At 37.8% G+C, this 249890-nt stretch overlaps 6 protein-coding genes across 14 annotated transcripts; 2 read left to right on the top strand and 4 right to left on the bottom strand.

Moving 5' to 3' along the window:
• Positions 1-62908: 62908 nt before the first annotated feature.
• LOC127655399 (dual specificity protein phosphatase 19-like) lies at positions 62909-65432 on the bottom strand. Its single transcript, XM_052143227.1, has 4 exons — positions 65199-65432; positions 64600-64646; positions 64189-64341; positions 62909-63413 (listed from the first exon to the last, which is right to left on the bottom strand). Exons 1-4 carry the CDS (start codon positions 65419-65421, stop codon positions 63195-63197), a joined length of 642 nt encoding a protein of 213 aa, XP_051999187.1. The 5' UTR covers positions 65422-65432; the 3' UTR covers positions 62909-63194.
• Positions 65433-67056: 1624 nt separating this feature from the next.
• LOC127654803 (nck-associated protein 1) lies at positions 67057-137210 on the top strand. 4 transcript variants are annotated; one of them, XM_052142241.1, is made up of 31 exons: positions 67057-67349; positions 81662-81679; positions 87836-87946; positions 96506-96592; positions 96826-96882; positions 96983-97125; positions 98657-98747; positions 98865-99002; positions 100880-100928; positions 101448-101604; positions 101816-101872; positions 101959-102162; positions 102245-102377; positions 102906-102987; positions 103789-103847; positions 107250-107395; positions 108805-108937; positions 111415-111534; positions 115236-115375; positions 115700-115831; positions 119089-119307; positions 121100-121230; positions 121401-121498; positions 124989-125082; positions 126295-126377; positions 128160-128240; positions 128326-128419; positions 133020-133136; positions 133296-133405; positions 135047-135136; positions 136267-137210. In XM_052142241.1, exons 1-31 carry the CDS (start codon positions 67242-67244, stop codon positions 136381-136383), a joined length of 3399 nt encoding a protein of 1132 aa, XP_051998201.1. In that variant the 5' UTR covers positions 67057-67241; the 3' UTR covers positions 136384-137210. The 4 variants fall into 4 exon arrangements, with proteins under 4 accessions (XP_051998201.1, XP_051998200.1, XP_051998203.1 ...); XM_052142240.1 differs by having other exon boundaries at positions 96500-96592; XM_052142243.1 differs by lacking the exon at positions 81662-81679.
• Positions 137211-140201: 2991 nt separating this feature from the next.
• LOC127654804 (secreted frizzled-related protein 3-like) lies at positions 140202-144531 on the top strand. 5 transcript variants are annotated; one of them, XM_052142246.1, is made up of 8 exons: positions 140202-141049; positions 142117-142152; positions 142321-142374; positions 142619-142684; positions 142863-143067; positions 143147-143210; positions 143529-143632; positions 143803-144531. In XM_052142246.1, exons 1-7 carry the CDS (start codon positions 140593-140595, stop codon positions 143601-143603), a joined length of 957 nt encoding a protein of 318 aa, XP_051998206.1. In that variant the 5' UTR covers positions 140202-140592; the 3' UTR covers positions 143604-143632; positions 143803-144531. The 5 variants fall into 5 exon arrangements, with proteins under 5 accessions (XP_051998206.1, XP_051998207.1, XP_051998205.1 ...); XM_052142247.1 differs by having other exon boundaries at positions 142117-142143; positions 143529-144531; XM_052142245.1 differs by having other exon boundaries at positions 140203-141049; positions 143529-144531.
• An 18820-nt stretch (positions 144532-163351) lies between these two features.
• Positions 163352-189942, bottom strand: LOC127654920 (dnaJ homolog subfamily C member 10-like). The gene is made up of 23 exons (XM_052142480.1): positions 189847-189942; positions 188832-189109; positions 188399-188564; positions 188222-188272; positions 187045-187127; positions 186814-186945; positions 186615-186708; positions 184459-184536; positions 184191-184234; positions 183942-184073; positions 183742-183831; positions 181396-181506; positions 178506-178620; positions 178127-178254; positions 177643-177759; positions 176722-176823; positions 174581-174736; positions 174304-174437; positions 174152-174205; positions 172825-172972; positions 169649-169771; positions 169444-169554; positions 163352-165349 (listed from the first exon to the last, which is right to left on the bottom strand). Exons 2-23 carry the CDS (start codon positions 189027-189029, stop codon positions 165338-165340), a joined length of 2379 nt encoding a protein of 792 aa, XP_051998440.1. The 5' UTR covers positions 189030-189109; positions 189847-189942; the 3' UTR covers positions 163352-165337.
• A 2706-nt stretch (positions 189943-192648) lies between these two features.
• Positions 192649-198223, bottom strand: LOC127654627 (peroxisomal N(1)-acetyl-spermine/spermidine oxidase-like). The gene is made up of 5 exons (XM_052141853.1): positions 198197-198223; positions 197782-198090; positions 194610-195817; positions 193163-193346; positions 192649-192919 (listed from the first exon to the last, which is right to left on the bottom strand). Exons 1-5 carry the CDS (start codon positions 198221-198223, stop codon positions 192800-192802), a joined length of 1848 nt encoding a protein of 615 aa, XP_051997813.1. The 3' UTR covers positions 192649-192799.
• Positions 198224-200996: 2773 nt separating this feature from the next.
• LOC127655109 (villin-1-like) lies at positions 200997-233475 on the bottom strand. 2 transcript variants are annotated; one of them, XM_052142737.1, is made up of 20 exons: positions 233318-233475; positions 225303-225413; positions 225134-225208; positions 224806-225002; positions 223544-223652; positions 219832-219942; positions 219458-219663; positions 218865-218943; positions 217853-217951; positions 217491-217644; positions 216254-216354; positions 216028-216165; positions 215386-215544; positions 214371-214550; positions 213988-214133; positions 206989-207133; positions 206711-206899; positions 206536-206604; positions 206306-206455; positions 200997-201669 (listed from the first exon to the last, which is right to left on the bottom strand). In XM_052142737.1, exons 2-20 carry the CDS (start codon positions 225378-225380, stop codon positions 201556-201558), a joined length of 2499 nt encoding a protein of 832 aa, XP_051998697.1. In that variant the 5' UTR covers positions 225381-225413; positions 233318-233475; the 3' UTR covers positions 200997-201555. The 2 variants fall into 2 exon arrangements, with proteins under 2 accessions (XP_051998697.1, XP_051998696.1); XM_052142736.1 differs by lacking the exon at positions 233318-233475 and adding an exon at positions 230148-230294.
• Positions 233476-249890: the final 16415 nt, after the last annotated feature.

Raw genomic sequence — 249890 nt, 5'->3', positions numbered from 1 at the left:
TTGGTTCTGTTGCAGCCCGTCATGGCTGATTTTCTTTTATTAATGGGAAGAGCACATCATCTGCTGCCTACGGGGCATTCGAGGCATGAATAGACTGAATTCTAATAGTCGCATCGTAGGGGTTAGTGGTCTGTTGGATTACACTTTATAATGTAAAATATCTTAATCATTGCTTCATTAACATAGGAACAAAACTGTACATTTTTATTTATATTATATTATATTTTAATACAGAAGAAAATTGAAATTGCCTGTGAGATTACACAGTAAAATCAAGTTTAATAGTATTTAATCCCAAAGTGTTGAATTTATAATCTGCAGTGTTTATGAGTACTCTTTTTTTTTAGCGTAGTTAAGCACTGAAATGAAAAAAAAAAAGAAAGAACCAAACTGTCTTGACTCCACCCCTCAATGACTGCTTGCCTTGTAAGACGACGCCGCCATTTTGTATTCATGCGACGGAAGGTAAATTGAATATATTTTCTCTCTCTAAAATTAGATGCAAAATACAGTTGCATTAACTTAAAAGTAAGAAATATAAATGGTGTTGAACATCTTGAAGCTGCCAAATTTTGGTGTTTTTCAACTCAGATTAGAGAATTTGTCAAATGGCTATTGCATAAAGCATAAGTGTGACATTACTTTGTGTCAATGCATTACAAATGGTAAAAGTAGCACTGTCAACCATTCACACATTAACATTTGAGTTTTACATTTACATTTATGCATTTGGCAGACACTTTTATCCAAAGTGACTTACAGAGCACTTATTACAGGGACAATCCCCCCCGGAGCAACCTGGTGTTAAGTGTCTTACTCAAGGACACAATGGTGGTGGCTGTGGGGTTAGAACCAGCAACCATCTGATTAACAGCCCTGTGCTTTAGCCACTACACCACCACCACTCCAATGCGTTTTTGTGACACATTTAACAAATTAGACATTAAAATGCAGTGCTTGTGCTCTGACTGGGGTGGTGAAGTGTAGAACACCGTGTAGTATTATACATGCAGAAGAATTTAAATGACATGATTTGAATCAAGGTATTTTTAACCTTTGAAATCCTGGAATTCTTCACTGCCATAAATTAAATGGCCCAGACATCATCATTGGTCATAAAGGCCCCTCAGCCTGACCTTCTGAACTTCCACACAGCGTTAAAGCAGACTTTTCCTTGAAAGGTTTCCAAAAGACCATCAGATTTGCACATCTCGAATAGTAAGACATTTCATATTAATCCAGGAACATTTTACACAGTCACAGTATTTTACCGATTTAGCCTTCTAAAATGTACAGAATGCAATTAAATCCATGACCTAGTCTTGCTAGGTAATTTTCTTTATAAAAAAATAAAAGATTTTCTTTGAACTGTGGTAACTTGTATAACTGACAAATTAATGATTATAGCCTGATGTACCTCTTTAAAATGTGTGTAATGTATAACCAAGGAATTATCCGGTAAGATTTGTAACCAGGGATTGTCATGTTTTGTTACCTACAGGTATAATATCCATAAAACAAATTTCATGTTTAGTATGCAAGCGTTTGTTGGCGTATGCAGAGAAAGCTGATGACAATGAATATCATGTCTCTTGTACCATTCTCAAGATAAAAGTTCATGATTAAATATGCACTATTTTTAATCTGAAACAAAGGACCATAAATCATAAGTCGGCAAAGACAGCTCAGTTGACCATGTGACTCTGAAAAGTCACTTCTGAGTGGCGCTGGACACTTTTGTGCATGTGGCCGATTTCAGTTCAAATGTTTCCAAACAGGAAGAACTCTTCCTCTCTTCTCTTCGGTTGTTTCTCTCACTCTGCTGACTGCTCAACCTTCGCTCTGACTCTTCCCTCGTGGTCTTCTCTTGATCTCGTCTGAACCAGGTCCATGCCATGTGAGGTCCAAGGAAGCCAACCTCCTCATTCATACAGACAATAACTATACAATCTTACAGAGGTCCAAAACATCGACGGATTGAACCTTTGACCAAGAGCCAAGAACCAAGCAACACAAATAACGTAAGGAAACACCACTACACGCAAGTACATCTCCAACATTGTGCTCAAAGTGCTGGTGTATTAATTAAATAATTTGGGTAATCTGATAGCAAATCGATGTAAACTCAAAGAAGGATAAATGGTTCTTAAGGCATTGTCAACAGACTCCAAAAAGTTCATTTTCACTGTATTGATAATTTATTTCACATTCTGTCATTCTTTTCACCAACCTGTCTCGTATATACACTCACCTAAAGGATTATTAGGAACACCATACTAATACTGTGTTTGACCCCCTTTCGCCTTCAGAACTGCCTTGATTCTACGTGGCATTGATTCAACAAGGTGCTAAAGCATTCTTTAGAAATGTTGGCCCATATTGATAGGATAGCATCTTGCAGTTGATGGAGATTTGTGGGATGCACATCCAGGGCACCAAGCTCCCGTTCCACCACATCCCAAAGATGCTCTATTGGGTTGAGATCTGGTGACTGTGGGGGCCATTTTAGTACAGTGAACTCATTGTCATGTTCAAGAAACCAATTTGAAATGATTCGAGCTTTGTGACATGGTGCATTATCCTGCTGGAAGTAGCCATCAGAGGATGGGTACATGGTGGCCATAAAGGGATGGACATGGTCAGAAACAATGCTCAGGTAGGCCGTGGCATTTAAACGATGCCCAATTGGCACTAAGGTGCCTAAAGTGTGCCAAGAAAACATCCCCCACACCATTACACCACCACCACCAGCCTGCACAGTGGTAACAAGGCATGATGGATCCATGTTCTCATTCTGTTTACGCCAAATTCTGACTCTACCATCTGAATGTCTCAACAGAAATCGAGACTCATCAGACCAGGCAACATTTTTCCAGTCTTCAACTGTCCAATTTTGGTGAGCTCTTGCAAATTGTAGCCTTTTTTTCCTATTTGTAGTGGAGATGAGTGGTACCCGGTGGGGTCTTCTGCTGTTGTAGCCCATCCGCCTCAAGGTTGTGCGTGTTGTGGCTTCACAAATGCTTTGCTGCATACCTCGGTTGTAACGAGTGGTTATTTCAGGCAAAGTTGCTCTTCTATCAGCTTGAATCAGTCGGCCCATTCTCCTCTGACCTCTAGCATCAACAAGGCATTTTCGCCCACAGGACTGCCTCATACTGGATGTTTTTCCTTTTCACACCATTCTTTGTAAACCCTAGAAATGGTTGTGCGTGAAAATCCCAGTAACTGAGCAGATTGTGAAATACTCAGACCGGCCCGCCTGGCACCAACAACCATGCCACTCTCAAAATTGCTTAAATCACCTTTCTTTCCCATTCTGACATTCAGTTTGGAGTTCAGGAGATTGTCTTGACCAGGACCACACCCCTAAATGCATTGAAGCAACTGCCATGTGATTGGTTGATTAGATAATTGCATTAATGAGAAATTGAACAGGTGTTCCTAATAATCCTTTAGGTGAGTGTATGTATTAGATTAGATTCATGTTTAGAATAGCAATAAAGTTTGTCTGTATTCAAAGATGATTGACTGTGGTATATTTTCATTAATAATCTCATCCCTGTTTCTAAAAGATTTAGCTTCAAAGCTGTACCTAAATACGTGTGATATTATTTTCAATAAGCCATGTGAATAATATCCCACCAATAAGTAAATTAATCATAATTCACTTATTAAAGCTAATTCCTTACAGTACAAATTGTGAGTGGATACATTGAATTATGATTTTAATGTTGGAGAATAATCTAGTTATTTGTCATTTATCTAATTTATAATGGCTGTCAAACGTGACTAATTCCATTATACAATTCATTACCTAATAATGTACAATAAGGACAGTTTAATTTAGTTCATATCTCACATATTACGAGACCCTAAATTCCCTTCTAAATTTAGCATACAAAATATCCTTACATATAATGGTGTGAGAATGAGGGCACTTTAATGATCCCTTCTAAATGTTGCATACCAAATACCCTACATCTGAATTAAATTCATGATAATGGAACGTATTAAGTTTTGAATTTGAAAAATAAGTCTATTTAGATCAGTATTATTAGAGTTTATGATTCATCATTTGATTGTCAATCAACCAACTTCCACATAAATTTGTTCAGTAATCATGCAAGCAGGTTGCGTTAACACATGCTGAAATCTGAAATACAGCTCGGAAAAACACCATTCAATCCCCCAAAGATATGCAATGCATATTTTCCTTTGCGCGTTGCATGACTTTTGCACTGAATATCATCTCATGTCTGTCATGTCATCATACCCGTGTCCTTAACACAGCCCTGCTACCATCGAGTTTTTCTCATATAAGAATTACGTTCATGCAAACATCGTGAAAGTGTGTTGAAGCTAAACTGTAAACTTCCAATAATATGTCTCGGTTATGTATGTAACCTCGGTTCCCTGGGATGAAAGGAACGAGACATTGCATTTATTAATGCATATGGGGAAGGGGAGTGCATCCACACGACTTAGTTGAACACTCTCTACAATAACCCCAATATTCTAATATTGCCTATGGTGTTTGAGCCCCACCCGTTTTGGCGCAAAGCTGTCTGATATAAAACAGGTGCACAAACATCATTTCCTCAGAATTTCTGACTGGTGCTCGACACTGGGGCTGAGAGCTGGGCCCGGGTTGAGGAGGAGCTGTGTGTTTCTTAGGTGCCGCAGGAGGACGCCCTCGGCGGGAGGTGCTGCGGGGCATGATGTGAGAAATGGCCTCCATCTGCTTTTTCACTGCTGAGAACTGCTGGGCAAAGTCCTCAATGGTGTCACCGAAAAGGCCGAACTGGGAGACAGGTGCGTCGCAGAAGCGTGATTTGTCCACTTCGTGGATCTTGACCATGTTCAGCCACAGATGACGTTCCTAAACCACAAGAGTGGCCATCGCCTGCCCGAGTGAGCGCGCTGTGACATTTGTGGCCCTGAGGGCAAGGGCGGTCGCTGAGAGCAGTTCCTGCAGCATGTCCGGATCAGGACAACCCAAGTGCAGATCTTTAATAGCCTTGGCCTGGTGGACTTGCAGGAGGACCATGGCATGCAGGGCGGAAGCGGCCAGTGGAGGTCAGTGAAGACGTCATCCTACAGGCCATGGAGGGGAGCACAGGGCGACCCCGCCAGGTAGCGGCGTTCTCGGGGCACAGGTGAATTGCAACTGCTCTGTCCACCTGGGGGACTGCCGTGTACCCGTGGGCCGCTCCGCCGTCGAGGGTAGTGAGAGTGGATGAGCGAGAGGCACGGTGACAGATGGAGAAGGGTGTCCTCCACGAACTCGTCAGCTCATCATGCACTTCCGGGAAGAAAGTAACTGGGGGGAGGGCGCGGGTTTGAGCGGCGCGCAGACCCGAGGAACCAATCATCCAGCCGCGAAGGCTGTGGGGAGGATGGAGGGCCCCACGCTGACGGCGGCCCGGGCAAACATGTCGGACATCTGGGTGTCAGTCTCAGACTGGGCGTGTTGCCCCGCGTGAGACGCCAGACCACTCTCCGATGCAGCGGCGAGCTCATCTGGCTCGGGGGGCTCAAGAGGATAGGCAGGCTGGCCGTGAGTCGAGCCGCCATTGCCTCGAGCCAGGATGGAAGTCAACGAGCGTGTCGGGGCGGGTGGTTCGCGGGGACGTACCCGGCGAAACCACGCCTGCTGCCATCCCTAAATCGCCACCATCGGCAGCCGGGTTGTCCTCAATCCCGTGGGAAGAAGGATCGACGCGGGGGGCAGCTGGAGTGGTGTTCCTTCTGAGGAAGGAAAGCCGCGACTGCAACGTTGCCATGGTCATGTTCTCGCAGTGAGAACATGAGCCATCCACAAACGCTGCAACGGTGTGATTGCTGCCCTGACAGCGTCTGTGGCCATCAGGAGTGGAGAACACTCTACCGTATCCAGGAACTACACAGGGGCGGAAGGGCATCATTATAAAGACACGTCCTGAAAAGGACGTTCAAAGCCAGCTGTGTGTATGCTCTTTTAGAGAAAATAACTCTTTTAGAGAAATAACTCTTTTAACTGCGCTGTCGAAGCGCCAGGAGCAAAGCTGCACTGCCGTACAGAGAAGGAGAAAGCCACTGATATGAGCCGTAGATCCAACAGCAATCGCTCAGAGATGGGAGGAATCGGCTCCAAAGAAAATTTCTGAATGAAACAGACGCATTTCCCTCCCTTTATGCACGTATGTCTGGGGCTGGACATGCAAATTCTGTCTGCCAATTTTTCATTGGCCTTTTCTCATAAATCAGAGATGCAAAAGGCTCTCAAGAGAGATCCCTAGTGTCGCTTCTTCGACACAACGTCGAAGTGAGCGACAGACGGGGAAATATTATTCTATATGCAGTACAAATTTTAAAACGTGACTTTGAAAAATGAAAATATTAACTGAATGACCACACAATCATGTTAACAGAATGGTTCCTGAGAGGGATATGGTGTTGTTGATTATACTATGTACCCTTTTGCAGCTGGTCCAAACAATCCTGCAGACTAAATCTGGTGGGATGCAATCATCAGGGAATACAACAAAACCAAAAGCTTAACTGACAGCACCAGGAGAAAGATGATTAAGATTCATACTACAGATATGTCTGAAAAGAAAAGGTACTACTTATTTCAAGTATTCTGTATTCTATATCCTGGAGTCCCATGGTCATGTAAAACCTAAAAACTATCTGAATTTTTTTTAGATTTCCAGGCCTGAAAAAAAAACAAAAAAAACATCAAAGTTATTAAAGGAATAGTTCATCCAAAAATGAAAATGATCTCATTATCCACTTACCCTGATGCCATCCTAGATATGTATGACTGTCTTTCTTCAGCAGAACACACAAAGATTTTTAGAAAAAGATAGAGCTTTGACAGTTCCTTATAATGCAAGTGCACGGGTGCCAGCACTTTCACAGTCCAAAAGTCACATTTAGGTAGCATAAAAGTAATCCATGTGGCTCCAGTCGATCAATTAATGTCTTCTGAAGCAAATCGATAGGTTTATGAAAGTAACAAGTTAATTCAAATGTTTTTAACTTTAAATCGGCACTTCCGTCCAGGGCTCTGATGCTGTCTGAAATGGCCGAACTCTCACGTGACATTTGTTCTTCCGTTGTAAATAAGTGGCAATTCCGAATTCTCATGTGAACTCATCGACGCGCTTATGTCACGCAACAACTATGTGATGCGTTAACTGCTGGAAGTTAATAATGTTTTAATTAGTGATTCATTTTTTACAAAAATGTATCGATATGCTTCAAAAGACGTTAATTGATCAACTGGAGTTGCATGGATTATTTTTATGCAGCCTAAATGTGACTTTTGGCCGTCAAAGTGTTGGCACCCGTGTATATCATTTATAAGTACCTGACAGAGCTCTATCTTCCAAAAATCTTCATTTGGGTTGTGCTGAAGAAAGTAAGTCATACACATCTGTAATGGCATCAGAGTAAGTGAATAATGAGAGAATTTTCATTTTTGGATAAACTATTCCTTTAAAATCTTAACTGAGAGATGTGACAATATCTATAATAAATATACATTTTGTATTTAATTTTTGTACTTTTTGTTTGTTATGTTGAGCAAAGATGTATTTAATTTATTTATTTAGTTTTTTTAATCCCTAGTAATCACAAATTACTAGAAGTCAAGGAAATTCATTGGTCAAAATATGTGGGAACCCTGTATATCAAAGAATCTTGCAGACATGCTTAAATTCATATTCCAGTGTTGATCCATTTCATTTTAACGCATAAGAGAAATGTATGCCCAAGGAATTGTAGCCCTGTTTCCATATCTTGTGGATCCCTACACAAAGAATGGATATGTAAGTGAAATTATTTTTTGTTATAATATAGTAATGGCGTATTTGGTGAATTTTGCATTACTGAAAAAATTATTGTTTTCCAAAGGAACATTATTATGACCTGTCATAAGTAGGTCATAACAATGGTTGCTTGACAAGAACATTCAGAGGAAAAGTGTACCATCAGAGAACCGTAGATGTTCCTCCCAGTCTTTTAGTGGTGGCCCAACTGCGGAGAGAGAGGCTTCATCCAGAGGTTACTCTGACAGAAGAACAGTGTAGGGAAGCTGTTTCCCTAATGAAACATACATCAGAGTTGGACACAGTAAAGGTCAAAATGAGAGAGACATTTCAGTACTGTCGCAAGATGATTCATGACCCATGCAGATGCACTGATGTGCAGAATTAATTTATATGTTTCTTGGATATTAAAGTCCTGATAAAACAACATATTAATTGGGTGATAAATATGATAAGAGAATTTTCATTTTTGGATGAAGTATTCCTTTTATCACCGGTTAGGGTTAAAGGAATATTCCGTGTTTAATGCAAGTTAAGATTAATTTACAGCATTTGTGGCATAATGTTGATAACCATAAAAATAACATCAACATATTATTTACATATATAACATATACTCTTTTTCTAAACAAATACATTTTTGATTGCTTAAAGACAGAAATGTGAATGTTGTAATTTTACAAAAGGTCTTACATATATGTTTCTGTTAAAACTCAGGTTATTCCAGCTGTAACGTTGTTGAAATAATTTTTATGTTTGTTGTAGGGTGTTGTATAATGTTATATCATCGTGAAAAAAAAACTTCACAGAAATTTTGTCAATTGACAAACATATTGTTTATGCCTGGTTATACTTTTGGCCCCATTCACTTCCATTGTACATGTCTCATTGTAACCTAGATGTTTGCTTGTATAAAAGAACAAAGAGTACATTTTGTGGGAAATAACAATTCCACAATTGCTGTTGATTTTGCTCAACTTCTATCAAACCTGGAATATTCCCTTTGAAGTAAATGGACTCTCACACAAGTGTTTGTCTGCTTTGATGGTTTATACAGACTGAGCTGGATTTTGTTTTGATTTTTGGTGAGAAGACATCAGCTAAATTCTAGGAAAGGTGGCCAACTACATGCAGAATCAGCTGTGAAGGAGGATGAAATGGATGATGCAGGTGAGACTAGTGGAGTTCATAATAAGATTATGTAGACATGTCTGCAGTTGACATATCTGTTATTTAGGATGGGTGTAAGGGGGCTCCACCTATTGGTCCAATGGCGGCTTCCAACAGCATGGATGAAGGTCTCCTGCGTGTTCTGTCTTATCGTGCGCGTTCAGTTTAAGTTATTTCATTCCAATTACATAACTATATTATTCATTTTAAGATCCTCGTTTATTTTATCTGACTCCAATTATAAAATGTTTCTAAGGATATATTAATGTTCTAATCTTAGTTATTATTATCAAATTTGATTTTACATTGAATCATCATATTTAACTCTATTTTATATTGTGCTCGTTCATTCGGATTCCTGTCGCTTAGAGAGTCTCGCGTCAATTTACTCAATTTAGTAATTGACTAAATACTAATTAGATGGCTGCTCCTGCTTGCCCTTTCATCTGCAAGTACTTTGTTTAGTCCCCTTAGATAGTAAATACTTAATTAGAGTAACATTTCTACCAAGAGGTCATGACCACTAAATTTACAAAGATAGACCAACATACCCAAGTTAAAGTAGTTTTATATGATCATGCCATAGTTTCCTATGTACACTTAGCTAGAAAATATTACAATAACCAGAGGTTTAGACTTCACCCTATTTAGGCTTGGTCGACACTAAACGTAAATTCCCTATCGAGCCTGTACACCCTAAGTACACTAGAAATAATGCCTATTAGTTAGTGGGAGCTCTAAAGTCTCAGTCGGTGTGCCCCATGCTCCACTCAAAACCGGCTTTAGTCCGCTGCTAATCTGGTCGAAGATCAGTGAGAGCACTGACCGGACTGTGCATCTCTGCGGGTCTTCTGATCGGGAAGAGCACGAGTTTGCGAACAGATGCCATTTTAGGGCGTAAAGCTGCCTGGTAGAGGGAGCTCTGGCTTGGTTGATCGTGTCTACGACAGCTGGTCTGTCTCAGGAACACTTGGGAGCCTTCCGGGTCCTCGAATAAGTTTGAGAGCTTCCTGTGGGGCGCTCTACACAGGGGCTGAGAGCTGGGCCCAGGTTGAGGCGGAGTTGCCGGTTGTCTTTCAGCCGCAGGGGGACGCCCTTGGCGAGCAGACGGGGCTCAGCTTGAGTTGGAGCGGTGCCGAGGCATGATGTGATGAATCACCTCCATCTGATTCTTCAAGTTCTCGCAGTGAGAACAAGAGCCATCCACAAACACTGCCTCGGTTTGATCGTGGCCAAGACACGAGAGGCAGCGTCTATGACCGTCAGAAGCGGAGAGATATCTGCCACATCCAGGAACTACACAAATGCGGAAAAGACATTCAACGCCGATGTGTAATGCTCTTTTAGAGAAAATATTCTTAGAGGTTACTGCTCTTTTAAAAGCGCTGTCGAAGAGGCCCAGTGGCACAGACTGACGTGCAGAGAAGAGAAAAGCCGCTGGTAACGCGCCATAAGATCCAACAGCAAAGCTCTGCAGAGGTGAGTGGAACAGTCAAAGTGAAAATGTCAGCTTGCTGAACACACAACCGCTCGGCTCTGAAGAAAAGATCAGAATGAGCAGCCGTATTGCGCACTCATTTATACCTGTATGTCCGGGGGAGGGGCATGCAAATTCTGTTTGCCCATTTTTCAGGCAACCGAGGCTCTCAAGAGAGACCCCTAGTCTCACTACAATCAACACAACGTCGAGTGAGTGACAGAAGGGGAACTATTTGTTTTGATGATCATCTTTATGCCTACAGAATTGATCAAACCATTTGATTTGCAGATTTCCTATGGGTCTGATCATTTATTTTGGTTTGTTGTAACCTACTGCAATCTTGTTCAAATCTAGGGGTCATATTTGTTCATGACTGGGCAAATTTGATCATTTTATGTTTTTTATTAATTATTTTATATTTTTGAGCAACACCTCGTGAATGTGACTAACTGGTTGACCTCTACACATCTAGCATGTTTTTTAAAGTAACCACTTTGCCCATTTGTAAAATAAGCATTTGAATTTTTACATCTGATTTGGTCATCTACATTAACACCCTATAACAGTGAAAAAATAAATTTTGCTCTGAAAAGAATACTTTCTTAACAGCTATAGAGTAAGCCAAAATGAATAAAAACAACACCAGAGGTGTTAAATGCCCCATAGTGTAAACTTGTATAACAATAGTAAGTGTAACACTTTACCCTCTCACTTAAAGGTACTGTATTAACACTGTAAGCAGTGTACCTTTTAATCTCAATAGAGAGGGACCATATAAGCTCCTAAGTAGTGTTAAAATTAACTCTTTAAGTGTTAATGTAACACTGCTTATTTTACTGTGTAGTATATTTCTTGGGATCTGTATCTGAAATATTATTTCTGGGCTCTGATAACTCCAAGGGGCAATATCACTAAACAGCTGCGCCACTTCTGCACGCAGTATTTATCCTACATCATATTAACGAAGCACCCACAATCCACTTTAACCAGACACCAAATGTGCTGAAACAGCATTGCACTTCAATAAAAGTTAGTTCATCTAAAACTGAAAATTCTGTCATTTTTCATATGTAATGATGATGCAAAAACAACACAAACAGTGTGTGCAAAAAACAACAATATCAGCGAGTACAATTCCCCCAAGTCCTGTATTCATATCACATGGTTTTAGAAAGTAGCTTTATAAAACGATTTATGATTTATTAATTTTTTAATAAATGAAAATATAAGCTAACATCTTAGGTTATTCTTAATTTTTGTCCTTTTAATGAGATATTACATTAGTGTGCATTTGTTGACACAGTCTGGAAAGGTAATGAGCAGTTGATTTACCCCATTTGTCTCATAAACCATTAACTATTTTAATAAATGGAAACCCATATAATTGTATAGTATGCTTACACTAAAATAAATGAAGTAAATAAAAAAGTATTCAAATTCACTTTCAGTACTAACTTGGTGATAGATGAAAGCATTGCCATGGCAACACACACTTTCGTACAAATGCCTTTGGAGGGAACGATTACGGCTGTAAAATAATGGCTTGAAGGTCTCAGACAAGACAGACAGACAGACAAAAAGAGACAGAGAGAAATGAGCAACAACAAAAAATACAAAGAAGAGTTCTGGGTTATCTATGGCAGTCCACTTATAATGTATGTATGATTATTGTGTATGATTGTCACAATGATTATGGTGATTATCGACTATAATAGAGCAAGAAGGTATAACACATAATACGAACAAGAAGGCACAGTTTGAGTCAAAGCACATGAGGGAACCGAGTAGCTTTAGTGCTAATCAGCAACAGAACGATCCGTGATGATGTGGCAAACACACTTCCAGAGCCTTCCAAAATGTTGTACCACAGCAATTCATGCAGTTAAATGGCTACACTGTGCACAGTAACTAAACACTGTTTCAAAACCCAGTGACATGTCTTATTGTCTACAGCATTAGGCAGCCGTCTTCTAAAGGCCAAAGTACACTGGTTTTCCACATGCCGGTACATCCCGCACAGTATGCATGATGCAAATTGCATCATCAGCACAGTCTGCAGCCCAGTTTTCTAGACATGTGGACAGTCCTAGTCTATGGGTGTCGTTGGCGCATGGGCCTACTGTACTAAGAGTATCACAAAGCAGTAATAGTTCGCAACTACCTCGCCCGCATGCGCTCGCTTTTAAAAGTCTATACTTTGAAAGGCTGAGCACTCGGCTGTGCGAAAGACGGAATGGCATGTGGAAAAAACAAAGTATACCTGAACCTTTCAGCAACATCCTAACTGAAATGGAACCTAATAAGTGACTGATTTAAAATGATCTAAATAGGAAGCAACTCCATGCGTCATACAAACAGCGCTCCGCACGCAAAGCACAAAAGAGACAGGACTCACAATTGATTTCAGTCAAGTTTGCCATTAACATATTGCTAAGATAACAAATAACAACACTTAAAGGCTAGTTCAGACTACATTGATTGATCTATTTATATTTTTGATATAATTAATGACATTTACATTTACGGAGCCCTTATTACAGGGACAATCCCCCCGGAGCAACCTGGAGGCTGTGGGGATCGATCTGACAACCTTCTGCTTACCAGTTCAGTGCTTTAGCCCACTACACCACCACTCTCTCCCTTTTTCACTTTTCACTGAGCTTGTTGCAGTGCAATAAGGCAGGGGTCGGCAACCTTTTTGAGATGAAGTGCCATTTTTTACTTTCCTTGTAAATCAATGTGCCAACTATGGAACCCCTTAAAGAACAAGGCGGGGATTTTTTGGAAGCCCTCGCAATAATTTTGTGTGCCCTCACAATAAATTTACCATGGTTTTACAAAAGTAATCATATTTTAAACAAAAATATCCTTTGCAAAACCATAGTGATAAAACAGGAAAATGAAAATGATGGTAATTAATATAATCATTTTGTGGTTATTGGGTTTTACTATACGAATACCATCCTTTAATTATGGTTACTGTAGTAAAACCATGACTTCACTATTTGCAACCATGCCAGTTCCATGTTTGTTTTGCTTTTTGTTTAGTTTTTAGTTTTTTTTCAGTTAAACCATGGTATTTATAGTAAACCATGGTAACTACAAAACGAACCATGGTTACTGCAGCCACGGTTACTACAATATTACTATAGTAAAAGCAGGCTTACTATATGGATATATTACAGTATTACTGTAGTAAAACCATGATTAATTGTCTCAAAACCAAAAACCACCAAAGAACATGGATTCTCATGGTTACAACAATATTACTATAGTAAAACTATGGTTTCAGCCAAAAATATGATTAATACAGTCATTGTTACTACAATATTACTATAGTAAAACAATGGTACATTTTAAAGAAGAGTCACCATCACTGTGGTTTAAGGAGCGTGTGTGTTGGGATGAAAATCTCTAATTGATAGCGGTATCTTCTAGTTTACATAAAATGTTGTTCTGAAAGCAAACAGCAACAAATAAAACAAGGGATTGTAAGCTGTCAACAGCTGCGCGATCAACACAAAGTGGATCTGTTTACTTGAACAATTCAAAGTGCTCGCAGCCTGAATTGATATGCACCTCATTTTATAAACAGCGAATAGTTTTTACACACTGCGCTCATCTGTTCGCAGTTTCGTCACACTTTAATAGCGTTTAGCTTCCCATTCAGCTCATAACTACAGAAAACACATTGCGTGATTATGTGATTACATACTACTCTTTCACTGTTGCTTGTGTGCCAGTGTCTGAGGAAGGATTACATGATACATGATTACCTGAATCAAGGGATTGTCTACCCAGTGAAGGATATATGCGATGCTGCCTTTGAATTTGTCCAAAAGAAGATAATTTAAATGCATCCTAATCATGCTGCCTACTTTTTTAGAACAGCATGTGTCTGGCGCACTATGATGCCCTAAAATCATTTTTACAACAGAAGCCATATCACTCTGTAGCTCAAGACCGGTTGCCCACTGAAGCTAAGCAGGGTTGAGCCTGGCCAGTACCTGGATTGGAGACCTCCTGGGGAAAAACTAAGGTTGCTACTGGAAGAGGTGTTAGGGAGGCCAGCAGGGGGTGCTCACCTTTCTGTCTTTGTGGGAAATGCCCTAGTATAGTGACGAGGACTCTATACTGTAAAGCCCAAAGGTTAAACTGAAGGGCCTGACTCTCTGTGGTCATTAAAAATTCCAGGGCACTACTTGTAAAAGAGTAGGGGTGTAACCCTGGTGTCCTGACCAAATTCTCCCCATTGGCCTTCTCAATTATGGCCTCCTAATAATCCCCATCCATAAATTGGCTCTATAACTCTACTCTCTCCTCACCACCAATAGCTGGTATGTGGTGAGCGTACTGATGCACTATGGCTGCTACTGCACACTGGTGGAGGTTGAGGAGAGTCCCCTGTTCACTGTGTAAAGCGCTTTGAGTGTAGTGTCCAAGAAGGTGCTATATAAATGCAACATTCATTCATTCTAAAAGGCTGCCAACATATGCAGATCACTAGGTTTTGGAACAGAGCCAATCCGTTCATGAATTCCAGTCACAAAAGTTTACTCCTCTCTCATTGAGGGCTTTGTGCTGTGACAGAGCCACTCATCTGATATGGGGGTGGGTGCGGGCCATGTGTCCATGCATGTAAACAGTCATCACTCAAGTGTGCAGCATTTAAAACTGAAATGTTAAACCCTCACATGGGCTTTCTGGTATACAAAATCAGGCTTTATCCCTGCCACTGACAGGATAATGGGGTGAATCCCATGAGAATCATAGGTTACACTTCACCACACGATCATAAGTAAGAAATAATCAATTGTTTTTTGCTTCAAGAAAATTAAGCCTATTATTATGAAGTTTTTGCATACATTTTCTCAACAATTAAGCTACAACTAAAATGATATTATGATAATGTATTCATTTATCATGGTAGTTGTAGCTTACTACCTTAAATATATTTAAAATTTTAAAATTGTACAATTACTTTATTAATATAAAAGAATTGCATTTAATGGCTTTAATTTAAAATAAATTGTGCTTTATTATAATACTGTAAAAATTGGTTTATTACAGAATGAAGCACCTATAAATACCTTTGAAAATAATAGGACTTACAAAAATACCATCATTCTTAAATGTTATAAAAATTATGGCACAACAACAACAAAAAAATCTTAATGATCCTTAAAACAGGCTTCCTTATTCTTCCTCTTCTTGTTCTTTTGTGATTAAATAAATTTAAGATGTGTTTACGTGGAATTCACTCAGTGACCCTGATTTGTCATTTACAAACATTTGGTTTTAATCCTGACAGCTCTCGGCTCATGGATGGACATGCAGCTTTGACGTCAAAGAACAATTATCATCAAGCAGGTTATTGTTATAATAGAGAGTGGGTGTTTCCTTTGGGTTTGAACTCTTAATAAAATTGAGTTTTAAGACCCAAAAGCTTAGACAATTTTTATCCCAAAAGCCAGAGAGCATGACATATGCTCTATAATACATTTCACACATGGGTGACACATTAAATACATGAGCGACTGTTTAATTTGAATAACATATAACAAGCTTGGCTTTTACTTACTTACGACAGCATAAAACTGAAAATTCACTGGACTTCGAACATGACAAATGTGACTTACAATTTTTTGTCCCAGCAAAATAAGTCTTGAAAAGATGTTCGAGAAGCTCTGCATGACAGCTTTCCTACATCGCAAATCCTGTTTTTGTGTGTGTGTGTGTGTGTGTGTGTGTGTGTGTGTGTGTGTGTGTGTGTTTCATATATATAAAAACTATACTAAATAACGAATCGGTTACTAACGTAACCTCGGTTCTCTCTAGATGAGGGAACGAGTATTGCGTAAGCTAGCTTACGCTACGGGAAAGATTCATCTTTTCTGAGATATTGAAGCCAAAAAATTATCCTTAATTTTGTATCCATTGTCAACGCAGTGCGGCAGCTGCAGACCTTGAGCGGGCTAGCTAGCGAGCTCATTGGTTGCTCTGCGGCAACTGCTGCAGCCTATAGATCGAGCTTGGGCTAACTCGCGATCCAATGAGAGGCGCCCGCGCCACTGCATCAAAGCCCGCCAAAAAGGGCGTGACTAGAGTGCATATAAGCGTAGTTCGTAGGCTGGAACCCTGGTTTTCATTGAATGAAGCTAAAAATCGCCGTGGCGCTGAAAGCACGGCCGAGTTACGCAATACTGCTCCTCATCTAGAGAGAACCGAGGTTACGTTAGTAACCGATTCGCTCTCTTACGAGGTTCTCTCAGATTATGTAAGCTAGCTTACGCTACGGAACCCTTTGTCAACGCCGCAGGCCAAGCATCCACTGCATGAGCCCCAGGGAATTAAGGGGACCCGGGAGCCCTTGTGAGTGGGGAATTAATATTTGGCCGGCAAGAGTGCGTGCCAGTGTGTGTGTAGTACATAAGCACATAGACAGAGCGGCGGTGCCGGTCTGTGTGGACTGTGTCCCATTAATGCAGCTCACCAGGGAGCTGTAGTGTATTAAACCGCTAGCAGTTTAGCCTGCAGAGCGGGTACTTCCAGATTGTAAAATCTGACAAAGGTGGAGGGGAAGCCCAGCCCGCTGCCACACATATGTCGTGAATGGAAATCCCGCTGGACCATGCCCACGAGGAGGCCATGCCTCTAGTGGAGTGAGCCTTAATGCCTAGCGGGCATGGTAGGTCTTTTGACGCCGACGCCGCAGCAATAGCGCCCACTATCCATCTGACAGTGTCTGTTTCGAGGCGGCGAGACCTTTGCGCGCTCCGAACTGAAACGAAAAGCTGCTCGGAGCTTCTGAAAGATGCGAGCGCGCAGTATACAATCTCAGTGCTCTGACTGGGCAAAGGAGATTGGCGTCGCGCTCGCTATCAGATGCTGGTAGCGCCGACAAGGAAATGATCTGTGCTCTGAAAGGAGTACCAACCACCTTGGGGACGTAGTCGTGTCTAGGCTTTAAAATGACCTTGGAGTCACTTGGTCCAAACTCAAGACACGCAGCGCTGACAGATAGCGCGTGAAGGTCTCCCACCCGCTTAACTGATGATAGGGCAGTTAGAAAAACGGTTTTAAATGAGAGGTGTTTCACATCCACGGATTGAAGCTGTTCGAAAGGGGGCTTTCATAGCTTCGAGAACTATAGAAAGGTCCCAGATAGGAACCGATGGGGGCGCGGAGGGTTCATCCTTCTAGCTCCCCTGAGGAAGCCGGATGACCAGCTCGCTTTTACCCTGTGACTGGCCGTGCAGGGGTTCAGCGTAACGCCGACGGCCGCCACGCATACACTTTGAGCGTGGATGGGGATCTGCTCTTATCCAGCAGCTCTTGTAAAAACACGAAGCAGCGGCGACACCCCACATGTCCGTGGGTCCAGGTCTCTGTCGGTGCACCATTTTGAAAACACAGACCATTTTGACGCATAGAGTCTTCTCGTGGAGGGGCTCTAGCGCGTATGATGGTGTTTATTACTCTTCTGGCAAAGCGACGGTAGTCGCTGATCACCCACACTGTAGCGCCCAGCTCTGGGTGGGGATGCCAGATCGCTCCGCGAGCTTGCGAGAGGAGATCTGCCTCACTGGATGGGCCACGGCGCTGTCAGTGACAGCTGCGTAAGCTCCAGGAACCATGTTTGATTCTCCCAGCTGGGCTATGAGGAGCACCGAGTGGCGCTGCTTCCTGATCCTCTGCATTACCTGTGGCAATAGCGTAGACGGAGGGAAGGCGTAAGCGGGCGGTTGGGCCAGTCCTGGGCCAGCTGCCCTCGCTGAGAAAAATATTGGGCAGTGAGAGTTCTCTTCTGACGCAAAGAGGTCTATCTCTGCTCTGCCGAATATGCGCCATAACGCCTGGACTGTTTGAGCGTGCAGGACCATTCCCCTGGGGAATATTGTCTCTGGACAGTCTGTCTGGGCCGCCGCTCAGGTGGCCTGGCACGCGCGTCGCCTCAGCGAGCGCAGGTGGCGCTGGGACCAACTCAGTATGCGTTTGGCCAGATGGAAGAGGTTCCTGGATCTGACACCGCCTGACGGTTTAGATAGGATACCACAGACCTGTTGTCCGAGCGGACCAGGACGCGGTGACCCTGAATGATCGGGAGGAAGCGACGAGCGCGCACTCGACCGCTATCATTTCCAGACAATTTATGTGAAGGAGCTTTTCCTGAACTGACCATAGGCCAAAAACCGAGAGCTCTCGCGAGACCGCGCTCCAACCCGTGTTGGACGCTGCCTGTCGAGATGACTTTTCGGCGAGATACAGCTCCCATCATCACTCCCCGCTGATACCACTCGGCCACTGTCCAGGGCTGCAGAGCTGAAATACAGGTCTGAGTCACTCTGATTGGCTGGCGCCTGTGGCCCAAGCCCGGCGAGACGCTGGTGTTTAGCCAATGCTGAAGCGGGCGATGCGCAGTAAACCCAGTTGAAGTACTGCTGCGCTGAGGCCATGTAGCCTAGCACTCTCTGAAACTTCTTCAGAGGTGTGAGGCTGTTCATCTGAAATGACGCTGCTAGTCGCTGCACACGGCGCGGCTGTGTAGATAAGCGAGCCGCCATTGCCACTGAGTCTAGTTCTATTCCAAGGAAGGAAATTGTCTGACTGGGCTGTAGTGAGCTCTTGGTCCAATTGACTGCAAGGCCCAAACTGTTCAGATGACTGAGGAGAACTGTCCTGTGAGACAGAAGCTCCGTATGTGATTGTGCCAAAATCAGCCAATCGCCCAAATAGTTCAGAATTCGCAAACCCTGACTCAGAGGGTGCGAGCCAGGCCCATGCACTTCGTGAAAGTACGGGTGCTAAGGACAGGCCGAACGGAAGGACGGTGTATTGATAAACCTGGCCGCCGGGCTAATCTCAAGAATGGCCTGTGACGGGATTTATCTGAATCTGAAAGTATGCATCTTTCAGATCGAGAGAAATAAACCAGTCCTCTGGCGCATTACGCGCGAGGAGTTTGCTGGTTGTAAGCATTTTGAACGGTCTTTTGCAAGCGCTTTGTTCAAAAACCCTGAGATCTAATATTGGTCTGAGGTCGCCGCCTTTCTTGGGGACAAGAAAATAACGGCTGTAAAACCCCGACTCGCCAGGGAGGCAGCACTCTCTATGGCCCTTTTGCACAGAAGGTTTGTTATTTCTGAACGAAGCATGCACGCTAAGCCTGCGTTCACAGTAGTTTCGAGCCGCCTGAAGCGTAGGAGGACGGCGATCGAACTGTAGTAAATAGCCCTGTTTTATTGTGCTTAACACCCATTCGGATATCCCTGGGATATCTTCCCACGCTTTGAAGCGTAATGTTAGAGGGTGAGTGGCCAAATCGCTTGATTGCCGCGACACAGCCGCTGAACAGAATGTGTGAGCGCGCTTACTGTGCTTATGCTGGACTGCTCGCAGACAGCATGGACAGGCTGTTCTGTGAGTGACTTCCGATTGAGGTGAATGGGGAAAGAGTCACGCCTGTTAAGTGATACGCAAGCATAGTCACGGGCACGGGACTTACATACAGAGAAGTGTTTGCTGGCCGTGTGACAGAGCCGGCAGAGAATGGGCGCCACGACGTATTCGCGGAGCGCATTTATTGACTCTAACACTCGAAAGTGGTTCGTGAACCGCTTTTGAGTGTGTTCTGATGGGGACACGGAACGTGTAATGCTTGTGTGTAGAGGTGAACACTGGATTGTGGGCACATTTTCTACACATAAGGCTGGTCGTGTGACAGAGCTGCCAGAGAATGGGCGCGCGACGGATGCGTGGGTGCGCTTATTAACCCTAACACTCGAGCGGTTCAGTAACCGCTTTATGTGAGTGTGCCGTGATATGGCCACGGATGTGTAATGCTTGTGTGTAGGGGTGAACACTGGATTGTGGGCACATTTTCTACACATAAGACATGTTTGCTCTCTGGTATGGACACGGATGTGTAATGCTTGTGTGTAGAGGTGAACACTGGGTTGTGGGCACATTTTCTACACATATGGCATGCTTGCTCTTTACCAGATTTATTTGGGTCGCCGAGAAAACAGCATTTGAGCGCAGGCAAGCGGGCGCTAACACCGCTTGTTGGCTGCTGAATCTACCACTGTAGTAGCCTGAAGGAAGGGGACTGACAGGGGGCGAAGCTTTGACGGTGGTCCGGCCGCAGCGGGACTGATCCGTCGTTTTGTCAACAAAGCTAGGAGGACTTCGGTTGTTCAGGTTTCGGCGAGGGCGAGCTCTGCATGCCCCAGTCCCAGGCAGAGAGCGCAGATGATGTGGCGGACTCCGGTGCTGAGAGGAGCGCGGCATGAGGCGCAAGTGGAGCGGCCAACACAGGCGGAAGTTGTTCTGCAGGCCTTAGACGGGAGCACTGGTTTAGACCGCCATCTCGCGGAGGGCGGGCAAAAGGTGTGCTGCTACCGCATCCTCGACCGGAGGGATGGAAGCGTATTGCGTATTGCGTGACCACTCCTCGCTGTCCGAAGCCATGATGGAACAGCCCTTATCCTCCGCTTCTTCGTCCGAGATGGCTGCAGAGCAGCCGCTCGGCGGCAACTGCGCGTCCCGGTGGGCGGGAGGGTGAAGGCGATGCTCGAGGGATGGGCTCCGGCGAGGCAATCGCTTCTACCACTGTTTCCGCAGCCTTTGAGAGCGGGCGCTTTTTCTGCGCTGCTGAACGGAAGGCGCGCGGCGGCTTCGGTCCTGAGCGCTCGAAGTCGAGCCCGCAGGGTCGACATCGGCAGCTCCTCGCAGAGATCGTGATCCGCCTGGGCGAGGGCGAGCTCTGCATGCCCCAGTCCCAGGCAGAGAGCGCAGATGATGTGGCGGACTCCGGTGCTGAGAGGAGCGCGCATGAGGCGCAAGTGGAGCGAGGCATCTTAAAAAAGACGCCAGTACTTTTTGTGAAGTTCTTTAAGAACTAGCTTGCTTTTAAAAGGATACGCCGCCGATGGCGTAGCTCGCAGGACGGCTGAAGGTGGCGAAGACGGCCGGCTTCTTCGAGCACTGTCCACGCTTGCTTGATGCCCCTCGAACGGCGACGCGGCTTCCAGTTCAGTGATGCAAAGAGCTTCGCTGAAGAGATGAAAATCAGGGTTCCAGCCTACTGAACCACGCTTATATGCACTCTAGTCACGCCCTTTTGGCGGGCTTTGATGCAGTGAGCGCCGGACGCTTCTCATTGGATGCGAGTTCCCCAAGCTCGTCTATAGGCTGCAGCAGTTGCCGCAGAGCAACCAATGAGCTCGCTAGCTAGCCCGCTCAAGGTCTGCAGCTGCCGCACTGCGTTGACAATGGATACAAAATTAAGGATAATTTTTGGCTTCAATATCTCAGAAAAGATGAATCTTTCCCGTAGCGTAAGCTAGCTTACGCAATACGAGAGAACCTCTCGTAAGAGAACTTTGTTACTACCCACTGTGGCACAGCTCTAACCAATTCTTATTTTAAACAGGCCAGAAAACTACTACATGGTCTCAATGGTTTGACCATTTGGGTGCTTACAACTACCAATACTGACTGTCCCATGCAATAAATTATACTACATCCACAATCTTCCTAATTGCTCAGTTAATAAATATTTAGGAATGGTATTTTCCAATATCGGTTTGCATTGTGAAAGGTTTGTCCCCACTCTATAACGATCAAAGAATAATTACCAATCCTTCATTTGTGGTGACCCCTCTTTCATGTCCTGCAGAACATTACAGAACATTCAGTTTTAATTATGTTTAATAACATCATGTCTAGAAAGGTCAATTCACTTCAACCAATATGCAGGCCATTGCAGCTAAAAAATAAATAAAAAAAGACAATGGTAAAATGTAGCTCAAGTTTAGCTTAACTGATGCTCTATAAAGATGGCAATGTGTTATAAAGTTGTCAATATGCGCAAAAAACCATCTAGACAGGATGTACATGTACTGTGTATTTTAACAGATATACGTTACACCTATAAGCAAATAAGATTTAAAGAAATAGTTATATAGTCATTATTTACTCACCCTCATGATATTCAAAACCCTTAACTTAAAGTGTTAAAGGGAGTCTAAAAGGGTGAGTAATAATTGGCAGAATGTTCCTTTTATGTGTTAAATATTTCTGTTACAATAAGAGAACCTTAAGAGCGTACCTAAAGGGACAATTTTAGCATTTAACCTAAATTTAGCTAAACTGATGTGTGAGTGAATGTTATGTCTTCTAATGTCCATATGCTAAATACTATTTACTATTACTAATATTTTTTATAGTATATTTATAACTTCAAGTCAAGAGGTTTTTATTGTCGTTCAACCATATACAGTTATTACAATACACAGCGAAATGAGACAACGTTCCTCCAAGACCATGGTGCTACCACATGAGACTATACAGACTAAATAACATTCCTACATAAAGTGCACGTGCAAATGTGTACAAAAGGTATGGGACAGTACAATAAATACTAAAAGGAACAGGACAATAGGCACAGTAAGAGTCAGTGAGAGACAGAGTGACCGTGAGAGACAGTTACTTATTATTAAGTAAAGACAAAGCTGTCAATGCAGCTGTCATTTGGCCCATGCTGCATATTCTATAAATAATATGCTTTCAGTCTCATGGTATGAATAGAATCCACATGGAAAGGTAAAAGATGCTGTTGTAACCACTCTATGATGATTGAAAGTTTATTGAATGCAGTAGATAATGTGTAATTTGTAATGTTTACATTCTGCATGCATGGCAGAATGCAGAATGTAAACCGTTTTTAAGATGCGTGAAACTGATGAAATCTTGCAATAACTTCAGTGGCAAAAGTTTCATGTTAGCACTAGTGAAGACATGTCAACCCATCTCTATTCTCCAACATACTTGCTTACCTGTGTTTTTAGGCGCCATTGTGCAGTGGAGCTCGCACTCTGTACATTTCTCTTGATATCTGGCAACCCCAAACATGTCGAAATCTAATTCTGATCGGCTAATCGCTATTATTTAAAATCTGTTATTTATCATATGTAGAGAATTTAAATATTTTACATGCATGATTAATTCTAAGTAATACAAGACACAATTAATCTAAAGGGGATAGTAAAGGGGGCTGGTGGTTTTACAATTGGGATGTTTTTTGCTATTTCTTTCAACAAGGCGGATGGCATCCTCTCACATCACCCCTTTACTCGAGCCCTGCTTGCAGCAAGCACAAGGAACTTTATCATTCTAGTCTCAGGAGACTAATAAACTGATGATACATCCTTATTCCAACCGCCTAATGAAGAGGCCAAAGACTGTCACCATGGATACCTCACATGGAGACAGCAAAGAGTGAAAAACAAATACCCTGAATTTCACAAATGTGGGGGCATTTGGCAAAATTGCACAAGAGTATGCATATAACACAATCAGTACAGTGGGTTATGGGCACCGTCTGAAAATTTAAAAAGATCCGAAGTCACAATCATTCAGCTGCTTGTGTAGAGTTAGAAAATAGTCAGTGGAAAGCAAATTAAAGGCAACAGACCACAGAAACACAATGCGACTCTGCAGGTTCAATAGAAATGCATTCATTTGTTCACATATTGAAAGCACCAGAGGCAGGGCAAAAAGCAATAATGACAGTTGCAAAAAAATAAAAACCATGCCTCTGTCTGCAACATGGCATGCAGGTGCAAAGTTATTATTTCCATTTTTTCCAAGACCAAGGGTGAAATGATGCACAGATAAACCTTGGGTTATTGTTGAAGCCCATATTACACAATGGAAACCAAAACACCTTTGTGATACATTCTTTAAAAGCGAAATGGTTATGTCTATCACCTCTGTGTTGCGTCAGAATTTCAAAAGAATGCAAATCAATCAGTATAATGCCGGCATTAGTTTTAAAAAACTAAAAATGCAAAAAAAAAATTGAAGTTTGTAAAGACGCAGACGGATGGACAGAAAGACAGATGGTAGATAGATTAGATAGATATATTAGATCAGTGGTTCTCAACTGGTTTTGCTTCGGGAGCCAGATTTTACATTGGAAGTAAAGTGGTGACCAGAGCTGGACTGGTAATCTGGTATACCGGGAATTTTCTCGGTGGGCCGATGCACTTTGGGGCCGATCGGGGTGGACTGTCCATCGGGAGAACCGAGCGGGCCGGTGGGTCGGCTGAGAAATGCGCCGAATGTGCCGCGATAAGCTCAAAAGTGCCGGCACGTTATGCAGTACGCACCACAAAACGGCACCACGATTTGCAGAAAAAGACAGCGAAATACCTCGTTCTTGTCACGATTACACTGGTGACCACTAGGGGTCGCCATGTATGTTTATTGTTCCCTGCCTGTCTTGTATTTTGATTATGGGTTTTGTAATTCTTGTCATTGTCTTTGTTTCATTGGTTCTTGTGTTTATTAGTCCCAGGTGTTACTTTTCTTATTTCCCCTTGTGTATTTAATTCCTTGGATTTCATGTGTTCTTGGTCAGTTGTTCACCATTCATGGATGTAACGGTTTGTTCTGTTTTCATGTTTTAGTTTCCTATGTTTTTATTGAAATATGTTTTTATTAAATAAGCCTGCATTTACATCCTCTTTCTCTCGACTCCTTTCTGCAAATGTTACAGAACAACTGACCATCATTACAGATTTAGTGGCTTTACAATTACTGTGGAGTGGTGGTGGTGTAGTGGTCTAAGCACATAGCTGGTAATTTGGTAATCAGAAGGACGCTGGTTCGAGCCCCACAGCCACCACCATTGTGTCCTTGAGCAAGACACTTAACTCCAGGTTGCTCTGGGGGGATTGTCCCTGTAATAAGTGCACTGTAAGTCGCTTTGGATAAAAGCGTCTGCCAAATGCATAAATGTAAATGTAAATGTACTGTCTCTCAAACAAGGTGACAATAACATCTAGCAGTATACTCAGTGTTTCTACAGTCTCGCCCAGGTTTTCAATTGGGGAGACACTGCATTAAAAGACTGTTATCATTTTGGACTCAACGAGCCTGTGAAATCCTGTCTGCCTGGAGGCAGATGTGAACTTTCCCTGATGGAACTCAAAGAGGCTCTCAATCTCTCCTTAAACTGAGGGGTATGACAGTAATCTCTCACCGCTGTCAGCGTCCACACCTGCCACGGTCCACGAGCATTTGGCCACGCCTTCCACGGTCCATGAGCCAGCGGCCACGTCTGCCACGGTCCACGAGTCAGCGGCCACTCCTGCCACGGTCCACGAGCCAGCAGCCACTCCAGCCACGAGCCAGAAGCCACGCCAGCCACGGTCAACGAGCCAGCGGCCAAGCCTGCCACGGTCTACGGGACGGTCGAGGCTTCAGTCTCCGGGACGGTCGAGGCATCAGTCTCCGGGATGGTCGAGGCATCAGTCTCCGGGACGGTCGAGGCTTCAGTCTATGGGACGGTCGAGGCTTCAGTCTATGGGACGGTCGAGGCTTCAGTCTATGGGACGGTCGAGGCTTCAGTCTCTGGGATGGTCAAGGCTTCAGCCACTGGCTCGTTGCCCCCCTGGGCTTCTGCCTCCTGCTCCTCTCATTAACTTTTATTGTGTTTGTGTTAAGAGTTTCAGGAGCTGCTCCTTAGATGGAGGGCTCTGTCACGATTACCCTTGTTACCACTAGGGGTCACCATGTATGTTTATTATTCCGGTTTCTTGTTTCCCCATTTGCTCCTTGTAAGGTTTGCAGAAAGGAGTCGAGAGAAAGCGGATTTAAATGCAAGCTTATTTAATAAAAACAACTGACCAAGAACACAGGAAAACCAAGGGATTAAATACACAAGGAGCAAACAAGAAAGCAAGGAACACCTGGGACTAATAATCACAAAAACCAATGAAACACAGACTGAATGAAAAGAACTACAAGACCCATAATCAAAACACAAGACAGACAGGGAACAATAAATGTACAAGTCAACCCTTAGTGGTCACCAGGGTAATCGTGACAGTCCTCTACATCCACGACTTCCCTACGTCACTTGGGGTACATTAATTCATGACTACCTCTATAGCTTAAAAACATTAATGCCTACTTAAAATCATTGCACACTTGGCCCAACCCATTGGTGCTTCAATTCATAAACTGAAAGTGAAGGACAAACAAGGCCTACTGTGGCCTCACTATTCGTGAACACCAAAGGGGACCCATCTGGACTATTTTAAATTATTTTTGTATTTAAACACAGACAGACATCTTTGACTGCTTGATACATATCTCAGCCCACTTTTTAAAGTTGTGGTTTTAAGGTACAACTCTGAATCATGCATCATGGACGCGTTCTTTTGCCCATCTGTGCCAGTTTTAATTGTTGGTTTATGAAAATATGCGCTGGATGGACGTCTTTGACCATTTAGATGTGTTTCCAGCTATGTGCATTTCAGTGCATGATGATTCTGGAAACTGGATGTGGATGTGTCTTCAGCCTACTTCTGCAAGGATTGTATGTTTTTTCGGCTCATAACAATGTGGATTGTTTAAGACCCAGTCATAATACAATTCAAGCTTTGCAAAATAACTTTTATTGAAGGATGGAGCAGTTAAAAACACTTGGACCCAAGCAAAAACACAAGTAAACAATTTAATTAATGAATATTTAAAATGTTATGACTAGTTGATAGTTTCTGGTGCTGACACACTGTTTAAACCGGGCACGTCCATTGATGCGACACAATGCAAAGGCTTAAGGCGGTCTACCCGGGGGCATCAACACAAACTTTCTAAACCATTTATTTGTGTTTTGGCAGTAGTAGCGAAAGCACATGCAGCACAAAATGGAGAGGGGCATCTGTTTACAGTCGCGCAATGGATGCTCCCATGTTAGATAGCATCATTGATTATAATGGGCTCTATTATTTATGAGGTGACGCAACTCTCGAGTCCGGTGTAGACAGGGTGTGAGTGTTAACAGTTGTGCTTGAGATGAACGGTTTAATATATTCAGATGTAATGTATTGGATGTACATAATGTGTGACCCCTGAAATTTGGTTTTATAATGTTATGGAGCTTGTTCATTCTCTTCGCAAATGGCTGAATTTGAGGGGCTGCACAATGTTAACCAATCAGAACAGTAGGCATTTATGTTGAAGTTTTAAGGAGGTGCTTATGCCAAAATCAAGCATTTCAGACAGCGGGCCAGAAACAGGGTGGAAAATGATAATATATTACTAAATTATGAATGTTTTAATGCAAAAAATAAGAAGAAAGTAGAAATTGATACTAACATTATCAGAGGACCTCAAAGAAGAAACTATTTCATGACCCCTTTAAAACTGAAGAATTGTATTACATTTATACATACTTTGGAAAACGATGATGTTAGGAAATTTTTTAAACTAAAGTTTAGTTTGTGCATATCATATTAGTGTTTCTTTACTGTCATATTGTCACCATTTGCACCTTGCATTATCATGCATTTTCGGTGATCGGATCTCTATCCTATCACTATCAAGGCACATTTTTGACTTCAAAGTGTGGTGTAAATGCAAACCAGCTAAAGAATATCCAGATATACTATCCTGATATGAAATGCATGTTAATGCAAAGTGTTCAGTTTCCCCAAATTTAGAAAAGAATCAAATGCAAATAACATAAAATAAATAACCACAAATGAAATGTGGATATGAATGAAACAACCAAAAATTTCACCTATAAATCAGCTAGACTAACTGCTGAAACTGGGGCAAAGTTACATTATTTGAATCAACTGTCAGGACAACTGCCTCGTGATTTCGGAACGTCTGGTCACACAAACCGAGACTAATCTAAATGTATCTTAAGCTAATGATGTCATCTAAATGGATGATGTCATTCCTAGTAGGCCATGAGGACATGCACACCTCATTATGCTGTGACCTGATGCGGCATAGATAATTTAGGATTGTCTTTCACAAACCCCTCAAATTGTGCTATATTAGCAGTAGTGTATTGTAGTCAGTTCTGAGACCACTGAAGCACAGCTCAGCTAATTTAGCATCTATTGACTTTAATTAGTATGGACATAATGTAATTGTGCCAGTAACACAGCAGCCAGACTTTATCCAGAACAGGAACAAAGAGGAAGAACACAATCTTCTCCCCCCGCCCCTTAATCTTTCTCTCTCTCATTCTCTCTTTCACAGTGGCGAATGATTTAAAACTGCAGGAAGTATGGCTTCCCCTAAAATTATATACAAAATGTGCCAATGACATCTGTGTATGTACAGATAATCTATAAATATGTAGATTACATATTCATCAATGTGAAAATATCGTAAAATACAGTATCACTATAGTGCTATTCCTTTAATCAACATCGAATATGTGCATAGGATTATGTAGACCATCCATCCTAAATAAACATTTTTAACAAAAATGCTTGATCAATTATTCCCTTTTACTGTTTATTAGCTTTTAGGAGCAATTGCAGACACTGCAATAAAAAAATTGATCAGACTACACATTTTGCCATTGATAACTGACATTTCTTGAAAAGCACTATTGTAACGCACCAGCAGACAATACTCTTTCTCCTACTGAACACAACACAAGGAATTCTGCCAAAGCCTGGAAGATGGGTGTCATTACTCTGAGCCATTTCCCTAATAGGCAATGCAGTTATCTGTGTAGACATACTGAGCAGGTTTCTCTTTCTTTAGCTCTTCACATCCACCATTATGAAAACAGGTTATGAATCCAAATCTGTCATTTACTGGAGAGCTTTGGTGTTTGGCTCTTATTGTGATTTTTAAGCTTTCACATTTGCAGTGGTAATGTAAGTCATCTCAGTGACTCATTCACAGAGATTTTCTCTATAGGCAGATATGATCATGTGGTTCACACTGGCAAGTTTTCACCTCGATGAGGATGGTGGCTTTGAGCTGTTTCTGAAACGAAAGGAGATGGATCCATGTGCGGTGTCATCGAGGAAAACACAGATCTCAGAGCTATGACACAGAAGGTAGCGCACTTGATCATGACATATGAGAGATGTTGGCACACAGGGACCTGGGTTCAAATCTAGCCTGTCCAGAATGGCTAAAAAGCCCAAATATAAAATAATAAAAAACAGATGAATTAAGACCAGGTACACTCGCTCAATATGAAAAGACCTTCTCTTAGACCACATACTGTCTGTAAGTAAGGGAGGAAACGCAAAACAAAGTGTTACATCACAGCTGAAGGAACTTAAGTTGTGTGCAACTTAATCCGTATGTTTTTAAGCCATTAACAACCCATTTTACTTCCAAACATCACATTCCCCCAAAAGATGAATGCTTGTTAAACCTCATACACATTTCTAGAGATTGACAAAACCCTGATAACTGTCAACATACTGCGTGTCAGTCAGGTGTAAAGAGGTCTCCTGAGTTGCTATGGCAACCTGAAATGTTTCACCATGGAGAAATATCAAACGCCCACAACCCATAAAACCGCAATAAGTCCCAAGACATAATTACTCTTCTAGGTAAAAGGACATGCTATAACAGTAAAGCAGCAAGTAAACAAAACACTTGAAATAGTTCACCCAAATGAAGAATCTGTCATTATTTACTCACCCTCATGTTGTTCCAAGTCTGTATGCTATTGTTTTTTTTTTCCATGCTAGAACGCTAAAGGATAATTTTTACGATTTTTTTACGCAGCTCATTTCCATGCAACAACAGCTTATAGTGACCATGGCTGCCAAACTACATCAAAAGATGTGTCCAGTTCTGAAATATGCAAGAACCAATGCCATTTTGGCATCAATGAATCTCTGAATCAATTTTTGAGTCTGAACGTGAACATAAATGAGATTTCAGGGCTCGGAGAAGAAGCTAATCTGTGAATAATGACTTAAATTTTGGTCTGTTCCTCAAACAAAGCAACCGTATGGCTTCAGAAGAGTCACATGGGCTACTTTTATGGTGATTTCATGGTGGCGTTTTGTCCATTTTTGGAGCTTGACAATCATGGTCTTAAAGGGATAGTTCATCAAAAAATACTCTCATTTCATCCCAAATGTAAAAGACTTTATTTCTTCTATTGTCTTTTTTACTATAAATCTCCACTTTCACTTTTACATTCTTTCACATTTGGAAATGAAAGTAAAGATTTATGGTAAAAAGGACTTAATTATTTATCTGTTTCTCCCACGACACCTATCATATCACTTCAGAAGATACGTATGGATTTATCCACTGAAGTCATATGGATTACATTTATGTGGCCTTTATGTGATGTTTCGGAGTCAAAGGTCTGGTCACATACACTTGCATTGTAAGGACCAACAGAGCTTACAGAGCAACAGAGAGTTATTCTTCTAAAAATCTTTGTTTGTGTTTTGCAAAAGACAGAAAGTCATACATATCTGGGACAGTTTGAGGGTGATTAAATGAGGGGATTTTCATTTTTGGGTTTTGAAAAAAAATGTTTTTGTTTTTTTTATTAATATCCTCTTGCATAACAAGGAGAAAAAACTGCATACAAGTTTGGAACAACATGATGGTAAATAAAGACAATTTTAATTTTGGGGTAAATTATTCCTGTTAAGAAGTGTTGCGTGTCTTGTGTTACCCTGTTTCAAAAAGCAACATATGGTGCGTCATCACAAAAAGTCTGTTGGGTTGGCATGACACTTTGAGTGTGAGGTAACAAGGGAACATGCATGTGACTTACGTCATGTGGCAGTTGGTCTCTACAGGGCACTCTTACCTAAGTATGGGATCTTTGTCCACAGGCATGTCCCATCCAGCCAGTCCTCGGTTTTTGCCCCTCGCTGAGCCCCACCTGTGCCTGTGGGCCCGTGAGCCATGCTGCATCGTAATCATGGAGTGCACAGAGTCACCTGGAGAGAGAGGTCATATGTTCTAAATTATTCTCATGTTGAAAGATTGACGTAACATGACTCATGTTCACGAATACACTTTATATAGACAATATTAGCTCCAGAAATGTCAAAAGTCAATACAAAAAAAATAAAAGTAGCAGTCCTAGTCTTTCTACAGTATTGGTTGCACCAAGAACCAACTCAATTCGGTGCTGTCATCGTATTAGTGATGAAAATATTGATGTACTCCTATTACACGTGGCTTGTTTTTTAGGAGCATGAAGCCAATAGAGTTTTAACAATGACAGTGTAGGATTAATTACAAGGCTAAATCCACTGCTATAAAGCCATGGTCACACTATACTTTGAGCATTCAAAATTATTTCAGACAAGCAATGGAAAGGATATGATATCACACTCGAATACTTCTGGATTTAATAAATATGGATATAACAAAAAATGTAGTTATTCTAAATGCTAAAATATACCATCTACTCACTTTCCTGCAACAATAAAAACATGCATCTATGTTTGAAACCTAAAACTGCAAGTGACATGCAGAGGAAAATTGTTTTGTTTTTTTACATCAGTTCTGCATGGATGAATCGTGATGGATATTACTTGCTTTTAGGTAGATAAACAACACCGTTATTAACAGATTTTAATATGATCATTCAAGTGTTTTCTCCACCACATATTATTGTTTGTATTGTACAAAACATATCCAAAATTTAAGATGTGAATGTGGCTGATGGGATTTAAATTTTTTATTTTTTATAACAGCTTTAGTGGATAATGCAAGTTAACTGTAATACTATAACAGTAGGCCTATCCAATAAACACAATTAAACTATAAACTGAAAACCTGAAAAGAGGATTCATTAATGATGGCGTTGAAATACACATTATTAAATATGAAAATAATATTCAGAAATATGCAACATAACAATTATATTATAAACAGTTTCCATAATTGTTGCTTTGGCAGTAAAGTTGAAATAGAGAGATGGCTACACACTAAAATGTGCTATGATATCAGTACATTATAAACTGGTGTTAATTTATTCATAGTAAACTATCTTGCAGTACCTTGCACCTGCAGGATAGTGGCTTACATATAGATGTTTAAATAGTCCACTTGGTTTAAACATACTATCTCCTAAAAGGGCAATGATACAACTTTTACATTTTCTGTGACTGGAAAAAAATTAGTGAGAAAACAGCGGCACGCACACACACAAATCTAGAGGTTAGACCTCTGTGTTCCTCAGTGGCCAGTGCTGGAAGGAGTCTACAGTTAAAACAACTATGTTCTACAGTCAAGAACGGACTAAGAACTGAGAGGCCCATGGGCCGGTACACCATGGAGGCCCTCCATGCTCAATGATAATAATACATGACACTAGTTATGTGAATACATTCACATTTATGCACTCTACAGGATCCAGTGGGTCAGTTTTTAAGTAGGGGAGTTAATGGCTGTTCACATGTGCATCTACGCTGCTTTATTATGTACACACGGACTAACGGACGTTTGTGATCATTGCGCGTCAGTGTTCCGTGCAGGATTGCCGCATTTGTTTAAACGGTATGTTAAGTTAAGAAGAACTCCAATATTTATAAATGCATCTCAAGACACCTGCGTTCTCTTTCAACATTCGTTGCGTTGCATCTATCTGTTTACTGCAAGTGTCACAAAGATCTTTATTTCCTGCAAATCTGAGTATGCGTTTGAAGCATCCATAGCAATAAAAATTAATTATTCCCAGGTCCCAACAAATAACAGAATAACTGTTTGTGGATAACTGTTGTAGTTCACCAAATATCCCAAAAGGTTAACGTGCACATAGTTGGGCTATTATGGCATCTTTGCTTTTTCATTAAACATTTAATGCATGCAGGACTTCATAGTCCTTCAAGTCCTCCATATTTTGTTGCACGAATTCTGTCACTTATATACAGTAACAAATTCATTCTCTGTAGTCTTTCAAATAAACGTGCACTCGAGTGCCTGTGCTCGCGCTGCTGTAGCCTAGTACAGCAAATATTCGGCCGAACAAATTGTATTTCATACAACGCTGACATTTACATGGATTTATATCAAATACCTAATGAATATCAAAACATTTATTTGGTTTAGAGCTCGAAGCCTCTTGGGTTTAGATGCCCATGGGCAATGGCCTACTCAGCCCAGTGGTTAAACTGTGCCAGTCGGGCTTGTTTTGCTCCAAATCTTAATTTTCGTTTTTCTGGTTATTACTGGGATTTTGGTTAATTTTTGACTCCTGTTTCCACTATGTCTATGCCCATCAATAATAAGGAAAAACTAAAGATTTTTAACATTGTAGAAATGTATTGGCTGATTAATCGGTTATCTGCAAAATCCACTATCGGTCGACCTCTCCTCGAAACTACAGCAATGTTATAAAATACTCAGAAGTCATGTATATTATTAAACGTGCTACAGTCAATTCACCACAAAACAAAGCCTAAAAAAAAATAACTCACGATCGGTAAACACAATATCCCCTGAATAATATTCAATTAATTAAAGCCTGAAAACCAATATGAGCTTCAACAACCCTACCAGAAAACATATGCATGTAGAGTATATAGCAAGTAAACTCTGTCAAACAGCTAAACATCCATAATGAGTGCTATCCTATCACTGCTGAAACTGATGTATCATCCCCAGACACGACACAGTAGCCGCTCTATAGGGTTATAATTAGAGACATGATGTAAAAACGCAAGAAGAAATTAAGTAAACCTGCAATTTCATGCCAAATCTGACCTGACATCTCAAAATATAAAACATTATTTTAGGATATTTTACACAGATATTTTATGCACTAATGCTTGTACATTTTTCCGTTGATCTTTATTTTATCACGGACTGTACACTTGAAAATTTATTTTGAAAACCTTAACCAATGTAAACTTAATTTAGAAAAACCTACAGGCTATATGCCATTGTTTTAATTAAATTAGTTAATAATTATATTAATATTCAAATGTAATAATAGAGCGTGATCTGTAAATTAGTTTTGCTACAGTAACAAATTTAGTATAGAGAATTCTTTTATAAATGAAAATCATAAAATGTCACATTTTTGTATACAACCCTAATCAGTTCCGTTCAGGTGTCCATGAAAGAACCTTCACCAAACTAGCTTCAATCCTATAATAACTCCTACTGCTTTAAGAAGTTTAAATTAAAGGTAATAATTCAAACCATGATCATTAGGTATTTAAAAGCTCTCGAACATGTGAGACTTTGGCTCGTTTCCTAAACGCCAGAGAAATATGCCAATTTGACGTTCTATTAGAATTAGAATATATTATTGTCATGCTACAATCTCTAATTATTACCCTCCATTGGCATTTAGATATGGAATGCATTAATCTCTATTAAGTATAATTTCAGACACTCTGAAGGTTCAGTCTGCCTGAAGCATTAGATATGAGAAAATTAATTCCATTAAACTTTGTCTCAGTGTTCAACTGTTAATACTTTCCTTCTCTCTAATCAGTATTGGTACAAAAACAGCTACTTTTTTTAGAATGCAATAGAAAAGCATAAAAGAAGGATGAGAGAGAAGGAAAAATAAAGAAGCTTTGTTAGAAACCCTAGTGAACTGCCCTGCTGTCTACTGCCTATATACACTCACTGAGAACTTTATTAGGAACACATGGTCCTAATAAATTCCCCAACATGGTCTTCTGCTGTTGTAGCCATTTGCCTCAAGGTTCAACATGTTTTGCATTCGAGATGCAATTCTGCTTACTACAATTGTACTCTGCACAATTGTAGTGAGCAGATTATCTGAGTTACCGTAGCTTTCTGTCAGCTCGAACCAGTCTGGCAATTCTCCATTGACCTCTCTCATCAACAAGGCATTTATGTCCGCAGAACTGCTGCTCACTGGATGCTTTACTGTAAACTCTAGAGACTTTTATGTTTGAAAATCCTGGAGATCAGCAGTTACAGAAATACTCAAACCAGCCAGTCTGGCACCATCAATCATGCCACGGTTGAAATCACTGAGATCACAATTTTTTCCCTATTCTGATGGTTGATATGAATATTAACTGAAGCTCCTGACCCGTATCTGCATGATTTTATTCATTGCACTGTTGCCACACGATTGGCTGATTAGATTATCGCATTAATGAATAGATGTGCAGGTGCTCCAAATAAAATGCTTAGTGAGTGTATATACCGATATGCAATAAGAAACAAGATAAAATGCATTTTGAAGTAGCTATACAACAGTGAAGCTACTTTTCTATAAAAGTTGTTAGCTACAAATTAATAGTTAGTTAGCTACTTAAGGGGGTCATATTTTTTACATGTATCTGATTATATAATTCATCATATCACAGCTGTAATTATCCGGCACAAAAACAATTAGGATTTTGAATGAATGAGTACATGATAACTTCTAACAGAGTGACAGCATTTAAATTGAAAAGATAAAGCTACTCTAAATACAGTACAAATCCAAAAAACTATAATACACTATTTTCTATAACCAAGTTAAAGACATCAGCAGTATTTAAATATGACTAAATATTTAGCAATAAAAAGAAGACATAGCTATCATACAGAGACTCAGTGCATCATTTTTTATTATTATTGATCCAATTTAATGCATCATCCAAACAAAATGATTCACTGGGATTCTGATTGACTCAGACTTTCCATTACTATGTATGTAAGGTAGGGTAATACAGATTTAAATCCCTTAAAAATGACAAGCAGCATCTCCCATTAGATAACTTTGCATCGATTGTACAGTTATGTGCTTCCTTTTTGTAGTGGTGCTACTGGTTTAAGAGATATGGTTTCTTGTCCCATGGAGTTTACAATCAGAGTTGAGCGTGATTCAAGGGTCATAAAATTGTATATATAATAATATGAGCTATCACTGTTTGAAATAATATGTACAATTTACAAGTAATAACTTTCATTTGTATAATAAACTCTTAAGATGTTACTGTCACTTTAAGGGTTCAATGAGTGACTCGCTGTGTTCCGTTTCAGCAAACATCAAAATTTATATCTGACTGTAAAGAACTGAAAGGATATTAAGACACATTATTCAATGAAAGTGGAGTCGCATCATCTTTGAAAGACACACATTACACGGAGGAAATAATCCGTTTCAATCTCAAGCACTTTTAATCAAAATAAGGTGATTTTCCAGGTATTCCAGTACTTACATTTCTAAAAACTAAATTCAAGCACTTTAAGGACCTTGTGTAAACCATGTTAAAAGTGTAGCAAAAAGCACAGTAGGGGTAAAATCAAGCGATAGACAGAATATGATGTTTCACGGGTCATTTCATTTATGATCACATGGACAGAAATCAATGTTGCAAATTTGGAAATATCAAGTTATGATATGGTTCGTCATTTTTTTATTTCACGATACATCGAAATTCGATATATCGGCCCTATAAAATATGCATTAATTTTGACTGCAATACTTTGGTGCTCAGCAGAAGAATAAATGTCTTTGCATGAGCTTGCACTTCCAAGCACCCACTTTGGCATGCGTACGATCCGTGAATGGAGCACAATGGCCTTCCAAATACAGTAAGGCAGAAAAATTAAGATTTTTAAAATTAAAATTAAGCCTGTGACAGCCTTTCATGCTGAGAGCAAGCCTATGATACACTAAAATGCTGCCTATTTAGGCATCTTACTAGGTTTTGAAACAAAGCAAGAAAGATGAGGGAGACGAGCATGACAATGTGGAAGCATGTGTGACTAAATATGGTGAGAGAGTGCAGTTGGGTGGACACGACAATTACAGCCTAATTTATGATTCAGTGTCAGTGAAATTGGGTTTCACTGGTTGCCATAGCGATATATTCAGAAAATTCCCTGCAAAGCTTTTCATCCATTATGTCAAATGTTGTTGCCACAATTTCTCTTCAGCGGAGGCACGCCACGGATCAAAAGAGAGGAAGATTTGTGTGTGTAAACACGAGCCATTCTGAATTAGCCTACATGAGCAAGTATAATTAAAGGGATAGTTACCCAAAATTAAAATGTCATTATTGACTCACCCACATGTGTTCCAAACATGTATGACTTTCTTTCTTCAGTGGTACACACAAGGAGATGTTAGAGCCTTAAGATGTTGTAGATGTCTCTACAGATGTTGTAAACCCATAGTCACCATTCACTTTCATTGCATCTTTTTTCCATACAATGAAAGAGAATGGTGACTGAGGTTATGAGGGTAAGTAAGGATAGTTTTCCTTTTGGGTGAACTTTCCCTTTTAAGTGTGAGTGTTTAAGGCATACGGTATGTGGTTATGCAATGGGTACAAGTTGTGACTAGGGATGCACCGATCCGATACCTGGATCGGTATCAGCTGCAATACTGAAGCTTGTAGACGGATCGTGTATCGGTGTGACGAGCCCGATCCAAATCAATTATTGAGTGTTAGTCATGTCCGTTACTCTAAAGCTCCAAAAATGACATAAAAGAACCATAAAAACACCATTAAAGCAGTTTATATGACTCTGTGCGATAGCTCTGTGAATCACAAAAGGCTGTGTTTAATAACTACATATATAGTATATATAGCGCCAGTGCATTAGTGAATGGTGCTGCTCTGTTGACAAACTCACTATTTTTAGCCTTCACAGTTGTGTGCAATATTTGAACGCTACTCAAGAACAGCATCTCAGATGCAGATGCTCAACAGTTCGGTTCACTTATAATACGCATTTAGAACAGCACCGGAGGTGAATTTGACCAGAATTTGAATAAGAAGCAAATTAAACTACTGTGAACTTGCATACAAACAGACACATACAGGACTTCCTGGAGAGTTCAGAATGTCAAAATAAAAGCGCGAGGGTTTAAAAAGTGCACAATTTAAATATATTACTGTTGTATTTACAATTAAAATTAAGTCAATAATAATAATATTAATGACAATTTCTTATTATTGTCATCATTAGTATTTGTTTACAATTTATAACAATATAATAAGTTGAATGGGTTCCAAAAAATAACTGTGTGAATGAAAAGTGAGCTGATATCTTACATCTAAATTGGACAAAAAGGAGATCTGAATCCTTTAAAGTCCAGATGCAAGTTTAAACATTTTTGGAAATAAAAGAACAAAAAAAGGTGGTTTCTTTTCTACTGATGACTTGAAGACAAGAATTAATGTAAAATTTCCTGCTACATTATCCAGTATAATAGTTAATAATAAAGTGTTTCTTAATAAGCTATACATTTATATTGAAATAATGTGTAGTTGTTAGACTGTTGTGTTTCTCTATATATTAAAGAGTACTCCCAATTAGTTCCACACAACCAAAAAACAACACTGGTAACGGCTTGGGATCGTATCGGCGGATACTGAGATTTCTGATATTGGAATTGGATCAGAAGAGAACAAGTGGTATTGGTGCATCCCTAGTTGTGACCAAGGTCGCCTTGATTAAAATTTCACTTCTCATCAGTAGAAACAACTGTGTCCGTCTGAGTCATTGCAGCTGATGTCAGTGGTGTGACATTTCATGGCTAATGTCTTAAGGTGAGAAAAACTGTGTGCTGAAGCCTGCAGGTCTGCTCTTTTTATAGCATAATACTTGTAATATTTCTGCAGTATACAGCAGTGGCGTTTTCTCAAAGGAGGCAAAGAAGGCAAAATAAACTTGAGTGAGAAAAATAAACAACATATTACAAAATGTGAGCTCAAATAATGTGTATAGCAGTCATACAGTATTTCCAAAGTCACTGTCAAACAGCTACACCAGCGGATACAGTTTCAGAGGGATCTTAGGAAAGAAAACAATACAAAATCTAATAATAATGCTTTAATAGCATTTTCCAAACAAAGCCTTTCACGGTTTAAAGATTATTTGATTGGAAAGTAACTGCCTAAAGGTAAAAAATTTTTTAACAAAATGCATATAGATTTTTATGTTTTCTGTAAAAAGGTTAAACGTGAATGGTGCTTGCCCATGAAAAAGTCACCAAAATGATGCTAGGGTAGTTACTAACTCTCAAATGTGCCCATCCCCAAGTCTATTTGATATTTTAGTCTATCTAGTCCAAAGATATGCCTTGGGTCCCTCCTTAAAATTGAAGGTTATGGAATCGGCCCATTTTTTTCACCCGACAGGCAAGAACGTACAGTGGCATGAAAAAGTATGTGAACCCTTTAGAATTAACTGCATTTATGTCTAAATTTGGTTACAATTACAATAATGAACAAACACGATCTGTTTTAACTAATAACACACAAATTATTGTATTGGTCTTGTATATTCACAGAGTAGGTTGGGAAAAGTATGTGAACCCCTAGGCTAATGACATCACCAAAAGCTAATTAGAATCAGGAGGGAGCAAATCTGGCATCCAGCACTCAAAAATTCCATCTGACATGGATCATGGCTCGCAAAAAAGAGATCTTCAGAAGACCTACAATCAAGAATTGTTTGCATAAAGCTGGAAAGGGATAAGAAGCTATCTTGAAGAGCTTATATATTCATCTGTCCACAATCAGACAAATTGTCTTTAAATGGAGATGTTTTAGTACTGTGACTATTTTTCCTGAAAACGTGAATTGGGTAAAAAAGAACCCAAGAGTGACAGCTAAAGATTTGAAGGAATCACTGGAACTAGTTAACATCTCTGTTCACGAGTCTACTATTCATAAATCATTAGCCATGGTGTCTATGGCAGGACACCATGAAGGAAGTGACTGCTTTCCAACAAAAACATTGCTGCGTGCCTGAAATTTGCCAAAGACCACCTTGACACTCCACAACTCTAATGAGAAAATGTTTTGTGGACTGATGGTTGAAGGTTGAATTGTTTGGGAAAAACATGCAGCACTACGTAGGGCATATAAAAAGGTCACTGCATTCTGCTGGGTGATGCAGAAGGACAATGACCCTAAACATCAAAGTAAATCCACTACAGAATGGCTTATAAAAAAGAAAATCCAGCTTTTGCAGTGCCCCAGTCAAAGCCCAGAACTTAACCCAAATAGAGAGGCACTGGAATGACCCCAAGAGAGCAGTTCATACCAGACATCATAAGAATATGGCACATTTTAAGTTATAATTTATGGCTGTAGCACAAACTTTATGTGCCAGAGTTCAATATTTAAAATTTGGTAAAAAAAAACAAAAAAGAAAACACATATTTTAAAGAATCGCAGTGGCGACTCATCAGAGGATCAAACAAACATAATCACTGCACTCTCCCAGCAAGTTCAGGTGTCGAGGCCAAGGAACAATCACAAAAATATCTCTAGAAAAACAATATTTTATTAGCAGGGGATTTAAAGGAGGCAATGGAAGCTGAGCCTTCTCAAAATGTACGTAAAATCAAAAGTGATCAAGTGTAAAGTTGTTTTAATCAATTTACCTAACATAAATAACAGATGCCTTTAATGGATGCCTTTTTTATTTTTAGTTTATGCATGGTAGCCCAGGTGAGTATTAATCACTGTATGAATGCCAGAGGAGGCTGACGGCATAAAGTCTCCTCTCATTAGTAAACTGACCAATCTAAATGGATATTAGTATGACACAACATCATCAGCTTCTATCCAAAATGGGTCAGAAAAAGGCAAATCAGATGCAAAATGAAATTTGCCTTCCTCCACATTTACAACATGAAAGACTGAATGACAGGATCACATATACAATTGACTCAAAGCAGTGAAGGATAGAGTTCCTCTTCACATACTGTATCAGGTGAGATGTTACTGCATTAATTCACACTTGAATGGTGGAAAGCAAAAATTGGTGTCTCGGCATTGCAGACCATTAGCAGGAAATTTGATTTGCTTGTGGCAGTTCAACCAGACCTGTGAGAACATGTTTCACGTTGCCATGGAAAAGAAGATGCACAGATAGCCTCAGACTCTCAAAAAAGCACAATAGACTAAGTAGATTGCAATGGTGAACCAGCAAAATAATTTAAGTGAGTGATTATGAAGTGCTTGCATGAAGTGGACTCACTGATCACAACGATCTGAAACCAGTCTGTCAACGTGGCTGTCCCAACACAAGATTCACCATAAAGTGTACATTCATGTTATAGATAAGCTTTTTAAATGTACCAGAGTTGTCCAGAATCAATGCAATTACAAAGCTGCAAAGTTAAAAATATGCAGAAACTACAGTTCGACAAGATTTGAAGTTTTTTAAATTACCTTTTAAAAAGTAAGCTGTTGTTGCAGTTCCATGGTACAGTGATGGTATCAAAAGGAAATACCATGGTATTTTGATGTCTACCATGTGGTAATGAATAAAAACTGTATTCATGTATTTACATTGTATTCCAATGTACAATGTCCAAAAACGTTGTTCATGCAATAGTACTTTAGTCATTCAAAAGCTGATTGTGCAGGTGTTGACCTTAATAAAGGCCTTCTTCATGATTTAAATTGACTGTAGAGAGAAATTCACTTCATCTAGCACTCTTCAAGTGAAAAGGTACCAAAATGTTGAAACTCCAAAATCCACATAAATCCTGCATAAAAGTCATTCATATGATTCCAGTGGATTAAACCATATCTTCAGAAGTGAAACAATAGCTGTGGGCAGAGCTTGACATCACCGTTTTGATCACTGGCCACTGTGCGGTTCCAAAGTCACTAGCCACTCAGCATTTTCACTAGCCAAAATCCGCTATCCCACAAAAAGTTACTTTGATCTTTTTATTGATCTTATTTAAAGCTTAGCTGGCTGTATACATTGGCCATTCTGTTGGAACATGCCCGAGCATCAACCTGACGAATGGCTTCACAAGTGTAACGAGCACAGGCAACAGAGGATTCATTTAAACCATCATATTTCCAACATGTACTCATCCAATGCCCTTCAATTTGATTAATGTAATGTTATGTCTTTGTCAGTTTGCTGGATTTGTCTTTCACTGTGAGTTTGTCTCCGTTTTTATAGTGTTAAACGTAAACTACACATCAAGCATTTATGTAAGGTATCTCACATGAGCAATAATGGCTGTTATGTTGAATAAAAATTATTAATTCAAGAAATAAATTGTAAAAGGAAGTGAATAACTCCCTGCATAGTTTCCTCTCACACACTGCTGTAATGGCAGATTTGCGTGCAATTTCTGAAACACTCCCCCAGATGGCGCAATGTAACGGTGGATCTGACATTACAAAAAATAAATCTGATTAAGAAGAAATGCTTCAAATAATAATCCAATTATCGGTCGATCTCTAGTCTTATGGATTACTTTTGTGTTGCCTTTATGTGCATTTTGGAGCTTCAAAATTTTGGTACCTCAAAATTTTGGTACCATTCACTTGCATTGGAGGACCTATAGAATTGAAATATTCTACTACAATATTCTACTTGTTTTTGTTCAGCAAAAGAAAAAAGAATCATACACATCTAGGATGTCATGAGGGTGAGTAAATGATGAGAGAATTTAAATTTTCAACTATTCCTTTAAGGTCTTTTTTTTTTTTTACTGAGGCACAGCAGCAATGCACTGAGCCGTATTCGAAGCTGATGCCCAACTTTGACTGCAAATGTGCCAAGTTGCTAATGCGCTTGTCAACCGTAAACAGTCTTTAGTTACACAGCCGATAGGCTTATGAACTACAGTATATCACGTGGCAAAAGAAAAAATTCAATAATTAATTAATTGACTGATATCAAATGGATATAGTAAAATGAAATATATTCACCAATATAACACCAATAAAAAGCCAATGAGGCCGCAAAAGAGACCTATGTAACCACAATTATTCTTGGTGCAATATTGATATAGATAACACTAGTAAACAATGTTTGAGCCTACAAAAAAAAATAAAAAATCCCGCAATTATAAAACTTGATATAAATCTGACTTTGTACTCCCAAAAAATCTTTGAAACAATTAAAAAAATTATATGTACTATTACAGATTGGATCAGGGGTCAGCAACCTATGGCATGTGTGCTAGCATTGACACGCAGAGTGGTAACCATTGGCACAGCCATTGAACAGGAAAATAAAAAATGGCACTCCATGTCAAAAAGGTTGTCGACCCCTGGATTGGATTATTATTTTATATTTGCACAAAGATTTAATTCAAATGGGAAGTGTTTACTGCCAGTAACACAAGATATACCGATGAACCCAGCATTCCTTCTGAAATGTTACAATAACACATTAATGTTCTATGTTATTTATTTTTTAATGTTGCAGTAACAGCCTAATCGTTTAAAAGAAAAGTTTGCCCAAAATTACCCCCCCACCATAGCTCCTCCATAAAATAATTTGTATTGACCATTTTAATGGTACTTCATGGTGCTTTTTATTGTCACTGTATTTTGTAATTTGTATAAATAATGTTGTCAAATGTCAAACATCCATTATTCATTGATGGAATGAAAGAAATGTACAAATGTATATCCGCTTTTTCATGAAAAGTCACCCATCAGTTGGATTGCTAGCTCATTTCCCGCTGTTCCTGTTGGCCAGCCTGGGTGATTTTAGGTGTCAGAGTCTCTCTGCTACAGCCAGATGGTTACACTTCAGTGGATTTGATGGAAACGTTATGCCTGTTACTAAAAGTGTGAGTCTATTAAATGCAGACACCACTAGGTAAAACATTTTTTTTTGTGAAAGTAATTAAACAATAAGATAACAGATACAAGTTGGAGCTTTATTTCAGATGAACTAACATTATTGATACTTCATTAGTGGTGCTTGTTAAGGTAAGCATCATTATTACTATTGCTCATACTAGGGTAAGGGAATTGTTTATACATGGTTTGTGTACAAAAGCCCATTCAAATACATTGCCATTGGACGCATACCTGGTGCGATGGATTGTATCGTGATTTTGGATCCCCTTTGTTTTAACAAACTCCTAACTCTAAGTGACAAAGCCACTATGACATGTGACTCCTCCAGCATAGTTTGTGCTATGGACATTATACCACAAATCATGTGACTTATTGGGGAGAGGTTTGCTACTGATGAGATGATGAGAATATCATAGAGAGTTGGGGGTGGGATCCTTTGACTTGGGCAAAAAATGTATCAGCCAGAACACCCTAGCAACCAAATATCAACGCACACAGCAATGCCAAGGAAACCACAACGTCCTAGCATCATTAGCACCATGTAGTTTACATGATTAATTATTAAAATTCCTCAATAGTCGCTTTACCAAGAAGTCGCTTTCTTCTTGAGATAGATACCTTAAAACAGCCTCAGGAGATGATTACTGTATTTTCTTTAGATTTCATGATCAGCTGCCACTGCCCTGACAATAACACAAAGGTCATTCTTATTTGTGGAGACAAATTTAGAACATGGAGGCTGCAATAATTATTAAGGCTTTCTGTCAGGCCTGTGTGTGTGTGTGTGTGTGTGTGTGTGTGTGTGTGTGTGTGTGTGTGTGTGTGTGTGTGTGTGTGTGTGTGTGTGTGTGTGCGTGTGCGCGCGTGTGTGTGCGTGTGTGTGCGTGTGAAGTCAGAGGGGAGAATTCACTAAACAGTTGTGCTACTTCTGTATGCTGTGTTTCATCACAAAATTTTGCACATTCAAATACAAGTTTCACATGCAATCCAATTTAACTAGACGGTTGCATTTGAAGTAGTTCAGGTGTCTACATTGCAGTGGTGGAATGATGCTGTACAGTCTTAGTAAAGTATGCCAGATTGTGATAGTCTGCAAAAACTTTCACAACTTAGTGCTCAGAACCAGCCCACAAAAACATGAATTGCGTAGTGCAAATTTTTGGCTATGTATGCATCTTTACCTGATTTGCATAATTACTTAAACAATACAAAGAAATACTGAGTGCACCTTTATGTCATCTTAGACTTATACTGACACCTAGAGGAGTGGATGCAGCATCCTTTACCACTATCATTGTAAAAAAAAAAAAAAAAAAAATCACTATTCACAGTCAGTGATGATTAGTTTCCTCCATGAGTGAAAGTGTCAAATAACAGGGCGTTTACTGAGATTAAGCGAGTAGTATTTGGCTGGTCTTGTGATTCTAATATGGCAGCCCCCATGTACGGACCAGAGCATATGAGCGGAGCATTGATTGGAGCTCAATAATTCCACCGGAGCGGAGAGCAGCTCAGTGCCGCTCGCTCAACCGAGAGGGTACTTCGTGATACGCTGGTTTAGGAACCTGCAAAATATACAGTAGGCCTGAGGGAGTTCAAACATTGTTTTAGTGAAGTTGCAAACCTTATAGCCTACATATTGTAAATGCAAAGTTTAAATCAAAGATTTGAACAAAAGAGACCGTGAGAATGAGCAAATATTTCCTTTGAAATGTGTCACATTGCCAGAAAATGTGCACTACGTGAACATGGTAGTGCAGCAAAAGTTGAGATAGTAGGCAACTCTACCATTTGATAATAAATTAATAGATAAGTAGATAGTAATGTATCTTGTTGTTTTGCAATCATATCAGTATAGATGCAGGCTAAATGCAGGCCGGTTCTGCAGGGTTGTGAAGGTTAGAGTACCCTCAATTGAATACGTAAGCTTGATAATAATGTATATTGGTAAAGGATGTTTCCTTGAATCCCGGCGAACACACACAAAAATCCCTGCATCAAAACTAATAAACATGTGTGATCTTGCAGATCTGTGTGTCCTCATTTGCAGGTGCAGTATTCTGCTTTCATGCCTCCATTGTACAACTGAGAATTTAATTGGTAAAAATTGCCACTCTAGTATAGATAATTTTATAGTGGAATTATCTCACTTGATCGACCTAGGACTGTGCGGTATATCGATTTTCAAAGTTTGATGTTGCGTTACATAACAAGTTTCTTCCGTAAAGCCATGCCAGGGTTTGCATCTCTCCTCTCTCACACTCTTCACACAAACCCGGCCCCACTCGCTCACAATTTCTCCTGCGACATGGAGGGTGACGCAGCGCCGGTCCACACTGCAGAAAAAAACTCACCCTGTGTATCAATCAGCTCCCAGCTCCTAATGTCATGAATCAGTATATCGTGAACACGATTTTGGGCACTGGTAAGGGTACTGATCCACTGAACATTGGGACACTTATGACTCAATTACCCACGACATGTTAATGAGCTCGCACATTGAAGCGCAGCTGTTATTAATCAGCACCATCGCTGTATAAATGACACTATCATTAATTCTCATTGAAGATATTCAAACGTACATTGTTATAGACCAGTTTTAGATCACAGAAGTAAACATTTGAAGGGTAAACTTTGACAGCAGTGAATGGGAGATCACAGCAAATATTTATACTTACCCATTTGCACCAAGACCAAAAGAAAAAATTCACTATTACATTTGAATGACTTTTCAGAAGAGGAAAAAAATAGAGAGCGGTGGATTATTATTACATTACTATTATAATATATTATTATTATTATTATTTGATTACAAATTATAACAATATTTAAGTTGAATGGGTTCCAAAAAATAACTGTGTGAATGAAAAGTGAGCTGATATCTTACATCTAAATTGAACAAAAAAGAGATCTGAATCCTTTAAAGTCCAGATACAAGTTTGAAAAAAATAAAACGGCTTCTTTTCTACTGATGATGCTGGAATAATTGATAATTTTGCTGCTACATTATCCAATATACTAGTTAACAATACAGTTTTTCTTAATAAGCTATACATTTATATTGAAATAATGTGTAGTTAGGGGTTTGTGTTTCTTTACATATTAAAGAGTTCTCCCAATTAGTTCCACACAATAATGTAAAGATATTCAAAACTGATTATGCAAAAAAAAAAACACTGGTATTGGCCAGATCAGTATCAGCCAATAATGAGATTTCCGATATCGGATTCGGAAGAGAAAAAATGGTATTGTACATTCCTACCCAAAACAAAGCATGTTGCAAGCTTCATTTACACATGTGGCTTTGACTTACAAATGAACATGTAGCCCACTTTGTAGAACATAATGATATATATATAGCATATCGCCATTCAGTCTTAAAATACCGAGATATGATTTTTGGTCCATATCGCCCAGCCCTAAATCTGCCACCTGCTGCTTTTGATTTCTGCTTCATGATAAAGTGCACATAACAGCTGGTCAGTTTCCCAAAGCCAAATCCACATCTTAACGATTAGTGAAATATTAAAAACTGACTCTAGATCAGTGGTTGCGGATAACATCTTCCGACATTGTTTGCTGCGTTCATGCGCAGAGAAATAAAGCTATAAATGATTGTATATTAGAAAAAAAATATTTTTAATTGTTTTAGGATAATTAAACATGATTTCATTTAATATATACAGTATTGGATAAAATCTCACTTTATTCAGGGTGAATATTTTGTATTTGTTAAAATACATGGTTAAAACCTGCTGTACATATAAAGAGCATGCACAACATATGATCTTTTGATGCATATAAAGTCCTGATTCACTTTATGCTGCTTTAAAAATATCAAGAAAAAACAAAGGGGGCACATGGTATTTACAAAAATAATAATAATTAACCACAGTCTTTAGATTGCATACAATTTGTAAATATAAAATTGTAGGGAATATTAATTAAGCAACAATACTAAAAAAGAGAAAAAACATTCACAAAAATGCAAATTTTTGGATAAATTAATACTCCTTTTAAAACTGAACACAAAATTGAGAAATTGCTCATTTTAATTTACAGACCTAAACGCAGGTGCAGGTGCAGTTAATTCTTACTAAATTCCCACCAGAGTCTTATTTTATTTCTAGCTGTTTTCATATGTATTAATGCCCTTCATTAACACCAAAGAGTGAAGCTAGCTAGGACAGTCATAACAGGACTATAAACACACAAAGAAATAACCCATACTCAGACAACATAGGCTGTTAAAATTTCCCAAAAATGTACTCACACTCATTGTTTCAAAACTTAGAGTTTATTCTTCCATGGGACACATAAGGCAGAAGGATAGGGAATGACAGCCTCAATCACCATTAATTGCATAATTTTTGCCATGCAATGGAAGTGAATGGTGACTGAGGCTAACATCCAGCCTGACATCTCCTTTTGTGTTCCATGGAAGAAAGGAAATAGTACAGGTTAGGAACAAAATGAGGTTGAGTAAAAAATGACAGAATTTTCATTTTTGGGTGAACTTTCCCTTTAAAGAGAGAAGACCTCAAAGGACTATAGATTGATTAAGACCAATTTCTCTTTGTTAATAGAACAGGACTGTATTATAATTGTCTAAATATACTACACCATGTCAAATGTCTGATTAATAGCATCCGCTCTCAAATTGAAGCTAAACTACATTTCTATCAAAGTTATTAAAGTTATCTATCAGAGAAGGTATAGGTCTTGAATAAAATATGACACATTAGGGATGTAATACCTCACTTCTGCCAGTGCAAATATAGAGCTCTAATTGGAAAGCTCATATATTGTCATTGTAATCATGGATTTCATTGCTCAGTGACACCGTCGCCATGACTCAAATTCACATGACAAACTCTGGCTCTAGTCTATGCATCTGCCCAGCTTGATGGGCACAAATGAGCCAAGTTTGAAATCATAACAAAAAATCTATGTAAGCACTCCTTATACCCTATGAAACCTATAGGATACAGTATTAGTGTAAAGGATAAATAATTGAAGAATAAATGTTTAATTAAGAGGGACAGACAGATGGAAGGATGGATAGAAAAGAAAGCTGGCTGGCTGGCTGGCTGGATGGCTGGATGGCTGGATGGCTGGATGGATGGATGGATGGAAAAGAAAAAGTGATGACGGATGGATGGATGGAAAAGAAAAAGTGATGGATGGATGGATGGATGGATGGATGGATGGATGGATGGATGGATGGATGGATGGATGGATGGAAAAGAAAAAGTGATGATGGATGGATGGATGGAAAAGAAAAAGTGATGGATGGATGGATGGATGGAAAAGAAAAAGTGATGATGGATGGATGGATGGATGGATGGAAAAGAAAAAGTGATGATGGATGGATGGATGGATGGATGGAAAAGAAAAAGTGATGGATGGATGGATGGATGGAAAAGAAAAAGTGATGATGGATGGATGGACGGATGGAAAAGAAAGAGCGATGGATGAATGGATGGAAAAGAGAGTGTTTGATGGATGGATGGATGGAAAAGAGAGTGTTCGATGGATGGATGGATGGATGGATGGTCTCTAGTCAGGATACAGTATTAGTGTAAAGGACAAATAACTGAAGAATAAATGTTTAATTAAGAGGGACAGACAGATGGAAGGATGGATAGAAAAGAAAGATGGATGGATAAGAAAACGTGATGATAGATGGATGGATGGATGGAAAAGAAAAAGTGATGATAGATGATGATAGGAGTGATGATAGGTGATGATAGGAGTGGTGGTGGTGTAGTGGTCTAAGCACCATAACTGGTAATCTGGTAACCATGCTGGTTCGAGCCCCACAGCCACCACCATTGTGTCCTTGAGCAAGGCACTTAACTCCAGGTTGCACCGGGGGGATTGTCCCTGTAATAAGGGCTCTGTAAGTCGCTTTGGATAAAAGCGTCTGCCAAATGCATAAATGTAAATGTAATGTAAATGTGGATGGATGGATGGAAAAGAAAGTGTTCGATGGATGGATGGATGGATGGATGGATGGAAAGAAGCACTGCATAACAATTACATAAATATTTTTGCTTTTTCTGGCAAGACATTATTGTGACAAAATGCTTTAATGCTCACACACCTGTGACTAAACAATGAAACTACATAACTTATTTAGTAAACAACATTCTACTTGTTCCTACATTCTTCTAGCGGCAAAAGAAACATGTAAGTTTTGTACTCAAAAGACAATGTCTATACACTAATTTTCATCAATCCGAATAAATTCAATCCGATTGCTGATTCTGAATATACTGTTTATATGTCAACTAAACTTTGCAATCCAATAGAAATATTTGTTTACATGTGCATTGCATGCATTCTGAACCAAATTCTGTGCATGTGAAGAGCATCAGTCGTTACATTTTGAAGAAGTGGAGAAAGGCTGAGAAAGGGAGAATGGCACCAAAGTTCATAATTGCCATTTTTGCTTTGAGATATCTAAAAAAAAACAAGCCAGAAATGCTTTCTTCTTATGTTACTCTACTCTCTCTATTCAGCAAAAAAATTATTAGAAGCAGCGTCTAATACCCTGTCTGACTTTACCATATGTTTGCCTCATGCCCAATCCTCCTCCAATCTAACCACAGGCATATCTGGATGTGAGTACCAAGATAAGACAGGTGGGTGAGAATTGTCCTTAAAAGGAGTTTACAGATGTGGACTGGAAACAAAATAATAGGGACTTGAAGCAACAGCTGCGGATGGGACACTTCACAAAAATCACTAAGCAATAATGATGTTGGAATGGAACATTTAATAATTCAAGAAAAAGAAGGTAGGCTATTTAAAACAGCAAGAGAAGGGATGTTCGCAGTGTTAAATAACTGTCAGAAGAAGAGTTGTTTTATTAAATTTTTATACACAATTTACAATAATATTTAATCAAACTACACAATGTTCACACTAAGACTTTATAGATATTACAGATTCATTTTTTTAATGCATGATTTTCTGTAAAACTGCTTTGAAAAGAAGACAAATAAAAATGACTTCACTTTTACTCTTGTACGATATAAATAGCCTACGTCTATAATCTAGATATTGTAATTAATAGTCTATCAATACTTTTGAGTTTTTTATTCAAAGCCAATAAGTGTATATAATTTAACATTAGTTTTAAGGAGGATGTTTAAGTATGGTCACATTGCATCATAACTTGTAATCACATTGCATCATAACTTGTAATACATATCCTAACATTTGCTTTCCTAATCTGTCACGTACGCTCGACTGTCACTATGGCAAAGAAGAAATGCATTAGAAATGATGGTTTCGACGTCAGGAAGTGAGTGATGTCGAGTACACGCAATGGAGCACAGAACGCCATAAACGCACCTGCTGCTTAAAGACACTATTAAGAATGACACAACGTTCCTTTTTGCTTTATGTGATGTCGTGAAAGAACATATGTGCCCTGCAGAATATTCAGTGTGAGCCTGCATACCCTTAATAATGCATTTTGTCATTGCTTTGTAGGCTCACACAAAGAGTATTATGCATAAACATGCATACGCACTAAATCTCACATCTCCGCATCCCAAGGTATTTTGAATACAATTGAGAAAGTAGTCAGATTCAAACCTTTACATGGCTAATATTTTTATTTTTTGTCTGATTATTTTAGGCCAGCTCATTTGGATAATTTTTGTGTTTACATTAAGGCGTTTCAATCCGATTGAGCTATCAGTCTGATTCTAAACAGATTATTTGGTTGCATGTAAATGTGGCAACTGTTGTTTTTAACCTTGAATAACTGCAAATGACACCTGGCATTTGGAAACAGATATTAATAAATTCACAGAGTGTTCCATTACACCTCACTTGTTCATTGAGAAAATAAATCCGGATTTGCACACGCTATAATGAGTCAAATTTTCCCTTCCTAGAAGGATAAATCTTCCTCGTATGGATAGGCAGCCTTTGTGTTGTTGATTGGGCCTCACCTTGAGCTTCTTATCATTGCTGGTCATCTACTTAGCTATTAGTGAACTGATCAGACCTTTGCCTTAATCCTTTCTATGTACAAAAAAAAAAAAAGTACAATAAAAGGTCTTTAATCTTGTAGCATGTGACCTTTAAGTGTCCTGATATAACAAAAGAAAAGTTTAATGACTGCTTTATCAAGGATCAGCATAATTGGAATAGATGTTCCTCAGGGACAGTTCACCCAAAAATTTGAATTCTGTCATCAATTTCTCACACTGATGTCGATCTAACACAAATTATTTTCTTCTGTCAAACACAAAAAGAATTGTTGAAGAATGTTCATACTGTTCCCCTCCATACAATAAATGTGGATGGGGACTAGGGATGTCCCGACATCGGTATTGGAATAGGGTCTGATATCACGCTCATTATACTTGTACTCATGTAAATATGCTCAGATACCATCTGACGTACAAATGTCATTCTGTAAACATTCAGAGCACAAATTTAAATCATATTATGTCCTAGTGTGATTTTATGTGATAAATAGTTTGCATGTGCTGCGTACTTCAAATGTGAGAGCTTGTGAATGTGAGGAGCCGGTGTTGTGCCAACAGTGCCAGCTCATAACTTTTAGAGCTCCTTGGCTCATACACGGAAAGCATTTGATGCATATAAAGCATTGTGCGCTCTGTCTGTAACAGATGACAGCAAGCAGAGCGCTAATTCGCTTTGTAGCACGAAGCACATACAGACTTCATATTTATTTATTTTTCAAAGCAGACTTTTGGAGTTTAATAATCACATTGGGTCATTTAGCGAACTACTTTTCCAGAAGTGAGAAGCTACTGTCAAAAACACACAGAAACTGAAAAGGCTTCACTCCAAAATGAAAACTTCTGCCTAAATAAAAGCTCAATTTAAATGGAAAAAAGTATGACATAACTATATCACTATTGTATAGTTATATAATATTCACTGTAATACTACTAATTCTACTACTACTACTACTAATAATAATATTGATAAATAAAATGTAATTGTATTATATCAAAGTAATATCTCACATCTGTGATGCTCTGTTATTTAGCACTTTATTTGACAAATGTAACTCCATGTTGTATTTTGGATTGCGCTGTGAGGTTCTCTATAAAAGCACTTGCAATATCATAACGTAATACAATATAAAAATAATACAACATCATGTTCTTTTTTCATTTAATAAAGGTTTAATTAATTAACTTTAGACAACATTTTGATGATAAAATTTAAAGTGTTCAAATAAAAAATAAAACAAGTAACTGTATTGTTATTGTATCGGCGAGTATTAAAATGATGTATCTGTACTTGTACTCATTCTCAAAAACAAATTAACAGGACATCCCTAATGAGGACCATGGGCATTCAAGCTCTAAAAAAAGCCCCATAAATGCATTTTTAAAAGCAGTCCATTTGACTCTTGCACTATATTCCAAGTCCTCTGAAGCCATATGATAGCTTTGTGAGAGAAACAAACTATAAAATTAAAAATTACTTGTTAAAAATCTTGACAGCGGAGGTCACTCCCTATTGATTTCATTGTGTGGAAAAGAGCTGCTTGGACATTGTTATAAATAACTCATATTGTGTCACATGTTTCGAAAGACATGAGGTTGAGTACATGATGACCCCTTTAAAAAGCCCAAATATCAACACTATATTTTTTGCCATGATTCGTGAGTAATAATCACAGTTCCATCTTTAGAGCAATGAGAGAGTATAAACTGAGGAGAGGGGGATGGATCTGACCTGGCCTGAAGCCTAGAGCTGTTCTCATGTTTGGCAATAAATTCTGTGACAGATAAATATAGGGTTGGTTAGCTCAGCTATTGAATAATTCCTGTATTTTTCATATTTCCAGTTTGAACACCACGTTCATAAACATATTTAGTGTTATCACTATCTAGAATGTATTTAAAGGGATAATTCACAAAAAATTAAAACTTTTGTCTTCATTTACCCTCATGTTGTTCCAAATGCAGAATGTTAGCCTCAGTCACCATTCACTTTTATTGCATAGAAAAAAGATGCAATGAAACGAAAGGTGACTGAGGCTAATATTCTGCCTAACATCTCTTTATGGAGATGTTCCATGGAGGAAAGATAGTCATACAGGTTAGGAACTATACTGTATAATATTTTATGTTTCCGTTGTGTCAAAGATATGTGGGAACACTCTTCAGAAAACACTAGCTTTCTACATAGGCTTGACTGTTAAAGCTTTTCAGGCATTGTATGGCATTTTTCTAAAAAGTGGGCTTTTAAGTCGTTCACTCGCTTAGGAATTCTGTGGTTAAAGGGAGCCCTCTGGTGACAGTTTTTCAACTTGCAAATATTAAGGATTATAAATGTTTTTCAGTTATGAGTGTAAGTGACCAAAGTCCAGAAATGGGTTGAGGTCAGAAATTTCCAGAATACATGATATTTTGAATAGGTCATTCAGTCGTGTAGGGCAGGGAGTTATAGCTAAAAAAATTACAAATTAAAAATAAAAATAAAAAATCAATATTTTGTCATACTTTCAACAATATGCAATATACAGTATCTCAATAATAATGTATTTGCTCGGAAACAGCTTAAAATTTTTTTTTTTTTCTTTTAGAAAACTATCACTGTAACCAAGTAGATTAAAAATGTTTAAAGCAATAAGTGTAATACAACAAAAATCAAGTAAAACATATTTATTATATTTATATATTTTATAATTTCTTTTTATTGATTATTATTCCATATATTTATATACACACCGATCAGCCACAATATTAAAACCACCTGCCTAATAGTCCAGGTCCCCCTCATGCTGCCAAATCATTGCCAACCCAAATCTCAGAATAGCATTCTGATGTGATATTCTTCTCACCTCAATTGTACAGAGCATGTTACCATAGACTTACAAGTCCTCGTGGTGGCGTAGTGACCCACCTCAATCCGGGAGGCGGAGGACGAATCTCAGTTGCCTCCGCGTCTGAGACCGTCAATCCATGCATCTTATCACGTGGCTTGTTGAGCGCGTTACCGCAGAGACATAGCACACGTGGAGGCTCATGCGCCCCACCGAGAGCGAACCCCACTATACGACCACGAGGAGGTTACCCCATGTGACTCTACCCTCCCTAGCAACTGGGCCAATTTGATTGCTTAGGAGACATAGACAGGTGGTTTTAATGTTGTGGCTGATCGGTGTATATATTTTGTTTTATTATTATTTTGTTACTAAAACAATGTAACATGACAAATGCCACACTGGAACTTTGGAAAATTTTTGAGTGATGAAGCAGATTAACTGAAGAATAGAACATAACTCATTTATTTCATTGTGAAATTTTTGCGCCACTCGTGTCACCAAACGAAATTGCTAAAATAATGACTGTTTTTCCACCATCTGCCATTGGTCAGTCAAAACCAAAAGTCCCGCCCCAAAGTCAAGCCATTGGTTGAGTTAATGTTGATGTGTCGGGCTGGTTGGAATGCTCAATCAAACAGAGCAATGTTTTGATCATCACAAATATATTATGCGATGAACTGCCCAGCCCTATTCAGCTGGAAATGTAAACTCAATTTAAAGCAACAGAAGGTACACAATTGAAAAGTCTAGCTCAGCACCTCTGTGTATCACTGCAAGGCTAAACAACAGAGCCATTAAATGCAACTACACAGTTTATTGTGTAAAAGGACACTTCTTTCCATAACAAAAGAGAAGGTTGATGATTTTTAGTAATATGATTTTCAATTTCCTCCCAGCCCATTTTGTTTCTAAAAAATAATGAGCATATTTATTAAAAGTGAACATGCAAATTAGTCTAATGAAACTGTCCTGGGCATTGTCAAGGCCATCTAATTATCAGCACAATGAACTGGAAGTAGGCTTTGCCTTCACACTAAATCAACACTCCTGTTCTTCAGTATTGACAGCACAGATAAGTCCTGCGTCACTTAATGCTGCTCACTGAAATTGTGTCTCCTACTGGTCCAGCCACAGCAATAAATCTAAAACAGATACGCAACCTTAAGCCTTGGGTCTCAAATGTACCGAAGGTATTTGGAAACCTTCTTGATTACTTAGGCTGACCGTGAGCAGAGGCTTTTACATGGCGAGGGCAAGTCATTATTGCGGGAACTCAAACGACTTAATGGTGGATGTTAAAATATAGATCACTACATCATTTAGCACAACCACTGCAGTAACTCAACCTCATTCCGTCCTACGCAGTCATGGAGGGGAACTTGTTTTGGCTAGCACATGCTGTTATATGAACTGTGGAAAATACTCTATGGAGCAGAGGTGCCCAAACTTTTTCCTATGAAGGGCCAAAAATCAAACTTGATTGGGCAGTGGGTCAAAAGTAAACGTTGCATATATCAAACTGTATTATTTTTAAATTAAACATTAATACTGCAAAACACACAGAATTAAAATCATCAAGTGTTCTATACTTGCACAATGCACATACTTGATTTCAATATAATTAGATTGTTTTTTTGTGTCTCTTTCTCATTTGTGAGTCACTTTGGATAAAATGTCTGCTAAACGACTAAATGTAAGCATCTCTTAAAACATGGTTACTGTCTCTTTAAGAACAGTGCATCTCCTCACATTAAACATAAGGTAGTTCTGAGCAGTTTTGCTGAGTTTTGGATAGATGAAGGCACAATGGCATGACGCAATACTATCAAATAGTATATTGTTTTGTTTTGTGACAAAGAAGATATAAAATATATTTCTTATCATAGACCTAGGCTACACATTGTCCTGGATTTCACTAAGTATTACCATATATTGGGACTGCCAAATGTAAAAGGATTATTTTATTAAACAATGCTGTAAAATGTTTTTGTGTAGTTAATGCATTTAGCCTACTTACTTTTATTTTACATTAAAACTGTTTTCCTGTTGTGAAATCAAAAATATGAATTATACATTTGTTTCTTTTCTTTTTTATTTAGTACTGATCTTCAGAATCTACATTACAGATATTTACTCAAAGTATAGTACGCACTGTTCCATGAGTCCACCTAATTACCTGTCATTTCTTGACACTGCTTCAGATCCCGCTCCATTTTAAACCAACTCTGTCTGGCAGTATTGAATGCCTACCTCTGACTTTGGAGCTGACCAGTCATAGTGAAGATTTTGGGGTAGCACCTGGGATGGACCAACACTCTCTCAAGTCAAAATCATCAGGATTCGTACAACGTTTCTAAATTTGGCTAATTGGTATGATATCGTGCGACTGCACTTGTTTGAATTCCTACGACATCGCTGGACATCATTTCCACTACACGACAAATACTTGCTTCAGTCACACACAACAGCTTCCTATCATGTTTACACACTCTACTGATTGGTTAAGTTTCAATAAGTATTTTGGGTAAGGGCATAATATTAATAAGTATGTCTGCGTGGAACTCAGGAATTGTGAAAAACTGAGTTTAAATGTATTTGGCTAAGGTGTATGTAAACTTCTGACTTCAACTGTATGTAAACACATTCAGCAGGAGACGGTGATGTAAATACAGAGTCGGTGCACAACGGCTAAACCAGTCCGTGTAGCACAAAGTCATACATTGACAACGTTCCGACTCCAACCCCCAAAATTAGAACAAAAATGCAAATAGGAGTGGTGGTGGTTTAGTGGGCTAAAGCACATAACTGGTAATCAGAAGGTTGCTGGTTCAATCCCCACAGCCACCACCATTGTGTCCTTGAGCAAGACACTTAACTCCAAATTGTTCTGGGGGGATTGTCCCTGTAATAAGTGCACTGTAAGTCACTTTGTATAAAAGCATCTGCCAAATGCATAAATGTAAATGTAAATTAATAAAAATGTGTTTTGTTTGGAACTGAGACCAGTTACTCTGAAACATGGAAAACATGTAGAGGCAGAGAGAATAAAGTTATTATTTAAATTTGTATAAAAAAGCAGAATCTGTCTAACTATCGGTTTCGGCAGATGTTGTTCTAAATAATCAAATAGCAAATACTTGTGGAAGTTACTAGGGGTCAAAGGCTGGAAAAACATGGGGAAAAGCACCCTGCCAGCACTTATGCTAATCTAACCTCTAACAGCTCTTCAGTGTGCTTGTGAAATAAAGAGGTTGAATTAATTCCTCTTAATTGCTCTTCATTTGGCTATAAGACAAAATCTTTAATTGCTTTCCTTGCAGCCATCCAGCATGGCTGGCAACCAAAACAGCGGCGAGCAAATTAGACCTCAATCTGCAGCTTCTCAATCAACAGCATGGAGAGGCCTCGTAATGAATTCCACCCGCTTTGTTCTGCCCACTCAACCCCTTTACGTCCAAGAGGCTTGAAATAAAATAGTAAGATTCAAATCATTATAATGCATTCTCTAAAGACACAAGACCTCCAATGACACTCTGTTTAATACTATACATGGGTTGCCATGACAAAGACAGCAGTTAAACACTAGCCATGTCATGTCATTCTTAAAAAAAGCTTGAATATTCATTGCACACAGTGCTTTGCCTGTGCAGCTCACGTGGCAAATATAGAGTACCTGTTGCTCAGATATGATGTTCGACATTTATCCATAACATTTAAAATCAACTTCTTGAACATTAGTGACACGGCTTCTGCAAGATCATACTATGCTTTGTTTACTAAACACTAGTGATAGACCAATAGAATGTTCCAGGCAATTAATTGGACAATAATCTAGCATTTTGAAAACCATGCCCAGTTGCCTTATTAAAAAAATAAAAAAATGTTAATCGCTTTCAAAATATGAAAGACTGTGGAAAATGAAAGTTGAGATTTATTGTAAAAAGGACTTAAATATGAATCTGTTTTTCACTCAGACCTATCATATCGATTCTGAAGATATGGATTTACATTGATTACAACACATATGTATGGTAAGTGTACATGGCATTGTTATGAACATGTGTTTGCATTGTAAACAGCTTTTGGGGAAGTAATACTTCGCAAAGTTGACGTACAAAGGAAAAAGTGCTTACCTGAGTTCTTCATATCTTGCTAAATATAGTCCCCATCCTGAAAACATACTCTATAACTAACCCATCGTATTCCCTAAATGAAAGGTTTATTGATGAATGTCATAACTTATGAATTAAACTCTTAGCCCTGCTGAAAATAACAGCTAAGCTTAATATGGTTGGCTGGTGTAAGATGGTTTTGCTGGGAGGCCCCAAAAAGTGTCCAAAACCACTCTAAAAAAAGTCAACTGACCAGCTTGACCAGGCTGGGAGACTAGCTAAGTATTTTTTTTTAAGAGGGAGCCTATAAAAATAACCACAATTTCGAATACAAATAAAGACATAGCTTTGATATAACTATGGCAGTGAAGTGAACTATAACGGATCGTCTGACATAATGTCACATGCATAGAGTTTGACTCTGAAGTTATTGGGATGCGCTCAATAAAACCATCACTGACCATGTCAAACTTTTTATCCAGCCCGGGGAGCGTTGAAAACCACCATAAAACTCTCATCACTTGCCTTTCTCGGTGATGACAGACACCCTCTGAACTTCCCGGCTGACCTTCTGAACTGCGTTTTTAATGACCCGGGATTGGCTCTCGGCCGGGTCCGGGTTCGCTCGGCTGTCATCGGAATCTTTGGGCTTCACGTTCACAATGTTTCTCCTGGAGAGCGTGGATGAGAGAGTGCCCATGTGGAAAACCCAAATCCCCGGGAATGTATCAGCAACATGAGAGATGGAGTTAACGTGACGACAATTGCCGAAAGAGTTTTCCTGTGTTTTCGAGACAGGTAATCTCAGTTCCCGCCATGAATAATATCCGAATTTAGGCAGTCAAGTAAAGCGCCATCGGCTAACTAGACGCGCGCGCTACGGTGTCAGTATTACAGTGTTCAATGTAATTTCTATCTCTAACACAGATGGCGCTATAACCATTCCTATTTTGACCAGTGGAGATTTTCTGTGATTTTAAAGGAATAATCCGGGTTCAATACAAGTTAAACTCAATCGACAGCATTTGTGGCATAATGTTGATTTCCACACCAAAATAATAATAATAATAATAATAATAATAATAATAATAATAATAAATTCGACTCGTTCCTACTTTTCGTTACATAAAGCAAAAATCGAGGTTACAGTGAAGCACTAACAATGGAAGTGAATGGGGCCAATTTTTGGGAGTTTAAAGGCAGAAATGTGAAGCTCAGAATTGTATAAAAGCACTTACATTGATATTTCTGTTTAAACTAGTGTGTTATTTAAGCTTTAAAGTTGTTTAAATCGTCATTTTGCAGGGTTACAGGGTTGGCAGCGTAATGTCATTATGGCAACAAAGTTTTAAAATGGGATAACTTTATACAGAACTGGTTAGTAAGCGATTTTATCACACTGAAATCATGTTAACACTCATACTGTGCACGTCTTGTGGCTATATTTTTGAAACATTGAGTATTTTAGCACATTGGCCCCATTCACTTCCATTGTAAGTGTCTCACTGGAACACAGATTTTTGCATTGATTAAAAAAAGGACGGAGGAGGGATGAGTCGAAATTCATTTTTGTGGTAATCAACATTAAGCCACAAACGCTGTCAATTGAGTTTAACTTGTATTAATCCTGGAATATTCCTTTAACAGCTTTTTAGAAGTTTAAATGTTTTGATATACTGCTAAAGTAAATGAAACAGTACATTTGCTACACATTCTCTTTGGATGTAGGCCTACTAAAGTTACATAAACCAAACAGTACAACAATTGACAATCCATAAGCAAATGACTGAGGATACATTAACAAATGTCTGGGGACCAAATGTAAAACAATAAGAAAAAAACTGGATAACTCAATCAATAATCTTAGTATTGGGGGGTGTCCTGTCCATACTAATGTTTTGGATGGTTAGGGGCTCTGTATTTAAGGTATAGTTATAGGGCCAAGCACACACACATATTAGGCAAACATATACAGTAGTGTGTTGTAAAAGGACAGTCATGTAACGTATCTTCTTTAATATATTTTTATTCAATAAAATCCATTCCACACATTCATACTTAAAAATCCAAAACAGATAATAATTTTATCTACATCTCAAAATCAAATCCCTAAAAGGAAAAAAAAAAAGCACATTTTGTTGAGATTACAAATAGAAAACATAATGCTTCTAAATGCCTTTTGTTTTTTTAAATATTCTCACAAGCATTTGATGACAGAACTGCCTTCAGAAAACACACATTTGGAAAAACACTTCAAAACACAGTGAGAAACAGGATTCAACTAAAATTTCTAAAAATGTAAAAAAGAATGACTATTTTACTATTTAATCTATGGACAAAAACATCAAAACCTCTAATGGAAATTACAAAATTACAAAAAGGAAATGAAATAAAATTTTATGTCATTTCTGTTTTAATATTTGAACACCTATTAACTACAGTACGTTCAGCTAGTTCTCCTAGTATGGTTGATATTTAAGTTACTATATTGTACAAATATAGTTTTAAGTACCATGCTGGGGGAATTGCTCAATGTGAGCTGTGACCACAAGGTGTCACTATCAAAACAAATAAGACAGGCTATGTCCAAAATGGCATACAAACCTACTTTGGGTCACCCAGGTTAATAACATATTGCTGCAACAAATTCTGCTATATATAGTATATATACTGTGCACAGTATGCACATTTTTCATAGAATGAATGGAATAGTGGATAACCTACAAGTGCAGTAAACTACAAACCACGTGGCATTTATCTACAATGCAAGGGGCTTGAATTAACCTTCCATTTCCAGTATAATAAATATATTCCAAGATGGTAATTGAATGCCACGTAAAATACATACAATGTGATGAGGTCATGTGACAACAATGTATACTATTGTTTGAAATGTTTATCATGGATTAAATAGTAGTAATAATTTACAGTGTATACTGCACAGTATTCAGTGAGCAGGGTTGGGGAGTAACAGATTACATGTGTTTAAATACTAAATATTAGCAACTGTATTCTACTACAGTCACAGTTGGTAATCAGACAACTGTTACATTCAAAAATTATTTTGATTACTGAAGAGATTACTTTGCCTTCTATTTTAATTTGTTTAATTTTTATATTTAGTCTATTCAGCTGGAAAACATTTATCCATATACATTATGTGACCCAAGGAGCTTTCAAACATTGGTAAAACACTTTCTCAAGATATGTTTTGTTCATATGAGCACTTTCACTCTGTTGTGAGTGAAATATGACATAATTTAAGAACTTTCCCCAGTGAGCTTAATTGAGTAGCTACATCATGTTTCTACAGATTAACAAAAACGGTTTGAAATGCTTTAACTGATGAAACATAAATCCAATAAATACACAATGACATGCCTTGTCAATGCTTTTATGTGGTTTGAGTATTTTTACAATAAATGCTAACCAATGTTGCCTTTAACATAATATAAAAAGCTACAAATAATATATTTTCTGCCTCATTTTATGAACAGAAAAGGATGTCATTGGGTACACTTTGTGGGGTTTTGAAGTTTGGAGCAGCAAAAATAGTTAACTTTGTGTAAATTGTCAAGTGAACAACATTTAGCTTTATGCTAAGCTAAAATGCTATTTCATGCCTTTACATGTATCTGTAACCAAGCGCGATTATATTTTAAAAATTAAGAAAATTGAAGAAAATTAATGTTAGAGCATAACTTTTTTCTCTAGTAAGACAGTCTTTGCTTGATATTAGGGCAAAGATGTACTGCAAAAATTGTATTCTTAATGAGAATTTAAATACTGTTTTCCTGTAAAAAATATCTTAAAATCCTTACAACAAGATACATTTACTTGAGTAGCAAAACTGCATGCGATATTTAGGCTTATTTTTTTTTTTTAAGAAAAAAAAACTTACTTGTTTATAGTAAAACAAAAAACAATCTGCCAGTTGTAAAGAAGTAATCCAAAAATAAAACAGTAAATAAACCATTATGTCATGGGGTGTAACAATGTAGATTACATTACTGGCCTAGAGTATTCTAATGGAATATGTTACAAATGACATTTAACAGCATGTATTCTGTAATCTGTAGTAAAAACTTTTTAAAAGTAACATTCCCAACCCCGTCAGTAGGTAGTAGCAAGTTAGTATGACATTGTGAACATTGCTGGTGACTTTAAAAAGATAAGCCTTTCTAAACTTAAGACATCTGATTAACTTAAATGCAATGGGAAGATAAATGCATCTTAAAATATACACTTTGGTTAGCCAATGTATTATGATGAGACCTTAAGGGTGATACCAAATGTATACCCCATAGCTACAGGATGTGTTGTTCTACCAATATTCTGCCACATTAGCACCTATTCCAAAATGTAAAATCAAAGCTATATAACAAACTGCAATGGAAGCACTGATGGCTTTAACAATGTGTGGGTGCAGAGGTAGAATAATGTTCATTTGTGATCCAAACCGTTTACTTGTGTAGTACTTTGTGGTTTGAAGTTCTTCAGTTGTTCCATGAAACCTGGGTTTGGACATGCAGCTGGTCGAGCTGATTTAACCAGCACAAACGCGTCACCAAATGCCTGCTTTTCCCTTAACATCAGATATCCGATGACAACTGAGACAGAACGTGAAACTCCTGAATTGCAGTGGACAAGCACGATTCCTTTCTGGAGAGAGAAAGTAATTGTTGAATCTTCTTATCTAGAATCTTTCTATGGGTGCATTTCGTTTCACATCATTATATACCTAATCATAATGCATGTAATTAATCCTACACTAATTGTGTGGAATTACACAATTGCAAGTTACGGGTGAGGGAACCACGCTCTGGTGCGTTGAGAAGAACATTAATTATTTGATTAAATGAGCTGTTGTTTCCTGTGCATCATAGACAACATTGCAAATTAGGTGACTGGAGGTGGTAAGCTCACTTTACAAAGGAATGGAAACTTATTTCTAGCAGCCATTGTAATCATAAACCTTAGTGAATTTGAATCATGAGGCAGTGTCAGGTTAAGGGTGACTTGCGACACTATTTAGTAAAGAGGCTGTATGACAAACAATGGCCTGTTAGTGATATGATCTTTCTACAACTCGCTAAATAATGCATTGTGAAAACTCAGCATTCATTATTCAGCGCACTGCATGGTTACCTAGAATAAGGGAGTAAGCCATTGGATGATTGTCCAGTATCACTTAGGTCAGGCGCTTAAGCCCAAAACTCAAGCCCAAAGAAATCCATTGAGCTAATGAAATATCACTCTTATAATGCTGAGAGACCATCCTGAGTTGGCCTATGTTTTGTCCTCCATTTTTTGGTCTTATATTATGCAAAATGCAAGGATCTGTGTGAAATCCTTCAGGTTCCTTTATTCTCATAAAACACTTGATATTTAATGAAACTGATCAACTCTACAACTTGAAACATAAGGCAACTGTTACCTCAGCTTTTGCCTGGTCTATAAACTGTGCACACTCCTGGATATATGATATGATATCAGTGTCAGGTAGATCCAGTATGCTCAGCGTCTTATAGATGAACAGGTCAGGGAAGGCATTTTCCACACCATATGCAACATTTAATATATGTGTGACCTGAAATCAACAAAAAAGCTTTAGAATTCTTAAAACAAGGTTATCATATATCAATATACTCTAATAATAATAATAATAATAACAACATTAAGTGAATTAAATAAAAAAATAATTATAACATAATAGTAAATAATAAAATACATTTAATATAATACATGTAATGACTATAAAATAAATATAATAATACATTTAATTAAATGGATGTCTACTAAATTAGCCATGCTTAAGTAGTAAGAAAGCAGTCATTAATTGCATTACCTTATATTTCCTCAAACTACCAAAGTCATGAGCAGCATCTTGTGAGCCTATAAAATAAATATAAAATCATAAATTGTCAAATTTACTACTTCCACAAAATTTGTATGTACATGATATTGTATTATTTATCATTTTAATTTAATTATAGGTATTTTACATCTAAAAATTTTATTATTATACAACTGGGTATACTTTTTAATCAACTTCAAGATTTTAGGCTAAAGTTATATCTACAAATGTATAAGGGAAAGCATATATCTTGTCACTCTTAGATTGTTTTCCTGTGTGATAAATACATTTTTAAAACTAAAAATATTCCATGACTATTGAAAATTATTGAAAAAATAAGCAAATTGCTGTTAAAAAGGTATATATATATATATATATATATATATATATATATATATATATATATATATATATATATCCCTGTACATTAATAAGTACAAATAGTTACATGATCTGTATATAATATATAACATAAATACTTATTTTCTTACATTAAAGTACATGGTTCTTTTCTAAACTGGCAAAACATACTTATGCTGGTATGTTTGACCATTTTGACTTCTTTTATTTTTTCAAGATTTACTACTCACCAAGCAATAGATATGGTTTAATATATCCAACCTGAAGATCCCAACTGTTATCCTGAACATATCCACATGCTGTTTCAGGCTGTACCGTCTCCTCAACCACCTGCACAGTGGAGCCTTTCCATGTCTCTATAATCCGCCTGCCGCTCAAAGTCGTCACCCTGGTGCATTGTTTCCGCAAATTATTTTTGGAAAATGCTTTTATTTCTTGTGCAAGCGACTGCATCACATCTGCGGCGGAGATGTCTAAGGCAGAAATGTAAATGCTTCAATTTGAAGTTTCTACTGTGAGACTGTTCGTCGCTTTCTCTCTAGTAATACCCTATACATTTCTCTGACCTTGATACTACCTGAAAATTGAGACGTTTCATTAGCGCACCTCAGAATAATTAACTGGAGAATATCAGAACAATACTGACACCCAAAGGCGACAAATATAACGGCATGTGTTAAAAAGAAAAGAAAAAACAGTCCTAGCTAAATCTCCGACTTTTTACATGATAAATATACATGATATAAACGTGATGAATTAAATCAGGTGCACTATCTGAAGTCATCAATGCAACTTAATGTTTAATTGGGGAGACGAAATCAAATAAGAAAAAAAATGAATCAAGCTTTCTGAAGCCACATATACAACTGAAATATGAAATGCAAGATATTTAAAGTTTTAACTTGGGTGTGTGTGTGTGTGTGGGGGTGCAGAAGCATACACGTATATACAATTATCAAAGGTTGTGTAGATAGTTCCAGTTATTCTAATTAACAATTAAACCAAAAACATTTAAATTATCTCAGAATTTACTCACCCTCATGCCATCATGTGAATGACTTTCTTTCTTCTGCTGAACACAAACAAAGATTTTTACAAGAATATCTCTCTATAGGTCCATACAATGCAAGTGAACAGTGGCCACAACTTTGAAGCTCCAAAAAGCACATAAAGGCAGCATAAAATTAATCCATAAGTCTCCAGTGCTTACATTTTTCACTTTCACATTCTTTCACATTTTGAAAGTGAAAGTGGAGATTTATAGTAAAAATGACTTAAATATTGATCTGTTTCTCATCCATACCTATCATAGCTGAAGATATGGGGTGTTTTCCAAACTACATTTTTGTGCCCTTGAAGGGCACCTCAGGAAGGGGATGCAACTCGAAGGGTCATTCCGAACAAAAGTTAGAATGTAAATTTTTCATAACCATTCCTTTCACCAGATATTTAGAGAAGGTTTTGTTCAAACTGTAATGCCATGCTCCCTTCAGAGTCCCTACATCAAGAGCTCTGTCTTTTGTAGTGAGTAGAGTATAAGGATGATCAAATTTGATTAGAATTCAGCCATGCATTTAACCACTGGAAGGCCTTTGTGGCCTTTATGTGCTTTTTGGAGCTTCAACTTCAAAGTTCTAGCCACATTTCACTTGCATTGTAAGGACCTACAAAGCTGAAATATTATTTTAAAAATCATTCCGCAGAAGACAGAAAGTCATGAGTCATGAGGGTGAGTAAATGAGGAGAGCATTTACATTTTTGGTTGAACTTTCCTTTTAAAGTTCTAGCTGCATAAAATAAAGGAAATGTTGTGAAATATGTTAAAATTACTAGTTATTGTGATATATATATATATATATATATATATATATATATATATATATATATATATATATATATAGTATAAATAGTACTAAGTATAAATAATAATAATTTAAATTAGTCAAATTTGCTTTCAGGTATACTAAATTCACCAAACTAAACCATAAGGCTTAAATAAATAAGGTCAGTTTCAACAATATGCGGAGGGGCGGCGGTCCTGCGGAGGGCTCCGGTCACATGACGAAGTGACGTCGTTTCCGGAAGCAGCCTCGTTCTGGCCGTCAGGGCAACACCTAGAAAAAAAAATACACATCCCCGACGACGCGCCCGAAGCCCGTAATATGGGCCCATTTTAACACTACAAACCTACGCGTGTCGCCACTTTTCCCTCTAATAATACACGAGAAACCTGTTAGGTTGTGATTTAGCTCGTTTTAACGGTCGTTTGAGCCATGTCGCGGAGCGCGCTGCAGCCGAGCCAGCAGAAGCTCGCGGAGAAACTGACGATCCTCAACGACCGAGGCGTCGGGATGCTCACGCGTATCTACAACATCAAGAAGGTGAGAATAAGCGCTTCATGCATGTGTGTTAAGGTGGGCTGCAATAATAGACACTAATACTCATATTCACAGATAAACATTCGCATTCGTTTGATTTAGGCCAGGCCCTGATTGAAAGTGTGTGTGTGTGTGTGTGTGTGTGTGTGTGTGTGTGTGTGTGTGTGTGTGTGTGTGTGTGTGTGTGTGTGTGTGTGTGTGTGTGTGTGTGTGTGAGAGTGAGTGAGTGAGTGAGTGAGTGAGATCCATGTTTAGGTTGATATAGCTCACTTGATTGATATGTAGTACAGGTTCGTGAATCGCCAGCCAAGACAGATATTATAGAGTCGATCAAGTCCACGATAATAATGCTTATGATGGCAGTAATGATGACGAGGAAGCCAAATGTCCTAGTTTTACCTCCTTCTGTGAGATTGAAGCAGATGTCATGTTACGGATGCATACAATTCGGGGTTAACTGCACAAAGCCATGATTGGGCCTCTGAACACCCTCATCGTGACCCAGCTTTTAAAAGCACTTTAATATCCCAATAATCGAAAAATATCCAATCCAGACATTACATAACACAATTTAATTGTGGGTAATCGGTAGCTGCTGTTGAAGACAGTCATGGATATAATGAATATTTTGTATATCTTAAATGGGATCCATGTTAAAATTGACATGTTTACATTCTCAGGGACCTTAGTCTTGGTTCTAAGCCCTTGCACTTGTTATACCTATAAAGTTAAGAGCACTTTTGACATATGTCAAATGTATAGGATGTTGGTTGTTTGTAACAGTTGTGCCTTGCAAAATTGTTTTTTTTATCAACCCCTTTAATTATTGCTGAGCTGTAATAATGTGATCAACTTTGGGACAGTACATCTATTATGGATTAAAGGATGTTTTAACATATCTGGGTGAATTTGAAGGAACCTGTCAAGTAGGGTTGCCCCCGACCAAAGATCTTCCTAGTCGACTAGTAGTCATTAATTTAAACCATTAGTCGACTAGTCGTCGCACGTTTATGATCTTAATTTAATTACTTATATATATGTTGGGGGGCATCAGAAAATGGTTTGAGTTCCAGGGCTGAGAAAGAATGTTATAAATAATATTGCTAACACTGTTCTACATTATAGAGAAATATTGAACCGTAATAATGAGCCTTTAAAATATAAATTTTACAAGCGTGCGCACGTACAAAGTGAGCCGCAGTGACACCGGCAAAAGTGGTAATGACCCTGAATGTGTCGAAAAATCCTGCATGAGACTGTATGAAAATTTTGTTAATTTATATACAGAGAAATGTACATTAGGGTTTTGCCAACAGGCGATGATCCCAGGAATCGACGATGGTCAGAGTGATCACCAATAGTTGTTGCCTTTGACGATGTCAAGTCGATATTTGGCTCGTTTCCCATTAATCTATTAAATGTATTATTATTATTAGACTATTAATATTACAATAATTTGCCCGTAGACACAAAGACATGCACTTTAAGAAACACTCTTTATTATATTAAGAACAGATAACAGAAAAGGTGCTGATACAGAGGCTTGCAGTCTCGTGGAACACATGCGTCTGAGGATGTCACTCTTTGTTTCTGCGTTCCAATTTTTTTTTTGTTTTGTTTTTTGCAAGAACAGTATCGTCTATGAGGTGCTGCAAATTACTTCAGACATCTCAGCTCAGGAGGTGTTTTGAGTTCAGTTCACTTTATTTCCACATAGCAGTTTATTGTGAGCGCAACTCCATAGCCTGTAAAATACAAAATGTATAAATAGTTTTTTTTATCACTTCAGTATTTTATTTGCTTATTGCTATATATATATATATATATTATAACAAAACAAAAAAAAAAAAGTATTCACACACGTGATCAATTTTCACGGATAAAGAAATACACGACTGGTAAAGAATGCACAGATGAGGTTCTTTGCCAAAGAGATGTTGTCAACTGTTGTAAAACCATCTGCACACATTTTAAATGCACTTTTTTTTTTTCCAGTTTCATTTTAACTTTTATTTAAAAAAATTAAAGTTCAAAGTTTGAAATCGAGGTGTCTTGATTTATTGTGTAGGCTTAACCCTAACCCTGCTTAATGAAAATTAGCCCATAGTAGCACCTAGCATCCAACCAGCGGTAATACCCGGTGTTTTTCATTTTCCTGCTGAGCTTTCTTTTTCTTTCCTTTTCTTTCTTTTTTTTTCAACCGGTTGACCAAGACTCTTCTCATCGACTAATGGATAGTCGACTATCAGGGGGCAGCCCTACTGTCAAGAACATGTGTGGTTCATATTTGACCTCAAACTTCAAATAAAAAAAACATATATTGCTTAAAGAATATGAAGCTTATTTTAAGACAGTTAGTTTAAGATTTTTGTGATAGTAAATTAATGACAAATAACCCTCAGATACCCATACAATCGTAATTTTTTAGGCACACTTTAGCAAGCTGTGCTTTATTCATACATTTTTTTCCCACTAAAACTTTTACAATTTAGAGCATTATCTACAGTTGTGTTTAACTTAGGCCTCTCCGCTGCATCCACGCACAACTCTCCACACACCCCACTGAGAGCGAGAACCACATTATAGCGACCGTGAGGGGGTTAACCCAACGTGACTCTACCCACCCTAGCAACTGGGACAATTGGTTGCTTAGGAAGCCTGACTGGATTCACTCAACACGCCCTGGATTCGAACTTGCAACTCCAGGTGTGGTAGTCAGCGTCTTTACTAGCTGAGCTACCCAGGCTCCCTTTCAAGCTCCTTAATGTTTCAGTTTAGGAGCCAATGGCTCCTAAGTATTTATTTATTTTTTTGTCTGGAGTCCTGCCTAGTTTTTCACAAATATAGCTGGTTATTTTTATTTTGTTATTGACGTTTTAATCAGTCTGCTTGTCCGGTCGGGCAAGTAAAATTCTCTTTCACTTGCCCCTAAAAAAAAGTCCACTTGTTAAGGGTTAAGCATTTTTTCCCCAATTATCATTACTGTAATGCAAAAAAATTTAAAATAATGAAATGAAAATAATGTCATAATGCACAATAATAGTAATAATAATCTGAATGATCCTAAAACCGTCTTCATTTTCTTGTTGCAAAATATAACTTGAAATAGATGCTCATAAATTATTGACTTTCAGGGGTTTGAAGTTATAGGAAAATGAGAGCCTCGCACACAAAGTGCATCCAGATCACAGAAGACAGTGGGCTAGTGGAGGACCATCACTGTTAGCTTTGGATGTTCCAATCAGGATTTTTTACAGCTGATTATCGATTTTCTTTTAATTAGATTGGCCGATCTCGATCATAAACTTTTATCAGGAGCTCTGTCACAATTGGTTATAAGCTTTCTGCTTACTGTCAGTATTATCTGAATTTCCCTGTTGGTAATACAGTAGTTGTTGCCTAGTTTATGCTGACAAAAATACTGTAGGCTGGTTAATTGACAATCAAACACAAAATTTAATTATCTTTAATAAGCCTTGAAAACGTGTAGGCTTACTCAAAATATTCTCTATATTAGGATAGATAGCCCTATATTAAAGAATGAGTCTTAGTGTCAAACTGATAACTGAACTGATAACCCAATTGAACTTAATTTAAAATTTTTAGTATTTATTCATTTGCACTATTTCATTAAATTATTGTTATTTAGTATTTTATTACATCTTAGCATTGTATCAATTTTGTGTATAAAATGAATATATTTAATAATGTCTTCACTGTCTCCTCATTTTGTTGCATGTTGGTAATATTAGTTCTGCTGGAGCTTTAATGATGAAGTTTGATGTCTTAAAAAACATTGGCCTGTATCACAAAGCAGTCATGGTGCACATGCGTTGAATGCTTTCATATTCGCTAACAGTGTAAAGGGTATACTTTGAAGTACTTAGTGCTCAACTGTCTGCAAAGTACAGTGCCCTCCATAAGTATTTAGACATTGAGAAACTTATCATAATTTTGGATCTGTACAACACAAAAATGAATTTGAATCAATATGTACAGACTGTCAGTTTTCATGTAAAGTTATTTACATCTAAATTGGGTGAACTATTCAGGAATTAAAGCACAAGATATACACAGACCCCCTGTTTTCAGTGGCTCAAAAGTAATTGGACAAACTAACATAATCATAAATAAAAAAATCATTCTTATTTCTTTGTTGAAAATCATTAGCAGTGAATGACTGACTGATCCCATTGATATCACCAAATTATGGGTGTCCTCCCTAGTGATGCTTTGCAGGCCTTTACTGCAGCTGTCTTAAGTTGCTTCTTGTTTGTGGGTATTTCTGCTTTCAGTCTTTGTCTCCAGCAACTGAAATGCATGTTCTATTAGGTTGAGGCCAGGTGATTGACACATCCATTGAAGAATATTCCACTACTTTGCCTTGAAAAGCTCTTTGGTTGCTTTCACAGTATTTTATGGGTCACTGTCCATCAATACTATAAAGTACCGTCATCTCAGTTTTGCAGCATTTGGCTAAATCTGAGCTGAAAATACAGCCTTAAACACTTTAGAATTCATACTGCTGCCTCTGTCAGCAGTTATATCATCAAAAAACACTAGTGAACCAGTTTCATTGGCAGCCATGGTGTAACACTGCATCCACCATGTTTCGCAGGTGATGTGGTATGCTGCGTTCCTTGCCTTCTCCATACTCTTCCCATATTTCTGGTACAGGTTCATCTTTGTTTCATCCATTCAAAGAAATGTGTTTTAGGACTTGGCTGGCTTTTTTTATATTCTTCCTGGCAGTCTAATCTGGCCTTTCTATTCTTGAGGCTTACAAGAGGTTTTCACCTTCTGGTAAACCTCTGTATTTAATTTCATGAAGTCTTCTCTTGATTGTAGACTTTGACAACGATATGCCTACCTCCTGGAAATTGTTCTTGACATGGCTTGATGTTCTGAAGTGTTTTTCTTCACAAAGGAAAGAATTTTGTGATCCTCTACCACTGTCGTCTTCTGTGGTTGTCCAGGACTTTGGCTGTTGCTGAGTTTTATTGAAAGTTTACAGCGGCAGCTTCCAAATGCAAATTCCACATTTGGAATCAGCTCCAGACCTTGTAACTGCTTCATTTTTAATGAAATAACCTGGTAACAGCCCATACCTGGCCATAAAACGGCTTCTTAGTCGATTGTCCAATTACATTTGAGCCTCTGAAAATGGGAGATCTATGTATGTGAAATGCTTGAATTCCTGAACCGTTCACCCAATTTGGATGTAAATACTTCCAAATTTAATCACATGTTGATATCTTCATTTCCAATACGTTCTGATGGCGTACAGAAAAAATTATGAAAAGTGTTTCACAGACCAAAAACTTATTGAGGGCACTGCCTTTAGTCCCCATTTCCACCTGGTATTAAGATAAGTCTCGGGAGATGTAACATGAACAAGAAATGTGCCTATATTACTGATGAATACTGATTTGAATTAGAAATAAATGAAAATACACTTGCATAAAATGTATGGTGCCCATTTATATGTTTACGGTAATCCTGATGACTTGATATCGCTAACAGAGAGAGAAAAATTTACTTCAAACATCGTGTGAAATGAAAAATAAACAACAAAACGCACAATACAAACCCTAATCTCTGTAAACATGGTGTAATATTTATGCTAGCAGCTAGACTGCGAGTGCACCAGTGGTTTTTGTGATTGTGTGTGTGTTTGAATGCACTTATGAAATGTGAACAAAACAGTCATAATGTGAATAGGTAATATCATACAGACTTGAATGGTCATGAGTCATAACGTTAGAACATTCTCAACTTGTAAAATTCAATAAGCAGATTAATTTCACTCACAAACGAGTTTTTAGCCATCTTGAGTCAATCTTGGGGCTTGTTTTAATCGCAATGCTGTGCTGCAAATAACAACGTGCAATTTCCCACATTCTGTTTATGTTTCATGATGTAATAAGTGAAACTGATAGCCCCCAAGTACAAATACATGTTTTTGTCACGTTTTCATTTATTGCCTCATGAAACAAACAGAATATGGGAAATGGCAAATTGTTACTTACAGCAGATGATCCCGAATTAAAACCAGACCCAAAACAACATAAGGTGCAGAGATGTTAAAATAATCCTCAGAGAGCAACGTAAGCTTAGCGTTCATTCACACAGACACGCGGTGTGGGTGTGTGTGTGCTTGCTCACTGTCACTTGAAGCTGCCTGTATTAAAGGAGTTCCAGGTGTTCGTGCTTGTCATCTTTGTTGAAATCAGGCACGATAAAGAAGATCTGTGCTCTTGTGATTGTGTATGTATCCGCTTTTTAAAATGTTCAGATCGGACAGTTATTTAATTTGAAACCTGCTCGTAAACGGCAAAGTTTAAACTCTTGTTTTAGCCCCGCGGTTGATTGACCGGTGAGGGGCGTCGTTTCACTGCTTCCGGTATGCCGACAGGACGGATTGGCATTTACACTTCAAATGCGATCTGGTCACATTCGTTTTTGACCACATTCGTATGTAGTTTTGTGATCCGATCACAAAACGTTTTAGACCTGCATTTAAGGCTGACCACATGTGATCGGATCACTCGAAATGCATCTTAATACCAGGTGGAATCGGTGTCATAAATTGCAAGAAGGTCTCTTGAGTGCCGTCTGTCTCCATGCTGTTCACTTCTCTATATGTCTGACCTCACTCTTTGGAACAAGCATAGAAGGTAAACACAGCTATACCATCTATCCACAATATTAGTCATATTCTTTCATTCTTGTTAACTTCTATTGGCATTTTACATTCAGAATACATTGTAGAGCACACTCTGTTCATTTTCACTGAAAGTATTATAATCATGTACATCGGTTTCACATGAACCAATTAAGTTACATCAACAGTAAGTTGTCTTGGTTTTGTTTATTAATTATTTGTCAGAAATTTTTACTTAAGAAATTTCAAAATAATAGTTATTTTTAATGACCCAATAAAGTCTCAGAGTGATTTATATATGTCCCTGACATTTTTGTGTTATATACCTGAAACATTTACTTAATACGTTTATGCTAGTTAGCAACATAGGCCTACAGCGTGTTCTTTGCGTACCCATCCTCAGCCTAAGCAAAATCTCCACTCTTCACCCCATGGGTAAACCACTTTAACAGAATCTGTTCTAAATCCCAAAATAACTGAACATTAAACACTATCATGTCTACCCCTTTTCTTATCTTGCTCAAAAAGCACATACAGTAACACATAATTTCAACATTTTTACTCTCCCCATCTATTCCACCCAACGCATGCTGGGAACTACAAATTCCCTGCTCAGTTTCAGTTGTCAACAAAAATGATTAATGTAGTCCCAACACAAATGGAGTTAGTAAAATTTAGTAATTTTTTTTTTTAAGTAGGCCTAGATTAAATGCAGTGTAATTGCAAAATATTCAAAAGAATTGTTGTATTAGCTAATTTTAATAAAGTAAATTGAATGAGATTAAAATAATTTTGCACTGTTGTTGAACATACTTGATTGGTTCACAATCACCCTATATCATTTAATGTAGTAGAGTTCACAGTTTAGAGAATTATTTTAATCGAAAGCAAGGAGCACAATGTGCTATATAGATCACAAATAATAAGAATTAGTAAATCAGACAACCTGTGTTTTCCAATTGTTTTCAGTGTTGACTGAACAAGTCGAGTGTGACTGGCCATTATTTAATTTTTTCTGTCTAATTTAGTTGAGAGATTGCTCTTCCACAGGACTAGAAATTGGAATACATGCTTTTGGTAGTCCTGTTGCCTAGCAACTGGCAGGCATTGCATTGAGTGTTCTAAGATCTGTGTGCGTTGTGTTGGATATGGACAGGGAGTTTAGATTTCATTTGATAGTGAATTCCAGAAGTTTTTGCTGATTTGTAATGCTTGATTACTTGATTACAACCCAAAATAATTTGACACTTGCTGTTCATATACTGAAGCAGTGACATGCACAGACCTTAGCAGGGGCGAAAGGACATTGACAATGTGAAGAGAAATCTGTCGTCAACAGTTGTTGGGGGTGTTAGGGTTTGTGCTGCAGTAAAGACACCTCCGCTTAAATCTCTGTGCTCTTAAAGGCTCCTCTGCTTAAAAGGGCACCTTTACATTTGTGAAGGCCACCTTTAGATTTGTGAACAAAAGGGGCAGGTGCTTGTGCCCCTGTTACCCCGTTCTGTGCATGTCAGTGTACTGTATCACTAGTAGACATATTGTACATTCAGCTCTTTAGCTTCTCTTATCTTGCTTGTGCAGTTTAAGCCCAAACTCATTGCTCTTACTGGTTTTGTTTTAAGCTCAAGTTGTGTTATGCCTTCAGCATAAATGTTGGTAGCAATATTTTGCCAGAGGAAATGACAGTAGAACACTTCCCTGGAAACCACCTCAGGAAGTGTGCTCTTATCTTACATGATGTTTAGCTAGATCAGTGGTTGCATCCTATGGCATGCGTGCCAGCATTGGCACATGGAGGATTAATCAGTGGTGCAACGGCACAGCCATTTACCAGTATCATAAGAAATTGCACTCCACGTCAAAGAGGTTGCCAACCTGTGCCCTAGGTACCACTTTTCCACTGGAATGGAGATGTTGCCTGCTCCGATTCCCAATCTAGAATACTTCTGTGTTGTTCTGTGCTGGAAAAATTAAGAAATCTCCATTAAATCTGCTGGTCTCAAACAAGAATGCGCTAATAACAGCTCTCATTAGCTAATACCGCTGCTCATCGATAGTCTCAGTTATCTGTAAATCTAGAAGCAAGATAATGGCAATGTTCAGGAGCGTTCATGCGATCAGGGTGAAGGGAAGACCATTTTCGTATTTCCAGTGGATGTGCGAGTAACCCACCACCACACATACAGATTCTCTGGTAATGATTGCATTATAATACAGGAACTGAATTATTTTCGTGACATTCAGTTTTGTTAACGGTTCTTGAACAAGTATTCTCCCGTCAGTGCTGACAGGAAACCGTAATAAAATTCTCACAGTGTTTCCTGTACTCTCATTAAGCACCCCAGCAACCTTCACTGCTTTGTGTTTCTTCTTGAGACTTAAAGCTCTACCAGAGTAGACCGATTCCCAATCAAATGACCCCTTTAAGCCGGGTCTTTTGAATCTACAGTGCAAGACATAACATGCGACAGTGTAGTCTGATTCTCAAGTATTCTTTTGAGCCGGTTCTTTTTAGTGAATTGACAAATACAGCGCTACCAGTGTTGTCCAATTCCCAAATGAACGACTGCATAAGCCAGCTCTTTTTAAAGAATCAATTGGATCTGACTGAATTAACTCACTCCAAATTAACCAAGAACTGTTGTTCATTTGACAGCAATTAGTTTAAAATACAACTTTAGTTTTGTTGTAATTAGGAAATAATCTGAAAAATAACTCTATATGGACCATCTGGCAATTAAATATTTAATAAATAATCAAATAAAACAAAGCAATACATTAAAAAAGCAGTTTAATTATAAACATGCTTATAATATTGTTTATTTGTCTCTCATGTCTGTAAAATCCACATGTAAAATGCAATAAAACATAATAATAATAATAAAAAAAAATTGCTGGTAGGAAATCTGACTAGCTGGATTTCTTTTTTTTTTTTCATCTATCAGCCACTTAAAAAGTACATTTCAGACCCTGTGTGAATTGATAGCAATTTTTAAAGGAATATTCTGGGTTCGATTAGGGATGCACCGAAATTTCGGCCGCCGAAAATTTTCGGCCGAAAATGGCACTTTCGGCACTTTCGGTTTTCGGCCGAAAGAGAAAAAAGGCCGAAAATATGAGCCGAAAATATATACCTCCTCGCCCCGCCCCTCAGTGCTCAGATTTCACTCTGGATCGATGTAGCCCTTATCACAGCGCTACCAAACAAAGGCCGATCATGTCATCGGTGTGGAAATTCTTCAAAGTTTCTGATAAGGACATCAAATTTGCGATCTGCAGTGTTTGTTCAGCAGAACTTTCAAGATATATATATACAGAATACAGCAAGAGATTCTACAGGAAAATGTCACAACTAGCGCAGCTACACCACAACTTGAGACGTATTTATCTGAACTACGCCAGAAGCGGCAATCTCCTTGACTACGGTCGCATAAACAAAGACCGCTTTCCTTTGCTTGCGCGGATTGCGCACAGGTATTTATCTGCCCAAGCACCAGCACAGAGAGTGAGAGACTGTTCAGTGCAGCATCTCATGTTCTTGATGAGCTTTCTGACAGGAGAGACTGTCAGAAAATTTAGCAACTTTTGTTCTTGAAGAGAAACCTGTCACTTGTACTTAAATAGAAAGCGGTCCAATATGATGTGTAAAGCAATTACATTACACTTGTTCTTCACTTGAGGATACATCTGTCGTTTACAGTTGCCTTTGGATTTAGTTCAATTACTGCTGTTTTGCACAATAATGTTCACTTAAAGTGTGCATACATTTACATAAACAGAATAGAGCACTGATCTATATATATAATTATATATTATAGTATATAGATCAGTGGAATAGAGGCCCTCTGCCATTCTGTGTTCTGCCTGTTGTTTTAATTAAAATTACTGTTGCATATTTAAACTTTTTGAAAGATGCTAGCTAAGTTCATTACTTGACTGTTGTTTTGCATATAATAGTTTTCTAAAACTTTACATTATTTGGATAATTGTTAATAAAATCTGTAAAATTTGATTTTTACAGAACTGAAAGAATAATATTTAATATAGTTTTAATATATTTTTTGTCCAATTTTGGTGTTACTTTCAATAAAAGTGTGATTATTTTATTGGTTTGTAGTTTTTCAATTCAGATTAATTAAGTTTTATTGATTAATTTTTTTTTTTTAAATAGGTAAAAGTTTCGGTTTCGGTTTTCGGCCAAGTGCATCCTGGATTTTCGGTTTCGGTTTCGACCCAGAATTTTCATTTCGGTGCATCCCTAGGTTCGATACAAGTTAAGCTCAATCGACAGCATTTGTGGCATAAATGTTGATTACCACAAATAAAAAATGTGGACCCCTCATTTTCTTGAAATAAAACAAAACAAATATCGATGTTACTGTGAGGCACTTGCTATGGACATGAATGGGGCCAATTTTTAGAGGGTTTAAAGGCAGAAATGTCAAGCGTATAATTTTATAAAAGTACTTGCATTAATTATTATGTTAAACGCATATATTATTTGAGCTGTAAAGTTGTTTAAATCACAATTTTTACAGTAATTTTAGGGTTTGTTGACATCACATCATAATGCAACAAAGTTGTAAAATTTGCTAAAGTTTACACAGAAAAGGTTTGTAAGTGATTTTATCACACTAAAATCATGTAAACCCATTGTTTATGTCTTGTGGCTAAACCTTTGATACTGTGAGTATTTTTACATAAAAAAAAATTGGAGGTACAACTCAAAATAATTTTTTGTGGTAGTCAATATTATGCCACACTTGTTGTTGATAGAGCTTAACTTGTATTGAACCCAGAATATTCCTTTTAAATAACTTCTGGCTGTTACATCAAAAGCTTGTGATTGCATAAAGGCATTACAAAGGCCATGATGCAGCTGGTTTGTTTGTGGGAAATTATGTAATTATGTGGTCAATTATGTCATCGTCCACCACTCACTTGATGGTGAAAATGCAACATTTCGGTGGAAAACGGGTAAGATACTATATAGAGAATCCAGACAGATATGTGGTGGAAAAAAAATAAATGCTTGTACTTTTTCAAGAGGTAGGCCTGTACTATCAGGGTAGTTTTAAGCACAGTTAATCCAAGTTCAAATGATCAAGCATATTTAGCATTCTCATCTGCATTGCTTGATATGGTTTTAGTACCTTCATTTATTTCACTTCTGATTGGTCACTGCAGGTATGTATTGGTAAAAACATTTATGGTAGAAACAGTAACAAAATGTTGCACATTTGTACCTTTAGCATTCTTTTAAACCATACAACCACATTGAATTATATTTCCTGTTTGACGTTTGTGGAACTATGGAGAAAACGATTTGGTTAATAATTTACAGTTTGTATTGAGTGATTGAAATGACATGGATAGGCCAAGACGAGTTCGTCATTGTGTTGTGAATGGATTTGTAACAGTCTGAAATCACTCTTGGTCAGGAGTAATTCTGTGCATGAGATAATTTGATGCATTTAACCAGATAATAATGACATTTTTCTTTGTTTCTTTGTTTGTTTTGTTTGTTTGCCTGCTAGCTCTATTTTTGCAGTGTATGTGTTTCTGTTTGTTATACTTTTATAAGTTCAGATTAGGGTTGCAGCGGTATACCGGTTTCACGGTATACCACAGTATGAAAATTGATGGTTTTCATACCATGTACATTTGCTTATCTACGGTATTGAAAAAAAAAAATGCAACCGGATGGACAATCTCACCTGCACATGCGCATTTCTTTTCCTCGTCATCTTGCGCCACACACACATGCAGCGGAGAAAATGTCAGCGAATCGAGGTGAGGGGGTCTGACATAAGTGAGTGTTTGTGTGAGTTAAAGCAGTGTTTCTTAACTCGCAGGTCTATTCAGACTGGGTCGCTCGCAGACAGCAGGAAAAGAACAATGCTGTGGTTTTCCCATTGAAGATATTTTGGCTGCCGTCAAATGATAGCCTATTTAGGACTGCCGATGCAGATTTAACGACAATCTCGCAATCAGCTAAATGCTTCTCATCAGCTCTTTCACACGAGTGTAACAGAACCAGCTTGTGATCATGATCTGCTCTTCTCTCTGGTGCCCACGTGCAACAACTGGGCTTATCTCGATATTAACCTCAAAACTGATGTGAGCAATTTCAATTCTAGAAAGACTTTTCTAGTTTAAAGTGTTACGGGGGAAATCAAGTCAAATATCTCAAACAGTAGGGCAGCCCTGACATGCCAAACCGCACTGAGGAGGAAAACAGCAACATTATGCTACGTGCTAAAAAAACAAAAATTAGTATAGACATCATCACCTTTACAAAATTATTTCACGATTTTCATGAGTAAAAGTAACAATGTTATATTTTCATATGAAATTATCTAAAGGGTAGAATCTATTAGACCTAATTTTATATCAACAGTGGCAGTTGTAGTTAAAGTTTCAAGATTTGTTTCAGCTTGTACTTATTTTTCATAAATACTATAATTTGTAATTATTATGACTATTATTCAAGACTAGCTACACTGACCTAACCATGGTAATGAGAAGCCTTTCCTCCTGTGTAATATGTAATTAGGAAACAAACGGGATAATAATGGGTTCATATAAGTAAATATGCTCTTCAATTTTTAAAAGAGGGGAGAGAAACTTCCTGTCCCTTTGTGGTTGTCGACAACAAAAATAATGTCACTTGATGCATGTCCTTGTACTTGAAAATCATGAACAAATCTATGCAACATAAAAAGAAATGCGGCCCAGGATACATTAAATACAGGTTATGTTTAATCTATGGCAGGTCGATATTTGATTTCCAATGTTTCCTGAAGCAAAACCAGTTGAGAACCACCGAGTTAAAGGTACAGACAGGAGCAGTCTGGCTGTGCTGTTACGCACCTACATACATGTTAATTGTTAATAATCAAAGGACATTACTTTAAAAGCTCACACAGCTGATGTTATTTTTCATTTAGTAGTCAATTTAACATGCTTTAGTTTTTTATGTTTATAATTTGGTTTATTATTATAATTCTGTTAGCTTTATTAATTCTATTTATTTTATTTTTAAAAAGGAGACTTTATTTACACATACTTCCATAAAAAAAAAATGGTTTCAATTATAATAAAGCATTTCTTCAACCAAAAAAAAACAAAAAAACCATTGTTTTCACTCCTTTAAGAGTAATTGTAACTGATAATAATAATTGTGTAATACTGTATACCGTGAAAACCGTGATATTTTCTGAGACGGTTATTGTGCCATGAAAATCTCATACCGTTGCAACCCTAGTTCAGATCTGTTTTGGGTCATTTTGTGAACATGTTGGCCTTGGTTTCCTTTTACTTGCATGTATTATGTTTCGTTGACTAATCACAAACTTCCTGGTCTTATCTTGAACATGGACTTGAATTCTGAGCCCACAGTGTTCCTGCTACCGGAGGAGTGAATTCTGCATGGTGTCAATGTTAGCTCTGGGAACAACTGCCTCTCAATGCACTATGTGACCCAACTGACCCCTTGCGTCCCTCCTTAGGATCCAAACCAACACACTAACCAGAACGACTTACAATTAGTTCCCAAAGCTAATTTGTTTTGAAGTGAACATGCATGGTAGACGTTGGAACCTGTGTTTATGTGTAATTTTCTCTCTTTCTGTTACAATGCTTCCCCCAGCAAGGACAAGTTTGGAAGGTTTGCACAGCTTTTCACCTTCCTAAAATCTCAGCCCCCCCCTCCCTCCCCCCTTCCCCTTACCCCCGCTCTCCTACCAGTCTCATGTCCCATGACTTTTCTGTACACAACTCACAAAAAGGCCCTTCCCAAACTGTAGCACCAGCAGGACTCTTCCATTTAATCTGTTTTTAAATGTATTTATTTATTTAAATTTATGTTTGTTGGTAATTACTAGAGTTTTGTTTTGTTTTTATTGTTGCTTTACGAACTTTATCTTATGCCAGCCTTACAGATAAAGAGTTGTGTATGTAACTAGGGCTGGGCGATATTGCTAAAACAATATATTTTTCATTATACATATATACACTCACCAACCACATTTTTAGGTACACCTACTTACTCATGCTATTATCTAATCAGCCAATCATATGGCAGCAGTGCATAAAATCACATAGATACGAGTCAGGACCTTTAGTTAATGTTCACATCAACCATCAGAATGGAGAACATATTTGATCTCCGTGATTTGGACCGTGGCATGATTGTTGGTGCCAGACAGGCTGGTTTGAGTATTTCTGTAACTGCTGATCTCCTGGGATTTTACGCTCAACAGTCTCTAGAATTTACTAATAATAGTGCCAAAAAAACAAAAAACATCCAGTGAGCGGCAGTACAGTGGACGGAAACGCCTTAAATGGAGAATGGCTAGATTGGTTCAAACTGACAGAAAGGCTACGGTAACTGTGTACAATTGTAGTGAGCAGAATAGCATCTCAGAAAGCACAACAAGTTGAACCTTGAGGTTAATGGGCTACAACATCAGAAGACCATGTCTGGTTCCACTTCTGACAGCCAAGGACAGAAGGCTGAGGCTGCAGTGAGCACAGGCTCACAAAAACTGGACAGTTAAAGACTGGAAAAACATAGAAAGGTCTGATGAATCTCAATTTCTGCTGAGGTACAAAGATGGTATGCACACTGCAGCCTCCGCTTTCTGTTCTTGTCTGACGTAACTGAAATCCAACGTAGTCTTCTGCTGTTGTAGCCCATCTGCCTCAATGTTTGATGTGTTGTGCATTCTGAGATGTTATTCTGCTCACTATAATTGTACAGAGTGTTTATCTGAGTTACCGTAGCCTTTCAGCTCGAACCAGTCGGGCCATTCTCTGTTGAAGGCATTGCCATCTGCAGAACTGCCATTCACTGGATGTTTTTTGTTTTTTGCAGCAGTTCTGAGTAAACTCTAGAGACTATTGTGCGTGAAAATCCCAGGAGATCAGCAGTTACAGAAACATTCAAACCAGCCCATCTTGCACCAACAATCATGCCATGCTTGAAATCACTGAGATCAATAATTTTTTCCCATTCCGATTGTTTAAGAAAACATTAACTGTAGGTCCTGACTCATATGCATGACTTTATGCATTACACTGCTGCCAAACGATTGGATGATTAGATAATTGCATGAATAAGTAGGTGTACAGGTGTTCCTAATAAAGTGGTCGGTGAGTGTATATGAGTGCACTTTGTTTTACTGTTACAAAGTAGATTAAAAATATTTAATGCAAGAAGTAAAATACATGAAAAATCTAGTTGGCAATAAGACATGTTTTCCACACTGTTCTTCATTAAAAGAATGCAAGGAAAATTAGATTTAAACATTTGAATTTATATGCACCAATATAACAATACATAGGAATATAAATTCTTATCCACATATATATATATATATATATATATATATATATATATATATTTTACAAAAACATTTTAAGATGTAAAAAAATGGCACACAGAAGCAGAACATTTTTAAGTCAATTATTTTTATAATTTTTGTTAATCTGTTATGAATCAATTCATTTAAATGGCTGTTTGAACGGTTTCATAGAAATGAATGGACACTTTTAGAACATCTCTGCCTCTGTTCCATACTTGAAAGGAAGAATCACAAAACCATTTAAATTATGCCGTTTTTAGGGTCAAATGGGTAAATAAAAAGCATCTCAAAATTGAGATATTCAATTGTTGCTTAATTTATATCGCCAGAAAATCTTCATGGATGTATTATAAATATGTAATATATCGCCCAGCACTATGTGTAACTACAAACTTTTGCTTAGCCCATATTTAGTTTGAGTTATATTATTATTATTAATGCTTGAGGCTTATTTTTCTTTAATTTTCAATTTTTTCCTTATTTGTTTTATTTTTGCCATCCTCTTTATGTTGCTGCAAGTTTGCTTTAAACTGCAAAACAGTTCAGCACCTTTGGATGTCAGTAGTACAATAAACAAAGGCAACAATATAGGCAGCAATAGTTTAAGATTTCAGAGGCATAGACTAGTATAGATTTTCTATGGGTTTATTTATTTACTTTGCTGCGATTGGCTGTGTAAATCATTATCAGTGGGTAAGGGAGTAATTTAGCTAAAGTTAGCTGGTTGTGTTTTTGTTACTTTGGGCAGTTTGTCTCATTAGCGCAAAAGGAAAGTGAATTTTGAGTGCCGATTTGAGTGCTCGTTAACCCAGTCAGTTTGCCAGCCATGCGGTGTCTTTTTTTTGGGAATGACCTAATGAGCTTCTTAAAAATCTCATGTTGTCTTGCTACACCCAGAGCCTCTGTGTTGTGTCGCGCACACTGAAAAGGTGTTGAGGTTGCGTTAGATGTAGGTGCATGTTAAGCATCATTTAAATTGTCATGTGACCATACACGCTGCCCTGCCTCAGCTGCACGTCCACTGACACGTTATAGCTCCCGTCTGTAAGACATTCACCTCTTACAGAAAAATCAGACACACTTTCCAGCAAACCCACCATCTCTCTGTTTTCCTAGGACTGTTTCTGATCATACACTGCTGTCCTTGTTTCACTAACTACTCTCCAACTTCTCACAAAGCACCTTTGAAGAACATTCTTAAAATTCTTTCCCTCCTCTCTTCTGCCTTTACCTGTCCATCTATCTTTTCTTTCCTTCATTCACTTTCAGTAGGCCTGTCGCAATTATTACATAATCGGAACCTAGTGATAATTTGATCGAATCATGTTTTGTTGCTAAAAGCACAATCTTGATGTACTTTTCAATTACATCGAATAGAAATCTTTAGAATAGAAAGGGGATCCTTCTTGTGAAATGATGGCTTGAGGGTTCAAACAGACAACTGTAACATGCCACATGAAAGTGATGCAATTACCAAAGAAATATTAGACTATTGCATAACAATATTCTTATTCAATATAAAAATAATACATCATTCTTTCTTCCAAAAAACTGAGACCCTATCACAACTAAAATGGACCAAAAAGAGAGGCGTTTAATTAAGGTATATTTATTATTAATATGAATATTGTTTTAGGGATTGGCATTTTTGAGTAATTTTGTTGACCTCTAACCCATAAAAAACTAGTAATCAATTACTCATGAATTAATATGCAAGTTAAAAAATAACAAGTATGACACATACATGAAATTTATGTATTATTTATGTATATTATATTTAGTTTTATTCACTAATGTTTCCAAGAGCGGTTTCAAAATAAGATAACTTCAACAAACTTGCTTTTCTTTTGGGAGGGAAAATGAAATGAACAATATGCATGAATAAAAATGGTATTAAATAAAGTAAAAAATTTACATTGAAATCAATACTGAAGGCATTAGTGTAATCAAATAAAAACTTTTGTGTCTACTTTCTATATGCTATCACATTTGTATTATTTCACATGTTAATATTCATTAAAACAAGTGGTGAAAGTTGGCTTGTTATAAAATGCGCTTATTGTTTGTTGTGAGACTTAACCTCCTGCGACACGTTGAGTGGACGTTAGACACTGCCTGGCCAAAAAAAAAAGAAAAAAAGTTACTCTTTGGATTTCAATAAACAGATACTTAAGAGCCTATTATTGGATCATTATTGCAGTGAATAATATGTTTCAGCTGGCAACAATTATTTTAACCCTTACTGATGCAGTGTAACTTCTAATTTCTTTAACAACCATGTCGGAAGATGGATCCCGTGATTGTGGAAAATATGTTACTGTGTTTCAGAAGGGTAAAATGATTGGCCTGCATCATGCAAAGAAAACAAGGAGGTTTCAGAAATCACTGGAATTGGGTTAAGAAATGTCCAATGCTTTATTAAAACCTGGAAGGAAAGTGGTGAACAGTCAGCTTCGCAGAATAAATGAGGACGGGAAAAAATCTTGAATGATTGTGATCAGAGATCAATAAAAGGCTTGGAAGTCACATCATAAAAAATTGTCAGTATTACTGATGGCTATGTTTAATAATGATGGCTATGTTTAATAGTGAAAAAGATAAGAGCATTTCCACATACACAATGCAATGAGAACTTACAGTATTGGGACTAAACAGCTGTGTGGCCACAAGAGAGCCACTTGTTAGTGAGGCTAATCAGAATAAACAACAAATATTTCTAGGGAGCATAAAGATTGGACTCTGGAGCAATGGAAAAATGTCACGTGGTTTGTTGAGTCCAGATTTACCCTATACCAAAGCGATGGGCGTGTCATACATAGTGCCCACTGTACAAGCCTCTGGAGGCAGTGTTATGATCTGGGGTTGCTTCATTTGGTCAGATCTGGCTCAGCAATGTTATGCGGCAATACAATTAAGTCCACCGACTACCTGAATGTACTGAATGACCTGGTTATCCCATCAATTGGTTATGTATTCTTTTTTTTTTTTTGTCCAGGCAGTGTATTTTGGCTTTGCTAAACGCAATACATAATTTAAATTAATTTGAATTCCGTTCACAACACTCTAGACTGTTATTTAAGGATTAAACTTCTTGCATACAGAGTCACATGATGCAACAACATGACATCGACCACTCAACATGTTTGGCAGACATGGGACAATAGTAATGAGTAAATAGATTCAGAATTTATAATGTATCATTTAATTTTAACACTGTTGGCAGTGATTGCATGTTGCTGGCCATAACATTGAATCAGTATTCATTATTCTAATTTCTGACGTAATGTCTGTATCATCTCAAAAACATGAATAACCAACCCTCCTGGAAACATAATAAACAATTTGAAAAAAAAACCTGTGGCTTGATTATTCTAAATTTCACACCTTAGACCTGTTGCCCACGTATGTGGACATACATTTTTAGGAAAAACATTTGCTCTAGACATATTTTTTCTCAGAATTTTTAAAAAATTGATGTCCACATATGTGGGCAACAGGTCTAAGTTGTGAATATATATATATATATATATATATATATATATATATATATATATATATATATATATATATATATATATATATATAATATTTATTATTATTTTTTTTTGTGCCACAAGTTATAAATCAAAAAGAGAAATGGAAAATGAACACTGCAATCACGCTCTGGTCTCAGGGGGTTAACACAAATACACACATACTGGTCTGATAAGCTTCACACACCACTTAATATGTTTTCTACTATAAAAGTAGATCACGTCCATTGATTTGTATGTCTCCAATAAGAACCGAATGTCAAGAATCAAAATATTTCAAGTATTGCCACACTTGGTTTGCTTGAAAGCGCACATTCCATCATATCTTCTCTCATTGAACACCTCAACAACATATCCACAGCATCTCTCAGTGTACTCAGTTGTAACTGCAAGATGGGGTGTGAGATTCAGAGGGAACAGTGTAATTCAGATAATTCAAAATTAATTTATGAGTAGGGTTTTTAATATTCAAATGATCAGTCAATTACTCGTGCACATCCCTAATTGTTTACAAGCCTTTAAGAAATCATACCTTTTATTTATACTTCAATATAACTAAATTACAGTGTATTTAGCTTACACTGCAAGTGATATAAACAAATAAAACATTTAAAATGAAATTGTATTTTGGGATATTTTGAATGACAATTTATAGTTATTAAAAATGCTATGATCGTGACAGCGCAATCTTTCACTCTCCTTAACATTCTGGCTCTTTCTTCTTCATTTCGCCCACTGCATCTTCTAACTGTAACCAAATCCCTGCACTGTACCTCACTGTTCATCCTCTCTGATCTGTCTCAAATGGTTTGATTCTTTGTTTCATGATCAATGGAATATCAGTCAGTTTTGTGCACATGTTCATTGTGGTCCTGTTCAAGCTATTGCACGTTTAGCAGTGATGTTTTTCCCTGTTTGTTGTAGGCCTGTGGAGATCCCAAGGCAAAACCCTCCTACCTGATTGATAAAAACTTGGAGTCAGCCGTGAAATTCATTGTCAGAAAATTTCCCGCTGTCGAGACACGCAACAACAACGTAAGTTTCATATGATGAATCAAGAATGTTTAAGTTCTAATGACCCTGCTGATGGCATGGCTTGATGTTAATAATAGTAGAGTGTTTTATGAATATTATTTTTACATTATATAGAAAATTATAACTTCAACCTTTTTTATTGTATTAAATGTGCTGTAACTATTTTGTATTCTTTTTTACCACAGATAAAATGTGTGTCCTTATTTCCTTTTTGCCCAGAGAATTAGTCCAAGTATTGCATGTTTAACCAGGGATGTCATGAAAAACTTGATCAATTCTTCCCACAATGATCTTCTTAATGCTATAGAGTATTATTTGCAGTAGAAATGTGGCTAAAAGCTTGAAGGCACAATGGAATACAGTTGTCCTTATTTAAACGCAGTGCCGTGACCCACATTACATCATCTAATGCACATCCTTATCTCGGTTGTTGGGAAAATGAGGAAAGCTGAAAGGGGCTCTACAGCATCTATATAATAGCATTAAACTCTGTAAGAAAAGTGCCACTGGATATGTTTTTTCCTAGTTCAATATTGGAGTACATATGTTTAATGCTGTATCTGACATGCCATTATTGGTCGTTCAACAGCAAACTTGGAGAACAACAGTTTTATATTATGATAACTATAACATTTTTAGCAGACATAAAACTTTGTATACATCCTCTGTGCTTATTTTAGGTGGAGATGGTGACTTTGTACTGATGGGGGTTGACCTAATTGCTGTAGTAGTGGCATAAATTTAAAATAAAATCTGTTTTGTGTTTCAGCAGTTTTAGTCTCCTATCCGATTACAATCATAACCCCTCCAACACCACAATTACCAAGCCCAGTCCTTGCTGTAATTATTTTTCCTCCATTACCACAGCCCTGAACATCATGCCGCCCATGCTTTGACCATCAAAGTGATTCTAACTTCACTGCTAAAGTTTTAATTTTGAGGTCATCATTTCCATTTTAAAAGCACAATATTCTGTCCTGCTGCCGAACTGATACTTTTGAAATGTTTGACGTTGTGTGTGCTTTTTTTAAGTCATAGAATACAAGGTGGTGTCCCCACATCTGTCTTTCTTTCCAGGAACCTCAACCACAACACTACAATTAATGTTTATTCTTAATGTGGATTAGTGTTTTAGTCTTATTTAAAGACCCCCATGAAATCACTTTAAATTAAATGTCTTTACTGTATCGTGTTTCCAAATGAAATGAGAATTTTGGGCAGGAAATATCAAAAGGCTTGTCCCTTTTTAAAAAATAGTCTTTAGATTACATCAGAACCATGACTTGCTACTTGTTATTGCTAGTCAGAAGATGATGTTGGGGAAGTGCCATATTCTCATTATAGAAAATATTTTGACTGTATAAGAGTGTTCGCCCACTTTTTCAAGTGTCTTGATTCCAGAAGTTTTTTTCCTATAAAATTCATAAGAGTTCCAAGCCATGAACCAAACCAACCAGTTCTTAGGTGAATCACATTACAAACTTTAATTGGTAACACTTTACAAGAAGATTAAATTAATTAACATTAGTAAACAACATTACTTAACACAAACTAACATTAAACAACACTTTTACAGCATTAAGTAATCTTAGTTAATGATCATTTCAACATATAGTAATATCATTTTAAAATCAAAAGTTGTATATCTTAATTTTAGTTGTAACACTTTGCAATAAGGTTCCCTTTGTTGGCATTAGTTAAAAGCATTAGTTAACATGTAATAACAATGAACAATACTTTTCAAGCATTTATTAATCTTAGTTTTATACATTTCAACATAGAGTAATACATTTTTAAAACCAAAGATTATATGCTTTAACATTAGTTAATGCACTATGAACTAACAAAGAACAGTTGTTTATTAACTAAGATTAATAAATGCTGTAAAATTATATTGTTCATTGTTAGTTCATGATACCTAATGCATTATCTAATGTTAACAAATGGAACCTTATTGTAAATTGTTACACTTTAAAGCAAAAAAATATAAGAAATCAGTCAAAAAGACAAAGGTACATGTCCATGTACTTAACGTCTTTAATGAGGGAATGAATTACAATTCTGTGAAGCAATGCAAATGATGTAATTGGGTTAAAAATAAAAATATATATATATTTTAAGTTGTTAGAAGTGTAGAAGTATTATTTTAATTATATTGCAAAATATTGGTGTGTATGTATATATATATATACCAAACCAAATACATCAAAACCATACTATCAAGTTACAAAATCGGAGCTCACGGTAGGCCTGTCATTATATAGGTTTTGAAGTTATTTGTAATAATCAATTCCCCTATGGAAAAAGATAATGGGATTTTTGCTTTTGGAACCAGACTGTTGCACTATATGGAAATTTTGCCCATGGTGTTAGTGCAAGATGCGTCACCAGTATTTTAAGTCCATATTTCCAGAAGAAAAAGGGTAATTAAATGCGTAAATCTGCTAAAAGGTTATTTTGTAATAACATTTTATAACTTTTAGGAGGACACAAGCACATAGATGGCCTCAAAGCTGACACAGACTTAAAGACATAAAACATGTTTTTTTTATTGCATGGGGTCTTTATATACTTGATGTGGTATATTTTTTGTGGTTTAACAAAAGGACAATCCATATTATATGGATAGAAGACACAGTTACCCTTTATTTCAGAATCTGTGGAGATCAGGTCTCAGTTGTCAAGCCTGGGGAAATGACATCAGTTCATCCTGTGTTGCTTTAGGAATGTAGGAGTGTCACGTTCCCACACCTCTACTGGTTTTTATTGTGCCATTCAAGGTTGATCTCTGTGCACTCCAATGCTTTTAGTATGGGCATTTTTTTTAAAAGTGAAAACGTGAAATTTAAATTTATATATGAAGTACTTGTTGTCATCATATCAAACTATTTTTATGTATAATCATAGACCCTTACAGATAAAGTTCAGACATCAGAAAGTTTCAGTCTAGACAAGTATTTTTCCAGTTTAGATTGAGAGAGGAGCTTGCGTTACGAACGTTACAAATATGGACATTGATATAGATAAATAAGATAAATAGATGATTGGATGGTTTTTGGGAGATGACACACTTTGTAAAAACTCTGAATTGAAATACTCAATCCAGATCACTTAAGAACATGTAATATTACATTTTAATTAAGTGTCAAAGAAATTGGGAAAAATTGGCATTACGGTTGTGACATCTCTATATTGTGAAAGCAGCACTAACATCATGAGAGGAAACAGTCCAAAAAATATTGAAGCCTGCAGACTTCAACCTTAGAGACATTATGATATCCATCAAGGCTATATGAAGGATGCAGCTGCTCAGTTTGGCCCCTTTGCATGCTTTCACCAAAGAAAAGGTGGTTTGGGCTCTGCACTGGCCCATTAAACCAGGAACCACTAACGTTAGAGTGTGGGTAGGATATTGTCCGCACCAAGTACAGTTTTGAAAATGCAAAACAAAACTAAATCACAGCCTGTATAATCAACAATGGTGTCTACACTGGGTGTACAATGCACACGTCAATGCACATCCACTTAATGGCCAATCCATTCCTATTTGTGTTGCACTGCAAAGCTACTCAAGCCTCTATCCTCCACGTCTGTTTGAAATAAAATTTTGTTTAATGCCATAAATTTGAGTTGATTGCATTAATTTTTATTTGTTATTTCTTTACCTAACTCCTGAACATTAATTGAAGCTTATATATAAATATGAAATACTTACAAAACTATGAGTATGAATAATAAACAAAGACTGCTGTGTGCTGCTGTGAACCAGCACAATTTTGGTGGAAAAGGGCTGAGTTGAGGACATTTAGGCTAAATGACCATCCGGCTGGATTTCTGTTTATAAGCTACAAAAAGTGAGGATTTATTTACAGAGTCTGTCTCATAACAAATTAACCAAACAGTTTATATATATATATACATTGCTGTTCAAAAGTTTGGGGTCACTTGACTTAAATGTTCTCATGATCTTTAAAATCTTTTGATCTGAAGGCATATGCTTAAATGTTTTAAATTAGTTTTGAAGGCAAAAATATAATTATAATATAAATTATATATATTATATAAATATAATTGTGTGTAAAATAATAGTTTTTGAAATGGGTGACTTGGACCATATAATTAAGAAAAGCAGCCAATAAGTGCCCAGCACATAGATGGGATCTCCTTCAATATGGTTTAAAAAGCATCCCAAGGTGATACCTCAAGAACTTGGTTGAGAAAATGTCAAAATTCTAGGCAAAGGCTGGCAACTTTGAAGATGCTAAAATATAACAGCTTTGATGAATTTTTTTAGTCACAACACAATTCCTATAGTTCAATTTCTGTTCTTCCATAGTATTGATGACTTTACTATTATCCTTAAATGTGAAAAATAATAAAGATTGAGTAAGTGACCCTAAACTTTTGAGCGGTAGTATGTGTATATGTATATATGTATATATATATATATATATATATATATATATATATATATATATATATATATACATACACACCCATCAGCCACATCATTAAAACCACCTGCCTAATATTGTGTAGGTTCCTCTTGTGCTGCCAAAAACCCACAACCCACATCTCAGAATAGCATTCTTAGATAATATTCTTCTCACCACAATTGTACAGAGCAGTTATCTGAGTTACCGTAGACTTTGTTAGTTTGAACCAGTCTGGCCATTCTCTGACCTCTCTCATCAACAAGGCATTTTCATCCACAGAACTGTCCCTCACTGGATATTTTTTTTTTTTGTGGTACATTTCAGAGTAAATTCTTGAGACTGTTGTGGATGAAAATCCTAGAAGATCAGCAGTTACAGAAATACTCAAACCAGCCCATCTGGCACCAACAACCATGCCATGGTCCAAATCACTGAGATCACTTTTTTCCCCTTTCTGATGGATGATGTGAACATAAACTGAAGCTCCTGACCTGTATCTGCATGATTTTATGCACTGCACTGATTAGATAATCGCATGGATGATTGTTGGTACCATATGGGCTGGTTTGAATATTTCTGTAACTACTGATCGCCTTGGATTTTCACACACAACAGTCCCTAGAATTTACTCTGAATGGTAAAAAAAAAAAATTTAAAAAAAAACTCTGATTCGGATAACCGCTCTGTACAATTGTGGTGAGAAGAATATAATCTCAGAATAATATTCTGATATGCGGAGTGGCACTGTTTTGGTGGCACGAGAGGGGACCTACAGAATATTAGGCAGGTGGTTTTAATGTTGTTGCTGATCGGTGTGTATATATACAATTTCATATGTGCTATTAAACATGCATTCCATGTCTTAAGTATGTGTTCTGTGTTTGTTTTCATTTTGGGTTCTCTGTAGTAACAAACCACCATTTTTGTCCTTTTGAAGTGTTTCAGATGCTTCTTTGCCTTAAACTTTGTGTTCAAATGTTTAGATGTTTATATGCTTCTCACAGTGATGTGGAGCTGTGTCATGTTTAACTGTGTTTGAGTTGCCTTTTAGTGTTGTTTTATATTTCCTTTTTTGTTCTTTTGCATTTTTTGCATGCTTAACATGGCTATTTTCTGGATTATTCTTTTGGTAAGTTTGGACTCCAAGTGGAGTCCCATTTGATTTATTTAGTTCCTATAACATTTCAGTTGTACTCACATATATACATGTTAGTATTCAAGTCAACTACATGGACAAAAGGAATCTCAGATGCCTTCTTTCTTTTGAACAAAACCTGTGAATTGCATTTATTCGGCACAGCTAAGATCTAATCTTTTACGATTATTGCGATGTGCTCTGAGCTTCCTTTCAAGTCTGTTATTGCATGGATACATGCTTTCTTCAATATATATATTCACTGTATATCTGGTATATTCAAAGCAAGTATCTAATGAGGTTTAGTCTGGTGTGCACAGCATCACATAGTTTTTGGCTCAACACACACTTTACTTGAAAAGAGCAGAGATGGAGATCAGTACATTTTTAGAACTTTAAACTATGACAGATTAGAAGACATGGTCTGTGATTCACAATTTCATTGCCTTTGTGGGTGAATTTCATGAAACCTGCTTAATTGTCATGATGATAATGTCAGTGCTAAAAACAAAAATGTAATAGTCCTGGAACAGGGTTCATTTTCTTAAAACATTTGATTGTTACAGTGAAATGTGTTGTAGACATGTTTTCATAGGATACACCTTATAGTCCCCAATCTACAGTATATACTGGATCACCATTTTATCTCCCTCTCTGCTGTTTGACTTCTTGACATCATCTCTGCTTCTGAATATTTACGTATATATCAGATTTACATTAAACCTCTTGGTCTAGTGAAATTACATAACTCTGTAGGAAGTGAATATATTATCTACAGTAAAAGTCTGCAGGGTGGGGATGGGGTGTGGTTTGATGGTATTTGGGTCTTTTTGTTAAACTTAGATTCTCTGATATTGGGCTTTATGGGGTATCTGCAATGCATCATTAACTTTTAGCTCTAACCTGGTTTTCTGGAAATCCTGATAAGGGCTTTCTGTCACTAACTTTATTCTAGAGCATTTTTGCACTATCATTGACTTAAGAGAAACCATGCTGTTTTAAAAACATACTGTAATTGAATGAATTGAATTAGCTTGCAATCTTACCCAAACATAGATTTGGATGTCTGAAATGTGGCCAAAACGGTTATGCTATATTTATGTTTTCACTGAATATCTTTCTAGGTGTGGTGGTAATGCATTTTTGCTCTAGAGTCACAAATATTGCAAAGGCAACCAAAGGGGTCAATTCGTGTCAGGACTTGATGCAGGGTTCATTCACTGATTCGGCTGTCAAAAAGAAAGTCTGAAAGTCTCTCTGTCAGGACTCAACAATAAGGATTTAATGTGTAGTGTTTCAGATTTTTACTTGCCCTGCCAACATTTTCACTCATCTGCTATAAATATAATAAATGCATAGTTTTAGCTAGTTTTATTTACATAAATAGCTGTAATGTAACTCTATGACATACTTTTGCTGGGAAACAATGGCATATGTTGCAAAACAATACTAATTTGTTTATAATTTTCAACATATATGACTTAAATGTCTTAAAACAAAATCAAACAAAAAAGTAATTCACGCAATTCCAACAAATTTTCTTCTAAAGCATTCAAACTTGTTTTTCCTGAGGTAAGGGAAATTTCTCAGATGTACTTTGTGTTTTTTAAACCTGTCCAAATCTGACAAGTCTGTTTTTCTCGCACAACCTTTGTAAAAATGTTCGGCTAACTCAAAGGTCCTCTGAGAAATACAGCCGGAGGTGGGTGCTGAACCTGAATTCTGAAATGGATTCATTATGTGCTCCACCAAGGTGGATACAGGCAGAATGTTGTTATGGACCACGCGCGACACAGTAAGGTTAAGCCGTTGCGCACCGTAATTTTTAGGTTACCCTTCTGGCCCCACCCCTGCTCCCACCTCTGTCGTTTGACGATAATAATTGTAACAAACATTGTTTCGAAAACTAATCCTGTCCGAATAGGACTTAAATTATTGTCATGCCCACTCAGACAACACCTTCCCCTAACAATTCCACCACTCACCAGCAGAGGGCTCCATCACCTGAATTCAGAAATGGACTCGTTATGTGCTGCACCTGTGCCTCTTGTGTTGTAAACTGTGTATATTCAGTAAACATGCTCACTGATCCTTGCGATGTCTTGTTTAGCTCTGTATTGCAATTCTGAGCGCTGTATCTTCTAGTCTCTTCTGTTAGTTTAGATCTCTGGATTACTCACCTTGCTTACTGTTTTTGAATTGTTTGACTGCATTGTTGCCTCTATGGTTTTGACCCTACCTGTTCAAATTACTTTGTGTTTGGATTTTCCCTTCATTAGAACTCTGCTCATGTATCCTAACCCTTTGCCTGAGCCTCCTCCCTCACAGTTAGCCGGTTAGATAATATTATATCTTATTTTAATCTGCACAATTCACAACAATGTTCAATCCTCAACAAAACTGTTAAAAAATATGTATCTTAAAAATGGTTTGTTGGCAAGGCTTAAAAATACATGTAGGCTACATGATCAATAATCATAAGCTGTAGTGAAAACTCTAAACTAGCTTTCTGGTGTCAAATGGCCAGAAATACCCTTAGGCCATGTTTTCCTTTTCTAAAATTCTTCCATTACCTAATGCTTGGGTAAAACGATGACATTAGGAAACTAAAAAGAAAAACAGATTAGAGTGGATGTGGCTTTACACTAGCCCTGGACAATCCTTATTGCTGAGCCCTGATTTGTTTTATCTGAATTTGACAGTTTAATACTTGCATTACAGGCTGTGTTCACCGATAAAATAGCATAAACTTGATTCAAAACTCATTTACATGCCTGTTACTGAGGTTATTTGAATTAATATAAAAGTACAATACATTTATACTGATGAAACTAGCCAAATAGCATATATTTAGAAGACTTTTATCAGGCATAAATCATGTTGAAGTGAACCCTGCTGATAAGTTTCTTCGTCTAACATTACTATTATGTGAACTAGTTTAATGTGACCGTGTTTAACTAATGTCCTTATTTTACGTTACAGCAACAGCTTGCACAACTACAAAAAGAAAAGTCAGAAATACTGAAGAATTTAGCCCTATATTACTTCACCTTCGTGGATGTTATGGAATTTAAGGTATGGATATAGTCCCACTCTGTGGACCTCATTCATTAAACAAGAGCAGAACAAAGTTTGGAAATGCATTATGGGAGTCATCACATTAAATGGTTTTGCAAACATTTTACACATTCGTTCTGCTTATGTTTTGTGAATTAAGCTATGCATTTGCATTATTTTAATTAAGGATTTTTGCTGAATGACCACTTTCAAAATGGATATTTATACACTTTGTTGTTGTTTGTTTACAGGACCACGTTAGTGAATTGCTGAACACTATTGATGTTTGCCAAGTTTTCTTTGACATTGTGAGTTGAATGTATTTTAATTATTAGATAATTTTCTTGAAATGGTGATTTCTTTCTAATGACATGGCAAATGTATAACAAAATGTATTTTTTTTTGCAGACTGTAAATTTTGATCTCACAAAGAACTACCTGGACTTGGTGGTGACGTACACTAATCTGATGATGTTGCTTTCTCGAATCGAGGAGCGCAAAGCGATAATTGGCCTCTATAACTATGCACATGAAATGACGCACGGTTCAAGGTAATAAAACTGCAGCATCTTATCTGGACATCTGCATTTAAATGAGGGAGTAAATCCCCTAAATTATTTTTTGTGTAAACTACACTGTATAAAGCTGTGTATGTCATATTTTCACAACTGCTGTTTTCTGGAATTTTGTTTGTCTTCTAAACATTTTTGGAAAGATTTTTATTAGAGCTGTCAATGTATAAAAAAATTTAATCGAATGAATTACATGGTGTCCCGATTAATTAATTGCATGTACAAATATTTGCTGAGAAAGCCCCTCTATAACAATAATTCAATATATAATGATTATACATATTTATATCAATATATAATTATACATAGTTATCATATATATATATATATATATATATATATATATATATATATATATATATATATATAATAAAAAATATTCAGATAATTAAAATGCATTAGATTCTTATAGCAGAAGACATTACAAAATTGATCATAAGTCAGATTCAAGCATTCAAATTATTATACAAATCTACAAACGTACACGGTATAAAAGAAAAGGAGGAGATGATTACATCTGGTTACAATCATCCGTGCGATTATCTAATCAGCCAGACGTGTGGCTGCAGTACATAAAATCAAGCAGATACGGGTCAGGAACTAATGTTCACATCAACCAACAGAAAGGGGAAAAAGTTGGTGATTTGGACCATGGCATGATTTTTGGTGCCAGATGGGCTGGTTTGATTATTTCTGTAACTACTGATATCCTGGGATTTTCACGCACAACAGTCTAAAACGTTTATTTAGAATGCTGCCAAAAACAAAAAACATACAGTGAGCGGCAGTTCTGTGGATGGAAATGCCTTGTTGATGAGAGAGGTCAACAGAGAATGGCCAGACTGGTTCAAACTGACAAAGTCTACAGTAACTCAGATAAAGCGCTCCGTACATTTGTGGTGAGAAGAATAGAATCTCCGAATCTTATTGTTTAGTTCTTTTTTTTTCTTTTTTCAATTTGGAATGCCCAATTTCCAATGCTCTCTAAGTCCTCATGGTGGCATAGTGACTGTCAGTTGCCTCAATGTCTGAGAACGTCAATCCGTGCATCTTATCACGTGGCTTGTTGAGCGCGTTACCATGGAGACATAGCGCTTGTGGAGGCTTCACACCATTTTCCACTGCATCCATGCATGACTCGCCACGGGCCCCACTGAGAGCGAACCACATTATAGAGACCATGAGGAGGTTACACCATGTGGCTGGAGTAGGAGACCTGGCTGGAGTCACTCAGCATGCCCTTTATTCGAACTCCAGGGGTGGTAGTCAGCATCTTTACATGCTGAGCTACCCAGGCCCCACTTATTGTGTATTTCTATAAATACTTTTTTCTATTTGCTTTTATATTTATTCTAGTTTTTATTATCTCTGGATTGCTGTTGTATTGTTTGTGCACTGGAAGCTTCTGTCACGAAGACAAATTCCTGTGTAAGCATACTTGGCAATAAAGTTCATTCATATTCTGATAATAGTGCTAAGGTCATGATTTCTTTGATGTTTTTGTGCCCAGTGATCGAGAATACCCCAGGCTTGGACAGATGATTGTGGATTATGAGAACCCACTGAAAAAGATGATGGAGGAGTTTGTCCCTCATGGAAAAGTAAAATTTGCATGATGCAATAAGAAAGAAAAATCGTATTACTCATGTGGCAACATGGTTTAATCTGAGATCTCTGACCTTTGTTTTCTTCTCACTCTGCTTGTATATGTTTGACAGTCGCTGTCAGATGCACTGGTCTCTCTGCAGATGGTGTACCCCCGCCGGAATCTGTCTGCTGATCAATGGAGGAATGCTCAGCTGCTCAGTTTGATTAGCGCTCCTAGTACAATGCTCAACCCGGCTCAGTCCGATACGGTCAGGCTGCAGTCCTTTACTATTTTTGTAAACAATGTAAATCTAAAATCTATTGAACTGTCTTTATGTACACTGCTTACTGCCTACATGTTAAATTTAAACAATGGCATGTAGCCATATCTCAATTAACCTTCCTTTGGTATTCACGGTCATTTTTGATCGGGAGGTTTAGCAGTGTAACCCCTTTTTTGATGATGATAATGATAAAAAAAATTCTGCCCTTAAGAACAATAAAATTATGCATTTCTTTTGCGTTATTATGCCATTTTTATATTATTTGCATGTAAATTAAAAAAAATTAATTTGCATATACAAATAAGCACGTTTTTGGAAGGAAAAAAGAAACATGAAGAAAATATGAGAATGTGACAAATTGGAAGCAGATTGCTGCCATCTGGTGAACAAAATATAAATAACATGACTTAAAAACCATGTCATGCCAGTAACAGCCAGTAGATTTTATTACAAGATATGCATTTGGAGATATATTTAGTAGGGATGTTCTGATATCATTTTTCTGAGAATGAGTACGAGTACCGATATGTTTTTTTTTTTTAACTCAATATCAGCAGTTTATTTCAATTTTATCTTTAAAATTGGATTTAAATAAATTAATTAAAACTTGAATCAGATGAAAGTATAACAATTATTTTTCAACATTATTTTTTAATCAAATGAAGTGCTTATATACAGTACAGAACCTCACAGCACAATCCAAAATACAACATTGGAGTTATTTTGTTAAATTGCTGCATAATAGAGTACCACAGATGTGAGATATTGCTTAAATATAATACAGTTACTACTGATTTATTATTATTAATAGTTGTAGTAGTATAGCAGTGAATATTACATAACTATATAGTAGTGATCTATTTTTTCATTTAAATTGAGCTTTTATTTTGGCGAAGCTTTTATTTTTAAGCGTTTCTGTGTTGTTAGACCAAGTAACTCTGTCGTAATAACGGCAGATTCCCAGTCCTGAAAAGCAGGTCACTACGTGAATCACAATAATTATTAAAAGGATATCGCTCGTGCTAAAAAGTGAAGTGGCGCTCTGCTTGCTGTCATCAGCTACAAACAGAGCTACAAAAATTTTTATAATAAAAATCTATTTTGTCATTATGCATGTTATCAAACCTGACCATGGCGTTACAAAGAGAAGACACAGAATAAGCATTTTTCTACCAATAATTTTTTTCAAACATAACATTTTTATAACTTGGGTATATGCATAATAATTTCAAGAAAATGAACATCAAGAAACAGAAATTAACTGCAAAATTCAGAAAATTCTCTAGGATAGTAAGAGTAAAAAAATGGAAGAACAGAGTCAACATTTTTAAATTTCAAACTTGTTATAATACATATGTATTTTGCATGCACGCGGGTGTGTGTCAGATTACTAAAATCGGCTGGAAAACAACAGATGACTTGTAATACCAACAATGACCAAAAAGATGGCTGTAGAGCTCCACTTATCGATGCCCTATGTATGTGTGTGTGTGTCTGTGTGTTCTACATTGAGTGTGTTATCATCTCAACCCTTCATTTCTGAGTCTGTATGTTTAGCATTGTGGTGGATTTATTGGTTTTATTTGACAAAGGTAAAAAAATGTGTTGTGTTAAAGTCTCACCAGTTCATTCTTGTGTGTGTTCTGCACTGAGGATGTTTTAGTGCCACACTGTAATTTCTGTCTGTATTTTGTCTGATTTATTGATTTGTATTTGACAGATCAAAAAAATTGCTTTCCTATTCATTTTCAATGGCAGGTCCATTTTGACCATTTTTTTAGACTCAAGCCCAATTTTTTTGTTTTACAAAAAATAACTGTTGCATTTGCATGTGAACATGTGTTTGATCAAATGTGTTTCAGATGCCCTGTGAATACCTGTCTCTGGATGCCATGGAGAAATGGATCGTCTGTAAGTGTTATTAAAGATGACATGAAATCAAAATTGACCCTACTTACTCTCTTACTGTCCCTGATTCATGAGTGCACATTGTTTAAAAATATGTTTCTTTTCTTAATCTTTCATTATAATTATTTACATTTGTTTGGGCCAAGCTGAAAAACCATTGCTGTTCGTTTAATATAACAGTCAAATTTGTCAAATGTGGTTTAGGCTTATCAGATACAGATTGAATCTGATGATAAACTTAAAAAAGAGAAGATGTGCAGAAAGGATTTGCATACACTGTTTTAATTTAAAGCTGAGGGAACTACACTCTTATTGGTAGCTGAATTAGCCAATTAATATAATAAATAAATAGATGTTTTGTAAATGCTGGTTTCAGTTCTGTGTAAATCTGCCACACTTTCTGCAGAGCTCCATATGCACAGATTCTGTGTGTACCTAGTTTTAAGGAACAATACATATTCAGTGGCAAGGCAGGTTTGAGGGGTATGTAACCATGGCTCTCCTTTCTCTGTTATGTTGTAGTCGGGTTCATCTTGTGTCATGCGGCTCTGAACAGTGACCCTGCTGCCCTCAGTCTGTGGAAGTTGGCCCTTCAGAGCAGTTCCTGTCTCTGTTTGTTCAGAGATGAGGTCTTCCACATCCACAAAGCTGCTGAGGACCTCTTTGTAAACATTCGCGGGTCAGCGATTTATTCTCGCACACATATTCTTAAAGTAATATTACAATGTGTTTCATTAATATAACATATTAATTGCCATAATCTGGGTCACACACGGGTCACATTTTATATAAAGCTGTTTATTATTACACTTTTATGTATTATTACACATACTATTTATTATTACACTTTTTTTTTAAACATTTTTTTTATTGTGATTTTTAAATTTTAGTTACAACAAACGTGTCAATGACATCCGTGAATGCAAAGAATCAGCTCTGTCACATGCGTAAGTGTCTCTTTGTATTTCTCAACATAAACTTAATTATTTGTTACTCCATATAATGGTTAATATTTCTTTATAAATTCGTCCAGGGGCTCCATGCACCGAGAACGGCGCAAGTTCTTGCGATCTGCCCTAAAAGAGCTTGCCACCGTGCTGGCTGATCAGCCCGGCTTACTGGGTCCCAAGGCTCTGTTTGTGTTTATGGCTCTCTCTTTTGCCCGCGATGAGATCATCTGGCTGCTCAGACACGCTGACAATATCCAGAAGAAAAGCACAGATGACTTCATTGACAAGTAAATCTTGTTTCTTGAAAGCTACTTGCACCAAATTGTATTCCTTAAAAATTTGTTTTTCAATTCGTGCTTGTTTGCTTAGGCACATTGCAGAACTAATCTTCTACATGGAGGAGTTGAGGGCACATGTGAGGAAGTACGGCCCTGTGATGCAGAGGTACTACGTGCAGTACCTGTCCGGCTTTGACGCTGTGGTTCTCAATGAGCTAGTGCAGGTGAGACTGTACATACTGGAGCTCCAGCTAACCTTCCTACCACCACAACAAACCTACACCACAGCCTTTCCACAGTTATGGAAATCAGATATCAGGGAAACTTTTTTGGCCTGATGAAATCATGGAAATTCATTGGTAAAAAGGAGTGTGAACTTCCACTGACACCAGCTGCATAAATAAAATAACTTAGAAGAGCATTCTTTTGAAGAGCAATTATTATATGAAGTGCTCTCATGATACAAAGTCAGACTTGAATGTGTCATTTGGTGTTATTCTGACAATAATGTGCGGTTGGGTGGATCTGGCTTGAGCAGTAATCACATTATCAATCCTTGGCAGTATCTCGCAGAGGGTGTTTAGAAGAACAGGAGGTGACATGAATGAACTTGACCACTAGATGGAGAACTAGTTTTATTATTCAGATCTGAGACCAAAACTCCAGTTGGGAGGGAGGCAAGTGCGTCATGGTGTGATGGACCACATTGTTGAAAATGAATGGTAAAATAATCATGCCTTTCTCTTTTGTAGAACCTGTCTGTCTGCCCAGAGGACGAGTCCATTATAATGTCATCCTTCGTAAACACTATGACCTCTCTCAGTGTTAAACAAGGTAGTGAACCTATTCTATATTTTAAAGGACATGACACTTTAATCATCTTCAAGTGTGCATTAAAGGGAAAGTTCACCCAAAAATGAAAATTATTTTCATTTACTCACATTCATGCCATCCCAGATGTGTATGACTTTTTTCTGCTGAACATAAATGAAGAATTTTAGCTCTGTAGGTACATACAATGCAAGTGAACTGTGGCCAGAACTTTAAAGGTTCAAAAAGCATATATAGGCAGCTTAAAAGGGATCCATCTTTCTCCAGTGGTCGATCCATATCTTCAGAATCAATTCGATTGGTGTGGGTGAGAAAAAGATCAATATTTAAGTCCAATATTTAATACAATAATTTTTTTTTTCCTATAAATCTCCACTTTCACTTTCATGTTCTTCTTTTGTTTTTGGCAATTTGCATTCTTTTTGCATATTGCCAACTACTGGGCATGGAGGATAATTTATAGCAAAAAAGTACTGAAATATTGATCTTTTTCTCACCCACTCCTATCATATCACTTCAGAAGACATGGATGTTTATGCTACCATTATGTGCTATTTTGACCTTCAAAGTTCTGTCATCCATTTGCTTGCATTTTATGGTCCTACAGAGCTGAGGTATTTGTCTAAGATTGTTTGTGTTCAGCAGAAGAAAGAAAGTCATACACATATATTTCTTAATACTGTAGCGTGTCATTGGACCTGTTTTACTTATTGCTTTACTTTTATTTTGTGATATACCATCGCATTTAGTCTCTTTCCTGTTGTTTGTACCCTGTCACATAATAACTATGTGTTTGTTTTGCAGTGGAAGATGGTGAGGTGTTTGATTTCAGAGGCATGAGATTGGACTGGTTTAGACTGCAGGTAACATGAGCCCAGCCGTCTGAATGGAGCTTAGTCAATACATGGTGTTTGCTTTTATGATCCTAATCAGACATAATTAACAGCTATTATCTCTGCATCTATCTTACTAATTAGTAGATGCAGGACTGTAACTACTGTAGACATTGAGGGACACCCCCCACATATTCTGAATAGTGCCCAGTCAATATGGGTTTTTCAGTTTGGTCCCCCTCAATCCTGAATATGGGTTTACATCCTTTGCATAAAGCATCTAAAACATAAAAAGAAAGAAATTAAAATTGGATGCTAAGCTTCACACTGGCAAATGGTTGTTTAACAGAAATGACACTTTTCAATAAGGCTTCATTAATTAACATTAGATAATGTATTAGATAGCATGAACTAACAATGAACAATATATTTTTTACTGCATTTATTAATCTTTGTTAATGTTGGTTAATAAAATACTATTGTTCAGTGTTACTTCATGGTAGTTCAAAGTGCATTATGTAATGTTAAAAAATACAACTTTTTATTTTTTAAATGCATTGCTGTATGTTGAATTTAGCATGAGCTACTCTGATTACTAAATTCTGATTACTAAATTCTGTAAATGTATTGTTCATGTTAACAAATGCATTAACTAATGTTAACAAATGGATCCTTATTGTAAAGTGTTACCAAAACCTTTTTCTTTGTTATTCAATGAAAAGCATCATTTTTGGAAAATGACTTGATTCGTAAGATTTGGAACATGTCCGTCTTTTTGGAAATTACTAAAAAATGAACCACATTGCATGCTGTTCTTTTGAAGCTCTGATTATTCAATAGAAACTCGTGCCTTTTATCCCTGCTCAAATAAATCAGACTTCATCCCTGTGGAATATGGAATGTTTTTTGTACATCAAGTAACTGTGTGGGTGGGAATAGAAGCAGAGATGGAGAGACAAGGGTGTTCATGTGTTTTTGAGATTCTGTGTGAGTGTGTGCTGACCCCAAAAGCCCAACAGTCAAGTCCAGTCAGGGATGGTCCAGCATGGGTTTCCTGTGTTGACTAGCCCAGTCCCAGAGCAGAGAAGCCAATGACCTCATCCTTAAAGGAATAGTTCTCCTAAATATAAAGTTTCTTTCATAATTTACTCACCATTATGACATTCCATACTCATGTGTCTATCTTTCTTATGCAGAGCATATTTTTTTATGAATATCACAGGCTGTCTCTTAAATAGAGTGGTCATGGACAATATAATAAAGGACCCAAAAATGTCATAAAAGTATTCCATGCAACAAATTCCAAGTCTTCTGAAGGCATACAATTTAACAGTTTTAGTGAGAAACAACCTGAATTGTTTTTTTGTTTCTCAAATCACTTAAATTTCATGAGAGAAGCTGTTGCAGCTTGCCGTTTAGTCTCTTTCACGCACATGATGGGTGTCTCTCGTGTGTTTCTCTTTTGACATTGACTGGTATAAATGACAGTGAGAGAGCCTTTTCAGGTGATGCGAAGAGAAACGGCAGCTTGCCCGTTTCTCTCCCACACCTGGGTCACCGCTTGTTGGTTAAGTCTCCATTCCTCGTCCAGTAAATCCGCATTTATTATGCCCGGGAAATGCGCCATGTGTAATGAATAAGCATGCACAGCTCCACACAATCGGTTTCTGTGGATGTGCATTCGAGTCGAGTGTTTACCACCTGGAAATTTATATGTGCCAATTTTAGCCACAGACAGTGGAGAAAACATTTGTGAGAAAAAAAAAACATACTGGATTAATTGTGTAAATTAGTCAACTATTAATTGCAGAAATGAACGGCTAAATTTTCCCAGCCCTACTTTATTTACATACAACCTAATGTAAAAAAAACAAAAAAACAATCTCCACTTTCCATTACATGTTTTGGACATGTCCCGTTGTGTATGTTTGTATCTTCATAGCTATTAGGTGTAAATGACAGAAAAGCAGTCCTGCCCACTGATGGCTTTGCAAATAAATCTACCTCTATATAAACATTATAACAGAATATCTACTGGTTGACACATTTCTACCATCACAAGGTATACCAACATACCACCCAGTGCTAAAATCAATGCCAGCAACCGTGTGTAATTCACAAGTTGGCCAATTGTTCGGTCAATTGCATATAGAAGTTTTAAAGGTACTAAAAAGGGTATAAAACGGGGTAGAAAATGGTGATGCAAGAAACCAAGTCAAATAATAAAGTGCATCAAATGTGCATAATATGTCCTCTTTTGGCACTGGAATCAGTTAGTTCTCGTTCATGTTTGATTGCAGCTCATTGCTCTTAAGAGCTGCCCATACTCTACTTTTTGAGCAGGGATGCCCTCTTCTCCATCAATTCAGCAGGCTTTCTTCTTGTTTAATGGACCAGTTGTTGAGATTGCACTTGCCAGTATATAATAGCTAACAGTTCACTCAGTTCATGTCTGTTCCTCTGCTTTTGGCCTCAGTGTTTCCAAAGGTGCGGTCCTTTTTATCGCTATGGCCAATTAAACTACCAGCAGCAGTCTGTAAATGTAGATCTATAAATAAGCCTAGTTTTTCAATACTTTTCCTACTCTGCAGTGGACTTCTATGCTATACAATGTTTATTGTTATACGCAGACTCCATAACCACAAGCTTTGTAAGTTTATCACCTGCTGAATGTCCTGTGGCATCATCCTGGCATGCTATGCTCTTTGAATTGGCTGAGCTTGAGATAATGAAAGCCAGTGCAGGGTGTGTCGAATACATGTTTTGGTTGTATTTTCTCACTCTTGTGTATTGAAGGAACTTCAACTTCTTCACACTGGCTAGCACAGCTGTTTCTCTGGTTTCCCTAAAAAAAAAAAATAGTTTTGGACTTGAAGACCAAAGGCAATCTGTTTTGCATACTGTCTTCATTTGATCATGTATGCTAGGGAGGAAATTGTGATGGTTGGACATTTGTCTGGTTCAACAGTATCGAGTTAAGAAAAATATTTCCCAGAAAGCCGCCTCAGAAGTTAACGATATGGTAAAACATCAAACCACACTGAGTTCAGACTCTGCCGTTGGTCCAGTTTCCAATCTGATTCGTTACTCTTCATTTGCTTGAGGGTTCAGTCATGGAAATCAAGACCACCAAGCTCAGCCTTTGAGGAACGATTGCTAAAAGTTGTCAGGATAATTCAAGTTGAAGTGTGTAATTTTTGTGCCACTAGCATCACCAAAAAGGATTTCCAAAAACTCCCCCCATCTGTCATTGGTCATACAAACAGATAACACCCTAAACTCACGGCATTGGTTCCGTGTTGTTACCTCAAAGAAACCAAGCAATGTTTTGATAGCACCACAGTATTTTTACTTTTGGGGGAAATCAGCCAGTGAATGGCAAGCTTTCATATGGGTCTTGAGACTAATATTGATGTCTATCTTCTTGTTCAGGCTTACACCAGCGTGTCCAAGGCGTCGCTTGGACTGGCAGATCACAGGGAGCTGGGCAAGATGATGAACACCATCATCTTCCACACTAAGATGGTGGACTCTCTGGTAGAGATGCTTGTGGAGACTTCAGATCTGTCCATTTTCTGGTAAGACTTTACGAGTTTCCTAGAGAACTCTGTTTTTGTAAGAACCCCCCACTCCCCACACAATTGGTCTTAATTAGTATTAACTACATACTAAACAAAACAATACTGTTTTGTGATATGATTTGATGTTTTTTTTATTATTATTATTTAAATGCTGTGTGGAATATATTTATTTTTTGTAACTTTAACAAGGTTAACTGCATATGAACATAAACCGTTAAGTACACTTAAAAACAGTTCCCGGTTCATTTCAAATTGCGAATAAAAATTTGTTTATGATGACCTGCTGTTCAGTAAGTGAGTCAAATATTAATACTGTAACCTTAGAATGATTCAAACAGATAACTTGGGAGTTTGCCCATCTGGTACCAACAATTATCTATGCGATTATCTAATCAGTGAATCATGTGGCAGCAGTGGAATGCATAAATTAGATACAGGTCATAAGCTTCAGTTAGATTTCACATCAACCATCAGAATGGGGAATTTTTTTTATCAGTTATTTGGACCATGGCATGATTGTTGGTGCCAGATGGGCTCGTTTGAGTATTTCTGTAACTGCTGATCTCCTGGGATTTTCATGCACAACAGTCTCTAGAATTTACTCTGAATGGTGCCAAAAACATCCAGTGATCGGCAATTCTGTGGACGGAAATGTCTTGTTGATGAGAGAGGTCAACAGAGAATGGCTAGATTGTTTCGAATTGACAGAGTCAATACGGTAAATCCGATAACCACTCTGTTGTGGTGAGAAGAATAACATCTCAGAATGCTATTCTGAGATACAGGTTGGTGTTGTTTTGGCGGCACAAGGGGGAACTACACAATATTAGGCAGGTGGTTTTAATATTATGGCTGATCAGTGTATAGTAACATTTGCTCACATGCCATAGTGGTTGTTTTCAATAAATAGTTTGAAAACCCAATCTCAAATCAGTCTGGATGTTTAATTCTTAAATCGGTCTGAATCCAAATTATACTCAAGAGTCCTCACAAGCTAGTGGAGAAGTCACAGTATCCTGTAAAGTGATCATGCTGTTTATTTTTGCTTGCTGTCAGTGAAGACAGCACAATACAAAGAAATGCCACCTTAGCTTGTTTTTAACTTCCTTGAACTCTGAGTTCAAGCTCACAACTTGGTTAAAATAAGAGTCCTCTTGCCTCAGCACTGTAGATTTAGCAGCGGCGCAACACCACTGCAGAATAGGCAACCCTTGGAAAAAGCTGTACAATTGGCTGAAGACATATCTGTTCTCAGATTGCCATAGCAACTGTCTGTTTAGTCTCGTTTTTTGATATTTCTCTTTCATGCTGGTTGGAGAACAGACAGGGGTGTTTGAACTGATTAGATATGACTGTACCAGACGGAGATGGTAACAGGCTTCTCATTTCCTCTCTCCCTCTGATAGCTTTTACAGCCGCGCCTTTGAGAAGATGTTCCAACAGTGTCTTGAGCTGCCTTCCCAGTCGCGGTACTCCATCTCCTTCCCTCTGCTCTGTACCCACTTTATGAGCTGCACTCATGAGCTCTGCCCTGAAGAGGTGAGTCACTGACATTAAAATGTATCCAGTAGGCCCACCGAAGAGCATGTATGTCAGGTTCTCTGCCTGATCTGAGAATGCTGTTTGTCATCTTGCTCACATATTCATGATACTATATTTAAAAAAGTGTTCTGAAGTTGAAAAGGCTTTAATTATGTTATGTTTTTATTCTGTGAGTATTCTGATATTCTGTACTAGGGCTGGACTCTAGAGCTAAACATTTCTATCAAGATATTTTCAGCCTTTATATTCAATACATAGATCAACATTTATGCATTTGCTCTGAAATGTATTTATTTTTTTCAATCAGAGGAACCTTGTTTCAACCAAACAGCCATTGTAGATTCAAAAGGTTTAATGTAACTAAAACAGAGTACAAATCTATTTAAAATTAATCAAGGCCTGTTTTCGACCAAATGAACACAAGGAAGAATTTTTATATAACTTATTTTTATTTATATGCACCAATATGGTAGGTGGTTTTAATTTTGTGGCTGATCATGTATATCACCCAGTCATAGACTGTATTGGAATAAATTATGTATTTTTTGCCTCATGTAACCGTTTGCTTTCTAATTTTTTTAATTTGTATTCATATGCTTTTTACCTTGTCCTAAAACCTCCTGTTTAGTTTCCACGGAGGCTCTATGTTTGTGGAAAAAACTGTTTTATGTGTCTGTGAATGTCCCCCAGTGAATATAACCAATGTTGCATTACTTTTGAGAAGAGAGGTTTCGGAAGATCTTTTCTCTTCTCGATTGGGTCCCGCCACAACTTAGCTGCTTAGCTGCGACCCATACGAGGGTTCAGGATGGAGTCTTACTGTGAGTCCGGAAAGCTTCTTGAGTTTAACTAGAGCTGGAATGTCCCAACATGCAGCATTGAGCACTGTGGTCCATGTATCAGGATGTGTGCAGAAAACCAAATGCTGAAAAGCATGATTTATTAAATCTGTAATTGAACCATACACCAGTGCAGCTACCCAGGCTCCCTGAGGGCCTATGGAAGCACCTTCACACACACACAAGGAGCACAGCAGATTCCTTTTCCCCCCATGCTGAAATACGGCCAGCACATTTACTGAGTATTTGTTCCTGCCAAACATCCTGCCCTCCAATATCCCATTTAATTTGGTAAATAAACCTGCATTTGCGCTCCTAATTGATGGACAAATGCCACCGACACAAGCAGCACAATGAGAGTTCTCATGTCATTATGAACATTGAGCTGTCTGAGAGCACTTAGAAGAATAAAAGAGATTTATTGAGCTATAGAAGGCTTGGGTTTCCCTTATTTAAACATGAAACTCCCTCTCTCAGCAGGTCTCTGAAATGGTCTTCCTCCTATGTCCACTCCGCACAACTTTGGACAGCTGCAGGCTTTATTTATGTTGGAAAAGCACTAAAAGTTTCCAAGAATATTTCCATCCTCGCACAAAAAACTTTTTACAGCGCTTTAGAGTAACAATAAAAGATCATGGAGCTTCAGCAAAGGTTAGTTTTTGGCATCATGTCGCATAGATGTGTTATTTCCAATCTGCACCCATCTCAGAAGTTGCCCTCCGATGCCCACAGTGATCCTTGTGTGAGTAAGGCAAGTTTGGCCTTTGCTCTGTTCCATCTGCCATCGGCTTTTGTCCATCTTGTTGTGCAAGATTTGATTGAGGGTTCAGCACTACACGGGCCAAAGTTGTTTTGCATTTGTAATTTAGAGAGTATGCACTGTTTGCACTAGGGAGTGAGTTCAGGCGACGAGACGAGACCAGCTGGGCCATAACAAAGAGCCTCACTTAGACATGGATGACGGGTCAAAAACAGAACCTCAGTGTAAGCAAAGTTCACCTGAGCTGTTTACACTGGAGTAATCCCAGACGAAAACGACAAGTACTAGTTGAAACCACCAGCAGCCTTCTACGCAATCTCCGCCAGTCAGTGCAGACTGTTGGTAAACATAGTTGTCTTTACAATGTACTGGGCTGCTACAATAAGGAAGAACTTGTCACTGGATTTGCCAATGTTTGTGTGGTGCATGGCAATGAATATTTAATAAATAATGAATTTTGTTTTGTTTTAATCCATGTCTTCAGAAGTGATATCAATATTTGAAATTTGTTTTGTTTTTACTTTAAATAGTCCTCATTGATCAATAGGTGGTGCAAAGAATGCAAATCCCCAAATGAAGATTTTTGAGTGAACTATACCTTTAAGACACTGTTTTTGTTTACACTACAAACACATCCCTGACCACCTCTGAATGCAGCCATCGGGCGGCTATCTATCTACCTAGCAGCTATTTAGCACTGTCCAATTGTAATTGGACTACCTGAAACATTAATATGATGTTAATACCAGCCGTAATAGGGACCAGATTTGTGCAAAATGGACCAGACTCTATGGCAATAGTCAAGTCTAACTAAAACCAGAGTTATTCTAAGGGAATTCTCCACTAATGTCTCCCATGTTTATCTGTCCTTGCAGAGGCACCACATTGGAGACCGCAGCCTGTCCCTTTGCAACATGTTTCTGGATGAGATGGCCAAGCAAGCCCGCAACCTCATTACAGACATATGCACAGAGCAGTGCACCCTGAGTGACCAGGTCAGTGACGCACACACACATTCACCACTGCCAAAAGCTGAGAGGGTCTCTTTGGGAGTTTTGAAATTTTCCATTTCATTTCTGGGATTTTAACAAATTTCACTGGGTTTACCAGGAGTTGTGTGAATTCACCAGGAATGTTCAGTTCCTTTGCAATATGATCACAATGAAATAAAACCGTGATTGATTGACTCACTGAACAGAACTGGCAGCACTCACAACCGCACTGATTAGAACACAACCTGTCGGCTTTACTTAATAAACCACTGGCACTTACTCCCATTTCCCTCTGCTGAGTAAAACAATCATCTTGTAAGCAAACATTCTCCTCACAGCTGCTCTTTTTCGGGTGGTTGAGGGTGCATATGTCTTACCCTCTCCATTTATTTATTACAGTGATTCTCAGCAGAGAAAAATATATAATTGTGCATAGTAAAAATAGCTAAATAAAGGAAGCTTCAAAGGTCATGCATCTAGCCAAACTTTACAATATTTTGGAACAAATCCATCTTTCTATTGGTAGAAGCTAGCCAAATTAAGCAGATTCCAACATGGACAGGTTGCAGAGATATTGTAAGACAGGGTTCCCCAATTAGTTTTCACCAAGGGCCAAAGTCAAGGGTCACGGCCCTCGATGTAATGACAAAGTGTTTGTGCTGCAGCTATTATTATTATTATTACTATTACTATTGTTGTTTTTATTTTTAAAAGTGTCATGCATAAATATTCAGATTTTTGTATTAGTGTTCAACGTATTAATCTCTAGCACTGACAGCTGGGCAGGGCAGGAGAGTATAAATGTTTGTAGAACAGCAACAGCACCACCTACTGTACAGGGGTGAAATTGTTTTTTGTGCCCTCTGTGTGTATAGACCTTTTGTCGGAAGTTTGTCTCGCTAAATTGTCACAGATTTGGTGTGAACAAGACAAATGTTTGTCTCTCTTGGGCTGGATGTGGCCCATGGGCTGCCTATTGAGGAACCCTGTTGTAAGATATTTATCAATGATATTTACAATATCATAATTATATATATGATAACCATTCCCCGCAACTTTGTACGAGTTACCAACTATATATCTGTTTTAGAGAGCGGTTCCACCAACTATAACACATTTACATAACTAAAACAGATATAAATAAAATGCAAAAGTAAGGCATCATGAGTCAAATAAATGGGTTTATGTAGTTTTATGTAAAAGAAGTGTGGAATACAGCATCACAAACAGCAATGATAAACATACACAAACACTGATTTAATTACTGTGAGATACACAGAACAGATGAAGTTGGTATGGCTAGAAAATTAACAGTCATTGAACCCATGGATATTTACACCATTGTATAATGAGGAAGTTGAACAACAGTAACTGATAAAAACGTATCTGAAATTGTCAGTTGAAAGAGGAGAAAATACGTTAATGGAGGTGTAAAAATGTAAATCCGTGAATTTAAAGTGATTCAGTAGCATTAATCCAAAGTAATCCAAATGAACAGTTACATCAATATAATCTGCATGCTTGTGATTGAAAACAATTCATAAGGTAATGTAGCACAAATGTTCTTGTATGAAGGTCCACTTTGAGAATTTCAGACAGTTGGGCATAAAGCTGAAGAATAAAGGTAGAAATAAAGAGTCCTTATTGATTGAGCATGGAACCAAGATTTCCCAATCAGGACTCTGAGATAGTTACAAACAATAGGTAAGCCATGCTTCCTTTGCCAAACACATCTCTCTTCTTCTAACACTCACCTGATAATATTATTAACACCAAATAATAGTGCGCTGTAAAGTGGTAGAATTACATTTGGAGTAACCTAGCAACAGGTTGTGACTTTTACAATATATATATATATATAACAGTCAGAAGTTTACATACACTTGAATTCAAAACTTATTTTTTAACCTCTCCACAGATTTCATATTAGAAAACAAGTTTTTGCAAATCGTTTAATGTATTATACTAAAATGTATTGGCAACTGGCTGGTAAATGTTTAGACTTTACTCACCAGTAATTGTGTAGTGTATTGGAGTATTCAGCAGCAAGAACTTTCCACTGCATGTTGAGAGTAAAAGTTGTTTTGGATAATGTGTGTGTATGTGTCCAAAGACGAGATCCACACAACTCATTTGTCATTAAATAATGTCTCTTTTAATTCCATTTCTGTTCTGTACTGTCAGTCAACATAAAAAAATAAACATTTAATTCTAATCATGCATGTCACAGATGGGTAAAGCCATTTGACTTTCTTTCGTTAACATGCAATCATTTAAAGAAGCTTTTTACAGAAATGCTGGTTTTCTTAAAGAGACAGTACAATTTTTAGCATATGTTCAACAAATCAGTACTTGTAAATAGTACAAATTATGCAATTTAAACAAAACAATTATTCATGCAATAAAATATAATATTTTAAAATATAATTCATGGATTTCTTCATTTTTAAAAAGGTTAATGTGGCCAAAATAATAAAAAACTAATCAAATCTAATTAGTAAATTTTTTGTATGTATCAAGTTAGAAGTTCCCCTGTATAATTTACAGCTTTGGAAATATGTAAGCAAAAGGAATATTATAACTGAAATAAACCCATATATGAATCACATCGGAATCTAATCGAAAGCTTGTGAATCGGAATCAAATTGAATAAGGAAATCTGTATCAGTACCCATAGCATGCTGACTTGATTTAATTTTTTGTGATGCAAATTCAAATAGTCAGTGACTTAATATTGTTTTCTTTATTTTTTTAATGAGTGAGCATGTTTACGTGAACCACAATATTCCGATACATCACACTTAATCGATAAATCTTGTTTTGATAACTGGCCTACATTTCATCCTTCAGCATTTTTAGCTGCTGTTATTGAGGACACAAATAAAAACGAATGATTTAACTAAAATATTGAAATGCAGTGTAATCAGTGGCAAGAGCGAGCAGAAGAGAATAGCAAGAAAATAAAATGCATGTAGTTTATACACGATTGCCATGTAGACGATGCATTTTTCTTTATATTTTAAAAGAGCATGTAAAACTCTTTATTAGCAAGAATATGAACATCAGTTAAAGATTGGGGTGGATGGTACAGTAAACATGGTCAATGGAAGGATGTATTATTGATAATGAAAGTTAATAACTGATGATGGGTTGTTGAATAGGCTACATTATATGGGCAGAAACAGGAAGTTGCACTCACTTTTTTAGAAAACCTTGCCAAACGCATAAGAACATTGCTTATAAAAAAATGAATGAACGAATGAATAAATTGTGCATGCACTTTAATTGCATTCTGTCTTACAATATTAGGAAATTTGTGGGTGTTCTGTAGGCGGAGTCCATGCCCTCGTTCAAGTGTGCATGATTTTAAGATTAATTTCGATTTAATAAAGTGGGCTGCATTTAGGAAATGTTTTCATCCGTACAGACGTTTTTAAATCGTTCATTAAGGAAATTGTCTCACATTCACTTTTAAGGTAATTCTTCAAACGTCTTCATAAATGAGGCCCACTTTAAGCATTTGGTTTTAAGCACATTTTTATCATTGTTTTCTACTTTTGTACAAAAAAAACAATTGTAGTAGGCTACTGTTTAGTCACCATCTTACGTTTAATGTAAACTCTTGAGTCCTGAAGCAAAACCAGTAGAGAATCACTGGTTTAAGAGTCTTAAAAGGGGGCTTTTCCTGTTGTTCCTCTGCACAGCTACTGCCAAAACATTGTGCCAAAACCATCAGTCAGGCCGTGAACAAGAAGTCGAAAAAGCAGACCGGGAAGAAAGGCGAACCAGAGAGAGAGAAACCTGGCGTGGAGAGCATGAGGAAGAACAGGCTTCTTGTCACCAAGTAAAGACAATGCTTACTCATCCTCTGTATCTCTCTCTCTTTATCTCTCATCACACCAAAGCACACATCTTAAACCCAGTGACCCTCACACACTTGCCTCCCACAGATACATTAAAAATAACTTTGCTGTAGGTATTTACCATATTATTCTCCTATACCGACACACACTCAAACAGATCATCCATATAATATAAAAGGGATTTATCCTAAAGCCTGATATTGACTTACTACCTAACCCTGCGGTGGTTAAGCCATGCCTGTTTGACTGTGTAATCTGAAGGAAATTATATTTTAATGCCGGATGATGTTGTCTGTTTGTTACAGTCTGGACAAACTGCACACTGCTCTGTCAGAGCTCTGCTTCTCCATTAACTACGTACCCAACATGATGGTTTGGGAGCACACCTTCACCCCACGAGAGTACCTGACCTCCCACCTGGAGATCCGCTTCACCAAGTGAGTCTGATTACTAAAACTCCCAAGGGTTGAGACAGCACAGTACTATAATCAAAACAACACCCTAAACTGAACTAGGTTTGGGCTGTATGACCAAAATATTATATTGTGATATGAGTAATTGTTTATCACTGTAAAGACGTACACTCACTGAGCACATTATTAGTAATAGCTGTACACCTACTTATTCATGTGATTCTCTAATCAGCAAATTGTGTGACTGCAGTCCAATGCATAAAACCATGCAGATACATGTCGGGAGCTTCAGTTAATGTTCACATAAATCATCAGAATGGAGGAAAATGTGACCTCAATGATTTCAACCGTGGCGTGATTGTTGGTGTCAGATGGGCTGGTTTGAGTATTTCTGTAACTGCTGATCTCCTGAGATTTTCATGCACAAGAACAAAAAACATCCAGTGAATGGTCGACAAAAATGCCTTGTTGATGAGAGAGGTCAACAGAGAATGGCCTGACTGGTTTGAGCTGTCAGAAAGGCTATGGTAACTCAGATAACCACTCTGTACAGTTGTAGTGAGTAGAATAGAATTTCGACACAACATGTATAACACGTCGAAACCTTGAGGCAGATGGGCTACAACAGCTGAAGACCCCGTCGGGAACTTTTTTAGGACCATAGTGTTCCTAATAAAGTTCTTGGTGAGTGTATATTATGTTTAGAGCTGTCAAAGTACCGCATACGATTAAAAAAGTGTTAACATGTTAATTTTTCTTAATCGCGACTGATGTTTTTTCTGTTAATAAAGCATAAACTAGCATAAACACTGGTTGGAATAGGGTGAAATGTTTTGTGATGTGTCCACCTGGAGTTATTTCACAGACGCACATGCCACAAACACACACGCACAACAGCCATGTCAGTGATCAAATGATGGGGAAAAGACACCTCAGTGCTTTTTGTTATACAAAACATGCCCAGATGGAACATGTGACAGAAATTAAGTACTTTGCAGCCTCTGTAAGGCAAAATTGAAATACCACTGAAACATGTCAAGTCTTAACTATCACCAAAACGCAGAATGAGCCATTGTTTCCGTGCGCTTTTCATGTGCAGTTTAAAGTAAGTGCAAGTACTTAATCTTATTAGATAATTCGATTTTTAATTGGAACTTAATGGACACATACCAAAGGATAGGAATATTCCTAACAAATAAGAATGACACCAGTGCACAAACTGAAACATTTGAGTTAACTAATGTAAAATTGATAATTTAGGCTCTAAAATGAAGCTTTTGTGAAATAGCTGATATACACAGAACCAACTCATTTCTAAGCACAGTTTTGGAAAGACTTTAAACCAAATGGGGTCAAGGTGATTTTTAGTGGATATATGAAGTCCGCTCCCCTCAACCGCTCCACAGATGACCTAGCAGAGTAACCACAGGTGTAGTACATCACATAAAATTTAGGATGTTGTCCTAATTTTGAACAGTATATGTTTTGCATTTATCATTTTAAACCTAACAAACCTAACAAAAAAGAGTTTTGCTTTTGGAAAATATATGCTATCCATCTTTAAAATAAATGGCATGTGGTTTAATACATTGTTACCTAATGCAATGGCATACATTTTTAAGTGTGGCTTAAGTGTCCAAATACATTCTGGGGCCACTGTGAATACATTTCTGCCCATTATATCTGTTATAGTACCCACAGTCCTCATTCCTGATGAGGTCCATCTGCGCTCTTCCAAACTACCATCAATCATATTGATTTGCCTCATAGGGGAGAGTTATTGTTGCATTTTATGTCAGGGAAAATTGTCATCCAGCTCTCTCTTATTAATTAAGCTGAGAACTCAATGGCGTTAAGGGCCTCTTGGGTTTATTGTTCGATTTGTGTAATTTATTGTGCTAGTAGAGAGAGTTTGGGTTTAGTGTTATTTTTGACACTGTTCCAGAACAGCGCTTGTCCAACTAAATAAACATGGGGCAGAGGAATAACAGGTATTTTCCACTGTGGGATTCAAAACTCTGACGTGGGTGCATTGGCTGGCCCCTCTCTCCCAGGCTGTGAACTCCTAATGTGGCTGTGCTTTTCAGCAATGAGAGGCCCTGTTAACCCATTTCACCATGCGACCCATGTGCTGTTATTACCTGCTTTTATTTAATGAGTGTAGAAGCAGTCTATTGTTTGCATACACCATTACAGTATATCAAACTATTTTGTATCTGTTGATGGGAGCTCCCTCTTCTCTCCTGGCCTGGAAAAGTCCTGGATATTTTTATTGCTTAATATTTTTTCTCCCTGGCCATTACATCTGTTACATCAGCAGAAAAGAAAAGTGGTTTCAGTGTCCAAGGAATGTATTAGGTTTTGATTACTTTTTTGAAAAACGTACACTGAAATCGTGCACAATAAAGCCAGGGACATTTATTAAGAAAGTCAATTGGGACATTTATTAAGAAAGTCAATTGGGACATTTTTCTTAAAGTCCCATGAAATGCCTTTATGAGTGCCGTTTGATTTGGTCTTTTGACGCATTTCCTACTAAAACAGGAAGTGGGGCGAGACGTGTAAAATGACTTGTCCCATTTTTTTTACAGCCACACACTAATGTCAGATCACTTACCGGGGAAACTTGAGAAACAATCTCAATAGTGGCCAGCTTTCCCAAATACTTGAGAACCAGACAGTCTTACTGACAACATTAATCCATAAACACCCCACAAACACGCAGCACATCGCAGTCTTTTCTTATGACGAGGCTGAAGCTGTTGTGCAAGTCCAATGCAGATTAATGAAAAACAAGTGAATAAAAGATAATATATCCATGTTTTGAATAACAAAACACTAACCATAAAGAACACTCGTTCAAGTTGTACATCCCAAGAAACCTCTGGCTGCACAAATGCACTGGTGCAACCTATTCAGTTAAGTTATCATCCCTATGCCATATTCCCTTAGAAGACAATTACCCTCCACTGTGAGAGCTTCAGATGACTAAAAGGCGATAACGGTCAGTCAGAACTAACGTTTTAAGTGATTCTTATTGGTAATTCTGTTTGAAATGACACTACAGCATGGTTTGTGTTCCCTTCGAAGTGCCCTGCGAAGGTATGATCAGCGGCAGTTAGAACACAGCCTGAAGTGCTGAACAGATGTTGGTGGAGGATGCGTTCTCATTCTAGAAAGCATTTGGATTTAAAGCAGCAAAACATTCATTTAGATTTTATGAGGTCTTTAATCCTATTAGTCTTTCAGAAAATGTAATTGTTTCTGTAACTGTTACTCAGGTCCATTGTCGGGATGACCATGTACAACCAGGCCACACAGGAGATCGCCAAACCATCAGAGTTGCTGACCAGCGTGCGAGCCTACATGACAGTGCTGCAATCCATTGAGAATTATGTGCAGATCGACATCACCAGAGTGTTCAACAACGTGCTGCTGCAGCAGACCCAACACCTGGACAGTCATGGAGAACCAACCATCACCAGCCTCTATACAAATTGGTGAGACTTCAAATATACTTACTGTAAAAGGCTGCATCATCATTTCAGAGGCTAATTTAAAATACATTGGATGACTTAATTCCAAAATCTAGTAAGCCGCCTTGCTGTCTACCGCATAGACAGCAACTCTGTGGGTCATTCAAGTAGTGCTCCTCATTCAAAGTGCTAGGGGAGGCTCAACTCCCAATTGATTTCAGCAGAGTATGATACTTTAATAAGCATTATAATACATTGTGTGCAATTACTGGGTAAAATAGTCAAGGTTTAACTATTTTATCATATTTATATATTGTATATGTAGTATATTTGTTATCAACAATTTTCTCGCTTCATCCACCATCTTAGAGTTTTCACTCAGCTCGTTGCAATACAATACACTGACAAAAATGACTTGTATGATTTACTTAATTTTTATTTAGTAAAATATACTTTATGACATAATATTGATTAAAGTGAGTAAATATTAACTTAAAGCTACACTATGTAACTATATGCTATTTAGCAGCATCAAACATTATTTGCGGAAGAATACGCAGTTTTGACACTGCTCTTCTGGCAAATTAATCTCATGATTTCAGCTTTCTTGGACATCTCCTGTGTGAGATCATGACTGGGAGATATTTAGAACTGGAGCAATAACGTGCTTTTTTCATGTTTATGTTACACAATTAAACATTTAAAACTGAAATATTACTTGATTTGATAAAGATAAAAAACACTCCTATTTACATAGTTTGAATTAATTCATTTTACACTTACTGCACTTTTCTGACTCTACGCTCAGTGCGCTTTTACATAGAGAACAGGGGGCTCAACCACTTCAATCACTACCAGTATATTTTAATATGTTTTTTTTCAAGTGTTTTATCTACTATTAATGTTTGTATTGTACTACACTTATCAATTTAAGGGGTAAAACTCTCGACATGGTTGATACGAGTTCAATTGTAGACTTTATTATTGTTATGCTATATTGTACAGCCTCCGTTGATAATGCAAGTGAACCGTAATTCTATAGTAGTATATCTGTTCAATGCACACAATAACACCGTAACCTAAAAACATAAAACAAGGATTCAATAATGATGGGGATAAAATATAATTTATTAAACAAAAATATTTTACTTAAATATGCCATATAACAATTACAAGAAGTCAGTTTCAGAAGTCTTAAATATTAGTAAATATGTCACAGTTACTTCCCCCAACAATGTAGAAACATTGTGATCGATTAACACACGATTAACTACCAGACAACTTATCCAAGCATTATAGCAGGTAAACAACTTTGCCAAATGGATAACAGATAAACATCCATCCAGATTACCGCAATGCTATCCTGAATTGTGTGAGTGACTAAACTGAACTTTGTTTCTCCATTCGGAACATGAGACAGCCGGTACTATTTTTCTGTGTTTACGGACATGACGTAAAGATGCAAGGATACACTACATAAGCCAAGGATTTTGTGCTAAATCCAACCCGACAGCTCAAAATACATATAATTTTATAGTGAATCGGGGTATGACAAGGACATTGTTTGAACACTGATTGTTTATGTACTCAGTCAACAATGAAAATGATAACATTTTTAGCATAAAGTCTTCCGTAGTGCATCTTTAAAAATTTCAGCTAATAATGTTGGCTAAAAAAGTTATCTTAGAAGCTATGTTTGATTTTGGAACAATCTTTGTGTTGGGAGCGCAACTACGGTGCCTTAAATGCCGACTACATAGGCAGCTCACTAGAATTGGAAACAGAGCCTATTTTAACTGTTTGCTTCTTTGTACAGGTATCTGGAGACTCTACTGCGGCAGGTGAGCAATGGTCACATTGCTTACTTTCCAGCTATGAAGGCCTTTGTCAACCTGCCTACTGAAAATGAGCTCACCTTCAATGCTGAGGAGTATTCCGACATATCTGGTGAGGACAGCATTTTTTGTTGTTGTATTTTTTATTAAAGGTTTTTCATGCCAATTTGAGTTTTATCCTTGTTTAGAAACATTTCAGGTGTATGTCTGAGAGCTATTGCTAAAGCTGTTGCTTTCTTTAGCTGGACATGATATCTAAATGAAATTGTCTTGATCCCCCAGAAATGCGTTCCCTGTCTGAGCTTCTAGGTCCTTATGGGATGAAGTTCCTCAGTGAGAGCCTCATGTGGCACATCTCTTCACAGGTGGCCGAACTCAAGGTGAGGATTTTGGAATTTTGTATTTAATGACCCTTGGACTGAAACAGCAAGTTTGTGGCAGTACATATCAAAGAACTTGTTTGTTACTGTCATGACAGGTGGTATTAGGGGAAGGTACATTTCTCATTCTAGAGAGCATTTTATTGGACACAAATTTTGATAAGCCTGTGACTGCAAGATGAGTCATCAATATTTTTGATCTCTTTTCCTGGATGAGAAGGACTTTTTTTATCTGCATTACTGAGTACAGTAGTATAAAGATGGCCTCATGTGATAGATAGTTACTAAAAGTCACTCAGAAATGTTTTTTAATTGGGTCTTTAACATTGTAAAATGTGTTAAGTGGAGCGGAGAGGACTTACCTCTCAAAGATGATTAAATTCACAATCAAATTAGTCAAAATATTTAACATATACGCAAGCAGTGTGGGATGATGAGAATTTGTAAATGATGGGAGTTCTTCAGAAATTAAAGATACTGACAGAGATGAGGTTGCATTTCCCATCACTTTGGATAACACTTAGAAAAGACAAATGAGAAGTGTCAAGCAGTGATGGATTAATGGGCAACAATGATCATTAAATGTGAACCAAGGAACAGTTTGATTACATTGAAGGCAAAACGTTATTCACCAGGTATAAATTGTTCCTTGTTTGCTCTGCCTGATGCAGTGATTTTTTTACTTTTTTGGGTCATGTATGTGCATGGAAAGCCCTTCATTCTTTCTTTAAATATGTTTTATTCAATCCAGCAAGTGCACAAATGCATAATTTATGAAACTGAAATGGCCCTCTGCATAATAAAAGTTTTTTTTTTTGCCAACCGAAGTGTGTGAACATAGCCTTGGCACATGTCAGCGATGTACCAACATGCAAACCTCTCTCCCTCAGCTGAAAGTAATTTAGGGGAAGAAGGAACCAAGTTTCCTATCTGACCCACAATCAGCTGTGGAGTAAGTGTTTTATTTTGCATTTCTATCTGCACCATGTTCACCCAAAAACTTAACGTGGAACATGTTTTCTCAAAAGCGCTCAAATTACGCAAATCATTCATAGTCATGCAAGCTTGAGCTTTTGCATTTCTTCCAAGTAGTTCTCACTTAATTGTCTCAGTTTCGGGGGATTTCTTGTCTTTAATCGGCTTCTGTAATAGATTGTTCAACTTAGGTGTTAGAAGAACTGTTCGGGTTCAATACAAGTTAAGCTTAATCAACTGCATTTATGGCATAATGTTGATGACCACAGAAAAAAATTAAATAAAAATATATATATATATATATAAAGTAAAAACCTGGCAATAAATATTAAAATACGCACTGTTTGAAAGGTATAGTCACAAGAGTTAAACATTATTCTTGATGGTATGAGACTAGTGTAGTAGAAAAACTTACTGATGCTGTCTGTGTAAAATGATATGCAAACTTTCAACTTCAATGTCATGACCACAAAACGCCACTGACATTTAAAGGGTTCATGACATACTTTTTTTTTTTTTTTATAATTTTAGTATCTTCCCTGTGGTACACTGATAATGCTAGTAAAGTTGTTTTGAACCAAAACAGTCATAATTTAGTAATATATGATCATTATCCACCCTGTCTCTGGCCCTTTGTCTGAAAGGATCAGTTTTGGCCTAAGTATCTCCTTAAAACTTCAATTTAAACACCCACTGTTATGATTAGCTAACATCGTACAGCCCCTCAAATACAGCCATATATGAACCCAATCAGAAGACAATGAACAAGCTCCAGGCTGTATACTTATGTATAATTTGTTTTTCTTCAAACTTTAAGACAATTTACGATTCTCAATTCGATTTTCCTACATTTAAAGGTATTTTAAAAAGAAACTACAACATGATTCAAATAACATGTTCCTTATTAGAATGCAAGGCAACCTGGTTAGAAAAATATATTTTTTTCATTATAGAAAACAAAGGTGAGTATGAGAAATGCACAAAAAAAAGCGCAATACACAGAATCAATCAACCGCGTAAAAGTAAAATAAATTCAAATCTCATTTATTTAAAATAACATTGATGTTCAGGAATAATAGTATCAAATAAGAAAACTACAAAATACCTCAAAGCCAATTTAGGTATTATTTTTATCTAAATCCAGTCCAAGTATATTGTGAAGTATCAATATCTAGAAATAGTCATGTTTATCTAGAAAGTATTTTTAGTATATCAATCAATATGTATGTAGAACTAGGCTATAAACACCTGCAGATAGAGTCCAAATATCAGAAACATTTATATGTAGTTGAAAATGCAATAAGCAAAAAGCTCAGTTTAAAATAATGACAACATATGGGGCCCTCTAGCGGTACACGCAGAGCAGCTAAATGAAATTATATCGTTGTTTGTCAAAATGACTGCTTCGCTTCCTAAATTTTGGCTACAAATGCAGTACATTCAAAACACGTCACAGAACAAAGCAATAATTAGCGATCTATCTGAATCATCATGGTAAAAGGAGATCTGGTTGATTCTCCTATTTATAGTCTATCCATTATATGATTTGATATGAAGCACTCATAACTGTCACGTATGTTCTAACACTTTATTATAAACACATACATTTCCATTGACATCTTAGAAAATGAAGCTTAGTGCTAACTACAGTGTATGCTGATATTTTATGCAAACCTTGATTCCACGATTAAAAAAAAAAAGAGTAAATCGCGTTAAAAGCGTAAATTCAGATTAATCGAAATATCTCCTAGCTCTAGTCCAAAGCATGGTGAAACAAGACGTAAACACATAGACTATCATAATGCACTGAGGTGCACGTTGCCAAAAATGCATCAAAACGGTCAAAGACGTACATCTAGTTCATGTTTATGTACACCAACAATTAAAAATAGCGCAGATGGTCGCAAGAGGGCGTCCAGGACTGTGCTCAAACAGTAAGATGCAGCTCAGCTGAATGAAACCGATGGGCTCTCCTTTTCAGTGTTGTAACTTGACACTGTGTCTTTTAAAAGTGGCGTGAGATACATGACAACGGTCAAAGATGTTTGTCTAGTGCATGTTTATATGCAAAAATAATTCAAAATAGACCAGATGTGTCCCCTTTGGTGTTCAGAAATAGATATTAGGCCACACTAGACCTGTCTCTCCTGCTCTCTCTGTTTACGAACTGATCTCCTGTGGGCGGAGGCCAAGAGTTCGATGATTTAAGTAGGCGTTGTTGTTGTTGTTGCTGCTGCTCTAGAGACAGTCATTAATTAACGGGCCCCCAAGAGTAGGAAATCGCAGAAGTAGAGAACGGGGCATTTTTGCAGCTTGGTTTCATTAAATGTTTTTATTGCATTGGAGGTTAAGCTTTGAGTTCTGAAATTTACAGAGTGCATTACAGTAAGTAGAAAGATTTATTATATGTCAAAATATCAAGGAAAATGTTATTCCTTATGATTGGACCCCTTTAACCTTTTCACATCAATTCTTTCCTTCTCACTCATCCTAACATCTCTTGTCATATTTACAGAAACTTGTGGTGGACAACGTGGAGGTTCTGACCCAGATGAGAACCAGCTTTGACAAACCGGATCATATGGCAGCACTCTTTAAGCGACTCACATGTGGGTACCCATCTTGGGGCAAATTGATCAAACCTTAGAAGTCATGGAAATGTATATAGTAAATATAAATGTTTCTAGTTGTCCTCTGCCTAACAATATCTTATCAGCTAGGTATTGTTCCTGTGTAAAGTAAAACTTACCCATAAGACAAAGTGATTTGTACGTCAGTGAATAGGTCCAACGGTTTCACAAAAATCTTCATCTGAAGCACGTAGTCTATCCTCAGCGGTTCCCTATAACGTTTCTAATGATAAATGGCAAATATCAATAAAACTTGTATGATTTGCAAATATGCAGATATCTTGTTTAAACAGATGTCATTCAAGAACCTCATGAAAATCCAGCGTTTTCTTACCGTCGAGCGCTCATCTAATATCTTCCTCTGAAGCGCGTATTCCATCAGACAGAATCAAAAACTTCAGGATCAAAAGTTCCTCTTATTCACAAATCATGATGACAATCCAAGCAAGCGATCCAGGCTGTTTAAATTGTCAGGAGATTGAGGCTCATGCTGTATTCGCACAAGCGCATGAGTGCAACTTCAAGGCTGCATCCGAAACTAGAAAAATGCTGCCGCAGGAGCTGTATACAGAGGTATGATGAAAATAAGGTGCTTTTTAAACTGTTTTGAGACCAGTTTCCTTAAGAGTTCCATTCATTCAAAACAGATGTCATTAACTGATTAGGCAGCAAGGTAGCAAGTCAGGTGCCTACATTTTCGGATGCAGCCCAAGGTAAAAGTGCTTCACGTGCATGTCTTATTCACTATGCACAAGTATAATTGGGTTGATTATTTATTTATGTATTTATTTATTTATATATATATATTTTTTTGTGTGTGTGTTTTTTTTTTTTATATATAAATGCGATTGCTAACGTGGACCATGGTTTGCTGGACTACTGTGTGCACTATTATTTCCTTATTTCTAATATATTAACAATTTCTTTGTACAAATAAATTACAAAAAGAAATCTGAAGAAACTGCCATCTACCATTTAAAATAAAATTATTTGTTTTAGTTTTCTGTGAACTTGAGTAATTATATTGCTAAGTAAGAGTTTATTATTATTTTTTAAATACATTTTTTAGCAATTTTATGTTTGTTATTTGCTATATTAAAGTGTGTGATATGTGGCCTTATGGCCACCCTGCTCTCTGGAAAAAACCCATACTAGTTATTTATATGACTTCTATATCTTCTATTTCTGTAGCGGTTGACAGCGTGCTAAAACGGATGACCATCATTGGCGTGATTCTGTCATTCCGATCTCTGGCTCAGGAAGCTCTCCGAGATGTGAGTTTGTTATTCAGACATTTTGCTTCTCTCATGACTCGCCCCATTCTCACTGTCTGTGCATGGACAGCATTTGCTGCACGTGTCATAGCTGCCATTGTATAGGAATAGTTCATCCAAAAAATGTGCATTTTTTTATACATAAAACAAATAAGGTGATGTTAGACAGGATGTCCGAGCCACTCTTTTTCCATACAAGGATATTAGATGGTGACTTATACTGTCAAACTCCAAAAAAGACTATATTCCAATCTTCTACAGCCATATGGTAGCTTTGTTTGAGGAACTATTTACAGTTGAAGTCAGAAGTTTACATACACTTTGGTTGAAGTCATTAAAACTTTTTGAACCACTAAAAACCACTCCACAGATTTCATATTAGCAAACCTCTTATAACTAGTTTACTTATCTATGTTGTGTATGACACAAGTAATTTTTCCAACAATTGTTACATTTGGATTGTTTCACTTTTAATTACCTATATCACAATTCTAGTGTTTCAGAACTTTACATACACTAATTTAACTGTGCCTATATGCCAGAAAATTAAGTCAAGCCTTTAGACAATTAGCCAATTAGATAGGCTAATTGGAGTCAATTGGAAGTGTACCTGTGGTTGTATTTTAAGGCCCACCTTCAAACTTAGTGCCTCTTTGCTTGACATCATGGGGAAATAAAAATAAATCAGCCAAACCTCATAAAAAAAATTGTGGACCTCCACAAGTCTGGATCATCATTGGGAGCAATTTCCAAACACCTGAAGGCATCACATTAATCTGTACAAACAATAGTACAGTATCAACATCATGGGACCACATAACCATCATACCGCTCAGGAAGGAGACACATTTTGTCTCCTAGAAATGAGCATAGTTTGGTGTGAAAAGTGCAAATCAACAGCAAAGGACCTTTTGAAGATGATGAAGGAAACAGGTAGAGTATTTATAAGTATCTATATCCACAGGAAAACGAGTCCTATATTGACATAACCTGAAAGGCAGCTCAGCAAGGAAGAAGCCACTGCTCCAAAACAAAGCCAGACGACAGTTTGTTGTTAAAAAAGTGTATGTAAACTTCTTTACCACTGGGAATGTGATGAAAGTAATAAAAGCTGCAATAAATTATTCTCTTTACTATTATCCTGACATTTCAAATTCTTAAAATAAAGTAGTGATCCTAACTGACCTAGAACAGGCAATGTTGTCTACGAATAAATGTCAGGACTTGAGTTTAAACTGAGTTTAAATGTATTTGGCTAAGGTAAATTTAAACTTCTGGCTTCAACTGCAAGTCATTATTCACCGATAATCTTCTCTTCTGCTGAGGCTCTCAAATCTCATTCGAATAAATTTAAATGGCACATGGAGACCTGTCACACCAGGTTTGACATCAGCGATCCTGAATGACATTCATAATCACAACATTTTGAATATGCGATAGGTTTGAATATGTACAAGTGCGAATCAGATTTAAGAGCTTACGATTATCAGTGAATAATGACTCAAATTTAGTCTTCCACAAAGATATTGCATTGCTTCAGAAGACTTTTATGAGACTTAATTGTGCCTTTTTGTCCTTTTTTGAGCTTGATGGTACAAATCACCATCCACTTTCATTCTGTGGAACAAAGTTGCTCAGACTTTGTCTAACATCTCCTTTTGTGTTTCACAGAAGATAGAAAACATTAGGGCGTTGTAATGACATGGAAGAGTTACCACTTTTTACGTTTGAAAGCATTGTTTCTTAAATGAGCTTTAACCACAGATGTGTCCTTATCTTCAGGTGCTATCCTGCCACATTCCCTTCCTGGTGAGCTCTGTGGAAGACTTCAAAGACCACATTCCTCGTGAAACTGACATGAAGGTATGTTACGTTTAGATTTTCTGGTACCAGTAATACTTTGTCACTGCACCTGAAATGGACAAACATTTCCTCTCCTATTTCTCAGGTCGCCATGAACGTGTATGAGCTTTCTTCTGCTGCAGGCCTGCCCTGTGAGATCGACCCTGCTCTGGTTGTGGCTCTTTCTTCCCAGAAGTCTGGTAAGTTGTTTGAGATATTATTCAGTAATTGTCACTAGGACTGTGTGTAGGGAGGGAGAATGAATACACAATGAATGAGTACACTTTTCAAGTTCAGGTACAATGTGAATGCAAAGAGAAGTGGGGGTTTTTTCCACTCTGTTCAATTTTGGGTCAACTGAAAGAGGTCTGAATTGAATTATTTCAAAGAGAATGGAGTGAACACACTTAAAATTTATATTTCTACTGACAGAGGAGCATGGGCAAAATGTGACTTCATTTAGAGACAAAAGGCATCGCTTGCTAGGTAGTAATTTCTGTATACCCTGGCCATCATGAGAGCAGCTGTTTCAATGTAATTTTATGCCTTTGTTAGCTATGGAAGTTTTTGTCCAGGAAATATTCAAAAGAAATTACAAATTGTTTTTGAACTGCTATTTTCAATTTGTGGACAAAAACATTATGACAATTCAAATGCAATCGCAAATTGTATATGTGCATCGTAAACACAATGTTGGCCAAAATTGAAATGATAACGAAAAATGTATTTACCTTTCTATTCAAATATTATAATAGGTTTAATGCTTTACATCAGTGTATCATTGCCATTACTATTTGCAGTTTGCTCCAAATAGAAAAATTTACAATTGCATTTGATTTGTTTGACTTTGTATAGAAAATGTAATTACAAATGCAATTTGCAATTCCTTTAGAAAATTGTACGAAATAAATTTCCATTGTTAGCCTTGGTATCAAAGCAGCAACAAAATGAGAGATTAAATGCTTAACCTATTGCAGTATGTTAAAATCCACCATTTCAACCCAGATGTGCAAGAGTTAAATCCCTGTTGGCATCGAAACATAAATGGACTCATTTTTCCCCAATCAGAGGAAAATAAAATGCACTAACTGGATCTTCTGTGGAACATTTGAGTTGGCCTCTGAAGAACATGATATGCATCAGGAGTTTTCGCTCTAGATTTGAGCAACCAAAATTTGGAATGCTGCTTTCATCAGCGTTTGCCGCAAAATAGGCTTTTACCAAAGTGTGACGTTGGTTCATACACACTTGAAAGAACTGTTGAACAGCAATTCTTTTTCCAAAAAGCTATTTGCTGCTCAAATTTTCACTCTTAAATATACAAAGACAGGAAAGACCATCTTATGCCAAATTATTTTTCCAGAAAATCTCTGTATTAAGACCTTGGATGCAAGCTAATTTGCTGTAAAGTAAAAAAAGAATAAAAGAACGTTTCGGTTGTGGGTAGAAAAGTTAAATTGCATGACATTGTTTGTATCAGATCTAATCTAGTGAAGTACCACAACATTATAGCACTGAGCCCTGGGGTACCCCAGTAAGTAGCTGATGTGACTTGGACACCTCACCTCACCAGGCTACCTTGAATGACCTACCTGAGAGACAGGAGTTAAACCAGTCAAGCACAGTTCCTGTGATGCCCAGAGTAGAGAGGGTTGAGAGTAGGATCTGATGGTTAACTGTGTCAAAGGCTGCACAAAGGTCCAGTAGAATCCGAATGGATGATCTGGATCCAGCTTTCGCCTGCCTCAGTGACTCAGTGACAGACAGGGCAGACTCAATGGAGTGTCCACTTTTGAAGCCTGACTGATTGTCATCCAGAAGCTTGTTCTGTGAGAGATAGGAAGAGATCTGATTGAAAACTGCCCTTTCAAGTGTTTTTGGGATGAGAGAGACTAGTCTGTGTGGGGTTAAGTGCAGGTTTTTTCAGCAGGGGGTTACTCAAGCCTGTTTAAATGTAGTGGGAAAAATGCCTGTAAATAAAGTTTTTGTTTTTGCAGTATACCAAGTGAAGCCGGTTTGTGATGACAGCTTCACCCCTCTGGAAGTGCTGGTCGTTAGGTTACCCAGTGTGATTTTAAACCACAAAAAGGCTGGGATTTCATTAACTAAATATTAGGGATGTGCCCAAAGCAGAATACCCTATTTGGAAAGGCACGAATAATGACTTCAAAACGAATAACGCAATCATCCAAATAATATAGAAAATATTTGTTTGACTGACAATCCAAGAAACACAAGTAGAAAGCGACATTAAAAAATGTACATATTCTAAATGACAACAAATGTATGAATCTGTGCAGCCAATATTTCTAAAGTGTTTCTAAAGCACAATGTGATTTCTGATTGGTTGGCCGTGGTCTTGACTCCTTTTGCGGTCTCTGTAAATTGTTCGCATCTGGACCTTGTCAAGTGTAATATTAACTAAGATATGACATCATATACACTTTCCCCTTCTTGAAATGTCTATATTAATGTATCACATGATTCTGATGTATTTATTTATAGCCTAAACCTGAGCGCATGTGTTAAATTCCTGACCTGAAGTGATGATTTCACGTCGGAGCTCGTCAAGCCGCCTCTTAATGTTGACCACATTTATATTCACATCAGCGATTAAGGTAGTCTGGATAACTTTATTAAAAAAAAAAGTTAAGATGTTCCATAAAGGTTTAAATGCTCCATATAGTATTCATCTCTTCAGAATATTCCTGCTAATATAAAACAAAGAAACTGAAACTTGCTCTGTCTTTTTTCTTGTTCTTCTTTAAACTGTTCTAAATTTTAGAATGTTAAGTGTTATTGAGCTCTGAAAAGGTGCTGTATAAGTTTAACATTATTATTATTTATATTGTTATTATTGTTATTGTTATTAAACTAAATAATGGTGTCCTATTGTAAAAATCCCTGATAGATTTACAGGACTTTAACCTGTTTGTAGGCTATATTGATTTATTATATTTCTTTTAATGCTTGAATTTGTATTTATTATTCACTGCAAAATGTGTGCTTAACATTTCACATTTTGCTTGACACCACCTGCCTCCAGAATAATTTTGTTATGCATGAACAGGTGAACTAAAATTTATGTTTCGGTAGATAATAATCAGAAATACCAGGAGAAACCAAAGTTAACGATATATTCCACAGTAAATGTGGCCAAAAAATTCAGCTTCATCTGTTAAGAAAAAAAATTATATAAGTAAATAATAATAATTATTATTATTAGGCTATTATTATGAAAAGGCATACATACACAAGGCATATTTTATTAATAGAAACTATAAATGTAAGAGTAACGTTTAATAATGGGCTTTTCATTTTGTTTATTTTTAACGCACTTCCAGTTTAAGCCTCACCCACACCTGGTTCTAGCCAAATACAGAGACAGATATAGATAATTTTGTCATATGACAAATACAGATAATGGCTTCGCTACACAACCCTATTAAATATGTTGTCTGCATGGGCACATGCAGGAATATACATATATTTATTTAATTAAGTTGCAGCCTTTGCAGTTTAATAACCACACTAGGAAAATCGTGGATTTAATTTGTGCACTGAGTGTTTACCTTATGACATTTGTATGTCAGATGATATCGGTTTTTGGTATCAGTACGAGTACGTGAGCATAGCATTGGAACCAAATTCCGATACCAGTATCATACCGGGACATCACTCTATTACACTAACATGATGAGGAGGAAGGCCGGGCCGTGATGGAGCACATGGAGCTACAAGTTAAGCTCAATCGACAGCATTTGTGGTATAAAATGTATTGCCACAAATATTAATTTTGACTTGTCCCTCCTTTTCTTTGAAAAAAGGCAAACATCTTGGTTACAGTGAGGCACTTACAATGGATGTTAATGGGGCCAATCCTTAAATGTTAAAATACTCCAACATATTGCCACAAAACATAGACAGTATGTGTGTTAATATAATTTTAGTGTTATAAAATCTTCTTCTAACCTTTTTTGGTTAGAAGAACCTTTTAAACTTCATTGCCATAGCGATTTAAAGCCACAAACCCTAAAACGACTTTAGAAACGATAATTTAAACAACTTTACAGCTCAAATAATACACAAGTTTAACAGAAGAATTCATTTTTGTGCTTTTATTAAATTATTAGCTTCACATTTCTGCCTTTCAACCCTCCAAAAATTGGCCCCATTCACTCCCATTGGAAGTGCCTCACTGTAACCACTGTAAAAAAATATATATATTTTAAATAACCCTAACTTGTAATGGACCCCGCATATTTCTTTAAAGTAGCCATTCCAGAGTACCTTCCCCAACACTGCTGTTTTCATCATGCATTAGAACCAGTCTGAGGAATAAGCTTTCCCGAGAAGAGCCTTAAATATAGCTCCTGCCTCATACCTCAGGCATAGTTCTCCAGAATTTAGCAAAGCTCTCCGGTGAACAGCTTTCACTTTCTCAGAGCAGCTACCAGACCTTCCAGTGCTTCTTGGCCAGCACCAATGTTTTTGTTCTATTCCCCTAATGGTTCAATCCAAACCTCTTCTGTTTACTATCTAAATAACGAGTCAACTCAAACTAATAATTAAACTTAATTGAATCACTCCCAAATGCTGCTGCCTTAATAACATAAACCAGACTTAATTTTTGGACATTAGTGCTGTTTTTCTTGGCTCTTTGCTTAGATTTTAGGACACTGTCCAGAGAGAGAAATGCAATCCTTGCAATATTCTTGCCTTGCACAATGGCAACATGTGAGTGTTTACTGTGTTACCAAAAGCACAAATCATGAACCTAATTCTCTGTGTTTGCAACAGAGAATATCAGCCCTGAGGAAGAGTATAAGATCGCCTGCCTGTTGATGGTCTTCGTGGCCGTTTCCATGCCGACCCTGGCCAGCAACGTGATGTCACAGTACAGTCCCGCAATAGAAGGTACCAATTTTTACATTTCAGACTCTCACTGAACCACTGCGAATGAAATCAGATTATATCTGTGCTGTTTGAACTGCAGTCCGCTGGAACAACGAAACCACATAGTTTTAATGCATGTGACATTATCATGTGTTTGTTAACTCTCTATAATCTTTTAAGGTCATTGCAACAACATTCACTGTCTGGCTAAAGCGATAAACCAGATTGCCGCAGCGCTCTTCACTATCCACAAGGGCAGCATAGAGGATCGGCTGAAAGAGTTCCTTGCAGTAAGTTAAAATGCTGGTCATAATCATTAAAATTCATGGGTTAAAGGGGTAGTTTGCCTAAAAATAGTGTTGTTTATTCTTGTTTTTGAGACGTTACAGATTTTACTTCAGAAATTAGCATAATTAATTCTGGTTCAAAATAATCGCCAGCCTCATCCAATCACTGACAACCATGTTAAAATACAATTATAAATAATAAATTCTGAATCTATGTATTGATTACCATTGTCCCATGTCTGCCAAACATGTTGTGTGGTCCAAACATCATCTGTAGCACGAAACTGAACTTTTGCTAAGAAGTTTGGATTGGATGACCTTAGCAGCATAAAGAGCTATAGGATGCTCCCAGTTTAGTGAATGACTTAACCTCCAGTGTGCTGTCTATGTGCACTGGTCTCAGAACAGTTTTAATTGCACATAAGTTTGAGAATGCACAATAAATATAGTACAATGGAAAATGGTCATGTGGTCTGATGAGTCCAGATTTACCCTATTACAAAGCGATGGGCATGTCAGGGTAAGAAGGGAAGCGCATGAAGCGATGCACCCTTCATACATAGTGCCCACTGTACAAGCCTCTGGAGGCAGTGTTATGATCTGGGGTTGCTTCATTTGGTCAGGTCTAGTCTCAGCATCATTATGCAGCAATAAAACTAAGTCAGCTGATTTCCTGAATGTACTGAATGACCAGGTTCTCCCATCATTGGATTTGTTCTACCCTGACGGCATGGGCATATTCCAGAATGACATTGCCAAGATTCATCTGGCTCAAATAGTGATTCACTGAAACCACACAAAAAGTTGTTCAGAGAGCATGAGGAATCATTTTCACACATGAATTTGCCACCACAGAGTCCTGACCTTAACCCCATAAAATGTCTTTGGGATGTGCTGGAGAAGACTTTATGGAGTGGTTCGACTCTCCCGTCATCAGTAAAAGATCTCGGCCAAAAAATTAATTCAACTCAGGATGGAAATAAATGTTGTGACGTTGCATAAGGTTGTCGAAACATTGCCATGACGAATGCACGCCGTAATCTAAGCTAAGTGCGGTCCAACAAAATATTCGATTATGCTACTTTTTCAGTGTAAGTTTTCCAAGGAAAAAATGCACTAAAGAGCACATTAGTGTACATTGTGCTTAACAGTGTGGTGTTTCGCTATAAATGGCTTGTATTTTAAAAATGGCATATCGGATGAATCTAGAGACTACTCTTTTGACTCAAACATGTTTCAATGTAAACCGTAATTAAATTTCTTATCAGATGTAGTTTTGTTGGCGTTTCTCCCAAAGACAAACTGTGCTGTGGTCAGCGCCATGTTGTTTTTTCATATGACTCATTGCGTTGAATGTTTAACCCTTTACTGACAGCTTAGAGTCTCCTGAACTGAGATCATTTGGTTTAAATGAATTTAAATGATGGGTTGCATATAAGGAAGCCAAAACACAACATCCACACATGTGTACGCGTGGACGCATAAGGTTAAAGTATACACTGGAATTTGTACTTGCTTTTTCTATACATTGTGCAATTACAACAGCATATCAGTAAGAAACATTGTATTTATTTTACTCTGCAGTGGAAGTATCACAGTGGGACTTTGCTACTTAATAAAATCCTGTAATTCTCTACTCCTCAGCTTGCCTCCTCCAGTCTGCTGAAGATTGGACAGGAGACAGATAAAACCACTACACGAAACAGAGAGTCTGTTTACCTGCTTCTGGACATGGTGAGTAAATCCACACTGCCGTTATAAGACTAAACACAGTTTTCCATATTTCCACATTCATCTTTAGTACTTAGTTTAGCGTGCTTTGAGGCAAAAGTGCCACTGAAAATCACTAAATGCCTCAGATATGTACAAGGGTCTTCGTGGTCATGGGAATCCGTGGATAGGTTGTTTCCCAAGCCTGGAAAAGTCGTGGAATTTATTAACTGAATATTAAATTTTCTTATGTTCTGCTCTAAAATTGTTTTAATATCTTTTGTTGAACTTTTGTAGTCAAAATTGTTCCCCAACCATAGTAATGTTTTATTTGTGAGTAGATTGTTCTTTCGAATCATTTCTTTTCAATGAATCAGTCAAATGGGCTTAGAAAAATCAGTCTCAATGATTAGTTAGCTAATCAGTCTGAATCAAAAAGGTAGCCAGATCTCTTAAGCAACCAAATTGGCCCGTTTGCTAGGGAGGGTAGAGTCACATGGGGTAACCTCCTCGTGGTCGTGATTAGTGGTTCTCGCTCTCAATGGGGTATTTTGTGCGTGGATCGCGGAGAGTTGCATGAGCTTCCACATGCGGAGTCTCCGTGGTTTAATGCACAACGAGCCACGTGATTGCGAATTGACAGTCTCAGAAGTGGAGGCAACTGAGACTTGTCCTCCGCCACCCGGATTGAGGCGAGTAACCGCACCACCATGAGGACCTTCTAAGTAGTGGGAATTGGGCATTCCAAATTGTTTAAAACATCCTTAGCCACTAACCACAAATAACTGGAAAGATCGTTAAAAAGTCATGAGAACTAGTGTCTTGAGATGCGTTTTTAATTTTTTATTGAAGTTCTTTTTAACTTGATTCGGCTCTTCTGCACGAGATGCTGAAAAAACAGTGGCGTAACAATCAAAGACGAATACCAAGTGCATGTTTACATAAAAGAAAAAAACTATTGACAGACAGATGCAAAAGGCGCGTACGGTATGAATGGCCTCGAAGGCTTGTGGGAGATTGGACTGGGAGATTTCCGCTTTTTCAAGCATATTCTGCAAAGTTTGTTGTATTTGAGTGTAATGGAAAGCGAGAAGGGTGTTTATCATGCTTTTCCAAAATGTAATTGATTTTGTCTATTTGTGTATAAATACTAGATCGTTCAAGAATCACCATTCCTCACCATGGATCTCTTGGAATCCTGCTTCCCGTACGTCCTGCTCCGGAATGCCTACCATGCTGTGTACAAGCAGTCTGTGTCCTCTTCTGCATAAGAACTCCTGTGCACCTGAGGAGCGGAGATATCAGCCCTCATTCCATACTACTCCGTAGGATTCACCAACATTATAGTCTTACCAGTATGAGACTTTTAATGGGATCAAAACTTTTATGACACTAAATAGAGGGGGGGAGGAAGAAAACAAAATGTATTGACCACTTACAATAGTTTGATCCCATGGACTAGTGACACTAAATATAATTTTTGACCTTTTCTTTTGGTTGTGTTTTAATTTTGCAATGGTTAAAAACATGGAAATAAACACATAAAATAGTTAATTGTGTGTGTGTGTTGGGAAGTGGGAGGGGGGGTTAGGGTGAATTATTAAAAAAAAAAATACATCACGCTAAATGCTTGTTAAGATGACAGATGCTTCTATGAAACAGTGATTCTTCTTTTGATGTTGTTCTAGATCTAATATTTGTGGGTTACTGCGTGCTTTTTTTCTTTCTCACCTTCCCTGTGAATTTGCTTTTTTTGTTTTTTTTTTGCCATTACACTTTTGTGTTCCTTTTGACATATTTTCCAAATTAATGGATGTAACACCGTCTCATTTGGATTGAATCGGCAGAATTGTGCATAACTACGTTATAAAAGCAACCCAGTGTTGTTTGTACAAAGCATAGTATAATTTTTTAACTAACTTTCATGATGCCTTGTGGCATTGACACTCCATTGTACCTGTCTGTGTGCTATAATAAACATTCTTAAATATTTATTGAATGTTTATTAATTGTTTCTCCCCTCCTCTCCCGTAACCAGTTTTATATGTTTTTGAAATGACAGTGTATCTTCTGTAACATGAATAAACATCAGGTCATATGCCGTTTTACTGTCCACTTTATGCTGTTCAGTGCTGTAAAAATAATGAATGCTTACTGAATTTTTATGGTCATTCTTTACATAACAGCAGTGTTTCACGGTCATGGCAAACCTGGAAATATCAGGAAATCTTAGGTTTGAGTTTTTCTGAAAAAGTTAATATATTATTCTTTAGATTTTTTCTAGTGATTCTCATTTCTAATATATTCTATCAGCAAGATATTGAGAGGAAAACTTCCTTTCGAACCATAGTGATGTTCTACTTTTGTTGAGCAGTTTGTGCTCTTTGTCGATTCTTTTCAATGAATCAGTCGAATTGGTTCACAGGTTGGTCTGAATGATTCATTAGCGAATCGGTCTGAGTTTTTGAGCTTTTTCTATTCGAGAAATCACAAAGATCTAGAAACATCATAAATATTTGTTGGTCAAAAATAGTGGTAACACTGTAACAGGTTGCATCTGTGATTTGTACTATTCTGTCCAAGCTGACATGAGCACTATTCAAACTCTTTGATCTGAAGTTACTGAGCTAAATCTTTTAAAAGGCCAAAGTGCGTGCACAGTTTGTGCAGATGCTACTTTTATGGAGCAAAAGCAAAAATACACTCACTGCCCAATATTAGGAACACATGTACACCTACATATTCATGCTATTATCTAATCAGCCAATCGTGTGGCAGCAGTGCAATGCATAAAATCATGCAGATGTGTCGGAAGCTTCAGTTAATGTTCATATAAACCAACAGAATGGGGGAAAAATGTGATCTCAGTGATTTTGACTGTGGCATTATTGTTGGTACCATATGGGCTGGTTTGAGTATTTCTGTAACTGCTGATCTCCTGGGATTTTCACCCACAACAGTCTCTAGAATTTATTCAAAATGGTGCCAAAAACATACAGTGAATGGCAGTTCTGTGAATGGAAATGCCTTGTTGATGAGAGAGGCCAGAGGAGAATGGCCAGACTGGTTCGAACTGACAGAAAGGATACGGTAACTCGGATAACCGCTCTGTACAATTGTAGTGAGCAAAACATCACATCAACACACAACACATCAAACCTTGAGGTGGATGGGCTACAACAGCAGATCACGTCAGGCACTTTATTAGGACCACAATGTTCCTAATAAAGTGCTCAGTGAGTGTATGTTTTTTCTTTTGTTTGCTTGTCCTTTTTGTTTTCACATTTTAGTTGTTTATGAGCTATTTTAGATAGACCCTGTGTTAAACCATGTGAGGAATTGCATTACCATACATGCTAAATAATGAAGTATTGATTTAATTGAGGTTGATACATTGATTACGTTGATTAACTGAAAAGTTTTGATTAAGAATTTGCTTTATTAGTGTGAGAAGAGACCATAAATATATAGGAACATTTACAACGTTTTATTGTACAGTTTAACGGTCAGTATACAAAAATATTTTACCACAGAATGCCAAGATTCACAAATCAGATTCAAGTACTCCAGGCTGAAAGTTCAGGTCTTTGGCTGTCTCGTTTGGAAGGATGCGTCCTCCGGAGGTCGCATTTGTCGGCCTCATGCGTCATCGAGGCTGTCTCGCTTCAGAAAAAGGAGTGGGACATTTCGAATGCAGCTTTCTTTCACGGGAATTTGGAGGATGCACGAGTCGTATCGTTCGTGGGCACTCACAACCCACAATTCTTGGCTTCAACGGAAATGTCTAAATATGATGTTCAAACGCAAGTAATGCTAATTCCAAAGTTGAAGTACCTCAGTAGATGGGTGCAGAGTATATAATATGTATAATTATATTAATATATAATTAAAATAAAGTATTAGACTAAAAGTACACCTGTAAAATCTATTTTATTTTCTCTTTACATCATTCTAACTCTCCTAAAATGTACCTCATACATTCCCTTCTAAGGGACGTAGTTCCCTTCTTACTCAAAGCCCTCACGCATGTTAAAATGTGGCGTGCTACCATAGCAACAATGATACTTCCGTTTCCGTGTTTCCTACAAAGGCAATCTTGTTTAAGAGAGGATTGTTTAAAATAGGACGTTCAGTAAGTATACTGCAGCCTTCAAAGGACGTTTCCTACCTAACTCGCAGCCTTCGAAAGGAGACACAGCTGCTGATTACACTTCCTAGCGCCATCTAGAGCTCTGCGCATGCGTCAAGCACTAGGAAGTGTAGTCGAGCTTGAAATCATGATCGCCAAGGAGATGTGCTGCATTTTGCTTTTAGTTTTGGTCACCATTAACTTGCATTGTATGGACCTACCGAGTTCACCCAACAATTTAAATTCTCTCATCATTTACTCACCCTCATGCCATTTCAGATGTGTATGACTTTCTTTCTTCTGCAGAACACAAACGAAGATATTTTTGAAATGTTTAGAAAAAGGTATATTTTGGTTTGTTCTCACCCAAATCCGAGTGGATCGCTTCAAAAGTTATGGAGTAAACAACTGGAGTCTTATTTTGTTACTTTTAAGCTGACTTTATATGTTTTTTGGAGCTTCAAAGTTTGGGCCACCATTTACTTTCATTGTATGGACCTACAGAGCTGAAATATTCTTCTAAACATCTTCGTTTGGTGGCCCAAACTTTGAAGCTCCAAAAAACATGGGATGACACGAGAGTCAGTAAATGATGAGAGAATTTTATTTTGGGGTGAACTATCCTTTTAAGCCTACGCTGTTAATTACGCAGTGCGTAGCCTACGTATATAGTAAGTAAATAAAATTAACCAGAACATGGTTTTACCTCATTTTGAAGTCCCCTAATCAACACAAACAGATGCAGATTAGTGCGTCTACCTTTAAATTAACTCACCCTGTAGGTCTACAAAACAATGTATGTACTATTCTCCTTATTCAAACACGGCTTTTGTCTTAGTTAAAGTCATTTATGTCAGGAGTAAGTCAGCAGTCTAGCGCCTGTAGGAGCGTGTGTTTGAGAACGCAGCAGGAGACGGGAGCGATGTATAGTGAGGAGGAGGTGGGCTGGGGATATAAAGCAGCGGGTCCCGGGTCCACAGCCCACCTCTTCCTTCTCTATCTCCTCCTTCACTTCGCCGTCTCCTCCGGCTGCTTCAAGCTGCTTTCTTTCAGCCGGAGCTGGAGGAGAGAACACTTATCCAACGCGCCTCTGGAGCGAGGAACGTCACCATTTTTATGAGAGAAGCTCTTCATTCGTTCCTCATTTTCATCGGTAATTTTAAAAGATGAGCTCTTTTTCTCCGAGTGTGACGCAAGACATCGGTATGGTGAAGTTGGTTTGAGGAACTTTTCTTGGCACCGGCGGGGACCACTGAGGTTTTGCGCGCAAGAGTAGATCTCCATGGTGAATTATAAATAGCTTCTCTATCGCTTACTCCTCTCAGTTTTGTGCATTTATTAACAAACGAAGATGTTTTCCTTCGAGTTGTTCATCTGCGTCCTGACCATCGCCTGTCTCTTGGAGATCCCCAGGGGCACCACGGCGGCGTCGTGCGAGCCTACCCGCATCCCCATGTGCCGGTCCATGCCGTGGAACATGACCAAGATGCCAAACCATCTTCACCACAGCACGCAGGCCAACGCCGTGCTCGCTATTGAGCAGTTCGAGGGGCTCCTGGGCACCCAGTGCAGCCCAGATCTGCTGTTCTTCCTGTGCGCCATGTATGCGCCCATCTGCACCATCGACTTCCAGCACGACCCCATCAAGCCGTGCAAGTCCGTGTGCGAGCGGGCCAAGTGCGGCTGCGAGCCAGTCATGAAAAGGTACAACCACACGTGGCCGGAGAGCCTGGCCTGCGAGGAGCTGCCCGTGTATGACCGAGGAGTGTGCATCTCACCTGAGGCTATAGTCAAGGCGGAGGGGCCAGGTTATTATTATTATTATTATTACAGCGTACATGTAAACTGTGCACTTATACAAGTACAGAATCATTACTATAGGGAATATTTTTATTTATATAAAATGTAATATGTGTAACATGCATGGACACTATAATGTAAAGTGTTATTATTATTAGTAGTAGTAGTATATAATATATATTATTCATATTGTACATGTAAACTGTATTTCTATAAGTACAGAGTATATTATTACAGTGATTCATTTGAATATTTACAATATTTAATATGTGTAATGTGGACACTGTAATGTAAAGTGTCACTCACTATTATTATTATTATTATTATAGTGTACATGTAAACTGTGCACTTATACAAGTACAGAATCATTACTATAGTGGATAATTTGTATATCTATATAATATTAAATATGTGTAACAAGGACAATAAAGTGTTACTCATTATTATTATTATTGATTATTTATTTTATTATTATTACTACTACTAACTGGATTTATATAAATGTAGAGTATATTATTACAGTTATTAATTTAAATATTTACAATATTTAATATGTGTTATCTGGACACTGTAATGTAAAGTGTCACTAATTATTATTATTACAGTGTACATGTAAACTGTGCACATATATAAATACAGAGATATTATTATAGTGGATAATTTTAATAAGTATATATAATAAAAAATATGTGTAACATGGACGCTATAATGTAATGTGTTACTCATTATAATAATATATATTATATTATTAACATAGTACACGTAAACTGGATTTATATAAGTACAGAGTATATTATTATAGTGATTAATTGTAATATTTACAATATTTAATGTTTAATATGGATACCATAATGTAAAGTGTTACTTTTATTATTATTATTATTATTTTTATTATTATATTAAATGTAAACTGGATTTATATAAATACAGAGTATATTAATTTTAAAATTTACTATATTTAATATGTGTAATGTGGACACTGTAATGTAAAGTGTCACTCACTATTATTATTATTATTATTATTATTATTAGTGACATTCTGTGTAAATAATCCTTGAACATTTTTCCCCTAAAGATAATCCTTATCAGGACCCTTCAAAAGGTAATCCTGGTAAGATAATTATTGAAATCTTGATTTTAAATCAGTTTTCACATTTATTCTCGCCTATTTTGATCATTTGTCTATTAAATATTGCAGATTTAAACAGGTTTATTTCAGTATCTAGGCTAGTTAAGATCCAGAGGGTCGAACATTAATCTCAGTTCTGGTTCTCAAAAGGAAATCCAGACTTCCCAATGGATTCAGACAATGGCAACTGCAAAGGAGCTAATGGTACTATTTATGCATAATAATTATAATGTAAATTTATATTTAGTATTTTTTAACTATTTATATTATACAAAAATATTTAATATTTGTATAAAACTCTGATAGTCATTGTGAAATAGGCCTAGATTATATGCAAATATGTTGCTAAATAACCTGGCAAAATGTTAGATTCTTTAAAAGGTTTACAATATAGATTCACTATTGCTTTACTTAAAAATTCTGAAACAGAATACTTTTACCTTTTCAGATCGATGCAAATGCAAGTCTGTGCGACTTGGTCAAAAGGCATATTTAAAGAACAATTACAATTACGGTAAGTCATGAATGATATTGTGCAAATACTGTACAATGTGTGAAGTTCTTAACTGTCTCAAACCACTGTGCTTAGCTTGCTTTATATTTCTAACACAATCTCTTTCATTCCAAAGCATAAAAAAGTCAAACTAAAACTGGTTTTGCAATATTAAAGACTAGACACACTTTCTTCACAGTCATCCGGGCAAGGGTGAAAGAGATAAAGACTCGGAATCATGATCTTAGCGCCATTGTCGAGGTCAAAGAAGTCCTGAAATCTTCTCTGGTCAACATCCCTCGAGACATCGTCACCCTTTATTACAACTCTGGCTGTCCATGTCCTCCCCTGGCAGCCAATGAGGAATACATGATCATGGGTTATGAGAATGAGGAACGGTCAAGGTAATGCCCGATTCATTGCATAATGATGATATTTGTGGATTATATTTCTGTTCTCATAAAACATAATTCTCTCTCAAAGACTGTTGCTCATTGATGGATCCATTGCACAGAAGTGGAAGGACAAAATGGGACGCAAAGTGAAGGTATGAATCTCTAGACTAGAATGATTCTGCCCTGAAAAAGAACAATTCCCTGCATTCACAGTGGCCCCAAAAATTATTTGTATGATTATCATTGCTTGAGAAAGCAAGTGGCATCTATGTTACAAACAAATGCTGCTAGACCTGCAGAACTAACTTCATTTTTCTGAGCCGTTTGTGCAATTACCTAGAATTTTAAACCTTAATATTTTGGGGGCCGGTGTATATGTAGCATCATGTAGCACATTTTTGTGTCCTATGGCCTGTCCTGCTGACATGGCAGTGTGCCATTAACCTGACTAATGTTTTTATTTGTGCCAGCGTTGGGACCAGAATTTGCGCGAACAGTCCAGACCAAACTCAGGCAGGACCAACACGAGACGGAGTCGCCACTAACTTTCAGACAAACCAAAGGAGGAGAGGAGGTTCTTAAAACGGAAAAATTGCACTATTGTATTTTTGTTATTCATTTTTGGCTGAGACTGTCTTTTTAATTGTTGCTTTTTGTTTTATGTCATTATATTTGCCTAAAACATGTTGCCTTTGCACAAACAAAATGTTCATTTGACATTGCTGTGTATACTTTTTTGGGAAGGGTGTCGAGTGTCGGGCAGTGTTTGCCGATCAAAATGGAATGTATGAGGAAGGGATATTTTCTAGCACCGTTGAATTGGAGAACCTCAGAGATGCCAGTGCGCTTTGACATGTTGCAGTGCTCCATTAAGCTCTGTGCGTACAACAGACACAAACAAGGAGCTGCAGCTGTGCTGAATTTTCCCCTCTGGAAAATTAAACATTCTTCAGATAAAGAACGATGCAGCGTGGGGAAGAGAATCCTTTGACAAAAATCCCACAGAGACATCAAGATGATCCAAGACTAGGAGCATAACTTTAACGTGGATGAAGAAAACAAGCTGTTGGGCTTTCTGTATGATGTTCATAATAAAAAAAACATTTTAGATGACATTTCTGTAGTTCTCTCTTATGCTTAGATGTGCATTAGATATGCTTGATCCTAAATGTCATTCCTATAGGAAGACGTTGAATTTAAAGCCATGCAATGTTGAAATATTGAAACAGCTATTATTGTAAAAACAAATGTTCAGTGGGTCTGGTATCACATACTGTGCATAACTCTAACTTGAGTCCATTATTCAGTCTATAACTCCATTTACAGTCCTTATTAAACACATCTGGCTGGTGACATGTCCATGTTATGTTTGTATGCAATGACATCAAATTTGATAATCAGCATTTTGTCTTTCAAGACGAATCATAGAAAATGTCTTCTGTATTTCAGTTAAAGTAAAGATTTGTAAGCTTATTTCAGTCTGTATGCGTCCGTATTTCAGGGGTTGCACCTAAGGCCTGTTTCACAGCACATGTGTAAGAGAAGTGAAGCTGCAATTAGAGTTTTGCCACCTATAGCATGCTGAATATGTTTAAAATGCACTTTAAATCTATTTATCTACATAATATTTTGCATAATAGGCTATGCTAAAGAAACATAAAATAATGGCGCTAACTAATCAAATGATTTTTGGAAAACAAAATGCAGTGCTAGGCATGAAAACACATCTGACCAAGAACAGACAATTTAATACGTTTGTAATTAACGCTTTGGTGTCTGGGGTTGCTTGTAGATTAATTACTATTTAGATCACACTCATTTAACCCGAGAACGATTGCTGTGTGCATGTTCCATTTCCCTTTTTGATTTGTAAATAGTAGCACCTAATTAACATAAAAAATAAAAATATTCTAGAGCAAATTGTTTTCCTAAAATTGATGACAACATACACTACCGTTCAAAAGTTTGGGGTTACTTACTCATTCTTTATTATAATTTTTTCTTCACATTTTAGAATAACAGTAAATTCATCAAAACTATGGAATAACATAAATGGAACTATGGGAATTGTGTTGTGACTAATCAAAACTATGTTATATTTTAGCATCTTCAAAGTAGTCACACTTTGTTTAGAAATTTGCAGAAATGTACTCTTTGACATTTTCTCAACCAACTTGTTGAGGTATCACCCTGTGATGCTTTTAAACAGTATAGAAAGAGTTCCCATCTATGCTGGGCACTTATTGGCTGGTTTTCTTAATTATTCGGTCCAAGTCATCAATTTCAAAACCTTTTTTTTTTTTCAACAAAATTTTAGTTTTGTAATGAAACAAATTAATATGTTGGCACAATTATATTTTTGTCTACAAACCTAATTTCAAACATTTAAGCATACGGCTTCAGATCAAAAGATTTTTAAGATCGCGAGAAACATTTCAGTCAAGTGACCCCAAATTTTGAACGGCAGTGTATGTGGACAGCATGACTGTCACCCAACACATTGTTTACAGGAGTGTTGGGTATTCATGTTTTTGAGATGTTACAGACATTACATCAGAAATTTGCATAATTCATTCTGATTCAATTAAAGGCCAGTATCATCCAATCTCTGCCAATCATGTTCAGATTAATTTATACATTATAAATTCTGAATCTATGTACCGATTACGATTGTACCATGTCTGCAACATGTTGAGTGGTCCAAACATATTTTGCAGCCTGAAACTGAACATTTGGTCGGATTTTAGGGGTGAATGCACTTAGCTGCATAGATAGCTGTAAGATGCACCCTTGCTCCCTATTTAGTGAATGACTTAACCTCCAGTGTGCTATCTGTCTGCACTGGTCTCAAAACAGTTCGAAATGCACCTTATTTTCATCTTGTCTCTATATAAAGCCCTTTCAGCTTTTGGATCAACCCATTTATTCTCAGTGTGATAATGCATTGTAAATATAGCGTTTCTAAGGAAAAGCGCTGAAGTACACGTTAGTGTGTTTAGCAGTGTGCCGTTTCATGCTAAATTGCTCAATATTAATAAAATGGCATATCGGATGAAACTAGAGACTCTACTCTTTTGACTCAAACAGGCTTCAATGTAAAAACTTAATTAGGTTTCTTACCAGATGTAGTTTTGTTAGTGTTTCTCCAAAGACATACTCCGCTGTGGTCAGCGCTATGTTGTTTTGTCACATGACTCGAAAGTTTAACCCTTTACTGACGGCACAGAGTCTCCTGCACGTGAGATTAGACAGATTAAATTCATTTAAATTCTGCTTTGCATATAGTGTTATTTTAATTGCTCACTCCCAATAACCTTTTTATTTAACCTTGTCTCAAAGAATCACATTAATATACCTACATTTTTTCATCATAAAATGATTTTTACATGGCTCATAGCAGTTCCCATTTGAGGCACTACAACAACAATGACTTTTATTCACATTCACACAAATCATGAGTAAAATGGCAGATTGTCAGTTTATAAACACTTACATTTGCATTTCTTAACTAACTACATTTACAAGCTTAATAGAATGTGATAAATTTGCGTGGAAGCTCAACTGAAAGAGTGTTACAACTGCAATGCAAAGGACCAGGGTATGAGTCTAGAAGAGCTCGCAATCTTCATGTCACATTTGCTTTTATGACACTATCGTTTAGTTTTAGGTAAAGGTTTTGTTGATTTAAAACTCAATAGAGCATTCAACTTCAGAAACGTATCTGTTTTGGGAGAACTTTCTTTTAGTGCCACATAATGGACATTTCACCTCTGAATGCGATGTCAATTTGCAAAAATGTCACTACGGTCACATCATTTTCAGGCTGATTTTTATCATTTGAAAGAAATACCAAAATTGAATTTACCAAAAAGTTCTGTTAAGCAGCAGAAACTTTATTAGTGTGAAAGCACTGTTATATCCTTTACTGTGCTGCTACGCTTACACACTGCTTAAGCGTGCAGTGTGAAACAGGTCTAACTCAATGCATGAGTGTATAAAATCAGAGAGCAAACCTGGAGCCAGTCCAAACTAGTGTCCTGTTGAAGTGTTTTGCAAAAGCATTCCTGCTCTCAGGAAAAAGAGAGTCTCTGTTTATGCTTCTCAATACTGGGGGTCAGTGTTGGGCCTGGCACTACAGCAATCTACAGTAATAGAGCTATATATAGTGGCTTTAAGTAAACAAACTGTGCTTGGGAGTTATTGCAATGACAGCTGCTGACAGCGGCAACAGTGAGCATTTATGAGACCCACAAATACCACTCCAACACATGTGATCATTTTATAATTTTTCTTTAGCACCTTTGATCACCAATTTTATAACCCAGAACAGTCAAAGCAAAATGACTAACATGTACTTTCAGAGTCTAGCTAAAACAGAACAAACAAGATATTTGAAAAAAAAAAAATGAGGTGTGATTACCGGAGTCAACAACTTTTCTCAAAGAACACCAAACATTTACCTGAAGTGACTTATCCAGACTTATCTGTGTTGTTAATACTAAGCGTGTCTATGCGAGTGAGGCGATGAAAGTGTACCGTAATTTTGATGCTCACAATTATTTCAACAGCGGCAAGGTCGGAATAATAGATAGCTCCCATTGGAGCATCCAGCCACCGATCAGCACGGTCCAAATTTAAATAATGACATTATTATGCAAGTAAAGACGCTGACTACCACACCTGGAGTCGCAAGTTCGAATCCAGGGGCGTGCTGAGTGATGCCAGTCAGGCTTCCTAAGCAACCAATTGGCCTGGTTGGTAAGGTTGGGTAGAGTCAAGTTGGGTTAACCTCCTCATGGTCACCATAATGTTTCTTGCTCTCTGTGGGATGCGTGGTGAGTTATGCGTGGATGTCGCGGAGAATAGCATCCACATGCGCTAGGTCTCCGTGGTAACGTGCTCAACAAGCCACATGATAAGATGTGTGGATTTATGGTCTCAGACGTGGAGGAGATTTGGAGAACTGAGATTCGTCCTCTGAACCAGGATTGAGGCACTACGCCACCACGAGGACTTAGAGTGCATTGGGAATTGGGCATTCGAAATTGGGGAGAATAAAATTTAAGGCAACCGTGTTAACATTACTAACGTTAATCGGGTTAAAGTCGCTATGAATGAAGCGTCTCCCGCTGTTGTTGTGAATACGTTTGACAATTAACTACAAATGTACAAGGAACACTGATGTCACTTTTTTCCTGAGCACACAATAGTGTTCACACAAACAATGATGAGCGGGATTCGGAGGTTGCATTTTCCTTCAAAGATTATATTTGTACTCTGACGTGGCTAGGGTGTAGGGTTAATAAAATATGCATTCCTGTTGACTCTATTGCATCATTTACAACTATACAACTCGCATTACAACTCGCTTTTAATGCCACTCTGAGTCTGAAGCTCACAATTGCCTATACGTACAACAACACTTCCATCTTTGACCACTGGGGGCAGTAGTTCGAATTTCAGTAAGCACAGACCGATTTCAGCAAAATAACTTTAAAGTTAGTCATTTAAGTTCAACATGCAATCAAAATTTATGCTATTTATATTTTGTATGTATGCTGCCGGTCTTACTGTGCAATTTATTGGTGCATATTTTTCGAAAGCAAAAAAGTTTGTAATTTTTTATTAAAATGTGCCCTCCCTCTAATCACCTGTCTGCATTCCAGTTAGTAACATCCACTTTTCTGGATCCAATCAATTCCTGATTGTCCTGAGTCATTGAATATCCTGATTCATTTGTAAATACATAGGCTATCTACAGTATACAGTGGCAAGAAAAAGTATGCGAACCCTTTGAAATTAGCTGGTCTTCTGCATTAATTAGTCATACAATGTGATCTCATCTTCATCAAAGTCACAAGTATAGACAAAAACAATGTGCATAAGCTAACAACACACAAACAATTATAATCTTTCATGTCTTTTTTGAATAAAGAAAAAGTAAGTAAACCCTTGAATTCAATAACTGGTTGATCCTTCTTTGGCAGCAATAACATCAACCAAGTGTTTTCGGTAGCTGCAGATTAGAAGACATTTTGAACCATTCATACTTACAGAACTGGTTCTGCTCAGCCATAGTCTTAGGATGTCTGGTGTGAACGGCTCTCTAGAGGTCATTCCACAGCATCTCTTTTGGGTCAAGATCTGGGTTCTAACTGGGACACTCCAAAAGGTGGATTTGTTTTTTAAGCCATTCAGTTGTGGATTTTGTTTCAAAGAGTAACTGTCCAGCAGCATCACCAACTTCTACTGAGCCTCAGCTGGCACACAGCAGCCTTGACATTATCATTCATTTTATCAATTAATGTTTTCCTCAATGATGGCAAGTGGTCCAGGCCCGTAGCAGCCCCAAATCATGATGCTCCCTCCACCGTACTTCATCATTGGGATGATGTTTTCATGTTGGTATGTGATGATGCCCTTTTTACACCTTAAGTAGTGCTGCATGTTCTTCCCAAACAACTCTAGGGAGACTAGCCACAGTACTAAATAGTCTCCATTTCCAAACTGTGGAAAGATAAATATCAAAGCATCTTGAGATAACTTTGTAACCCTTTCAAGCTTTATGCAGAGCAACAATCCTTGATTCCATGTCTTCTGAAATCTCTTTTTTTTTTTTGCAAGGCATGGTTCACGTCAACAGATGTTTCACCTTCAATCTTGTTTCATTAACCGAATGCCAGGTTTGCCAACTCTTAACTCTGATTAGCTTTTGTTAAAGTCATTAGTTTAGGGGTTCACTTACTTTTTCTGACCAACACTGTTATTGTTTGAATGATGTATTCAGTATGTACAAGAGCAATACAATAATTTGTGTGTTATTAATTAAAACAAGATTGCATTTGTTCATTGTAACTTAGATGAAGATCAAACTAGATTTTAAGACAAATTTAGACATAAATGCAGGTAATTCCAAAGGATCACAGACTTTATCTTGCCACTGTATGCTAGTGTAGTATTAGTCTCGTGTAGCCAGACGTTTGACTAAAATGGCAAAGATCTGGACCGTAGAACAGTTGAAATTGTCTGAGAAAAGCCAAATTAGACTGGAAAAGCCCTCTAATTGACGTGCTAAGCGATCAATCACAGTTGGATTTGTCACTACGTGCTATTTAGGGGCAGGTTTCTCTGAGATGTGTCATACCATAATAAAATACAGAAATGGGTAAAGAAATTATTTATATAATTGTACTGCAGTTTTGCGAGTGACTGCACAGAAAACACACTGGAAAATAGCGGAAAATGGCAATTTCACAAGTAAACAGAGAATATGCAGTTATGCTCGTGGATATCTGCTTTACTTTCAGATACATCCCTCAAACGAAACTCAGAATAACTTTGTCAACTAACCTGGCAAACTTGGACAAACCTTGTAAACACGACTGATGAATGTCTAGGTGGACTGTTAATAAGTTCTGTGTGCTTCTACTTGTGGAAGTTCCATCAAATCAGCCAATAAAATTTGAGCTCAGTGGCAGTGGCGGAGCTAGGGGCAGTGTTGCCAACTATTTTCAATGGAAAGTAGCTAAAGCCTGCTCGAAAAGTAGCTAAATGTCGCCAGATGACGTCATGCGTCATTAGCATATTAATGACGTCATCGCATCGTATTTGCATTCTGCCTAATTTGTCGGTACTGTAGCCTACTTCAGTTTATAATAACGGTTATCTCCCCTAAACCGTGCTCATACTGTTTTTATATAAGTATATAGCCGAATGTCCAGTAAAACGGTTCTCAATTACATATTTTCTGTTAGACAACGGAACGGAACTTAGCTAACGTTACATGTTTATGAGTTTGAAGAAGGTTTATTGTTGTGTTTGGATAAGTAAAATGTATAGAGTCTGTAAATATACGATCTGAAGTCGGAGAGTTCAGAAACCGAACCGGAATGAACTAAAACTCTGATTAGTAGTGAATATAAGCGCATGCCAAGAAAAAACGGTCAAATTAAATGTTTTGAATTAAAACAAAGGAGAAGGCAGCTGCTATGTGATCACTGATTGGTTCCTGCTAACACAGCGTGCACATGCGCAGCTCATTCATGTCTATGTCCGCTGGCGTGCAGTCAACGGAATGTGCTGCTCCTCTCAGCCGCTCACTGAACAGAGCAGACGCAGCGGGGAAGACCTCACGCTTGCAGTACTGGCGATATTTGGAATTTGGAAAGTTGCTAAGGTTTGTCCAAAAAGTCGCTAGATTTGTCACTAGTCGCTTTTTTGAAAAAATGTCGCTAAAGGGGTCTGAAAAGTCGCTAAAAATAGCGACAAAGTCGCTAAGTTGGCAACAATGGCTAGGGGGTGGCCAGGGGTGGCCGTGGCCACCATTGACCGAAGCATGGCCACACCATTGGCCACCCCACTTGCAATTGCTGTTTTAGTCATCTTTTTCTTTTTCTTTTTTTTGGGGGGGGCACAATTGAGTTCTTTACAGGTGAAATCTCTCTGTTCAAATGTACAAACTTAACTTGTGCGCACACCAAGGTCACCAAACCTCTCCGTCCTGGGTTTCATTGTATCCACTGGTTGAAATGGTGGAAGTTGGCTCAACAGCTGATATAGCTTAGAGCACCTGTAATTTGCAAAATGTTAGATGGTTTTACATTTTTTGAGAATGTCTTTGCATAGAATGGCACAGCTAACATTGATATGTTTCTAGCTCATGTGGTACTCAAGTTTGTGCTGAATAGAAATAGTTTGTGCTGAGCAAAAACAAATATTATAGGGAACATTGCTGAGCAGGACATCTTTTTTTGTGCCTCTCTTAAACTTTATTTACTTCAAATCTGATGTGGACAGTGGGCAGTTTCCAGAACTGCTGACAATAAGAACAGCCCCAGACTCTTCAGGTCCTCCTTGCACTTCTGAATTGTGAGAAAGTACAAAAGAATTACTGACCTCTATATATTACACCATAAAGAAATGCTTTTTTCTTTCCATTTTTAGACATTTCCTGTCACTCTGTAGGGTCTACGGTCATGAACATCGGCAATGATCAGAAACACATGCTGAAATGTGTTTGGAAAATCTGGGAAATGTTTCAAATTCAGTGGAATCCAAGCTGCAATTACAGGGTGAAAATATTGCAAGGTTAAAGTCATTCATATATAACAATTATTTTCTGGTTTCAACAGGGTATCCTTTTCCATTTATTTTGGTCAGTGGAATAATACGTTATTGGCATACTATTTATCTCAATATTTTTTTTTCCTTTACAGTAAACCAAATGAAATAATTGACAGACATATTGTTATTTTCATAAAAAAAACCATTTCAGCCATTGCTTGTGATCCTTTTTTTTTACCTTTCTTTAAAAATGAGGAGTGTAATTGTGTTGAAATTAGAGCTAACAATCGAATCAATTTATTTACACGATGAGCCAATTAATTAAAATAATTTATTGAAATTAATCACATATATCAATATTTGCTGAGAATGCTCCCTTTCAATTGAAATAATTATAATATAATAAATCAGATATTTCAAATACATTAAATTATTGTAATAATATGCTGTATAATTAAACATAAACCTATTATTGGCCTATTCTTGACAACTTGAACTCAGATTTTCACAGTGGTGGACAAAGTACACTAATCCTGTACTCGAGTTAAAGTACAGATACCCTGGTGAAATTTTACTCATGGAAAACTAGAAGTACACGTCTTAAATTTTGACTTGAGTGAAAAATGTACTTAAAGTATCAATAGTAAAAGTACAATTATACAAGATACAACATCATAAAATCAATTGACAGACAGTAAGTAACTGATTTGTAACGCTCTACAAGGCAGCAGGTCTGTTAATGGTTACACAAATAGCTTGCCACAAAAATGCAAGAAAAGCTGACTTATACTCCATCCTCCTTCTCAAAAGACCTATTTAAGGGTATAATGTCCCAGAGACTGAAAGTCAGAGCTTAAACAGGTTAGAGGATTTTGTCTCTGTGTGTCAATATTATTAACAATCAACTAGCCAGAAACAGTCAATTAGTGAGATTTGATTAAATGTAAACTTTAAATATTATATCTAAATTAGCCAACTTTCCCCTTTAAAAAACAAATGTCCATCATTTCAATTAAAGTGCACTACAAGTTTTTTTTTTTGGTTAAAAAATTACAAAATTGTATTATTGATTACATTCATTATTCATGTTGAAAACAGTGTCCTTGCCTTACCTTGATTCACTATGATATACCTACAATAGTGATTTACATTTTGTTGCCGCAAGCTTTAACATGTAAGCCAACCTCAGTCCCACATTTATGTCTCAAATAATACACATATTCACACAGTGTGGGGTGATGACAACGCATTAAAAAAATATTTAACTCTTGCGCTTTACTGTAAAAGAAATTCAGCTCCACGAAATGTCGAGGTGAGTTCCAAAGCGCACACTTCTGCACTATTCTATGCAATTTTGTAGTTTGAGTAGTGTGAGTTTACAAGGAAAATGCAACAAAAAGAAGTGTTCTACAAGTACCCGGATGATGTACTTCTTCAAACGAAAAAGCGATGGACATTTCATGCACTCAATGGCCATACGCCAGATGCTGCCTGACAAAACAATTGTAATTAATGGAAACATCTGTGAAGGCACCTTCAAAATGTGACTTGAATGCTTTACCATCACCCTACGCTTTGAATAAGTGCAGGATTTAAAATATATTTGTTCAACTAAGTATGGCTAACATGCTAAAGCTAATGGCAATGTATTGAGGGTGTTTGAAATGTCACTTTGAAAATTCAAACACTACATGGCTGAGTGCATAGTGTTTATTGTGAGTGTATAGTGTGTCATTTGGGGCACAGCTGGTTTCTGTTTCTTCAGTAAGTGTTGACATGGAAACAAATATTCCAAGAGATGCTAATTAACATTTGCGCGCAAAGGAAACGAATGGACATAGCAAAGCCAAAGAGTCAGTTAGCAGTAACCTTTCTCAAACAAGGCAACAGTTATGCTAAAACATGATTTGGGCTTTTACAGGGGAAGAAACTCATATTATTTATTTAACGCATTATGTGAGTCAAGATGGGGTCATGCAGCCTGTCATTCTCCTCTGGATAAGTTATCCCTAGTCAAAAATTTGGAATTCATAATTTGGAACCAACCCAAATGAGAATTTTCTTATAGAATATCAGAAGGAATTGAATGGGATAATAAGACCAAAAATTTTAATTCACTTATAATTTACTCACCCTCATGCCATCCCAGATGTGTATGAATTTCTTCTGCAGAACACAAATTAAGATTTTTAGAAGAATATTTCAGCTCTGTAGGTCCTCAGAATCAAATTGAACGACTACCAACATTTTGGAGCTCCAAAAAGCACAAAAAGGCAGTATAAAAGTAATCCATAAGACTCCAGTGGTTTAATCCATGTCTTCAGAAGCAATATGATAGGTGTGGATATGCTTTTGAAGCTTCATAGATCTGGTCACCATTCACTTGCATTGTATGGACCTATAGAGCTAAGATATTATTCTAGAAGTCTTAGTATGTGTTCAGCAGAGAAAAGAAAGTCATACACATCCGGGATGGCATGAGGGTGTGTAAATGATGAGAGACTTTTCATTTCTGGCTGAACTATCCCTTTAAGATGATTTTTTTTTTTTAACTATAGCTCCCTCTGTGATTACCTTTAACTTCCCAGTAGAAAGACATTACACCAATACTATATAAGTGGAGTTCTGATGAACAAGAGGACACTAAGAATGTATGTTTTCTATGCTCATTTTTAAAATTGGAAAATCTGTGGAATTTTGCTAAATGTGTTTAAAGATAGCATGAAATCAAACTTAGACTTTTATAGCTTTTAATCTTTGTCTGTTAGCTTTGAGGCCATTTATACACTAGTTTACTCCTAAAAGTGACAAAATTTACTTTTAGCAGATATCTCCTTTTAAAATGTACTGTTTTTTGCTTCCAGGAAAACAGACCAAATATATTGATGACTCACCCTGCACACTGGCAGACTGATCTCACAGTGAAATCGGAAACACTGCCCCTAGTGGCCAAAGTGGAAAGTGTTGTTGGGCATTTGGGCACTGGGTGAGCTAAATTTTCAGGGTGAAAAAAGTGAGTTGTTTTCAGTTGTTCAGGCTGTAATACAGTGAAGAGGAATGCATATTTTATAAACTGTAATCCCAAACCTAAACCTAACTATCAGGGGATTATAAATGTAATGTTAGAGTAAAAAATACACTCTCTGAATCACACTCATTACTGATTATTTAAACGTGATTACGTCCTGGTTTTAATGCGGCATCGGAACCCAAATCGCCCATGTTGCTACGCACTTCCGGTCGTACCACGGGGGAAGGCAAACACTTTGACGCTTATGCTCAAATGTCTGAAATGAGATGCCACTTGTCAGTGTGTCAGCATAATGTGGCCAATCCTAGGGTACCAGAACTCTCGAAAACAACATGCCATCTTCCAGTGTGATCATGTTGACTCCGGTGTATCAAATACACATTTTTGTCCAATAAAAAGGCTCTTTGGAATGACAATGCCACTCCCCCTCATCCCACCTGCCACCAAATAGCAATAGCTTCTGGGTAAGTATCATGGTTCATGTGACATTTACTAAACCCTATTGGCTATTTAATGGATATCTCTCTCCAGGTATTATAGACTTCCATGGTCAACACAGGAAAGATAACTGCCTTGTCAAACCATTTCATGGGGTCTTTAAACATAATAAAATGTTGAGCTACCCTATTACTGCGCTGAAAGCACAATCAACTTAGTCATAAATTTAATAAACTAACACACAAGGAGCAATGTACGTGTTGAACTTTGACAAGTATTCCAATTCTGCAGAAATTTGTGGAGCTTTCTGTGAAGTCCTGTGGGCGCAGAGTTCCAAGTGGAGTCCAACTAACTGTAAGTACTTTCATATGAGCCTAGAGCTCTGCTGTGATGTAACACTTACTGCCACCCGCGATCTGATCACCGAACCCTTGTTGCAGGAACCTGAATATTGCACAATGCAGCACAGAGCAACGCTGGGCTTTTTTTTTTTGCCAAAAACAAGCCTGTCATTTCCAAATTAGCATCAAAATAAATCAACGTCACCAAATCTGCAACACACTGTGTGTAACTGTTTATAATATGTTAACACAGGGCTGTCTATATATGAATGTGTCTCATTCACAGGTGCAATGTGGTGCATGATGAAGAGTTGCCCTGACTGTAGATCTCCAGCTAAAATTTGTTACAGATGTTTGATGGAGTCTGCCTCGTTGCTTCATTTATGGACCAGTTTCTTTGCCCTCTGCACAGATAAACAACCCTGCACTTTAATGAGGTCAGTGACAAGTGGAAGCTTCCTGACCTGAACCCGGTGAGCACGTCTGAGAGACTAACCTACTAGTTAGTCTTAAAAGGTTAGTCCACCCAGAAATGAAAATTGTGCCATAATTTACTCAACTCCTCATGACTCTCTCCTTCTCTTGCTGAACACAAATAAGAAAATGTCAAGAATCTCAGAGCCTCTGTTTTCCATACAGTGAAAGTGGATGGTAATTTTTATGGTGGGGAAACTCGAAAAAGGACATAGAAGCACCATCAAATCTCATATAAAAGTTATTTGCAAACATCCCTCAGTTGCCCATTAGAATTAGTTTCACGACACGTCAGGTTTGAATAGCCAGATGTGCGATTGAGATCTGACCAAATGTGCAATCCATAAAATCATGCAGACAGGGGACAGGAGCTTCAGTTAATGTTCATATCAACCATAAGATTGGGGATAAAATGTGATCTCAGTGATTTTGACCATGGCATGATTGTTGGTGTCAGACGGGCTGGTTTGAGTATTTCTGTAACTGCTGATCTCCTGGGATTTTCATGCACAACATCTCTAGAATTTACTCTGAATGGTGCCAAAAACAAAAAACATCCAGTGAACGGCAGTTCTGCAGATGGAAACGCCTTGTTGATGAGAGAGGTCAACAGAGAATGGCCAGGCTGGTTCAAGCTGAAAGAAAGGCTACAGTAACTCAGATAATCACTCTGTACAATTGTAGTGAGCAGAATAGCATCTCAGAATGCACAACACGTCGAACCTTGAGGCGGATGGGCTACAACAGAAGAAGACCACGTTGGGCACTTTATTAGGACCAAAGTGTTCCTTATAAAATGCTCAGTGAGTATAAATAATGGCCAAAAATGTATCTAATATAGCAAATAAGTTGTATTAACTACTTTATGAGACTTATTCCTTTAACCCAGATCAAAGCCCAGACATTGGAGGACCAGCCAGTTGAGAGTGGGTTCCAGCTCCCATTTTGAAGGGATTTGCCATGGTCCTTGCAGCAGTGTTCCAGATTTGATTTGAGCAACACACTTTCCTAGACTCTCCCACAGTTCCGTTCTTTAGAATTACTTGTTTACTAAGTGTTTTGCTTTGTATACTTATTAGCTCTATTAGCTTATTAGCTAATTAGCTCTTTCCTCTCAGGTGAAAAGCCAATGCTAATTGCTTAAGTACAACCTGCTGTGAGGTTTCGAGGACTGTGTATGCATACAGACAAACTTGTTATGATAAGATCTCTATGATAAGCAGCCACAAGCTGTAAATGTAAATCTTATCAAAGAGGACAGACTTACCGTAGAGCTGTTCACCAAGCCCCAGTTATCACATTTACATTGACTGCTTGCCGTCATATTTACCTAATCATTAACGCCCTGTGCTTTTACGCATCAAACATGATCAAACATAAAGTTGATTGATCAGACTTAATGGATAAAGAGTACTTGTTTAATTTAATGGGGCAGAAATATTTTACATGTAGGTCAAAGACAAATAAGGATGTTTGAGATGATATACTGTAACTAGGTAAACAAAAACCTTACCACCGCCTTGTGCCTCGTGAAATTAAAAAAGTCTTGGTTTGTGTTCCACAGAAGACAGTAAGTCACATGAGGGTGAGTAAATAATTAGATAATTTTCATTTTGAGGTGGGGTCGGGTAGGGTAGGGTAGGGTAGGGTAGGGTAGGGTAGGGTAGGGGCAGGTGTAGGGGTTCTGACTGTGGGACTCCAAATAAACCCAATAATCAAAACCAGGTATAACCAACATTCAGAAAGCCATTCCGTTGTCATGTACCTTTCTATGACATGGCAAGGTTGAGATTACCAGAAGTTATATTTATACACGAAAACACAAAAAATGTGTCACGTCATTGACCTATGTAGACTTTTCCTTACCCAGTAGCCATTGGCATCTAAATGAACAGTCATCAGGGAGCTTTATCGTCCTTTTATTTGACTTGTGCACCTGATGGAGAAAAATCGTTAAGGTTGATGGAGGGAATAGTCTTATGGGCTCCATAAACTCTTTAACCTGTGTACCTCTCGGATTCCCTCATGTGTGTGAACGTGGCACTTTCCATGAACTGCAGCAAAATAAAATACTAAATGAGCTGGCACAATTAAAATTACAAAAAGTATTATTTTAGTGTGAAATGTAATTAAACAAAGTATAAATCACAATATACATATCAAAACACATTTTTATGATTGTCCAAAATGACGTTCGTTTTCAAAGGCATATAGTTGTGTTTTCCGTGAACTCTAGTGTTCCTCTCGTAAAAAACACATTGTGGTTACAAGGTGCTACAACTCGCTGACGCCATGCAGAACTAAGGAAAAGTGCTGCCAGTGGAGAGAGCCTGTCCAGCATTCCCAGGTGGAAATTTTCCACCTCGGAATGAAAGAAAATAAACTTGTAGCGATCCCGCAGATTTGCCCAGTTTCCCCAGGCATCACCAGGGCAAACAGAGCTCTGGGAACGCTGCCTCACCTGGGCAGAACTTTCACACGCGCATACACATACACAAAACACACACTCCCCCCTTCTTCCAATGTTCTCTAATGGTCAAAATGACCCAAAACAATTACCAGTGAACCATGCTTTAATTTGGGGTGTGCTGTTTTTTTATGGCTTTTTCTCCACAGCCTTGCGTGTTCCCCATGATTGCATAAGTGCTGGATGTGCTGGTGAAGCGGTCGGACCTGGCGGTCTGTCACGGTTAAGGGGGTACAGTGGGGTCACACCGCTGAGGCCGGGATTTTGTTCCAGTGTGTGTATGGGTGTGTATGTGAGAGAGAGGGCCGTGCGAGCTTTCATCCAAGGTAAGCAGCGTGTCCTTGGTGTCAGCGCTGTGGCCACGGGGATGAGCCCTTTTCCAGTGCTGATGCCAGGACACACACTGTGCACTATGAAGAGAATTCCTGACGGACGAAATAGAACGCGAGGGAAAAGAGTTTGATGTGTTGCCGTGGACATTTCATCCTCCGAACATCTGCATACTGGGCCAATGAGGGCTTTGAACAACCCCGCCTTTCTCGTCTCCTCTCTTTTCCCTTGCTAAAATGGAGAGTTTATTTAATTATTTAAATAAATAAATATAAATATGTACGTCCTTTTTTTAAACCATAAATCTCCACTTTCACTAACAAAATGCGAAAGAATGTTAAAGTGAAAGTGGAGATTTATAGTATAACACGGACCTAACCCTCATGTGGTTTTCCGGTCATTTTTTACCCATTTTGATTTTTTTTATAAAATTGTCATCCATCTGAAGGGTAAGGGTGAATTCAGTTTCAGAAGTTGGGCTTTGGTTGCATGTTTCAGCCTCATATGAGTTTTTTTTTTATGTATATGTTAATGGTAGGGCATTGAATGAGCAACTACACACAGGTCACACACACACACACACACACACACACACACACACACACACACACACACACACACACACACACACACACACACACACACATGTTGTGTTTCCATGTTTTATGGGGACTTTCCATAGACATAATGGATTTTATACTGTACAAACTTTATATTCTATCCCTAAACCTAACCCTACCCCTAAACCTAACCCTCACAGAAAACTTTCTGCATTTTTACATTTTCAAAAACATAATTTAGTATGATTTATAAGCTGTTTTTCCTCATGGGGACCGACAAAATGTCCCCACAAGGTCAAAAATTTCGTGTTTTACTATCCTTATGGGGACATTTGGTCCCCACAAAGTGATAAATACACGCTCACACACACACACACACACACACACACACACACACACACACACACACACACACACACACACACACACACACAAACTAAACAAACATCTAACTAAAACTTACAGTGCTGTATTTATATGTCACAGTATATTAATATACAAGTACGATATAAGTATTATATACTTGTAGTATTTCTAGTATTTTAAAGATTCAGGTATTGCAAATTAAATGTAAAATTTTGCTAAATTAGCTGCAAAAATAAAGGGCATCTATTGGAGCACTTGCTTCTGTTTCACACATGACAATAAAAGACTGATCACAACCTGGTCCTTCAATAAATTATTTAATCAATGACAATAATGACAATTGTACATGTGCACAACTCATTTTTTTGTGCTTGTATATTGTGGGATTTAAATGCATCCAAGTGGCTCAAGTGTTTTGACTATGTTCACCAAAATTCATTCAGCTCCATTTAATGATTAGTTCAGTGACCATTTCTTGTGATGTCACCTGGTGATGTCTTGTGTGAAATGAGTAAGTCACTGAATCAATGACTCTGTCTTTTCCTTGTAACATAGTCAGGTTTGACAGCATATTGGAGCATCATTGCAAAATCTGACACTTAACCCCAGTGATTTAGGAAAAATGCTACAATTTGTCAAATATATATATTTTTTATACACTCACCTAAAGGATTATTAGGAACACCTGTTCAATTTCTCATTAATGCAATTATCTAATCAACCAATCACATGGCAGTTGCTTCAATGCATTTAGGGGTGTGGTCCTGGTCAAGACAATCTCCTGAACTCCAAACTGAATGTCAGAATGGGAAAGAAAGGTGATTTAAGCAATTTTGAGCATGGCATGGTTGTTGGTGCCAGACGGGCGGTCTGAGTATTTCACAATCTGCTCAGTTACTGGGATTTTCACACACAACCATTTCTAGGGTTTACAAAGAATGGTGTGAAAAGGAAAAACATCCAGTATGCGGCAGTCCTGTGGCGAAAATGCCTTGTTGATGCTAGAGGTCAGAGGAGAATGGGCCGACTGATTCAAGCTGATAGAAGACCAACTTTGCCTGAAATAACCACTCGTTACAACCGAGGTATGCAGCAAAGCATTTGTGAAGCCACAACACGCACAACCTTGAGGCGGATGGGCTACAACAGCAGAAGACCCCACCGGGTACCACTCATCTCCACTACAAATAGGAAAAAGAGGCTACAATTTGCAAGAGCTCACCAAAATTGGACAGTTGAAGACTGGAAAAATGTTGCCTGGTCTGATGAGTCTCGATTTCTGTTGAGACATTCAGATGGTAGAGTCAGAATTTGGCGTAAACAGAATGAGAACATGGATCCATCATGCCTTGTTACCACTTTGCAGGCTGGTGGTGGTGGTGTAATGGTGTGGGGGATGTTTTATTGGCACACTTTAGGCACCTTAGTGCCAACTGGGCATCGTTTAAATGCCACGGCCTACCTGAGCATTGTTTCTGACCATGTCCATCCCTTTATGGCCACCATATACCCATCCTCTGATGGCTACTTCCAGCAGGATAATGCACCATGTCACAAAGCTCGAATCATTTCAAATTGGTTTCTTGAACATGACAATGAGTTCACTGTACTAAAATGGCCCCCACAGTCACCAGATCTCAACCCAATAGAGCATCTTTGGGATGTGGTGGAACAGGAGCTTCGTGCCCTGGATGTGCATCCCACAAATCTCCATCAACTGCAAGATGCTATCCTATCAATATGGGCCAACATTTCTAAAGAATGCTTTCAGCACCTTGTTGAATCAATGCCACGTAGAATTAAGGCAGTTCTGAAGGCGAAAGGGGGTCAAACACAGTATTAGTATGGTGTTCCTAATAATCCTTTAGGTGAGTGTGTATATATAATGTCTAAATATATATCCAACGTGTAACCTGTTATGACATCTAGAATTTAAGTTTGCTACAACATTGGCTACGTAGTCTTACAGAGCATAGAGCAATGAAGTCATTTACTGGACAGAGTTGTTATTTCATGCAATTGTTTATTATTATTATTGTTATTCCTACAGATGTCACCAGAGACCCAAAATGCATGACAATCTGTGATGTTATGACACTCTTTAAATGTACTGAAATGAAGGGTTTTATTGAAGTGAAGATAACATAAAATGTGCGTATTTTATATGGAAATGAATTATGTAATATCATCTGTTTCTCACCCAAACCCATCATATCACTTCTGAAGATATGGATTTAACCACTGGAGTCATATGGTATATTTTTAAGCTGACTTTTATGTGCTTTTTAGACCTTTAAAGTTTTGGAGGGCATTCACTTGCATTGTATGGACCTACATAGCTGAGATATTCTTCAAAAAATCTTTTCTTGTGTTCAGCAGAAGAAATAAATTCATACACATCTGGGATAGTACAAGGGTGAATAAATAATGAGTGAATTTTTATTTTTGGGTGAACTTTTAAGAAAAAATCACTTATTACAAGATCACATATAATATTAAACTATGTTGTCATAAGAACAAACAGTAATTTGTTACAAAGATTTAATTCTCACGAGCCTGTGCACATACACAATTTACAGTTCTTGAATCATCTGGATTTATACATGACAAAAGTAATGGCGTTTCATTGAGTCATATTAATTTCATTACCTCCCCTACTGATTCGTGAATGTTTTGACAAAGTGACAGTGTTGCATTCATAAAATAAACATTCTTGCAGATAGTTTCTACTGTTATTTAACTCGACATTGTGTAATATTTAGCTGTACTGTCTATATCAAATTAATGGGGAAGGTTTCTTACCACCAATGTCTAGTGGTGTGCATTAGGTCTGAAGCCATTAACATTGCCTCACTGACTCCTAGTGGCCTCCTTTAAAATTACACAGTCATGGGCCCTGTTTCGACTTGGTATTAAGATGTGTTTTCGGTGATCCGATCACAAGTGGATGAATTGCTCTTCCTCTTTGGTATTACCATGCTTGCCTGTGAAGACTTTTGTTCAGATTTCGAGGGGAAGATCTTTGATTTCATAAAGACATACATCAATCACAATGTCCAGTCAGCAGGTTATTATCGCAAAATAAATTGATCAGGAGGTGTCTTGTATCACTTGTATATATGTTTATTTGGCAAAAACAACCGGCTAACTGTGTATTATCCCACTTATGACATGACTGCTAACCAAATGAATAAAAAAAGGACATGAAAAATTTATTTGCATTGAACTTTTTATTATGTGAGATTAAGAAGAAATAAGGAGAGTTCTGTTGGTGTCTATTCTGCGAATATTACGATGTGACACCTCATTATCCAGTTTATTACAATACCACATGCCAAATAAACAAAATAAATGAACATGAAATTTTGATTTGTATTATAATTGTAGAGATTGCACAGCGATCTGACAAAGTAGGCATGATGACTGGCACTACCAGGATAATCGATCTGATATGACTTAAAAGTAACATTATCACCCAAAAATGAAAACTCTCATCATATACTCACACTAATATCATCCCAGATGTGAATGTCTTTCTTCTGTGGAACACAAATAACATTTTTAGAAGAATATCTCTGCTCTGCTGGTCCATACAATGCAAGTGAATGGTGATCAGGCCTTTGAAGCTCCAACAAGGAGAAAAAGTCAACATAAAAGTAATCCATACAACCCCAGCGGTTCAATTAATGTCTTCTGTAGCGATCCAATCAGTTTTAGGTGTGAACAGACCAAAATATAACTCCTTTTCACTGTACATCTTGCCATTGCAGTCTCTAGACATAATCATGATTTCAAGCTTGATTACGATTTAAAAACCCGTTCACCTGTCAAGATGTACAGTGAAAAAGGAGTTATATTTTGGTCTGTTCTCACCCAAAACCAACTGGATCGCTTCAGAAGACATTGATTAAACCACTAGCCATATGAATTTCTTTGTGGTTTTTGGAGCATCAAAGTTTGGTCACCATTTTCAGTTATTTTAGTGGAGTACCTATTTTAACCTGAGCTTCACATGTATGTGCTTGCCATCTGTGTCTTTGTATGTTGATCTGAGACACACTAAAGAAGTGCTGTGAAGTATTTGTGCTTGTGTATCCGCTCTTACAAATTTTCCAACCAGCAAAGTTTAAAGTGCACATAACCAGCAAAGTTTAAACTCTTGTTTTAGCCTTTTAGCGCAGTGGTTGATTGACAGGTGAGGGGTGGTGCGTCGCTGCTGTCTGGTACGCAAAGAGGACATATTGCATTTTAAGCCTCAAATGTGATGTGGTCACGTGTTTTTGACTACCTTTGTAAGTGGTATCAGTGTTCCGATCACAAAATGCTTTGGACCCCATTTCTACCTGTATTTAGCCCTGATCACTTGTGATTGGATCAATAAAAATGCATCTTCATACCAGGTAGAAACCGGGACTAGGGATATTCAAACGCCCTCTCAATACCAAAATAACAGTAAACAATTTTGGGGGGAAATTTAAAGTAAAGAGGTTTATTCTACAACGGATCTCTCCAAACAAAAATAAATGCTGGGAACCCCAATGCTAAAGCAAATAAAATACAAAATTGTGCAGAAAAAAAGTAATCAAACTACAGAAAGCCTTCAAGAATCCACTATAACCAGTGTAGATTTATGCTATGCTAGGACTCCATGATTTGGCAAATTTGACAGAATGAGAACTAGAATGTATTGTAGAAACACACAAAATAAAAACCTTCTCAAGTTGAACAGAAATGTAATTCTGAATTGCATTTTGCCAAGTAAAATTCAACAAAACTCTATTTTCCCTCGTTTATAACAGAGCATGTAAGAGTAGTGTAATTATTCACAGAAATCCAATAATACACTCTTCAAAAGGTACAGAAAAATACATCTACTGTTACTGTCATAAATACAGGAAAAGAAGATACAGTCATTTTTAACAGTACATTCATATATAATGGACAGTCATAAAGAATTGCACTGTGGTAACCTCGTCTTGCATCAGTAACGCATCTGGAGGTTCTTGTTGAGTCCTGCTGTGATTTCCTCTTCGAACCATCTTTGAAATAGCGGAGTTGAAGTCACTCCTCTCTACAGTCTGTTGGGCAGTAAACAAACTCAAACAAATATTTCTCTCAACAAAGGAGTCCTTCCTTTTGCATGTGCATTTTCCCCTTTCTCACTGCTCCACAGGCAAGAGTTTCTGTGGATCTCAAGGTGGTTGATATCCTATAGTTCATCCTGTATGAAAGCAAAGGGAATATATTGGCATAAATATGAGTGACAGATTGCCTTGCCAGACCTTAATTCGGTTTAGGCTTTAGAAGTGTGTTAAATGTGTGATCATGTGTATTCATCAACCTCACATGTCTGAAAATCACACAGGCATATTGTGTTAAAAAATGGTTTTGGTTAAAAACTTTCAATAGTTCAGAGAGAACCAGCATTTATTTCTTCACCATAAACCATAGATATCCATTAATAATAACTTTTATTAACATTAACAAATATTACATTATATAATACTTAAAAGCTGCTGCTCTAAAGAACCCGGAAAACAATGTTGAATATACTGTAGTGTGACATCACAGTAATTTGTGGCAACATATTAGCTGGCAAAATAAATTAAGCAACATCATGAATATCACAACGATTTTAACCTGCTATTTATTTGGCCATCAAGTTACCTGAAGACAATGTCATTGAATTAGTTTTGTTTTCCCTATATGTCTCATGACCTGTAAGTATGAGAGCATTAAGACCGAAGTATTATTTGAGCTTTAAAGTTGTTTAAATTGTCAGTTTTATGGATTTAGTGGTTGAGGCTTAACATTGTCATGCTATAGTAAAATTGGCTATAATTTTACACAGAAAAGGTTTGTAAGCGATTTTATCACACTAAAATCATGTTAACACACATATTGTTTACGTCTTGTGGTTACAGTTTTGAAACTGAGTATTTTAACATTTACAGATTGGCCTCTTTCACTGTAACCCAGATGTTAGTTTTTTTTTGTATAGAAAAGAATGGACCAGACGCAAATGGTGTAAATAGCATTAGAGTTGGTAAGTTTTTCATTTCTGTGAACCTGTTCAAAATTTTTAGTAAATCAATTCAACGATTCTTTGCATCATCACTCAAACATGTTCACGAAAAGACTCTGCTCGGCTTTTTATCAAGTTCATTAAAATGTAAAAATAGATATATGGTATATGTATTACTAAATACTATTCACAGCACGTTTTTGGCATCACAACAATTAAAATTTTTTTTTTTAATTTGACCTCTGAATAAAAAGATGGATCATTGTAGTATCAATTTTCAGTCTCGGCATGTAGTATTTGATGCCTTATTTCTAGTGCTGTCAGTCAACTTAAATTTATAATGGCAATTAGTCTCACAATTTTGTGTAGTTAATCGGAATTAATCACAGATTTGGTAAATGCTGAAATTTGATACCATATATACTTAATATAAAAATGTATCTATTTATTTCCATCTTAGGAATTAAAACAATATGTAACAATACAATGCATTTTGCAAACAAAGCCTTCCACAGTATAAAGAGAGAAATGCACTAAAAGTGGGAGTTTGAATAATTGAAAGAACTAGTCACCCTATAGATTGAATATTATTTGCAATGGGCATTAAATCTCTTAAACTATCATCCTCCACAATATTAATCATCCGGCAGACTGTGGCTATCCACTTAATTACAACAATCGTGAAGCTGTGTTCATGATTTACATCTGAGTGTCAACAGCAGCATCAAGCAGCGCTTGGAACTCCACATGAAAAGTGCTTGCAGATAAAAACGTCTCATTCTGAATTTGTCACAGCTTTTAATTTTTTTTATTTTCTCCCCAATTTGGAATGCCCAATTCCCAATGCACTCAAAGTCCTTGTGGTGGCGTAGTGACTCGCCTCAATCTGGGTGGCGGAGGACGAATCTCAGTTACCTCCGTGTCTGAGACAGTCAATCCATGCATCTTTTCATGTTGTTTGTTACCGCTGAGACGTAGTGCGTGTGAAGGCCCACACTATTCTCAGCGGCATCCACGCACAACTCACCACGCGCCCCATTGAGAGCACGAACCACACATTATAACAACCACAAGGTGGTTAACCCATGTGACACTACCCTTCCTAGCAACCGGGCCAATTTCGTTGCTTCGAAGACCTGGCTGGAGTCACTCAGCACACCCTGGATTTGAACTTGCGACTCCAGGGGTGGTAGTCAGCGTCAATACTCACTGAGCTACCCATGCCCCAACGTTTTGGTGATAGTTAAGGCTTGTACTTCTGTGGTAATTCAAATGCACCTTTCATAGGCACCTTTCATAGGGTCATCTGGGCTTGTTTTGTACATCAAATAGCCTTAAGAGCTCCTTTCTGCATCATTTTATCACTGACAGGGAAGTGCTGTGTGTGTGTGTGTGTGTGTGATTGTTTGTGATGTACAGTGCATCCGGAAAGTATTCACAGTGCTTCACTTTTTCCACATTTTGTTATGTTACAGCCTTATTCTAAAATTGATTAAATTCATTATTTTCCTCAAAATTCTACAAACAATACCCCATAATGACAACGTGAAAGAAGTTTGTTTGAAATCTTTGCAAATTTATTACAAATAAAAAACAAAAAAATTAAATGTACATATGTATTCACAGTCTTTGCTCAATACTTTGTTGAAGTACCTTTGGCACCAATTAAAGCCTCAATTCCTTTGTGTATGCTGCTACAAGCTTGGCACACCTATTTTTGGGCAGTTTCTCCCATTCTGCTTTACAGGACCTCTCAAGCTCCAACAGGTTTGATGGGGAGCATTGGTGCACAGGCATTTTCAGATCTCTCCAGAGATGTTAAATCGGGTTCAAGTCTGGACTCTGGCTGGGCCACTCAAGGACATTCACAGAGTTGTCCCATAGCCACTCCTTTGTTATCTTGGCTGTGTGCTTAGGGTCATTGTCATGTTGGAAGATGAACCTTCACCCCAGTCTGAGGTCCTGAGCGCTCTAGAGCAGGTGTTCATCAAGGATGTCTCTGTACATTACTGCATTCATCTTTCCCTCGATCCTGACTAGTCTCCCAGTTCCTGCCACTGAAAAACATCCCGACAGCATGATGCTGCCACCACCATGCTTCACTGTATGGATGTATTGGCCAGGTGATGAGCAGTGCCTGGTTTCCTCCAGACACGATGCTTGCCATTCAGGCCAAAGTGTTCAATCTTTCTTTCATCGGACCAGAGAATTTTGTTTCTCATGGTCTGAGAGTCCGTCAGGTGCCTTTTGGCAAACTCCATGTGGGCTCTCATGTGCCTTTTACTGAGGAGTGGTTTCCGTCTGGCCACTCTACCATACAGGCCTGATTGGAGGAGTGTTGCAGAGATGGTTGGTATTCTGGAAGGTTCTCCTCTCTCCACAGAGAAAAGCTGGAGCTCTGTCAGAGTGACCATTGGGTTCTTGGTCACCTACCTGACTAAGGCCCTTCTCCCCAGATTGCTCAGTTTGGCCGGGCAGCCAGCTCTAGGAAGAGTCCTAGTGGTTCCAAACTTCTTCCATTTACTGATGGAGGCCACTGTGCTCATTGGAACCTTCAATGCTGCAGAAATTTTTCTGTAACCTTCCCCAGATCTGTGCCTAAATACAATCCTGTCTCAGAGGTCTACAGACAATTCCTTGGACTTCATGGCTTGGTTTGTGCTCTGACATGCACTGTTAACTGTGGGACCCTATATAGACAGGTGTGTGCCTTTCCAAATCATGTCCAATCAACTGAATTTACCACAGGTGGACTCCAATCAAGTTGTGGAAACATCTCAAGGATGATCAGTGGATACAGGATGCACCTGAGCTCAATTTTGAGTGTCATGGCAAAGGCTGTGAATACTTATGTACATGTGAATTAAAAAAACAAAATTATTGAAAATTATTAAAAATATTGCAAATATTTCAAACAAACTTTGTTCATGTTGTCATTATAGGGAATTGTTTGTAGAATTTTGAGGAAAATAATGAATTTAATACATTTTGGATTAAGGCTGTAACATAACAAAATGTGGAAAAAGTGAAGAGCTGGGAATACTTTCCGGATGCACTGTATGCATCAGTTTAATGACTCCGGGCAGACAAGTGTTTATGCTGTATTAAATGCAAACGCGTTTATCGCGCTTAAGAAAAATGTACACGTTAATTCTGACAGTTTTACTTATTTTATTTGACATCTTTGTCCCATGCATTTTCCATGCCAAAAATGTATACTTAAATTCGGACCTCTAGTACAGAGCATACCAAATATATGATCTAAAACCCAAACGCAGGCAGAATCTTACTTTGAGTTTGGAGGATTTTCCCTGTGTGGCTAGCTGCTGGAGTCGCTGTCGCAGAATGTCTGCAATGACATTGGAGTCTCTGCTGTTAATGGGTTCTCCACCCTGATCTCGCTGTAAGAGTGAGAGACGAACAGGAAATACTCAATAAAAAGACAACACAGAGAACACCTGGAATAAAAAGTTACCCCGCCGTCTTCTGTCTTACCCGTGGAGTGCCCAAGTGCGGATAAAACCTGACACTTGGGTAAGCCTTGATGCCAGCACTCTGACAGGTCTGGTAGTGTGCCTGACAGTCGACTTTGCCAGCTCTCACAGTACCCTTCATCATCTGCAAGGAGTGTGAACATATAACTGATTGAGGACATATAAAACTACATATAGTGGCCTCAAAACGTATTTGGACATATTTGGATACCTATGTATCCATAAAAGCCTATATAAAATGTTTAAAGCAATAGTTCACCCAATAATTTCTCTCATTATGTACTCACCCTTGTGACATCTTAAACTCATATGACTTTCTTCTGCGGAACACAAACAAAGTCATTTTGATGGAGATATGATGTGAATATATACTTACAATGAAAGTTGTAAGGACACAAAACTGTCCATCTGCAGTCTCTTAGGCACAATCATGATTTGAAGCTCAATTACACTTTCTCGGCTAGACGCATGTGGAGAGCACGAACAGTGTGTGTACACGGGCAGAATCAAACTTTAAATCATGATTGTGGCTAGAGACTGCAAATGGCATTTATATTATTTATAGTGAAAAAGGAGTTACACTTTTTGGTCAGTTCTCACCCAAAACTGATCGGATCGCTTCAAAAGACAAGGATTAAACCACTTGAGTCGTATTGATAACATTTATGCTGCCTTTATGTCCTTTCATTGTATGGATATATTCACAACATATGGCCATCAAAATATCTTTGTGTTTCGCAAATGAAAGAAAGTCATACAAGTTTGAGATGGCAAAATGGTGAGTATATGATGAGAGAAATATCATTTTTGGGTGAACATTTTAAATAAAAACTGATTCTGGACTGAAACTGTGTCAAGGGTGTCATCAGAATAAAACTAATTTCTCTGTGGTCTATGAAATACCACAGTCCAATAAAATATATCTGACAGATAATTTGGACACTTAAACTGTCTGTCTGTCTGTCGTCTGTCTGTCACTCACTCACTACGTGAGAGGTAGTGGCACGGGCATGCAGAAAACAATGACAATGTAATGTCAACAAACCCCAAAATTACTATAAATATGATGATTTTAACAACTTTACAGCTCAAATATTTTACAGCTTAAAACAAAAAAAGTTTTAACAGAAGAATTTATGTAAGTGCTTTTATAAAATTATACGCTTCACATTTCTGCCTTTAAACCTTCCATTGTAAGTGCCTCACTGTAACTTCGATTTTTGCTTTTTAAGAAATATTTTTTTGCGGTAATCAATATTATGCCACAAATGCTGTCGATTGAGCTTGTATTGAACCTAGGGCTGAAACGATTAGTCGACATATATACACAAATTTTCATTGTCGAATAGTCGTTTGATCTCTTTTAACATAAAATGAGATCACATTAAACTCTAATGATGATGCACGAGAGCAGCACTGCAGTTCGTGCATGACAGAGGAGAGGAAGAATTACACAGCTCAGATGCACTCTAAACTTTCCAAACAGCTTCAGCTTATGTAGATCGCAAGGTACCAAATAAGTATATTCAGAAGCAATCTTGTTGTGGAATAAGCGTAGCCGGAGCTCTTTAAAGGAAACACCCAGGCATTACAACTTAAATTCAGTTATATTTCATGCGTTATAGCTTTATTAAAGTTCAAATAAAACGGAAGCAGATCATGTAAATAATTAAAAACTCAGAAACTGGCATTTCTCTGTGTGGTAAGCGCCTCTTCTATGAGTTGCACAAATGTCCCGATCTAAAGGGAAGAGATTGAAACTGCACCCAGATGATGCACACTCTGTTGCGGGGACTCGCCTCACTCAAGTGGTGGTGGTGTAGTGGTCTAAAGCACATAACTGGTAATCTGGTAACCAGAATGTCCCTGGTTCGATCCCCACAGTCACCAGCATTGTGTCCTTGAGCAAGGAACTTAACTCCAGGTTGCTCCGGGGGGATTGTCCCTGTAATAAGTGCACTGTAAGTCGCTTTGGATAAATGTAAATGTCAAGTGTGGACGCTTGCTGCAGCTACTGTAGATTATAACATGATGGCTTGCGACTTATTGAATCATAATATATCACTGTGCATTTCTTATTGTTAAGAAAATTGGCAATATGCAGCTTTATTAATAAATTAATGATTTTTTTTTTTAATTAGTTAAAGATGGATTGAAGTGAACAGAAAGGTGAGAGAGGATAGTCTTCAACCTATTATATACTGCAATAAAAACATTTTTGATTTGATTTTGTTTTGGCTTGTTTTCCCATATAAACATTTAATACTCCTTTAAAACAACAAACACTTTCTTTAGCAGCTATACTGCAGAATAAAAAAAAAACTTCTGAGAATGTTGAATATAATACTAAAACTGCAAATATTTAAAAATATCTAAAAATCCTTTTAAAAAAAGATGCATTCACCTGAAAAGCAGCATAGAAAATATTTAGCTTTTACAGAATAGATCTTGAAATATATATATATATATATTTCATATATGTCTTTACTGCATTCACAGAAGTATAAAGAAGTGAAAAAATACACTTATTGTATATTTAAGATACATTCTCTTAAAGCAAATCTAAATATCTTATATGTTGCTTCTCAAGTAAATGTATCTTGTTTTAAAGATTTTTAGACATTTTTAAATGGAAAACAAGATGAAAACACTTGATAACAATAGGATGTTTTGCAGTGAATTTCTTTACTGAATTAAACTTAATAAAAAAATGTTTTACCTTTAATTCAGTGAATGTCATTTAGAAATATTTTTAAAAGATGATTTTCTCCTCTTTATTGTTAGTAATCATGTTTAATACAACCTTTTAAGTCGAGGCACAAGCTGAATAATCGGGTAAGAGTTAAAGTTCTAATAATCGATAGATTAATCGATTATCAAAACAACCGTTTGTTGCAGCCCTAATTGAACACGGAATATTCCTTTAAACAGAAGCCAAAGAAGGTTTTTATTATGAGAAATACTAAATGCAGTCAAGTGCATCCAAACCTTTGAGTGGTAATTTACAAACATGCAAAACTGCATGGAACAGCACAAGCCACCCCTTGGTACTGCCAAGTGCAAATGCATTTGCAACTATATTTGCATTTCCTGAAGGAAGCACTGTACTGTAATCACTTTAAGTGTTTTACATATTCCAGGTGTCCAGATCAGATTTAGGACAGGGAATGGTCTTACCCTGGCAAGAACTTCAAACTCTGGAGCAAAGTGCTGACATGGGCCACACCATGGAGCGTAGAAATCCAACACCCAGTGATCCTTTCCACCCAAAACCTTTCTCTTAAAGTCTTCAGGTGACAGATCTACTGAGGCATGTGGCAGCGAGCTACAGATAGAAGAATCCATGCAATAGAATTTTAAAGGAATAGCTCACCCAAAATTGTTAACATTTTCTCATAATTTATTCACCCTTATGCCATCCCAGATGTTTATGACTTTCTTTCTTCTGCAGAACACAAACATTTTTTTAGAAGAATATCTCAGCTCTATAGGTCCATACAATGCAAGTCAATGGGGTCCAACACTTTCAAGCTCCAAAATGCACATGAAGGCAGCATAAAAGTAATCCATAAACCTCCAGTGGTTTAATCCATATCTTCTGAAGCATTCCAATCTATTTCGGGTAAGAGCAGACCAAAATGAAAATATTTGTTTTACTGAACATCTTGCCATTGCACTCTCAAGGCAAGATCCTGATTTTAAGCTTGATTACAATTCCGAGTGCTTGATATCATGATCATGCATAGAGACTGCAATGGCAAGATATAAAACTCTCACCCAAAATTGATTGGATTGCATCAGAGTCTTATGGATTACTTGTATGCTGCTTTTATGTTCTTTTTGGAGCTAAAAATATTCATTTGTGTTCTGCATAAAGAAAGTCATACATATCCGGGATGGCATGAGGGTGAATAAATGATGAGAGGATTATCATTTTTGGGTGAACTACCCCTTAAAGACAGATGTTTTAAACAGCATTTACACATTAGTGGCAACAATGACGTTAGAGTTGCTCAATTTGATTTATTTCAGTGAATCAGTTCAAACTGTCAATTTAAATGAAATGATACAAAACCGATTGGTTTGCGATGCATTGCAACAAAACGTTTCACCATCCATAATTTTTCATGTATTATTAAAATATATTAATGTAATGTCTCAGTTAAAATATATGCAGGAAAATATAGCCATTGATTAACATGACAGAAACATGAATAGCATTCTTTCTAGTGAAAAACATGCCTTGATTATTATCAACTAAATGTTTACAGTATTTTACTTCTTCCATTACTCATTTTAAATTTACATGGCTATCATGGCTGTTCGGTAAAAGTTATAAAAAATATTGTAAAAGGAATTTCTGAGCAAATACATAAAAATGGATATACTGTATTTATTGAATATCATCAAAATATTTAGATATACATTTTTATAGCTATATCGTCCAATCCTAACCACACCTATAATGTTTTGAATAAAAGCAAGTGATAGTGATCCTGCTCACCTCAATGCCCAAGTCTTGAGTGAAAAGGCATCTCGATGCCATCCATTGTAACTTCTGTTCACAATCAGAGAGAAAAACAGAACTTGTTGAGCCAATGTGCAATTGTGTACGAGGTACTGAACATAACACCTATGAGTGAGAAAGACACACACTGGTATTGGTCTCGGCGGTTGCTTTTCTGAGGGAAGAGGCGTATCTCTGGGTAAGCTTGCACTTTCTCACTCTGACAGAACGAGTGGTGTATCTGACAGTCGACTGTGCCCACATTTACAACACCACTCAGCATCTAGAAACATTTGAAAGATTATATACCAAAAAAACAGCATATACACTCAAGATTATAAACTTGTAATAATAATAATAATAATAATAATAACAGAGAAGATAAGTAATGCATGGGTCATCAATGGAATAAATGGGAGCAGATACCCGTGCCATTCTCCTCCACTCTGGCAGCAGGGCCTGGCAGGGTCCACACCACGGGGCGTAGAAATCAACCATCCATGTTTCTGTGGACTTGCGTCTCTTCACCAAATCCTGGAAAGATTCTGGGCTCAAAGTCACCACCACAGGATTTACCAGATCCTAAAATTAATCAGAGGAACATCATTTAAACCAAAACAGCCAAGTAGATTTGACAAGTTTACTGTCAGAACTAAAAAATAAACGGACGGTGCATATGGAGGAGAGCCTCATTGCTCTTTGGAAGCAACATGCCTGTTGTATGACAAATTATATTATAATTTATATAGTAGATGTAGCATTTCTAAAAAAAAAAGTCTAAGGCAGTTGTTTAGTGTGACACCTATCCTCTGGATATTATCGGCGAATGTGACAGGACCACCGACTAAGGACGGCAAGATCAGCAACAACAGTTGCTAAGTGTGACGCTCCCCACCCAAATCGAGTTATTCCGAGTCTGCTAGTGTGGCGCCGGATTTAGAGACATCAAATCATGCAATGATTTGCAGTTTAATTTAAGTGGATATCGACGAGCAGAATTTTATTGTCTGCTTTGTTTTCTTAGTTATGTCTGTGAAATTGTCTGTACTTCAGACTCTACACATTTTCTAAAGCAGGACTTTTATTATAGAGTGGTGGTGGCATAGTGGTCTAAAGAATAGAACCGGTAAGCAGAAGGTTGCCGGTACGATCCCCACAGCCACCACCACTGTGTCCTTGAGCAAGGCACTTAACCCCAGGTTGCTCTGGGGGGATTGTACCTGTAACAAGTGCACTGTACACTGCTCTGGATAAAAGCATCTGACAAATGCATAAATGTAAATGTAATTATGGTATAATATATCACAAATAACACCTTCGCCATATGACATGAAAGGACAAGGACCAACTGCAATTGCGAGACAATTATTAATGTATTCAATATTCGATATACACTGGCAGCCAAAATTTGGAATAATGTACAGATTTTGCTCTTATGGAAAGAAAGTTCAGAACTTCCGAAACCATTTCAAAGATTTCTCATCAAAAAATGCTCCACGTGCAGCAATGACAGCTTTGCAGATTCTTGGCATTCTAGCTGTCAGTTTGTCCAAATACTCAGATGACATTTCACCCCACACTTCCTGTAGCACTTGCCATAGATGTGACTGTCTTGTTGGGCACTTCTCATGCAACTTGATGATGTCTAGCTGATCCCACAAAAGCTCAATGGGTTAAGATCCATAACACTCTTTTCCAATTATCTGTTGTCCAATGTCTGTGTTTCTTTGCCACTCTAACCTTTTCTTTTTGTTTTTCTGTTTCAAAAGTGTCTTTTTTTCTTGGCAATTCTGCCCATAAGGCCTGCACCCTGAGTCTTCTGTTTACTGTTGAACATGACACTGGTGTTGAGCGGGTAGAATTCAATGAAGCTGTCAGCTGAGAACATGCAAGGCATCTATTTCTCAAACTAGAGACTCTGATGTACTTATCCTCTTGTTTAGTTGTACATCTGGCCTTCCACATCTCTTTCTGCCCTTGTTAGAGCCAGTTCTGCTTTGTCTTTGAAGACTGTAGTGTACAACTTTGTATGAAATCTTCTGTTTTTTGGCAATTTCAAGCATTGTATAGCCTTCATTCCTCAAAATAATGATTGACTGATGAGTTTCTAGGAAAGCTGTTTCTTTTTTGCCATTTTTGACCTAATATTGACCTTAAGACATGCCAGTCTATTGCATACTGTGGCAACTCAAAAACAAACACATTGTCATGCATCATTAATTAACCAAATAGCTTTCAGCAGTGATTGATATAATGACAAGTGATTTTCTAGTACCAAATTAGCAATTTAGCATGATTACTCATGGAGTGATGGCTGCTGGAAATGGGGCATGTCTAGATTTGATCAAAATTACTTTTCAAATATTAATGGTGCTGTTTTTTTTTATATCAGTAATGTCCTGACAATATATTGTGATCAGCAGAATGCCACTTTGGTGAATTAAAGTACAAGTTTCCATATGAAACAGCAAAATCTGTACATTATTGGCTGCCAGTGTATATCACCCAGTCCCTATTGTGTATGAATGAATGCAAATGTGACCAGTGTGTTCAGGCGCTTTTCTCACCTCTATAAACTCCAGGATGCCTTCCGCAGAGTGATGGCCCTCATACTCATGGATACTGGACTTGTTGAAGATCACAGTTGTTGGATACGCATTAATGTTGTACTGAAGAAGGGAAAGATGCAAGTGAGCTAAAATACGATATTCAGCTAAAATACGATAATGAAAACGAAGAGGTCTAAAATAATCCTACATGAAACCCAAACATCTGAAGTCATATGCAATATAAAGACAATTATTTAGACCCTTAAACATTTATCAATGTTGTTGCAGTAGTTAACAAAACATCAAACTAAAAATATCAAATAAATGAAAGAGCCATCTTTTCTGAGGCATTTTTGCTATTATTTTTAACTGTGGTTTAACAGGTGTCAATATGATTTTTAGTGAATGCATTCACAGTAAGTAAATTCCCCTCAAGTTCTCACAGGTGTCCTAGCAGAGTACACACAGGTGTAGTTCAGCACATTAACAGGACAACTTCCACTAATGTTTGACAAAGAAAAAGTGTCCAAATGCGTTGTCTTCATTTGGGACAAACTTCTTTTTATTAAACTGTTTGCATGAACTGTTTGCTTTTGCAGTCTCTCTTTACATAAATACCACTTTTTATATTTTGTAATCTAATGAAAAGACACCAAACTTTTTTCTGTCAGTAATGCTGTGGTTTCAGAACATGTTATGCTATTTATTGCATCTCAACAGATAAACACAGGAAGCTAAAGAGGATCTGAATCCATATTAACTACATGCTTTGCATCACAGATGACAGGAAACCACATTAAAAAGCTAGAAATAGACGCTGTAGAGCACCATTAACCAAACACATGATGCCATCAGTTTCAAAACAACACAACATGCCAGATTAACTGCCAAATGTGTGGGTGAATATATCTGTGGTGTGTGCAGTTATGAGAATCTTACCGTACTGCAGAGCCCCCCATGCACAGTACAGTCCAAAGTACCAAATTTCAACTGTCCAAAGAGCTGAATGGAGGCTTTCCGCAGTTCAGGGAGAGCAGCTCGACATGGTGGACACCACTGTAGGACACAATTACATTACCTGCAGTAGCTCTCATTCCCAAATATACCCAGAACCAATCACCCAAAAACACATAAGTGCATGGAATTAGGACTAATGAGGAAAGTACATTTTATACTGTAGGTTTGGAACTCTAGAAAATATGACACAATTTAATTTTTGAAAATGAATCGCAAGATGTGGCTAAAATGTTTCCTGTGCTTGCCTCTGCAGATTATTTCCCACCCTTATGAGCTTGATGAATCAACCATGGACAGGAAGTTGCCATGGTAATGTGTTTACATGCTTGGCAGATTTTCTTTAGAGTTCAAATAGAGGCTTCCAGTGGAGGTTTAACAGAGAGGTTCAGATGTAATGATAACTCACAGGTGCAAAGAAATCAACCAACCAGGGCTCTTTCACATGACTGGGAAAGTTCTCAGGCCTCAGTGTGGTGACATGGGCATTTACACTCTCTTTCGCAAAGGCCACAATGTTATACAGGGCACCCTTACCTGGAGAATTAACACAAGAAGGTGCATTGACAATATAAACTACAACTGGGTGATATAGCGAAAACAACTATATTTCTATATTTATCTGGCTTTTTGATTAAATATATCATGAAATGTATGCATATGGTTTGAAATTACAACTCTTATTGTATATTTTCATTTTACAACACACTACATTTTACACTGGTTATCCCACAAAGTGTTTTAAAAGGTTGATTAGATGCAGAATAACTAGTCCTAATATAACTTACCATGGTGAATCTCAAAATCATGAATTCCAACCCCTTTAAAAACAGCCACACAGGGCCTCTGAATATACAAAGAAGCACACAGCTCAGAATCTGAGATACAGTCCACCTTTCCCACCTGTGCAGACAGATAAACACGATGAATCCAAAACAAGAACACCATTTAGCAGAAATAATGAGACTTAAAAGTAATAATTCACCACAAAATGACAATTATATAATCATTTACACACACACTCATGTTGTTCCAAACCCTGTTAACTGATTTTCTGCTGTGGAACACAAAAAGAGATTCTCTTTTCCAAAAAAATATTTTAACAGGAAATGTATCATGGTCACTGGTATGCTTAATGTATGCTTCCATTGTATGGAAAAGACCACTGTAAAAAATCTTCAAAACGTCTTCTAAACGTTTTTAAAAATTTTTAAAAGTGTAGTATGGTCCCAAATGGAACAATTAACATTTTGTTACAACACGGAAGCATTCTGCGTAAAACAGCTGACAGAAGTGACGTTTATGTGATGTGTTGCTGCTAGCTTTAGCGTGTTAGCCAACCTCAGTCCAACACCTGTATCTCAAACTATGTACATATTCACAAAGTGTGGGGTGATGATAAAGCATTCAACTTACATTTGTATGGTGCTGTCTTCACTGAAGTTTCACTAGTTGATACATTCTCCATTATTTACAATTGTTTTTTCAGACCAGCAATGGAGTCAGGTAACTCCGTACCTTCCGCTACGTATGGCAAGCCATGTACGCTAAGTGCATGAAGTATCCAACATCCAACACTCCATTTTGATGGCTGAAGAGGTGTATCTTCCGTGTACCGTTCTTTTTTGTTAAAGCAGAAGTATGTAACTTTTTCTGTGTTATAATACTTTCACTTATCCCCAGAGGTGTAGTGGTAAAAAAAGAGGTGGGTAAACTATAAATTCTGGTGGACCACGATGTGGTCACCCGGTAAGGTGGGCCACTGCCTACCGGTGTATGTGTATCCTGATGACATCGCTATAGGCTATCATTTGATGGTACTACCAAGGGTATCACTGGCTGTTCCCTCATCATAGGTCACACAATCACTATTCAATTCACACATTAATCTAAGTTCTTGTTAAAGAGACCCAAGAAGGAATAATATGGTTGAAATCTATAAAGTTTACTAAAAGACAAAACAGAGAGAACAAAAATATTTAAGAGAGATAGAGAGGGAGGCTTATATCCAGGGCTTCCAATGCAATGCGCTTGTACATAATGATTAGGGATTTGGGATTATTTTCATAGTCGATTAATCTGTTGAATATTTTCAATTAGTTGTTTGGTCTATAATATGTCAGAACAATGTGGATCAGTGTTTCCCAAAAGCCCAGGAGGATGACGTCCTCAAATGTCTCGTTTTGTCCACAACTCAAAGATATTCAGTTTACTGTCACAGAGGAGAGAAGACACTAGAACATATTCACATTTAACAAGCTGGAATCAAAGAATTTTTTACTTTTGTCTTAAAAAATGACTCAACCCGACTAATTGATTATCAAAATAGATTAGATAGTAAAATGAATCTGAAGAAGAATGAATCTGGTGCCACATATTTTAATTTTAAGAAAACTCAGTTTCTGTAATTAACAGAAGACAATATAAGTTCCATTTTGAACACAAAATAATATACAGTGGTTCTACATGAGACGTTTGGGCTAGTGAGTGACGGATGAATCTTGATGCAGTCTGCTGCTTCCTGCTGATTGGTCAACACTGACAGTAATGCAGCCAGGGTTTCCCATACGTTCATTTATTTGTGGCGGCCCGCCACAATATCAACGCTGACCGCCACACATTGATTTTCGATTTATTTTTAATTTTTTACTAAGCCTATTTAAAATCATATTTGATTGCAGAGAGCAGTAGCGCATTCGCACAGCACTAGGCTACCTCTCGCTCGTCCCTCTCTCTCTCTGTCTCTCTCTGTCTCTCTCTCTGTCTCTCTCTCTGTCTCTCTCTCTGTCTCTCTCTGTCTCACCCGTACCTCTCGCGCTCTCTCTCCGTCATGGAACACCGCTGCATAAATCTGTCCAACACAGCACTGTCAGTTATTACTTATTAGCCAGCATGCAAGGAGCCTAGCTAATAAGGAGAGCTAAGTTATTGTTAGAATACAGCTGGATTTTTGAGGTCAGCACGCTGTATATAGCTGGTAGTAGTCAATATCGATGCACACGCATGGGAAACACTGGCAGCAGCGCATTATGAAAGACTTCGTCTTAGGTTTAACAACCTATGAAACTAATAATGAACAATATGAAACTAAAACGACATAAGCTTAATTTAAAATGGCTTAGGAACTATATATTTAGAGGTGGATAAACGCAATTTAGAGGTGGATAAACCCACTTTGGAGGTGGGTAAACGCTATTTCCGAATTTTGGGAGGTGCGTAAACGGCGTTTACGTGCGTTCAGCCTCCACTACATCCCTGCTTATCCCAGTTTAATATGCAGAGACAACTATTAGTAGCCATTCACAGGTTAATTTCCTTTGAGCGACCCGCTTAGACCAAGGGACTTTTACTTTGTTTGACAAACGGCAGACAGTGTTATATAGACAGGGGGTGTTATTCAGCAAGCTGTTTCGAAGTTTACTTTTGCAAATGGCGCAGAAATGACATACATCAGCTTTAACATACTACTAACACTACTTACACTACAAATTGACTTAGAATAGTGCAGAAGTGTGCAGATGTCACACAGAAGAAAGTAAGTCATATGGGTTTGGAACAACATGACATGAAACATGAAAATGAGGACAACTTTCATATTTAGGTGACCTACCGGTAATCAGAGAAGCTTGACAGACACTATTTTAATGGTGACAAAGACAAAAAGACAAAATCATGCACCTGTATATGAGAGTCTTTCAGAAGAGCTTTGAGTTTTTTATACTCCTGTGATGCCAAATCATTTTGTCCAAAGGAGAAGCAAATGAGCCACCGGTGATGAGCCAATTTATGCTGAAATGACAAAAAACATAGATAATCATTAAAAATAAAAAGGTTACCAAATAAACTTTCCAGATGGCCAGTCTCTTTATTAAGACTGCAACATAACATGCTTCAAGTTATGGGCCTGATATAAATTATGTGTGCCATTCGAATTAAAAGGCAAAAAATAAATAAATGTCCACTTCTTCTAAATGTAAAAATTCAAGCCAGCGGTATGGAACAGGGTTTTTGGGAGGGAAACAACGAAAAATACACCTCTTCACTATCTCTGCACCAGGTTAGTGTACAATTACAGGCTCATGAAGGTACAGGGTTAAACCTGACTAAAAACTTTTGACTATTGGCTGCGGTCTCACTTATGTCAGCAAAGTCAGTAATTTTATGCAAGTACATTTTTATGAGAAAAAAAAAAAGCAAACAAAAACAAAACAAAAAAACATGAATTGTTCACAATAAGACCAGTAGGGCTGCAACGATCGATTATTTAGATAATCGATTAATTAACAATTATTAAAACGATTATGCAACAATTTTTTGGCAGATTATTGCAAAGATTAATCATTAGCTCTTAGCCAATTATTCTGGTTGTGTCCCGACTTAAAAGGTTGTAATAAAATGCTAACTAACAATAGAGGAACAAAATCATCTCTAAAAATACCTCAAAATGACATTCACTGAATTAAAGGGGGGGATCTGTTTGTATCGTTTTCCATTTAAAATGGTCTAAAAATCCTTAAAACAAGATACATTTACTTGAGAAGCAACATATAAGATATTTAGACTTGCTTTAAGAGAATGTATCTTAAATAAGTGTATTTTTTCACTTGGTTATACTCTGAGTGCAGTAAATACAAATATACTTCTATTCAAGATCTATTCTCTAAAAGCAAGTCTAAATATCGTATATGCTGCTTCTCAGGTGAATGCATCTTTTTTTAAAGGATTTTTTGATATTTTAAAATATTTGAATTTTTTATATTATATTCAACATTCTCAGATAACAAGTTTTTCTTCAGCAGTATAGCTGCTAAAAAGATGTATGTTGTTTTAAAAGAGTTTTACATATTTATATTGGAAAACAAGCCAAAACAAAAACATTTCTGTTGCACTGTATAATGGAGCAAAGACTACCCTCTCTCAACTTTGTTCACTTCAATTCATCTTTACCTCACAAAAAAACAAACTCTCTCGTATTAATAATGCTGCATATTGCCAAAATTGACAGTGACACATATATTATGTATATAAGTCACGTTATGTTATAATCTAGCTGCATTAAGCATGTGTGCTTTAGGGACGAGCGTCCCCGCAACAGTGCGCATCAGCCGGGTGCAGTTTCAATCTCTCCCCCTTAGATCGGGACAATCGCACAACTCAGAAGAGGCGCTGACTGCACAGAAAAATGCCAGTTTCGGAGATTGTAGTTATTTACATGATCTGCTTCAGTTTTATTTGAACTTTAATAAAGCTATAACGCATGAAATATAACTGGATTTAAGATGTAACACCGAGTTGTTTCCTTTAAAGATGCTCGACACACAAGTTTTGCTTCAGCGGAGCGGAGCAGCAGCTCCACTTATTCTACAATGAGAGTGCTTCTGTATTTACTTACATACTTTGCGATCTACATCACTTGAAGCTGTTTGGAAATTTTAGAGTACATCTGTACTGTGATCTGTGTAATTCTTTCTCTCCTCAGTCAGGCGCGAGCTGCAGTGCTGCTCTCATCATTAGAGTTTAAAGTGATCTCATGTTACATTAAATTAGATCAAATATAACTATTCGACAATGAACATTTTTGTCGACAATGTTTTATTGTTTAAGTTGTCGATAACGACTAATCGTTTCAGCCCTAAAGACCAGTAACATACATTAAGAAAATACATAAGGTCAATTTTGATTTCATGCTGACTTTAAGATAACATTGCAACATTTACCATCCTAAGTTTGTTTATTTAGGATGCCTTAAATTTAAAAAAAAATTAAAAATTAAAAAAATTATTCCATTGTCTATCTATAGGGACAAAAATGCATTTTGGAATAAAATTCATACAAAATACTGTTTCATTGACAGTAAGAAATATTTATGTTAATTATGTAAAAATATCAGAGTGTCAGTTTCTTCTTGTTACTGTGTAAACAATGATACAGCAGGTAGTACTGGGTGCGGTACAGGAATATGTTCAGTTCAGTGCAAACAAACTCTTTTAGATACGTGTTCGTAAAATTCACTTGAGCACTTACCTCAAAGCTGTCCTTTGTAAGGATCTCAAGGTCAGGCAGATCCTTCAATACTTGTGCATATATTTCTTTAGTATCCAAACTCTGGATAAACTGCAAGGTAGGATAGATTCATATAAATCAAAATAAAAACCAGACCATTAAATTGGCTCCATTATGAACGACTAATACCAGATGCATGATCTTTAGAAAGATGATCCCACCAATACACTGCCTTTCTGAGCAAGGGAACTGCCAGGGGGGAAGAGGGCTGTCGTGCTAGTGGTGATCTCAAAGCTGTCACACAGATCAGCCTGTTTGGAGCAATCCATCCATCCTACATTTACCAGACCATCCTGTAGACAGAAGCAAAGACAAAGTTCAACTGTGAGAAAAACCATTCTTATGCTTTCCGTTTATGATAATGGTTCACTGGAATTTAATTTTATGAAACACAAAGACTCAGTGCTTACCAACATCCCAGCGAGCTTCCGTCTTGTCTGAGCCTCCAGACAATCTATGAAAAATGTGGCTATTTTAGTGACTTTTCAGCAAAAACAAGTCATTCTGGAGTAATTCTACGCTTTCATTTTATGCATTTGGCAGTCAATCTAAAATTGTATCAGTTTGTGTGTTTCCAGGGAATCGAACCTGTGACCTTGGCATTACTAATGCCATGCCCGAACCAGTTGAGCTACAGGAACTATTAGCTCCATTATGAAGGGTTAGTAGTTGCCTTACCCCCAGTGTCTGCACAGAATGTTATCAGCCAGCCAACTCTTTCAGCAAATGCTCTGTCGATCTCGGTGAAGATATTCCCTGAAAATACAAGTCAATTTTATAGATACAACTTTTAACTTTCAACACCTACTAACACTTCCAAAAAAATATTTAAATTTCTTACACCAAACTGTTCAACTTAAAATAGGGCTGCACAATTGACAAATTGTGATTGTTTACCTTGATATTGTAACTGCGATTAATTTTGATTAATAGAATTTACTTTAAAGCTGATGTAACTTTTTCCCTGTTAAAAAACTTTCTTCTATCCCAGCTTAATAGGCAGAGAAAACTATTAGTAACCCATTCTTAGGTTAATTCATGAAAACTGTAAACACTGTGTTTCTCTTGCGCTATTAAAATTGCTCTGTTTGTTTTGAGTGACCTGCTCAGTCCCCACCCAAACATTGTTACTCAACCAATGGCATGAGTTGGGGTGGGACTCTCTCTTTATTTGACAAATGGCAGATGATGGACGTATTCAGAAAGTTGTTTTAAAACAATGTTTATTTTTGCAGTTCCATTTTGGGTGGTGCTAGTGGCGCAGACATTACATACTTCAGCTTTAAATTACTTATTTCGAGTGGAACAACTGCATGCCGTATGCTTTATGTTGGCTACGCATCCAAAACAAGCAGAGAGCGATGTTCCTGAATGACTTTATTGCAGATTTATACATCAGTAATAGTGCGTTCAAGTTCTCCAGGGAAGTTCATATGTACGAAGTCATAAAATGCTGCAAATCTTGGATATTACAGCACTTTTCATGTTACTATCTCCTTAAGATGAATCGCTTATGCTGTATCTTTCCTCACTTTGTAAGTCGCTTTGGATAAATATGCCTGCTAAATGAATACATTTAAATTGTAAATACAATGTGATGTTTGTTCAAGTGATTTTAGTCGGAAAGAACAGACCCGTTTAGACCATGCAAAAGCCATGCATTAAGTGTGCAATTAAAGTCTTTTCTATTGTATCACTCTAGTCCACATATAATGATGGGAAAATGATTTTGTTGTAAACGCCTGTCGCTACATAAACCAGCTAAATGGGTCTTATTTTCTGGCAAGTTTTATTGTTTTTCTTCATTAAGAGTACAAAAATTACATACGAACTTAACTGCTGAGTCAAAATCCTTAAAGGAATAGTTCTTCCAAAAATGATAATGCCATACTTTCTTCAACAGAACACAAATTAAGATTTTTAGAAGAAGATAGAGCTCTGTCAGGTCCTTAAAATGGAAGTACTCAGGTGCCAGCACTTTGACGGTCCAAAAGTCACATTTAGGCATGATAAAAGTAATCCATGCGACTCCAGTCGATCAATGAATGTCTTCTAAAGTAAATCGATACGTTTGTGTAAACAATTAATCAATAAATAAAAGGTTATTAACTTTTAAAAAGCACTTCCTGCCAGCAAATGACACGAAGTGTGACTTAAGTGTGTCGACGAGCTCATGCGAGAATTCGGAAGCGTTGCTTATTTACAACACATGAATGAACGTCATGCCCTGAATGGGAAAAAAAAAAACGGCGATTTAAAGTTAAAAACGTTTTATTTATCTAATTGTTTCTTACATAAACCTATCGATTCACTTCAGAAGATATTCACTGATTGACTGGAGTCACATGGATAACTTTATTGCTGCCTAAATGTGACATTTGGACCGCTGGCACCCATGTTCTTCCATTATAAGGACCTGACAGAGCTCTATCTTCTTAAAATCTTAATTTATGTTCTGCTGAAGAAAGACTGTCATACACATCTGGGAAGGCATCAGGGTAAGTGAATTTTTGGTTGAACTATTCCTTTAAGTAAACTGAATTATTACAAATTATTTGCTTCTGGCATGACCCTTAATTCAACAAGCCCCCAACAGTCTTGATAAATGATTTGATTAATTGTGCCGACCTTACTTAAAAACTTCTTATTTCCTAATATTTGATAAGTGACCGAGAAATAATCCATTTTAAATATTTTAGATAATTTTTTCAAAATCTTAAAACATTATTTATTTCCAGGTTTAAATGAAAAAAAAAAAAAAACTGTTTGTCATTGTGGTCTCCTTTAGTACTGTATATGGCAAAACGGCAGTGATTTGAAATGTAATCGAATACCTTGCCACAGTTCCGTCACTTTGCTCTGCACATAATGCATTGCAAATGTGGTTAGGCTTGCTTTTGATCGGTCGCCGTTGAATTTCTCTGGATTCTGTTGGTATAAATGCATTTATAATTTAGTGTGACCGTAGACATTAAACGTATACATACAATTATGCACACAGATGCTGACAAAGCGAAGGTAAAATGTTCTCACCATTCCAGTTCTGAACACATAGAGGCTGGGGTAGCTGCTAATTCCTTTGCTACGGCACAATCTGCCATTATCGCCACAGTTCACGGCGCCAATCCGAATCACACCGTCCATCTCCTTAGCAAACTCCCGCCACTGAAGGGTCAGTTAAATTCACATGTCAGTTAAATACACTACATTAATTATACCAATCCAAAAATATGGAAGGAAGAGACTAAGAGAGAAGTTACGTACAGTTGGAGCAAGGTCATGACAGTGCGAGCAGCGCGGGAAATAGAAATTCACAAACCAGACTTCCCCAGAATTTACTGCTGCATCTGTGAAAAGACCAAACCTGTGTCAAAACACTCCATTTGCAAAAACAGGTTCTATTTGAATACTTCAAGATCAGCTAAAAGCAATGGATGAATTTCACAAAACCTGTCTAGAGCATGCAAGGCTCTACGCTAACATTTTTGTTTAGGAGTGCTCGAGCCCCTAAGAGAACATTTTTAGGGGCAGTCGAAAAACTTTTTTTTTTTTTTTCAAAGACTGTAAACTTTATGTGTCACAAGACAATATACACATGCACAACAGGCATTAAGAATTACTAAAGAATTAAGAAACAATCGGATATACTTGATACAGAACATGACAGAAGACGTTAGACACCTCAATAAACCTTTTTCCAAGTTCACTTTTTTCAGTTAACCATCAAATCATATGTAAACATGAGCTAGGTGACCATCTTTGATCGTTGTACCGTCGCTACTTTTTCAGAGACTTGCTCATGAGTATTTTAAAGACATCAGTCATTTATGGGGGCCTGGGTAGCTCAGCAAGTAAAGACGCTGACTACCACCCCTGGAGACGCAAGTTCGAATCCAGGGCGTGCTGAGTGAATCCAGTCAGGCTTCCTAAGCAACCAAATTGGCCCAGTTGCTAGGGAGTGTAGAGTCACATGGGGTAACCTCCTCTTGGTTGCTATAATGTGGTTCTCGTTCTAGGTGGGACACGTGGTGAGTTGTGCGTGGATGCCGCGGAGAATAGTGTGAACCCCCACACGCTATGTCTCCGCGGTAACAAGCCACGTGATAAGATTTGTGGATTGACAGAGTCAGACACTGAGGCAACTGAGATTCGTCCTCCGCCTCCCGGATTGAGGCGCAAATTGTATGTTTGCATAAAGTAAATTAAGCCTTTATTTAGGATGACTGTTTTTTTCCATCGTGGATCTTTTCATGATAGTTAAGCACAATCAGTAATAGTAATCTGATTACAAGAATTTTACATTTGTGCCTAAAAGTAACTGGATTACATTAGATAATTACCTTGTAATCCAAATACACCCAACACTGCTCAGGACACCTTTTCAGTCTGTTTAGAAATGTAACCTACTCCTTGATCAGGGTCGAATAAGCTCATTACTTACCAAAGTCCCCTCTGTCAAGTGTAGTAATTTCTTGATCATCGTCATATATTCCTGAAAAACACATACACATTTTTTTTCTCTAGAATAAATTAATATGGAATATCTTAAACAACTTTAAACATACATTCGACACAACAATAAAATCCATACAGAACATGACTTAGAGAAATGAATAACCAAAATCATATCTGTAGTAGTTCCAGCTTTCATATCTTCCTCCCTGTTGTTCATCTTGCAGGCCCTTCTCTCCATACTTGTCATATTTCTTCCTAAGGTCCTCATCCTTCAACACCTCATAGGCCCGATTGATCTTCAAGAAATTGTCGTGGGCTGTTTCATCGTTCTAAAAAGACAGAATCACAGCGTTATAACATTTACATTATGCATTTGGCAGACGCTTTTATCCAAAGTGACATACAGTGCACTTATTACAGGGACACTTCCCCTGGAGCAATCTGGAGTTAAGTGCCTTTCTCAAGCACACAATGTTGGTGGCTGTGGGGACAGAACCAGCAACCCTCTGATTACCAGTTATGTGATTTAGCCCACTATGCCACCAAAGGAATAAATGCAAATTTTTTAGATGACATGCCATATAAAAGCTACTCACAGGATTTTTGTCTGGATGCATTGTTAGTGCGAGCTTTTTGAAGGCCTGCCGAATCTCACGTGTGCCAGCCTCTCTCGAAATACCCAACAACTTGTAGTAATCTTCATCGGAGGAAATGGCAACGAACAGCAAAACTGCGATGAAGGCAAAGAGGGAAGTTCTTCTTGAAGGTTTTAAATGACTCTGGAACATCTTCATTGTTTGAGGCTGTTGTTGGTGCAGATCTTTGGTGGAGGGATTGTTACGGGAATCTGATGATCATCATCAACAAAGGCACCCTGTGAGCAATATGTGTGAGAGAGAGAGAGAGAGAGAAGGGAGATCTCAACTGCCTTGCTACGGAAATATGACACGTAGGCTAAGTGTTTACAGAGGGCGGAGCAACTTTATACTTTCTCTTCAGATCTCTGACATAATACACACCACATATTCTCTTTATTTGATATGTGCTTCCTCCTAAACATTGGATTGCAGCCCAAAAATGAGTCGCAGGTCTGTACCGACAGGGTCAAAGAGGAGAAAGAGCAGGAGAAAAACAATGCTACATGCAAATAACTATATAATCGTGCATAGTTAGAACAGTAAATAAATATGCTAATCTACCTTCAACAGGGAGAAGAAAACGTTTTGGCTAATCATTTTGCACGTTGTCGGGCCTGTGCAGTTCATGGTATTTTTAATACATTTCAATGCTTGGTTTGGTGCTGCATTGGACCAACCAGTTGAGACTCACTGATTTAGATCACGTCATTTAACATTCCATGTATTTATGATACCTAGTAACACATTACTAAATATGAAGCTCGAAATTTAATATTATAGTTCTGTTCACATTTAAATCAAATTTTACTGCAATTTCGTGTTCTAATACATGTTGATACGAGAAGATTACAGACTTAAACTCAAGCCGAATTCCGGAGCAAAACTTTTGACCTAAACCAAATCAAGTCATTGCCAGAGATAAATGAAGTAGAATTAGCGCCAGTATTTCGATGGAATGTGCATATGGTCTCACCTTTTTTGAATACTCTGCTCTAATTCATGCTTTTACAGGACACAACACCGGTGTCTGTCAGTAGCAGCGTGAAGCACGCAGTGGAAGGGACACACGCCACCGGAAGGGAGTTTGTCTAAGTCAAAATAAAAGTCAGCAGTCTGTGAAAATCGAAATGTTTTTGTGTGTGTGTGTGTGTGTGTGTGTGTGTGTGTGTGTGTGTGTGTGTGTGTGTGTGTGTGTGTGTGTGTGTGTGTGTGTGTGTGTGTGTGTGTTTATGATCAGAAAAGGTTAATTTGTAGTCATGAAAGCGTCTTATTTATGGATATTGGGAAATTTGTTCCTTGGTTGTATTAAAAAAAATATTTATTCATCGTATCATAATTTTGGCAAAATACCATACATAAATGCTTATGTTAAGTAGAAAACTTAAATATTTCCGTCTGTGAGCTTTGCAGACTATTTATCTGATTTATGTACTTTATTGTTCTTTTTTCTTTTTTTACATGTTTATTTTAAACTCCCTCCATGCTTGTTTTTATTTTCCACTATTTCAATTAGACGCTATCATTACAGACCAAAAGACCTCCACATTTTATAGAGACCAAATGTTTTCTATCTTTAATTATGGCCATTTTAGAATTGCATTACTTTCAAAAGTAGGCCTTAATAAAGAAAACAAGAAACAAGAAGGAAAAAAAAAACAAAAAAACAAGCAAAATGTGGTTAATGAGTCAACTCTTATGTTAAATAGTTGTATTTATAAATAATAAGATTTAATGATAACACACACACACACACACACACACACACACACACACACATATATATATATATATATATATATATATATATATATATATATATATACATACATACATACATACATACATACATACATACATACATACACACACATACATACATATATATATATATATATATACACACAGGTGAAACTCGAAAAATTAGAATATCGTGCAAAAGTTCATTAATTTCAGTAATTCAACTTAAAAGGTGAAACTAATATATTATATAGACTCATTACAAGCAAAGTAAGATATTTCAAGCCTTTATTTGATATAATTTTGATGATTATGGCTTACAGCTTATGAAAACCCCAAATTCAGAGTCTCAGAAAATTAGAATATTACATGAAATCAATAAAAAAAAAAAGGATTTTAAATACAGAAATGTCGGCCCTCTGAAAAGTATAATCATGCATATGTACTCAGTACTTGGTTTGGGCCCCTTTTGCATTAATCACTGCCTCAATGCGGCGTGGCATGGATGCTATCAGCCTGTGGCACTGCTGAGGCGTTATGGAAGACCAAGATGCTTCAATAGCGGCCTTCAGCTCTTCTGCATTGTTTGGTCTCATGTCTCTCATCTTTCTCTTGGCAATGCCCCATAGATTCTCTATGGGGTTCAGGTCAGGCGAGTTTGCTGGCCAATCAAGCACAGTAATACCATGGTCATTGAACCAGGTTTTGGTACTTTTGGCAGTGTGGGCAGGTGCCAAGTCCTGCTGGAAAATGAAGTCAGCATCTCCATAAAGCTTGTCTGCTGAAGGAAGCATGAAGTGCTCTAAAATGTCCCGGTAGACGGCTGCGTTGACTCTGGACTTAATAAAGCACAGTGGACCAACACCAGCCGATGACATGGCTCCCCAAACCAACACAGACTGTGGAAACTTCACACTGGACTTCAAGCATCTTGGATTGTGTGCCTCTCCATTCTTCCTCCAGACTCTGGGACCTTGGTTTCCAAATGAGATGCAAAATTTGCTCTCATCAGAAAAGAGGACTTTGGACCACTGAGCAACAGACCAGTTCTTTTTTTCTTTAGCCCAGGTAAGACATTTGACATTTGAAGCCCATGTCCAGGACCCGTCTGTGTGTGGTGGCTCTTGATGCAGTAACTCCAGCCTCAGTCCACTCCTTGTGAAGCTCCCCACACATTTGAATGGCCTTTTCCTGACAATCCTGTCCAGGCTACGGTCATCCCTGCTGCTTGTGCACCTTTTTCTTCCACACTTTTCCCTTCCACTTAACTTTCTATTAATGTGCTTTGATACAGCACTTTGAGAACATCCAACTTCTTTTGCAATTACCTTTTGAGGCTTTCCCTCCTTGTGGAGGGTGTCAATGATGGTTTTCTGCACAACGGTCAGGTCAGCAGTCTTCCCCATGATTGTGAATTCAACTGAACCAGACTGAGAGACCATTTAAAGGCTCAGGAACCCTTTGCAGGTGTTTAGCTGATTAGAGTGTGACACTTTGAGCCTACAATACTGAACCTTTTCACAATATTCTAATTTTCTGAGATTCTGAATTTGGGGTTTTCATAAGCTGTAAGCCATAATCATCAAAATTATATCAAATAAAGGCTTGAAATATCTTACTTTGCTTGTAATGAGTCTATATAATATATTAGTTTCACCTTTTAAGTTGAATTACTGAAATTAATGAACTTTTGCACGATATTCTAATTTTTCGAGTTTCACCTGTATATATATATATATATATATATATATATATATATATATATATATATATATATATACATTTTTGATGGAAATAAGATAATTTTCCTGTAATCCGATTATCTGATCAGTTCGGATGAATTTGAACTCGACATTGTTGACACCATTTAATAAAACTGCAGTCATTGAAAAATTAATTCTTATTTATTTAAGGAATTAAAATAATATTCAACATTGCTTAAGACTCAGAGAGAATATTTTTTCATCAGGACTTCAAAAACAACACATAGCTGAGGATATGATTAACAATTAACATGATGGAAATTTGCATTGTACAGTTGAATGTAAGCATTTATGTAGTTTTACAGGTAGCAATAATCGTATAAATGATAAACTTGTGTAAGTCAATAGCGTGTAAGAGCAAGTCTACAAAATGTAATACACTTATAAAATGTTATATTCATGAAACCAAAGTATATATTCTCCTGTTCAACTAGAGTAATGGCTTATGAGTCTTTGCGCTTCTCTGACCCCGGTGAGGTAAGCTCCATGAGTAGTGGTGTAGAAGTTCACATGTGTAGCTTCACCAGCAAACAACACCTGTAGATGCTTCAGAAAGAGACAACACAGAGAGTATCCTTTTACCATTGCTTGACCTTGGAAATTTTACTTAGCTAATTATCTAATACAATGTTATTTAACTTCAATAAGAATATTAGGATATGCGACTGTAATAATCAAGGGATATAAAAGACTAAAGGACCTTGCATCTTTTTTTAGTACAAGATACTGTACTAAGATTCTCTCTAAAATAAAATGAATTCATTGATTTAAAAGAAGTTGAGATGTTACCTTCCTCCCTCTGCTTTTAGCTTTAGGGGGAAGAGGTGACGCCAATGCTTTGTGTGCTTTCACTCCATCAACACCATGAGGAATAAATGTATAGGAGCCAGCGACATGGGAATCATGACCCCATCTGCTGATCAGCGTCTTTGAGACTTCTGAAACCGACCAGCCTGTGAAAGACCTGAGCAACCTTTAAAGACATAAACAGAGCTTTTCAGCAACAAAAGATGCAAAAAACAACACATGCAATATAGCCTGTTTTGCAAATTAGATTGATATTTTCTGTTTCATGTAACGTCAATGTATGACCACGCTGCCATGTTTTCAAACCATTGAGATTCCCTACTTTCATTGGTTAGTTTAGAAATGCCCATCCTGTTTGCAAACGCCTACTGAGTTCTACACTGAGATTCCCTAGTTTCATTGGATAGTTTAGAAACGGCCATCCCGGTTTGAAAAATGCCCATAGATTTGAAAACACCCATTACTGTTCTCCAGAGACCTATACACCGAACAGTTCATCATTACCTGCATCGGTCAACAATCAGACTGTTTGGCCTATTACCAGAAGTGTAATCTAGAAGTGTACCAGAAGTCCAAAATCTAACAAAGGAATTGGAAATGGATAATAAAAAATGTCTGTTTTATTTTTTATTTATTTTTGTTAAATGTAATTTATTGAGAATTTTTTATTTTATTTTAAAGGGATAGTTCACCTCAAAAAGGACAATTATCTCACTATTTACTCAATTTCATTAATCATCTTTCTTCTGCTGAACACAAACGAAGATTTTTAGAAGAATATCTCAGCTCTGTAGGTCCATTCAAAGAAAGTGAATGGTGGCCAGACCTTTCAAACTCCAAATATCACATAAAGGCAGCATAAAAGTAATACATAAGTTTCCAGTGGTTTAATATGTGTTTTTTTTTAAGCCATGCAATCACTTTGGGTAAGAAAAAGATCAATATTTCAATTATTTTTTCCAATAAATATCCACTATCAACTTCACTTCAAAGTTGAGATTTATAGTAAAAAAAAAATACATAAATATTGATCTGTTTCCCACCCACAACTATCATTGCTTCTGAAGATTTAACCACTGGAGTCATATGGATTACTTTTATGCTGCCTTTATGTCCATTTTGGAGATTGAAAGGTCTGGTCACCATTCACTTGCATTGTATAGACCTACAGAGATTAAATATTCTTCTAAAAATCTTTGTTTGTGTTCAACAGAAGAAAGTCATACACATCTTGGATGGCATGAGAGTGAGTAATGAGAGAATATTCATTTTTGGGTGACCTATCTCTTTAATAAATGTTGGATCTTATTTGCTGTCATCAGCCACCCTGCTTTCTTGAAAACTTAGAATGGTCTATATTACAAATACTTCTGAATGAAATTAATGTAATTGTCTGGCATTTTGCAATAGAATGATATTAATTTTATACCTCACACAGATTGCTCCAACTTCACTGTCCTGAAGCGTCTCCATATATAATGCTTCTCTACCAGTGATCCAGCCACAAAGAGCTGTGGGGTGACGTGCCACAATATCAAATCCTGTGATCTTCTTGAACCACAACTTTTTCCAGGCTTCTCCTTCTTGCAGAGACTGATAAATGTCTTTATCTTCAGGGCCCTCATCCCACACCAGCTGAACCCCAGTACAGTCTTCTGGCCAAAACCTTTCCTCGAAATACAGGAAGATTTTGTCCACTATCCCAAAGCCGAGATTCTGAATTGCAGCAAGTTTGGTTTTTGGTAGAGATGGCTCAAACATGGTTGTTGCTTTGTCTTTGAGGACCCCCAAAGATACAGTGACAATCACATGGTCTGCTTCAAAGCTCTGTCCGTTTTCACAGATGATCCGAACAGGATAATTCTGGCCTTCGTGCTTCCCTTTTTTAATCAAATCCCACTGGATGCTCTTCACCGGTGCACTACACTTGACCGATCCTGCAGGAAGATCTTTTAGGAGAACATCTAAGATTGCTTGATAGCCACCCGGTCCCAAACAGTTAAAGAAACCTCCCTCTAAGGCAGTGTAATAACTAATCTGCGAAGCAGACACCTCATATAGAGAAGAGCAAGCTTCATCTGTACATTCAGTTCTTTTGCACCATTCAAAAACTATTTGGCAATCCTTTGTCGCTGCTAAAGCCGACTCACCAAAGGCATCGTCCAGATAACCTCCTAGAGTTAGCTCTCTGTGCCTGCATTCAAGAGCATCATCAAAAGCTTTGGCGGTGAGCTTGCTGAACTGCGAACAGACTGGATCTACAATCACTGTGGAAACCTGCTTTCCATCTTCTTTAAAAAAGTAATCTCGAGGGGTTACCGAACTAGGCAGGCACATGAACTTGCTTGCGGATGGCCCCTCCGAGAGCAGGTTCTGTTCTTTTGCAAGTTGGAAAAGGGGGTTTCCTTTCTGTCCATGAATCCAGTTAGCACCAACTTCAATTATATTCTTAGTGAACGGTTTAGTGGTGTGCACTCGCCCTCCAATTCTTTCCTTTGCCTCAACAACCAGGACATTATGAAATCCTGCCTTGACCAACGTTGCTGCAGCAGCCAAACCTGCAAAGCCTGAACCTATCACTATGACCTTGGTACTTTTGAGTACTTCAGAAGTGCTCATCCCTGCAGCTTTGTTCGGCTGTTTGGAGAGAAAAGCCGAAATTTAATATAGAAATTTGAAAAAGTCTAAAGTCCTAAGAGCAAACAGCAACCAGCAATAAGGAGGAACTGAACAAAGAGTACAGGTGATAAGAGTACTGTTGCAACCTCTACACTAAATGAGTATGTTTTACGTGTCAGCCAGGTCAATACTTATACACCTATAACTTGACGTTAGTGAACTTTATTCTATATGTCATTGTTAACAGAGATCAGGCGGTCACGGACTATCCAATGGTGGATGAATGTTCAAATACTGTTATATGCAGATAGCTAGTACCTCCCCTCATGTAAAATGATCTGCAACGCACTCGAAGTACCTTTCACAAGAATGTATGCAGGGGCTATCAGTTAGTCGCTCCCACAGACCTAACACTTAGAGCAGTGTTTCCCAACCACTGTGCCGTGGCACACAAGTGTGCCGTGAAAGGTTACTAGGTGTGCGTGGAAAATTATAAAATTCCACAAAATAAATAAATGCATGAAAATAATAATAATTTCAGGGATCAAAACTCCTCACCTTTCGGAGAAATTCGCCATTTTGAAACCATAATCGGTCACTTTTGTGATAGTGAAGAGCAATGATTGATGTGCAAAAGTGAGTGACATTTATACATGTTAAGGGTCTTTCACATGACATTCGAATCAGCGCTGCAGAATACATTGAAGTCTATGAAGTGACGTCACAGCAAACAGTTTTTCACACGTTTTTGCTTCACCAATAATGTCTTCGAGAGAACAAAGCAACAAGAAATATTTTAAAACTGTCCAAATTTGTGGAGACACTGAATGTCTCAAAATTGCTTTTAATTAAATATTACCTTATCGTTTACGAATATCAGAGACCCCAGTTATTGATCTAATTTAAATTCACTAAGAAAACACTTAGACCTAAATGAGTCCTTTTATTACGTTCTGCTATCAAAGCAACTGCACGCGTTTTCTCTCTTCCAAATACATGTTTTCAATGTTTATTGTGCACACCTTCCACTTTTTATGTGGCAAACTCGTAAAATCGCCCCTCTGTGACGCTTTCTGCAACTCTTGTTATGTGGAGGGCAATGTGGCAATTGACGTTGGGTTCAGCCTCCAGAACCAAATTAAAACTGCCACGAGAAGTCATCTGTCCGAGGCAAAGACACAAAATCTATGACAATTGCCTCAGCATTAGTCTCTGTATGCGTTTGATTACGCACAGGCGAGCACCCAGTTTAAGACAATGCGAAACAGGAGGAAGTTTTGAGTTGTTGATTGAGTTCTGTTCAGTAAATGTTTTACATGTTTTGCTCATATTTTAAACGTATGTGTTTTTTGTAATATTGCGTAGTTCATATGTCGTGTTTTAGTGGCCTCTGCTGTTACTGCGGGTGGGGGGTGGGGGGTGGGGGGGTTGTATTAATCTGCTTCGTGTGGTGTCTCTGTTGTTCATCTGTTCTCTTCATAAATAAATAAGTGCATAATCTGCTATATGCTCATCCTGATTAAACATTTCAATGTGAACGAAAATAAAAGCTATTAAATGTCTTATAATCATTAAAATATGAACATTTAAATGGCAGAGGGTTGAGGTGGAGCTGGAGACTAAGAAAACCAGAGCAGATCAGGTGGATGGCCAGGAGACCAAGGGGACCAGAAGAGATCAGGCGGGCGGCCAGGAAACCAAGGAGACCAGAGCAGATCAGGCGGATGCCCAGAAGACCAGAGCAGATCAGGCGGACAGCCAGGAGACCATGGAGACCACCTCTAGGTAGGAACTGGGTCAGGAGTCCTGGTAGGTGGCCACAGGGCCTAGACAGGGTCAAGAGGTCTGGGAGGTGGCTGCAGGGCCAAGACAGGGTCAGGAGGCTTGGGAGGCAGTCACAGGGCTGAGACAAGGTCAGGAGGCCTGGGAAGCGGCCACAGGGCCGAGACAGGGTCAGGACACCTGGGAGGCGGCCAAAGGACAGGGACTGGGTTAAGCGGCTGAGACGCTTGAGGAGGGGTGGGAAGAGCCACTGTAAGAGGATTCTCTTGTAAGGCGGACGGAACCGCTGGAGGAAGAGTCTCTGGGGGAGTGTGCGGGGCCGCTGGTGTAGGAGTTTCTGGAGGAGTAGGCTGAGCCGCTGAAGGAGGAGTCTCTGGAGGAGTGGGCAGCAATGCTGGAGGAAGAGTCTCTGGAGGAGCGGGCGGAGCCACTGCAGGAGGAAACTCAGGGGTGCAGGCGGAGCCGTGGATGAGGCTCGACGAATTCAGGCGGAGCCATGGAAGGCGAAGCTGTGGGAGGCTCGAAGGGCGAAGCCGTGGAAGGTGGAGCCGTGAGAGGCTCGAGGGACGGAGCCGTGGGAGACTCGACGAGAGCTGGCAATGACTGGGAACAGACCTCAGAGATCATGAGCACTGGCAGCATCTCTGGAATGACCTCAGGGAAAACCGATCATTAAAAGAAACTACAAAGGACTACAAAACTAACAGGAAACAGGAACAGGGAACTAAACAAGGATTTCAAAATAAATGTCTAAGCATAGAAACAGAGATTCCTTGACAGAAATAAAAGTCTAAGCAAAGAAACAAGGAATATGTGACAGGTATCTGCAGTTGATTCTGTTTCACATATGACAATAAAAGACTAAGTACAAGCCTTGAATACATTATTTAATCAATTACAATAATGCCAATTGTGCATGTGCACAATTTTATTTTTTACTCTGTGCTTGTGTATTGTGGGATTTTAATTTATCCAAGTGACTTGAGTGTTTGGATTATGTTTACCAAAATTAGTTCAGATCCATTTAATAATTTGTTTCTGGTGATGCCACCTGGTGATATCTTGTGTGAAATTAGTTAGTCACTGAATCAACGATCGAAAGAAAAAAATAATCCTTTAAATTTGTATGTCTACAGACCTACAAAGAGACTTAAGTAGAGGTTTTATGCATTATAAGAACAATGCAAATCTATAATTTCCCTACAGTTTGTGAGCTGCTGAGCATGACTTTTTACCAAAAGACAACAATAATAGTCTAATATTATTGTGAGTTTCAATAACATCCATATGTTTTCATGTATAAAAAAAGTGTCTACATATCTACTGACTTCAGTAAAGTGTTCTACGAACAAAGCCAATCTATTTTCTTACAGTTTGTCGACAGCACACATAGTTAAAAAAACAGGAGCTGATATTAAAAATAGTTTTACATATTCAACACTATATAAACTAAATATAAAATATAAATATAAACTCCATTTACAACGTGTGCTTAAAAGAAGGATTGTCCTTTGTTTGTTTATTTTTTCCTGCAGTGCATTTTAATGTAATGAAATTGGCAAGGTGCCAATCAAAAATGATATACTGATAAATAACTCTCCTTTGTGTGTTCCTCAACTCTACATTATTCATTTAGATCAACATCAATACCGTTAAAAAACATTGATATATTAGCACTGTTGTAAGCAACTTGTAAGGTTTCAGGTCATGAACCCAACCCCACATCAAGAGCTGTCTTTCGTAGTTAGTAGGGCATAGGGATGATCACTTTCGTTTGGAATTCGCCCTATATTATATTACATTGATCCAGAAAGCTTTTAGAACTTGAAAATATGAACTAGTATTTATATTAATTTTTTTTCAGCGGAGCACCACCTGAGTCTTCTCCCATCTACCAGTGATGCTTGATTCAACTTCCCGCGTCTACTACCTGCGCAGATATCAACAGCGCAACTGGGTTGTAGGTTGCCAGGTTGAGGTCACAAATGGGTTGAAATGTGTGTGATGTATCGATTGTGGGAGTAGGATGCGTTTCATACAAGATTTGGCAAATGGACAACCATGGAATAATATATTGATGTGATTATTCATATAATGAGGTTTGGGCCATACAAATTACGGAACTTTCCTGGGAGAATTAACAAAACGGGAGGGGGGCGGGAGATGGGTGTGAAGTACGGGAGACTCCCGGGAAAAACGGGAGTGTTGACATGTATGAACTTTGTACCATTTTACACGGTCAGAGAGATGGACCGATACTTGCTTTTCAAAATTCAAAATTGATAGTTTTGAATTGAGTTTGTTGTTTAGGCCTATATGTTAAATTAATTATGTTTTAGAGATTACATAACCTGACTTGTCAGCCATATGAATATCATTGCATTTGAATGGATAACTTTACAACTAAAGCCTATTAAGACACTCATCACTTTGCCAAAAGGCATTAAACAACCTATTCCTTCTGTGGTAAGATACAGATTAATGTGCCAAATGTGCAAAATTCTCATTTAATTTCTTTGTATTTTTATTCTTTTGTCATTGTGTTTTATAAAATACTTGTTCTTAATGCTCCTTTGATTGTCGACTCAGTCCAGTGTCAGGAGAGCGAGGATCATTTGGAAACAGAAAAAGATATATTTTCGGCATGTTTTAATCTTTTATTTTATTTTTCTGGCAGTTATCGTTCATAGGACACTATCCCGTGGTCACTTGTGCGTTTAGAGGTAAAAGTGAACACACAACTTGACGAAGTGCAATGAATAACGACCACAGACCAGCGAAAACTATCTTTACAGACAAAGGGTGAGAAAAACAGACCTTTAAACAACTAGACAATAGACATTAAACAATTAGACAACTAAATTAGGACAGGAAAACACTTATATGGCCTATTTACGACATAAATGTCGCCATCTACAGCGTCCTGAAGGGATTACAACCGGCTCAAGTTTACGTTAGCCTCATTTTGTTTTTGTGTGTTTCTCAAGAATACATGGCTTATTTTTCAGATATTTAGCTGGATTTGTTTTAGTAATTGATCTACGAGGTATTTTAGGTGTACATGTCTAAATGGGCATGTTTTGAAAAATGCCCTGATTGGTTTTTACGTCCTTGACTAAACACTTTTTCTGTGTTATTCTGTATGAACCATCACACAATGTATGTTAGCTTGCCTTAGTGACATTTGTGTATACTTTCAATCTTTTAATTACCATTCCTTATGCTATAAAACGAGAACTGACTTTGCAACAAGAATGTTTTCTGTTTTGTTACATACAAGAGAAAAAAAACAGCCTTGATAAGGGCCACAAAAGAGTTGTACAATGCAGCATTGCATTTGTGCTTAAGTTAATGTATAATTTTTGCATTATCAAATAGGTGGCAAAAGAATTTCGTTACACTGAGTATTTTTCCCTTCTGTTTATTGACTTTCCGTTAGACAGGTGACGTGCCTCTTGCATACAGTGAAAGATTGACAATGTGGAAGTTAGAAAAGAGAATGCATAGTCTCCAAGATTTGTTTATAATTAATACTATTTATACATTAATTTAACTCACATAAAACCTTTATCTTAGTAAACATATTCAATTGTACTGTAATGCTTAAGCCACTGAAGAAAAGCAGCTTTTGGTAAGTGCTTGAATCTGTCCACTTGACAACCAAAACAAATACCTGTGTAAAAAAATACAGATCTGCAAACTTAATTTCCCCATATATTCCATATCCTCTGTTCAGTTGAAATTATACATTAAGGCAATTAATTCAGCTCCATAACATTTCATATTTAATAAACAGTTTCTCTTTTATACTACCAATTTGCTTCCTTTTCCAAAATATATATATTTAAATAAAGTAATTATATGTTAACATGTAAATCTAAATCTAAAAAGGAAAGGATCCTGACTGTAGTGTTTTTGCATAGCACCACTACTGGCATTTAGAGAGTTAAGATTTTTGCCCTTTTGTGCCCTTCCTAAAACAGGCCCTTTGCTTTCTTCAGGTTCAGTTGCTTCCAGGTTGGCATGGCATAGAAATCCAACCTAGAAATTCCCATAACCAGTGCAAAGTCGTCATTTGAGAGATAATCCTGCACAGACAATAGAGGTAAGGCGTTAGGTTTATAAATAGTTGACTTTTGTAAAAACACATCCAAGTCACATTTGAACCCAAAATCAAAAGGAAAAAATATATATATACACATTAAGCCTTTGTGGACCATTACTGTGTTTCTTTTTTTAACATAGTGAGATTAATGCCATTACCATTATTCCATGTACAATTTAGATTTTTTTTTGCATTGCATGGATGAGAATTTAGAGAGAAATGTGCTTAATTTTCATACAACTAATGTCACAACGCATAAAATCCAAATGGTCCTAAAACAGCTTTATTTTATGGTAGGTTGATGCTATTTACACCCTAATGCAAATAGTGTAAAATATTATTTCAACCCAACCCTGGTACAAATAATGGCAAATATTATTTGAAACCCAGCCCTGGTACAAATAGTGGCTGATACTATTCGCACACCTAATTATAGGGGCATCACTGCGGCATGTTTATTTAGAGTCCCACAGACACCCTACCCCTAACCTTCCCTTTCAAAAATTAACATTGGTTCTACAGTAACCATAGTATCACCATGGCATTTTGTAGTAAAATCATATTAACAGCAAAATTAAACATGGTTACTATATAAACACCATATTACTGTAGTAACACCATTGTTAATTGCATCAACAATTGCATGCAACATGGTTACTATAATATTACTAAAGTACAACTACTTTTATATTTATTTTTATGTATTATTATAAGTAGTATCAAAGAAAATATAAGAGAAAATAAGAGAAGAGACAGAAAACAGAACGGGAAAAAGAGTGTGACAAACGTGCAATCAGGGTTATTATCGTTAACGAAAACAAAAATGAATAAAAAGCATTTTCATGAACTAAAATAAAATAAGATATGAATATCAGATAATAAGAAAAAAAACTAAACGAAAATGAAAAATCTTGCCTTGACAACTAACTAAAATATAAAACACACAAAAACTATATTTAGTTTCCGTATTTGTACTTTGTTTAATTTTTTGCCCCAAATTATGTGAATATCAAGATGCAATAGGAACTAGTCTGCAGTTTTGAACGGTCAGATCTAGCACCACAACAATAGGTGTTAAGTGCCACGCCTACTATGTGTCTTCAAAATGTGCGAGGTGTGTTTAACGGGGTATAATGTTTTGATGGCGTTTGGCAGAAAGTAAACGAGTGCTGTGTGTGGGAGTACTTTGAATGCAACACAGTGACTCTTAAAAGCAAATGCATCATTGTGTCACACAATATTATCTGTACACCAAATAAATTGAAAAATAATAATAATAATAACACATTTATTTCTGTATTTTTAACCGTATCAACAGGATCATAAAAAGTATTTGCAAATCGAACATAAAAACAAAAGGTACAAGACTGTGTACTTTCGTCTTTCATGAGAGCAAAAACTACAATCCCATGAAGCATTTTGAAAAATATCATGAAAATGATGGGAATATATAAAACTATTGATTTTAGTTGTTAATTATAAGTATAGAAACAATATATTTTAAGTTTATTGCGAAATGTTCCGATATGTACAAATATACAAGTAGTTTATAGACAGAGGTGGGTAGAGTAGCCAAAAACTGTACTCAAGTAAAAGTACAATTACTTTAAAAAAATTATTACTCAAGTAGGATTAAAAGTACTAACATAAATAATTACTATATTAATTCCCCTATATTCCATTACATAATACACATTTAACATGTATTACAGAATTATTATTATTATTAATGTAAATTCTGTCATCATTCACTATCATGGTGTTTCAAACCCGAATGACTTTCTTCCATGCAACACAATAAGGAGATATTAGACAGAATATTTGCCTGAGTCACTATTTACTTTCAATAAATGTTTTTTTTCTCCATATTTTGAAAGTGAACAGTAACAGAGACCGCAGTCCCTAATATTCTGTCTAACATATTTTGTATTCCACATAATACAAAGGGTCACCCGGGTTTGGAACAACATAAGGGTAGGGAAATGATGACAAAATATTAAATTATGGCTGAGCTATCACTTTAAATGTATACTTATCATTTACTTATCCCCATGCATCCCAGATGTGTATGACTTCCTTTCTTCAGAACACAAATTAAGATTTTTAGAAGAATATTTTAGCTCTGTAGGCCAAAATGTGAAGATGATCTGTTTCTCTGTTTCTCATCCACACATTCTCATATCACATCGCTTCTGAAGATACTGATTTAACCATTGGAGTCTTACGGATTACGTTTATGCTGACTTATGTGATTTTGTTTAGCTTTAAAATGTTGCCTCCATGCACTTGCAATGTATGGACCTACAGAGCTGAGAAATTGTTCAAAAAATCTTCATTTGAGTTCAGGAGATGAAAGAAAGTCATACATCTGGGATGGCATGAGGGCTAACTATCCCTTTAAGGGCTCTTGTCAGACCTGGATGAATTTGTCAAGAAGAAGAGAGGTTTGGAAACATTTCTAGTAATTATTATGGTGAAAATGTGAAAATGTCTCACAAGGACATTATATATATATATAATGCTGAAATATAAATCAAAGCAAGATCATGCTTTATTAATGCATACTTTCACTATTACATAGCTTTTAAAGTCCTGTGTGGATTCTAATTTCAGAGTAGTTACAGTTTTCAGTGTCGAAAAATTTAGATAATTAGATATGTACAGCAGTACCGCCTGACTCTGTACATTTGATGTACATTACACTCGACAACGGTTATGTTATGTTTACCTTGTCTTGTTTCACTGTTGCCCTTTTTGTTTACCATTTTTGTCACTTTTGCACTCCATAGGTTCACTTTTGTCCCTTGTTTAGCTCCACTGTCTCACTAGTCTGTTGTTAAAAGAACTACACTTCCCAGTATCCACCTGTCATCATCACTGCCATTTTGTTCATTGTTCTCACCTGTGTCCCATTTAGTCATCACTCCCTGTGTATTTAAGCCCTGCTTCTTGTTCTCTCCTTGTCTGTCGTTGAGTGTTGTTAGCCTGGTGTGTTTTCCCTGCCCGAGTTCTCTGTATTTTAGTTTCCTGTTTCCCCATTGTGGGTTTTTCTTTTGTGTTTATTTGTTTATTTGATCTTTCAATAAAGTCAACTGCGTTTGGATCCGCACCTCCTCGTCTGCCTCGCTGCTCATTCATAACAGGTTAATTGCCCACAATCCGCCACGGAGAAGATGTACAAGCTGGGAGTTAACTGCTTCCTTCACTCCTGCAATGTTTTATTTCAAGCTGGATGTATTAAACTTTTTTGACAAATCATTACTTACATACTAAAATAACATAATAACATATAAAGAGGCAAAACATACAGATACGTTTTTAAAATGTACTCTTTATTTGATAAAATTGTGTTTACTCTTTATATTAACATACAGTATATATTAAAAATGACAAACAGAATGAAGATTTATTGTATTAATAACATTTTCATTCACTCACTACTGAGATATAGTGCACTAACTACCATTCACTATATAGGAAATAGTGAATGAGTTAACGAGTGAACAAATTTGGACACAGCCACTCTCTTTGCCAAACGATCGCCTCACACCTGCACATCTCTCATGCTGTCTGTTCGCGCTCCAGTTGTCAATCACGCAATCGGCAGAGCAAAAGGCATTTACACTTAACTTGGATGTTTACATGGATTCATACAGTTAATCCACCCAAAGTAGCTGCAATAGTTTCCAAGTAAATGTGTAAATACTGCTCATGACATAGTGCACTGATATATTGCTGCACTGATTTAAAAATGTACACTTAAAAACTGATGTCATAAGAGCTCAGCTAGAGAATCACCCTGAAAATTATCATCTCATTACACAGAAAAGCCTGGATGTAAATGTAAAGACAGGAATGCCGGCCATTGTAAAAAAGTAATAGTAAAAAAAAATAATTAGAAATGTACTTGAGTGAGAGTAAAAATTACCCACTTTTAAACCTACTCTAAAAGTAAATCTTTTTTCAAAAACGTAATCAAGTAAATGTAATGGAGTAAATTTAGCACGTGACCACCCAACTTTGTTTAAGGGAGTGGGTGGTCGCTCTGATTCCGTTTTGTGGGTTTCCTTGGCTGCAGTTCTCTGATTGGTGGATCTTTTACTGCTGTATCATGGGTAATGTAGTTGTTTACCTTAAATTATGTAATCAAACACGATTTTTAAACAATGAAGTTGATATAATGCAGACGGATGGCTTCAATGGAAGCATATACCATTGATGAACAACCTCGTAGCTCATGGTAGGTCTGTCTTTAAAGGTTTATACCTTTTAATTGAAAATCAATTAGTCTATTGGATGAATTAATGTTTTGCACTCTATAGCTGGGCTTTTTGGCAGGTGTTATGTACACCTGGTTGCGAATAGGTACTCTGTTATAATATGGAAAAATTCAGATTTTGTTAGATTTACCTAATAATAATTACATTAGTATTCTTTAAAAAAAGTAAGCTTTATTTGTTTGGAAAAAAACATGTTTTGTGCTGAATAATATGAATAAGCTTACTAAAAGTAAAATGATATTGAATTTGGAATGTGATTTTGGAATTCATTCCATTTCAGTAGTTAGTACCGGTAGGTTAGAATTTGCTATGATCTCTGAGAAAGACAGACAGGTTTACCTCTTTTCTTGTGGGATCGACTCCATCAGGTAGGTCCTCCTGCTGGCTGTTCACCAGCTTGTCAGGAGGAAAGGTTTGCGTGACAGGTCGGGGCATCGTGCCTCCAGAGCCCTTTGAGTTAGTTTGGTTTGTAATAGGCTGGGTCAAATCCTGTGCACAAGTTTTTATATCATGTTGCATCAAAAAATGCATCAGCAGAACTTGCCTTGTTAAGTAAACTGATAACCTACCACAGTTATTTTGATAAGATCAGTTGCATCTCCAAGCTCCGATTTGAGCTGTTCATAGGATTTCCCACCCTAAAAGAGAATGAAAATATTCCTGACTTTTACCATGTGCTCATGCTTTGAGGTAAGTTTTTAGGCTAAAAGGCTCAGAAGGGAAACTCATTTAAGATCTACTTACACTCCATTTTTGAGGGTCCCAGGCATGGAACCAGCCTGTAAAGGTAGGTGGCTCAAACCCTTGCTTCACCACCAAGATAGGTGTATCCAGGTCACGTCCTGCAGGATGGCTCTTCAGATATTCCTGTGCTGTAAGCACTGCGTCCTTCTTCTCCTTATCATTGGCACCTTTACCGATCCACAGGAGCACCTGAACGAACATACATGTGCTATGGTCTTTATTGTGATCTATAAAGGAGAAGAATAATAGCAAAGAATGACAACTTCCTAAACATTCACCTGATCCCAGATGTCCAACAACATGACGTCATCTTCATCCAGGTCATCTTGGTTGAAATGTGTAATCTCTGTTGCTATAAAGCGACCAGTCTGATTGGAGCACTCAAACAATCGTGGAGTGATATTGCTGTTCTCATCTTGAAGTCTGTTCATGAGAATGGAAAACGTTTGGTTACGTATGTAACCTCCGTTCCCCGAGGGAGGGAACGACACGTTGTGTCGGAGAAGCGAAACTAGGGGTCTCTCTTGAGCGCCGATATTCACCTCTGATCTTATTGAAAAGGGCCAATGGGAGTTGGCAGTCGGTATTTGCATATCCAGCCCCCGGACATACGGGTATTTAAGCGGCGCAAATACGGGAGTTCATTCAGGATTTTTCTGAGGAGCCGGAAATGGTCCGGCCACAACAGTGGCTCGGTTCAGTGACATGGCGGAGGAAAGACACAACGTGTCGTTCCCTCCCTCGGGGAACGGAGGTTACATACGTAACCAAACGTTCCCCTTCTGTCGCTCTCTCCACGTTGTGTCGGAGAAGCGACACTAGGGGACCCATTCCAATCTTGCCATGCACTGAACCTTGTACGTGGACCGCCGATACAGAGGCGGGCAGGGATTTCATCCAGTGCCACGCATCGTCTGTACCTGGCTGCACGTACCCTTCCCCAATGCCCCATAAGAACATCGGAGTCCTTCTAGTTACCCTGGGAGGGGAACAAGGCGATGTTTGCCAACATGGGAACGGGACAGCCTGGCTGGGCCTCTTTTCTCTCTATGTTTATCGCATAGAGCAATCACGGCCGGGGCCCTTACACGCATATAGGGAAGGGGGTCTTACCCAGACCCTGCGGAGACCACACCTGCCCTTTTTCTTGGGGAGGAAAAGTGGTAGACACGTCACACGGCCGTCTTAGGGCTCGTGTGGAAAGTATGGTGCGGTGGTAGATCCAGCCTTGAAAGGGGGGAGTTGCTACAGCACGGCGACCGAGGCAGCTGTAACTGCCTAAGGGAGACACGGGGGTCCGCTCGTAAGGGGACAGAACCGTGGAATTACACACAGGGGGAGTCCGAACAGGAGGCCTTCTTATTTTACCTGTGGAGCCCCTATACCAGTACGGGGTGGCCATCAGGGTACCCGCAGTGGCTTGGGTCGGCGAGTTCCTCCGCTGAATCGCGGACCCGGAGGGCTGGGGAGGAATCGACCAGGGGCCCGACTCGGAGTGGGGCGCCCTGGGAAGAAGTCGCACTACTTTACCTTGACGTCAGGAAAAGGACGCTGGGCGCAAGCGATCCACCCGGCTGGTCGGTCTACGTGTTACCGAGTTCTATGGGCTCGGACCTGAGAAAACACGAGACGCAACCGACTCAACGCGGAGGTTGTAAAACCTTGCGAAGTTGTTGGGTGTTGCCCAACTCGCGGCTCTACAGATGTCTGCTAGGGAGGTGCCCTTGGCCGGTGCCCACGAGGACGCAACACCCCTTGTTGAGTGAGCTCGGACCCGTAAGGGTAGGGGCACGGCCTGGGTGTGATAAGCCAGTGTGATGGCATCGACAACCCAGTGGGTGAGCCTCTGTTTGGAGATGGCATTCCCTTTCTGCCGTCCCCCAAAGCAGACAAAGAGCTGCTCAGAGCGTCTGGTGCTCTGTGTGCGGTCCAGGTAAATGCGCAGGGCGCGCACTGGACACAGCAACGAAAGGGCTGGGTCTGCCTCCTCCCGGGGCAGCGCTTGCAGGTTCACTACCTGATCTCGGAATGGTGTGGTAGGAACCTTGGGCACATAGCCCGGTCGCGGTCTTAGGATCACAGACGTATCTGCCGGACCGAACTCCAGGCAAGTGTCGCTGACAGAGAACGAGCGCCACTTTAGGGCGTAAAGGTGCCTGGTAGAGGGGGCTCTGGCTTGGTTGATGGTATTCACAACGGTCACCGGTAAGCCGGCTAGCTCTTCCGTGTCCCGTCCAGGGACCAGACGTGGAGGTTCCAGAGGTCTGGGCGTGGGTGCCAGAGCGTGCCCCGTCCCTGAGAGAGGAGGTCCTTTCTCAGGGGAATTCGCCAGGGAGGAGCTGTCGCGAGGAGCCTGAGTTCTGAGAACCAAGTCCGAGTGGGCCAGTAGGGGGCCACCAACGTGACTTGCTCCTCGTCCTCCCTGACCTTGCACAGCACCGGTGCAAGAAGGCTCACTGGGGGAAATGCGTACTTGCGCAGCCCCGAGGGCCAGCTGTGTGCCAGCGCGTCTGTCCCGAGGGGAGCCTCTGTTAGGGCATACCAGAGCGGGCAGTGGGAGGTTTCCTGGGCGGCGAACAGGTCTACCTGGGCCTTGCCAAACCGTTCACAAATCAGCTGGACCGACTGGGGGTGAAGCCTCCACTCCCCGCCGGGCAGGCGTTGTCGTGATAGCGCGTCCGCTACGACGTTGAGCTTGCCGGGGATGTGAGTGGCACGCAGCGACATGAGTCCATAGGAGGAGACGGCGGGTGAGTTGTGTACGCCACCACCGTGGTGCTGTCCGATCTCACGAGGACATGTTTGTCCCGAACTAACGGGAGGAACTTCCTGAGAGCAAGAAGGACGGTCAGCAACTCCAGGCAATTGATGTGCCAACGCAGTGGGGCCCCTTTCCAACGGCCCGCTGCTGCGTGCCCGCTGCACACGGCACCCCACCCAGACCGGGAGGCGTCGGTTGTGACCAGGACGCGTCAGGACACCTGCTGCAGGGGCACTCCTGCCCGTAAAAAGCAGAGGTCTGTCCAGGGTCGGAGTGTTTTGAGGCAGGCGGGGGTGATCCTTACCCGATGCATGCCGCGGTGCCATGCTTGTCTCGGGACTCGAGTCTGGAGCCAGTGCTGGAGTGGTCTCATATGCATCAACCCCAGCGGCGCGACCGCCGAGGAGGACGCCATATGCCCCAGGAGCCTCTGGAAAAGTTATAGAGGGACCACTGTGCCTGGCTTGAAGGAAGCGAGGCAGTCCAGCACCGACTGAGCACGCTCGCTTGTGAGACGTGCTGTCATTGAGACTGAGTCTAACTCCAACCCGAGAAAAGTGATGCTCTGAACCGGAGTGAGCTTGCTCTTTTCCCAGTTGACCTGAAGCCCCAAGCGGCTGAGGTGCTGGAGCACCTGGTCTCTGTGTGTGCATAGTAACTCTCGAGAGTGTGCTAGGATGAGCCAGTCGTCGAGGTAGTTGAGAATGCGGATGCCGGCTACTCGTAGCGGGGCAAGGGCCGCCTCTGCGACTTTCGTGAAGACGCGAGGGGACAGAGACAGGCTGAAGGGGAGGACTTTGTACTGAAACGCCTGGCCGTCGAACGCGAACCGTAGGAAGGGTCGGTGTCGTGGCAAAACAGAGACGTGGAAGTACGCGTCCTTCAGGTCCACCGCTGCGAACCAATCTAGATGCTGAACGCCAGCCAGAATATTTCTCTGCGTAAGCATTTTGAACGGGAGTTTTAACAAGGCCCGATTGAAAACTCGCAAGTCCAGGATTGGTCATAAGCCGCCGCCTTTCTTGGGTACAATGAAGTAAGGGCTGTAGAAACCCTTCCTCATTTCGGTTGGAGGGACGGGCTCTACCGCGCCCTTGGCTAAGAGGGTCGCAATTTCTGTGCGCAGGGAACTGGCGTGCTCGCCGTGTACTGTGGAAAGCGGACGCTCCTGAAGGGGCGGAGCCGGGCAAACTGAATTGCGTAACCGAGTCGAATGGTCCGGTGCAGCCAGCGTGATGCGTTGGGAAGCGAAAGCCACGCTTCCCAGCTCTGCGCTAGGGGCACCAAAGGGACGAGTATTTTGAACGTACCGGCGGGCCTCGCAGCGGGGCGGAACAGGTAATGCAGCGTCGGGCGGCTTCGTTGCGGCCTGAGGCTGAGGTGCTGAGAATAGACTCAAAGCACTTACCTTGCTCCGCGCGCCCGGCAGGGGGCGGGTTCTTGACTGAGGAGGAGGTCTGATGTTGGCGTCCTCTGGACTCGTCTGAACCGGCCAGCCGGGGGACAGTCGTGGGCAGGCGGAAGGCGGGATCGCCGCGTCCGGTGTACTGGGACTGTTGTGATCTGAAAGCACATTGCCGTGAGAACGGCATTTGCGGGCCAGGTGACCCAGAGGCAAAGGAAATAGCTCTTTTATTGAGAATGTGGGTACCACAGCCCCCGTCAGGGGGTGTGGCAAATGAAAAAACAAAGGATTCTCCTCCCGGCCCTCCACCAGGGGACGGTGCGGTCTTACCGGAGCTAACGTCTTCGGCTCTGGGTCGGCTGTCTCAGGAACGCTTGGGAGCCTTCCGGGTCCTGGAGGGGGTTCGTGAGACAGGGGGCGCGCGCCGCCTGCGGAGTGCTCGACGCTGGGGCTGAGAGCTGGGCCCGGGTTGAGGCGGAGCAGGAGCTGGTTTCCTCGCAGGGGGACGCCCTCGGTGGGCAGACGGGGCAGGGCCCGTAGCGGCAGGTCTGCGGCGGGGCATGATGTGCGAAATGGCCTCCGTCTGCTTCTTCACCGCGGAGAACTGTTGGGTGAAGTCCTCGACGGTGTCACCGAAAAGGCCAATCTGAGAGACAGGTGCGTCCAGGAAGCGGTTTTTGTCAGCCTCACGCATCTCGACCAGGTTGAGCCAAAGATGGCATTCCTGGACCACTAGGGTGGCCATCGTCTGTCCGAGTGCCTGCGCTGTGGCCTTCGTCGCTCTCAGGGCGAGGTCGGTCGCTGAGTGCAGTTCCTGCAGCACATCAGGATCAGGTCCACCCCGTGCATGTTTCTGAGAGCTTTGGCCTGGTGGACTTGCAGGAGGGCCATTGCATGCAGGGCGGAGGCAGCGCGTCCAGCCGTAGTGTAGGCCTTCGCGTTAGCGAGGATGTTGTCCTACAGGGCTTGGATGGGAGTACGGGCGACCCCGCCAGGAGGTAGGGCTACCGGGGCATAGATGGTGCGCAACTGCCCTATCAACCTGGGGAATCGCGTCGTACCCGTGGCGCTCTCCGCCGTCGAGGGTGGAGAGAGTGGAGCGGGTGGCACCTAGACGAGCGGAGAGCGGGGCTCTCCACGTGAGCGTCAGCTCATCATGCACCTCCGGGAAGAAAGGGACCGGGGGATCGCGAGGCCGCGAACGGCGCTGCCCCCAGGAACCAATCATCCAACCGAGAAGGCTGTGGGGAGGATGGAGGGTTCCAGTCCAACCCCACGCTCAAGGCGGCCGGGCAAGCATGTCAGACATCTGAGCGTCGGCCTCAGCCTGGGCCTGCTGGCCCGAGCGGCAGTCCAGGGGAGTCCTCAGCATCAGACACCGCACTCTCCGATGCAGCGGCGAGCTCATCTGCTTCGGACTCGGGAGGATAGACAGCCGGGCCGTGAGGCGAGCCGCTATCGCCACGCAGCGTGGGCGGAGTCCAGCGAGCGTGTCGGGAACGGGAGGTTCACGGGGGCTACCGGCGAAACTGCACCTGCTGCCGCCCCAAATCGCCCCCAGCGCCAACCGCACCGTCCTTAATCCCGTGGGAAGAAGGAGCAATCGCGGGTGCAGCTGGGGTGGCTTGCTTTCTGTTGAAAGCGAGCCGCGACCGCAACGTGGTCATGGTCATGTTCTCGCAGTGAGAACATGAACCATCCACAAACGCCGCCTCGGTGTGATCGCGGCCCAAACACCCGTATGTCCGGGGGCGGGATATGCAAATACCGACTGCCAACTCCCATTGGCCCTTTTCAATAAGATCAGAGGTGAATATCGGCGCTCAAGAAAGACCCCTAGTGTCGCTTCTCCGACACAACGTGGAGAGAGCGACAGAAGGGGAACACAACTTATATAGTTATATTTGTAAATTACTTTTTTAAAAAGAGTTTTAGAATATAAACAAGTGACAATTTTGTGACAGGTGTGAATAATTTTAAGGCACACCCTTTCATTTCAATAGTATCTGCAAACTGTGACTGACTGATGTAAAACTCTGAAAGTGATTCGGCGATGTCAAGGCTATTAGCCTATATAATTGGCTTAAAATTTACAAGTTGAGCATTACGCTTTCTCCAAGGTTTCAATGCTGGTATAGCATTGTTAGCAGGGCTGGATTGGTAATCTGGCATACCGGGCATTTTCCCTTGACTTGTCTAGTCTGTGTCTTGTGTGAGAATGCATGGCTAGCTTTTTGGCATTGTCATACGTTATCTTGTCTTGTCAGTTATTGGCGTGAGTGCGTTGCTCTTATGTCATCTTGGCAGCATGCACTCATGTCAATTGTTTGTGTTTGTTTCTCACGACCTCGGGCACGATTTTTGTTGCGCTCACAATCCGTCTTCATGGTGTGCTGGGGTTCAGCCGCTTCTGTCATAGATGCCTGATTATTTGTGGCCGAACTCTCGCACAGCTGTCTCTTCTTGTTTTGTCGCCTGTTGGGTGCTTCGCAGTGTATGCTCAGGCTTTGTCTAGTGTGAGAGTGCATGGCATAGCCCTGGACTGTGTTTCTCCCCATTGTGGAGGTTTTGTTTTCTTTATCTGTATCTTTACTTTAGCTTGTTTAACAAATACCCTTTTCCCTCTGCTTTTGAGTCCTGCCCTTTTTCCTTTGGTTATGTGGATGTGATCTTAACAAGCACTTGATGCATGCGCAGACCGCTAGATGGCGCTAAAGGATTTATGGATTATTTTTATTATGTCTTTATCTCTTTTTTAGAGCTTTTTGAGTTCTGGTCACTATTCATTTGCATTCTATAGTCTACATGTGCTGGGAGATTCTTCGAAAAAATGTATTTGTGTTCAGCAGAAGAACATTTATTTTTTTTTAAATATTTCTTTCTGTAAACTTTTGCAGACGCACACTTTTGACAGGTGCAGAGTGTCTCTTGCATTTGTTGCACTGTGTCTAGCTTTCTGTAAATAATGATTTTGCTTAAACGGCCCTTCAGAAGGCAACTGAACTAGGTAGGCAGTAGATAGCTAGGCAGATCTCTAGGTTTTGGAACAGAGACATATTGTTGAATGTTGGACATTTTGCAGTAAGAGTGTTTGTGTGAATTGTACTGTACCTTTTGCTGCTGGCATACTGGGACTTTCCACCTAGGCTTACCCAGAAGTCAGCAGGTTCCTGACCTTCTGCAATAACATGCTTCTCTCTCTTAGAGATGATGTCAGCCAGCGTTTTAGCCATCTCTCTCTCATCTCCACTGCAACCCTGCATTGCAGTATTTAATTGATAATTAAACCCTAGTTAAGTATGTAGGACAGACCGTAAAGAGGGACGCAGCCTTATAACACAAATAACAAGATTACCATAACACCAGAAATAATAATATTGGTGCTCCCCAACTCATATGCAGAAACTGTGATATGCCAGGATAGATGCTAAATCTATAAACTCTGGTTACTGCATTATTTTATCTCAAGGAATGTGTAGCCTATGGATACCAACCTTGCCATACCACAGGTAGCAGCACTTCTCTGTGCTGAGCACAAACACATCATTGGAGTTTAGAGAGGATGAGCGAGGAGGCACCTCAGTGGCACGTGTGTTAAACTCGTTCGTTCCGTGGAAATGAAACAGTCTTACTGGTGGCTGAGTGTGGGCGGAGCCTTCTCTGGAAGTCCCTTCCTGTTAACCAATCACAACCAGTCACAACATCAAAGGAGGGTGGCATGCACTGTGAATCCTTAAAGATGAAGTGTGTAATAGGTATGGGTGATACCACTTATTTCCTTTTCAATCCAATACAAGGTGCAACTACAAATACCTCAATTAAAAAAAATATATATTCTTGGGGTACATGTATTTTATTTGAAATGTTTATTTTAAAATCCATATTTGTTTACATTTATATACCTAAAATGGAAAATTATTAGACTTCAGTTTTGTTTAACCTTTTGAAAATTAACCATGGTTTTACTACAGTAACCACTGATCTTAATATTGTATGTATATTATAGACCAGTGAAAGTAACATGTTTTGAGAGCACAATAGATCCATAGTGTAGCTACACTCTTCAGGATGTCAATTGAATGGCTTAGAATTATTGCTCAACTATAAGAGAGAGTTGCAGAGACAACTGACTCAGAGATAGTGAAGTGAGTTCACCTATCACTTGCAGGGTTGGGGAGTAACGAAATACATGTAACGGGATTACGTATTTAAAATACAAAATATAAGTAACTATTTCACTACAGTTACAATTAAAATCATTAGTAATTAGAATACAGTTACATTCAAATAGTATTTTGATAACTGAAGAGATTACTTTGCATTTTGTTGTCATTTGATTCATTTAATATTTAGTCCTTTCAGATGGAAAACATTTATACATATCAATTATGTGATTCAAAGTGCATTTGAACAGTTGTGAAACACTTTCTTATGATGGTTACATTCGTACGAGCAGACAGAAAAGTCTTGTAGTGCAATAAATGGAAATTAATGGGCTAACAGACCTACCTCATAAACAACCATTTTACCCTTGAAGATGGCCATCATGTGCATGGGCTCCTTTCCCATAGGAACGCGAACCTGCACCGGTTCTCCATTGTACTTCTGGTCCAGGATCACAGCCTGATATGCACTGGCTGCCAACTCTGCTGTGCTGGCATGACGACCCTTAAAACATCACCAACAGAAAGTTTCTTAATCCTCAAATCAAGTGATAAAGGTACTTAAAGGGACAGTGGAATTATGTTTTCTTTAATAGAATGACAGTCTCAGACACCTGTTAGTAAGATGTCTCTGGTGATCCGATCACATGTGATCAGGTGAGACACATCACTGTTGAAACCTGGTCGTTAAATGTATCTCCTCTGATCACTTGTGATCGGATTTGAAGGGGAGGGTCTCTGATTTTATGACGGCATACATCAATCACATTTTTGACCAAATTCTTATGTGGTTTGTGTGAAACGCTTTAGACCACATTTAGACCTGTATTTACCACTGACCACATGTGATCGGTTCACCCGAAATGCATCTTAATACCAGGTGTAAACGGGTTCAATGAGGGCAAATAAGAACAACATGACAATAAATGATTAAAGGATTTAAGAGAGGTACAATGAGGGACTAAAGATGAGAGAAAGATACACCTACTTGCCACATGTACAGAATGTAGTGTAGCTTGTTGCTGACTTCATATTTGTAGAGAATGAGGTAACAGTCCCCACCATAGAAGTGCCCAAGCCACTTCCTATCCACCGGGACAATTTCACTGTCCTCTATCCTCCATACCTGAGGGATCAACAGACCCATTCATATGATTTAATGTGATGAGTCCTATTTCACTGAGATGAATGGAAAGCAATGTTTTTTTACTGACCTCAGCTTCACCTGTTCCATCGTCCACCATTTTGTGCTGTGCAGCTAAGTCAGGTCTGGCATGCATTGAGGTGGCGTCAAACTTGATTTGCGGAACCTTGGCTACATAAATCAATCATAACACAACAAACTCAGAATAATGCAGAATAAGATATGTTTCTCTTCTTATTATGTAAATGTTTTTTGCCTAAGAAGATTTTAGACAGGGTTGGGGAGTAACGGATTACATATTTAAAATACAAAATATTAGTTACTGTATTCCACCACAGTTACAATTTAAATAATTGATCATCAGAATACAGTTACATTCAAAATGTATTTTGATTACTGAAGAGATTACTTTGCATTTTATTGTCATTTGTTCCATTAGACATTTAGTCTATTCAGTTGGAAAAAATATAAACAGTTTGAACAGCGGTGAAACACTTTCTTAAAATAGTTACATTCGTACGAGCGGACAGAAAAGTCGCCTAAGTTTGAAGTAAGTTTGGAGCAGCAGAAATATAAATAAACCTTGTGTAAATTGTCATGTGATCATTTAGCTTTATGCTAAGCTAAAATGCTATTTCTAGCCATTGTACATGCACCTGATACCAGGCACGATCATGTATTTTTTTTTATCAAGAAAATCCTTGTTAGATATATATTCTCTAGTAAGACCATATATTTATTCTCTAGTAAGCCCTATTAGGGCAAAAATCTTATACTTGATGAGAGTTTTTGTATTGTTTTTCTGTAAAAAAATATCTAAAAATCCTTAAAACAAGATTAATTTTCTTTATCTTGTTTTAGAAGCAACACTGCAACAGATATTTAGGCTTTTTTCAGAGAATGTGCTGAAGAAGTAATCCAAATTATTTAGATTATTTTACTGACCTTGAGCATTCTAATGGAATATGTTACAAATTACATTTTATAGCATGTATTCTGTAATCTGTAGTGGAATACATTTTAAAAGTAACCCTCCTAACCCTGAATTTAGAATTATTATACAATTAATCATTTTAAATATTGTGCTTTCCAGGTCTAGGGATGTCACGGCAATTCATTAAATCTTGAAGAGTTTACAGTATTTGTCATTTCAGTACCACTAACTGTCCTTTACTACAAAGACAAAGACAGTACTATCCACACTCACCACCATCTGAACTTTTTTAAACTCCTGGAATCTGGTTTTATACCAGTGCTAAAGCTTTAGTAGTATCTTAGCCATTACTTAATAATTAAACAATATTCACCTATTTTCCCCGGACTGTGTGTGGTGCCCAATCCGGCTGTCTGTCCCTTCTCCGTCCACCGCTGGAAGAGCTGTTTGAAAATCGCTGATTCTGCACCTTCGTTAACTGTCTCTACATAGGTGGATGAAGGATAGCCTTTTGCCTTTATGTAGGCCTAGAATAATAGAATGTTCAGTGAGTATTTCTTTGAAAAGGATTCACTTCATTTCATATTTTACTTTTGAGAGACAGCATACAGTAGATGCATAATGTGGGATACAACATATCTTTATATAAAGATATGGACTGTAAGCAAACAAATAAGTCAAGATTTGAAATATTGTGTAAATCACACATGTGTAAAATATAGTGTCATGACTGACCTCTGCTTTCTTCAGAGACTCCGCCCGCTCAGTTTTTGATGCCTTTTTGCCCTTCCAGGCAAATATTTTTAATCCACCTTGATCCAGCAAGTAACAATCCTGCCATGGAAATCACATGTCAGACTTGTGACAGACTTGTTACATATATAGTCAATCTTCTAGTTTCCCTCCAAAATTTCAGTTATCTTAGCTGGTGTCACTAACAGGAGACAGTTAGTCTCAAAAGTGGTTCTTTGTTTTTGGTTCTTTGTTTTTTTTATTAATTTCTCCATTAATATGAAAACATAACATGAAATCTTAAACTAACACAACACCAAAATTTACCCAATTTACTTTGTTAATGCATGTTGGTGGTCTTTGTGTGCAATTCATCTGGGCACATGATTTAAACTTTGTATCAAAATGTAATAACTTGCTCAGTCTCTGAGTTTACTTAACTGCTCAGCTGACATCACAAGTCCCTCTTTTTTTTAAACCCCTTTCTTACAACCACTTGGCTCCATTCTGGCAAGATACGCCCACTTTTTTACAAACCAACCAATTGCCAATAGATAAAATCAAGTCCTGCTCTATATTTTTTTTCTCATTGTATATTCTATGCTGTTTAGAAATACGTCAGAATGCGGAAGTAAAATAGTTTGTGAACTGTGTTTCACATTGAGTATAAGGCTTTAGCTTTCACTACATTAGTCAGTTATATTTTGACTTTCAAGACCACAATCACTAGTGGGCATGACTGTGTTCCTGATAGCTCTGTCTTATCTAAAAATGCACCCATTATGTAGGCTTACACAGATCTTCCCCTACTTTATGAGCCTCACGTTTTTATCATGTGTACCTCCCAACTGTGAATGAATGGAATATAGTTGTGCACTTTCACATAGAGTAGGTGTAAGGGATGACGTTAGACTATAAATATCAATTGAGCCTCCCCTATCAACATGGGCTTTATACTGTATTGCTTTGTGCTGTGTTGGGTTCAAGTTGGGGCAGGGGTTAGGTTTGGTCTTACCTCAGTTTTCAGTAGATCTTGTGTGAGTGGTTTCACTGCTATCTCCTGTACTACAAGGTTTCCATCAGCATCTGAAATACTTTTTTTGTTTTTACACAAAATACTTATTTTAGTTGAAGCACATATTGATGGTCAGAACACTAATGTATTTATTACATCCTTCGCAATTTTGCAACTTCATTTTAAGACAATACTTTCTTAATGTATATTCCTGGTCTTATTGTTAATGATTCATCAGTGCACATCATTCCAAATATATTTTTATTGTCTTTGTAATCTTTAATCAAAACGTAATAACTTTCCCTTCCTCTAAAATGTCTTTCCTTTTCCACTGATGCCACTTAGGCCATGCAGGCTACTGGATAATGTTTAATAGTTATTTAGGCTTTGTTTAAGCAAACCCACATTTGGTCTGTCTCCATTTTGGTGTTGAAAAGGAGAAAACACTCCTTTTCAATAAATGAATGGATAAAATCAGGACTCACCCTACATTTTAAATATTCTTTTTCACTCTAAAATGTGTAACATTACAGGAGTAAATAGGTTGTGAATGGGAATTGTGTTGGCTGTAAAACAGGATTTAAATGACTCACTGAAATAGTTTGATGGCAGTCTTCAATTTCTCATCAACAATCTCATCTGGGATTGCATCTTTGATGGTGTCTCTTTTCTCTCCCAGTGCCTGCTTCAACAGTTTCATGGCTTCCTCAGATGATTTCTCATTATCTCCTTCCACGACAGTCACTTGTGCTCGACCGCCCCTTTCCCGATCACGAATGTCCTTTGCTAGATTCATCCCCTACAAAAATAGAAGTCTTCAGTAAACCTACTTGCCTGAAGTGTTAATATACACCCTCAGTATCAAAAACATTCCCTTATTATCAAGAACATGTGATACTTTAAGTTACTCAATTGGTATTGTACTATTGAATCTATGTTGCATTGGAAATAATTAGGAATGGTTTACCTTTAACCTCTCCATACGGTTACTTTTAGGTCCATTCCACTGAATGATCAGGCTCCCCAGGTCCAGCAAGAACACATCCCCTTGATTGAAGCTCTTCCAGCTCATTTCCACCTGAGCACAGAGGGATTGATTAGTACACGACATAGTAGTAAAATGTATACAATCTCAGTAAATCATCATATGTGATATTTTATGCATATAATAATTAATGATGTGCATTTTATGTTAAAAGAATATATCTCAAATCTCTTAGCGCTCTAATCTCATTTTGGGGTTGAGTATATTCAAACTTGCATCATCGCAATTTTTCACCTAACACACAAGAACCAATGGCATTTGCTATCAGTGACATAACATTTTTAATTTAACACATTCACAAATGAGATTTTTGAGCTCTAGTGGATTATGATTGAATAATGGTTTAAAGTTTGGCCTGTTCCTCACACAAAGTTTCTTCAGTAGCTTGGCAGTATAAATCACCATCCATTTTACATCTTCGGGATTGGAACACCATTAAAATGTGCAGTACTGTGCAAAAGTTTTAGACACTTGGGAAAAATGTTGCATAGAGAGAATGTCTCAATCACTTCTGTCTCTTCTTGTAATCCTGGGATCTGTGGGTACCATGCCATCTGTTGCAGAGCTCCCTGTTCTTCTATTCTATTCTATTTGCAAAAGTACTGTTTGGGAATCTAAAATGTATTTTTCCTTTTGACATACTAAAGCTGAAAATATGAATAACCTTCTTAAGACAAATGTTTTTGTGAAGCATCTTATGTGCCTAAGACGTTTGCACAGTACTGTACTGTATATATAAACATTTTCATTTCAAATTTCTTAATTAAGACGTTATATTATTTCTCTATGTGATTTTCCACTTTTTATCTTGGAAATTGTAATTGACTTTTAATATGCATAAGAAAAGTAAAGTATGTAAAGAAGCCATACAAGCCGTAAAATTGAAGGTATATACAACTGAATGAAAAATTAGCAGTTGAAAACTTCTCCTTTGAGTGTCATGTATAATTGACAGTTGGCTAGATTGTTTATTGTCCGCTGTGTGTAAGAGTGTTATGAGTGAGGGTGTGGGTGAAGCCCTTCCCACCCAGTATTTTGTATCGCTGGCACTTAATCTGAAAGTAATCAAAAAGATGCACGTGATCAGCGATTGCATTATTGCTGGCAGCGGTAAGGGAAAAGCAATGATCATCATGACATGACATATAATATATATATGTATTTCCGATTTTAGATCATTATTGCCTGTTTGGCCTCCCATAAAGTATATATTCGGATTTATATGTCTATATTCAGACTTACAACTATGTATTCAGGGTTTAGATCATTATTTCCTGTTTGGCCCACCATATATATAAATCCTGAATATATAAATATATATATATATATATATATATATATATATATATATATATATATATATATATATAGTTATAACTTAATGATCAGGCATGATCATAGACAGATGTTTTTGAATAAAAAGTTTAATTAAGTAGATCCCATGTCAAAATAATTCGATATTGCACAATGATGATTCAAATCAGTTATCGAGACCAAGGAGCTCTCAGATCCAGACCAAGTGGAGTCTTTTTCTGCTTTTTGAAATTGAAGGGTGGCCAAAATGTCCCCATTATCATATCATCAATTCCCTATTACCATATTAGTTACTCATTCATTCCTATGAGAAAAATGAAGAGAAATATCTGATAGATTTGTCTGTTTAAACAAAAAACATGCCGAAAAGCTGTTGTGAGTTTTCTGCACTTTAAACCAAACCAAAAAAAAAAAAAAAAAAACGGAAATTATATTTAATCGCCTCTCAACCGATAAACGTACAAGCCTAGATGAGTGCTCTGGCTGTACGTTTTTGAGCCAAAGTTTAGCAGAATAATTAGAGAAGTCTGCCATTTTTAACTGATTATGACAAAGGACCCATTGGGCTTCCAAACCCTGGCCAGCAAAAAATGATGAAGCAGAATAAAAACAGAAATACGTGGAAAGCTGGCTGATTATGACATTATGGTGTAAAACAAATAATTATATTAAGCACGTTAACTGTTTTAGTCACACATGGAAAATTAAAGCTTGTCTATCAATAAGCCTGATCAAAAAGTGAATTTATAAAAATATATTCAGACTAAAAACTATATTTTCAGATTTATATTTATACTGTATATTCGGAATTACAAGTATATTCAGGATTTACAACTATATATTCAGATTTATATACATTTTCCTGTTTCCTGTATTTGATGCTGTATACTGTATTTTTATTACTTATGCTTATTAATATGAAAATTATTAATATGTATTGTTGCATGAAAAATATGTAAATACATACATTCTCCACACCTAGCCTATAGTAAACTATCAACAAATTGTCAATAAGGAACCTGGTCTGTAAATTAATCTTAATCTTAAGTAAAACATCTTTTGCAAACAGTACATGTCTGTGTCTATTTATGTAATGATAGACAATAAGTTTATATGTACACTGTAAAAGAAATCCTGTTGTTTTTACAAAAAAAAAAGGCAACTGTGGTTGCCAGAATAATTATGTAAAAAATATATTATATAAATGTAAACAACTTTACTGAACAACCTGTACATTTTACAGTTTAAAATGGTTGTAATTTACTTGCTGGAACTGTAAAAAAAAAAAAAAACAATTCTGTGAAATTTAGAGTAAAAAAATGTAACAAACTTGATATTAGCCTTCTGAAACTGCAAAAATCTGTTTGTTAATCACCGTAGTAACTACAGAAGCGCACATGATGACATGAAGTTCATCAATAATGGCTCTTCCAGGAGCAATGACCAATAAACATGTAGAAACACAAAGTGTCACTCACACAAACACTAAACACCTTCAGCGTAACACATATGAGATTTACATAATGCAGTAAACATTAACTAAATTACATCAAATATAACACAGAACACTCCAGTGTACGTAACTGATAATAAAAATAAGATGAAACATAACTATTCCCATAAAATATAATGAAATGTAATGAGTCACGCAGGGAATTCTGGGAATGCCTGATTACGTTCTAACAATAATTTACTGTAAAAAGTACATGTGCTTTCTTTTCAAACATAATGTGAATTTCTACCATTAATTATACAGGAAAATCATACTCTTTAAATTTTTTTTTTGCACAGGTCACATCAGGGGCTCCGTAGTATTGTCTTTTAAATTATATAAAAAAATGTTGCTGTATATTTTACAGTTAATATTCATTAATCAATTGACATTTGATGTGTGTAGCCTTTTTACAGTCTTTTACTGTTAAAATTACAGAAATCTTTTACAGTGTAGAGTATACAAAGGGTTGTGTTTGTAGGTAAAATTTTGGTGCAATTCTTGCCACCCCACCCCAAACCTCACTCATTTTTAAACCCTAGTTACGGCCTTGAAATAAGCTTATTATAAAGTATGTAAAATCATTCATCATGGATAAAAAATTAAGAAACATGTGCTGGGGTTTTAGTCATATAATTAAGAGCACGGGGTGATAATATTTGGGGCTTAAGCTGGGTGCTGGGTTTTTGTGTTGTTTGGCATGCAAAAAGGAATTGTAAAATGTCATGTAAGGGGACAAGCATGAGAGGTTAACTTTTACAACATTGCTAAGCATTGCAGTAATGGGTTTAGGTTTCTCTTTTGTCATCAGGGTGTGGGAATTCTCACCTCTCCTGCAACCACATGCTTATTTCCCTTTACATGCAACAGCCTTCGAATGTTGTATGTGTTGGTCTCCACTTGTTTCATCCCAGATGCAACTCCACCTTTTTTGTATCTGAAATAAAGGAACTAACAATGTGATATCAGTGTAACCATGTGGAGGTCCATTTTAGCCTATCTTTACCCTCTGACTATTGTTTCAGACAAACTAAAATAAAGAAGTCTTGTTTTTTAAACTTCCAAAAAAAGTAGGATTTTTTTTACTCATTTTGACTAAGAGAGGAGAGGTGTTGCAAACATGATGCTTCCCACAGCATGTTGAAATAAGAGGCCCATTTGCTGGAATCACATTTGCAAGAGTAGATATGTACATTTACATTTAGCAGATGCTTTTATCTAAAGTGACCTACAAAATGAGGATTGATACATCTTAAAGATATAGTAACACGAAAAGTGCCGCATCACAATGTTTCAGTTGCATCAGAAAAGTACGAGCCAAGACAGATTAGAGTGCAACACATTTTTTTTATTAATTATTCATTTGAGTGTATGGTCAAGTGCTCATGAAAAAAGTTATGACATGATGATCATGCAATTATGCCACAGAAAAATATGTGTCAGAAATCTCATGAACTTGATCTACTCAAATGTAATTAACCCATACACCATAAATAAAGAAGGTGAATCTCATGAAACTGTCTGGATAATGTAAAGTTATATTTCAATGCAAAATCAAAAGGGATGATTAATAATCATATGACTAATATCATGAAAATTAAGCCACCCTAACCCCATTCCCTCTACCAGAATACAAAAAATATGTCATTACTCTAAAGTGAAACTAACAATGATATATTTTAAAATTACAATTTCTATAAAATACATTTAATTAAAAGAATAACTTTACATTTTAAAAGTATTATACATCACAGCAGTATTTGTTGTACTGCCTTTAATTCAGACTGATTTAAATGAAAAATCCTTGTACTATATAACTTTATACTTTAAAAGTAAAACGTTTAGAATTGTAAACACACTAATGAGAATTTGGGGTTGAGTATTATAAGTATGTGCTTAACTGTCATGAAAATATCCGTCATATTGCAAAATACCTTAATGGTCCTAAAATAGGGTTAATTATTGTCTGTCTTTTGATTTTGGGGGTGATTGTGACCTGGACATGTTTTGGTGAGATTCACCCAAGATCATTTTAATATGACTTTTTGGTAAGACTTTTTAGTGTTTTATAGTCTGAAGAAAGGGCTCACATTATGCCTTGTTTGAAGTATCCTTGGAAAGTGGCACTCTCGTGGCCCTGCGTCTCTCGATGCTGCACTGCAATGCCCCCCAGGTGCTCATCCATCTGGGTGGTGTATATTGCCGCTGCTCCCTGCTCATCCTGGGAAGTGCATTTGCCCAACCAATAATGGATGTCATAGGAGAAGTTGTTGCTGGTCTTGTGAGTCTGAGAATGATAAGATAAGTTAGCACAATCATCCATTTATATAATTCTTTTAGTTTGTTATTGCAAAAGTTTTCCAGCTAATCCAAGTTAATTATGAATCTTGACTGTTGTATCTTGGTGCTAATACTTACGTAAAGTAGGATATAGCTGTCTCCCTCATAAAACTGTCCGAATGTTTTAGATGGACAGGGCACCAGCGTCATGTTCTGACCAATGATTAAACAGAAGATTGATTAGTGATTTGGTTGAGTTGTCTAAATCTCAAACCAAGAAAGTGTGTTTCTCAATGTTGCTCCATACCTCTACTCTCCATATCTGAAGCCCTGGTGTGGTTTTATTGAGGACTTTTGGAATATCGGTCTTGACTTCCTGTGGCATGATGCCAGCTTAAGTCTCAGGGAATTGGAATACCTAAAGAAAGAAAAAGGTTCCCAATGAACAAAATTACTTCCATTTAATAACATATAGTACATCATTTCCTAGTATTGCATATCAGAACTATGTAAATTTTCTGAAGAAAATGTGAGTGGTGCTTGCCCTGGCAAAACTTGCCCAAAGTTCGCCTAAAAATGTAATTCTAAACCCATATGTGGTTAATGTGACTGCTGTTATTAATTACTTAAATTTGTATCTGGTCCTTACACAAAGCTAGCACATGGTTTCAGATGACTAGGAATATAGCACACACTTTTATGCTACTTTTATGGTGTTTTCGGAGCTTAACAGATGTGGTCAATCTGATCTGTTGTGGTATGAAAAAAAGCTGCTTAAAGACTCTTAAACATTTCTCTTTTTGGGTTCCACTGAAAAATTAACAGCAAATTGGTTGGAACAACATGAGGGTGAGTAAATGACAACATTTTCATTATTGATCTATGCTTTTTAAAATATTAAATGCCTCTTTAATGATTTCTTTCCTGTAAGTATTTTTCAAAGTCATTCAAAGGCATAAAAGGGAGTGGCCTAAACTGCATTCAGTGCATTTCAGTTCATGCACTAGTAAAGCCAGACACAAAACTCAAATGTAAGCTTTAAAAGGAAGGAAGATAGTCAGCCACCCACGGGAAAGGAAGAGAAAGCTTCATGCCCTATAACTAATGCAAATCTTTTATAGATACTACACATAAGGCTGTTATCATCAAGTATGGCTGAGATATGATCAAAGGCCACATTCCCTAAATTTGCCTCCTCTAGTGAACACATAGTTCCTTCCTTAAAGTAAGGCTATTGATTCAATAAATTAAGACAATATACAGAACATTTGTTTATTTTGTAATTAATCCCCTAATACATAATTCCTTACATGAATGTTCTATAAACTGTCATAGTCTAACAAGATAAATACTTTTAGTATGTTCTAAAGGAAGTTGGACATGGTTTATGACAGACAGAAGTCTGTAAAAATTTGATTATATTGCATTTGCTATGTGTCTTTGTTGTGTGCCATTACCCAGCAGGTTAAATATACAGCAAACTATGTGTCTAGGAAGATATAGTGTCTCTGTTTCAGAACTGAGCCATGGCTTCATCTCATGTTGATTTACCAACCATATCCTCTTTAGTATCCACACATCCATGTCCTACTTATTTCGCATCTGATAATAGCTCTTATACTAACATGATCACACAGGAAATCAATATGTTGCTTCTGAAAATTAATGACCCCTGAAATCAACCCCATTCTGTTGAATTACTGGCAAGCGCCATCCCCTTCAGACATTTTTGCATCAATTGAGACGTGATCACCTTTCCCTCTAGCGCTACTGATAGCAACCTCTGGTACATGGGGTCTGATCCCGTGGGAACAAGCACGTAAATGCCTTCACATAAACAATAGTGAGCGCAAAACAGAAGTTGCATTTTTGCTCTGAAAATAAATTTTCACTTAGGTTTAGTGTTGGTGTTTGTGTTAGGGTGTAGGGTTAATAAAATATGCATTCCTGTTGACAGTTTAACATCATTTACAACTAAAAATACAACTTTTGGTACCACTTTGTGGACATTTTACCCAGAAACTGGAGCTGACATGTGCACTTACTTTTAAAAAAATGTCCAGCTTTAGCTACTGGGAGCAGTGATTTGAATTTCGGGATGCAAAGACCGATTTCAGAAGCATAACTTTCAACCTATTGTTTCAGAATTAACAGTGAGATCAGTCTGCTTATATACACTCAGGGTGCTTTCACACTTGGTTCGATTGCTTGGACCGAACCAGAGTTTCTTTCCTCCCCCCTCCCCCTGCCCCCGCTGGTCTCTGTTCACATTATATTTTTTGGGTCCGAACCGCGTCCCGATTACGTCATCAACGTAAGTACAAGCGACAACTGTTTCCACTGTAACATCTCGAGAAGAAGTCATTATGTTAAGTGCAGTATTAAAGTTAGTCTCTTTGGATTTATCACGAAAACGAAGCCATGTACATCTACAGAACAACACTTGTTTTTGTCTCCGGCAGATGCATTGAATGTGCAATAATGTGATGAATTTTAGTGTTTGTCTGTTAGAGATGCAAAGAATGTGAGCTGCTCTCTGCATGGGATGTATTTGGTCACAAGCAGGTAGGATAAATTCATTATACCATAATAATTGCGATCGGGAGCCTGCAAAGATGCAAATTAATGGTCATCACATGTGGTTCACTTTCACGATTTGGTACGATTGTGTTCATATAGCGGGAAACTGTACTGGAGTTCACATGAACCGTACCCCAGACCACCTTTTCAAGAGGAGCTGAGTGCGATTCATGGGTGCGCACCAGAGTGTCAGGCGTGGTCTTCTGCTATGTAACCTATATGCCTCAATGTTTGATGTGTTGTGCATTCTGAGATGATATTCTGCTCACTACAATTGTACAGAGCGGTTATCTGAGTTACTGTAGTCTTTCTGTCAGAACAAACCAGTCTGGCCAGTCTCCATTAACCTCTCTCATCAACAAGGCATCCGCAGAGCTGCCTCTCACTGGATGATTTTTGTTTTTGGCACCATTCTGAGTAAACACTAGAGACTGATGTGTGTGAAAATCCCAGGAGATCATCAGTTACAGAAATACTCAAACCAGCCTTTCTGACACCAACAATCATGCTACGGTTAAAATTACAGTGATTCAAATGTTTTCCCCATTCTGATGGTTGACGTGAACATTAACTGAAGCTCATGACCCATATCTGCATGATTTTATGCATTTCACTGCTGCTACATGATTGGTTGATTAGATAATTGCATGAATACGTAGGTGTACAGGTGTTCCTAATAAAGTTCTCAATGAGTGTGTATATATATATATATATTATTGCATGGTTCTCAGGATTGCCTTATTCTGATTGGTCAATCAATGCTTTTCAGTCAAATATTTCTGAATAGCTCAACTTGTAGAGCATGGCGCTAGCAACGGCAAGGCCATGGGTTTAATTTCCATAGAAAACACACATACTGATGAGATGAACACCCTTTGGATAAAAGTGCCTTCCAAATGCATAAATGTAAATAAATTATTGATCTTGGTCCAAGGCAACCTATTTCCTATATTACTCTTCTCCGAAAATAGTACAGTTTAAATCATATTTATTCAAATTTTATATACATTTATTTATTTGATAAGTAGCAGGATAACAGGACGGAAAATGTTCTCCCCACTTCACTTCGGGGTCCTGATCACAATTAACGATAACGACTGGCTGACTATACAATAGGTCTTACACCTATACACCTACACACACCCTAAGAAATTATTTTCTGTTTGCATATACCAAATTTATGAGCTTCCTTATCACTATCTTTTTTATGTTTGCCTAGTACCTTGAACATAGATGTGGATGTTGTGTGATAATACGGATGACTCAATCTCTCTTGTTTGATTAGATGGTTGGGTTTTATTAGGGGGTTGTATCACTGTCTCTATAGTGCAAGCAGATTGCAGTGACCCTTATGCCACTGATCAAAATCCCTCCATCCAGTGCAAAGGTTCATATTTCCTAACTAAATCCTAAAAGTTGCTTTGTTAGTGCAATAATGTCTTAACTGATCCATTCTACTGTTTAAATTACAGTAGGCATATCATGAATTATCTGCCCTCCAGCATTACAGAAAAGTGTGCAGGGTTTTTATGTAACCTGGCAGAACAATACGCTGTGTTTGATCAGGCCTGACAGTGTTGTATATATATCCTATCACTACCTCCCTTCCAATAACCTTGATTAATATTATTCCTGCAGACTCTCCATCATTGCAAATCCAACATTCTGTTTCAAAGCAAAGCATATAGTTACACTTGAGCACATCAGATTATGTATAATATAAAATATTATATAGGCAAAAACTGTTTGTTGCCAAGATATTTAAGCAAAATGTCCTCAAATCATTCTGTTCTTAACTTTTTGATTGGTAGCCTGAACATAATAGCTTGATTACAACCTTAACCACATAGACTACTAGTCAAATGTTTGGACACAACTATTCATTTTTATTATTTCTGTTTTACACATTTAAGAATACTATAGTCATCAATGCTATGAAATAACACAAATGGAAGCATGGGACTTGTGACCAAAAGTGTTAAACAAATCAAAGCTTCCTTATAGTTTAGCTTTTAAAAATTAGACATCATGTGCCTAGATTAGATTAGTGCTTATATCAAAATGTTTTTAAGATTACAAGAAACATTCAGTCAAGTGTGTCCAAATCTTTGACTTGAAGTGTAGCTGTCAATGGCATTTATTTATTTGGCTTTGACTGTTCGAAATTAAGAACATCTTGTTGCAAACATGCAAGTTGACAAAGTCAAATTTAATCATCAAGCAAATTTTGTTATTGCCAGACACTATACTCTATGTAAAGTGTACCAACGCTACCAAGAGAAGGACATTTTACCTTGAAGGGCATTTTGTATTCTAAGTGTTATTCATGCTAAATATTAACGCCAAACTGTTGGTTAATATTCTGCTGGGTAGGAGTTATGCCTTCATTTCAAAGGACTAGCTCTGCTGCATTATTTACCGATTTACTGTGTTCTTCTATAACTTTTACAATCAGCTTGGCAAATGAATCACAAGCACGTTCAAAGCAGTTTTGGGACATGCTAAATGTTTATTGCTCTCAGCATTAAATGTTTCTGCATAGAAAAGAGCAAGAGGGATTAGAGGTACTTACCTGCCACTGGAGAAATTGAGAAGGAAGCTGCCAGGTAAAGGTGCTCGGATCACAAAGACAAAAGTGGAGACTGTACAACTCCCTTTCTCCCTTCTTTACAACCCATGCACTTTTATCTCTCTCTGTATTCATTCACTCAAAGCCATATATGGCAAGAGCAGGTGATATCCATACAGGTGTGTCATATCTGTCTTACAGCCATTAGTCGCTCATCTCGCCCTCTCCCAAATCGATGTCTCTGAGCAATAGAGCGAAACAAATGTGTTTGTTTACCACTCCACCCCCAGCCCATCTGGCGCTGTGCTTACCTTGCCTTTGCATTTTACTGTGCTGTGTTGAAATTACTGTGAACAGTACTGACTACAAACCTTCTGCTCTGATACAGTTTCAGTGATACAGTTCCCACACGTTTTGACTAATGAATTTCAATTACTTTACCATGATATTTCTAGATAAGAATTAAAAATATATATTTTATAGACTGCACTCTCTAATAAAAATGTTTATCTGAGCATATTATTTTCGTTATAGAAATTTCCATGACTTTTTAAGGACTTAAACATTTCCATGACTTTTCCAGACCTGGTTTTTCAACACGTGGGCCCCATGGTGATTTATTTAAAAAAAAAAAAATCCAAGGGCCTTCTATATTTCTTTGCTCGAGTACTGGGATCCACAAGTATGAGATCATTATAGATTTCTGAAAAAGTTTACATTCCCTTCAGCTCATTATATCTAATGTGCTAAAACAAAAACAAAAAAATTAGCACTTAAGAAGAAGCAGCTTCAAATCATAAGGCCATATCTACCTACAAGAGAATGGCAATTGGTAAAATCAAATTAGTTGGTTTGATCATTAAACTAACCTTTTGAGTCAAAACATGCTATTGCCATTCTTCTAACATTGGCTTTTTTTCTTACATAAAATTCTTCATCTATAATAACCCTGATTTTCAGCTTTAGTTAATTCTAATCTTAACTGGAATGCATTAGAGGTTAACTCTTTCTCCTCCATGGTATTACATGTAACTAACAACCAGACAAATCTTTGGATGGACATCTACCAAATTCCCTCTAATTCTGTATGACTCAGAATATGCATTCTTTCATGGAACCAAAAGGAGAAGTTCTGAAGTATGTGCTGTTTGCTCAAAATGGACAAAAAAACCATAACCATACACTTACTTATTCATGCGATTATCTAATCAGCCAATCGTGTGGCTGCAGTGCAATGCATAAAATCATGCAGATACGGGTCAGTAGCTTCAGTTAATGTTCACATCAACCATCAGAATGGGGAAAAAAGTGCACTGCAAATATGCACTGCAGCCTCAGCTTTCTGTTCTTGGCTGACAGAAGTGAAACCTGACATGCTTCTGCTGTTGTAGCCCATCTGCCTCAAAGTTCGTCGTGTTGTGCATTCTGAGATGCTATTCTTCTCACTACAATTATATAGAGGGTTATCTGAGTTACTGTAGGCTTTCTGTCAGCTCGAACCAGTCTGGTGATTCTCCGTTGACCTCTGTCATCAACAAGGCGTTTCTGTCCACAGAACTGCTGCTCACTGGATGTTTTTTGTTTTTGGCACCATTCTGAGTAAATTCTAGAGACTCATGTGCGTGACAATCCCAGGAGATCAGTAGTTACAGAAATATTCAAACCAGCCTGTCTGACACCAGAAATCACACCACGCTCGAAATCACAGAGGTCACATTTTCCACAATTCTGATGGTTGATGTGAACATTAACTGAAGCTCCTGACCTGTATTTGGATGATTTTCTGCATTGGACTGCTGTCATGCGATTGGCAGATTAGATAGTCGCGTGAATACGTAGGTGTACAGGTGTATCTAATAAAGTGGTCTGTAAGTGTATTGTTAGAGTGGTCCATACGACTTGTGCTCTATATTCAAGTCTTCTAAAGTTATTCTAATGCTTGGAGCCGATAAAAAATATTATTCTTTAACTGGTTGTGTATATGTAAGAAATCTTACTACAATTTAGAACAAGTCATTTCAAAAGAAATTATGTATGCCATGGCAATTCAATTAAAGTTAAAAAGGTAAATGTAAATTTTAATTTTAATTAAGTGCCTCTTTATACAATGAACTTCCTTGGTGAACCTCAGTATGTTCACTAAAACTTTCAGTTCATTGGTTGGTTCATGTTGTCCTCAGAGCCCGTTTTTTGGCAAGTGAAATGAGTTACAAAACACTGGGCAGCAATGTACCTCTTTAAAGAGTTAAACAGACCATCAAAAGTGGCTTGGTGATTATTTGTGAGATGTACAGTGGCTCACTGTATAGGCCTTTTTAGTCTACTACTGTCGCCACCGTTTGTTGTGTTGTGCTCAACCCCATGCAGCCAGCTCAACAGTACAGCCTTTGTGAATGACATTGATTATGAAGGACACATGGGAAACAAGGAAAAATGCAGAATAAAATTACTGTGGAAACACTAATTTATGACTTCTAAGAGACCTCCCCTAACCCCCAACGCACATTCCATCATAAAATGGGATCACAAACGAGTTTACACAACCTTACACATTAGATAAATTATGACATAATTATGACATACGTAAGTGGTTCACAACAGGTGGGTCATAGATCTGTTCTGAATGGGTCATAAACAATAGGGAGAAAACAATGCTAAATGCAAATAATGAAATGTAATTTGTCATATTATCGTGCATAGTTAAGATGGCCAAACATCAGCTTGTCTACTTTTTAAAAGGGTGGAGAAAACACTTCCCATATCTTTAGTTGTTGATTTGAAAGGCTGTGTGTCCAATCAAACTCTATGGACTTTTGCCACAAATTAATCTGTCACTTGGTAGAAGCTTGCCAAATTAGGCAGATGCCAATATGGCATATATCATGTTATGTTGCTTGGCATGCCCTAATTTTCGAAAACAGCAACACTGATACATTTCAGTGTTTGATTTAATGGAAATGTAGTTTTCTTTTGTACAATTTTGCTATTGTGTTGAGTCATGGACTTGATGCCAAATATAAAATCTGGGTCCTGAAGCAAACCCAGCCAAAAAGAACCACTTGAATATATTCTTTTAAAGTCTGCCAAATTCTTTGAAATTAATAGTTGTTGCCAACAATTCCAATTTCACAGTACATATCTACTCTCATGCATTGACATGGAAGATTGCCTACCTTCTTCAGGCAGTGTTCCTTTTCTTGGTAGCCAAGTGGTGCTGTGTTCCTATCTTTTCTTCTCCCAGATTGTCTCTAGGTGAACTTCAGCCTTCAGAATGCAGCCGCTCCCCTCTCCTACTTAAACTCATTAACTAGCTCTGCTGCTGGGAGAAAGAAGCACCAATGCTTCAGTTCCAACTCTCACCCCCTTCTCTTACATAATCCAGGACACATGTTAACATGGTTATTAGTTCAGCTATGTGACACTGCTTTTGTGAATGTGCTGCAGAGTGTGTAAGGCCTCACACTCGTTCTCTTCTTGGCTGTTCCGAAATGTGGAAAAGGCTGCCTTTGTAGGCAGTATAAAGTGGTAGGAAGTCATTAAGGCTAAATAAGATCAGAATGAAATGTTTGTGTGACTTCCTGTCTACTGTATTAGGGTGCATGTAGAATATGTGTGTGTAGTACATATTCATAAACGTGTGGGGCTGGATGTTAGGAAATGGACATGGGGTTGATTGAAGAAAGCAACACGCATGCTGTGGTAAAAAAGACAATAAATCGGTTCATCAAAGTTGATCAGTGACTCCTTCATTATTTGTGCACATCTACATGGTGTCAGAAGTGGGATTTCCAGCATGTAACGAGCAGTCCCAATTACCCTAGATTCAATGGTCTGGTGGAGCGTGGTGTCAGGTGAGCCAAGCATATCCTAGAGAAATTTTCACATGATGGTTCTGACATCTATGCAGCTTTGCTCAACCTACACAACACACCCAGGGATGGCATGCCTTCTCCAGCGTAACGTTTACTGTCACGACGCACTAGGACTCTGATCCCCATGATAGGTTCCCAGCTCATGCCAATAGTTGAGACTGATGTTCAGGCTGCTTTATTTACACTCAGACAACAAGATAAGCCATGACAAATCTGCCAGACAGCTTTCACCACTAGAGCCTGGGCAGGTGGTAAGAATGGAGACAACCTGAGGGTTTGACAAACTGCTGATTTATGGGAAGTCCCGCCAACCCAACAGCTATGTCATCCAGTCCGATGGTAAGACCGCCATCACCTCCTAAAGGTAGCGGAGTCATACTGTCCTACCATTACCTCATCGGTGCCCATGATCTCATCAGAGCCCCAAGCACGGCCAGGGGCTGCGGTGACAAATCGGGGGCGCAAGAAATTCTAAACTGTATTTTTTAATAGGACAACAAATTTGCAAAGAGTATGTTTCTGGCCTACTTCTGGATGCTCAATCTCCCAAAGGCAAGCATGCTAAAACCTTGGTGCCCAGTTAGTATATAATTGTTGATATGCACCATCTCAAGCAATCCCAAAGGATCATGCTTGGTTTCCTTGCCATCCTTGCTTTCCACATTACATATAATTTATGTAAGTTGTCTATGTGGGTAAACAACATATTACAGAAAAGTAGATAAATCAAATTAGAGAATAAAAGCACAATTACATTTGTTTTAAACAAATGGAAACTGTGCAATTTCTGCAAATAACAGGTGTTAAACCAGATTTATTTATATTTAGGAATTTTTTTACAAGGTCCTTTTATACAAACATACCAGTGTTTTTATAGTTTTGGATTTTTGGATAAAGTGACAAAGAACATTTAAGCTTGATCCATACAATGCAAGTCAATAGGGGCCAAAACTTTGAAGCTCCAAAAAGCATAAAGGCAGCATAAAAGTAATCCATAGTACTCCAGTGTTTAAATTAATATAGAAGTGATATGGTAGATGTGGTTGAGAAACAGATCAATATTTAAGTCCTTTTTTACTATAAATCTATAAATTTGACTATAAATCAGCTGTCCTTGACGTTTATGCTGCCTTTGTGCTTTTTGGAGAGCCAGAGTTTTAGACCCTGTTGACTTGATTTGTGTGGACCTACAGAGCTAAAATATTATTCTAAAAATCTTAATTTGTGTTCAACAGAAGAAAGAAAGTCATACACATCTGGGATGGCATGAGAGTGAGTAAATAATGAGAGAATGAAATTTTTGGGTGAACTATCCTTTCAACTTTTTGAGGTTTTATATTGATGATTTTACTTTGGGATGTGTTGCAGAGCTCATTTCATGACCACTGGTGGGAAAAACAATTCTATCAGGAAGACTTGCAGACTTGAGTGAGATTTAAGATGACATTTATTTGATGAATATAAAATAGAATTGTAATGTCTCTCTTTGGTGTAGGTCCCGTCTGGTGGTCCGAAGAAGTTGTACTCGGAACGTCATATCCTGCCGGAGATAGGAGGCAGGGGCGAGGAGCCTACCCCGTGCAGGACGGGACTGAACTGGTGGTGGTGGGGTGGTGGAGGTTGCCGTGTTAGTACACTGAAACAGCAATGTGATAGATTGTGAGCAGACTTATAAAGTAACGGCTTACATGTGATTGGCTAGGAGTTACCTAGCTAATAGTGCAATGATGTAGAGCTGCTAGTCTTCCTGCTAGAACTACGCTGCGCTTACATTGGTAAAGAAAATGACAGAAATTTGAGGTAAACTTGTTAAGGTTATAAAAATTACAAGTTAACCTAATGCTGTGATGTTAAAGTGTATATGAAAACATAAAATTTTATTAAAAATAGATGTAGATATTTTCTAGAGAATAATTTTTCCTCTGTCCCACTTTACCAGTACTGCTTACAAAAAAAAATAAATAAATAAAAAAATAAAAAAAATCAGGTCAAAAAAGGGTCTTCAAAAGGTTCTAGATCCCAGTACTTAATATTTTTTCATTTTTGCTTAGGCGACATCTTAAGCTTTCTTTAAAAGGTATAATCTTAGGTTAGGTGTCCTTTAGATCATAATTCAAAGCATCAAAAAAAAGTAAAAATTCCTTTGACCATTTTCACACTAGTACAACAAAAACTAAAATGAATTTGAGATCACTTTTATTTAGTTTTGGAGTTATGAAAGTGTTTGTTTTCCAATAATTTCAGTTTTTATTTTAGTTAACAAAAATTATTACATACATGCACGCACACACCTAAGTTGGATGCTATGAACTATGAAGGACTAAACGGCAGATTACAATGCAAAGCTAAGCAAATGTTCAGGTCATCCCTCCATTACCTGTATAATGTGAAACCCCAACCTATGTTCAGTGCTCATATTTCATAATGGTGCTCAAAAGTGCAATGCAGTACAGTGACACTACAAAATGAGCTCTTTAGTTTTCATAGATATTCGTATTTAAATTGCACATGTAATTGTTTTTTACGTTAGCTAGAATTTGACAATACATTGGTATTGTATGCATTGGTGTGTATTCAAATAAAAAAAACACTTGTAAAAAATAAAATAAAAAAAATCATACTAATCCTAATGAGACTGTGCAGGACATTAAAGGTGCACTCAGTAAAATTTCTGTTTGTGTTGCGTTGACACCTTGCTGTGTAGATGCGACATCATCCTCAAACAGAAGTTCTAGGTTAGAGATTTTATTGTAAAAATGCACCATTTGAAGTCAGCTATGATTCATTTATTCCCCAAAGGTTAAAATACAATGGACAGAGATAAAGAGGGTAATATTCAGCTGGTCATGTGATCTCAAAATGGCAGCTCATGAATGTGCATCCAGCACCAAATGTAAAATAAAGCTTTTTATCAAGACTAATGACTGATTTAAGTCTCTCATGCGAGTATACAAGGTTTTAAACATTTTCAAAAATACTGCTCTACAATTATTTCTTTGTGTTTTAAAGTTTATCAATTCAAACTTAGAAGTTTAGGAGTACACTTTTAAGAAAAATTTTAGTTTTATTTTATTGCATGATAATGTATCAAACCCATAGATGAATTAAAATACATCCACCAGCATTTACCACACAGTTTGCTTAAGAATCTCCAGAAAATGTTGGGTTTTAACTTTGGTTGCCGCGTCCTTGAATAATGGGTTGGTAAGGTGTAAGGGAAAGGGAAAACAATCTGTTAGTTTTCAGTCAACATTAAAATTATGTTTCCAACCTATTTTAATTCTGTAATCTGATGGATTTCTGAGGGAAACAGGATATTAAAAAAAATAAAAAATAAAAAATTGGACAGGACTTGATTTTATCCATTGCTTTGATTGGGAAAAAAATGGCTGTTACATGAATGAAGGTTGTAAAAATTCAAGAAAGGGGTTGCAAAAGTTAAAAGAATGTGTGACGTAAACTGGAAAGTTATTAATTTATTATTGTTTTATGAAAAATTACATAGAATTTTTAAACATACACCAATAAATCTGGCTCGTTGACCAGGGCAGGGGAACAGCCTCTGTGGCCGCTGGCAGCAGCAGGGGAAATCAAAACAAAGCAAAGCCATATGGGTATTTTTCAATATAATTCAGTATATTTCTGTCCATGAGAAAATTCTTTCCCATCTTATGCTGTTAATTATACAGGGGACCTTCTATCTAGGTACATTATGGAAATATAACTGTTACTAATTATATTTTAGTAGTTTAATTATTTGTCACATTTTAGCTTTTTAAAAATGAACTAATCCATCAATAACTATGATATTATATTGCATATATTATATTTTGTTACATGTTTTGTTTGATTGCACTATTTGTACTACTTACAAAGATTATTTTTAACATGTTCCAAGAACCAGTACTGTACCTTTAAGAAACCGGCAAAATATTTTTAATACAAAATATAAGTAACTGTATTCCACTACAGTTACAATTTAAATAATTGGTAATTAGAATACATTTACATTGAACAAGTGTTTTGATTACTGAAGAGATTACTTTTCATTTTACTGACATTTGTTTAATTTAATATTTAGTCCTTTCAGATGGAAAACATTTATTCATATGATGCAATCCAAAGTGCATTTGAACAGCGGTGAAACACTTTCTTGTGATGTGTTACATTCATACGAGCAGACAGAGAAGTTTTAAGTAAGTCTGTATATTTCTAGCCATTTTTCATGGACATGTTACCAGGCATGATAATATTTTAAATCAAGACGACCTTTGATATTTTTTTATTGTTATCCTCTAAAAATATATATTAAAACAAATCATTAAAAAAGAGATCAATTTGATTTCTTGTTTTAGAAACAGCACTGCATAAGATATTTAGGTTTTTCAGAGAATGTATTTTTAACATGTGTATTTTGTCTTACTGTACTGGCAGAGTTTTTATAGTCAAAAAAAGTGAAAAATCTGCCAGTGCTGAAGAAGTAATCAGAAGAAGTTTCTGACCTTGAGTAATCTAATGGAACTTAAAGCGTGTTTCAGACTTTCAACATCCATATACCGAGGAGCAGTTCAGTATTTAAAGGCATAATGCTCATTTGGGGTTTTCAAGACATTTATCTTGCACATTCAGGGCAGATCATTGATAAACAGGTAAGTTATTTTCCTCTGAAGCAGAGCGAAAGGTGAGTCCTAGGAACATACAACAAGGCCAGCCGCTGACAGAGTGTGAGTGTTAGGTTTAAGTGCAAGCCCAAACAGGGTGATGATGAGTTGCAGGTGTGCATGATTAACACTCTGGTGAGTGAGAGTGGGCGACTGATGGAGTGAGGGAGAGAGAGCAGAGTGTGGCGTGAGAGAGGGAGTCCGGTGGAGCCGTGACAATAGCCCACCATTTCAATGTTTACCTTTCACACTGTTGCAACAGATGAATCTGTTTTGGGAATTATCGATATTTAACCGCACCACAGTAGAAAAAGAAACTCTAAACGCGCCAACTGGCCTGGGTAAGTTGGAATGGTACGGTTTGCCGATGAGAACTGTTCGGACCGATAGTGGAAAATCGGTTAATGATTATGTTGTTTTTTTATTAACAACAGACTGTCAAGAACAGAAAGGATATTAAAAGATAAATTATTCAATGACAATTTGGGTTGCGTGGATCTCGTCTTTGGACACACAGACACGGAATGAGTCAAACCAAACGTTTTCTCATAACACACAGTGAAAGGATGTGGAACTTTTTCTCTGATATACTACTCAATCACTGGTAAGTGAAATTTGAACATTTAACAGCCAGTGGTTAATCATTTACATTTACATTTACATTTATGCATTTGGCAGACGCTTTTATCCAAAGCGACTTACAGTGTCCTTATTACAGGGACAATCCCCCCGGAGCAACCTGGAGTTAAGTGCCTTGCTCAAGGACACAATGGTGGTGGCTGTGGGGAGATAGATTTTTAGTCGAATAGCATGACACTTGGTTGCAAATGCAAGCGATTTTCTCTCATTTTAGAAGAGGGTTGCGCATATAGTAAAAGATTGATTTTATTATACACATCAAATCCCTTTATTGTCTCTCAACCATACACACAAGTGCAACAGTGGGTGAAAGTCCTTGGCGAAGTTCCACGCAACTTAGCAGTATGACATCTGATTTACACATAACACAATTTACACATCTTTGTTACACGACAACACAATACACAATATACACCTAATAATATACAATATACAGAATACACAAATAAGAAGACTGTATACAATAAAAAATACACTGTATTATATACAAATTATATAATGACATAAAATGTATACACTGTATAAAAATTATACATTTTCATATGAACAACCAATCAGCAATTAGACTGATTTAAGGTTCATTAACCTCACAGATTTTTATTTTTAAGACACAGTTACACAGCAGATGTGATAACCTGCTGTTCAGTGAGCGAAAGAGTCATTCAAAGCAATTCAGTGAGGCAGTGAGTTGTCTGACCGATTAAGTCCAATGGCTCCTATGTTCAATTTGGATTGATTCATCAATTGATTCAACTGATGCAATAAAAAGAACCACACCAATTGAGTGTTTCGCTTGCTAATTGGACAGCGTGTTGCACTGTTTTTGAGCTGTTGGCTCATGGGCCAACCATCACCTTGATTCAAATCTGGTGACCATAAAAATTGGTTGTATGTTTACCTCCAGCTTTCATGCTATCTGGCCAACAGATGGATAGTCCTGAAAATGATCAAGCCATCGTAGTTTAGTTTAAATGTTCTTACCAAAAATACCCTGAACTGTAATACTATTAATTAATCATTCCCAGACGTTGCTCTTGATGTACTTTTTGTTGACCAGTTGACAGGTTCCATTGTTTGGTTCTAGAATAGCAGTGAATTTTCCATCACCTGCATGTGGAAGCCGTCATCTGTGGCAAGCACCAACAGCCGAGTGCTGCTGTTTCCCCAACCAAAATCATTCTGTGTGTGGAGAAAACCTTTTTCTTTTTTATTTGCTCAAATCAGTGGCCTAAGTCAGAAAACATTTATTCTGGTAAGTGTGTATCTACTGTACTGTGTTTAAGTTTTATTTTTAAACAAATAGTTTTCATTTATCACTTAATGTCATACAACGTCCAGTAAACATTAAAACGCTAAATCAATATTCGGAGTGACCACCTTTGCCTTTAAAACAGCACCAATTATCCTAGGTACACCTGGACACAGTTTTTCTTGGTTGTTGGCAGATAGGATGTTCCAAGTTTCTTGGAGAATTCGCCACAGTTATTCTATCTATTTAGGCTGTCTCAGTTGCTTCTGTCTCTTTATGTAAACTCAGACTGACACGATGTTCATTGTGGGGGTCATGACATCTGTTGCAGAGCTCCCTGTTCTTCTATTCTAATCTTTTCTATTTGCAAAAGTAATGTTTGGGAGTCTAATATTTATATTTCCTATGGGCGCACTAAAGCTGAAAATATACATTACCATCTTAAGACAAATGCTTTTGTGAAACATCTTATGTGCCTAAGACTTATGTATGAACACACTCAGATAAGTGCTGTCAGTTGATTAAAAAAAATGTAATCGCAAAATTAATCATTAATTTTGTAGTTAATTACAATTATTTGCAGATTTTTTTATTTGACACTATATATTCTTATTTTCTGTCAAAATGCATTTATTTCAGAAAACAGAACAATATGCAACAATATTTATATTTTATGAGCATTTTCCAAACAAAGCCTTCCACAGTTTAAAGATAGAAATGCACTAAAATAACACCAGATCAAGTAACATTAAACGTTTTTGGAGGTTGAATATTTGACAGAACTTGTCCCCTATAGGTTGCAGTTTAATTGCAATTGGCATTACATATCTTAAACTCTCATCCTATACAATATTAATCTGCCTGTTGACTGTCCACTATCCGCTTTGCTACAGCAATAGTTAAGCCACATTTGTGATTCGCATGAGGGCGGCAATGCCAGTGTCAATTGTTGCTTTGAACTTAAAAAGCACTTGCAGACAAAAACATGTCATTCTGCGTTTTGGTGATAGTTAAGACATGACACGCTTCTGTGGTAATTAAAATGTGCCTTTATTGACTACATAGGCTGAAAAATACAATTTGGATTGATTCACCAATTTATTCAACTGATGCAATAAAAAGAACCACACCAATTGAGTGTTTTGTTTGCAAATTGGACTGCGTGTTGCACTGTTTTTGAGCTGTTGGCTCACGGGCACCTTCATACCGTTCCATACCAGAATCACTCACCCTCATGCTATCCCAGATATGTATGACTTACTTTCTTCTGCTGAACACAAGATAAGATGTTTAATAGAATATCTCAGCTCTGTAGGTCCATACAATGCAAGTGAATGGTCATCAGGCCTTTTGAAGCACCAAAAAGGAGATAAAGTCAGCATAAAAGTTATCCATAAGATCCATAATATCCAGTGTTTTAATCCATATCTTCTGAAGTGATCCAATTGGTTTTGGGTGAGAACTATTGTGATTAAGGCGCTTTCCGCTGAAGTGAAATAATCACGGATCTGCTCACATGCTCTGCTAGAGACTGCAATTGAGTGAAAAAGTGAAAAAGGAGTTACATTTTGTTCTGACCCAAAACCAAGTGGATCACTTCAGAAGACCTTGATGAAACTACTGGATTCGTATGGATTACTTTTATCTAGACTTTATATCCTTTTAGGAGCTTCAAATGCCTGGTCACCATTTACTTGTATTGTATGGACCTACTGTACAGAGCTGAGATATTCTTCTAAAGATCTTAGCAGAAGATCAGCAGAAGAAATAAAGTCATCAAACTAAATATTAGGACTATTTATCGTGCATTATTACTGAAGTATAACTGTACTTCAATAAGAAAATACAAGTGTTTAAATTCTAGAATGATGGTGTGAAATATTTTTGGGTTATGTGCATGTGGCAGGGAGGAGGGTGGGGCCCTCGAGAAAATTTGAGTGATTATGCACAGTTTCAGTTTCACTCCCTCCAACTCGCACACTCTCATTGTTAATACATGCACACTCATCCGATCGCTATTTTGTGAGAATCCCAATTTAATATATTTATACAAAGTATGTATTTATCACAATACCACTAAAAACAGCAATACCTTCAATAACGGCATCACGTCTTCATGCAGTTGCTTAATAATTAGTGATTTGTCTTACAACAAAACAAGCAAAGAAAGTTAACAAATTATAGATACATTGATTTCTCACAGGAACAGTTTTGGAGCTTGTAATAGTCTTAGTTTTGAACGTATCTCTTTACTTATCTACTAGTTGCCAGAATGCACAATAGCTGAGTAATTAAAATAAATGATATCATTTCACAATTACTGTACATTTAATGTAGTTTTACAGTGTAGAGCATAAACATACTGTATAACTGCAGCATATAACATGCAAAAGTGTAACAAACTTTCATAGAGTAGGAGAGATCCATCAGGTAGTAAAGATCCACAGGATAGCCTTCTGCCCTTTAAAATTCTAGATCAAAAGTGTGGTGCTTCTCTGGGAAAACAAAACAATCTCTTTTTTGCATATCGCGGCGCCGTTTTATGGTCCGCTCTGCATAATGCAGCGACTCATTTTAGCTTATCGCGGCCCATTCGGCCCGCTTTGTTCACCTGATGGCCAGTACACCCCTGATCGGCCCCTAAGTGCGTTGGCCCACCAGGAAAATGGAACAGGAAATGCCAGATTACCAGTCCAGCCCTGGTTATGGATCAAATAGTCTCAGCCTCAGACCACAGACTGCCCACAATCTGTTTACTGACCCTCTGCTGCATATTGCACACAAAACTGAAAATCACAAGATCCATTCAGATATCATGACATCAATGCAACTTTTGGAAATCAGGTTTGTAGCAGCTGACAGGGAAACCAAATTGTGTTTAAAAGGTACCACCAGGTTGCTATTATAATTGCTTGTGAAGATTTACCAAATTTTGCAACTTTCATGGCTTTAGAGTTTTGAAAGTTTTGTTAGAGGCTCTGAAAACTAGATATTCAAAAGCAGAACTGTATATTATGCTAGGTATCACTGCTCATAAACGGCATGTAAAAACAAAATCTGTGGTCACTTTACATGTCTGTCAGACAGTCTCTTCCTGTCTAAGTGGGTGGTACTTGGCCAGAATAAGCTGCAAAATGGACTACATTTCTGGGGCAAGTCAAATGTTTGGATATGTGAGATCTATATTGAGATCTTAACATCTGCACCATTGACAAAATAATTTACCACTTTTTAAAGCAGGGCTTAACACGTTTACACCAGGCACAGCCAGGCCCGGATTGATGCAGTCTCCACATATGTTTACGGAAGCATTTAAGCATTGCTCCTGAGTGTAGACTACAACAAATAATTTAAACTGCAGTTCCATCTTTAAACAATCTTTTCACATGATTCACCATTGTGGATATTTGCTTAGTAACAGTTAATGCAATTTTTTTGTTTTGTTTTGTTAAAAAACAAAATACAAAATGCATTTATTTGTGAGACAGGCCCAGTTCCAGAACATAGTGAACCTAGTTTGAAGACATAGACATTATCCCAATGCGAAGGCTGTTCCAAAATGTTGTAATTTCTCCATAGCAAAATATACACTCACCTAAAGGATTATTAGGAACACCATACTAATACTGTGTTTGACCCCCTTTCGCCTTCAGAACTGCCTTAATTCTACGTGGCATTGATTCAACAAGGTGCTGAAAGCATTCTTTAGAAATGTTGGCCCATATTGATAGGATAGCATCTTGCAGTTGATGGAGATTTGTGGGATGCACATCCAGGGCACGAAGCTCCCGTTCCACCACATCCCAAAGATGCTCTATTGGGTTGAGATCTGGTGACTGTGGGGGGCCATTTTAGTACAGTGAACTCATTGTCATGTTCAAGAAACCAATTTGAAATGATTCAAGCTTTGTGACATGGTGCATTATCCTGCTGGAAGTAGCAGGGCTCCAGACTAACTTTTTTCACTAGGAGCACAGTGGCCCCCAACTGAAAATTTTAGGGGCACAACCAGAAAATTTAGGGTCACACACCGTAAATCAACATGCTAACCAAATATTCACATTTCTACTAATTTCCACTGTACTATTAATAGATACTTTGATATTAGATGCAGAAATGACAATGTGCTGTTTCAAATTCACATTTTATTGTGCACTTTTATAGACGCAACAACAAGGTAAACCGACAGCACCATTGCTGTCATGGCAGTACAAATATATATATAACAAAAATATACCATAGATACATTCAGAAAAAGTGCTTAGTAACAAGTTACGGAGCATCTTTGATCATTGGGTAAATCTTCCCCTTCAGAGTTATCTGCAATTACTCCAACAAATTGTGCGCATGCTGTATCGTTGTTGTATGTTTCGTTAATTTTTAAGCCATTCTTCCTTTGAAGGTCGAGCTGGCTTTTGAATTTGGTGAAGGGTAGTTCCTCCTATTAGCAACGAAGTAGGCCGTGTTAAATTTCAACATCATTTCTGCCACATCTGCGCTCTGATTTACAGCCTCTTGTCTTCTAAAAGCAACCGGCAGTGGCGTTGCTTTTTGATTTATGAACATATCACGGCATACTTAAGGCTGAGACTATGTTTAACTAAAGCATTGCGTTTAAACTGCGAAGTGCATGCACTGTCGGCAAACTTCGTGTTTCCCGCATTTTTGGGGTAGCGACTTACTCGCAGTTCATGGAGTTCGTCTCCTTACAGTACTTCAGCCAGCTGAAATCTCGAACCCACTCTTCCCGAAAATGGTGGGTTAGGGACTTTTCGCAACACAAACCTCGGACACATCATCAGACTGTGGCACTGGTACACTAGCCGCAGGTCGGAAGAACGAGTCAATAGTTCGCTTCATTGCTCAGATGCGCATAGAAGGTTGTGATATTTTGTCTGTCTCCCACAGATGTTTACGCGCGGTCGATTATAGACCCTCCCCCTCCACGCATTAGCCAGTTACAGTGGCCATTCCCTATTCTTCTCACACTCATCACATTCGGATTCATTAACGCCAACTTCCACGTTTAACTTGTAAAAAAAATGCACAAATTTACTGGTCGCACATGTGCGACTGGATGTAAAATTCAGTCGCACACATTCAAATTTTGGTCGCAAAATGCGACCATTTGGTCGCAGTCTGGAGCCCTGAGTAGCCATCAGAGGATGGGTACATGGTGGCCATAAAGGGATGGACATGGTCAGAAACAATGCTCAGGTAGGCCGTGGCATTTAAACGATGCCCAATTGGCACTAAGGGGCCTAAAGTGTGCCAAGAAAACATCCCCCACACCATTACACCACCACCACCAGCCTGCACAGTGGTAACAAGGCATGATGGATCCATGTTCTCATTCTGTTTACGCCAAATTCTGACTCTACCATCTGAATGTCTTAACAGAAATCGAGACTCATCAGACCAGGCAACATTTTTCCAGTCTTCAACTGTCCAGTTTTGGTGAGCTCTTGCAAACTGTAGCCTCTTTTTCCTATTTGTAGTGGAGATGAGTGGTACCCGGTGGGGTCTTCTGCTGTTGTAGCCCATCCACCTCAAGGTTGTGCGTGTTGTGGCTTCACAAATGCTTTGCTGCATACCTCGGTTGTAACGAGTGGTTATTTCAGGCAAAGTTGCTCTTCTATCAGCTTGAATCAGTCGGCCCATTCTCCTCTGACCTCTAGCATCAACAAGGCATTTTCGCCCACAGGACTGCCGCATACTGGATGTTTTTCCCTTTTCACACCATTCTTTGTAAACCCTAGAAATGGTTGTGCGTGAAAATTCCAGTAACTGAGCAGATTGTGAAATACTCAGACTGGCCCGTCTGGCACCAACAACCATGCCACGCTCAAAATTGCTTAAATCACCTTTCTTTCCCATTCTAACATTCAGTTTGGAGTTCAGGAGATTGTCTTGACCAGGACCACACCCCTATATGCATTGAAGCAACTGCCATGTGATTGGTTGATTAGATAATTGCATTAATGAGAAATTGAACAGGTGTTCCTAATAATCCTTTAGGTGAGTGTAGATATAAAGAGATCAGTCTAATTACAATGGACTATTTAACTCAATATTTGTGTGTGGTATGTCATTTTATGCTTATGAGCAGGCCCAGGTGGTCTCTGCGTGCGCAGAACTCCACAGAAGACTCTGCAGATTTCTGCAGAATTTAGACATCTGAGATGCCCTGATGCAAATCATGAATGCTGCTTCACGATTGCTGTAACAAAGCGGATAGCCACTGTCTGCCGGCTGATTAATATTAAAGAGGATAGAAGTTTAAGAGATTTAATGCCCATTGCAATTAATATAAAACCTATGTGGGGACTAGTTTTTTCAATTAGTCAAACTCCCACTAAGACTTTGGGAAACATTTAATGTTATTTGAATACTTGTTGCTATTTTAGTGCATTTCTATCTTTATATTGTGGAAGGATTTGTTGGAAAAATTATAATAAAACATTATATTGTTACGTATTGTTTTGTTTTCTTTCCTTCGGACTGTATTCGGACAAAATGCTTACAGCAAAATAAAATTTAAAAAATGACAATTTTGTCAGTATAGAATTGAAATAAATGAATTTTGACAGTAAAATAATTATATTTAGAATAAAAATTCAGCACTTTTAAAATCTGCAATTAATCACAATTAATTATGAATAATTGTGCGATTAAGCGCGATTAAAACATTTAAACAACTGACAGTCCTACTTTATATCCCTTACGCAGAATTACGTAGATTTGTCCCTAGAGCAGAAAAATCTGCATATTCCATCTGGGCCTGCTTATAAATATCGTGTTGATTGCCTAGCAAAATGCTAACCGCAAACTCTACTGAAATCTATTGGGAGTCAAGTGCCATGTGCACATCATGTGAAAATACTTTTTGTATGATGCACATTTGTATTAGTTGCTGCTTATGGAAAGTTTTGGTTAGTCGGTTCTGTTCCGTTCAATAGCTCCATTTGCGGATACTCGCATGCTACACGGGTGGAACCCTCTGGAGAACCTTTAAGCACCCTTTAAAGGAGCCTCTAATTCATACTAAACTAGAGATTTATAACTTTTTTGATGTTTTACAATAGAGATTAATTCAGCACCACAACTAAGATGCATTCAGTTTTTTATTTAATTAGCAGACTTCCTAAAATTCTGTCATTTATGCCAATCCAAACCTGCATATTCATTCTGATTAACTTAAAAGGAGATATTTTGCATAATTTGCATTTAAAAGCACAATAAAATTATCATTAAAGTTGCCCATATGTCTTAAGCGCTAAATTCCAAGTATTCGGAAGAAATAGCAGCTTAAACATTCTTCAAAATATCTCTTTTTGTATTCCAAAAATATGGAATGACATGAGGGTGAGTAACTGATGACTAAATTTTCATTTCTGGGTGAACTAAAAAGGATAACCTCATATACGTTGGAAGAGGCCTTTGATTACTGTATGTTGTGCCACATTTAAAATTGCATGACATAATTCAACATACATACAGAAAACATTTAGTGCATTACATTTTGTATGAATACATGCTTCTGTTTATCATGAGTTATGCAGCCTGATAGCTATAAGATACATAACGCTAATTAAACCGAATGCTGCTCACAAAGTTCACAAATCAGACCCACACACAATGCACATGAAAAACTGAAGTGGAACAGTAAGCGTTTGTAAAAACATAGAACTAGCTTGTCTTGCTTTTATTTTTATTGTATTGTATTTTTTTCTAAATATATTTTAGAGTTGGGCGAAGGGCTCTTAACACAATTGCCAGACATATATAAATTATGATGCAATATTTTCTAATATATAAATACTTTTTAAAATAAAACATTGGGATTGAACCATACAAGTGTGATCCAAAAACTGTGTGAATTTGACTTGTTCATTTTCTCCATGAGGCTTTTTTAATAAATTCTTCAGTTAAGATTTGAACCAAGCCAACCAGCTCTGAGATTAATCACAGATTTCAAATGAAAATTAAATCAGAAAAACAAAACTGTTTATAATGGAGATGTGTAGCACAATGGCATATATTTAGCATCTGACAAACCCGCTGCATACTGCACACATTGCCTTTCATGAACTCTTGACTCTTGCAACAAAACATTTGCCACAGACCTCACTTCGTAAATGAGATTTGCACTCATGATGACTCTCATGATAGAACCTTAAGTTAGCAGGTTGAAAAGCTAGACCTCAAATGAATTAGCTCAACACAAGAGCTGTTTTCAGTTCTAGAGTGATGGATCTTTAGTACTGTACAGCCAGTGCCTCTTGGAATTCCTTTGTCTCAATTGTTGTGGAAATAGCACCATCTATTGAAGTTTCCAAGAACTCATGGTGTCAACTCCATAAAAATTAAATAAATGAATTTAACTCAAAACCTCTACAGGTTACATGTTCACCATAATCTTGTAATTTATTTCCAATGAGTTATAGAATACTCACAAAGAGCTGACATTTTCTGCATTTCTCAAAATCCTGGTGAGTCATTGTTGACCCCCACTTAGACTATTAATGCTGTCTGAATAAATTATCCTTCACAACAGCTTCCTAAACATTATGGGAGTTTTTTTTAAATATATATTTCAGTGGGATTTCTCTTAGTTTAGTGACCCAAATTCCCCCATTTCAGTTCAGACGATGGGTTAATCTTTACTTACTGTGCAGTTCACAAAACCAAATTTGTCATTTCACCATATTACGGATGTCGGTCTAGAAGCTATTCTTTCTCATGAGCATTGAGAAAGTATTGAGTCAACTCTTGTGATTGCTTCATACAGATGGCAGATCGACTACAATATAATCGTGTAATGGTGGCCAGCTGATAGACAGGTGGCCTCAACTGATGCTAGAGGCTATAGCCTTTAGCCTCCTTGTTAGCACACCCACCTCCCATGCCGAATACTCCGGTTCAAGTACGGATTGGGTAGAACAGGAGCGTCACACTGGTGCCTTGACCCAGATGGGAGTGAAGTTTAGGGGAGTGAGTGTAATGGTGGCCTGTTAATAGATAGCTGTGCAATGAGTATAAACCTGACTCTCCTGACATCAAGAGGTGCATAATCGGCTGATGCTAGAGGCTGTAGCCTTTAGCCTCCTTGATAGCGCACCCACCTCCCATTGCCGGAGACGCCGGTTCAAGTTCTGTACGGAGCGGGCAGAACAGGAGTGTCACAATGGTGCCATATGGGAGTGAGGTTTAAGGGGTTGAGTGGAACGGTGGCCAGCTGATAGATAGCTGTGCAGTGTGTACAAACGTCCCTCTCCTGGCCTCAAGAGGTGCACTATCGAATGACCCTAGAGGCTGTAGCCTT

The sequence above is a fragment of the Xyrauchen texanus genome, chromosome 14 (assembly GCF_025860055.1).
Source record: "Xyrauchen texanus isolate HMW12.3.18 chromosome 14, RBS_HiC_50CHRs, whole genome shotgun sequence".
Classification (NCBI taxonomy): domain Eukaryota; kingdom Metazoa; phylum Chordata; class Actinopteri; order Cypriniformes; family Catostomidae; genus Xyrauchen; species Xyrauchen texanus.
This window is presented reverse-complemented; position numbering and strand designations above follow the sequence as displayed.

Excerpts from the sequence above, each read along its gene's own strand:
- LOC127655399 (XM_052143227.1), bottom strand. The coding sequence starts at position 65,421 with ATGCAGTCGCTTGCACAAGAAATAAAAGCATTTTCCAAAAATAATTTG. Across the intron at positions 64,647-65,198 it reads TAAACCATATCTATTGCTTG|GCTCACAAGATGCTGCTCAT; the intron begins GTGAGTAGTAAA and ends TTTATTTTATAG. Across the intron at positions 63,414-64,188 it reads TAGACCAGGCAAAAGCTGAG|AAAGGAATCGTGCTTGTCCA; the intron begins GTAACAGTTGCC and ends TTCTCTCTCCAG.
- LOC127654803 (XM_052142240.1), top strand. The coding sequence starts at position 67,242 with ATGTCGCGGAGCGCGCTGCAGCCGAGCCAGCAGAAGCTCGCGGAGAAA. Across the intron at positions 100,929-101,447 it reads CATGGAGAAATGGATCGTCT|TCGGGTTCATCTTGTGTCAT; the intron begins GTAAGTGTTATT and ends GTTATGTTGTAG. Across the intron at positions 128,420-133,019 it reads TCTTTCTTCCCAGAAGTCTG|AGAATATCAGCCCTGAGGAA; the intron begins GTAAGTTGTTTG and ends TGTTTGCAACAG.
- LOC127654804 (XM_052142246.1), top strand. The coding sequence starts at position 140,593 with ATGTTTTCCTTCGAGTTGTTCATCTGCGTCCTGACCATCGCCTGTCTC. Across the intron at positions 142,153-142,320 it reads CCCTTCAAAAGGTAATCCTG|GAAATCCAGACTTCCCAATG; the intron begins GTAAGATAATTA and ends GGTTCTCAAAAG. Across the intron at positions 142,685-142,862 it reads AAAGAACAATTACAATTACG|TCATCCGGGCAAGGGTGAAA; the intron begins GTAAGTCATGAA and ends CTTTCTTCACAG.
- LOC127654920 (XM_052142480.1), bottom strand. The coding sequence starts at position 189,029 with ATGAAGATGTTCCAGAGTCATTTAAAACCTTCAAGAAGAACTTCCCTC. Across the intron at positions 187,128-188,221 it reads ACTTGACAGAGGGGACTTTG|ATGCAGCAGTAAATTCTGGG; the intron begins GTAAGTAATGAG and ends GTCTTTTCACAG. Across the intron at positions 186,709-186,813 it reads ATGTGTTCAGAACTGGAATG|AATCCAGAGAAATTCAACGG; the intron begins GTGAGAACATTT and ends TTATACCAACAG.
- LOC127654627 (XM_052141853.1), bottom strand. The coding sequence starts at position 198,223 with ATGCTGCCAGTGCTCATGATCTCTGAG. Across the intron at positions 195,818-197,781 it reads AGCCGCTTAACCCAGTCCCT|CCGAACAAAGCTGCAGGGAT; the intron begins GTCCTTTGGCCG and ends CTCTCCAAACAG. Across the intron at positions 192,920-193,162 it reads CTAAAAGCAGAGGGAGGAAG|CATCTACAGGTGTTGTTTGC; the intron begins GTAACATCTCAA and ends CTCTTTCTGAAG.
- LOC127655109 (XM_052142737.1), bottom strand. The coding sequence starts at position 225,380 with ATGCCACAGGAAGTCAAGACCGATATTCCAAAAGTCCTCAATAAAACC. Across the intron at positions 207,134-213,987 it reads CAGTATGCCAGCAGCAAAAG|ACTTCAAGATGAGAACAGCA; the intron begins GTACAGTACAAT and ends TCTCATGAACAG. Across the intron at positions 206,605-206,710 it reads GGGACCCTCAAAAATGGAGT|GGTGGGAAATCCTATGAACA; the intron begins GTAAGTAGATCT and ends ATTCTCTTTTAG.